Source organism: Telopea speciosissima, chromosome 11 (genome assembly GCF_018873765.1).
Source record: "Telopea speciosissima isolate NSW1024214 ecotype Mountain lineage chromosome 11, Tspe_v1, whole genome shotgun sequence".
NCBI lineage: Eukaryota > Viridiplantae > Streptophyta > Magnoliopsida > Proteales > Proteaceae > Telopea > Telopea speciosissima.
Genome location: NC_057926.1, coordinates 43,110,174 through 43,398,531, shown reverse-complemented (window position 1 = coordinate 43,398,531; position 288,358 = coordinate 43,110,174). Strand labels below are relative to the sequence as shown.

General features: G+C 38.8%; 21 protein-coding genes, 1 long non-coding RNA gene and 2 pseudogenes across 27 annotated transcripts; 14 read left to right on the top strand and 10 right to left on the bottom strand.

Annotated features, from left to right (window-relative positions):
• LOC122645171 overlaps positions 1–2,081 on the bottom strand; it is a 9,210-nt pseudogene extending 7,129 nt beyond the window's left edge.
• Positions 2,082–2,094: 13 nt separating this feature from the next.
• Positions 2,095–2,397, bottom strand: LOC122645170 (glycine-rich protein 2-like). Its single transcript, XM_043838504.1, has one exon. It carries the CDS (start codon positions 2,395–2,397, stop codon positions 2,095–2,097), a length of 303 nt encoding a protein of 100 aa, XP_043694439.1.
• A 13,020-nt stretch (positions 2,398–15,417) lies between these two features.
• LOC122646012 (succinate--CoA ligase [ADP-forming] subunit alpha, mitochondrial-like) lies at positions 15,418–31,836 on the top strand. 3 transcript variants are annotated; one of them, XM_043839464.1, is made up of 8 exons: positions 15,418–15,667; positions 18,084–18,293; positions 21,908–22,078; positions 22,472–22,595; positions 24,245–24,306; positions 30,470–30,551; positions 31,599–31,740; positions 31,783–31,836. In XM_043839464.1, the coding sequence occupies exons 1-7, from the start codon at positions 15,440–15,442 to the stop codon at positions 31,736–31,738; spliced, it is 1,017 nt and encodes a 338-aa protein (XP_043695399.1). In that variant the 5' UTR covers positions 15,418–15,439; the 3' UTR covers positions 31,739–31,740; positions 31,783–31,836. The 3 variants fall into 3 exon arrangements, with proteins under 3 accessions (XP_043695399.1, XP_043695400.1, XP_043695398.1); XM_043839465.1 differs by having other exon boundaries at positions 31,599–31,745; positions 31,786–31,836; XM_043839463.1 differs by having other exon boundaries at positions 31,599–31,836.
• A 13,329-nt stretch (positions 31,837–45,165) lies between these two features.
• LOC122646010 (protein REPRESSOR OF SILENCING 3) lies at positions 45,166–60,123 on the bottom strand. The gene is made up of 5 exons (XM_043839461.1): positions 60,078–60,123; positions 51,633–51,812; positions 47,111–47,335; positions 46,411–46,848; positions 45,166–46,220 (listed from the first exon to the last, which is right to left on the bottom strand). Exons 1-5 carry the CDS (start codon positions 60,111–60,113, stop codon positions 45,405–45,407), a joined length of 1,695 nt encoding a protein of 564 aa, XP_043695396.1. The 5' UTR covers positions 60,114–60,123; the 3' UTR covers positions 45,166–45,404.
• On the top strand, positions 54,404–57,617 carry LOC122646018. Its single transcript, XR_006330549.1, has 2 exons — positions 54,404–54,580; positions 57,539–57,617. It is a non-coding gene; the product is annotated as an uncharacterized LOC122646018 (long non-coding RNA).
• Positions 60,124–60,689: 566 nt separating the features above from the next.
• Positions 60,690–63,649, top strand: LOC122645169 (subtilisin-like protease SBT3.6). Its single transcript, XM_043838502.1, has 8 exons — positions 60,690–60,870; positions 60,959–61,120; positions 61,241–61,878; positions 61,970–62,014; positions 62,194–62,384; positions 62,503–62,611; positions 62,767–62,956; positions 63,062–63,649. The coding sequence occupies exons 1-8, from the start codon at positions 60,690–60,692 to the stop codon at positions 63,628–63,630; spliced, it is 2,085 nt and encodes a 694-aa protein (XP_043694437.1). The 3' UTR covers positions 63,631–63,649.
• A 2,704-nt stretch (positions 63,650–66,353) lies between these two features.
• Positions 66,354–66,686, top strand: LOC122645168 (calcium-binding protein KRP1-like). The gene has a single exon (XM_043838501.1). The coding sequence runs from the start codon at positions 66,354–66,356 to the stop codon at positions 66,684–66,686; it is 333 nt and encodes a 110-aa protein (XP_043694436.1).
• A 5,793-nt stretch (positions 66,687–72,479) lies between these two features.
• On the top strand, positions 72,480–72,854 carry LOC122645167. The gene has a single exon (XM_043838500.1). It carries the CDS (start codon positions 72,480–72,482, stop codon positions 72,852–72,854), a length of 375 nt encoding a protein of 124 aa, XP_043694435.1.
• A 4,818-nt stretch (positions 72,855–77,672) lies between these two features.
• On the top strand, positions 77,673–79,136 carry LOC122645165 (LRR receptor-like serine/threonine-protein kinase EFR). The gene has a single exon (XM_043838499.1). It carries the CDS (start codon positions 77,673–77,675, stop codon positions 79,134–79,136), a length of 1,464 nt encoding a protein of 487 aa, XP_043694434.1.
• Positions 79,137–79,347: 211 nt separating this feature from the next.
• Positions 79,348–81,318, top strand: LOC122645164 (probable LRR receptor-like serine/threonine-protein kinase At3g47570). Its single transcript, XM_043838498.1, has 2 exons — positions 79,348–80,395; positions 80,930–81,318. The coding sequence occupies exons 1-2, from the start codon at positions 79,348–79,350 to the stop codon at positions 81,316–81,318; spliced, it is 1,437 nt and encodes a 478-aa protein (XP_043694433.1).
• A 6,680-nt stretch (positions 81,319–87,998) lies between these two features.
• Positions 87,999–91,238, top strand: LOC122646011 (subtilisin-like protease SBT3.6). The gene is made up of 10 exons (XM_043839462.1): positions 87,999–88,085; positions 88,181–88,272; positions 88,366–88,463; positions 88,552–88,713; positions 88,836–89,473; positions 89,565–89,653; positions 89,744–89,980; positions 90,100–90,208; positions 90,360–90,549; positions 90,654–91,238. Exons 2-10 carry the CDS (start codon positions 88,196–88,198, stop codon positions 91,220–91,222), a joined length of 2,169 nt encoding a protein of 722 aa, XP_043695397.1. The 5' UTR covers positions 87,999–88,085; positions 88,181–88,195; the 3' UTR covers positions 91,223–91,238.
• A 9,488-nt stretch (positions 91,239–100,726) lies between these two features.
• Positions 100,727–110,054, bottom strand: LOC122646016 (subtilisin-like protease SBT3.9). The gene is made up of 10 exons (XM_043839469.1): positions 109,943–110,054; positions 103,744–103,835; positions 103,558–103,655; positions 103,311–103,469; positions 102,492–103,129; positions 102,317–102,405; positions 101,993–102,229; positions 101,765–101,885; positions 101,424–101,613; positions 100,727–101,314 (listed from the first exon to the last, which is right to left on the bottom strand). Exons 1-10 carry the CDS (start codon positions 110,045–110,047, stop codon positions 100,746–100,748), a joined length of 2,298 nt encoding a protein of 765 aa, XP_043695404.1. The 5' UTR covers positions 110,048–110,054; the 3' UTR covers positions 100,727–100,745.
• On the bottom strand, positions 108,398–109,655 carry LOC122646013 (subtilisin-like protease SBT3.9). Of its 2 annotated transcripts, XM_043839467.1 has the most exons (3): positions 109,522–109,655; positions 109,272–109,433; positions 108,398–109,151 (listed from the first exon to the last, which is right to left on the bottom strand). In XM_043839467.1, the coding sequence occupies exons 2-3, from the start codon at positions 109,429–109,431 to the stop codon at positions 108,493–108,495; spliced, it is 819 nt and encodes a 272-aa protein (XP_043695402.1). In that variant the 5' UTR covers positions 109,432–109,433; positions 109,522–109,655; the 3' UTR covers positions 108,398–108,492. The 2 variants fall into 2 exon arrangements, with proteins under 2 accessions (XP_043695402.1, XP_043695401.1); XM_043839466.1 differs by lacking the exon at positions 109,522–109,655 and having other exon boundaries at positions 109,272–109,443.
• Positions 110,055–114,263: 4,209 nt separating the features above from the next.
• On the bottom strand, positions 114,264–118,247 carry LOC122646014 (thioredoxin-like protein YLS8). Its single transcript, XM_043839468.1, has 2 exons — positions 118,100–118,247; positions 114,264–114,724 (listed from the first exon to the last, which is right to left on the bottom strand). The coding sequence occupies exons 1-2, from the start codon at positions 118,217–118,219 to the stop codon at positions 114,416–114,418; spliced, it is 429 nt and encodes a 142-aa protein (XP_043695403.1). The 5' UTR covers positions 118,220–118,247; the 3' UTR covers positions 114,264–114,415.
• A 5,152-nt stretch (positions 118,248–123,399) lies between these two features.
• On the bottom strand, positions 123,400–129,732 carry LOC122646017 (serine carboxypeptidase-like 34). The gene is made up of 10 exons (XM_043839470.1): positions 129,441–129,732; positions 127,969–128,076; positions 127,802–127,897; positions 127,600–127,692; positions 127,376–127,464; positions 126,288–126,581; positions 124,774–124,916; positions 124,422–124,514; positions 124,211–124,319; positions 123,400–123,562 (listed from the first exon to the last, which is right to left on the bottom strand). The coding sequence occupies exons 1-10, from the start codon at positions 129,718–129,720 to the stop codon at positions 123,413–123,415; spliced, it is 1,455 nt and encodes a 484-aa protein (XP_043695405.1). The 5' UTR covers positions 129,721–129,732; the 3' UTR covers positions 123,400–123,412.
• Positions 129,733–133,283: 3,551 nt separating this feature from the next.
• On the bottom strand, positions 133,284–134,051 carry LOC122645163 (annotated as a pseudogene).
• An 8,427-nt stretch (positions 134,052–142,478) lies between these two features.
• LOC122645162 (LRR receptor-like serine/threonine-protein kinase EFR) lies at positions 142,479–143,312 on the top strand. Its single transcript, XM_043838497.1, has one exon. It carries the CDS (start codon positions 142,479–142,481, stop codon positions 143,310–143,312), a length of 834 nt encoding a protein of 277 aa, XP_043694432.1.
• An 808-nt stretch (positions 143,313–144,120) lies between these two features.
• On the top strand, positions 144,121–146,154 carry LOC122645161 (probable LRR receptor-like serine/threonine-protein kinase At3g47570). Its single transcript, XM_043838496.1, has 2 exons — positions 144,121–145,162; positions 145,711–146,154. Exons 1-2 carry the CDS (start codon positions 144,121–144,123, stop codon positions 146,097–146,099), a joined length of 1,431 nt encoding a protein of 476 aa, XP_043694431.1. The 3' UTR covers positions 146,100–146,154.
• Positions 146,155–150,434: 4,280 nt separating this feature from the next.
• Positions 150,435–176,443, bottom strand: LOC122646790. Its single transcript, XM_043840394.1, has 4 exons — positions 176,311–176,443; positions 174,888–174,982; positions 171,617–171,891; positions 150,435–151,385 (listed from the first exon to the last, which is right to left on the bottom strand). Exons 1-4 carry the CDS (start codon positions 176,338–176,340, stop codon positions 150,571–150,573), a joined length of 1,215 nt encoding a protein of 404 aa, XP_043696329.1. The 5' UTR covers positions 176,341–176,443; the 3' UTR covers positions 150,435–150,570.
• Positions 176,444–181,826: 5,383 nt separating this feature from the next.
• On the top strand, positions 181,827–183,067 carry LOC122646564 (polygalacturonase non-catalytic subunit AroGP2-like). 2 transcript variants are annotated; one of them, XM_043840139.1, is made up of 2 exons: positions 181,827–181,894; positions 182,017–183,067. In XM_043840139.1, the coding sequence occupies exons 1-2, from the start codon at positions 181,859–181,861 to the stop codon at positions 182,959–182,961; spliced, it is 981 nt and encodes a 326-aa protein (XP_043696074.1). In that variant the 5' UTR covers positions 181,827–181,858; the 3' UTR covers positions 182,962–183,067. The 2 variants fall into 2 exon arrangements, with proteins under 2 accessions (XP_043696074.1, XP_043696073.1); XM_043840138.1 differs by having other exon boundaries at positions 181,827–181,909.
• Positions 183,068–187,563: 4,496 nt separating this feature from the next.
• LOC122646562 (ABC transporter C family member 3-like) lies at positions 187,564–207,135 on the top strand. Of its 2 annotated transcripts, XM_043840135.1 has the most exons (11): positions 187,934–189,565; positions 189,868–189,954; positions 190,043–190,681; positions 190,787–190,951; positions 196,135–196,429; positions 196,543–196,751; positions 196,894–197,199; positions 197,619–197,682; positions 197,910–198,149; positions 198,275–198,393; positions 207,124–207,135. In XM_043840135.1, the coding sequence occupies exons 1-10, from the start codon at positions 187,934–187,936 to the stop codon at positions 198,373–198,375; spliced, it is 3,738 nt and encodes a 1,245-aa protein (XP_043696070.1). In that variant the 3' UTR covers positions 198,376–198,393; positions 207,124–207,135. The 2 variants fall into 2 exon arrangements, with proteins under 2 accessions (XP_043696071.1, XP_043696070.1); XM_043840136.1 differs by lacking the exon at positions 207,124–207,135 and having other exon boundaries at positions 187,564–189,565; positions 198,275–198,529.
• Positions 204,052–206,620, bottom strand: LOC122645160 (putative disease resistance RPP13-like protein 3). Its single transcript, XM_043838495.1, has 9 exons — positions 206,456–206,620; positions 206,211–206,373; positions 206,059–206,139; positions 205,827–205,971; positions 205,459–205,643; positions 205,068–205,373; positions 204,800–204,948; positions 204,254–204,381; positions 204,052–204,169 (listed from the first exon to the last, which is right to left on the bottom strand). The coding sequence occupies exons 1-9, from the start codon at positions 206,618–206,620 to the stop codon at positions 204,052–204,054; spliced, it is 1,440 nt and encodes a 479-aa protein (XP_043694430.1).
• A 1,562-nt stretch (positions 207,136–208,697) lies between the features above and the next one.
• LOC122646563 (nucleolin 2-like) lies at positions 208,698–219,183 on the top strand. The gene is made up of 12 exons (XM_043840137.1): positions 208,698–208,842; positions 208,916–208,964; positions 209,064–209,221; positions 209,509–209,634; positions 214,790–214,885; positions 214,993–215,091; positions 216,315–216,406; positions 216,488–216,605; positions 217,724–217,812; positions 217,896–217,986; positions 218,065–218,156; positions 218,879–219,183. The coding sequence occupies exons 1-12, from the start codon at positions 208,819–208,821 to the stop codon at positions 219,165–219,167; spliced, it is 1,323 nt and encodes a 440-aa protein (XP_043696072.1). The 5' UTR covers positions 208,698–208,818; the 3' UTR covers positions 219,168–219,183.
• A 30,992-nt stretch (positions 219,184–250,175) lies between these two features.
• LOC122646609 (dolichyl-diphosphooligosaccharide--protein glycosyltransferase subunit STT3B-like) lies at positions 250,176–287,074 on the top strand. Its single transcript, XM_043840194.1, has 6 exons — positions 250,176–251,063; positions 275,284–275,814; positions 278,902–279,356; positions 280,971–281,093; positions 282,650–282,709; positions 286,858–287,074. Exons 1-6 carry the CDS (start codon positions 250,191–250,193, stop codon positions 286,985–286,987), a joined length of 2,172 nt encoding a protein of 723 aa, XP_043696129.1. The 5' UTR covers positions 250,176–250,190; the 3' UTR covers positions 286,988–287,074.
• Positions 287,075–288,358: the final 1,284 nt, after the last annotated feature.

Here is a 288,358-nt window from a genome sequence, read left to right as displayed (position 1 = left end):
TATCGATATTGAATTGCTAACCATCGATGATGATGATATCGTGCTAATATTGTAATGGGAAAAAGAACTATGTCTGAGAGTGTGGCCTTTGTCAATACTCCCATGTGTCTCTCTCACCCTCAAAACAAGGAGGCAGAGGTGTGGAATACTGGCGTAGGCCACACTCTCGATATTGAATTGCTAACCATCGATGATGATGATATCGTGCTAATATTGTAATGGGAAAAAGAACTATGTCTGAGAGTGTGGCCTTTGTCAATACTCCCATGTGTCTCTCTCACCCTCAAAACAAGGAGGCAGAGGTGTGGAATACTGGTGTAGGCCACACTCTCGGAAAGAGAATTACTCTGTACTGATAAAATGATACGAACCAAGGGTAAAATAGTCAAAAATCTATTTTTTTAAGAAAAATCAAGGGCAAAATTGTCTGATACAAGCCAATCAGTGCCGATCTATATCGATATATTAAGAGAGAGAGAGATGACTAACCAGTTACAACAACCAAGAGGAGAACAACAAAAACCACCTTCTTCATGGCTATAGTGTATTGGAGACCTGCAATAGAGTTTTTTCTAAAACTTAAGATTTGATCACTGCACCGAATGTAGTTCTTGTATGACAATTGGATTGTAGCCCAACCATATTTATAGGATGATTTGTGTTAAATGAGGATACAAATATCCTTGAGGGTAAGGTGCCTTTATTACAAAATAAGGGAATATCTTTTATTAATATTCCTTATTTATTAACATGATTTTATATACTTCAAAAAAAAAAACATGATTTTATATAAATTCCACATACATTGTAACCTATCTTTTTTTTTTTTTTTTTGGTAGACATTGTAACCTATCATATCTATATATTAATGTGCTTACAAAGGAAAAAATACATTTAATCACTAGACCAAATGTAGTTCTTTTGGAACATTTGGATTGTAGCCCAACCAAATTTATAGGAATGATTTGTGTCAAATGAGAAAACAAATATCCATTAACAAGAAAGATTTTATCCAAGGCAGAGCCTGAGGGGGCATTTATTACAAAATAGGAGAATATCTTTTCTTAATATTCCTTATTTATTAACATAATTTTGTATAAATTCCATATATATTGTAATCTATCTATATTTATATATATATTTTTTTAGTATCACAGGATTTGTTGAGATCTGTACCAGATAAGCAGGAACACTGTATCTAGCTTACGGCCTTACACTATAAAAGGAATTAAACATAAGATTACTTTGGGTGGAGCAGAATCAGTTTGAGAATCGGATCTAGGTTACTCGGTCTTGACCGGCTAGCTGTAGGGAAGTAAATGGATCGGATTTGGCTCGGATAGTGTTATATCCACATCCGCACCCGATTAGCTTTCGGACGATTCGAATAGTGCTAAACGGATACGGACACAGATACGGATCGGATATTTTATCCGTTTACATAAAAATATAGCTTTTTGAATAGCTATAGCCTATCCGTATTTGTATCCGTTTAGCTTTTGAATGGATTCGAATATTGCAAAACAAATACAGACATGGATACGGAAACAAATTTCGACTATTACATGCCTAGCTGGCTGGGGAGGGTTAGATATATTCCGGGTTAAATGAGTTTGGTTCCAATAAAATCTGATATGACAAACCAACCGATGATCTATTCCGATCCATTTTTTGAAAACAATACCTTTACAAATCACAAGCTCTAGAGTCTAAAGCACAGCGGCACTTCTGGATGGTGTTGATAGGTTTGATGATGATGAGTAAGTGGGCTGATACAAGGTGTAATTAATGGCCATGGGTGGTATGTATTTATAAAATAAGGAAATTTACGTCTACCATCCCTGGGGTTTGAAACAATTATGTCTATCACCCCTGGAGTTTTGAAAATTACTTTCATACCCCTAAGTACTAACTCTGTTAGTTTTAAAAGGAAATGACAATTTTGCCCTTTCTTGTTTCTTATAAGACATAGACCCACTCCACGTACCCAACCTCTGTTACTGTTCATCTTCAAGGTCTTGAAGCAGGTTCACCTTAACATCACTCTCCATAACTGTAGCAGCCACCAGCACCGCCGCCATATCTTCCGCCTCCCTATTGATAGTCCCTGGCCAAGTTCCTCGTCTCACTGCAATTGTAACATCCACCACCATCGTCGTAACCTCCACCACTATAACCACCCCCTCTCATTTGACCACCACCACCACGTCTACTCCCACTGTTATACCCACCGTATCCACCACCTCCACCACTGTAACCCCCACCACGGCTGCCCCTTCCCCCATTGCCATTGAAACCATCAGACCTATTGCTTTCTTGAACATCCGCCCCGTTGGGACCAATCACTTCCACGATCTTCGTCCTCTCATCATATCCCGTATCTACAACAAACTCCATGAATTCCCCCTAGGCAAGGTTTCAGTATCCTTCAGACATGATGGACGATTGATGAACAAAAAGCTCTATGTTTTCCATCGATCATTGGGAGTGATGAATCTGAAACCTTTTTGGGCATTGAACCACTTCACTACTCCGGTAGATCTGCTGCCTCCTTGCGCCATTCCTCCTCGATCCCAAAACCCTAATCCCAAATGGGGGAAAAGGAAAACAAACAAAAGCACACGAAACCCTAATCTCTCAAAATGATTTGAGGGGAGTACTCAGACCAAAATTGAAATAATGAAAAAGCAATCGATATGGAACCTTAAAATATGCAAACTCCTCAGCCTATCTTAGCTTGAAGCCGAGTTCCCTAAGTTAATCTTGGTCATGAGTTCAGAAAAGTTTGATTCAATGTCGAAATCAGAGGTTGAAGGAGCAAGATGGGGGTCAGAGTTTCAGGAAAGAGGTTGCAGGAGGAGGAGGAGGAAGAAGAAGAAGGGTAAAAGGATCATCTTACATGGACTCAGGTAGTTTGAAGATTAAAAAAAATAGGGAAATTACACTGCCACCCCCTGAGGTTTGTCCTAAATATAGATCAACCCCCTGTATTTCTAAATTATACAGTTGCACCCCCTAAGTTTAGTTTAGTTGTTACAGTCAGCCCCACTCCGTTAGTTAGCTGTTATACTATTGATTAAGTTTGCCTTCAAATGACTAATATACCCCTTCTATGGTGTGAGCTTACCATTTTGCCCATAGGGCATCTCTAACTTCCTACCCTCTTCCCACCTCCTCCTGGTATTCGAATCAGAAAGAAGGTTTAGGGTTCTGGTTGGGTTCATCTCAATCAATCTTCATTCTCTCACTTCATCTCTTCCGTTACTACTAAGTTTCCACCTCTTCTCACTCTATTCCAAAATCCTAGTATCCTGAAGTGGGTCGTACGTGCTTAGGGATTGAAATCTGCCGGAAAGATGAGGAGCAGCCCTAATAGTCGCATTTTGAGTAGACAAGGAGGATCATAAAAATAACGTATTATGTTCGATTGCTCTTCTGCATTTTCATGTTATGCCCAGGATTTGAAAGAACAGATCTCGAGCAAGCCTTGATTTGGCTCAAGAAGGCAAATGCCCTGATCGCATTCGCCATTGAACTTCTTGTTTGCTAAATTGATTACAGAAGCTGGTGAGTTCCCCAAATTGAGAGGTATTTGCCCTTCGAATTGGTTGTTGTTGAGGAAAATTAGGTTCTTGCTGAAGAGATCTTCAAGAACGGGTCCTGAGAACTGTTTTTTATTCTGAGGAAAGCCTTCCAAGATTTTAACTCAACTCACTCTCTCTCTCGGTTTGCTTAAAGATTTTGTTTTTTGTTTTTTTGGGTGTTAAAAGGATATTTCTATAATGGGTCCTGAGAACTGTTTTTTATTCTGAGGAAAGCCTTCCAAGATTTTAACTCAACTCACTCTCTCTCGGTTTGCTTAAAGATTTTGTTTTTTGTTTTTTTGGGTGTTAAAAGGATATTTCTATAATGGGTCCGTATGGTTTTTATCTGTTTTCGTTTCTTTGTGGTTAATCAAAATCATTGAGCATATAAACATATATAAGGGTAAATTACACTACAACCTCCTGAAATTTATCTTAAATACAGACCAACTTCCTATGCTTTTAAATTATATAATCGCACCCCCTGAGTGGACGGTGTTAAATAATTCAATGCAAATGTAAATTTTATCATTTTCTAATATCCTGTTAAATAATACAATGTAAAATATTAACTTTGCCCTTTTCTAAGATCATAAACCAAAAATCTATTCAACCCTCTTTACCATTTCTTATAAAAAAAAATCTTTACCGTTGCCTTCTTCCCCAAAACTGAAGTTGTCGAAGTCGCTGGACCTACAACTCCACCGCAACCGCACAGGTATGCCCTTCTCCACCTGCCATTATCTATGTATTCTTTCCCTCATCTAAATTACTCATCTCTTCTCCCTCTCTTCCCTCTCGTATTTTTTTTCCTGCTCTCAGGCCTATCCCTTATCGCTATTAATCCTAAAAGTTCAGCAAACCCAATGCCTGTAAGCCATTCCTCAAAAGTTCCCTGCAAAATGAGCTTAAGGGACAGAAGAATCAAACCAAACCTGTAAAGCAAGTGTTGTCTCCACAACCTGCACAAATTAATCAGCTTATCAAATTAGGTGAGGAAAAAGAAAGAACAAAGGAGGTTAACAGGTAGAATCAGCAAAAAGGAAAGACCTTGACGGCACTAGCAACATTTCTCCCTTGAGGCCTAAATCCCCCAAGAACACTGATTGCCTGAGGAGTGAGGAGTAAGCCCAACATGGCCCATAACGACAATTCCTGCTTCAACAATGGCCTTTGCAGCTGCTATCCTAGAAGGAACACCTTCTATTACCTGCTGAGAGCTAGCTCAGATTTTTTAGTCTAAGAAGATTGAAAGCAACCAAACCTGTATTGTCTCCAGGAGTTTAGCCACAACTAATAGAGATCACAGGAAAAATGTATGACAAAATACAACATCCCGGTTGAATAAAACATACAGTATATCTCACTTAGAGGTCACAGGACTTGTTTATTCTCTTCAACTTAGAGCTCTGTTGAGCAGAGATGATTCGAACCCACAAATAAGAACCCTAAAATGTATAATCGAACCATAAATTGACAAAAAATTACCTCCCTCGTCATCGTAGGTCATCGACGGTCGCCACAGGTCTCGGTGATGGTTTGAGCAGATCCCACATTGCTGTTCTCAATCATGGTATCAGCAGATGTCGCCGATCGTCGCAGTACTCGGTTCGTGTAGCAGGCGAGGGATGGAGATGAGAACCCTAAACTACAGATGTCGCCGGTCGCCGCAGTTCAGAGGAAGGAGTGCCAGAACCCGAACCCTCTTTTCGATTCAAGTAAAAGGGGAAGGGAGTGGAAAAGGGATGTGAAGTTAGGGATGTCCTATGGTTAAAATGGTAAGCTCACACCTCATTAAGGGTATATTAGTCATTTGAAAGCAAACTTAGTCAACACCGTAACACTTAACTAACGGAGTGGGACTAACTGTAACAACTAATCAAAACTCAGGGGTGCGATTGTATAATTTAGAAACGCAGGGGGTTACTCTGTATTTAAGACACACCTCAAGGGGTTGTAGTGTAATTTATCCAAAAAATACTATGGCAGAGTACGTTTGTAAGGGTATTATGGGTATTTAGTTAATATTTGGGCGATGACATCATCATTTAACTATTCTCAAGCTAACGGTAGGGGCACATTTGTAAGAATCTTTCAAAATACAGGAGAGGTTTATGAAATAGATGAAACTCCAGGGGTGGTAGACGTAACTGTTTGGAACCCCAGGGGTGGTCAACGTAAATTTACCTAAAAAATAAAAAAGATGGTAAGTGGTAGGGATGTGTCATGAGTTTTTTTTTTTTTTTCAAAGATCATTGATGTATTATGAGGTATGAAAAGGCACATGGAGAGGGTATTGGGCTTGGGTTTTGGGTTATTTGTAGGAATCCGACCCTATCAATGGTATAATATTATCCGCTTTGGTAGGTGGGTTTCATGACTATAAAATGCATCGTATCAAGTACAGAGGTCATAGCATAAATGCGCATTCCATGACACATCCCTAGAGTGATGTGAGGTGATTCCATAGGAAGAGATGGCGATAACAGGTCATGGAAGATGGTGAATGTGGTAAGAACTAAGTTTCGGTGGGTGGATGCAGGATGACAAGGGTGGGTACTTTGTGATGCGCAGGGTACTTGGCAGATGGTGATGTGCTTTGTCCAGAGAAGTAACATATTCGATCGCAGCGGCAGAATCGATCACAAGTACTGATCTTAGGTCATCTTTGGCATAGTTTTTATTTTTGATTTTTGCCTTTAAAAACGTTTTTGGTTACGTTTGGTATCGTTTATGGAGCATGTTTCTATTTAAAAAAAATTGAAAAAAACCAAAAATAAAAAATAGATCAACGGCCGTTAATGGTTTTTGGTCAAAAATCACTTTTGACCATTTAGGCGGGACTTTAATAAGCACGAGCTCATAGGTCTCAAAATAGAAGGGTATTAGTGTCATTTTATTGTTTAATTAGAAATTCCTTCTTCTTCTTCTTCTGCGACGCAGTTCTCCTTCTCTCTCTCTCGTCTCGCCCTCGTGGTTTTCCTAGAATAGAGTGGAAATCGAGCCACATCGAAATCGTGAACTACTGACTCTCCTTCTCTGCTTCCATTCAATTCAACTTATTCATCGAATCTACTGCTCCAAATTCCAAAGTAAGGCCAAAGAGGAAGACTTTGCGACTCCATCTCTCAAAGCCCTCAACAATGGCGCACAAGGTCAGCCTGTTCTCTCTCTGTTTTCTTTCTGTCTTTTTATTTCATCTTCTTCTTTCTTTGGAAGCTAGCGTTTTAGCCCTTTTCCCCTACACCTACTTGGGCTGTAGACCTGCAGTGCCTTCCAATTCACAATTTCTTTCAAATCAATTCCTTCGGATCTCTTTCTATCTCTGGGTTTGTTCATTTATTTTTTAAAAATCTTGTTATTGAACAGAATTTGGCTTCTTCTTGCTGTCTGTTTCCTTGAAGAAGAAAAAAAAAAATTGAAGTGTTTGGGTTTTTGATTGTGTTGCAGGTGTCAACGATAGTGCTGAAGGTTGATCTTGGGTGCTCACGCTGCTTCAATATGATCAAGAAAACCATCTGTAAATACCGGGGTGAGACATCTCATCTATTCCTTAATTAATTCCCAATGAACCTATACCATTCCTGTTCGCCTTCCCCTGAAATTTTTTTTTTCTTATTAGTTAAATTGCTTGTGTAATACATTCAGAATTGTGGAGTTATTGCGGTTTGTTTTCTCTCTCAATTTGATTTTTATTTTAGGGGTTCAAAAAGAATTTTGACGGTTTAGATAGACTTCTATGGAGAGTGTTGTTCTGTGCTGCTGATTTGCAGTTCCGTTTCACTTTCTGAATTTTAACCTCTTCGTCAGATAATACTTGTTCTGAAGTTTCTGGTTTTAGTTGATCTTTTTATGTCTTTCACTTTCGACTGAAGTCTTGGAGTCGTTGCCATTGGATTAATAGAAGTAAAGCGAAGCAATGTTTTGATACTTTCCCCTCCCGCCGACTATGTAGTTGCAGCTTTTATGCATTTTTACATACCTAATTCGCATGTACTGTTTCGTTTTTCGTCTCTCTTTCCTCTTTCATTTTGATAAGTGGTGGGATGCGGTGGGGTTGTGGTGACGGTGAGAGTTTATTTGTTTTATCCTTTTTCTGGACCATATTTGGTTCTGCCCGACTCAAGGCATGCTGGTTTCAACCGAGTCTCAGTTCTGAGTTTATGCCTTGGGAAGGAAGATGGGTAAAGCTGGCATCTCTCCACCCACCCACTTTAAAAAACTATTATGCATGTAGGTATGCCAAACATATTTCTTTGTTTACAATCTATTCTGTGTAGTGGTTACCAAACGATTTTTATGTTTTGACAAAAAAATGGTTTTCATTAATGATTTTTGTTAAATAGGTAAAAATAAAAAATAAAAACTATACGAAAGAGAGCCTTAGCAGCGAGGAGAGAGGGCAGCGGCTATTCAAAGCAAAATATAGAACTGAATTGTAGATGATTTTCAAAAGACGATTGCAGAAGCGATCTCAGGGCCTGGTCGACCCATAATTTTAATTGAATGTGACAATATTTGTCGAGATAACCGAATGTCCCTTCACATTCAGAAGGATTTTTTTAAGACAAATTAGTTGCAAGGTCCACCATAGCCTAAATGAAAAGAAAGAATGTACAATGCATAGCTCTGAACTACGCATTTTTAGTTGGAATTTTCTCCATAACCCCCATCGAGGTATCAAATAATTTGTAATTTTACTTTTTGTTTTCCTTTTTAATATCTCACACAAATTTTTTTTTCCAATGAAGGTAAATATAATCATTTCACATGTGTACTCAAAATACATGCATAACAATGATACCTATTTTTCTTTTGTAAATACAATGATACCTTTTGATAATGACATAATGATATTTCACTTTCAAATTATTTTTTAAAATCCTTTAGGACCTCTAACTTAAAATCTTTCGAGAATAAGGCAAGGGACAATTAATTAAAAGAAGTTCAAAATACACTAAGGTCCTTTTTAAGTTAGTAAACCATACAAATAGAGAAAGTTACTGAACGTAGATTGGCGCAATTTCCATGCTATCTTCATTATATCTGTTGGATTGTGTAGTTTTGATTGCCACCATTACATTTATTTAATAATTAAATAATAAAAGAAGATATAGCATAGGAAAACTCATTTAACAGGTAAGCATGGGACCCACATCATCTTCCTCGACTCGATCCCCTTCCTTGCAACGCTACCCACCCGGGCAAGGAAACATTCCCCCATACTTTCATGGAGAGAGAGAGAGAGAGGGGGTGCTAGCAAAGGTTATGCCCTGGGTAAGGAAACATTCTCCAATTTAAATCTATCAAAACATTCATCAATTAAAATATCCCACGGCCTCAAAATCATGCGGGGAAGATGAGCGCTAGTGTTTGGTGAGGTTTATTAGACCGGTTATATAATGATAAAAGATGTTTATGGGTAATGCACAGTACCATGATGATTCTGATTGACTCCGTGTCTTTATTTGTATTTCTTTTCTCCCCTAATGTATAAAGGGCCATGATCAATTGAGATTTGCAAGTAATTAGAAACAATACAAAAGAGATTACCTCACAAGAAGCCAAACCAAGTTCTCATCACAAAAACCACAAATCTCACAAAGTCTCTTTGCTTTGATGAGATTTCAAAGTTGTAGTAAAAACACCAATGCTCCAAAAACGATCCCAAGCCTCCTTGCTTTTCTTTCTCCTTCTACTTCTATTTCTTTTCCTTTTCTTTCTTTCTCACACAGCCACACTTGACGGCCAGAATCCAAACAAAACAAAGTAGAGGAAAAAATAACAACAACAACATTATCCCAACTTAATGGGGTCGGCTACATGGATCCAAACAAAACAAAGTAGAGAAAAAAAAAAAAAACACGAAAGATATTAAGAGGAAGTAGGCACAACCCAACACGTCAAAAGAAACTCAGCTAAATGGGGTCTGCAACATAAATCCTTGCTCTCCAATAGATTCTGTCTGAGATCATACTAGGTACAAGACCTAAGCCATGCATGTCCTTCTCAAACAAAACCAAAAAACAAAATAGGGAAACACCCCTTTTGACGTTTTGGCTCCCACAAGCTCCAAACAAAACAAAGCCCAAAAATGGGCTGGATTTTTGTGGACCTGGGCTCCACCAACACGGGGTCCAAGGAGGGTTGAGTTTGGAGTCGGTTCTAACCTTTAACATTTTTTCGTACAAAATGACCTCCCTCAAGACTCGAAGCCCAAACCTTTTACCATTGTACTAAGCAATGGCCCCTAATGCATAAGTCAGTTAAGACAACTTTCCTCATATTGAATAAGATTGTTCCTTTTGATGTTATTTCCATGAGAATGATCTCTCTAGTAGGTTCACTGATCTGGCTGTGTGCTGACAAAGCATATGTTAGGAGGTTGATGTGTCATGTCAAGATTGAGGGAGGATATACACTTTGGACAAAAGGAAATAAAGACTATGTTTCATTTTCTTCACCAAAAAAAAAAAAAAAACTGTGTTTCATTTTATTTAGGCAAAATCTTAGACCCACATGAATGGCTGTGCTTGTATGTCATGCATGCATTACTCTGCCAAGTCCATTTCACACTATAGATTCTGAATTCATGGGCATTATTGTGAGTGGAGATTAGTGAAAAGTTAGACAAAAAGAAATTGGTAGAGGCTGTGACAAACCTTTCAGATTTGAAATCAAAGTGAGTTATGTACTTGTGATCACAAAGATGCCCCGAAGAGTGTTTCAAGAACATATGGACTGGAGAGAAGGTATTGGGACTAGAGATTGTACTAATTTTTGTTTTAATAAAAGATAATATTTCAAACATGAGACTCTTTAAAGACAGTTTTCTCAAACATTAGGAACTTTGATCAGCTGTAATTTAACCTTTTTTTTCTTCATTTTTTGACAAAGGAAAGTCTTTTTTTTTTTTTTTTTGGGTAGTTTTAACATTTTCAAGATACTTTGTAATATTTTTCTTTGGAGAGGGTTTCTCACAAGACCGTGTTAGAAGGAATCTGCACACCACATTAATGACGGTTTGGAGAATGAAATCATCCACATGGGCCCACATGGTCATAATAGGAAGGAGTGTCAGTGTGACCTCATAGATCATTATGTGAGAAGGTGTATATTGAAATCTACACTTCACTGGCAGAATATGCTTCTTTTTCCTCCTTTTTCTTTTAATCACCAATCCCCCTCCTTTTTCCTTCCGTGGAAAATTGATCCTATGCATCCTTACCATAAAGAAGGATTGAGAGATCAAGGAAGGAAATAATAAGAGGTTGTTGAGGGAGCTTGGTCGAGAATAAAACTATAGTATTATTATTGTAAGTTCTTCACTGTAACTTCCCGACCATCTTGAAGAAAATGTGAGAGAAGGCAAGAGAAGTCATAAGAGTCAACATACTTAGTCTTTCAATTCATTAAAACAAGGAAATGTTCACTTATCTCCCCAGAGGTATGATTTATGTACACTTTCACCCGTGAGGTTTGGAAAATTTCACGTACCTCCCCTACTTTCCAAATTAAGTAACAATAACAGATGTTAAACATTAAAATTTTGATTTAATTGACCAAAATGCCCATATCTTTCCCAAATCTTTTAGGATTTGGAAAAAAAAATCAAATAAATCTAACCATTAAGTTGGAAAAAATTTTCAAATAGCACCCAAGCGCTTCAATCCCAATCACCACTGAAACACAAAACGCCTCATAGTCCATGCCTCTCCCGCCTGATTCCTCCAACAACTTTGCTGGCAGCGAAGGTTCAGTCTCAGGCTCCAGCCCAACTAGGCGTGCCCGACTGGCAAAGCTTCTGCGCTATCCTAGCCAGCAAAGTCGTCTCTCAGCAGCAAAACACCAAGACCACCAGCAACACCGAAATCACCGCATTAATGGCCACACAACCCTATCTGGTCCCTCTCGGCAATCTCCCCAAACCCTTGACCATCACTGATCTCTCCCCTGACCCTTTGTATGGCTCCATGCTCCGCGTGGCTTACCAAGGCGTCCCAAGCGCTTACAGCGAAGCTGTCGCCGGCAAAGCCTACCCCAACTGCAAATCCATACCTTGTGACCAATTTGAAGTGGCTTTCCAAGCGGTCGAGCTTTGGATCGCAGACAGAGTGGTCCTCCCCATAGAGAACTCTCTTGGAGGTAACATACACCGGAGCTACGACCTCCTCCTCCACCACCGCCTCCACATTGTTGGAGAGGTACATTTCCAGTTTACCACTACCTCTTGGCCTTCCCTGGGGTGAGGAAAGAGTACTTAACACGTGTCATCAACCGTCCCAGTGTGAGCTCACACTCACCAAAATGGGCTTGAATTTTGCGCGTGAAGCCATCAACGACATCGAGACCACCAGCAACACCGAAATCACAGTCATATGTTGTAGTGTCCTGAATCTTATTTTTTTCCAAATCCTAAACGATTTGGGGAAGATGAGGGCATTTTGGTAAAAAAAATTGACATCTAACATCTACAATTAACGGTTTTGTAATTTAGATTTGAAATTTTCCAAACCTCACCGGTGAAGGTACATAAGTCATACCTTAGGGTAAGGGTGTCAATTCGTTACTGAACCGTACCAAATTGTGGTATGGGAAAATGGTACTGTATTTAGTATAGTACGATATTGGTATGAAAGTTGATACCATATATATATATAATAATTAATATATATAAGAATATAACATACTAAATATAATATATTTCATACTATATATATATAATATAAGAAACCGTATAATAAATACCATATATTGTATCATATACATACCAAATAAAAGTGTATACCATACGAATATCGTACGATACAATATCGGTATGGGACAATGGTACCGTATGCAATACGATACGATATTGGTATGGGGTGTTTGGCTTTGGTACTGTATTGATACCATACCGAATACCGGATCCCACACTGATTGACACCCTTACCTCAGAGGAGGTATGTGAAATTTTTCCTTAAAAGAAAGGGCAAGGGGTTCATGCATGATCACACATGACGATTGAACCATTTGTCAGATAGGGGGTGGGGGTTTTGGTTGTGTCGATCCTTCATTTATTCTCATCCAATGTTTTGTGTGCGATCGTGAATACTGCATGGCTGTGCACAAAACTTTTGACCTTAAAAAAAAAAGGGAAGCAGTTTTCTATTCGGGAGTGTGGTCTACGCCAACACTCCCATGTGTCTATCTCTCTCCTCCTTAAAACAAGGGGGCAGAGGTGTTTTTTCACATGGGCAGGATAGAGATAGATTCATGGGAGTGTTGGCATAGGCCACACTCCCGGGAGAGATCTTTTTCCCAAAAAATAATATTCTTTTTAAGTTTTTTAAACCTTGGTACATGTGTGTTTAACTTTTCCTTCTCTCAAATAAGGGAATCAGTTTTCTATACGGGAGTGTGGCCTACGCCAGCACTCCCATGAGTCTATCTCTCTCCTCCTTAAAACAAGGGGGCAGAGGTGTCTTTTCACATAGGGAGGAGAGAGATAGACTCATGGGAGTGCTGGCGTAGGTCACACTCCTGGACAGAGAACTTTTTCCCCTCAAATAATTATCATGTTTAAACCTTGGCGTAGGCTACACTCCCGGGAAAGATCTTTTTCCCAGAAAATAATATTCTTTTTAAGTTTTTTAAACCTTGGTACATGTGTAGTTAACTTTTCCTTCTCTCAAATAAAGGAATCAGTTTTCTGTACGGGAGTGTGGCCTACGCCAGCACTCCCATGAGTCTATCTCTCTCCTCCTTAAAACAAAGGGGTAGAGGTGTCTTTTCACATAGGGAGGAGAGAGATAGACTCATGGGAGTGCTGGCATAGGCCACACTCCCGGACAGAGAACTTTTTCCCTTCAAATAATTATCATGTTTAAACCTTGGCGTAGGCTACACTCCCGGGAAAGATCTTTTTCCCAAAAAATAATATTATTTTTAAGTTTTTTAAACCTAGGTACATGTATGGTTTACTTTTCCTTCTCTCAAATAATTATCATGTTCATAGGTTGACTTTTCTTACTCTGAGAAGGCATGGGAGTTCATGAATCATGGCTATTTTCAGGTTCTAATGCTCAAGCCATAAGCTTATCTTAGAAGGCATCTTTTTTGTGAATGGTCAACACATATAGCCCCTGATTTTCTAACGGTTAGAAATGCACCCCATTTTTTTTGGGAAGAAAAACCAAAATAAGTTTAACAAATGTTTTTGGTGACCTAAAATAACCTTAAAAGAGGGAGTGAAGAAAGACATGCATAGCTTTGGTCTTTTAACAAGTATAATTTTAAATAGAACGATTAGAGGGTAAGGATCCATGTAGCGAATCCCATATAGTTGGGATAAGATTAAGTTGAATAAATATTTTTGGTATTTTTCTGACATATTTTGCTTAATGAGCGAGTCCAAGAATTTCAATACCAATCAGGGTTTCAAGAATCGGGATTGGATTGGCTAGATAGATTGATTTGGATCGGAATCCCGATTCTGGCCAATCTGACTAGTCTGATCCTTGTGTGCAAAATCCTTAAAGGGCATCAAAGCAACTATTCCAGTGCTAATTCAGGCTGATTTTGATCCAGAATCGGTTGGAAACCGATCTGGATCCGGATCCTAAGTCCATGTTTTAAAACCTTAATACCAGTAACAATTAACAAAGCTTATTACACCATCATCTTGAGATGGATTGGTTGATCTGACCCAATCCTAGCCAATATTACACATGATATTGATGGTATCAGTCAAGATCAAGTGGATTAACACTGTGTATATATAGGATTCAAAGGAAGCTTTGGTATGTGTATTGCATGTGAACTATAAATTACAGTGTAGGGATCTTTTTCAATGTCCTTTCCCAGTTTCACATACGGACTATATATGTCTCACACTGACATTCTCTCTTCACCTTGACAGTATGAGTCCCTATAGAATGAAATCAGTTCTTAGATCGTGATCAGTGTGGGATAGGAGATCTCCACACACTTTGGGCGTGCAAAACTCTTTCCCAAATAATTATCATTGGATTTTTTTCATTGAGATGGTAAAAATATTTAATTTTTGCTAAGGTCCAATATTATTGAAAATTTTTTCATGTACATGATATTTTACATAAAATTTTTCTCTCATTAATGTTTTTTCTCTTCATTTTTCAATGCTTTTTCATCATTTTAATTGGAAACAACTAGAGCCTAAAAAAGAAAGGGAATGAAAAGAATTGATAGTGGGAGAAATACAAAAATTTTAGGCTGACCCAGAGCCTCTAGGGATTGAGATATTGGTATTGGTATCGGTCTTTGCCAATATCGATCCAGATTGGCCGGTTTCAATCTGAATCGGTCAATTTTACCCCTGTTCTTTTTTTATTTATTTATTAAAAGTTGATTTTTTTTTGATGATTTTACCCTTATCCAATACCAATACCAATACCCGATTCAAGATCGGTCAGGTATTGATATCAACCTCGACTGATACCGATACTGATACCTCAATCCATGTTCTAGAGAGTCTAGAGAATAGAAGTGGGAAGCTCGCTCCCAAATGCATGGAACCTGGGTTTTAAGATGGAGGAGGACCAATTGAAAATCCATTTGCTCTTCTAATGCAAGACCTTCAACTATTGGATCTGAATTTTTCCAACACTGGCTTGGCCGTTGTATGGATCTTCTACAAAGCCCAAAATATGATTGGGCCCAACCCATCAAGCCTGAGCCCACAAAGATTCTCACATTCCTTTTCTGTTGTTGACCCTTTTGTTTCGTTTTCTCCCTCTCCTACATTTGTAAGTTTTTCTTGTTGGGCGAGCTCCAAATTTTCGGAGTAGTTCGGGGAAAAAGGAAAGACTGAGGGAGCAATAGCCGGTAAAGCAGAAATGGCAAGACAAGCCACCAAGCTCCTTGGTACCTTTGCGTCAAGGCTCAGCTCCGCCAAATCAATCTCACCTTCTATTTCTTCGTCTCAATCTCGCCATTTCGCTGCTGCTGCTTCACCTCCGCCGGCTGTTTTCGTGGACAAGAATACTCGGATCATCTGTCAAGGTATTACAGGGAAGAATGGTACCTTTCACACAGAACAGGCCATTGAATATGGCACCAAGATGGTAAGTCATTCTGATCAATCTATTTTTTGATTTTTACTATGTGTGAAAGTTTGATTTTTTTTTTTTTTTTTTTGGATCGTGTTCAGGGTCTAACTATTGATTGCTAGTTCGATCTTTAGTTTGGTCTGCCGGAAAATTTATGGCCTTTGATAGTTGTAATGTTTTGTGTTCGATAACTTTCTATTTCATTTTGTTTGTTTGTTTGTTTTGTTTTTTTTTTTTTTCCTTTTTCTTTTTTAACATCCTCTTTGTAGCTATGTACTATTGTCTTGATGAATTTTGGCATGTATCTGGTTTGATTGTGGATCTTTTCCTATGTAGATTGATCCGCAATACTCTCATTATGGGTTTTATTTTTCATGATTGAAAATCTGTGTAAAAAAAGAAAAAAAGGACATAACAATCTGTTTGGGGTCCACATAGAATTTTCTTTAGTATTCAATTTATTACTTTGAGTGTGTGCTCCATTTGTTGGTTTTGATAATTGAGGTTGGAATTCTTTGAAGTCTTGCTTTTTACCGTTTCAATTGATCAAACTCGGATTTTAAGAATTTTTTTTTTTGGGAGGGGGGGGGGGGAGGGGTTTGTTTTTGGGGGTTGTTGGGGTAATCAAACTTGGAGAATCCTTGCAAGGTATAGGCCGCTTTTCCTTTCTATTCTTTGCTGATATGTAATGGTTAGGGTTTTCAAACCCTGTCAACAAATTCTCATCTGATTTCATTGTCTATTAGGAATAACTTTTGCTTCATCACTAGTATATGAATATGTTCTTTTATCTGTTATTAAGCTAAGTTTACCATCAAACTGATATTTGTTTGCTCTGCTAGTTCTGCAGTTTCTGCTTATCTGCTGCAATGCTTCCATTCCTCCCTCCCTTTTTAGAGTTTACCTGCAAATAAAGAATAATCATGTCAATGTTAAAAGAGATTTAGGAGGGTGTTTTCAAAGTCATTGGCCCATAGAAAGTTTTGATTACATGATATTCAGGCCTTGAGTGGAACTTCTGACTGATGAACTCGTTTATCTACCGTTTATCTAGCCTTGATGACCACATTACTTGACAGCAGAAAATCCTAATTATTTGCTTCCAAAGATCATGTGCAACAAAAAAGCCACATTTTTTGCCTCCCAAGATCATGTTATAGGAAAGACCCATCTTTTATCTTGGCAGCATTGGATTGAATTAGGGAAGTGTATTGAGGCATTCTGAGAGGGAATGTTATTTTGTTGAGAACGAATCCTCGTGAACCAAAGACCATGAAAGGCTTTTAACATGGTTCTACAAGTATCCCGTGAAATTCCATGTTGCAGTACCTTTAACTGACCAATTTATTAGGGATCTATAAAGGAATTGTAATGTAAAAACAATTTTTTAAAGAAGTAATGTAAAATTATTATTTTGGTAGAATTTTTAGTATATTGGTGCTTACATCACTGGAAACAGTCTCTTTGCGAAAGCAAGGGTAAGGTTGCGTACAGTATGACCCTCCCCATACCCCGCAGTGGCGGGAGGCTTATGCACTGGGTACACCCTTTTTTTGCATCACTGAATTGGAGAGAAACAATAGGTCACTACTTAAGCGTGATGGTATCATTAAATAGGGGTAATGAATAACGTAATGCTGGTTATGACTTAATGTAGGTTGGGTTGAACAGTCCAAAAATTATACGAGCTGCAATGAGGAATTGAGAAAAGAAAGATATTCAACAGATCCACCTTCATACCATTAATCCAAACAGCGAAAGCAATAGATTGTAACTGCCTTTCTATTCAAATAACGGGAACGTATGTGACCAAAAACTTCCTGTCTATCAAAAAATTTAAAGGCTTAAACAACCCAATAACTCTGATTCAATAATTCATATTATCGGAACTATACTACTATTCTTTTCTGGGAGATTTTGAATATTTCCATTCCACAGCATAAAAGTATCAGTTCTCTTAGACTCTTCTTCCTACATAGTAACTCATTGTTAAAAAAAAATAATAATAATTAAAAGCACATAGACTGGACATTAGGACACCCCAGCACCTTGGCTTTCTCCAGTAAGGTGATTACTAATTACCACGTCAATAATACAGATTGATGAGCAGATGGACTGGTATTTAAAAGCCATAGAAGATTTCTTTTGCTTTCTTCCCTACTTTCAGCAGCCCTTGTGTATGAGATATTAATGGCTTGCTTTTGGGAGCCTGTTGTTTCATTTTGATTCTCATATGACTGGGATATTTTCATGATTCATGTCTCTCTTCTTTTTTGTTTTAATTTTTTGAGAGGTTATATTTTTTTCCCCTTGTTGGAAACGTATTTATTCTGTAACCAAGACCTTGCTATAGTTGTGTTTTTGCTTTTTAACAAGGATGTTTTGGCTAATTCAGCCTTTATGGTTTACCTTTTTTTTATTTTTAAAATAGGTTGGAGGGGTTACACCAAAGAAAGGTGGAACAGAACATTTAGGTCTTCCTGTTTTCAATACAGTTGCTGAAGCAAAGGAAGAAACTAAGGCCAATGCATCTGTCATCTATGTCCCTCCACCATTTGCTGCGGCCGCTATTATGGAAGCTATGGAAGCTGAGTTGGATTTAGTGGTGTGCATAACAGAGGGAATCCCTCAACATGACATGGTATTCTGTTTTGTTACTGCTTTTCTTTTTCTTAATCATATATGTGATTGCTATCATTTTCGAAGGGTTGGATTATTTTCCATATTGTCAATTCAGCAGATTATTTGATGACTAGGTCTTAGTATGATTCCATATGATAGTAACATTTAGCTAATTATTTGCTGCAAATAAGTGAACACTGCAAGAAATATGTGTTTGTCTTTTTTTGTTTTTTTTTTTAATGATTGTTGCAGCAAAAGCTTGCTATGTATTAATAATAGCTTGTGTGTACCAGAAGCGAAAAACCTGAAAAGTGTTCATCCAAAGTATCATAACTACTCGAGTGAGAAGCATTGTGGAAGCATGCAATGGGACTTCCAAAAAATATCAACTTAGACTGACATGTGTTAAGTGATAGTTTGCTGATCTCATAGCTTTCTTGCAGCTATGATCAACCTACATGCAGAAATGGTTCAGAACTCACAATAGATAGGTTTCAGCATGTATCTACTATCTAAACAATCTGCTCAGTCTCCAACAGGATGAATCTTAGTTGTCTTGAAAATACAGTTTACTAAAGTTGTCAGAAAACTCTGTTCCTGGGCCATTTGATGGGTAACCCCAGGAGTAAGGGAACGAATGAGTTGCAAGTGTTATGGACTCTTTGAAAGGTTCGAAATTTTGGATTTCGCTTCCATTTTGACCTCTGCTGGAACCAAAATATTTTTCGTAAATTTTGGTAAATTTCAATACTCATTTCGTTTTGATTTCTTGTGAAACCAAAATATTTCGGTAATTTCAGCAACATTTCAAAGCATGACTCTTTGATAGCTTGAACATGGTAGAAACATTGGTAGGGAATGAAAACTGTACTCTATGTCCAAATATTGGATATGTGATTGGGCCCAAGTGTTCCAATTGTGGTGATTCAAGCCCAATCCAAGGCCTTCAATATGTATCTGAACTCCATGGGATTGTTAAGTGATATAGAGAATCAAAAACAACATCACCTACAAAGTTTCAGCCCAAATCAGCGAGAATCAAGAATCTAATTGTCCTTGAGCTAACTTAGTTAGGATAAGGTAATCTAAGTTATCTTCATTCGTCAAGCAATGATGTGTGCATCTGCCAAGGATTTGCTGAACCGCCATCTTCTGGCTGATCCTGATCAGGTTTTGTCAGAACTGGTTCATCCCTGGTCGATAGCTTAGTCCTTGACAAAGATCTCCTAAAATGGCGTAGTTGACTACTATGTGAAGGGTCTCTCATGTGAAGAGTTACAGTGATATAGCCCCCTGTAATGTGGTAATTGGAAGTCCAATGGGCAATGGTAGGATATTGTTAAAAGTTTGAGATGGCTTGCATTGCTGAAGCAATTTCTGACTTCTCTGGGTTGGATGTTTTGAGCATTGTTCAAGAACTCGGTTTCGGTACTGGTTTCGCCCAGCCAAAAAAACGAGTTTGTGCACTTTTTGTTTTTTGAACTCATTTGATGTCTCGGTGGGTTTTTTGACCTAGTTTGGTCATGCAACTTGGTATACAACCTATTTTGGGCTGTTTAAACACAATGGCACTATCAAATTTTCCAAAATCAAAGTCCAAATAGGAGTTTGGCTTAGTGTGAAACCGGGACAAACAATTATTTATGTCAGAAATCAAGACAAACACTTATTTATGCCCAATATCATTTAAGTAAATGTTTTTATATTTGTTATTTCATTTACTTAGGATTATATTCATAAATAAGCAAATAACCCCCTATTTGAATCTAATAAAAATAGTTAAAAAAATCTAATTCCACAAGGATAAAAAGTCAACCTCCCAGTTCAAGAAAAATATCTGGATTTTCAGCGGTAGATGCAATTTTCAAATTTTAAATGCTGTGAGTTTTCTCAAATCTATAAATCCCATAAATTTTAGTATGATAAAACATTGCTAAAAACCAAAAGTGCGGTAAAATATTCATTTGTTTTGATGTCTAAAAAAATATTTTCATTCAGCGCGATTATGATAGCATTCGCGCACACCAAATAAGATTTGACTGAAACATAACTCCTCCAACATCAATCAGATTTAAGCAATCTTGGATTCACCTAACTTGTGATAAGAATTCACTCTGCCACTAAGGAATCCACCTTAGTTCTGCTGGAAATCCATCCAAGCATACCATGAATCCACAAAGTATAGAAAAACAAAGCTTCATTGCTTAAATAACACGAACTCATATGCATTAATGGCTGGTTACATACATACGAACATACATACATACATATATATATATATATATATATATATATATATATATATATATATATATATATATATATATATATATATTCTCAAAATCTTACTCTTAACATGACGAGAAATAGCCTAAACCAACTAGTAATCAAAGAAGACTTAAAACAACTCCTATTCTAATTAGGACTGCAACTTAAACTAATTAATAAAGTAAGTCCTGGATTTTTAGCTCCTACGGTCCTACCTCTCTTTTAGGCTATTAAAGTGGTCTGTTTCAATGAAAACCAATTGGAGCATAGGCTTAACACCTATAGTTCCAACCCAAGGCTCATTTTTACTAAAATAAGCCCATTTCTGTGATTTTCCTGCTCACTAGGTTCCTATAGTTTCAGCTTTCGGGTTGAAAGATTTGGCTGGGCAATTGATGATGCCCATGACCTCTGTGCTGATATTTTCCTCAAAAAAAGTAGCTTCAAAGTTTTACCTCTTTGGGTTAAGGGGGTGATGAGAGATTCCAATGAATGTTTTCTGTTTCTACAATTGATGATGCCCATGACCCCTGTGCTGATATCTATCCGGCATACTGTAGTCTCTAATATTCTCCATGATTCTGTGAACAACCTGTCTACCACCTGAATGGAGTTCAAAAATAAAGGTCTTTGCTTTGGTTTTATATATGCACTATGTTTTTAGGGTCTGTTCCATTTTTCGGGGGGGATAACACATTGACTGTGTATTCTTTAAACGATATAGAACATGGAACACTTTGGGTGTTAATTTATGGTTTTGGAATGGAAGGTTTTGGGGTTATGACACTTCAGAAGGTACTGGGATTAGGTGATGAACACCCACCCTCTTTAGCAATCAATGTGAGAGTGAGCATTTTGTGCAGCACTCTACTTCGTAATCCAGAAAGAAAGAGAAGTGGAATGCTATCTTGGGAGATCGAAGAGGAGTCGAACCTCCGTTGCCACAAATCAATCATCTAGCTAACTGAACCAAATAATTTACTGGGACACTAACTCCTTAACATTCTACTCAGCGAAAAATCAATATAATTTAGTTTGACCTATCTCTACTATACTTGGCTCTGGTTGGCAAATGAACTAATCCCTCTGTTTTTGTACAAAGCCCTTGTCTGGCATCCTGTATAACACCTTAATTGCCTACTCTGGACAATTTTGTTGTCACCTACCTTAATTGTTATCTCCCCTGCCAGTGCTTACCAGTTGCAAGACTATTTTGGTTATTCGCTTGCTTTGATTGTGGAGGGTCGATGCGTCTAAGTACCCATAAATTGTTTGAGTTTCTTTTTTCCCTGATAAAATTAAATTGTTTGAGTTGAATTGGATTTCATTTCTCCTTTGGTGACTTCAAATAATTATGGATTTCAGGTTAGAGTGAAGGCTGCCCTTAACAAGCAATCAAAGACCCGGTTGATTGGCCCGAACTGCCCTGGCATTATTAAACCAGGTGAATGTAAGATTGGAATTATGCCTGGATACATTCACAAACCTGGTCGTGTGGGGATTGTGTCCCGATCCGGTACCTTGACATATGAAGCGGTAAGATCACATGGAATGGAAAGGTGCCTGTTGGTTGACTCAGGGTATCCTGCCAATGACATAGTGGTTCTCATGGTGTACATTCATGCTTATAAGATCTTTGAGGCTGGAAATTTATCCGATTGATGATTCTAAACCATTCTGATTTGGTATGAGGATTTCTCTGCCTCTGCACTTGTCAACTTATTATTTTGGATAGCATAGAGTATGAATACACAAAACTGGATGGTTGGGGTCATTGAATTGCTGCTAAGTTTTTGGCCTCAAAGATGTCTTTCTTGGACCCTATGTAAGATTTACCATGATTTCCTTTATGCTGTTAATTGCTGAACCCTGGGGTCATTTTCTGTTAGTTAAGTTGTGTTCTCTGATTTTAGTCTTTGTGCATTGTAGGTTTTCCAAACAACTGCAGTTGGCCTAGGTCAATCTACCTGTGTAGGTATTGGTGGGGACCCTTTTAATGGGACAAATTTTGTTGATTGCATGGAGAAGTTCCTCACTGATCCTCAGACTGAAGGTGAACTGCTTGTAGATTAATTCATCTGAATGTTCTGGATGTTGGTCATTGAGTGGTAGAATTAATAGAAATTCAAAGCAATAGGATAGTTTGAGGGCTTCTCCCCCCCCCCCCCCTCTCCTGTATTACTTGTATTAGTTTGTGCCAATTGTTACTTGTTCTATACCTTGTTATTAGATTTGAAATTCAGCTTGAAACCAAGTCCTTTTTTACCTTCTTTCTACTTTCATTCTTGAAAACTAGTTGCTTCTCATGAAAATTTTTCAAAAGAAGAAAAGATTCTCATTTATCATTGTGGGAGTTCTTTTTCTCTTCTGTTACTTTGGACCAGATTTGATTTAATTGCATTTTTGTTCTATACTTTTGTTATTAGATCTGAAATTTGGCTTGAAACCAAGTCCTTTTTACCTTGGGTAAGGGAGGAGCTGGGAGCTTAACAAATGAGAAAGTAGGACGGGAACAATGCTATAAATCATTTCAAGGAGCTTAAGGACCTGAACAATCTCTTTGGAAGGGATTGGTTCTCTACCATGGGGAATTCATGTGGACGTAGTTTCTGGATTTTTCTTCCCTTCTTACTGTATTGTTATTAATAAAATTCTTCGTTACGGAAAGTAATATTTGGTTAAAATAACATAATGGAAGCATAATAAATGTGTTGAAACCATTTTCTAATGTTTCCATCATTTCACTGTTGCCGTATATTACTCTTTTTGGTGATAGACAAAATGTTGAGTGATGTAAGTTGTCTTTGATTGTTAGGGGCAAGTGTTCTTAATCAGTAAAGCATCCTTTAGCAAAATTTAGGGTTTGAGTTTGTTGCCATGTGGCAGTACTGTTAATGCTCAAACTACATGGACAGTCTACGTCATCTTATCTTTGGTAACTTCTCTGTCCAATAGAACTTGGTGGTGTATCAATGTAATGCTTTGCAAATTCTTTGAGAAGTTGATTCCTTTTTAAAGTTTGGCTTGTAAAGAAACAAGGTGAGGAGCCCCGTACATGGTGGACCCCTCAGTTGGAATGGGCCACCATATTTGACATTTGGCCTATCCAAAAGATTCTGCATCTATTCAAAGCATAGAGTCTTAATGTTCAGTTTAGGTGCTATGGTATAATGCAACTCCATTTAAGCTCCATTCAAATGGTCCACCATTTAATATTTGGATGAGAAGTCCTTGCTCTGGCAAAATTTTTGCTTGTTATGCTTTGAGACTAGCTGTTCAGGAGGAAGCTATCCATGGAAATTGTTGATCTGCCCATCCAAACTTTGTCCAATTCGTTGTTTCCAAACGGGCCAGGTTAATCTCCACTTCTCTTTGATTTGGTTAATTAGCTCAACCTGCTTGAGATTTAGGTCTGGCTGGGTTTGGAGAGTTACTTGATCCTATGTGACTGGACCAACAGTTTTCTGATTGAGCTTAAATTTATCTCCTTATGATAATGAGATGTTTAATTCTTTTTATTAGGGATGAACATTTTATGGATTAAATAAGTCGGCTGTAAACTCTTAGGCCTATGTAATTCCTTTTTTTCTTGCTGTCTTTCCTACTTGGAACTTTTTTTTTTTTAAATTCAAATATTTCTTTTGATTAGCAAAAAGACTGTTATTCTGTATATTCTTATTGTGCATGCATTTTCCATTTCAGGCATTGTTCTTATAGGAGAAATCGGAGGGACTGCAGAAGAGGATGCTGCTGCCTTAATCAAGGTAAATGTAATTTTATGGGATGATTCCAACTGCAGTCAGTAGCAGATGGCAGTACATCCATTGCATTTAGGGATGGAATCGTAAAAGAATAATCTTATTCGTAATGTTTCAAAATGTTTTCTCAACTCAACCAAATGTTTTCCCAATTAACAGGGGTTGCTACATGGATGCCGGATCCTGTTTGGTCATTCAGCTTTGTTTAAAGCCTTGGTTGTTGCCGACCCAAAACCATTCATCTCTTTTCTCACCACTTCCCATGTCGTTTTTGGTCTACCTTTGGGTCTTTGCACACCCCATAATCTCCATTAAAACTTCTTACCGGAACGCTCGTTTCATAATTCATATTTTCCTGATGGTGAAGAAAAAATTGATAATTAGATTGAAGTAAAAGGTTATAGACTACTTTAATCTGTGAATTTTGTAGCATTTCGGCCTGTAAAATCCAAAAACTGAACTATAGAGTTGGGCTGTTCAACTGAATGTAGGGTCTTGTACTATTATGTGAAGGGTAGAATCCCCTATGGTTGTTCAGATGATTAATTATTTATTTTTTGGTAGTTAAACTAGAATGAAGGAATGTGACTTAATAATGTAGTTCTAGATTTGTAGGAGACCAACTAGAAGCCAATAACCTTGATCTACTATGAACTTGGTAATTCGGTTAGGTCAAAATAGGTGAAAATTGTGAAATTAGGGCTAGGGTTTGATGGGACCTAGGTTTGATGGTAGAGTTATGTCAAGTTGATGTAGGGGAGTCTTCCAATGAAGGTTACATTAAGTTTTAATGGAGGGAAGTGTGTTGGAATGAATCGGCAGCAAGGTTAAGTTTAGGGTTTGGGATGATTCATACTTGTTGAAGAAGTACTTGGACAGCAGCTTGTTTGAATGAAGATCCTTGAAGAAAACCAGAACTTGAACAATGAGAGTTTGAATGAACCACCAGGGCTTCACACCGCAAGGTGTCGATTGGATCAAATACCAATCCCACCAAAGAATTACCCGGGCTTCCCACCGCAAGGTGTCAATCAGATCAAACACCGATCCTACCAGCCTTCATCACACACAAGACAAAAATCTTCAACGGAGAAGAAGAGCTGCAAAAGCTTTTCATTAATATCAAAATTCGTGTTCAATACTTGCCCTCTTTACAACCTTATATAAAAGACTCAAAAATAGACTCCTACATTAGAATGGAAAGGCCTAACTCAATTCTTAACCTATTAGGTAATTTAAATTGACTAGGAAACTGAAATATTAAAGGAAATAAACTCAAAACATGGCTGGACTTATAGAGTCGTAATCCAGCCCAACTTACATGACAATTAAATAGTCACATGACCACTAATTACATAAAATAAAACTAAGAAATTAAAACAGCTAATCCCGTATGCAACCCTATTACCCATACTTTAAGTCCATAAAAGTGACCTATTACATTGGAAACCCATGGGATCAAAGGCCCAACATGTATTCAACCCAACCCTAGACTTATTCCTAAGCAAAGAACCCCAGTTTGGTGATAAATCGGCACCACTTAAACTTATCTGTAGAGACAAGTGAGCTTTGCCTGTCTGTGTACCTTGTATACTTTCTTTGTATTCCTATTGGTTTCTAAGGCTCTGTTTTTCTAGGTATAAAGAGCCTGCAAGTACACATGAAAGAGGAAGTTGGGCTTGTTGATCTTAAATTACTTATGACTAGCTATTGTTTAGGGATGAAACTTGACAAACATAAGAGGTTAGGGAGGATGGGGATGGAGCATTCTGTTCCTATGCTGGTGCAATCTAGGGTTTCAAAAACCTAGTTAGGTCACTTAGGACCTACCCCAAAGTCCATAGTTATCAAGGCGTCGCCGTGGCAACGCCATGGCGTCCAGGCTCCTTGGTCTCCTTGGTCGCCTTGGGCGCCATGGCGGTGTCGCCTTGATTTTTTACCCTTTAAAACGCCTTGGTCGCCTTCCTGCCTTGATAACTGTGCCCCAAACCAATAAAATCCCAAAGAAACAAACCAGGGGAAATTTTGTAACTTTAGAGAGAGAGGGTAGGGAGGATGGGGATGGAGCATTCTGTTCCTATGCTGGAACCTAGGGTTTCAAAAACCCAGTTAGGTCACTTAGGGCCCACCCCAAACGAATAAAATCCCAAAGAAACAAACCAGGGGAAAATTGTAACTTTAGGTAGGTCCCCTTTTGGAAATGTAAACCATTCTGGACCAAAAGGTAATTAAATTTCGAAGGGAAGGATCTTTCTGGAATTTAAAACTAGGATGGGGGGCAAATTAGGGAGAAACATGGAGTTGGAGAGATTTTAAGGAATTAACCAAAGAAACTGTCCTTGTATGGTAACGACTGACCAGCACAGCACTCTCTTCAGATCGATGAATCTACTTAAATACTTAATTCAAATAACTTGGGATTTTGGGATAATAATGATAACCTTCCGGCCCCTTACATCCTCAAATATCAGTCCTAGATCCAATAAAAATCACTGAAAGTACTAGTATGGGCCGAAGGCACTGTAGCAGGTCTGTAAACAAGGTTGTAACTCACAACTGAGGCTATCTTTCAGGCTTATATTCAAAAGGTTAGGATCACTCAAAGTCTATAATCAATGTTTGAAATTTCAGTGGGCTTCGCCGAAATTTTGTAAATTATTTCGGTTTCAACAGATATCGAAACAGAACCCACCGTGCCACTAGAAAAGTGCAGTGTTTTGGTTGAAATTTCTCCATTTCAGCGAAATTTCAAAGATATTTATGGTTCGGTGTTTTTTGGACTGAAACAACACAAAGCCTTGATATAAAGGTTATATTTCGATCAAAAAAAGGGCGTACCCAGTGCACGAGGCTCCTGCCACTGCAGGCTCTGGGGAGGGTCATAATGTACGCAGCCTTACCCGTACTTCCGCGGAGAAGCTGTTTTTAGATTTGAACCCACGACCACTTGGTCAAAATGGAGCAACCTTATCGTTGTGCCAAGGTCCGCCTTCCAAGGTGCTAGAAAACTTGGTTTTTTGTGATTTTTGGACAAATCACTCCCATACAAGTGTGGAATAAGGTGATGGGCAGTACTAGAATGCATTGAAAGTGATGATTTACTGCATTTGTGGAAGTTGTGTGTAAGATTCAAAGTTGAAGAAGGTATATCATTTTGGGGGGTTGGCCTTCAATTTTTTATATGTTAGATACCATAGGCTAATCTATAACTTCACAGAGTCGGATTTAGTTTTTCTGGAAAAGAATTGATTTTTTTGCAACAAATTTTTTAAGAAATAGGGTTAATAGTTAGTGGTTGGAGCTCGATTTTATATATGTTAGACACCGTTGGCCAATCTATGACGTCACAAAGTCTCTTTTTTTCTGTCCGAAAATTAACTATTTCAATTTTTGGATTTTAAAAAATTACAAAAAATTCAGAAAAATGGTTAAAATTTTTCCATTTTGGTTTGAAAAAATATTTAAAATTTGTGAAAGTATTATTGTTGTATCAAAAACTTAATCTGATGATACATGTCTCGTCTCATAATTATTGTTGGTAAATTAAGGTAATATTACTTTTAAAAAATTATAAAAATTAGTTTTAATTGGGGAAAAAAATATAAGAGTTAGGGAAAATTAGGAAATAACTTATATTTTATTTTAGGAGTCTTAAATGATGTAGAATAGTTACTGTATGCATTTTTTTGATGCAATAGTGTAAAAGATTGTTCAATGCCTGATAGTGGAGACATAGATGGAAGCATGACACACCAATAGGAAATGACTAGAAAAAACCACAATGTAATTACTGTGGCAAGATGATCAATTTAAGAAGGGGGGGGCACTAGACTGAAGTGACATGGCTGGTGGCTACAGAGATGTAGTGATTATATGCCTGGTGATGTGGAGGCAAAGGCACTGAGGAGACAGATACCATAGGCTCAGCCAGTAAGCCGAGTGACACATCAGATGAAGCAGGTTAGGGCTGCAGAGATTAGGTCTGGTTCCTCTGACTCTAGAGCAGTTGCACCAGAGGCAGGCGGAGTTGCCTTACTGGAGATCACAGAGTGAGTGGGCAACCCTAGTAGATGATGATGATCATATTGAGGTCCTCCTTCAGTTGGATCCTGCCATATATATATATATAAGACTCAGGATGCTAGACAGAGAAAGCTAAAAGTATGTTTGGTCTGATTTGAAAGTACAGTGAGCAACACTGTCTCGAAGTCGTTCTTTTATCATAGCATCCCTGCAAATGCCACTGAGGGACCATACTACCCAAGCATGATAGACACTGTGGGGGAAGGATGGTCTAGTAGTGAAGGGGCCCTCTGAATATGAACCAATGAATGTTTATTTGTCCAAAAAAAAACTGATCTGGAAAAGTGCATTGATATACTTATGGGGACATGGGAAAACTATATAGTGACTGTGATGTGTAATGGTTGGATTGGACCCACTAGACAGTCCATCAACTTTATCGTCTATGTGTTCCTGAAGTCTTTGGAGGCATCCAAGGAGAAGGATGCAAAAGTATATATAAGTTGCTAAAGGAGGTGGGTGTATAGAACGTCGTCCAAGTGGTGACAGACAACGAAAGAAACTTAAAAAAGGTTGGGGAAAGATTGATGCATAACAATATTTTGGACACTAAGTGCAGCCCACTGCATTGACCTTATGCTAAAGGACATCAGGAAAAAGATCTTTGGTACAGGGTGTGGTTAAGAGGGCAAGACAAGTGACCACATACACATGTCGCCTCCAACAAGGTACTCTTTGGCTGGAATTTTATTTTGCCATGTAGCAAGGTACTCTTAGGTTGGAATTTACTTGGGTTGCCTGCCGTGTGGAAAACTCTTTGGTCACTTGAAAGCTGTGAGTAGGTTGACTTAGTAAACCCAATACTATGTCGCCTCCAACAAGTCGCCATGGCATACCAGAGCCTCTAGTATCATATAAGTACTTCGCATGTATTACCAGTAACAGAATTACGGTTTAAAATCATTCTGACTACAGAGTGAGGTGAAAAGCATTATGAAGCTAGTTTCTTGTCTCTTTCTGATGGCCAAGTATATACATGTGGATGAATTTGATGCTGTCAGAAGCTGCAAATTTGATCGATGAGGTTTGATCAGGTCTAAATCAAAGCCCCAATTGGTTATATGGGTCATGGGCCAAGTACTTTTGGATCTTCTATTGTGGGCCAATTTCGTAAGCCCAAGTATGGTAGGTTGAGTCGTACACAAGATTTGGTGTTAATTTTATTTTCTAGTTCTGGTTTTCTAGAAGATTTAGGCAAGATATGGGTCAATATTTAGTTTCTCTTTTCTACATTGAGTTTAGTCTATAAATATATTGCAACTGTACAATCGATGGAGAATGGAGAATGGTTCATGGAATGCCAATGGTATTTGTTATGGTGAAGAATGGGTCTTCTCTGATGGGACTCTGTAAAGGGAGTCCTGAGCCTCTCTCCCTTGAAGGAAGTTGGTTACATCTAGTTGGAAAAAGATTAAGGTTATATTAAATGATCAAAGAATGTTAAGCGGATTGATAAGAAAACCTTTGTAAGGTTGATGGGAAACCTGTAATTCTGTTTGTGGTGAACAGACTTGTTCCTTAATCTTCTTCTTCTTCATTTAGGGAGATTAATCAATCTGAAGAGGGATCTCTCTTGCTGCTTTCGAGAGGTTGAAGAGGATAACTTTTTCATATTTCCATGTAAGGCTAGAATATTGTTGAAAATTTTTAAACCTCTCCTTTTTCAAAGTTCTTTCCTATTTCACCCTACTTCTAAGTTTTAATTATATCAAGGTCCTTTGAAGATTTGTTTAGCTTTTCATCTCAGATTCTATTTTACTTGTCCTCCGGAACGGCATATTTTATGCATGCACTGATGGTTGAACCCACTATCTATTGGCATAACCCTTAACTAATCAATAACCAAAGATGAGATGTTAGGAAACTATTTATAGATATTATTGTTGGGTGAGATTGACTTCTGCTACTTCTGCTCCCATCATGCATTTTTGCATTTTTTCTAGAAGTTATCTGGCCTATATTCTTTTGTTGACGATATGAACTTTAATGACTCATAATATCTTGTTTTTTTTACCCATATTTATTGTATTTTCTGCATCCTCTTCGGGGGCCACTAATTGCCTACTGTCATTGATAAATTAAACAGGAAAGTGGGACTGGGAAGCCTATAGTAGCATTTATTGCTGGACTTACTGCTCCACCCGGCCGTCGTATGGGTCATGCTGGAGGTACAGTACACAATAAGCTCTGTTTGTTTCGGGATTCTTAGTGTATTTTCAGACATTTTGGCCTGTAAGTCAAATCCAGAGATTTTGTCAACTGTTGTTTTACGCAACTCTCCTCTTTGTGTGTGTGTGTTGGGGTTCACCTCATTCGATGTATGGCCTTTTAGCTTCCTGATAGAGACCGATTTAACATCCATAGCTGATAGCCCACCTAGCGCAAGATTCTCACGGAATTATATTATGGGTAAAATATTAACAATTAAGTTAGAAGGTGTTGCAGCACAACATTCTGGGTTGGATTAGCTGGAGTCTTGTTATAGGTTACTTCTGTTGAGTCACAAGTTCCAGATGGAGATTCTGAATTGGAGTACACAGAAATATGGTGGGTATGCACTCTTTGATTGGGCCAACCTAATGGACTTCTGGTTCACTTGATCTGTCTTTGTTTTTGGATGGGAGATTCTAAGATGGCCCAGATTCCAGAATGGAACTTGAAAGCAATATGGTGGGCGTGCACTTTTATTGGGCTTTTGGGCCTGTTGGGCTCTCTTTGCTTTTGTCATCCCTTGCTTGTGAACAACATGTCAATTTCGTGTTGCATTATCCTCACTAACTGGGTTCAAGTAACCCTTTTTACCTCTGTTGTAATCCAGCTCTAGCTCCATAATCCTGGTCTACGTTGAGATTGAACCTGACCCAGTCCTAGCTTGCTATGCATCAATTGGTAGGTGGATTCCAACCCCCCATCCCTTGGGGACAATTGATGGAAAATTTTCTTGCTTTTACCCCCCATTCATTAGTCTAGCATGCAATGTTGTGCTAGACTGCAAAACACCAAGGTTATCAATATATTTGTTAATTTCTGCAATGTATGGTACGAGTAAAGCCAGTTTCTCCTGGGAAACTGGGTCTAGCCATGCGTTGTATGTTCTTGAGAAAGAAAAGATGGAGGTTGTCTTGTTTTATATTGAATCATTGGAAATTCCAATCTTGAATGGCATAATTCTTTTGTCTTCATTTTATTTATTTTCTATTGTTTTTTGTATACAGCTATTGTCTCAGGTGGGAAGGGTACAGCTCAAGATAAAATCAAGACCCTTAGGGAAGCTGGGGTGACAGTTGTGGAATCGCCAGCAAAGATTGGTGTTGCCATGCTTGATGTCTTCAAACAACGGGGTCTTGTGAGTTAGTTTAGACAAGCTCGAGGTCTTCAAACAAATGAGTCTTGTTAGTGTAGACAAATTAATCTTGCTCCATTTTTGGGAGGTTTTCCTTTTATGAAATTCAAAAACAAAATCCTATGGCCCTTCTGATTGTTTCTTTTGTTTGTTCTTGGGGCTGTAGTATTGACATAAATCATCCATGCTACGAGTGTAAACAAGGTTTTGCCCATTTCTCTTTTTTCACGTGAATGGTGACACAAAATGTTGGTCATCGAAAATCTGTCTTTTTTCACTCGATTACCATGTTCTCTCTTTAAGTTGATCTTTATTTAGAATGCTTCAGAATCAGATATTGAGAACTGCTTTACTGAAGAATTTCTTCCCCATGGAATTTTGTTAGGATTGGTGACGAGAGAACCCAAAACAATCATTCGAACTGCCTCAAGTTCGTTCATAGTATGAGCAAGATGATTATATATTGTCAGGGATGCCTCGGGTGTAGGGCTGCGGGCCTTGCACACAGTTTTAGGGTGTCACATATTCAAAGGGTTAGGACCTACTTGTCGAAAAGAAGAATAAAAAAAAGCCAAGTAGGATGTAGTTGCACTAGGGGGAAGGGAAACGAGTTTTCTCACTAGTGTATGTTTTTGCGACAAGAAATTGGATTAGTGTACAATTATTTCAATGGAAAATCTTAAATGTATTAAAAACAATTTGAATTGTATGGTAAATTTGGTTTTTGTTTGTTTTGAACTTCTTTCTGTATGTTGTGTTTGTGGGATGATTTATCATCGCGATGCATACTGTAGATCAAAAGATGGCATTTTGATGAGCTTTGAAGATTGCTTAATTAGCCCCTTATTATCTGGGGGTAAACCTTTGCAGTCTGAGATTGCTTTGTCGGTGAATACAACAGATGATGCCCGCAATTCTGAGATGGCATTTTGAAGATTGCTTAACTCCTTTCAGGCTTTTAGGATTATGAATGCTCATCTGGTGTTGAATCTAATGCTACTAATTGTTCTTTGCTTTCAAGCTTAGGAAGGAGGTTTTCGCTGTCAACCTTTTGAATGCATCAAATTCTTCTTCTTTTTTTTTTTTTGGATAAGAAAGATGAAGAAACTTTATTTAAATGTAGAGGTTTATATCATCCGTTACAATTCCGTTATAACAGAACCTACGCGCTGCTTGAGCTAACTGATGAGCAATATGGATCTCATGCCGATCTTTTTCAATTATTACAACATTCTGAAAATTAAGTAGATCAGCCTTAATGTCAAAGAGTAGAGAAAAAAGTTTACATGGCCAAGGGTAGTCCTGTTGATTTTCTATCCACCGCACCAGTTCTAGACAGTCCGTCCAGACTTCTATGCTTCTGCTTCCCAGTGATAATGCACTTTTGATGCCCTGTTGGAGTCCCTTGGTTTCTGCTTCTGATGCTGTACCTGTGCAACCAAAGTCCATAATTGCAGTTATAAGAGTTCTGTTATGAAAGACTGCTACTCCCCATCCACCAATTTCAGTGATTGGGTCAAAACTACCGTCAGTGATGATAATGTATTTATCAGCGGTTGGTAGCTGCAAGTAGTAGTCAAGTGTGGGTGGTTGGGGTGGGGGATTGTACTGTTGTGATGGTGCCCTCCGGGTATGACTCATTGAAAATACTCAAATCCTTTTCCCATCTCCGGATGTTCTTTATGATGCCGATAGGATCCAATCTTGTATTTTGGAAAAGTAAGTGGTTCCTAGCCTGTCATATAAAATATCCAATGATGCAAGCGACCTGTAGAATTGTAGTTTTCTGCACTTTTGTTATCCCCGCAGTTGTGCAAATGGTATTGAATAGCGTTTTTAAGTCCTGGAATTGTAAGGACTCAGTGCGCAATCCAAGTGACCCTGCAGCCCAGATTCTCTTTGATACATCACAAGACAACAAGATATGCCAAGCTGTTTCCTCCTTCTGATTGCAAAGAGAACAGAGTGTATCTGTCTGGATAAAGCCTTGAAGTCTAACCTTGGTCGGCAAGGCATTATGTAGTGCTTTCCAGGCGAATAGTTTGAACTTGGGATGGGTCTTCAGATTCCAAATAGTTTTCCATTTCACCTGTGTATCTTGGCTTGTTGGAGTTAGATGAGATGCAGCCAGCTTGGTACTGAATTGCCCAGTTTTATGCATGGGTGAGATGAGGAAATCCGAGTGAGGGTGTATGGGTAGTTGGATCTGCAGAATTGCCTTTGATACTGTGTGGGGGAAAATGGATGAAATGAGGAGGATGTTCTAGGATTGATCTATCATCAGATCGCTGACATGTGTGTATGGAGGGTGTTGTGAGACTGGGTAGGGGGGGATGTAGTGTCGCAAGGTGGGGATCCATGGTGATTTCCAGATTGAAGCAAGTTTACCATCCCCAATTTTCCAACAAATTGTTTTCCTCATATCTGTAAGAATTGAGCGAATACCCCTCCAGACCCAAGAACATTGTATTTTGCGGCCTGACCAGTGCGGATCAAGGGGGGAGGAGTGAAGGAAATACCTTGATTTGAGAACCTTTGTCCATAGGGATTGAGGCCCCCTAAGCATATTCCATCCTAGTTTCATTAGGAGGGCCTTATTGTGAACACTAGCAGTACGGATTCCAAGTCCCCCGGAGGTTACAGGTGCGTAAACCTTGCCCCAAGAGTGCAGTGATATTCCTTTCTGATCTTGTTTTTTGCCCCTCCAGAAGCGGGCATTAATTGAGTCCAACTTGGTATAGATAGTCTGGGGGAATGGAAAGTAGGACATCAGGTAGATCGGAACAAAGTTAAGCACTGACTTAATCAGGGTCATTCTTCCAGCTTGTCAGAGGAGGTGGTTGTGCCAACCATTCAATTTGCCTTGAACCTTGGAAATAACATCAGAGAGGCTCCTAATCTTAGAGATAGGGGGAGAAGTGGGGTTCCCACATATTTGGTTGTATGGTCCATTTCAGGGATACCAAGGGACTTTTTGATGGAAGCCCGCTGATGTGAAGGGGTGTTGGTACTAAAGTAGATGCTGCTTTTGGCCATGTTAATCTGCTGGCCTAAAAGGTCTTCAAACAGGGAGATAATAGATTGTAAAGTGGAGGTGTTCTCATGAGTGGCTCTGCAGAACAATAATGTATCATCGGCAAAGAATAGATGAGTAATTTCTGAAGCACCCCATGCAATTTTGATTCTTCGAAACATGTTGAGGTCTCTGTAGGTTTGGATAAGTCTAGCAAAGCACTCCATGGCAGTAAGGAATAGATAAGGACTAAGTGGGCACCCCTGGCGTAACCCTTTGGTTGATTCAAACATGTTGAAACATCTGCCCCGTATTTTGATGGAGAAGGTGCACAGTACCAGTGTTGTAATCATGTCTCCCCATTCAGGCGGAAAGCCTAAGAACCCAAAGATTGCTTTCATAAAGTGCCATTCAATACGATCATATGCCTTAGACATATCTAGCTTCAGAGCCATAAAACCAGTCTTGCCTTTCTTTTTCCGCCTCAGGTAGTGAAAAATTTCATGGCCAATGATAATGGTGTCACTAATTTATCTACCTGGCACAAAGGCGGACTGAGCGGGGGAGATAAAACTGTCAAGAAAAGGTTTTAGGCGCAGGGCCAGGAATTTGGTGATGATCTTATACGACACATTGCAAAGGCTGATTGGTCTAAACTCCTCGACATAGCAAGCATTTGCCTTTTTTGGGATCAAAGTTAGAAGAGTGTGATTGACTCCAAGGGGGAGGTATTTGGTTGTGATGAAATCTTAAACCAATTTACACACATCCTTCTTGACCAGTTCGTAGTGATATTGGTAGAAGAAAGCAGGGAATCCATCAATACCAAGGGATTTAAAGGCTCCCAAGCTGAAACCGGTAGTTTAGATTTCATCCTCCAGTGGCAAGGATAAAAGTTGGTCCGCTTGGGAGGCGGAGATACATGGGGAGAAGAGGCTACTAACAAATTCAGGATCTAGAGGATGCATAGTAGAGTAGACCTGCTTGAACTATTCAGTGAATTCGGCAGCAATTAAGGGAGGGTCAGAGATTTTATCCCCATCAGGGCAACGAAGGAACAGGGTGTTTTGATAGCGGATATTCCCGCCTGCAACAGAGTGAAAAAACTTGGTATTCCGGTCACCTTCTTTGATGTAGGAAACTTTCGATTTCTACATCCAAAAAATTTCCTCCGCCTCCAAGAGGACGGAAAGTTTTGCCTCAGTCATAGTTAAGAGGGAGATAGTATCATCGGTCGGGGGCAAGGATTCAAGGGAGTGAATGGAAGCAATGAGAGAGGACTTTATGGTTGAGATATTTTGGAAGGTGGAAATATTCCAACGAGCTAACGAGACAAAGAGGGTTCCCAGCTTTGCAGATTGGTTGTGATAGAGACTAGAGTCCCAAACATTTTCAAAGAATGGGTCAAAGTCTGGGTGTTTTGTCCATGCCGCCTGATAATGAAAAAGTATACTGTAGGAGGTTGTGGTCGGGTTGGAATTTAGAATGAGGGACTTGTGGTCGGAGCCCAGGGAGTGTAGGGTCCTTAATTCAGCATTGGGCCATAAGGAAAGCCAATCTTTTGACCCAAGGCAACGATCCAGGTGGGCTAACATGGTGTTGGGGGGCTTCCTTTTATTGGACCATGTATTGGGGGGCTTCCTTTTATTGGACCATGTATACCATGATCCAGCAGGGTGGATTTCCTCAAGGTCCCTGTCACTAATGAGGTAGGAGAGGATATCCGCCGAGGGCTGAGGTGTAAAAAAGTCTTTACCTCCAAATTTATCTTTTGGATCCAGTGTTTCATTGAAATCACCAACAATAATAAAAGGGTGAGGCAAAGCCGAAAGGTATGTAAGCAGAATTTTTCAGAAACACCCCCTATTCGCAGGGTTGGGAGGGGTGTACAGGCATATAAGGCACCAGAGAGACGAACACGCCACATCATTAATGGTAATACAAATAAACCAATCAAAACAATCAATATTGTGTACAAGAAGTTTTGGTTTGCCTAGAAGCCATAATCCGCCCCCCCCCCCCCCGCGTCCTTTGTTACCAGTACCAGAAATAAAAGCAAGTGAGGAGTAGGATTTATAAGATCTTGGTAGGGATGAGAATGCAGGGGCAAGAAGCTTAGTTTCACATACAAAAAATAAAGTCGGGGCTGTACTTAAAAACATGTGTACCTAATGATCTGAGGGAAGGCTTACCTCTAAGACCACGAACATTCCAGCTCAGAACAATCATTATTACAGGGCTGGGGTGTTCACACGCAAAAGAGATTTTTGGGATAGACACACAGTAGAGATACAAATACATAAACAAACGATAAAATAAAATGCCAGGAAATCACTAAAATTAAAAGAGTTACAAGAGTGGAGTACCGAAGTCTCTGCAGTGTCTGGTTCCCTACGAGCGCTCGACGGTCCACTGGCTTCACCAATAGTAATAACTCTCTTTTTGAGTGAAGTACTGTGGTGCTCAACTTCAATTCTCAGTTCACTAACCGGGTGGTTCATGTGGGGGGGGGGGGGGAGAGTACCCGGGGTTTTGGATAACTCGATGAGGTTGGATGAGAGTTTATGTAGGATTTCCAATTCGGCAGGGTTGTCCGCCACCGGGTCGGCAATTGACGGAGTAGAAGCTACAACCCTTTTTCTTTTCTTTTTTCTTAGAGGGCGGCAGGGCTAGAAGGATTAAGGGGTATCGAATGGGAGGATCCAACATTCTCCAGATCGTGGTGTAGGAGGTTCCCAGCCATGGTCCACAGCTCAAGTAGAGAGAGAGAAGCCCACCACCCAGGGCACCTCTTGGAATGGCGTAGTTTACCGGCAAGGGAAAGGAGGAGTAACGAGCATCGAGGCCGATGGCCCTGCAGAGAAGGGAGGGGCTTGGGAGAGTGAGATCGGGTAGGCGCAGTGGGGGTGGTGGCAAAGGGGAGTGGGGGCAGAGGCGCGGGGCTAGGAGGGGAGTGTAGCAAGGGGTGTGGGTGAAAGAGGTGGGAGGGAGGGAAGTGCGTTGGATTTGGGAAGTAGGGTGTGTTCATGGGTGGTGGGTATTTATAGGATGGGGGACAGGTGGTAATTAGTTCTGGATTGGTCAGAGTAGGGTAGGTGGTGCAAAGTTGGGTGGTGGGGGTGGAGACAGTGATGGGTGTGATGTTGAGGGGATAAGATTAGGGACAGGGGTGTAGATGGGTTGGTTTGGATTTTCCAAAAAGTTGTGGGGCCAAGGGATTGGTATAGGAATTTGTTCCCAGGGTGGGCATGTGTAGGAGAGTGTTGGTGGGTCAAAGGTAGGGGGGAGATGTGGTAGGGGTTCAAGGATGGAATATATATCCTTGCAAAGAGAATCGTTCCAAAGGGAGTCCAGATTGAGGAGATCAGGTGAGTCTGGTATTTCTCCTTCTTCAAGTGGGGGAATTATGGGGATTGGTTCAGGGGGTGGGGGGTCAAGGGGTGGTGATGGGGTTGAGTGTGCATGAACCATAGGCGGGTGATCCTTGGCAATAGGCACAGTTGGGTTCACGACTAGGCGGGTGGAAGGTGGTGGGTTCAACATTGGAGGTGTTCCAAATGAAGGGGAGGGTTGCGTATCAGTAGGAGTGGGGTAGGACGAGGTGGAGGAACTAACGGGTACAGGGGGTGCAGAACTAGTGAGGCTGATAGAAGACACGAGGATCGATCTCAGGGGTGAGGAGGTGATTCCCAGAATTTTTGCATCAGGCCAATTTGGGTATAGTTCCATCATTTTAATGTCATCCTCCATTTTAGGAAAATGAAAAGCTGCTTCATTGCCGGGACAATCGGGCAAACTATGAGTGAGGCATCCGCATCGGAAACAATAGATGAAAGTGTCATAGCGGAGGGTGGTGGTACAGGGGCATCCGAAGGGGTTAGAGAAGGTGATGGAACGAGTAATCGGGCGTCTCTTGGGGTAATTCACTTTAACACGGGCAGTGTAAGGTGGAAGGAAAGATTGCTCCCAGTTTAAGTCAATAACCAGTGGTTCACCAATGATTGAAACAGCCAAGGAGATGAGCTCCTCAGAGAAACAGTCCAGTGGTAGGGAGAGAAGTCGAATCCACATAGGAAAGGAGTTTGGGGCTTTCCGTATTGTTGGAAAGGAAGAATTTCCGGGGTAGACATGGAGAAGGAAGGTCTTATACCACCAGGGGGATTCCAAAAGTATTTTTTCATAGTCCATTTGTTTATGAAAGGATACTGCGAAGGTGCCATCATCAAGCACAAGGACTCTGCAGATCTGACAATGATCCCAAAGAGAAAGTAGGTGATCACTAAGAGTTCTAGGTGGTTTCGAGCTACCCATAATATACCCATACAGGGTGCACGTAGAGACGTGTACACAAGCAGCTGGTTTAGAAGAAGGTGCCATGGCCGAGCCTCCAATCAATTTATTCTTCGACTTGGAGGTGGATGGTGTTCCCATGAAGGTTACTGAGGAAGCATGCAAGAGAAGTGAATGTGCCCATGCAAGGAGAGTATTACTCGTCCAAGTACAAAAGAAAGCCAAAATGAGAGGAGAAAGATGGATGGGGGGGGGGGGGGGGGAGAGAATGAAATTGGATGGAAAGAGACAACCCGAGAATAGAAAAGAGAAGTACCTAAATTATACAAGTTGAAAATGTAAAGATGAGGAGAGAGAGTAAATGGGTAGGTCCCATGGTAAAGCAAAGGTAATATTTCGTGCAGAGGATGCAGGAGATACAGGAGATAAGGTGGAAAAAAGGGGTACGTAAAGAGAACTGTGTACCCATGTTAACAAAGAGGGAAAGTAATAAATGAGAAATGAGTGGAAGGGAGAAGATGTGGTGGGGGTATGGGGATGTGCATATGCCCATACCACAAAACAAGCAGGGAAGTACATCAGGGTAGGCTTATGGTCCAAGAAAACCCAAGCAAACGTCATGTCATGTCAGGAATGAAGGAAATGCATCAAATTCTTCAGACTATCCCATAGACTTTGAACTTTTGATGGTGCCAACGAAGGTCGTGGGCGCGTCCATACCACCTATGGGAGAGGAGCTCTTGAGATTGGCCTTCTTGAACCATGGCCGATGGAGTTTGCAACCCTGCTAGAGAATTTTGATGTCCCGAAGGTTCCCCTCATTTTTTTGGAAGGTGACAATCGTTAGTGATCCATCTGTCTCTAAACCGGCGACTCACCTTTGTTTGGGAAAGGATAATCTGTGCTTACTATCTATAATTTCACCATATGTCGATGGGTGCAACATTTATGCTCCCATTGACATCCATTATCTTTTATTTTTTGGTAAAAAGCCAATCTATTCAAAAAAATGAGTTACACTCCTGGAATTTGGTTGAAGAAGCTCAAATAAGCTGGGATCAGAAAGTGGCCAAGATATCCTACCCGCAACGAACAAGGCTCTCCTTGCAAGAGTATCTGCTACAACATTAGTAGCTCTTGAGATAAACTGGAAATTACTTGACTCAAAGCAACTTACAAGATGCCTAGAATCTAATACAATAGGACAAATAATAAAAGGGGAATTACAAGATTCAAATCAATAATCAATATTTTTTTTGTGTATGACTGTGAGGGGTTTTCCATAGTTTTGTGAACTTTTGATAATACCATTTGACCCCTAAAATTCCCCATAAGGATTTGAGAGTTTTTGGGAACAGGATAACTCATCATGGACCGTATCTTAGATGGGTCTGCAGCTACTCCATCTTTTGATATGATGTGGCCAAGGTACTCAAACTCATGACAACCAAACATGTACTTTGAATTTTTGACAAACAACTGATGGGCCTCTAGAACTTCAAACATCACCCATAAGTGTTCTAAATGTTCATGTAGATTATTGTTCTAAATAAGGATATCTACAAAGAACATGATAATAAACGATAATAAACTTACGGAGGTACAACTAGAAAATATCGTTTATCAATAATTGAAAGATAGATGGTGCATTTCTAAGACTGAAATGCAGGAGTACGACGCAAATGGGTACAAGAAGATCATAGGGGCTCTTCAAAAGGAGCTGACAGAGTATGCCATAGATGAGAGCAAAGAGGGGGGGGGGGGGCTCATGGAGCTGCCAAGGAGACCGGCGAGGAGAGTGGAGAGGAGGCCAACAAGGATTGATTCTTTGTTTTTCTTTTTTTATCCCCTTCCCCAATTTTTGCACTCCCTTCCAATTTATGATGTAATTGACAATTGGGCCTTATTGGCAAAGATTTTTTATATTTGAAAGGCAAAAGTTTTCATGCACGGTCGTGCATGTGCACGACAATTGGATATTTGGATTGATTCTTTGTTTTTCTTTGTTTATCCCCTCCCTTCCCCAATTTTTGCACTCCCTTCCAATTTATAATGTAATTGACATTTGGGCCCTATTGGCAAAGATTTTATATATTTGAAAGGCAAAAGTTTTCATGCATGGTCGTGCATGTGCACGACATGCATTAAATGCAATCAGATTTACTAATGTTTGATACCATTTGGGGATTAAGCATAGTTTTTTTTTTTTCTCTCTCTCAAATGAATGTGTTCACTAGGGGTGTCAATGGGCCGGTTTCGGTTCGGGCTTTTCGGTTTCAGTGTGACTTTTATAGAAATCGAAACCAAACCATTAAGAAATGTTCGATTTCGGTGCGGTTTGGTTTCGTGTCGGTTTCGATTTATGATAACAGGTTGATATTGGTTTGGATTCGGTTTGGTACCGGTTTTATATAACTAGTAAGGTCCAGTTAGTGCTAATTTTTCTTCTCTTTCTCTTTTAAGTACATAAAATATTTCAAATACAATGCATCTTTGTATCCTATGTCCTATGGCCTATGGATACAATTGGTTGGGTAATCATTAACAAATGATATGAGATAAAGTGAGAAATTATCACAACACATTTAGGGGGCAATGGGGCATTAGGCATTTACTGATTTACTCATTTATCGGGTTAGGTCGGTTCGGTTTGGGTTCGGGCTTCACAGTTCGGGCTACCAGTGCACCGTCGGGCTAGCCCAAACCAAACCAAACCGTTTGCCTTTTTGGATCCACAAACTAAATCGAACCATTAAGAGTTCGGTCCGGTGTGATCCGGGCTGGTTCGGGCTGGTTTCATCGATTCGGGTTGGGTATTGACACCCCTAGTGTTCACCTTCACTAGGGCTTAGATGTATTAGGCATAACTTCATGGATATTTGGATGAAAAGGTTGTGAATAAGTGAGCAAACTAGGTCGAAATAGCTTCCTCATTTTCAAAATTTTCTTGACAGATTCGACGTCAGATGGGCTGTGTTTGACTTCTAATGCAGTATATTAACCATTGAGTGTGCCTTTGTCGACACATACTTGACATCGAATGATGATGATCATTCAATGTCAAAAAGAGAGGTTTAGACATCGAGTTCCTCAACGAAGTATAAGGTCTTCCATTCGATGCCTAAAGCCTTATGTTGAATGCATTTTGTCGATGCATGTTTGATGTCAAAGATTATATATTGGACATCAAACAGAGGCTATTTGAGGTTGAAATTTGGGTTTTCAACCTTGACAATAATTCTTCCGAAACTGACTTTTGATTGGGTTTTTCACTTCTTTTCCATTTTTGAGACATTTAGATGGCTTTAGAAAGTTTTTAGCTTGTGAAATAACTTTTGGGGGATCATTCTCTTAGATTTAGTGTTTTTTGTTCCTTTCTTACAAAGGTAAGCCTCCCCTATACCTTTTTTTTTTTTTGTTTTTAATACTTCATTTTAATTTAGTAGTGCTTGATTCTTTTGTTTGTTGTATTGTTTTTCCTTGTTCCAACACTATGCATTTCATTCCATTATTTTCTTCTTTTTTAATATCAATGGAGAAGGCTCTGAATACGTGGATTGCCTCCACGTTGGGGAAGATCATGAAGTCCTTCGTACCCATTCGCGGGCATGCATGGCATTATCTTTTCTTAGAATCTAATATGCGAGATGACACAAACCTTTGGGTTTTCGAATTGCATGTATTTCATTTGGGCACGGTGAAAATTTCTTTACGTACAGAGGAGTTTAGATATTGTTTTATTTCTCTTTAACAAAAGAGTCCATGTTCCGTCCTCCATTGAAGAGAGACTATATCTTTGAAATTTTGAAGTGTTTTTTGATGGAAGAAGCAGAATCTTTGGTATTTCATAATCGGCTCGTGTATCAATATGCTTGTAATTATCCAATTGTTCATGGGTCATCGTGAGTGAGACCACAAATTCTTTTCCTGTCAGAACAATGCTTTCCTATTCTTTGTGGTGGTCCGTTTGATAGACTTATTTCACACCTCATTCTATTTTTCTACTCAACTATGCTGACAATTCAAACTTTGTCAAGATTATTGACCAAAGGATCCATGCTTGCATGTTTTGGTGATGAAACCACTCGGATGTTGACAGTGGAATTACTAACATGTATGCTAATATGAAAGATTTATAAACCCATATATTATGAAGACATCAAGAAGAGTACATAGTGAAGAGCATTGAAATATTGTTAGAGCAAAGGAAGAAGAACGGTTGTCTAATGCAAGAACTAGAGAGTCTTCAAGTCAAGATGAGAAAAACTTGATCTTAGAACATCATGATGAGTAGACACCATTAGCATAGGTTTCTGTGTTTATTAAATATTATTGTAACATATGTATTATCTCTCATTTAGACAACAAAGCCCCCATTAAAAGTCATTAATGACCTTATCTAGAAAAATACCTTTAACTTAGAACAATTTACAAATTTGGGTTAAATTTGTTTCGTATAGTTTTGTTATCAAGAGATGTCTGCTAACTCATAGACATTGTCTTATTGTTTTTCGGTTTGTCAAATGCGAAGACATCCGTAGAACTGACTAGAAGGAGGAATTCTCAGATTTTTAAATAACAACTACATACACTACATTTTAAGTGGTCTAGAGTTTTAACTGATTTTCTTTTAACACCTTAGGCTTTATAGTTTGAATGAGATAAATTGTGTTTCAATTTCTTAAATCTACCTTTCCTAGAAGGTTAATCTTTTTTGACCTCACTCACTTGAGAAAGTGTTTATATGTTCCTTGTGTGGAGTTATCCCGCAAGAAGCATCACTTTGGTTACATTGTTAGGTTTTGGTGTGAGTTTAGGAAAACACAAGGGTTTGTAGTGAGAAAAGATAAAAAAAAACCACTATAGCGTTTGATTGTTACCTGGGAAAACAATTGAGATAATATACATCCAAGAGCTCGTACAACCTTGGTAGTGGGCGTAAGGAGTTTCTTGTTTTATTTATTTTTCCCCTTACATTCTTGAGTGTGGGTGAGTGTTCAAAAACCCTTACTTCTGCGTTATATTTTTGTAAGTTTTTGATCATCTGAGTTTTATTCTTGATATATTTTTTTTCAAATCCCAATTCATCCTACTTTTAGGAGATCTCTCAATCTTAACAAATGGTATCAGAGCCAAGTTCTTCTCTTCTCAAAGGATCTAAACAATCCAAAGAGTGAGATAGCCTCCCAAGCTTGTTTTGGTCAGATCTAACATCCATGATTCCTAGGGTTTGATAGATCTCTTCTGTCTTTTCCATCCATCTCCTGTTGTTCTAACATTAGTTTGTCACTGTTTAATAAAATTGATACTCTAGTTAATCCAGCCCTTGGATTGACCTATTCGTTTCATATTATTTTCTTCCTTATGAGTAATATAACTGATCATAATTTGAAGATCATCAGACCTACAGATTAGGAGTTATTTCAGTTTTCTTTAGTTGCTAAATTCTGTGTTCTTAAGTTTCTATTTTCTACTATACTTCATTGCACAGCTCCAACCACTGGATCAGCTTGTTTTGGAGGGGTTAACCATCCTAGTGTGACGAGTCTAACCGATCCAGATCTCAACCCCATTTGACCATTGGATCGTGAGTTACTTGACTTTCTCTATTCTGCCAGATTGTGTATTTGTATTGATGTGTTTCTGTCCTGTGGGTATTGTTTTCTTTTATCTTGTCTTCTCTATCCCAGAACACATCACATGCTGTCCCGAGATTTCCATCCTTGGTTGACCATAAACCCTAGGCCAATCTTTCTTTCGTTACCACCCAGGCTAGCAACATCCTTACAGAATCAGGTGTGCAAGTAGCATAAACCTCTTTTCCTGCATCAAGACTCGAACATCATAGAAAAATACCACAAAGATATCAATGCATACTGCAAGTGGTTCTTCATATTGAAATGTAAGTGATTAGTCAAATGAAATGAACTTCTAAGGACTCTTCCCTCTGGTCAAGTGTCAATAGCTCAAGCCTAGCAGCTTAAAACTTGATTTCCATTTGCATTTCAATTATCTTGTCATACCAACTTGCATTGAGAAATCAAATCTACAAACTGCAGATCTGAAATGTTAATCTGGTATTGGTTTGCTGTTCAAATTATACATGCAGATTGTATGGAGACTCAAAGTGCTTAAATTAGTACAACAAGAGTAATTACCATTGCAAAGTTAATTTTATCAGGTGTGTTGTTACATGTTAAGAGAGATAATAATAGCAACAATAACTTATGACACGCTTGAAAAGCAACAATCTTTCAGAGTCTAAATAAACCTCTTTTTGCCTGGTGGGAAGGGTTACAGCTTTGTTGGACAACTACAAGGACTATTTTCTTGTTTCCAAATTTTCTGGCTGTACCACTGAAACACATATGGCTGCTACTTCTCATTACTTTTCTTCTTAAGGGAACCACTTAGAGCTGTCTTTGTTTTCATCCACTCCCTCTCGGAAACAGCACTCCTCATGAAGGTGCAAACTTCACCAATGCCAGCCTCCCCGGTAGATATTACCTTTGGTACCAAATAGTTTTTCTTTACTGGTTCAGCAATAACATTATTATCATGTTCCATGATCTCTGAACCGTTCCCAGTAATCTTTTTCTCACCCTCAGAACTAGAAAGAATTTGTTCTGTCTTTCCTACATCCACTGCATCAGAGCCATTGGGAGCAGTACCCTTGTCTGTTGGAACATCCTTCCCGATTTCCAAAGCTTGAGAACTCTCGCCAGTAGATTGACCTCTTGTATGCTTCATACATATCTCCTCTTTGCTTCCAGTGGAGTTCATGGCATTTGAACCACTGGATTTTGGAAGCCCTTGGTTGTTAGGAATGACAGGAACTATTTCTGAGATACTAAATGAACTGTTCCCTGCCTCACCAACCAGTTCTCTCCATGAGGACTTCTGCACCCACAAAAGTCCTCTGCTCGGTTGGACATCAGGTTTGGACTTGGTAGGGTGTACTTCCATGACACCCTCCAACTTTTCACAGTGGGTCTCTGTGCTCTCTTTCTTTACATGTTTAGCAGATGCAACTTCTTCTCTTTGGCTCTCACCTGCCATATACAAATGGGACTCCTTTCTAGAAGTTGGTTTGGAAGCATTAGATGTTTCTGTTCTTATCATTTTTTGAGCTTTGAGCTTATTTTGTGCTGGCCTGTTGTCAGAAGCTTGTCGCTTTCTAGACCTTGATTCCTAGGTAGCCAAGGAGAGAAAATATAAATAAATAAACAAATAAGTTGTACAGTTGACCTGTAACTAACTCTGAGAGGTGATAAAAGCAACACAATTTCCATCTAGACTTTGTGATAAACTGTTTAAACTCTAAAAGTGCACAAGTGAAATTCATAAGTGTCTGCGATAATTTAATATAAACTGAGAATACCTGGTTTGCCGAAATTGTTCCATGATTCCGCATCAAACCTGATCTCACGTTTCCTCCAGTTACTATGTTCATTACAATGTTATCTTCATCCGTAGCATTATCTGTTTCACTTCCATTGACTAACACATCATCAATTGGGTGACTGGAATGGTCTCCTTCAATAACCAATCTGGCTCCACCATCAGCATCCTTTGCATTCGTATTAGCATTATCTTCCTTTTCCAAGAGCTTGTTCATCACTGAATCCATCAGATGTAGCTCTTCCTTGCTTATTTCACCACTTGGGGGTTCAAGAGTAGAAATTTGTCTCTGTTTTGCATTTTCACGAGGGTTCCAATGCTCCTCACAGTCACAGAAATAGACAGGGAGAGGAGGAACCTCAACACGTTGGAAACTGTACTTATGCTTGCCAGTTCCAATGTAAGGTAATGATTTCACCTGCATAACTACTATGAGTTTCAGCTAAAAGTATTGTCTATTCTTGAGCATGGTGAATTCAAACAATAATGCCAATTCCATGCAATGATGCAACACTAACACTCTGTGGATGCCCATACAGATGTTGAATTACAATGGAAGTTTAAATGCAATTTGTCAGCTTCTGGCTTTGTGTGTTTGCATGCACATGAGAGAGAGAGAGAGAGAGAGAGATGTTATCAGAACTCTCTCATATTACCAAACAGCCATTGCTGTAGCTTACCTTCTTTAATCTAGGGAAGAAAATTTGAAGCTGCATATTCTGTTTCCTCATGAGTTCCTTTGACATATTTGAAGGCTCAGTTTTTTCATCTGCACTAAGGTGATTATTACTTTTATGGCTGGTACGTTCAACCTCTTCTGCCCACTCTCGTTGCAGGCGAACAAAATAATGCTCTTTAGCTTTTTCAATCCTCAGCCGACCTCCTTTCCACATGCAGCCATTATACTGTCTTGTTAATGAAAAGATTTTGGAAAGAAAAAATGTTAGCAATATACAAAACAACATCAAACACAAGAATCAACCTCTAGCCCCCAACCCTTGAAGGAAAAGAACAGGAAATCAATGATAATGCCATGGAAGCTCATTGTGTTATCATATATAAATACATCATTTTAACATGGTTAGAAGAGATTCTGCCTGGACATGTCAGTTTTTATACTTGAAACAGAGTGCATATTAGCCTGGTTGGACCAGAACGATCCACTCTGGAGACCCAAGCCAAGATACAATTGGCCCAACCAGTTTTTTGGTCCAAAGGAGGCTGGTAGCTTACATAGGATGCAATCTTTTATTTCATTTTGATTTATTTGGTTGGGTAGATTACGTAGGTGTTATTTGGTAGTTTCTTTATTTGAGAATTAGCCTAGTTTGTTAGTTATTTCTTTTGAGTTGGTTTCCATTAGTATGTTTTGCCTTTTCTTTATTTATGTTTTTAATTTGATTCCTATTGTAAGTAGGTGTAGGTAATTTAGTTTCTGATTTATTCATATTGTAACTAGGATTCCTAACTAAGGAAACCCCCACTTATTTGAAGTTTCAAGTATATAAATAAAGGATGGGTGAGAGAGACTGTCAAGTTCGATCACTCTCTTGACAGTTCTCCTCTCTTCTCCACTTCTTATTCTTCTCTCTCCATTCTCAGTTCTGGTTTCTTCATTGTTTCTCTCATTACACATGCCATATCTGTTTTCACTAGGTATGGATCTTACATGAGGACAATTCCAGATTCTGGTGGAAGGATCCTCACTAAAAGATATTTCAGACATATAAGGCTGAGATATCTATCTGATTCACGACTCAGGTCAATTTGGATATTAAAGATTTTAATCCCATATTTGGATCAAGATATGAATCACTTCATGTATAGCCAGGCCTAAAAGAACAAATACACATTCATATCGTTGCCACATACAAGAGAAGTGCTTTCTAGAATCTAGCACTTCAAGGAAATGACAGTGCACACAGAGCACTATTAAAATCATGTCCCCAGCCTGATAACAGAAATGCCAGTTTTCTCCTTAAACACCCTGAGACTCCTTACTTTCACTAGCACCCATTTTTCCAACTCAGTATCCTATTTTGTTCAATTTTTTGCTTGTGTATGTGTGTGTCTGCACTTAATTCCCCTCCCCTCCCCCCTCTTAAGATGTGTTCTGGGTAAAGAATGAAAGAATAAGAAGGCCCAAGGAAAGGGAGAATATAAATGGCTGTATGGCTCTGAGAATAACCGACATATCATCCTACATCCCTTTCATACATAGATTCTCATTCTATAGATATTTTTGCTGATTCATAAACCGTCAAAATGATGACCTCATAACCTGTTGATCCAGCTTCCAATTTGTTACTTCTTCCACCACTGAACCATAGAAGTCTTCTGATCAGGGAAAAAATTTGCCTTGTTTCTTTCCTTTCATACACACAACTTCATGAAAAAAGATTGCAACCCCATATTAAAAGCGACTCTTCCACTGAAGACGGACTTTCCTTTACAAATGCCAACTCCTCCATTGCTGCAGATAATGTAGTCCTAGATAGGTAGGAGACCTACTAGGAGACAGATAACAGGATCAATAGCAAAAAGGGTTGCTGGTTCGAATGGACAGCACTAGGTTTTAGGTTAATTCTAGGGTTTAGGATAGGAATTTGGGAATGGGTCTTATATGGCTTTAATATGCAGGTCTAGGGTGCTTTTATGGCATATAAATAATAGGATTTGGGAAGGTTTTAAAATTCTGCAATTCTGGACAGAATTGAGTTGTAGGTTTTGGGTTTTAATGGAGTGGAGGAATGGAGGAGATAAGAGTGGGAGTTATGAGCTGGGTTTAGGATTGAGTGTAGGGAGAAGTGTAGGGGTTGTATGCTGGAAGTTTGGTTTGAAACTGATGGACAGATCTGAAGTTATGAGGGAATCCTAGTTAGGGTAGGAGTGAGAAGAAGAAGGTTTAAACAAAGTTCAGATTCAAATTTACTGGGTTTGAAGAGATCTTCAATGGCAGCAGCTTTGAAGATGAATAATGGGGTCTCCCGACCTTCACGATGCAAGGAGATAAGTAGCAGCCCTCCCGATCTTCACGATGCAAGGAGTCGATTGGAGATCCACCAATCCCTTCACCTTGACACAAGGCAACCTTGATATTACTCACAAGGCACACTCACGATGGAGCAAAGGCAGCAAGCATAAAGTTGAGTTTTTATTAATCAAATTCGTATCTAATGCTGGCCTCCCTTACATACTAATATAGAAGACTCTAAGACAGACTTAGACACTAAAAAGGAATGGCCTAACCCTAGCCCTAACCTATTAGGTAACTTAAACTAACTAGGAAACTAGAATACTAAAGGAAATAGACTCAAAACATGGCTAGACTTATAGAATCCTAATCCAGCCCAACTTACATCACATGACCACTTAACCAAGTCACATGATCACTTAAATTGAACCAATTGGATGCAACCAATTTGAACCGGTTCAATTAAAAAACATAAAAATAAACTAAGTATTGGGCTAATCCCATATGCAACCTATATACCCCTAGTTTAAGCTCATTAAAGTGGGCTAATACATAGAAAACCCTTGGGAACAAATGCCCAACATATATCCATCCCAACCCTAGACTTATTTCTAAAGAAATAAGCCCTATTTGGTGATGAATCTGCATCAACAGGCATTGAACATAACACCTTAATCAAGCAGAATAAAGATTTCACAGTTGATTTCAAAGAACCAACATATTAACAATTGGTTGACAGACTCTATCTCGCTAGTGCACGTATTTCACTCACTTGAGGCTTGATCTAGCTGATATAAAAAAGAGCACCCTGAACAGCGAGTCCAGTTCTGATAATAGAAATGTCTATTTCTCTTTTAACCCCTTGAGATGCTTGCATTGGCAACCATTTTCGAACTTTTAATCGTAGTTTATCAATAGTTCAATTAGCGTTTGCTAGTGTCTATGCCCCCCTTTGTGTTCCCTTTTTTTGGATACAGAATAAAAGAATAAGAAGGGGTAGTACACCCAAGGCTTTGTCATGGGAAGGATCTTCCTTTGTGATACTTCAGCTTCTCTTATATAGGGGCTGGCTTGTAGTGGAATTGGGTTTGTTTCAGCACTTTGAACTAATTTATCTGTAGGATGGTTTGCTATTGTTGTACTACTAGCATGAACTTTTTTTTTTGGATAGGTAGGCCCCAAGGAGAGTTGAACTTGTGGCCTCTTAATTGTGAGGTGTTGGTCCTTGCCAACTGAGCCGCCCCATTGGGACCTTTAGCCTGAACTATTGTTTCTATGTCCAATAAATTGTTACTTACAAAATAAAATGAGAAAGCCCACAGAAATAGGTAAGACACAATTGCTATATGGCTACAAGACGCACCAATGGATCATCCTATCCATCCCAATTGTATGCAGATTCCCACTCAACAGATACTCTGCTGCCTGGTACTACTTTAAACAATGATACCCCACAACACATTGATCCAGCTCCCATTTTCAACTTTCTTTCCACCCATTAACTGTAGAACCTTTCTAATAAATAATTGTCTTGCTTCTTTCTTCCTACAGCACTAATTCAATGAAAAAGCTGTGCAATCCTATATTAACCGGCTCTTCCACCCAAGGACGAACTTTGGTTGTTGCAAAGCTAACTCTTCCACTGCAGCAGGCATCGAGCATGAAAAATTAAACAGAGTAGATATAATAGCCCATAGTTGACTTGCACAAGAGCCATGCAATTACAAGGGGTTGACAGACTGCATCTTGTTCTCATAAATAATTCACTTGAGATTTGAAAGGCCCACTTACAAGGCTTCTACTGGAGTTTAATCTTCCCAATATCTTTTTTAACATAATTTTTTTGACAATAACCTAAAACTAATTCTTGCAACATCCAAGAAGCTGAAGACCTACTTTTAAAGGGTTTAGCATGGTCCAACCATCTACTTTGTTCTTGATAGAAGAAAATAATATTATGTTATGTTTCTACTGATAGTTCATACATCTTAGTTCCCACATATTTAATAATTTAACCCATGCCAATAAACAGGATTCAAGCTAACTAATTTCATAAATGAGACCATAGATAAACTAATAGCAGTAACAGGACAACTGAAAGGATTTTCCTACAGGCAATAGCATGATAATATATGATGAAATATCAAGCTGAGAAATTACTGTCCAGTTTTAGTTCTAGGGAGAGAGAGAGAGAGAGAGAGAGGGGGGGTGAAGACAAGCAGGCTGACCGTGCTAAAGAGCTTGGAGAGAGCTTTGTCGGAAGAAGGAAGAAAATCCATGTAAGCGAAGCTACGGCCATTGGTTCTGACGATCTCGATAGACTCGATAGTCCCCAGTGAGGAGAAGGTTTTTTGGAGATCAACCGCCGTCACGCTTTCCCCCAATCCTCCCACGAAGACCCTCGTCTTCATGCTACTCCCACCCTCAAATCTGCCCTCGTCATGCTTTTCTTCTTCTTCCTGCATCTCTCCTTCTCCTTCTCCTTCTCTGTCGTCTACACTTAATTTGTTCTAACCTCTCCGGCTCTCCCCAACGAGGTCTGTTTGAGTTTGCTCTGTGCTCCTTGCGTTAAGGATTTCGTTTACGGGTTGCGGCTAGGGATTCTAAATGGATAGTCGAAATTCCGTATCCGATCCATGTTCGAATCCGTTTAGGGGTTTCCAAAAAAAATCCAAATCCGTCGAAAGATAATGGGAAAATTACATGATTAACTACTTTTGGGTTTTCGTTTACAAAACTGTCCACCCTATGTTTGAGTTAACAAAAATAGACAAAAAAAAGTTAAGGTTTACAAAACTAGACAAAATAGTGTCTCTCCGGCTCTCCCTCCCACACTTATTTTTTTAGACATTTTTACCCCTGTCATTACCTTCTCGCCTAGGCATCCTCTGTTCCCTGAAACCCTACCCTTGTCCCAGCCACCGCCATTCTCTGCTACCCCAAGTAACAGAGGGAAAAAAAAGAGATTTTTTCAAAGGGGAACTGCCGAGGAAGGAAGGAAAGTCACTGTTTTGTCTAATTTTGTAAAACTAAACCTGTTTATTCAGATAGTTCCATTTCTAACATACGATTAATTTAATACTTTTATAAAAATATATGATATATTACCATATTAATCTTAGTAATTGGAGTCAAAACCCAGTAATCGATGGTGAGATTCATTTACTAATTGGATAGTTTATTGGATTGGATAATATCCAGATATCCGATTACTTTCGAATTCGGATATGATATTAGTTTTCAAAATTCCGTCAAATATCGAATCAGATACAGATATGTCATTCGATGATCGGATTCGGATCATAGTAAATCTGAGCCGAATTCAATGCTTTTACATCCCAGCATCATTTATTACCCATATCGGTGGATCGACGCATCATTTTTTACCCTCTCTTTTTTTATTTTTTTGGTCTATCCTACTCAAGGGCCCACAGGCCAACTACAAGCTAAGCTAAGGGGGAAGGCTAATAAGACAAGCCCACAATCTACAACTAAGGGGGGGGTGAGGGAGGGGAGAGAGGGATGCCTTTTTGGTACAATATGCAATCCAGAAGAATCGATCCCTTGACCTCCTGGGGGGGCATGCACACAACTTGCAATGCCACCAACCAGCCGAGCTAGCGGCTGTTTGCCTCTCTCCTGTTCAGTAGCTTAAAAATCCCCTGTTCTCAAATCTCCAAAAAACCCACAGCGGCACCCTCGAGGTGGGCTTTTTGAGTAGTTTGGGCTGAAAAAAATAAAACGGAAAATCAAGATGGGTTGGACTTGCTTTATTGCTTTTAGTAACCCATGGCCTTCGCGGGCCTGAGAGGAACCTTTTTAATTCCACCACCAGGTGAATGGTCAAGTCATCATCCTAGGGTTCACAAACCCCTCTTAGATTTTATTACAACATCAGTGCTTATTGTAGTGCTTGATGTATTCAATGATTTAAAAATTGGACAGGTCTATCTGATCCGGATTGAAAACAGCCGAGGCTAATCCGGCTCGGGTTGATTCTATGTGGGAATTAGAGTTAAGGTGTCTAAGTAATAAGTGCAGAGACTTGACTTAATGGGCTAAGTAATAAAGTGGAGTGACTTCTAAGCCACTCTCCTTTGAAGAGGACACTTTTCTCTGAAAGACAATAACAACACACAACAGAGTAATCGGTCAGGCACTTGTGTTGTGTGGAGAGACTTGACTTAGTGGGCTAAGTAATAAGTGGAGTGACTTCTAAGCCACTCACTCTCCTTTGAAGAGGACACTTTTCTCTGAAAGACAAAATAACAACACACAACAGAGTAATCGATCAGGCATTCCACTTGTGTTGTGTGGCTGCCATGATTTAAAGAGTCCAGATCGATAGCAATCGTTTCCTAACTTACCGAATCAAACTTTCTATCCCAAAGTCTATCTATCTCTTCCAATGTTCCCACCGGATCTAGATCCTCTCTTGCCGCGTGCTGCATAGACACGATAAGGTGTGCAATTACTGCCTTACCTCTGCCCGAATTACTACCTCACCCCTATTCCGGCAAGACGTTCGGGCAGAGGTAAGGCAGTAATTGCACACCTTACCTTGTCTGCGTAGGACTATGTAGGACACGGCAGGACTGGTAGGCAGCAGTAGAGGATTCCGATTGTGTTCCCACCACTCCTTTGGATAAAAAAAATTCAAGGAAGAAGTTATGGTGATGAAGGAAACACGCAATAAGGTGTTGACTCTTAAGGTCTAGATTTTTGGTGGAATATTACTATTGTTGCTTAGTACTATCTTATAAATAAGATACTTTTCTCTTAAAGACATTAACGGAGTAGCTACCGTACCGCAACTCAAATTAAACTGCATGTATGGTTTCTGCATTTGCTTCCCAAAATTTGATTCTCATGATGGCACTACTTCAGCTTTTTTTAGTTTTTAATGTTCTCCTCTTTGGGAGCTCATTGACGAGGCTAGTAGAATCAGTCACCGATGGTACAAGGATGATTGTAGTAGGGAACAACAACAACAACAACAACGAGACAGATCGATTTGCTTTGTTGGACTTGAAGAAACAAATTTATGATGATCCGTATGGAGCACTAAGTTCTTGGAATGATTCCATCCATTTCTGCAACTGGGTTGGGATCACATGTGGAAATCGTCATCGACAACGGGTTATCAGCTTGGATTTACAAGGGAAGGGCTTGGGAGGTAACATTTCTCCTTCCATAGGCAATCTCACTTTTCTTCATGTCCTCAACCTCATGAATAATAGCTTCCATGGTAAAATCCCACAAGAGATTGGAAATTTGATTCGACTAGAGTCCATCGCTTTTCAAAACAACACTCTCGAAGGAGAACTTCCTACCAGCTTGGCCAACTGCACTCGTCTAAGAGAAATTCGCTTCTCCCGTAACAATTTTGTCGGGAAGATTCCGGTTGAACTACTTATATCTTTGTCAAAACTGGAAGTAATTTCTATTCATGATAATGGTTTAACAGGAGAAATACCATCTTATTTTGGGAACATTTCCTCCATCCAATATATCTCTTTGGGTGGAAATCGACTGCAGGGGAGCATTTCAGAATCCTTTGGTCAGCTAACAAACTTATTCTATCTATCATTTAATGAAAACAACCTATCTGGTATGGTCCCTGTCTCACTATACAATCTGTCATCTCTTGAATTTATGTATCTCTATACAAACCAACTGCATGGGAGCCTTCCACAAGACATAGGCCTCACTCTTCCAAATCTCAATACACTATCAATTTCAATGAACATTTTCTCAGGGAGAATTCCGAGTTCCATCTCCAATATTTCAACAATCCAAACATTTGATCTCGGAATAAACAGTTTTGTTGGACCTGTCCCTAACAACTTAGGAAATCTTCAAAACCTTCAATGGTTCAGTATTAGTGAAAATCAATGTGGTACAGGGGAAGCTGATGATTTAGATTTTGTAAATTCTTTGGTCAATTGTACAAATCTAGAGTTCCTACAACTACAAAAGAATGGTTTTATGGGCCCCCTTCCCAACTTTAAAGCCAATCTCTCAACACAGCTCTCAATACTTTCTTTGGGAAGGAACCAAATATCTGGAATCATTCCTGCTGAGATTGAGAGTCTCGTCAACCTGACCGCTTTGGGCATGGAGGCTAACCTTTTAGAAGGTAATATTCCGTCTGTCATTGGGAAGCTTCCGAAGCTTCAAAGATTATTCTTGGGTGCAAATAGACTTTCAGGACAGATACCTTCCTCTATAGGCAATCTCACGCTTTTGTATGATCTCCATTTAGAATTAAACAGCTTGAATGGAAGCATTCCTTCCAACATTGGAAATTGTCAACAGTTACAATACCTAACCCTTTTTAGTAATAACCTTCAAGGCCCAATACCTAGACAACTCTTCCTAATTTCCTCCTTAGCAATATCTCTTGACTTGCATTCTAATTCTCTGGTCGGTTCCCTACCAATTGAAATCGGTAATTTGAAGAGTCTTTCTACAATAGATATCTCCAAAAACAGATTTTCTGGAGAAATCCCTTCCTCCATTGGTGATTGTAATAGTTTGGAACATCTCTATATGGGGGGTAATTTCTTTGAAGGAACCATTCCTCAATCTTTAACTCTTTTGAAGGGGCTTCAAGATTTAGATCTCTCATTCAACAATTTATCAGGGCAAATCCCAAAAGATTTAGAAGAACTTCAAGCATTGCAGAGTTTGAATTTATCCTTCAATAATCTTGAAGGGGAGATACCAACAAAAGGAATCTTTGGAAATGCAAGTGCAATTTCGGTGAATGGAAATGGTAAGCTTTGTGGTGGAATTGCGGAGTTACATCTGCCTACATGCACAAACCGTGGATCTACCAAACGAGAAAAGTCGTCCAATGCTCTTAGAATAGTTTTGGCGATAATCGGCCTGGTTCTTGGTTTTCTTTTGATATCTTTCTTTCTTACTCTCTATTGGAAAAGAAGATCAAAAATTGAACCTCCATCCACACCGCCATTAATTGGTGATCGGTTCTTGAACCTTTCTTACAATGATCTTTTCCAAGCTACTGGAGGATTTTCTTCAGCTAATTTCATAGGTTCTGGTAGTTTTGGTTCCGTATACAAAGGGATTATCGACCAAGATGAAACCATTGTTGCTGTCAAGGTATTCAACCTTCAAAATCAAAGAGTCGAAAAGAGCTTTATGGCTGAATGCAAAGCATTAAGAAGCATTCGACATCGAAATCTTGTCAAGATTTTAACTTCATGTTCAAGTCTTGATTCAAAAGGCAAAGATTTCAAAGCCCTTGTTTATGAGTTCATGCCCAATGGGAGTCTAGATGATTGGTTGCATCTGCCGGTGGAGGTACATAATCATTCAAGAAATTTAAGCCTTCTTCAAAGATTAAACATCGCAACTGATGTGGCTTCTGCTTTGGATTACCTTCATTACCACTGTGATGTGCCAATTGTTCATTGTGACTTAAAGCCAAGCAATGTTCTACTTGACGGTGATATGACTGCACATGTCAGTGATTTTGGTTTGGCGAGGCTACTTTTAGAACTTGACGACAATTCATCTCAGACTCAAACAAGTACCATCGGGATAAAAGGATCTATCGGCTATGCTGCTCCAGGTAAAAAATAAACTATAAAATTTTATTTTGAGTTATCAATATATTAGATTTATATTATGTAGTTCTAAATATTCTTACTAAGCTGTTGTTGTCTATTCTAATCAAAATCTATTGTAGGGTGTTAAACTTGACCCAAATAATGATTTAGAAAAAGAGTGTAGATCCAAAGATCTTGTTTATCAAGGTTAATATTTCAATCCAAGTATTATTGGATATTTTAGATCTTGTTCTAGATAGTTGATTGAGTATATCAATATACTTTTCTATTTTAATTATATTGGATATGGATTTATCTATATTCATTTTAATAAGGAATTGTTTATACTATGAGCACATTGAACCTTTAGATTGGATTCTTTTAACATAATCAAAAGAATCATGTTCCCAGATTAAAGAAATGACCATGTAACTTGCTACTTTTGAATAACTTTTTCACAAGTTTCATATTTCAAACCATAATTTCTAGCATTATATGAAAAAAATATGTAAATCTCTTATTGTTATAACTAACAGCAAGAGGTTTCTAAATTTCAGAATATGGCATGGGTGGAAAGGCAACTATACAAGGTGACGTGTTTAGTTATGGGATCCTTTTATTGGAGATGTTCATAGGGAAAAGGCCAACTGATCAAATGTTTGGTGATGACTTAAATATCCATAACTTTGCAAAGTCAGCTTTACCTATTCACATGAAGCAAATTTTAGATCCAACACTCCTACCCAAGAAAGAACAAAGTGAAGAAATTGACGAGGATGCTATCAACAAAAATGAAGGTCCTAATCATAGGATAGATAAATTGCAAGATTGCATAACGTCAATAATTGAAATTGCACTCCAGTGCTCCATGGAATCGCCAAGAGAACGTATGAACATGGACGATGTTGTGAGGGGACTACATTTAGTCAAAGGGAAATTTTCTTGAAGCAATAATCTATCAACATAGAGCAACTACGCCGGATTAGAAGGTGATTCTTTCTTTATTACCTTTGTAGTTATTGTGTTTTCTTTGCCGCTTAATTTTTATGAAAACCTAGGGAAAAGAAAGTTTTAGATCATGCAACCAAATTACGCTGATCTAAAGTTATTCACATCATGGTTTAAAAATTGGTATCGATACCAATACCGATACCTATACTAATACCTATACCTATACCAATACCAATACCAATACCAATACCAATACCAATATGGATTGACCATATGGGGATGAATTGGATGGTTTTACCCTCAATTTAGATTAAAAGTTATTTTTTGGACAGATTTACCCAGTTAGAACCATTCCACTGATACAGGATTGGACAGGTATCGGTATTGGACACAACCAATAGCGTTACGAATCAAGCGATATGCCCAGCCCGATACCTTTTTTTTTTAAACTATGATTCACATATGATAGACTGATAGTTAAGTTGGCAATTAAAAGAGTTTAAGACTCAATTTCAACCTTATTAGAGCCCAATCTATACCAAGGTTATATCAGTTGTGGACAAGTAACTATATCCCAAACATCTTTCTTTTTTTGGGAGAAATAGGGGGGGGGACTTAAGAATGCAAAAATTCAAAATGGAGGTCTGACCTTGAAATTAGGTTAGAAACCCCTCACAAAGGGGGGAACTCTCTTTTGATTCAAAGTATCTAAAAGAAAAACACGTAATTTCAATCCTCTAAGGCTAAATTCCCTTCTAATGCCTCTTGGTCACTGTAAAGGATATGCTTCAAGTGAAGGCATGGTTTTATCTCCTATTTGGAGCTCCATTTCCCCTATGATTCAGATATTTTAATAGGAATGTTTTAGAAATGCTCTTATCGTGTATGTTGGCAGTCTTTCAAGCATTTGATGATAATGGCTAACTATGGTCTTGGCATCTGCAATTCTTACAAGAAATACATATAACATGTTTGTTAAATATTTGAATGTGAATGGGTTAAAGTTGTGTGCTCTTACTTTTTCTTTGATTTCAAAATTGAGATGATTCTTTATTACTCATATATCATCAACACTCTAAAGTTGAAAAAACTATGATTTGAAGGATGAAAATTGATGAGCAACTGGTGCAGTCTGATACAAAGAAGACAATGACCAAATTGTTTGATGGAAGACAATTATAAAAACTAGTCATGCCTCTACTTTAACATATCTCAAGTTTCTTATGGTCTGGATTTGCTTGTCGAGCTTTATGATGTTTTAGTAATATGAATGCTTGCATATATGAGGTCCTAATTTATGTAGTCATAACAAAAATCATTATTTTCACAAGAATAGAAAAGAGGGGAGGGGGGGAATAGGGTATGAATTTTTTATGGGATTTTGCTTCCCGACAATGCCAATAGAATTTGTGGTTCAAGTAAGGGGTGTCAATTGGGATGGTTCTGCTTAAGGATAGGTGTTAATTGGTTCACCCTTTTTGGAGCTAGGACCAGAAACATTCTACTTAACTAATTAATTCCAAACCTTGGAACCAATAGAGATTAATAATGGGATGTTTTGGTTTTGGTTCCTAATCTGTCGACCAAAACAGCAATTAGTAGAGTCCAAAGAGAACAATTTTTAGCATATTGGGCCCATATAAAATTAAATTAGACAGAATCTATGAACTATAAATTCTGTGGACTCAATGGTCAATTTTAATATGAGTATGTGTGAGGACAACGTTCGATTTTTGGGGAACATGTGCCTCAATGTTTTAATTGACAAGAAGTCGCCACCTAGATTAAGGTCTAATACCTTTACTAAAAATAAAATAAAAATAACTCCATCCAAATAAATCCATGAAAACTTAAACAAAGTAATTGACTTGCATAAGAGCAATGGAGTTTTGTTTGGAGAGAGAGGAGGTAAAGATAAGCAGGCTGACTGTGCTAAAGAACTTAGAGAGAGCTTTGTCAGAAGAGGGATGGAAATCCATATAAGCTAAGTTGTGGCCATTGGTTCTGACGATCTCGACAGACTCGATGGTCCCAAGTGAGGACCGAGGAGAAGGTTTTTTGGAGATCATCCGCCGTCATGCTATCCTGCAATCCTCCCACGAAGATCCTCATCTTCATCCTACTCCCACCCTCAACTTTACCCTTATTACCCTTATCATGTTTTTCTTCTTCTCCCTTCATCACTCTCTCTTGTCTCCACTTAATTTGTTCTAACCTCTCCTCAATGAGGAAAATTTTTTGCAATGTTCCTGCTACAAGGCTAGCAGCCAAGAAAATGGAATAATTCACTTCCTCTTTGGGTTCATAAATACCCTCCTATGTTTTTGTATTTTCTAAAATACCCCTTAAGATTCCATTTCCTTGGCTGCTGACCTTGTAGTAGGAACATTCCTGCAACTAGTGTAGCATCGAAATTTCGTTCCCTCAATGAGGTCTCTTTGAATTTTCTCTGTGCTTCTTGCGTTACGGCATCGATTATGGATACCCATATCGATAGATCAGCCGTACGGGATTTGATTGGACCATTTTGCCCCTCAAAACATAGATACTTAAGTTTTTTTGACTGTTTTGCCTCTCTTGATACTAAAGGTTTGTTTTTTAACTATTTCACCCCCAACAATAAAATCCCCAAAAACCCATGGCAAAGCCTCGAGTTGGATTTGCTTTATTGTTTTTGGTATCCCATGACCTTCGTGGGCCTGAGAGGAGCCTTTAAGTATTGGATGACCAAACAACCTTCTTTTTCCATTTGTATGTATGTATGTATGTATAGCGAAGTTTCCTTCTACCCACCCGATTAATAGTCAAACCACCATTCTAAGGTTCACAAATCCCTCCTACATTTTAGTACCTTCTCAAAATACCTTCTGGATATCCTTTCCTGTCTTCTCTGGGTTTGCAGCTACTCTTAGTGATTCCCAAGCAAAAGCAGTTGCAGGTAACTATGAACTACTGACAGGAAGAAGCTTTAATGTTCATGAACATATCTTCTTTTAATGGATACTAATTATATAAATAAATTGTAGACATGCCGGGTGTTGTCCGAGTGTTCCCTAATCGCATTTATAAACTCCATACTACCCGAAGCTGGGATTATCTAGGACTCAATCCACATGATCAGCATCAAAGTAACCTTTCATCTGAATCTAATATGGGTGAAGGGACTATTATTGGCGTGATAGACTCAGGTTTAACATATGATCCTTAATGCATGACTAGCTTTTAAGGATGAATTCTACCCTGTAAAGTCCCCAACAATCTGAGTTACTGATAATGATGGATTTGTTGTGGGATTAATTTCCTTTTAGGAATCTGGCCAGAGTCAGAAAGCTTCAAGGATGATAATATGGGTCCAATTCCATCGCATTGGAAAGGAATTTGCCAAACTGGAGAGTCTGTCAATTCAACTAACTGCAATAAGAAGCTAATAGGCGCTCGCTGGTTTGCAAAAGGAGTTAACACCACTGGGCTTGAAGACTATTTGTCCCCAAGGGACAACACAGGGCATGGCACTCACTGTGCTTCTATAGCTGCAGGTCGTTTTGTAGCAAATGTAAGCTATGAAGGGCTTGGTACTGGTCTAGCTAGAGGAAGTGCACCTCTTGCTCACCTAGCAATCTACAAGGTGTGTTGGAATGGATTAGGATGTTCAGATGTAGATGGACTAAAAGCTTTTGACATGGCCATACATGATGGAGTAGACATTATATCTGCATCTATAGGGGAAACATTACAGCCACTGGGGGACTACGTCGATAATGGACTTGCAGTAGGTGCATTTCATGCAGTAGCAAAGGGGATAACTGTGGTCAATTCGGCAGGGAACAATGGCCCTAAAACTTATACAGTTGAGGACACAGCTCCTTGGATCCTCTCTGTTGCAGCCACTACTATTGACAGGGTTTTCCTAACAGAAATTACACTTGGAAACAACCAAACTTTCTTGGTAATGCCTAAAGGGTTTTAAGAATTTAAAAAACCAAACTGATGTTATAACTGCTACACTTACTTTCCATTATCATATATATTTGTTGCAGGGCCAATCCCAATCACCTGTAAAGCACAAAGATTTCATCGATATTGTATAGTCAAGAGACCTGGCTATAGATGATGAAGCTGATGCAATGTGAGATTTTTTTTTGATATTTCCTCTTCTTCAATCTTAATTTTAATGTTTAGACTTTTCCCCTAACTTTGTCTTTTGGTTTGATGCAGAGTTTGCAAAGAAGGAAGTCTCAATGAGACATTAGTGGTAGGAAAGGTTGTCCTCTTTTTTTTACAACCATCTGAACAGGATTTTGGAGAAGCATATGTCACAGTTGGGAAAGCAGGAGGAGTTGGCCTTATATATACACAACCTCACACTGACCTTATCATTCCATGCCCTATCCCTTGTATTAAAGTAGATTATGAAATAGGGACAAAAATAGTTTCCTACATCAGAAGAACAAAGTAAGGAGATAATGACACCCAATTGATGTTTGTGGTCTAATTGTTTGTGTACAGGACATTAATCAAAGATACTCACATTAATGCATGTAATCCCATTTGCCTGCAGGAACAAGTCAAGTGTTGTGAAGCTCAGTCAGCCTAAGTCTGTCTTTGGGATATCATTATCTCCGCGAGTTGCTTCATTCTCATCCAGAGGACCAAGTTCTTTGTCACCTGCAGTGTTGAAGGTGTGTTTAGGCTCAGACAAAATATAAGTCTATAAGTTTTTCTTTGGCAATAAGAAATTAATTATCTTAGTTGAGGAAAACTTCCTATCCATAGGATTCCTTCATTGCAGTAAATATACTGCTAGTATTTGAAGTTATATTAATTGTGGTGGTAGCCTGATATAGCTGCATCTGGAGTGGACATCTTAGCTGCATATCCACCACCACTTAACGGTGGTCACGGGTATAAATTCGCTACCGGAACTTCAATGGCTTGCCCTCATGTGTCTGGAGTGGCTGCCCTCATCAAATCTTTGCACAAAGATTGGCCACCTGCTGCCATAAGATCAGCAATTGTGACTACTGGTGAGTCTTTTATACATTTGAGATTAACTTTTACTGAATAGCTGCTTACATATGTCAAACAACTAAGCCACCCCCCCCCCCCCCCCAATCCATGAACATTGGCAGCCTCAGTAACTGGCACAGATGGACAGGTGATATGGGCACAGGGAGATACTCGCAAGCCAGCTGACCCTTTCGATATGGGTGGAGGGCATATCAATCCCAAGAAAGTGGCAAATCCAGGGCTCATTTATGATATTAACAAGGAGAACTACATTCAGTTCCTCTGTTCCATGGGCTACACCAGTAAAGAGATTACCAACATAAACAAAAGAGAAGTCTCTTGCTCAAAAAATAAGTATTCTGAGTTTGACCTGAATCTCCCCTCTATCTCCATCCCAAGCCTTAAAAATACCATAACAGTCACCAGGACTGTGACAAATGTAGGGTCTGTTAATTCATTCTACAGAGCTTTAGTGGAATCTCCTCATGGTGTTGGAATGAAAGTTGAACCACAGACACTATCCTTCAATTCATCCATCACTATGCTTTCATTCAAAGTGACCTTTACTTCTACTCAGAAGTTGCTTGGGGATTACTCATTTGGAAGCTTGTCTTGGACTGATGGTCATCATTTGGTCAGGATTCCGCTGGCGGTTCGTGTTGTTGAGTATGAATCTTTTGTGGATACTTAGGGTTCTTGTTCTTTCTTTCTTGTAGTTTTCGACATAATATTTAAATAAAACACATCGTCTCTTCTTCTTCTATTGTCACATATGGGAGCCCCTTGAAATGAGTGGAGCAAGATTCAGAGTTCCCTTGACCAGATACGGATACCTCTAAATGGATATAAGAGTGAAACGAATCCAGATTTTTAATTATCCGTTTACATCCCTAACTTATGTAATGAGACCTTCCTCCCCATGGATACAATTCGCTCTCGATCCCTGTCTCTCAGTTATCTTAATTCTTTTCCTCATTCTCTAGAACGTATTGAATCTTCAAAAAACCTCATGATCATTAGTTACTTAAATTTTCACTATTAATTGATATATATTAAAATCGTATAGATTATGTTCCAGTTTATCCAAATTTGAATCTAGATACTCTCTAACCCGTTACAAATACCCACTGAACAAATACAGATGTGAATCGAATCCGAATCTTTGACTATCCATTTACGTTTTCTTCTACCACCCGATTAATGGTCAAGCCACCATCCTAGGGTTCACAAACCCCTCCTAGAGTTTAGTATCTTCGCAAAGTACCTTCTTGATATCCTTTCCTGTCTTCTCCCACCCACGGTGAATGGAATCCTTGGCTGAAGGGAAAGCATATATACATGCTTAAGACATATATATTTTGATATATATATATAAAATCCAAATGGAAATGATATTAAAAAAATAAAAAAAGGGTAATTTACACATACCACCCCTGAAGTTTGACGAAAGTATAGTTTTACCACCCAGTTTTGAGTAATTTTGTGTACCCCCTGAGGTTTACAAATGTTAACACTTAAACCCATTCCGTCGTCTTATGACTAACACCGTTAAAAACATGGGGTGAAATGGCAAAATTGTCCTTGCAAAAAAAATAAAAAAACCCAGCAACTCATATTCCCCAAATGGATTGGGGAAGATGAGTTGCTCTCTCCTCCTAATTGAATCTCTAATACTAATTGCTAAGAGGAGTTATTGAGGGTACCTTTTGTTTTCTTTGCTGACGGAGATCTCAGAACCTTCTATTGATTCCTCCTTCTCCAAATGCTCGGGTTCCCCTACGAGCCATTGGGTTTCAAATCTGGTTCCATACATAGCATCGTGGTTACTATTTTGAACATCTCTGCGGTTGCAAAATTTGATTTTGATAATGTTTTCTTAGAGTCCTATGGCAAGCATGGTTTCAAAAACCCAGTTTCAGATTCCCTTTTCAAATCCTAATTTCAGGTTTCTCTTCTACTACTGAATTGAGTTACTCATAGAAACCATCTTTCCCCCTGCCACCATCTCCATTTTTTTTGGATTATTGTACATGTGAGATATTGAAATAGATCATCATCTACCTTCCAATGGAAACAGAGCACAGGAAGGTGATTTCTCTTTCGAAAGTTGCAGCCCCCTCATCCAAAATACCAAGGAATCTCTTGAATCCATGCCACCATAGCCCCAAAACCCATTATAATATTAAAAGTAATCTCCAGAAATCAAGGTGGGTGATAGCTACAAAACAGCTCTGGTTTCAAGGAAGTATATCACAGAAAGATTGCAGTTAGTGCATGAGAAGTATGGGATTCGAAAATGGGTTGCCATCTAGATACAACCAAGGAAAGGGAAGTTAACCTTCCAGCCCCACCTGCAACTTCCCATTTAATTCACTTAAAATGGTGAATTCGGTAGAAGGATACCCATCTAATTAAGGTCCCATTGTTCAGACCGAGATGAAGAAATCGAGTTAGCGTCTAGGGCTGCTTGATCCAACGAAGTCATTAGAAATCGAACCTTATGATCACTCTCTTTTCAGATCCTTCGAACCCTCTCTGCCGAACCCCCATCTCTCCAAAACCCTAACTTTGTCCGCCTGAAACCCTTCTCCTCTTCTTTCATTCCTCGATTCCAACCTCCGTCGAGGGCCCAAGCTTGCGAATTTAAAAACGGTGAGGGTTAGGGAGATGGAGTAAATAGGTTGCTAGAAAATTTAGGGAAGTTGGAGAGATCTTTAAGATGGGTGGTGAGGCACCATGGCCCATATCTCTCATATGGGGAAAGTTTCATCACCTCCTTTCCAGACCAGCATGAAGAAAAGATGCAGAAAAAATTGTGCCGACGATAACAGTTTTGATCCGACAGATGAAGGGACAAAGCTCCACTAGCACATTCAAGACTCAAGGATACCCGCAACTCATGAGTTGTAGAGTTTTTATTTTTTTTTTAAGGGCATTTTTGTAATTTTACCCTTTGATTTTAACACTGTTAGTCATGAACTGAGATTCAGATCTTCTACGGCCTTGAGAGTAGTAGCCATCGTCATGCGCTAGCTTCAGGGCTCAACACACATGTCCTTATGAAAATCAAACGGTCAGTTTTAAAATTTTCAAATATTGTTTGTGAAACTCGGTTGATCCCAGCAAACCAATCGAACCGGCCAGTCAAACCGAAACCACCCAACCTCGCGGACTTCGTCGGTTGAGACGTGGGTATGGAAGCTCGTCTTCTTCCTCTCACGCTTCTGAATCCAAAGAAACCACCCAACCTCGCAGACTCTTCATTGGCATCCATGGACTCTCTTTCCATGAACCCCTTTCGTTTTCTCCATTATTTAGTTCTCTTGCCTCCTCTCACTTCTCATTCCTAATTCAGTTTGAATTCTCTCTTATCTTCTCTTCTTCGATTTCCTTCAAGAACTTGAAGATTCAGGAATGGCAGGCCAAAAGTCAGTTGATTTTGAAGATTTCTTGCCGACTATGGTTGAGAAATTGGATGGGGAAAGATTGATTGGAGAGCTTTGTAATGGGTTTCATTTATTGATGGGCCCTAACAAGAAAGTCATCACCTTTGAAAGCTTGAAGAGGAACGCTGATTTACTAGGGTTGCAGGGTTTGAAAGATGAAGAATTGTTGTCTATGTTGAGAGAAAGTGATTTGGATGGTGATGGTGCTCTTAATCAGATGGAATTTTGTATTTTGATGTTTAGATTGAGCCATGAATTGATGGAGGAGTCAGAGAGTTTGTTTGGAGAAGCTCTGATATAGGAATTGAGAAATTCATAATTGCGTTCTTCTTTTTCCCCTTTGTTCTTTTCGTTTGTAATTTTTTTTTCTCTCAATACTTCTTTCCCATTTGTTTTCCACTTTTTAGTGGCAATGAAAATAATGGAATCAAGCTTTGAAAATAGTGTTTCTTGAATTAGAGAAGTTGATAAATGTTCTTGAACAATTACGATTTGCAGACAACGGCCGTTGGAGAGGAAGGCGTCAAAATCCCCTTTTTTCTGCTACTCAAATGGAACCAGATGCGTGAGAGGAATAAAACTTTCAATTTCTGCTACTCAAATCAGAACCAGATGCGTGAGAGGAAGAAGACTCGATTTCTGCTATGCACAAACCAGAACCAGATGCGTGATAGGAAGAAGAGAGGTTTCCATGAGCATGAGAGGAAGAAGACGAGCTGGTTTCTCGATCGATTTTCCCTTCTCTTCAAAACAAAACCCTAGTGGGTTTGATCGGTTTCAGTTTGCGACCGGTCCTGCTTGGTTTGCTGGGATCAACCAAATTTCACAAACAACATTTGAAAATTTTAAAATTGGCCGTTCGATTTTCGTAAGTACACGTGTCAAGTCTAGACGCCAGGGCAGGACGATGGCTGTTATTCTCAAGGCCGTAGAAGATCTGAATCCTATGAACTGACGGAATGGATTTATTTGTTAACGTTTGTAAACCTCAGGGGCTACGCAGAATTACCCAAAACTGGGGGGTAAAACTATACTTTCGTCAAACCTCAGGGGTGGTATGTGTAAATTACCCAAAAAAAAAAAGAATAGAATAGAGCCACTGTTGATATTGAAGAATTTTTTTAATGTATGTCTTTTTTTTCCATTCTCATAGTTCTTTTAAACAATCTTGTGACACATCGCTTGGTTTTCAATGTTACGCCCGTGCCCGGACCCTGACCCGAACTTCGAATGTAGGTCCGGAACCCGGTGGATCCTGGGTCTTACCCACTAGTAACCTGTGGTGCACCGATCCGATGCTCATTTTTAAGGGGGAATCTCCAGTGACATTATACCTACCGATCCCGAGGCAACCACCAGACCCGTGTTGCTGTTCCATACATCAATTGATGGACAACCTAAGGTACAACCCCTGCTTAACCAAAATAGGAATAAATTCATTTTTAAATAGTTAAATAGGGTTTAATGGCCACAAATTGCACGAGGGGCATGGCACAGGCCTCAGTGGGATCCAAATGCAAAAACAGCAGGGTTTTACCTAATGGTCCATCCCTACTGGTCTATTAGATCAACCAGTTGGATCGACCAGTACTGTTGTACTGCACAGAATGCATCTCTGATGAATGGGGCCCAGTGTTTCGCACCCCGGGTCACCTCTCCGTACTCAAAATGACCCGTGGAAATATTGCCCTAACAATGTGACCCTATGGGACCCACTTGGGAGCCATTTGCATTTAAGAATGAGATCTTAGAATGCATTCTCCCTAAAAATCAGATTCAGCCAAACAGCCCTTAGTGGCTAGGCTTATAAATAAACCAGCCTTAGACCAAAAACCTCCTTTGCTTATTTCGTTGAAGAGAAGGAAGAGAAGGAGAAGGAGAAAGAGAGGAGAAGAAGAGGAAAGGAAGGCTTTGGGCCCTTGTGCGTAGAATCCAACAAGGTATTTCCCCTAAACCCAGCTGTTGGTGCTGCTTCCTAGCCATTACCATGACTGTAATCCCTGAATCTTCTCTATTGTTGGCTGTCCAACCATGTTCCCATGAGTTTTATAATAAAAATCATGTTTTGCTAACCTTAGATGCTTAGATTCTTACATGCATGTATGAATCTGGTATGTTTGGCCTATCATCTACCTCTGCCATGATAAATACATGCTGTAACTGATATTAGCAGCTTGCATAACTGATTCTCATGGCCATTGCTAGCCTTGAATGGTCCATATAGATGTAGGAGCCTCAATACCTAAATGTATGATGAATTCATGGCCTTATTTCCTGAACCAGAGCTGTTACAGAACTGATAAATGTGTAAAAATCTATTAATCTAGTGTACAAGCCAAGCATGCTAGCATAGGTACCCAAACCCCCAAGAACCTCATGCATGTTGGATTTATCACCATATATATGTTGGATGTCATGCATGGAACCCCACTGTAACTCCTGATCATCCATGCATGCTCCTAATCTATAGATCTAAGCCAAAACAGATTTATCCTTTAAATTTTTTAACTGCTCATGCACTGGTCCATTACAATGGTCGATTGGATCAACCACTGTGAATCAACCACTGCAAGAAACTGAAACATGTGTAACCCCTAGCCTGTCTATGGGTCTATGATGCCCTGCATAGGATCCTACACGAAATCCCAGCTAAAAATGATGCCGTGTAACCCTGTTTTGAGCCAAACTGACACCCTGGGACAGGTTTTGGGCAACCAAACTTGTATTTGACATGGAACCATGACCCTAATCACTGATGGAAGTATTGTTGTGCCATCTAAAGCCATTGGTGGGAACCCTCTCCAAATCTGTGACTGTAACCCGTACTGGCCCATTGCTACTGGTCCATTGGATGGACCAGTACCAATCAACCACTGTAGGAAATCAAAGCCTGTGCTAACCCTGACTTACCCCCAAGGTCTGAAACACCCTTTCCTGGGCCTTTGGTGTAAACCCTAGCCTAAAACCGATTAACTCAACCCTGTGCCTACACATAGAGCTATGGGTTGATTGCCACTGGTCCATTTGATAGGCCAATCCAATCAACTAGTGTAAACCATTGATGAAGAACTTGACCCTAACCTCTGTAGTTACTTAGAACAGTACTTGGGCTCCCTTTTGGTTCTAAAACCATAAATCCCTTTTGATTTTAGGCCACAGCAGCTTACTGGTCCATTGGATAGACCAATGCCAATCGACCACTGCTGCTGTCATGGCAGTTCTGTGTCCTGCTTGGTCTAGAAGTTGGACCAAGGTCACCCCTAGTCTCCTAGGGTAATTTGGTGTGTATTAATATAATTCCTCTAATTTATTTACTTAGGCTGTGATTGTTTGATCGACGACGCACATCCGAGCACTTTTGCGGAGCAGCAATTTTCGGAACCAGCGGTGTACAATCAAGGTGAGTGGATATTGGATCATCCTTGTAGGTGTAACCTTGTGAACATGCCAAAGATAACAAAATTACTTTTCATTATTGATATCTGTGTTATATTATTATTTAATTGCTTTTGGACATTGAGATTTCATATGTAACTGTGGACTGTGATTATGAGCATGTTGATAAAATGATTGATGACTAAAATGCATACCTATGTGAACTGTTAGATTAGATATTGTAATAGACGGCTAGGAAAAGAAAGGCATGGTGAGCCATAGTATGGGCTGCGGGAGCACCGTGCATTTCATACTGGAAATGAGGTTTGTGGTAGCCCGTAGAATGAGATACAGTTGACACCACTCAACTCATACTTACCATGTAGATCATTGGACTAGGTAAACATACCCTTATGCTACAACCCTTATGAACAAGGGTGCAGGTGTTGGGTAATCATGGCCTCTTGAACAGCCAAGGGCAATAGAAGTCGGATCAGGTTGACGTGGTTAACTTGGGGTCTGCCAAGGGAGGGAGTCGGTGCTCCTGATCCCTGCGCGGGTTCCACCCGTAATGATTGAGGTGGCAACCAAAGATCGATAAGGGAGCGACTGAGGTTGTTGCCCGAGTCATTGCAAGTAGCATATACCTAGTGACTTAATTGTGATGTTAGGTGGACTAGAGTAATAAAATTGAACCCAGCATGTAGATTGATGATTGTGATGGTTGTACGCGCTTGTATGATTTATTATTCATTTGTTGGGCTCAGTGGAGCTCATTCCTCGTAGATTATTTCTTTTTAGATGATTTTGCAGGTATCGATTCACTTACCAATGTGTGACGAAACTATTGTTGAAGCTGTTGAACTTTCGTACTTTGTTGCCCCGTGAAGATCTTGTAGTTTTATTGCTTCCATCCTTTCGGAAGCGTAATCTTTTTATGTACTATACTTTGAACATAAATGGGTATGTATATGGTATAACATAGGTATTTGGGATTTCACTGTAATTAATATAACCTATCTTTTGGGTAGTTTTTCTTTTGTCTTCCGTTTCACTCTGATATTCATTTATTATCTTTTACCCTCATTGTGTGGTTTGTGACATGTAAATACTGCTTCTGGAACCTTGGGGATTGCCGGATGTGGTTCTACATCCGGGCCACCCGCCCAACCCACCTAGGGGGTGGTTTGGGGTGTGACACTCAATCTCCTCACCCCATTTATGAGCAAGCACTGTAGATATGGGGTGATCTTTCCTGTCCCGCAAGGGAGCCGTGAAATCTTATATTTTTAGATTTCAATTTATGTGAAAAAAAAAGTTGAGAGGCGAAAGTTCTCGCATTATAGCAATTGGGAAGAAACCTCTTGCTGCACCTATTACTACGTGGAAAAATAGATGAAGGAAGCTTACACAGAACTTCATTAAAGCAAGCGAAGCGGGCACTTGCGAATTGACTTCTAGAGCTCAATCACCCCATCGTTTATTGAATCAATTGCATAACATTTTTTTTGGTAATGTATCAATTGCATAACATAAAATGTCTTGTAGATGCACAAAAAGTCTTAATTAACTCAAGGAAGAGGGAAGACTAGGATGGTCCTTATGAAAGGTGGAAATCCCACCCCCATGATACTTCTATGTACACGCTCATTGGCCCCATGCATACATAGGGGCCACGGTCCCCCCTTAAAAAATAAAAGGGAAATAGTGTATAGTTTCAACCATAGTTCTTAATCTCGGATCAGATTGATATCGGTCGAGGCTGATCCCGAGATTAGACCGATACAGCAAGGTTTGACTGGATCGTTCCTTGAATTGGTCAACTCAGTTGGATCGGCCGATCTGATCCGATCCCAAGATCACAACACCCACCAACTCTGGCCGATACATGACTCGATTCATTAAAAAAAAACGATTTTGAGGGTTTTTTGACCGATCCTGACTGATTTGTACCGATCCAATCCTAATCCAAAAAGGTTTCCACCATGACCGATACCGAATCCGATACCTAGATTTTGAACCTTGGTTCCAATCTGCTCGACAGAATAGCACAAACACATCCTCATTTTGACTGAGATTGCACCCTCACCCAACAAACCAACAGCCATAGATATTAAGAAGGCCCAAGGCCATCTCTGAGTGAATAACCATTTTGTCGGTTGTAAGAGCATTGTAACCTATTCGTGTTACTTTACCATTCCACCACGTCAACACCCACAACATCAAAGCTCATGAGGTTGAATTTCTTCAACTTCTTTTCTGCAACTCCAACCTTAGTGAGAACTTTGATCATCAACCATTGCCTTCAAAGCACCAGTAAGTTAATCCTTATTGGACAAGGTAAGATGGATTCTATACTCTATTCAAATCAATGAGATTACATGTGTATAAATAGAGGACCAAAGGATCCTCAAAGGAATAAGATCCCACATGTGATAATAGGAAACATTCTATATCACATGTGGATTTACAAGGTAAGAAATATAATCAAATCAGTGTAATACATAGTAAGGGATGGAAATGGTATGGTCAACATATGGTAAGAAGTATAGAAGGAAGGGTACCAATATAGCACGTTCCAAGAGTAAGAACAGCTATATTAGTCAATAGTACGTCCTTTACTTCTCTAGTTAGTTATCTTCTTTCTTTTTTTTTTTTTTTTCTCTTCTCTTCACAAGAATGAATCCATGGCAGAACCATTGGAGATCACCAATCAGTCATGACTTGGAAGACCCCAAAGATGAAATCATTTGCAACGACAGCGAATCCAACCGAAGCCGGTCGGCCGAAACCAAAACTGAAAGCTCTAAAGAGTGAATATGTGCCGGTTTATGTGGTGTTAGGGTTGATAGGGATGTCAATGTCGCTGGGTGTATACACGGTAACGCATCAGTTGAAGCACTCCCCGAACGTGCTGGTGAGTAAAAAGAAGAGAGGGACTTTGCCAGAGCTAGAAGACCCGGATAATGTGGTGGAGGAATCTGATAAGTTTCATAAGAAGTCTTTCTTTAGGAAAGTGGATCACATCCAGGAGTCAGATCATCGGAAGCAATCAGTACCCGATCCGACCTGGGGTGAGAAATTTGTCCAGTAAGAACTATCCAGTTTCTCAAAATTTCGTTTGGCCTAGTCTGATGCTTCCTGTATTTCAAGTCTTTTAATTTATTTTATTTCATTTTGTTTTTCCAAATAACTTAAAGATCCATCAATGGACAATGATAATTATGAGTTATAACTTGGAAAAAAACAAAAAAAAAAAAACTAAGTTTTATATTTAAGAAGAAAGAGAGAGTCTAATTATCATTGATGAGAGGCGGGCCTTGACATAATGGTAAGGTTGCTCCATTGTGACCTAGTAGTAACGGGTTCGAGTTGTGAGACAACCTCTCCGTGATCCTCCCAAAACCCGTCAATTGTGAGAAGTTACTATTTTTTTCTTTTAATGTGCTGAAATTTTTTTGTAAGGATGTCAATCGATACGGTTCGAGATAACGGTACGATTTCGATATGGTACATTACACACACATATATCCCATATTAATACCATATTGAATATCGATTCAGTATAAGTATCTCATACTGATATTGTATTCAATCGATTTGGTATTATTTGGTATGGTATTGGTATGTTATAGTATGGTATGGTGTGTATTTTACTATTATGTTCATATCGATACCGTATCAAATACCAACTTGGTACAAGTATCTCATATTGATACTATACTGTAAGTACCATGGTCCTTGGGATGAGGGTTCCTCAGCCTTATGGCGACAAAGATTGGCTTCGATGAATAATGGCGTATCATTCCGATATATCATCATGGGGATTGGGATCCTGCTTTATAAAGAAATGGAGTCGCCACCTAGGATTAGGGCCTAGGACCCAATGGGTGTAGCCCCATCCGGGGTTAGTGGAAAGGGCTACTTGATTCCATATGGTCTGGTAAGAGATTCAAGGTAAGTAGTCAGGTTACGAGGGTGGGAAGGTGTTAGGCATCCACCTTGCCCGGATAAACCGGTCTTTCTACTAGATGCTGGTTTTTGAATATTCTCCCTTGATAATATATCTTATACTAGCATGTAAGGCTAAATTATGATACACTAATCTTGACAAAGGAAGAGAAAATCATTTATTATGTACACTAAACGAGTTGCTTTAATTGTCTACATTATGCCAAAAATAATGAAAGGGAAAGAGACAGATACCTGTCTAGAAATGCAAAAAATAAATGAAAGCGCACCGAGGGCGAAATATGTGATGTCCCACGTCTCAGGTGGAGACGGACGATCGGCTTCTCTCTCTCTTGTCGGACAGAATGAGGCTATGCGAGATGAGATTTGTCACTCAGACTTCGGGCAGAGTAACGACTATATAAGAGATTTTCATTATCTGTATACAGACAGAATTATGGCTATGAAGGGGGTTTTTCGTTATCCGTACACTGACGGGATAACAATACCCAAGAGCAGAATCGCTCTATGCTTGGATGGGTAACCAAAGGATCTACCCAAGTCGAAGAACTCCACTCACTCACATATTCAAGAGGGAAAGACGGAGGAAAAGAGGGTGAAAAGGGGGCAAAACAAGCCCTGGAGGGTCTCCTTACCCGAGAAAAGCTTGAGAAATGAGGGGGGGAGACCCTCCTATTTATAGGGAGGGGTACCCTCTCTCTCCTGGCTAGATAAGTCCTCCACGGCGCCGTGGGTGACGTCAGCAGGCTGATGTCACACCCCCTCATGGCGTCGTGGAAATCCGATACACATCCCCACGGTGTCGTGGGAAGGCGCCCACGGTGCTGTGGGAAGGCGTCAATGGCGCTGTGGGAGCGCAGTGCCATTTTTCCTTATTTTTTGGGTTTTTGGCTCCCTTCTGACCGCCGTGGTGGGGGAGGGTGAGCAGTACCTCCTTCAGCATTTGATAAAAGGGTTTTATAAATCATTTTAGGGATGTTAGAGTGATTTGGTTTATATGTAGGGACAAGAGTCCTTCTTGAGAGAGATACCGATGTCTGTCCGTGTCCTGTTGTCATCATCGCCGGGGGGTGACAAAATTCAGTGTCTATATATACCGAATTAATTTGGTACGTTTCGATAAAGATATTCGGTATGAAAATGTTTTCAGCATTCGGTACTCGGTACACATTTACACCCTTATTCTTTTGAATAATTTTTTTTCATGCCTAGAATTAGGTCAAAAAGTATTGAAATGTTTTTTGATTGATGATAAATGTTATGTATGTCTGGTACGGTTCGGCCCGACCTGATGAATCAACCCGGATCCGATGGATTTATGTTCTTTATCCACTTTATTGTAAAAGTGTGTGAGATTTGGGGTTTTTCGTTCAGGGTTTCTGGGAGAGACTTAGCAGCGCTGTTTTGGGTGTTCTTGAGAGATCTCCATTGTAATTTTTCTCTGATTTGCATAGTAAATCATCTTCTCCTTCGGCCTCGCCATGGATATAGCACACCATATTGGTGTGTGAACCACGTTATATCTCTATGTCATCTTGCTCTGTTCTTGTTTTTTTTTCGTACTTTGGTTGGTGTTTTGCTCTATCAATAAACCCTTGAAGAGTATCTAATGGTGGTGATCTTGTGATCTTTGAAGTCCTGGCAAAGTGGAGACTTTGGTGAAGAGTCTTGAGGACATGTATGATAGTATTATTGTAGTTTATTTTTCATGTTTTTTTCTTCTTTTAGAGATAAAATACAATTCAGTCAAGTAGACAACATATCTGTCATCGCATATGCCTGCTGGTATAACTGCAAATGGTAACTCATTATATTGACTTTAATTATCTTAATTTGTAATAAACTTTATAAGACAGAAATAAATAATCTGTACCATCTTAATTAGATGATAAAGCCAATTTAGGTTTTAGTTTTAAAGATATTAGGAGGGAGAGAGAGGGAGAATTTAGGGATGTAAACGGAGAGTCGAAGAATTGGATTGGATTCGATTCACATCTGTATTTGTTCATGGGGTATTTGTAACCGGTTGGAGAGTATCTAGATTCAAATTTGGATAAATCGAAACATAATCTATATAATTTTAATAGATATCAATGAATAATAAAAAAATTAAGTAACTAATGATCTTGAGGTTTTTTGAAGATTCAATAGGTTCGAGAGAATGAGGAAAAGAATTAACACAATTGAGAGACATGGATCGAGAGCGAATCCTATTCATCTGGGGAAGGTAGGTCCGTGTTACATAAGTTAGGGATGTAAACGGATAATTAAAAATCTGGATTACTATATGATATATTAGTATACTAATCTTGGTAATTGGAGTCAAAAATCGATAATGGATGGTCAAATTCATTTACTAATCGGATAGTTTATTGGATTGGATAATATCCGGATATCCGATTACTCTTGAATTTGGATATGATGTTAGTTTTCAAAATTCCATCGGATATCGGATCAGATACAGATATGTCATTCGGTAAATGGATTCGGATTCGGTTAGTAGTAAATCCGAGCCGAATCCGATCCTTTTACATCTCTAATTACGGCATTGTTTATTACCCGTATCGATGGATCGACGTATTGGATCAGATCGGGCCATTTTACCCCACCAAAGATAAATACTTTAAAAAAAAAAAGTTCATTTGACCGTTTTACCCTCTCCTGTTCAATAGCTTAAAAATCCATTGTTCTCAAATCCCCAAAAAACCCACGGCGACACCCTCGAGCTGGTCTTTTTGAGTAGTTAGGCTGAAAAAAATAAAACGGAAAATCAGGATGGGTTGGACTTGCTTTATTGCTTTTAGTAACCTATGGCCTTCGTAGGCCTGAAAGGAACCTTTTTAATTCCGCCACTCGGTGAATGGTCAAGCCACCATTCTAGGGTTCACAAACCCCTCTTAGGTTTTACCACAACATCAGTGCTTATTGTAGTGCTTGATGTATTCAATGATTTAAAACTGGTCTATCTGATCCGGATTGGAAACACCCGAGGCTAATCCAGCTCGCCTCCAGCTCGGGTTGACTCTATGTGGGAACTAGAGTTAAGGTGTATTTAAGCCGCATCTGGACCGATTCTGAATCCGAATAAGCCGGGATCGATCCAAGACCCGATTCTGGACTTTTAAACACTCATCTCATGGGATTCACCCTAACTAATGGTCTAAGTAATAAGTGGAGTGATTTCTAAGCCACTCGCCTTTAGATTAAAAACGTTTCTTTTAATCTAACTTTTGGTTTTTCTCATAAAAAAAAAAAAAAAAAAAAAAAAAAAAAACCACACACAACAGAGTAATCGATCAGGCACTTGTGTTGTATGGAGTGACTTGCTTTAGTGGGCCAAGTAATAAGTGGAGTGACTTCTAAGCCACTCTGAAAGACTAACAACACACAACAAAGTAATCGATCAGGCATTCCATTTGTGTTTTTTGGCCGCCGTGATTTAAAGAGTCCAGATCGATAGCAATCGTTTCGTAACCCACCGAATCAAATTTTCTATCCCGAATTCTATCTTTTCCTATGTCCCCATCGGATCTAGATCCTCTCTTGCGGCGTGCTGCACAGACACGGCAAGGCGTGCAATTACCCCCTTACAACTATTCGGGTAGAGGTAAGGCGGTAATTGCACACCTTACCTTTTCTGTGTAGGACAGACAAGATGGGAAGGCAGCAGTAGAGAATTCAGATTGTGTTCCCACAACAGCAGCACTTGTTTGGATAAAAAATTGAAGGAAGAAGTCACGGTGATGAAGGAAACACGCAATAAGGTGTTGACTCTTAAGGTCTAGTTTTTTGGTGGAATATTACTGTTGTTGCTTAGTACTATCTTATAAATAAGATACTTTTCTCTTAAAGACATTAACAGAGTAGCTACCCTACTGCAACTCAAATTAAATTGCATTGTATGGTTTCTGCATTTGCGTCCCAAAATTAGATTCTCATGATGGCACTACTTCAGCTTTTTTTAGTTTTCAATGTTCTCCTCTTTGGGAGCTCATTGATGAGGCTAGTAGAATCAGTCACCGATAGTACAAGGATGATCGTAGTAGGGAACAACAACAACAACAACGAGACAGATCGATTTGCTTTGTTGGAGTTGAAGAAACAAATTTATGATGATCCGTATGGAGCACTAAGTTCTTGGAATGATTCCATCCATTTCTGCAACTGGGTTGGGATCACATGTGGAAGTCGTCACCGACAACGGGTTACCAGCTTGGATTTACAAGGGAAGGGCTTGGGAGGTAACATTTCTGCTTCCATTGGGAATCTCACTTTTCTTCATGTCCTCAATCTCATGAACAATAGCTTCCATGGCAAAATCCCACAAGAGATTGGAAATCTTATTCGACTAGAATCCATTGCTTTTCAAAACAACACTCTCGAAGGAGAACTTCCTACCAGCTTGGCCAACTGCACTCGTCTAAGAGAAATTTGGTTCTCCCGTAACAATTTTGTCGGGAAGATTCCGGTTGAACTACTTACATCTTTGTCAAAACTGGAAGTAATTTCTATTCATGATAATGGTTTAACAGGAGAAATACCATCTTCTTTTGGGAACATTTCTTCCATCCAAGATATCTCTTTGGGTGGAAATAGATTGCAGGGGAGCATTCCAGAATCCTTTGGTCAGCTAACAAACTTATTCTATCTATCATTTGGTGAAAACAACCTATCTGGTATGGTGCCTGTCTCACTATACAATCTGTCATCTCTTGAATTTATTTATCTCTTTACGAACCAACTGCATGGGAGCCTTCCACGAGACATAGGCCTCACTCTTCCAAATCTCAATACACTATCAATTTCAATGAACATTTTCTCAGGGAGAATTCCGAGTTCCATCTCCAATATTTCAACAATCCAAACATTTGATCTCGGAATAAACAGTTTTGTTGGACCTGTCCCTAACAACTTAGGAAATCTTCAAAACCTTCAATGGTTCAGTATTAGTGAAAATCAATGTGGTATAGGGGAAGCTGATGATTTAGATTTTGTAAATTCTTTGGTCAATTGTACAAATCTAGAGTTCCTGCAACTACAAAAGAATGGTTTTATGGGCCCCCTTCCCAACTTTAAAGCCAATCTCTCAACACAGCTCTCAGTACTTTCTTTGGGAAGGAACCAAATATCTGGAATCATTCCTGCTGAGATTGAGAGTCTCGTCAACCTGACCGCTTTGGGCATGGAGGCTAACCTTTTAGAAGGTAATATTCCGTCTGTCATTGGGAAGCTTCCGAAGCTTCAAAGATTATTCTTGGGTGCAAATAGACTTTCAGGACAGATACCTTCCTCTATAGGCAATCTCACGCTTTTGTATGATCTCCATAGAATTAAACAGCTTGAATGGAAGCATTCCTTCCAACATTGGAAATTGTCAACAGTTACAATACCTAACCCTTTTTAGTAATAACCTTCAAGGCCCAATACCTAGACAAATCTTCCTAATTTCCTCCTTAGCAATATCTCTCGACTTGCATTCTAATTCTCTTGTCGGTTCCCTACCAATTGAAATCGGTAATTTGAAGAGTCTTTCTACAATAGATATCTCCAAAAACAGATTGTCTGGAGAAATCCCTTCCTCCATTGGTGATTGTAATAGTTTGGAACATCTCTATATGGGGGGTAATTTCTTTGAAGGAACCATTCCTCAATCTTTAACTCTTTTGAAGGGGCTTCAAGATTTAGATCTCTCATTCAACAACTTATCAGGGCAAATCCCAAAAGATCTAGAAGAACTTCTAGCATTGCAGAGTTTGAATTTATCCTTCAATAATCTTGAAGGGGAGATACCAACAAAAGGAATCTTTGGAAATGCAAGTGCAATTTCTGTGAATGGAAATGATAAGCTTTGTGGTGGAATTGCGGAGTTACATCTGCCTGCATGCACAAACCGTGGATCTATCAAACAAGAAAAGTCGTCCAATGCTCTTAGAATAGTTTTGGTGATAATCGGGGTGGTTTTTGGTTTTCTTTTGATATCTTTCTTTCTTACTCTCTATTGGAAAAGAAGATCAAAAAGTGAACCTCCATCCACACCGCCATTAATTGGTGAACGGTTCTTGAACCTTTCTTACAAAGATCTCTTCCAAGCTACTGGAGGATTTTCTTCAGCTAATTTCATAGGTTCCGGTAGTTCTGGCTCCGTATACAAAGGGATTATCGAACAAGATGAAACTATTGTTGCAGTCAAGGTATTCAACCTTCAAAATCAAAGAGTCGAAAAGAGCTTTATGGCTGAATGCAAAGCATTAAGAAGCATTCGACATCGAAATCTTGTCAAGATTTTAACTTCATGTTCAAGTCTTGATTCAAAAGGCAAAGATTTCAAAGCCCTTATTTATGAGTTCATGCCCAATGGGAGTCTAGATGATTGGTTGCATCTGTCGGTGGAGGTACATAATCATTCAAGGAATTTAAGCCTTCTTCAAAGATTAAACATCGCAATTGATGTGGCTTTTGCTTTGAATTACCTTCATTACCACTGTGATGTGCCAATTGTTCATTGTGACTTAAAGCCAAGCAATGTTCTACTTGACGATGATATGACTGCACATGTCAATGATTTTGGTTTGGCGAGGCTACTTTTAGAACTTGACAACAATTCATCTCAGACTCAAACCAGTACCATCGGGATAAAAGGATCTATCGGCTATGCTGCTCCAGGTAAAAAATAAACTATAAAATTTTATTTTGAGTTATCAATATACTAAATTTTTATTATGTAGTTCTAAATATTTTTACTAAGCTGTTGTTGTCTATTCTAATCAAAATCCATTGTAGGGTGTTAAACACGACCAAAATAATGATTTAGAAAAAGAGTCTGGATCTAAAGATCTTGTTTATCAGGGTTAATATTTCAATCCAACTATTATTGGATATTTTAGATCTTGTTCTAGATAGTTGATTGAGTATATCAATACACTTTTCTATTTTAATTATATTGGATATGGATTTATCTATATTCATTTTAATAAGGAATTGGTTATACTATGAGCACATTAAACCTTTAGATTGGATTCTTTTAACGTAATCAAAAGAATCATGTTCCCAGATTAAAGAAATGACCATGTAACTTGCTACTTTTGAATAACTTTTTCACAAGTTTCATATTTCAAATCATAATTTTTTGTATTATATGAAAAAAATATGTAAATCTCTTATTATTATAACTAACAGCAAGAGGTTTCTAAATTTCAGAATATGGCATGGGTGGAAGGGCAACTATACAAGGTGATGTTTTTAGTTATGGGATCCTTTTATTGGAGATGTTCACAGGAAAAAGGCCAACTGATCAGATGTTTGGTGATGACTTAAATATCCATAACTTTGCAAAGGCGGTTTTACCTATATGCATGATGCAAATTTTAGACCCAACACTCCTACCCAAGGAAGAACAAAGTGAAGAAATTGAAAGGGATGCTATCAACAGAAATGAAGGTCATAATCATATGACAGGTAAATTGCAAGATTGCATAACATCAATAATTGAAATTGCACTCCAGTGCTCCATGGAATCACCCAGAGATCGTATGAACATGGACGATGTTGTGAAGGGACTAAATTTAGTCAAAGAGAAATTTTCTTGAAGCAAGAATCTATCAACATAGAGCCAGTACGCCGGATTAGAAGGTGATTCTGTCTTTATTACCTTTGCAGTTATAGTGTTTTCTTTGCCGCTAATTTTCACGAAAACCTAGGGAAAAGAAAGTTTTAGATCATACAACAGAGGTACGTTGATCTAGAGTTATTCACATCATGGTTTAAAAATAGGTATCGATACTGATAGCGATACCTATACTGATACCTATACCAATAGCAATACCAATACCAATATGGATTGACCATATGGGGACGAATCGGATGGTTTTACCCTCAATTTAGATTAAAAGTTATTTTTTGGATAGATTTACCCCTAGTAAAAACCGTTCTACCGATACAGTATCAGGATGGTATCAGTATCAAGCACTAGCAACACCGGTATGGATCTGCCGTATCGGGCTAAATCAAATGGTTATGCCCTCAATTTTGATTAATTAACAGTTTTGGACAGATTTACCCAGTTAGAACTATTCCACCGATACATGATTGGACAGGTATCTGTATTGGGCACAACCAATAGCGTTACAAATCAAGCGATATGCCCAACCCGATACTTTTTAAAAAAAAAACTATGATTCACATATGATAGTTAAGTTGGCAATTAAAAGAGTTTAAGACTCAATTTCAACCTTATTAGAGCGCAATCTGTACTAAGGTTACTTTTTCTTTGATTTCAAAACTGATAAGATTCTTTATTACTCATACATCATCAACACTCTAAAGTTGAAAAAACTATGATTTGAAGCATGCTTAGTTGTGCTGCCATTGGATGTTATTAAATATGGAGAGATAGGACAAATGTTTGTTTTTGGAAAAGTAAGTTTTCATCGTAAGAGTATTAGAAGCAACTTGACCTACTTTGTGGTTGTGCAATATGTGTGTTTCAATGAGCAGGCTCAAGATCAACTATAAGAACGGAAATCAAGGCTCTTCATAAGGATTGTAGCAAGCCAAAAACATGAAAGTTGATGAGCAACTGGTGGAGTCTGATACAAAGGAGACAATGACCAAATTGTTTGATGGAAGACAATTATAAAAACTAGTCATGCCTCTACTTTAACCTTGTCACTTAGATGTTAAAGATCATTTTATCATCTTTTCAGTTTTTTTTTTTTTTTCCTTTTCGTATATGTATTTACATAGAACAACTAATATGGCTTTCTCATTTATTAGATATCATTTATCATAGGGATAACATATCTCAAGTTTCTTATGGTTTGGATTTGCTTGTCGAGCTTTATGTTGTTTTTGTAATATGAATGCTTGCATATATGAGCTCCTAATTTATGTAGTCATAACAAAAATCATTATTTTCACAAGAATAGAAAGGAAGGGCGGGGGGGGGGGGGGGGAATAGAGTATGAATTTTTTATGGGATTTTGCTTCCCGACAATGCCAATAGAATTTGTGGTTCAAGTAAGGGGTGTCAATTGGGATGGTTCTGCTTAAGGATGGGTGTTAATTGGTTCACCCTTTTTGGAGCTAGGACCAGAAACATCCTACTTAAATAATTAATTCCAAACCTTGGAACCAATAGAGATTAATAATGGGATGTTCTGGTTTTGGTTCCTAATCTGTCCCATGTTCTTAATCGGTTTAAAGACCAAAACAGGAATTAGTAGAGTCCTAAGAGAACAATTTTTAGCATATTGGGCCCATATAAAATTAAAGGGCTTGTGTTCTCTGTGCCACAGCGCAGGCTGTGCCTAGACACATGGGCTTGCCACTAGGGGGGCAGGGTGGTCATTGCGCCACCCCCATGTGTCTAGGTGCAGCCTGCGCCCCCGACACAGAGAACATTCTCCCAAAATTAAATTAGACAGAATCTATGAACTATAAATTCTGTGGACTCAAAGGCCAATTTTAATGAGTATGTGTGAGGACAACGTTCAGTTTCTGGGGAACATGTGTCTCAATGTCTTAATTGACAAGGAGTCGCCACCTAGAATAGGGTCTAATATCTTTACTAAAAATAAAATAAAAATAACTTCATCCAAATAAATCCATGAAAACTTAAACACAGTAATTGACTTGCGTAAGAGCAATGGAGTTTTATTTGGAGAGAGAGGAGGTAAAGATAAGCAGGCTGACTGTGCTAAAGAACTTGGAGAGAGCTTTGTCGGAAGAGGGTTGGAAATCCATATAAGCTAAGTTGTGGCCACTGGTTCTGACGATCTCGACAGACTCGATGGTCCCCAGTGAGGATCGAGGAGAAGGTTTTTTGGAGATCATCTGCCGTCACGCTATCCTGCAATCCTCCCACGAAGATCCTCGTCTTCATCCTACTCTCACCCTCAACTTTACCCTTAGGAAAAATTACATTGCCACCCCCTGAGGTTTGTATTAAATACAGAGCGACCCCCTGTGTTTCTAAATTATACAGCCACACCCCCTGAGATTCCACTCCGTTAGTTAGGTGTTACAGTGTTGGTTAAATTTTCCCTCAAATGATTAATATACCCCTTTCAAGGTGTGAACTTACCATTTTGCCCATAGGTCACTTAATGAAGGTGTTTTTCCATATTTACTCCCATTTGTTTGAAACACTAGATTTTTTTTCAATTTTACACTTAAAATAAACTTAATGGGACCCACCCACCACCGTTCCTTCTTCTTCTTCTTCTTCTTCTTCTTCTTCTTCTTCTGCTGCTGCTGCTGCTGCTGCAACCCCACTGGCCCCAACACCTGCTGCAACCCAATCCCACCACGTCCCATCCTCCCGTCTCTGCTATGAAACTAAAACTAAGAAGAAAACAGAGAGAGAGTCTCTCATATTGACTTTACTCTTCTGCCATTGGTCTCTAGGTGGGAAAACTAAAAGGAGGAGAGGAATGATTAAAAAGTGCAAAGAAAGGAGGGAAGGAAGAGAAGGGTGTGAGAGGGTGTTTGTGGTGTGAATGATTGCTGCCTTCCACTCCCCGCTAAACGGAATGATTACTGAAACAATCACCTTCATAAATTCCTCTTTTTCGCTTCGCGTGTCTCATCTTTTTAGCTCTCAACTTTTAATTTCTTCATATATCTCTCTCTCTGTCTGTGTCTCTCTTTTTCTTGCTCTGCAAGTGTTGCTTAGGGGTTGGGTTGCAGAAGGGGGTAGCGGCACTTGATCTATTCAACTTTTTTCCATCCCGCACCAAAGAAATCACACATAAGCACTTGGTTTGTTAACTAAGCACCAGGTACTCGTAACACGGTCAACAGAATTAAAAAATGGTGGAAGATAAAAAGAAAAGGAAGAATGGACGAGAGAGGAGAGCTATTAAGATCCAGGGTGCGAATTAGTAAATGAAATGCCTTTTTCTCTCTCCCTTTCTCTACAGATTTCCTCTCATCTAGTCTCTCTGGTTTTCTTGATTATTTCTCCAAATTTTTTTTTTTTTTATAATTTCGTTCCCCTTCTTCTCCTTATCTTATCAATTCAATTCTCTCTTCTGTTGTTACTGAATTGGCGGTAATTTTTCTCCGATAAAGACGTCATCTGCAGAGGGAGGGGGGAGATGGGAGGGTGAGACGTGGTGGGATTGGGTTGCAGAAGGGGGTAGCGGCGGGTGGGGTTGGGTTGCAGCAGGTGCTGGGGCTAGTGGGGTTGCAGAGGAAGAAGAAGAAGAAGGGCCGGTGATGGGGTGGGTCCCATTAAGTTTATTTTAAGTGTAAAATTGAAAGAAAAAAATTTAGTGTTTCAAACAAATGGGATAAATATAAAAAAACACCTTCATTAAGTAATAGGGATGTCCTATGGGTAAAATGATAAGTTCACCCCAAAAGGGTATATTAGTCATTTGAGGGTAAATTTAACTAACACCGTACCATCTAACTAACGGAGTGAGAATTTAGGGGGTGCGATTGTATAATTTAAAAACACAGGGGGTCGTTCTGTATTTAGTATAAACCTCAGGGGGTAGCAGTATAATTTTCCCTTACCCTTAATCCCTTATCCTGTTTTTCTTCTTCTCCCTTCATCACACTCTCTCGTCTCCACCTAATTTGTCCTAACCTCTCCTCAATGAGGAAAAATTTTTGCTGCTATACTTATAACAGGAATGTTCCTGCTACAAGGCTAGCAGCCAAGAAAATAGAATAATTCACTTCCTCTTTGGGTTCATAAATACCCTCCTGGATTTTTGTATTTTCTAAAATACCGCTTAAGATTCCATTTCTTTGGCTGCCAGCCTTGTAGCAGGAACATTCCTGCTACTAGTGTAGCATCGAAATTTCATTCCCTCAATGAGGTCTCTTTGAGTTTTCTCTGTGCTGCTTGAGGTTAGGTGTTTCATTTACGACATCGATTATGGATACCCATATCGATGGATCGGCCATATGGAATCTGATTGGACCATTTTGCCCCTCAAAACATAGATACTTAAGTTTTTTTGACTGTTTTGCCTCTCTTGATACTAAAGGTTTTTTTATTTTAACTATTTCACCCCCAACAATAAAATCCCCAAAAACCCATGGCAGAACCTCGAGTTGGATTTGCTTTATTGTTTTTGGTAATCCATGACCTTCGTAGGCTTGACAGGAGCCTTTAAGTATAGGATGACCAAACAACCTTCTTTCTCCATTTGTATGTATGTATGTATGTATGTATAGCGAAGTTTTCTTCTATCCGCCCGATTAATAGACAAACCACCATCCTAAGGTTCACAAATCCCGCCTACATTTTAGTACCTTCTCAAAATACCTTCTGGATATCCTTTCATGTCTTCTCCCACCCACAGTAAATAATATCCTTGGCTGAAGGGAAAGCATATATATATGCTCAAGACATATGTAATATGATATATAAATATATATATATATATATATATATATTTAAAAAAAACAAAAAAGAATAGAATAGAGTCGCTGCTCATATTGAAGAATTTTTTTAATGTAGGTCTTTTTTCCATTCTTACAGTTCTTTTAACCAATCTTGTGACACATTGCTCAGATCTCCATCTCTTCACCCCACTTATGATCAAGGCACTGAAGACGTGGGGTGATTATTTCTGTCCCGCAAGAAAATCGTAAAATCTTATATTCTGACATATTCCAATGACAAAACAATTCATTGAAGAATTACCATAACACTTTCTAGACTGAGTTCAGACTTCTCCAATAATAATAGTGTTGAATTCTCTTGAAACAAAATAAAAAATAAACATAACAAAACAAGAAGATAATCCAAAATTATAGATCTCAACTCCAAAGGTGAGATTTGTAGAAACCCTTTATAGATAAGGCACCACACCTTGTTTATCTGTCTCCACTATTATGTTATCAAATCAATCCTTTCAGAAATCGATTCTAAAAGTGCGACATGGATTGACATGACCTCGCCCAATTCCTGATTAGTAAAGGGTGCTAGTAGGTGATCACACACGAACCTCAAAGGGGAGGAGGGCTCCAACCATTAGTAGGTGATAAGACCTGTTACCATTCATTAGTAGATGATACGACCTTAGAATGAATCGATGTAATATCCAAAATTATTGGAGATGCTCAAATATTCATGGAAGGATATATAGGTAATTAACAGGTTTTTCCTTGGCCATGTCTCAATCGGGAAAAAATTTTGCTGCTACACTGCTGGCAGCCAACGACATGGAATAATAATTCACTTTCCCTTTGTGTTCATAAATACCTTCTTAGATTTTGTATCCAATCTTTTTTTCTATACAAATACGTGAAAGAATTTCTATGACTGTTAGAAGAAAAATGAACTCAACTTCTGGTTATAATGAATATTGCAAAGTAGATGTTATCAAATACTAGTTATCGTTGTTGCTTTTGAAGGTCTATAGCAGTCTTAAGGCTCCCACAACAAATCAAGAGGGCATGACTTCATCGCATTGTCTCACCCACGGTTTCTCCTTACAGCTTAATGTAGCAAACTCACACCGTCGGAATGTAACCAACTGCCCACCATGTTATCCCTGCCGAGAGCTCGAGACCATGATGGTTCCAGTCGTTGGTCAATAGGCTTAACATCTCTAGCAAAAATCAGGAAGATCAAGGAAACGAGTACCATTCCACAGCCCTAAAAGTCGGTTAACCTTTTGAGTGCTGGCATGTGGTTTGTGTGTTTATCAATATAAAAAAAAAAACTGCGCTTTATGCACGTGTGTGAGTTTAGTCCCCCACATCGGGTGTGTAAGTATGATATGTGTTATGTATATCTACCATTCTGCGGCCCTAAAAATCGATTAACCTTTTGGGTACTGGCGTTTGTTTTGTGAGTTAACCAATATCAGAAAAAATATATATATATATATCATGAGAAAGGAAGAGGACTCCAACATAGTAGCCCTACATTGTGACATGGTGAGGTGGCGGGGCCCATCATAAAGAGCCTGATTAGTGGGAAGATTCGTGCGGCTGGACCACTCTGTAAATAATGGATTAGTTGAACGTCATGGGCTTAACCAGAGGTTCATTTCAGACTTCACATTCCACATATTTGGACATTACCATGATATCCACCCAGCTGCTCAACATGGTGAGGCCTCCATTGTGAAATGGTGAGGTGGTAGGGCCCACCACAATTCTGTAGGATAATTCGTTTGGCCCGGACTCTCTCTCTCTCTCTCTCTCTCTCTCTCTCTCTATAAAAGGAGTAGTTGAACCTCAGGGGCTTGAGCTTCATTTCAGACTTCACATTCCACATCCAATGGCTACTTTCTCACTACACTTTCACTTCCAAGTGATCATTGCTCTCTTCTTTCTCAATCTTCATTGCTGGAACTCTCACATATTTGCTGAGACTACAACCAATGTAAGTTAACTTCACAATTTAATTAATTTATTAATAGGTTGACTAAGTTAAACAATATTTGTTAATTAATCATATTAGTACTTCCACTACCTCAGGTGTACATAGTTTATATGGGTGAGAAGCAGCATGAGAACCCAGCAATTACTGTGAAGTCTCACCATGACATGCTAGCCACATTGCTTGGAAGGTATATATAAATTCCTCCTTCCTTCATTCTGCTTAATATTACTGTATATATCATAATTAAGTATTAAAACTTTCTTAAAATTTCTTTCTGAAGTAAACAAGCTGCCAAGAATTCGATTCTCTACAGCTATAAGCATGGCTTCTCTGGGTTTGCAGCTACTCTTAGTGATTCCCAAGCAAAAGCAGTTGCAGGTAACTATGAACTACTGACAGGAAGAAGCTTTAATGTTCATGAACATATCTTCTTTTAATGGATACTAATTACATAAATAAATTGTAGACATGCCGGGTGTTGTCCGAGTGTTCCCTAATCGCATTTATAAACTCCATACTACCCGAAGCTGGGATTATCTAGGACTCAATCCACATGATCAGCATCAAAGTAACCTTTTATCTGAATCTAATATGGGTGAAGGGACTATTATTGGCGTGATAGACTCAGGTAATTAGCATACGATCCTTAATGCATGACTAGCTTTTAAGGATGAATTCTACCCTGTAAAGTCCCTAACAATCTGAGTGACTGATAATGATGGATTTGTTGTGGGATTAATTTCCTTTTAGGAATCTGGCCAGAGTCAGAAAGCTTCAAGGATGATAATATGGGTCCAATTCCATCGAGTTGGAAAGGAATTTGCCAAACTGGAGAGTCTTTCAATTCAACTAACTGTAATAAGAAGCTAATAGGCGCTCGCTGGTTTGCAAAAGGGGTTAACACCACTGGGGTTGAAGACTATTTGTCCCCAAGGGACAACACAGGGCATGGCACTCACTGTGCTTCTATAGCTGCAGGTCGTTTTGTAGCAAATGTAAGCTATGAAGGGCTTGGTACTGGTTTAGCTAGAGGAGGTGCACCTCTTGCTCACCTAGCAATCTACAAGGTGTGTTGGAATGGATTAGGATGTTCAGATGTAGATGGACTAAAAGCATTTGACATGGCCATACATGATGGAGTAGACATTATATCTGCATCTATAGGGGAAGCATTACAGCCTCTGGGGGACTACGTCGATAATGGACTTGCAGTTGGTGCATTTCATGCAGTAGCAAAGGGGATAACTGTGGTCAATTCGGCAGGGAATGATGGCCCTAAAACTTATACAGTTGAGGACACAGCTCCTTGGTTCATCTCTGTTGCAGCCACCACTATAGACAGGGTTTTCCTAACAGAAATTACTCTTGGAAACAACCAAACTTTCTTGGTAATGCCTAAAAGGGTTTTAAGAATCTAAAAAGCAAACTGATGTTATAACTTCTACACTTACTTTCCATTATCATATATATTTGTTGCAGGGCCAATCCCAATCACCTGTAAAGCACAAAGATTTCATCGATATTGTATACTCAAGAGACCTGGCTATAGATGATGAAGCTGATGCAATGTGAGATTTTTTTTTTGATATTTCCTCTTCTTCAATCTTGATTTTAATGTTTAGACTTTTCCCCTAACTTTGTCTTTTGGTTTGATGCAGAGTTTGCAAAGAAGGAAGTCTCAATGAGACATTAGTGGTAGGAAAGGTTGTCCTCTGTTTTTTACAACCATCTGAACAGGATTTTGGAGAAGCATATGTCACAGTTGGGAAAGCAGGAGGAGTTGGCCTTATATATACACAACCTCACACTGACCTTATCATTCCATGCCCTATCCCTTGTATTAAAGTAGATTATGAAATAGGGACAAAAATAGTTTCCTACATCAGAAGAACAAAGTAAGGAGATAATGACACCCAATTGATGTTTGTGGTCTAATTGTTTGTGTATATGACATTAATCAAAGATTAATCACATTAATGCATTTAATCCCATTTGCCTGCAGGAACAAGTCAAGTGTTGTGAAGCTCAGTCAACCCAAGTCTGTAGTTGGGATATCAATATCTCCGCGAGTTGCTTCATTCTCATCCAGAGGACCAAGTTCTTTGTCACCTGCAGTGTTGAAGGTGTGTTTAGGCTCAGAGAAAATATAAGTCTTTAAGTTTTTCTTTGGCTATAATAAATTATCTTAGTTGAGGAAAACTTCCTATCCATAGAATTCCTTCATTGCAGTATATATACTTCTAGTATTTGAAGTTATATTAATTGTGGTGGCAGCCTGATATAGCTGCACCTGGAGTGAACATCTTAGCTGCATATCCACCACCACTTAACGGTGGTCACGGGTATAAATTCGACACCGGAACTTCAATGGCTTGCCCTCATGTGTCTGGAGTGGCTGCCCTCATCAAATCTTTGCACAAAGATTGGTCACCTGCTGCCATAAGATCAGCAATTGTGACTACTGGTGAGTCTTGTATACATTTGAGATTAACTTTTACTGCATAACTGCTCACAAATGTCAAATAACCCCTCTCCCCCCCCCCCCCCCCAATCCATGAACACTGGCAGCCTCAGTAACTGGCACAGATGGACAGGTGATATGGGCACAGGGAGATACTCGCAAGCCAGCTGACCCATTTGATATGGGTGGAGGGCATATCAATCCCAAGAAAGTGGCAGATCCAGGGCTCATTTATGATATTAACAAAGAGAACTACATTCAGTTCCTCTGTTCCATGGGCTACACCAGTAAAGAGATTACCACCATAAACAAAAGAGAAGTCTCTTGTTCGAAAAATAAGTATTCTGAGTTTGACCTTAATCTCCCCTCTATCTCCATCCCAAGCCTTAAAAATACCATAACAGTCACCAGGACTGTGACAAATGTGGGGTCTGTTAATTCATTCTACAGAGCTTTGGTGGAATCTCCTCATGGTGTTGGAATGAAAGTTGAACCAGAGACACTATCCTTCAATTCATCCATCACTATGCTTTCATTCAAAGTGACCTTTACTCCTACTCAGAAGTTGCTGGGGGATTACTCATTTGGAAGCTTGTCTTGGACTGATGGTCATCATTTGGTCAGGATTCCGCTGGTGGTTCGTGTTGTTGAGTATGAATCTTTTGTGGACACTTAGGGTTCTTTTTCTTTCTTTCTTGTACTTTTCGACATAATATTTAAATAAAACACATCGTCTCTACTACTTCTATTGTCACTAGGGGTGTAAATGAATAGTCAAAATCCGTTTCCGTATTCGTGTCTGTATCCGTTTAGCACTATCCGAATCCATCCGAAAGCTAAACGGATGCAGATATGAATAGGCTATATCTATCCGCAAAGCTATATTTACATGTAAACGGACAAAATATCCGATCCGTATCCGTGTCCGTATCCGTTTAGCACTGTCTGAATCCGTCCGATAGTTAATCAGATGCGGATGCAGATATAGCACTATTCGAGCCGAATCCAATCCGTTTACAGCCCTAATTATCACATATGAGAGCCCCTTGAAATGAGTGTTGCACAAAACGTGGAGCAAGATTCAGAGATCCCTTGACCGGATACGGATACCTCTAAATGGATATGAGAGTGAAACAAATCCAGGTTTTTAATTATTCGTTTACATCCCAAACTTATGTAACCCGAACCTTCCTCCCCCATGGATACGATTCACTCTCGATCCCTGTCTCTCAATTGTCTTAATTCTTTTCCTCATTCTCTAAAATCTATTGAATCTGTAAAAAAAACCTCAAGATCATTAGTTACTTACTTTTTTATTATTAATTGATATCTATTAAAATTGTATAGATTATGTTCCAGTTTATCCATATTTAAATCTAGATACTCTCTAACCCGTTACAAATACCCACTGAACAAATACAGATGTGAATCAAATCCGAATCTTCGACTATCCATTTACAATATGTATGTATGTATAGCGAAGTTTCCTTCTACCACCCGATTAATGGTCAAGCCATCATCCTAGGGTTCACAAACCCCTCCTAGATTTTAGTATCTTCTCAAAGTACCTTCTAGATATCCTTTCCTGTCTTCTCCAACCCACGATGAATGGGATCCTTGGCTGAAGGGAAAGCATATTACATATATATATGCTCAAGACATATATATTTTGATATATATATATAAAATCCAGATGGAAATGATATTAAAAAAAGAATAGAATAGAGTCACTGGTGATGTTGAAGAATTTTTGTAATGTATGTCTTTTCTTTCCATTCTCTTGAAGAATTTTTTAATGTATGTCTTTTCTTTCCATTCTCATAGTTCTTTTAACCAATCTTGTGACAACGCTTGGTTCTCAATCTCCTCACCCCATTTATGACCAAGGCACTGAAGATATGGGGTGATCTTTCTTGTCCCGCAAGGGAGCCGTGAAATCTTATATTTTTAGATTTCAATTTATGTGGAAAAAAAAGTTGAGAGGTGAAAGTTCTCGCATTATAGCAATTGGGAAGAAACCTCTTGCTTCACCTATTACTACTTGGAAAGATAGATGAAGGAAGCTTACACAGAACTTCATCAAAGCAAGCGAAGTGGGCACTTACGAATCGACTTCTAGAGCTCAATCACCCCATCGTTTATCGAATCAATTGCATAACTTTTTTTTTTTTGGTAATGTATCAATTGCATAACATAAATTGTCTTGTAGATGCAAAAAAAGTCTTAATTAACTCAAGGAAGAGGAAAGACTAGGATGGTCCCTATGAAAGGTGGAAATCCCACCCCCATGATACTTCTATGTACACGCTCATTGGCCCCATGCATACAGAGGGGCCACGCTCCCCCCTTAAAAAATAAAAGGAAAATAGTGTATAGTTTCAACCATAGTTCGTAATCTCGGATCGGATCGATACCGGTCGAGGCCGATCCTGAGATTAGACCGATACGGCAAGGTTTGACTGGATCGTTTCTTGAATTGGTCAACTCGGTTGGATCGACCGATCCAATCAAATCTCAAGATCACAACTCCCACCAACTCTGGCCAATACATGACCCAATATCCATAAAAATAAAAATAAATGATTTTCAGGGTTTTTTGACCAATCTGACTGATTTATACCGATCCAATCCCGATCCGAAAAGGTTTCGACCATGACCGATACCGAGTCGAATACCTAGATTTTGAACCTTGGTTCCAACTTGCTCTACAGAAGAGCACAAACACATCATTATTTTGACTGAGATTGCACCCTCACCCGGCAAACCAACAGCCATAGATATTAAAGAGGCCCAAGGCCACCTCTGAGTGGATAACCATTTTGTCGGTTGTCCTATTCGTGTTACTTTACCATTCCACCACGTCAACACCCACAACATCAAAGCTCATGAGTCAATGACACGTTTCACCAAGGTCAATTTTAAATACACCCCCATGCATTATAGTTTACCAATACCAAGAGTTTGCTCTCCTCTGCTCTATTATCTCAGTAAAGCATCTCTTTAACTTTTTTTCTGCAACTCCAACCTCAGTGAGAATTCTGATCATCAATCATGGCAGTCAAAGCACCAGTAAGTTAGTCCTTTACTTCTCTAGCTAGTTATCTTCTTTTTTTCTTTCTCTTCTCTTCACAAGAATGAAATCCATGGCAGAACCATTGGAGATTTCTGTACCGATCAGCCATGACTTGGAAGACCCCAAAGATGAAATCATTTGCAATGACAGCGAATCCAACCAAAGCCGGCCGGCCAAAATCGAAACCGAAAGCTCTGAAGGGTGACTATGTGCCAGTTTATGTGGTGTTAGGGTTGATAAGAATGTCAGTGTCCCTGGGTGTTTACACGGTAACGCATCAGTTGAAGCATTCTCCGAAAGTGTTGGTGAGTAAGAAGAAGAGAGGGACTTTGTCGGAGCTGGAAAACCCGGATAATGTGTTGGAGGATTCTGATAAGTTTCATAAGAAGTCTTTCTTTAGGAAAGTGGCTCACATCCAGGAGTTGGATCATCGGAAGCAATCAGTACTCGATCCGACCCGGGGTGACAAATTTGTCCAGTAAGAATTGTTAAGGATATTGTTAAGGATATTACCTCTTGACCCTATGGTCCCACTTGTACACCTATCATGTCCACTTGTATTTGTAATTCTGGAATGTTCTGTAAAGTTGTAACCGGTCTGCTCCATGTTTAGGGCATGACTCATTTGTCCTATATAAACAAACATAATAGAACTTGCTTTCTAAGAAAGCTTTTCAGTATTCCAACTTGGTATCAAGAGCACCAGGTTGCTTTCTTCCTGAGATATTTTTTCTCTTTTTCCTTCTCTTTTGTCATGTCAACATCTCCTTTGTCTACTCAATCCACTATTTCCTCCATTGATAGCTCTTCAGGCTATTCTAACCTACATCACTTTCTCTCCATTAAGCTATCTCCTACCAACTACCTCATTTGGCGTTCCCAGTTTATTCCATTACTTAAAGGCCATGGTCTTATGGGTTATATCGACGGTACTACTCCCTGCCCACCTCAGGTTCTTCTACCTATGGACTCCTCTGCTTCATCCTCTCCTTCTGTCAACCCGAGTACCTCACTTGGCAGCGCCAGGACCAACTCCTCTTGAGTTGGATCCGCTCTTCTCTCATTGAAGGCGTCCTTGCACAAGTCGTCGGTCTAACCACCTCTACTGTAGTCTGGATTCACCTTGCTGCTGCCTTTGCCTCTCAGTCTCAAGCTCGGATTATGCAATTGAAGCTCAGTCTTCACAATCTAAAAAAGGGTGGTGACTCCATGGCCCAATATCTTCAACGCGTTAAGTCTATTGCTAATGAACTGGCAGTTACGTCTCGGCCTGTATCTGAGGAGGACCTGGTTCTCTATACACTTGGTGGCTTGAACTCTGAATACTTAGCTTTTGTGACTTCTGTTACCACTCGCGAGAATCTGATTCTGATGAAAGATCTCCATGGTCTCTTGTTAACTAAGGAGATTAGGTCGGTTGTTTCTCTTCTGGATCTCACCGGTTCCTCTGCTAATGTTGCAGCCAAGCAGCCTCCTCCTATTTCTCAGACCACTGGTTCCTCACCCGATCATTCTACCGACGCCCCTTCACGGCTTTCTGATTCTGGCCGTCATAGCTATTATCGTCGTGGGCGTGGTCGCGCAGGGTACTCTAGTGCTGGTCATCGCTCTACTTTTGGTACCCATCATGGAGATTCATCGTCTACTAGAGCTACTGGCCATTAGTCTGCACGAGGTGCTACTTGCCAAATCTGCAACTGTTTTGGTCATTTGGCTTCTACCTACTACCAACGTTTCTCTCCTTCCTCACCTCATGCCAACTTCACTGGTGCTGTGTCTGGTTCCCAGCTTTGGTACCCTGACACTGGGGCTACCCACCACATCACTCCCGATCTCCAGAACATCTCTTCTCCATCTGAGTACCATGGCAATGACTCTGTTCACGTTGGCAATGGCACAGGTTTGTAGATTCTTAACACCGGCAGTTCTACCTTATTTCATAATTTATCTCCACTCCATCTCACTAATATGCTTCATGTCCCTGCCATTAAGGCTAATCTCCTATCCGTTCGAAAGCTTGCTTCCGATAATCTTGTTATCTTTGAGTTTTCTGATACCTCCTTTTCTGTTAAGGATCACTCCTCGAGGAAGGTCTTTCTGACCGGTTGTGTTAAAGATGGTCTCTATCACCTCCCCTTATCTTTGGCAAGTTCGTCATTCCACGACTCTATCTCAGCTCGCTCCTCCCCGGCCGCCCTTCCTGCTACTCGATCCTCTCTGGCTCAGTGGCACGCTTGCCTCGGCCATCCTTCTCTTCAGACAGTCCACCGTATCATTTCTACCTTTGGTTTGCCTTATTCTTCTATTCAGTTTCCTGTTGTTTGTCCTTCTTGTCAAGTTGGTAAGTCTCACAAATTACCATTTCTTTCTTCTAGTACTGTTATTAAATTTCCTTTGGAGGTTGTTACTCAGATTTATGGGGCCCTACTCCTCTCTTATCTGTAACTGGACACAGTTATTATGTTATGTTTATGGATGGTTATTCCAAGTTTTCATGGATTTATCCCATCGCCCATAAGTCTGATGTTCTCCCTATCTTTCAATTATTTAAATCTTTGGTTGAAAATCTATTTAGCACAACCATTAAATATTTTCAATCAGACTAGGGGAGTGAATACCGGAGTCTATCTCGCTTCTTGGCTACCTGTGGCATTGCTCATCGCATCACCTGCCCCCATACCTCTGAACAAAATGGATCGGTTGAGAGAAAACACAGGCATGTGGTCGAAACCGGGCTTACCCTGCTTCACCATAGTGGTTTACCACTCTCTTTTTGGAACCATGCTTTTAAAATGGCAGTTTTCCTTATTAACAACCTTCCAACACCTGTTCTGTCTCATTCATCTCCTACTTACAGGCTTTTCCATCATCATCCATCTTATGCTTCATTTAAAACATTTGGTTGTGCTTGTTACCCTCTTCTTCGTCCTTTCAATTCTCATAAATTTCAGGAGAGATCTGCTCAATGCATTTTCATAGGTTATCCCTCTAAACAAAAGGGATTTAAGTGCTTCAATCCACTCATAGGCAAAACCATTGTGTCTCGGCATGTTGTTTTCAATGAGCACTGTTTCCCTTATCGTTCTCTCCATTCCTCTCCATCTCTCCCTTCCTCGAGTATTCCTTGGTTGAGCACTCCTCCTCCTACATCTCCTTTGGGTACTCCCTCTCCTTATGCCTCTTCAGCCCCGATTCTTGCACCATGTGTGCCTTCTGCTCCTCCCATTGCACCACCTGTTTCTTCAAGCCCAGTCCCACCTTCTCATGCTTCCTCAAGTCAGGTCGTGGTCCCCCCGGTCCCTATGCTTTCTTCTGTTACTAGCTCGGTTATTCCACCACTCTCCTTGGGCCCTTTACCTCTTCCTGCCCCTCCCTCTCATCCTATGGTGACACGTTCACGTGATGGGCCCACAAACCCAAGGTTCCTTTATCTTATTTTGCCACCAATCATCCTCTCCCACTAGCGTTGCTTACTTCTCTTCCCCAAGCAATTGAACCCACATGTTTTTCTCAAGCCTCCAAGAGTCCCCTTTGGCGGGCAGCAATGGTTTCAGAATTTAATGCTTTAATTAGCAATGGTACTTGGGTGCTCACTGTTCCTCCTTAGGGTCAGCGGATTGTTGGGTCCAAATGGATTTTTAAATTAAAAAGAGAATCGGATGGCACGATTGAGAGGCACAAGGCCAGGTTAGTGGCCCAAGGGTATACCCAGGCCCATGGGCTGGATTATTGGGAAACCTTCAGCCCAGTTATTAAAGCCACTACTGTGCGGACTATCTTGGCTATTGTTGTATCCTCCGGTTGGTCGGTTCGCCAATTGGATGTAAGCAATGCCTTTTTACATGGTCATTTCACCGAGGAAATTTACATGCATCAACCACCGGGTTTTCAGGACCCCCACTTTCCCAATCATGTTTGCAAGTTACAACGCTCCATCTATGGGCTGAAACAGGCCCCACGGGCCTGGTTCCAATGGTTGAGTAATTTTCTGGTCACTTTGGGCTTCTTTGGGTCCAAAATTGATAACTCCCTTTTCTTTCACCGGACTGCCACTATTACCCTCTTCATCTTGATCTATGTAGATGATATACTCATCACGAGCAACTCTAGTAGTGCGATTTCCGCCGTTCTTGGATCCTTGGCCAAGAAATTTGCCATTAAAGATATGGGCCATGCCCGTTTCTTTCTTGGGGTGGAACTCATTCCAAATAAGGATGGTATCCTCCTCTCTCAGTAAAAATACATATATGATCTCCTGGATCGCTCTCAGATGACCAGGGCTAAATCTGTATCCACGCCTATTTCCTCCACCGATCGCTTATCCAAAGTCTCGAGTACCCCTTTGGCTGACCCAACAGTCTATCGGAGCCTAGTTGGAGCATTACAATATGCTACCCTCACTTGTCCCTATATCACTTTTGCCGTCAATAAAGCCTGTCAGTTCTTGGCTCGTCCGACGGATTTACATTGGCAAAGTGTGAAGCGCATCCTACGGTATCTAAAGGGCACTATTCTCCATGATCTACAGCTCTATCACACCTCTTCGGGTGCATTATCCGCCTTCTTTGATGCTGATTGGGCCAGCTGTCCGGATGACCGTAAATCGACCAGTGGATATTTGGTCTACCTTGGGCGCAATTTAGTTTCTTGGCAGTCCCGCAAACAGCACACTGTGGCTCGATCTAGTATGGAGAGTGAATATCGGGCCTTAGCTTTGGCTACCACTGAGCTTACTTGGCTCCAATCGTTACTTCAGGAGATTGGGTTTTCTTCCTCCACCCCACCCGTCTTATGGTGCGATAACATTGGGGCCACCTACCTGACAGCCAATCCGGTCTTTCATGCTCGCACCAAACACATTGAAATCGATTTTCATTTCGTACGTGATAGGGTTTCGAATCAGGAACTTCTCGTCCAGTTCATTTCTTCCCAAGATCAATTGGCTGATATATTAACCAAAGGTCTTTCCTCAGCTCATTTTGGGACACTTTGATCCAAACTCAACGTTCTCAAAGGTATGTTGCATTTGCAGGGGGGATGTTAAGGATTTTACCTCTTGACTCTATGGTCCTATGGTCCCACTTGTACACCTGTCATGTCCACTTGTATTTGTAATTCTAGAATGTTCAGTAAAGTTGTAACGGTCTGCTCCATGTTTAGGGCATGACTCATTTGTCCTATATAAACACACATAATAGAACTTGCTTTCTAAGAAAGCTTTTCAGTATTCCAACTAGAACTATCCAGTTTCTAAAATTTCGTTTGGCCTAGTCTGATGCTTCCTGTATTTCAAGTCTTTTAATTTATTTTATTTCATTTTGTTTTTCCAAATAACTTAAAGATCCATCAATGGACAATGATAATTAAGAGTTATAACTTGGAAAAAAACCAAAAAAAAAAAAACTAAATTTTATATTTAAGAAGAAAGAGAGAGTATAATTATCATTGATGAGATGCGGACCTCGACATAATGGTAAGGCCTAGTGGTAATGGGTTTGAGTCGAGAGCAACTTCTCCGTGATCCTCTCAAAACCCGTCAGTTGTGAGAGGTTACTATTTTTTTTTTTTTTTTAATGTGCTGAAATTCTCTACCCAAAAAAAATGTGCTGAAATTCTTTTGTAAGGATGTCAATTGGTATGGTTTTGATATGGTACACTATACATATATTCCATATTAATACCAAAGTGAATACCGATTTGGTATAGAAATCTCATACGGTATTGGTATGGCATGGTATGGTGTGTATTATGGTATTATGTTCATACCGATACTGTATCAAATATCGATTTGGTACAAATATCCCATACTGATACCATATCGAATTAATTTGATATGTTTCGATATAGATATTCGATACGAAAATGTTTTCGGCATTCGGGAATCAGTACAAATTTACACCTTTATTCTTTTGAATTATTTTTTCTCATGCCTAGAATTAGGTCGAAAAGTATTGAAATGTTTTTTGATTGATGATAAACCCTTGAAGAGTCTCTAATGGTGGTGATCTTGTGATCCTTGAAGTCCTGGCAAAGTGGAGACTTTGGTGAAGAGTCTTGGGGACATGTGTGATAGTATTATTGTAGTTTATTTTTCAAGTTTTTTTTTCTTTTGGAGATAAAATACAATTCAGTCAAGCAGATATCTGGCATCGTATATGCCTGCTAGTATAAGTGCAAATGGTAACTCATTATATTGCCTTTAATTATCTTAATTTGTATTTCACTAAAAAAAAAATTTCTTAATTTGTAATAAACTTTAGGGAGAATGTTCTCTGTGCCAGGGGCGTAAGCTACGCCCAGACACATTGGGGGGGGGGGGTGCAATGACCACCCTGCCCTCCTGAGTGATAGGCCCATGTGTCTAGGTGCAGCCTGCGCTGCGGCACAGAGAACATCAACCCTAAACTTTATAAGACAGAAATAAATATTCTGTACCATCTTAATTAGATGATAAAGCCAATTTCGGTATTAGTTTTAAAGAAATTAGGAGGGAGAGAGGGAGAGATTAAGGATGTAAATGGATAGTCGAAGAATTGGGTTCGATTCGATTCACATCTGTATTTGTAACCGGTTGGAAAGTAGCTAGATTCAAGTTTGGATAAACTTGAACCTAATCTATACAATTTTAATAGATATCAATTAATAATAAAAAATTAAATAATTAATGATCTTGAGGTTTTTTGAAAATTCAATAGGTTCTAGAGAGTGAGGAAAAGAATTAAGACAACTGAGAGACATGGATCAACAGCGAATCCTATTCGTCTGGGGGAGGAAGGTCCGGGTTACATAAGTTAGAGATGTAAACGGATAATTAAAAATCTGGATTTCTTTCACTCTCATAGGTTCTAGAGAGTGAGGAAAAGAATTAAGACAACTAAGAGACATGGATCGACAGCGAATCCTATTCGTCTGGGAGAGGAAGGTCCGGGTTACATAAGTTAGACATGTAAACGGATAATTAAAAATCTGGATTTCTTTCACTCTCACATCCATTTAGAGGTATCCGTATCCAATCAAGGGATATATGAATCATTTCAAAGGGCTCCATGGGACAATAAGAAGTAGAAGACGAGGTGTTTTATTTCAATTTTATGTCGAAAACTACAAGAAAGAAAGAAAAAGAACCCTAAGTGTCCACAAAAGCTTCATACTCAACAACACGAACCGCCAACGGAATCCTTACCAAATGTTGACCATCAGTCCAAGACAAGCTTCCAAATGAGTAATCCCCGAGCAACTTCAGAGTAGAAGTAAAGGTCACTTTGAATGAAAGCATGGTGATGGATGAATTGAAGGATAGTGTCTGTGGTTCAACTTTCATTTTTACACCCTCAGGAGATTCCACCAAAGCTATGTAGAATGAATTAACAGACCCCACATTTGTCACAGTCCTGGTGACTGTTATGGTATTTTTAAGGATTGGGATGGAGATAGAGGGGAGATTCAGGTCAAACTCAGAATACTTATTTTTCCAACAAGAGACTTTTCTTTTGTTTATGTTGGTAATCTCTTTACTGGTGTAGCCCATGGAACAGAGGAACAGATTGTAGTTCTCCTTGTTAATATCATAAATGAGCCCTGGATCTGCCACTTTCTTGGGATTGATAAGCCCTCCACCCATATCGAAAGGGTCAGCTGGCTTGCGAGTATCTCCCAGTGCCCATATCACCTGTCCATCTGTGCCAGTTACTGAGGCTGCCAGTGTTCATGGATGGGGGGGGGGGGGGGGGGGCGGGGTTTAGTTGTTTGACATATGTGAGCAGTTATTCAGTAAAAGTTAATCTCAAATGTATATAAGACTCACCAGTAGTCACAATTGCTGATCTTATGGCAGCAGGTGACCAATCTTTGTGCAAAGATTTGACGAGGGCAGCCACTCCAGCTACATGAGGGCAAGCCATTGAAGTTCCAGTATCAAATGCATACCCGTGACCATCGTTAAGTGGTGGTGGGTATGCTGCTAAGATGTTCACTCCAGGTGCAGCTATATCAGGCTGCCACCACAATTAATATAACTTCAAATACTAGAAGTATATATACTGCAATGAAGGAATCCTATGCATAGGAAGTTTTCCTCAAATAAGATAATTTCTTATCGCCAAAGAAAAACTTATACACTTATATTTTCTCCGAGCCTAAACACACCTTCAACACTGCAGGTGACAAAGAACTTGGTCCTCTAGATGAGAATGAAGCCACTCGCGGAGATATTGATTTCCCAACTACAGACTTGGGCATACTGAGCTTCACAACACTTGACTTGTTCCTGCAGGCAAATGGGATTAAATGCATTAATGTGATTAATCTTTGATTAATGTGCCAGACCCAAACAATTAGACCACAAACATCAATTGGGTGTCATTATCTCCTTACCTTGTTCTTCTGATGTAGGAAACTATTTTTGTCCCTATTTCATAATCTACTTTAATACAAGGGATAGGGCATGGAATGATAAGGTCAGTGAGAGGTTGTGTATATATAAGGCCAACTCCTCCTGCTTTCCCAACTGTGACATATGCAACTCCAAAATCCTGTTCAGATGGTTGTAAAAAACAGAGGACAACCTTTCCTGCCACTAATGTCTCATTGAGACTTCCTTGTTCGCAAACTCTGCACCAAACCAAAAGACAAACTTTGGGGAAAAGTCTAAACGTTAAAAGCAAGGTTGAAGAAGAGGAAATATCAAAAAATTATCACATTGCATCAGCTTCATTATCTATAGCCAGGTCTCCTGAGTATACAATATCGATGAAACCTCTGTGCTTTACAGGTGATTGGGATTGGCCCTGCAACAATTATGATAATGGAAAGTAAGTGTAGCAGTTATAACATGAGTTTGTTTTTTAGATTCTTAAAACCCTTTAGACATTACCAAGAAAGTTTGTTTGTTTCCAAGTGTAATTTCTGTTAGGAAAACCCTGTCAATAGTGGTGGCTGCAACAGAGATGATCCAAGGAGCTGTGCCCTTAGCTGTATAAGAGTAAGGGCCATCGTTCCCTGCCCCAAGGACCGCAGTTATCCCCTTTGCTACTGCATGAAATGCACCAACTGCAAGTCCATTATCGACGTAGTCCCCCAGGGGCTGTAATATTTCCCCTATAGACGCAGATATAATGTCTACTCCATCATGTATGGCCATGTCAAATGCTTTTAGTATATCTGCATATGAACATCCTAATCCATTCCAACACGCCTTGTAGATTGCTAGGCGAGCAAGAGGTGCACCCCCTCTAGCTAAACCGGTACCAAGCCCTTCATAGCTTACATTTGCTACAAAACGACCTGCAGCTATGGAAGCACAGTGAGTGCCATGCCCTGTGTTGTCCCTTGGGGACAAATAGTCTTCAACCCCAGTGGTGTTAACTCCTTTGGCAAACCAGCGAGCGCCTATTAGTTTCTTATTGCAGTGAGTTGAATTGAAAGACTCTCCAGTTTGGCAAATTCCTTTCCAACGCGATGGAATTGGACCCATATTATCATCCTTGAAGCTTTCTGACTCTGGCCAGATTCCTAAGGAAATTTATCCCAAAACAAATCCATCTTTATCAGTAGCTCAGATTGTTGGGGACTCTATTATCAGTAGCTCAGATTGTTGGGGACTCTATTATCAGTAGCTCAGATTGTTGGGGACTCTACAGGTTAGAATTCATCCTTAAAGCTACTCATGCATTAAGGATCATAGGTTAATTACCTGAGTCTATCACGCCAATAATAGTCCCCTCACCCATATTAGCTTCAGATAAAAGGTTACTTTGATGCTCATGTGGATTGAGTCCAAGATAATCCCAGCTTCGGGTAGTATGGAGTTTATAAATGCGATTAGGGAACACTCGGACAATACCCGGCATGTCTACAATTTATTTATGTAATTAGTATCCATTAAAAGAAGATATGTTCATGAACATTAAAGTTTTTTCCAGCCAGTAGTTCATAGTTACCTGCAACTGCTTTTGCTTGGGAATCACTAAGAGTAGCTGCAAACCCCGAGAAGCCATGCTTATAGCTATAGAGAATTGAATTCTTGGCAGCTTCTTTGCTTCAGAAAGAAATTCAAGAAAATTTTAATACTTAATTATGATATATACAGTAATGTTAAGCAGAATGAAGGAGGAATTTATATATACCTTCCGAGCAATGTGGCTAGCATGTCATGGTGAGACTTCACAGCAATTGCTGGGTTCTCATGCTGCTTCTCACCCATATAAACTATGTACACCTGAGGCGGTTGAAGCATTAATATGATTAATGATATTAATATTTCACTTAGTCACCTTATTAATTAATTAAATTCTGAAGTTACTTACATTGGTTGTAGTCTCAGCAAATGTATGAGACTTCCAGCAATGGAGATTGAGAAAGAAGAGAGCAATGATCACTTGGAAGTGAAAGTGTAGTGAGAAAGTAGCCATTAGATGTGGAATGTGAAGTCTGAAATGAACCTCTGGTTAAGCCCCTGAAGTTCAACTGCTCCATTATATAGGGAGAGAGAGGCCAACTGCAACAAATAGTCATATGAAATCATAACGATACCGCTAAGCAGCTCATTATGGTGGGACCTGCCAACTCACCATTTCAAAATGTATGGCTTCAATTTCATCTTGTTCTTCTAACAAAGATCAATTTACCTTGCTCTATTGAATGAATGGACTATGTCGTAAGAATAAAGCTATAGTATGGAAAGAAACTCTGTTACTTCTTCTGATGCCTGTAAAATTTCTATGTACATTTGTTGGTATTTTGCTCACAGTTAAAAATGGATGTCTATTAAGTATTCTTGCTTTCATGTATGGTATTATTCATTTTCTTTCATATTAGTTTAAAATCCAATCCTGATAGAGAATGGAACTGTTATTATTGGGCATGGTTTGCTTTTGTTGTATATCGTATTTGCTATTAGTAGTAAAGGGTAGTTGTGTTGCTTAATTGGGTTCCCTAATCATTTGGTCCACCAATTCAAATAAAGTACTCTGTTTTTTAATGGTAAAATTGAAGTGTTGAATCCCTTTTTGATCTTTTGATAGTCATTCTGAAAGTATCATTCACAATCCAGAGCTCAAATTGATTATAAAAGCTATATCTTTAATCACTTTCCTAAAGTAAAAACAAAAAGAAAAGTTCAATTTTCAAGTCCATGGATTTGCCATCTCCACTTTGTAGGGGACTTTAATTTCCATAGGTGCTCATTATTGATTTATTGATTCCACTTGTAGCTTTCTTGTATCCATCCCAAGGCTCAATGTTCAGCTACTTCCACCTTTCCTCAACATGAGTTGGAACTTATTAAGAATAGATAATAGACTAGCATAATCAAACACCTAAAAGAAAGAAAATCATGTTTGTTTTTTTATAGTGAATAAGATATTCATTACCAAAGAAGAAAAGAACAAAACCAACCAGAATTGGTGTCTTAAAATAGCATGTTTTAAGACCTGAATTGGTTTTGCTTTATCAAAGCATGAAAGGAATTAGTCTCACTCACCATCCAGAATTGGTGTCAAGTGACTTCACTTGCTAGTCTTTAAAACAATTTCTTCATCCTAATATTAGTGTGTTTATTCTTTTGAATCATAAATATAAGGTGAACATTCATTTAAAACTAAGAAGGAAGTTGCAATGGCTTAAGATAGTGCAGTCATCAAACTCCGAAGAGGCGATTTACATCATAACTTGCCGTTGACTAAGCTCACTGTTCAGTAGCATAACTTCAAAGATCTTCACAGCACTGAAGCCATTCTGGGCATGATCAAGGATGGCTCCTACCAATCCAAGTTTATTGATTCTATAATGAGCCAATGTTTGAAATTTTCGAATCTCCCTTGCATTAGTTCTTTCTTGTTCACTCCTTTGGGGTGTTTGACTTTCCTTTGTACTTTGTGGGTTGTCTAATCAAAAGTATAAATTCATCCCTAGTGGTAATTTTCTTGATTGATTGAAATTATAACTAAAACAGAAAAAGCTTACAAATAATGTGTCATAGTTAGTGTGGATTAAGAAATCGGGTTGCATCCATACCAGAGCTCTCCAACTAATGAGCCACTCAAATTAGGCACACGGTGTATCTGACAAACCACTCTTTGCTCTTGAGATCATATGTGTTTTATAAGCCACGACAACAATTGATGATTATAGTCTTCAATAAAAGTATACATGCAAAGTAGAAATTGTAGTTTACTTGGTGAATGGCTATCAACGTAACCACTAAGAAATAAACCTAAAGATGGAAGATACTCATATTGCGTGCACCTATTGTTACCTTGGAGGGTTCTTATAACCCTAAAATATGAAATGTCTGATTCAATTTTGGAATAATGGCATATTATATAATTATTTTAAATAATTTTAAGATGTAAAATAAATGAAAAACAAACATTGGAAAATTTTACGGTAACATTTTACTTCATATTTTACCTCTCAGAAACAAACATTGGAAAATGTTTCAATATGAACCATGTAAAATTTTACCTATGAAAATTTTACATCGAAACAAACAGAGCCTCAATAATAAGTGTCTCTGTCAATCCCTTCAATAACAAGTATCATTGTCAATAACGAGTGTCCTTGTTTGTTACAAAGAGGAAAGAGGTAGGATCTCATTTTATTTTATTTTTTTTGGTAACAAAGGTAGGATTTCATTGGGTATCAAATGATGGGTTTTCATTAAGCTTTAACAAACTTTATTTTGAAAAGGAGGGGGGTCCATTATTTCGTTTGGTTCATGGTTAGTTTTGTTCTAGTTAATCTATTACATGCAGGAAATCATGAAGACCCCAAACCTGCTGACTTGTCCTCAAACTCAAGTCATTGCCTACTTATTCCTCAATTTCTGTTATTGACATCAGCTTTGAATTAGTGACCTACCTTCTGATAGGGATTGTGCTCTTTCTCTAAAGCCTCAAGTTCATGCTCTAGGGTGAAAATGCGTATAATTCTTAAATTCAAATGCTTGAGAACAAGGCATAAAGGAAGCAACCCTCTTAGTTAAGAGTCTGGTTTAGAAAAGGTGATACTTTTATTTGCTTGAACAGCTCTCTAAGCTTAAAATCCATATGTAGTTTCCATTTAAATATGCATTCATAAATATACATAGATAAGCTCTGGAGATGTTCTTGATTTCAAAATGCATTTCATCTTGATGTTGTTATGTTTTTGCTCCCCTACGTGTCCACAAAAGATTCATACTCAACAACACGAACCGCCAGCGGAATCCTGACCAAATGCTGACCATCAGTCCAAGACAAGCTTCCAAATGAGTAATCCCCAAGTAATTTCAGAGTAGAAGTAAAGGTCACTTTGAATGAAAGCATATTGATGGATGAATTGAAGGATAGTGTCTGTGGTTCAACTTTCATTCTAACACCCTGAGGAGATTCTTCCAAAGCTCTGTAGAATGAATTAACAGACCCCACATTTGTCACAGTCCTGGTGACTGTTATGGTATTTTTAAGGCTTGGGATGGAGATAGAGGGGAGATTCAGGTCAAACTCGGAATACTTATTTTTCGTACAAGAGACTTTTCTTTTGTTTATGTTGGTAATCTCTCTACTGGTGTAGCCCATGGAACAGAGGAACTGAATGTAGTTCTCCTTGTTAATATCATAAATGAGCCCTGGATCTGCCACTTTCTTGGGATTGATAAGCCCTCCACCCATATCGAAAGGGTCAGCTGGCTTGCGAGTATCTCCCTGTGCCCATATCACCTGTCCATCTGTGCCAGTTACTGAGGCTGCCAATGTTCATGGATTGGGGGGGGGGGGGGTGGCTTAGTTGTTTGACATATGTAAGCAGCTATTCAGTAAAAGTTAATCTCAAATGTATAAAAGACTCACCAGTAGTCACAATTGCTGATCTTATGGCAGAAGGTGACCAATCTTTGTGCAATGATTTGATGAGGGCAGCCACTCCAGCTACATGAGGGCAAGCCATTGAAGTTCCGGTATCAAATGCATACCCGTGACCATCGTTAAGCAGTGGTGGATATGCTGCTAAGATGTTCACTCCAGGTGCAGCTATATCAGGCTGCCACCACAATTAATATAACTTCAAATACTAGAAGTATATATACTGCAATGAAGGAATCCTATGCATAGGAAGTTTTCCTCAAATAAGATAATTTCTTATTGCCAAAGAAAAACTTATACACTTATATTTTCTCTGAGCCTAAACACACCTTCAACACTGCAGGTGACAAAGAACTTGGTCCTCTAGATGAGAATGAAGCCACTCGCGGAGATATTGATTTCCCAACTACAGACTTGGGCATACTGAGCTTCACAACACTTGACTTGTTCCTGCAGGCAAATGGGATTAAATGCATTAATGTGATTAATCTTTGATTAATGTGCCAGACCCAAATAATTAGACCACAAACATCAATTGGGTGTCATTATCTCCTTACCTTGTTCTTCTGATGTAGGAAACTATTTTTGTCCCTATTTCATAATCTACTTTAATACAAGGGATAGGGCATGGAATGATAAGGTCAGTGTGAGGTTGTGTATATATAAGGCCAACTCCTCCTGCTTTCCCAACTGTGACATATGCAACTCCAAAATCCTGTTCAGATGGTTGTAAAAAACAGAGGACAACCTTTCCTGCCACTAATGTCTCATTGAGACTTCCTTGTTCGCAAACTCTGCACCAAACCAAAAGACAAACTTTGGGGAAAAGTCTAAACGTTAAAAGCAAGGTTGAAGAAGAGGAAATATCAAAAAATTATCACATTGCATCAGCTTCATTATCTATAGCCAGGTCTCCTGAGTATACAATATCGATGAAACCTCTGTGCTTTACAGGTGATTGGGATTGGCCCTGCAACAAATATGATAATGGAAAGTAAGTGTAGCAGTTATAACATGAGTTTGTTTTTTAGATTCTTAAAACCCTTTAGACATTACCAAGAAAGTTTGTTTGTTTCCAAGTGTAATTTCTGTTAGGAAAACCCTGTCAATAGTGGTGGCTGCAACAGAGATGATCCAAGGAGCTGTGTCCTCAACTGTATAAGAGTAAGGGCCATCGTTCCCTGCCGGAAGGACCACAGTTATCCCCTTTGCTACTGCATGAAATGCACCAATTTCAAGTGTATTATCGACGTAGTCCCCCAGAGGCTGTAATGTTTCCCCTATAGAAGCAGATATAATGTCTACTCCATCATGTATGGCCATGTCAAATGCTTCTAGTGTATCTGCATCTGAACATCCTAATCCATTCCAACACGCCTTGTAGATTGCTAGGCGAGCAAGAGGTGCTCCCCCTCTAGCTAAACCGGTACCAAGCCCTTTATAGCTTACATTTCCTACAAAACGACCTGCAGCTATGGAAGCACAGTGAGTCCCATGCCCTGTGTTGTCCCTTGGGGACAAATAGTCTTCAAGCCCAGTGGTGTTAACTCCTTTTGCAAACCAGCGAGCACCTATTAGTTTCTTATTGCAGTGAGTTGAATTGAGAGACTCTCCAGTTTGGCAAATTCCTTTCCAACGCGATGGAATTGGACCCATGTTATCATCCTTGAAGCTTTTTGACTCTGGCCAGATTCCTAAGGAAATTAATCCCACAACAAATCCATCATTATCAGTAGCTCAGATTGTTGGGGCCTTCAAAGGGTAGAATTCATCCTTAAAAGCTAGCCATGCATTAAGGATCATATGTTAATTACCTGAGTCTATCACACCAATAATAGTCCCATCACCCATATTAGCTTCAGTTAAAAGGTTACTTTGATGCTGATCATGTGGATTGAGTCCAAGATAATCCCAGCTTCGGGTAGTATGGAGTTTATAAATGCGATTAGGGAACACTCGGACAACACCCGGCATGTCTACAATTTATTTATGTAATTAGTATCCATTAAAAGAAGATATGCTCATGAACATTAAAGCTTCTTCCAGCCAGTAGTTCATAGTTACCTGCAACTGCTTCTGCTTGGGAATCACTAAGAGTAGCTGCAAACCCAGAGAAGCCATGCTTATAGCTGTACAGAATTGAATTCTTGGCAGCTTCTTTACTTCAGAAAGAAATTCAAGAAAGTTTTAATACGTAATTATGATATATACACTAATGTCAAGCAGAATGAAGGAAGGAGGAATTTATCGCTCTCTCTCTCTATATATATGTATATATTTATATACCTTCCCAGCACTGTGGCTAGCATGTCATGGTGAGACTTCACAGTAATTGCTGGGTTCTCATGTTGCTTCTCACCCATATACACTATGTACACCTGAGGTAGTGAAAGTACTAATATGATTAATGATGGATCTCTTCAGTTATTAAATATTGTTTCACTTAGTCACCCTATTAATTAATTCAATTATGAAGTTAACTTACATTGGTTGTAGTCTCAGCAAATATGTGAGAGTTCCAGCAATGGAGATTGAGAAAGAAGAGAGCAATGATCACTTGGAAGTGAAGGTGTAGTGAGAAAGTAGCCATTAGATGTGGAATGTAAAGTCTGAAATGAAGCTCAAGTCCCTGAGGTTCAACTACTCCTTTTTTAGAGAAAGAGAGAGAGAGGCTGGGCCGAACGAATATTCCTACATGATTGTGGTGGGCCCTGCCACCTCACCATTTCACAATGTAGGGCTTACTAATTACTATGTTGATCATGGTAATGTCCAAATATGTGGAGTGTAAATACTCTCCATCTCCAACTATCAAAAGCAACTTTGAATTTTACTACACATGTTTTCTCTTTAAACAAGGACCCCTCGATCATTTTTTTGGGTGAATAAAAAATTCATTACCAAAGAGAAAGAACAACAAAGACCACATAAAGAGGGGGGAGGGAGAAAAAACTCAAACTAACTAGGAAATTAGCCCTTCAAGCCTCATCAGAAAGGTGTAATTTTGAAAATACTTGGTCTGATGTAACTCTTTCGGGTTCTATCTAATATATTTCTTGTGTTTCCATCAAAAAAAAAAAAACTCTCCATCTCCATATAAGATGGTGGGTTGACATGGACAAAATTTTGCCGCTACACTGCTGGCAGCCAAGGAAATGTAATCTTAAAGGGTATTTTAGAATAATAAAACCTAGGAGGGTATTTATGAACGCAAAGGGGGAAATGTAGCAGATATCCTCTCTAGCGCGCAAAATTTGGATGACCTTGTACATGCCAAATTGCACCTTTTCAGGATCAATATACACATGCTTTCTCTTTCAATAAGGGAGAGAGGGGTTTTCTTTTTCTTTTTTTTTTTTCTTTTTTTTTTGTTTGTTTCCTTCTCAGAAACTCACTAAAATATGTGTTTGAGACCAATGATTTCTACATCAGTTTGGTTGTGTTGGCCTTTGCTGGGCAAAGAATCCAAGGTTCAAATCTAGACTTGTGTCAACTCCTCAACCCCACATAAAGAGAAAAGAGACAAGTTATTTGTATGGATATTAGCTTGAAAGACTATTTTATGTGGAAGTTTAGCTTTAGAAATTGAGATGATACGATAAGGTTGATAATGAAAAACAGTGAATATCAACTCAACTAAAAGTTCCCTTTAAGAATTGCAAAGCTAAAGGATTAAGTGAGAAAGAAAAAAAAAAAAAAAAAAGGACGGGAAGAAAATAAGTTACAGATCTTTCAGTAATTAAAGGGATTTGGAAACAAAGTATAAGTATAATACAATTAATAGAAACTCTTTTGTTTTCATCTACATCTATGTATTTGTCTTTGGTTGTTTCTAAGTTTTAATAAAAGAAATATACAGATAAGAGAAGCCTGAAAAAAGGGTGAAAAGAAGAGAAAAGTAAAGCAAGTAGTGAAGGAAAGAAAGGGGAAGGTGTTGTTGACATGTCTCTTGAAGGAAGAATCAAAGTTTCCTTTAACCACTCCCATAATCCATCTAGAGTGGTTTTGATGATGAGAATCTTAGTAAAAGTTAAGCATAAATACTTCATATTACTGCACTGAGAATCAAAATAATCTCTAATAAATAAAAGTCACCTTTTCTTTCTTTCTTTCCTTCTTTTTCCCCCTCCTCCTTAGATGCTATGGCCCTATCTATGGTGGTGTGGGGTGATTCATGACTTGGTACAAGTGATGATCAAGTTCTTTACAGGTAACAGAGGTGCAATGAAGATAACATTGTCGTCAATTTGCAGGTCTTTTTCAATTAAATCCTTTCCACATGAACCAATTGTAGATCCTTTGGCTTCAAAAGGATCAATCTTTTGATATGAGATCTTTGATTTTGTGGGCTTTTTTGTGTTCAAAGAGAAGCAGATGATAGACCCACCATGTCAAATGTCATTGTTATGCTAGAAAGTGATTCTAGAGATCTTCCTCAGCCTACAGAACCTGCATTTGCTTTGGGAAGATTTGTGGTCCAAACTAATCAATCTTCCACTATCATTTGTTCTGTAAATGCAGTTACTGTTTCTAATGTCACACCTCGGTGAGAGTCAAGGTGGAGTCTCTGGCTCTACTTCCCAATATAGGAGGTTTGCAATATTGATGCCAAGATCCTAAGCATGTGGGACCCCAAAAAAAATTATTTATTTTCGAAGAGATGCTATGTTGAAATGGTAAAAAATGCAATATTTTCGAAATTCTGATTTAGAAAATACACAGTTTTAATGAAATTTCGGTCATTTTGTTTCGGTATTTTGATATTTTACACCCCGAAAATGACTAAGAAAAACTCATAGAATAAATACAATTTTTCGGCGAAATTTCGATGTGGCCGAAATGACTTTCCAAGACGAGTTTTAATACTATGCCCACATCATTATCTGTCCTCACCCCCCCCCCCCTTCGTTGCAACTCTTCCCTGCTCATTGTCTCCCCGCCCCGTTCATGCTCCCTCCCCACCTCACCCCTGTTCAATTCACTCCCTGCAAACCTTCCTATCGCCCTCTCCCACCTCGACCCCTGCAATCAACAGTCCTAGTGCAATATATAAGTAGGATTGCGAGATGCAGTGTTACCTTCCTTGAAGTAACCACAAGTGAGGAGAACATGTAGGAATGAGAGAGAGATTAAAAAAGGAAAAGAAAAATTAAGGCCAAGAGAACACTATCAGTCAGTTGTTACTACCATGTTACAAACAGATTATCCCATTATTCAGTTTTCATATTTGAATAACATACGAGTGAGTAATAATGTTATGGGGCGGCATTCTTTGTGAGGAAACCAATGAGAGCGTGTGTGATGGTATCATGGAGGTGGGATTTCTGTCTTTCATAGGGGTAGTGTAGTTATTTCGCCTCTATGTTTAGGCATGGGTTGTACACTTGCCCACATAGAACTCTACTCCTAATGTTATGGGTTCGGGATCACTGTCAAGCTGCGTAGCCCCTGCATCCACGTGAGGCCAATGAAAGCATGTATGGGACATCAATGGTAAGATTTTCACATTTCATGGGGCCAGGGCAATCATTTCGCCTCTCCCCACCCCCCACCTTCTGACCGCAGACACCACACAGCCTGACTGATCTTTTTCCGTAATGTTATATGCACATCTAGTCATTTCCATTAGCATCTTTGGATTGTGGATGATGATTATAACCACTGACCCATAGAACCTATGTTATACTTTAATTGGCATGAGATTCAAACTTATAAACACATAGGTTATATTGAGACACAGACTCAGTTTCAGGCTGCACTACTCCTTGCTCCACTTTCATATTTGCAGCCACCATATCCTTCATGCAGAAAATCAAGTTTCTAGGCCAGAATCCAACCCCCCCCCCCCCCCCCACCAAATCGACTAGACCAGGCTCCATTAAGATATAAGAAAGTTCCAGTGTGAAACAGTATGAATTTTGTATCAAGGTTGTTTGGCCCATACAAATATAGAGAGAAAGAAGAGAAATAAAATTTAAAAAAGAAAAAAGGTTATTTGTCTTGTGTAACTAACTCATCAAGTCCCATTCCCTTCAATTTAAAAAGGACATACCCAATGCTCAAGGTTCCTATCACTACGGGGTCTAGGGAAGATCAAAATATATGCAACTTTATCGCTTCTTTCGCAGAGAAGCTGTTTCCTGACTCCAACCCACAACCAAATAGTCATAATGGAACAACAAATCCCTTCAATTTGAAAAGAAAAATAAATATTACATTAAAAAAAATATATAATTACCACATATGATAAGAATTTTAGGTAGATTATACAACCACGCTTACAACACATTCTTTCTTTTAAATACTGGCTTCCCTTCCCTTCCCTTCCCTTCCCATTACTTGCAAACAAACAGAGCTTAGGGAAGGAGCCACATGCAACAACAATAAAGGTGGTCGGTGAAAAGATTCTCTTTCCACCATGGTTGAAGAGAAACTCAACATTAAATCATAACCAGTAGACTCGAAGAGGACTAGGCTTTAACATAGTCCACCCTCAACAACTCCTCAGCTGTGCTTAGTGAAATCCAGGCCAACCAGACTTAAAAACAGGTTTCAGGGCTAGTCCTTGGAAGGATTTCAAAGGGGATCTCTTGCCCTATAACCAAAACAACCCAATAAGGGACAAGTCAGTATAGCATTGGTGGAACGTTGTTCAGTGATCTCAATATGTTCCATCCCAATACCTTAAAATCGTAAGCACCTTGTAGTGACTCTCTGGTTTGCAACTATTGCCTATTGGGCCACTTCTTGATCTGGGACAATTGGGAACTCAACCCAGGACCACATTTACACTCCTGAATTCAATGCTCATAAACAACAAAAACTTATCATACAGAATATACTTGTGTTTCATTGTTCTCCAATTCTTACATAATGAGTTCAAGCATCAAGAGTTGAAATTTTTCTATAAGAGTAGGATGTTGTGCAGTTCAATGAACAACATAAAAGTATCAGAGGCTCAGTATCGGTACTTGGTGGAGTAGTCTTTGGGGGCAATCACCAGACCACGACCTTTTCGGGCACCACGATAGACGGTCTCAACAATGTCGATAAACTCCTGCTTGTCCTTTAGAGCCCAGTTGATCTTATTGTTGTTTCCGGTACCCAAGTCAATCATGATATGCTTGTTGCGGAAGAAAAACATGATTGTCGAGGGATCATAAAGTTCGTACATGGTATTGAAATCAGGCACCTCCGTAATGTCCACCAAGTATATTACAGCAAAATTCTTTATCGTTTCTGCAACATTAGCCAGCACCTCATCCATCTGAAAACAAACACAAATCATTCAACTTCTGTTAGCAGGAAAAAGAGAACAGGGGAAGGGCCTGAATTTGGATGAAAGAGCCAAGGGCAGGCCTAAAATAACCATAAGGGAAGTGGTGAGGAAAGCCATGCTTAGCTAGGGACTTGTATCATGTATGACTTCGAATAGAGCCGATTCGAGGTCAAGGATCCTTGTAGCCGACCCCATTTAGTCGCCGTTGTCGTTGTCGTCATGGTTGTTGTTTAACAGTCAAATAATGGCGCTAATATAATCCATGATGGTGTGTTTTTACAGTTCGAATAGCCAAAGATTACTCGTCTCTAACCAGAGTAAAGGGAAACTCTGAGCACCAAATGCCCTCCAGCTTGGGAGATAAGAGAAGTAGGGCACTAATTGCCCTTGTAGCCAAGACAATGAGAAATAAGGAAAGAAATAGAATGCACAATGGAAATCAACCAACCCCACCCCCACAGATAAAAAAAGAATTGCAGTGTAGGTTAAATTACAATGAGGTGAGGAAGAGAACACAACAGTTCCATTCCAAACATCATAACAACCAATGCATCTTAGAAAATATAAACATGTGAATTGATATTAACTGTCAAACCCAATGATGATTTACTAGAAATATGAACTTCAAACAAATTGGCAATCAAAGTAACATATAGTATGTCTAGTATGAATGATTAAGCCACAGAAAACCAGAATCACCCACAGGGCAGTCCAATGGTCATACTCAGTTCGCACTTGATAACTGCATCCCAATTCCATTCTCATTCACACTAGATACTTGCAGAACAACAATGCAAACTTCAAGCTCCGTCCAGGGAATCATACCACAACAAATCTCTCTAATACCAGATTCACTTAAACAAATGACCATCCAAATGTTTTAAGAGAAAAAGAGCAGATTTTTTTTTTTTTTGGGGGGGGGGAAGTTCATCTGTACCAATAGATAGAGAAAATATTGCCCAAAGATCAGTTAAGGAGATTGACATCCAAACCAATGTTTCTGAGAATCATCAAAAATTTGGGAGGAGAGAGTTAAGGATTTACATCAATCATCAGACACATGCTCAACCTGTTTTCAATTGGTTTTCTGCTTAATTTGTCTGATATGTCTAATCCTCACATTTCAGATATCAGTAAAGAGGAGGCTGTTTGTGCACCTACAAAGGTAACGTCAATGCTTGTTGGAATCACAGCCAAACAGGGGATTTTGAAGGGTTAAAATGGATTCAGGAGCATGACACTTGCAAATCCTCAATACAGAAATAAATTAAATTTTTCCATGCGAGCTGACAATTAGAAAAACCAGATCCACTGAGAGGAAGTTTATGTAAAAGACTACCTTATTAGGAAAACACTCAGATCTTCCAGTGATGAATTGGAAAGACAGGAGAACAAATTCCTTCTCTAGAATTTTTGAAAAAAGAGATCATCTGGTGGTGCAAAAATATTGTCAAGATATTACTGAAACCACAGAAAGACATGGAAAATCAATTGATGAAAGTAAGTTATTCTAATACCATTGTTGCTGTCTCCGATGTTGGAATCTTAGTATATCATAAACTTTGAGTCTCCTCCAAACATTTTTTGGCTGCTCTCTATTCATGGATCAGTACCACACACAAGGAGTTTGTAATGATTGATTGATTTTAGAGACATCAAGGGAGCTCAAATTTACAGAATGTCTGCAGAAATATACAACACCAATGTATTTTATGCCTTTTTATCTTGTATTAGATGCTCTGGTTTGGCTGTACTAGTAATGCAACCCAGATTCCCAAAACCCTTCTTTTGGGTCACTATGAATCCACCAAAGTGAAAGAAACTAAAAATAATGTGGTAAATGGCAATGCTGTAGTTATCTTGAAGTTCAGAGTTAACAAGTGAAGAGAAAACAGAGTTATGGACTCAACTGGAAGCAAATACTTAAGTGGGGGGTGTTACTGGAAACTAATAATAAGGACAGAGAACGAATTAAATAAACTCAGAACTATACGGTTTTTTGAGTAAATATGATAGTAGGGATTTAAGTATTAACGTGAGGAGGTTGTCTTCAACCTCTCAACCAAGATCAAGAGTCAGAGGAACAAAAGAGGTTCTGATTAGGAGGACTCTCTCAACTGACCTACAATTGAATCGAAATTTTAGGGATATGTTGCTGATTCACAGATCTATCAAACCCAACAAACAATCGAATGGTTCAGCAGTTTCACGATCCAAAGAAATTGGCTGAAACAAAGTGCGGCAGAAAGTTCAGAATCAGACCTGAGTTCGGGATTCAATCTCACGCTGGGGATAGTATTAGGGGCCAAAGTTCTAGGTTCACCGAAGGTGACTTTCAGACCCCAGAATTGTACATGTGCATCAATTCTCCCCCTCTGTTGTATATATGTCTATACCACCTCAATTAACATTTTCTCAAGTTATCATTTATTGAAGCTACTCCTAAATTAGCTTTTATTTGTTTTATGCGAATCAAGATCAAGGAAAGGAAGTCTTTGAATCACTGACTCAAATCCATTGTTGAATTCTACTCAGCGGAATAACATTCCTTACTTTATCTTTTTAAGTTTAACCACTCATCCATCTCAACATCCTCATTTCAACTACACCGTTTTTGTTTATATGTTGTTACTTTGGTGCCCAATATTCAACTCCATATATCATTGCTAGTCGTAATATTATCTAATAAAATTGTACTTTGAGTTTTAAAGGAATATGTCAATCACACAACACTCGAGACATGCCGCTCCACTACATCCACCATATTTTATTCTTTTTGCAACACCATCCTCTATTTCTCCAACCTAGGCACCTAAAATGATCAATTTACAGTATCTCCCTATCATCAATTTTCACCATCACACTTTCAGTTGTATTGTTATTAAAGTTACATAATATATACTATGTTTTTGTTCTACTTATCTTAGAACTTTTTTATTTCAAGGTGAATCTCCATAATTCCAACTTGTCATTTATCCTTGCTCTTTTGTTTCATCCAGCAAGATTAAATCATCAGCCCAAAAAAAAAAACCAAAAATCAATGGATCTACACCCTTGTTTAGTGCAAATAAGTATGTTCAATTTTACTCAAAGATTCTTCTCTAACAACGGCCAAATTAACACTGTAAGTCAATAAAAACCATATCACCATATGGAGTTCTTTCTCATTGATAAAAACTACATATTAAACCCTCTTAATTACGGACAACAACACAACTGAATCCCTCAACACAGAGGTCGTCGGTAGGGTTTCCACAAACTCCCAGACAAACAGAAGAAATAAAACTAGAAGAAAATTCAGAAAAGAACAAGGTAAAACAAAACTATTATAATAATCAAATGTTCAATAGAGAAAAAGAGTACCTGCATGCAGGTTTCGTCCCAGTCATGGCCGAATCGAATTATGACGAGTCGTTCCTCCTCGGCGAGGATGGCTTGATCTACGGCCCAGCCCGAGTGCAAGTGAGGCAGAAGATAAGACATCTCTCTCTCTCTCTCTCTCTCTCTCTCTCTTAGAGAAACCTCAAGATCAGAAAACTTAAATGCAGAAGAAAAGAGATGCCGTTGAGAATCACTTCACTCCGGTCCAGTGGTTCTGGAGAAGTGGATCGAAGGAACGACTCAGATGCTCTCATTTTTCTTCTCTGGTTTTTTAATTTTCATTAGAAAAAGGGGAAAGTCAGAAGAACCATCTGGAGAATTCAAGCGCATACTTCCTTCTAAAATTATTTAGGGTAAATTACAGATCACTTCCTGTTTTTCAATCGAAACTCAGATCACCCCCTGATTTACACCCAATATAACAAATGAGTCTCTACCGTTACTTTTAGAGCAAATTACTTAGACCTCCCCTGACCTTTCTGACAATTCAGGAAACCTTCCCTATCCTTTTGACAACTACTCAGACCTCCCCTACTTTTTTGAATTGGACTTCTCTTACTCCCAGTCTGTTAGTTTTTTAATGCTAGGTAACAGATAAATTTGAAAAACTTAAAAAAATTACCAATTATAATTTTTTTACCTATAAAAAGTTACCCTATTGCCCTTACACTATTTCCCTTCTTCTTCCTCTTGCTCCCACCCCTCTGCAACCCCATCCACGCAGGTCACAATCCCCACTCTTCTCCACCTGAGAAACATATTAAACCTCTCTCTCTCTCTCTCTCTCTCTCTCTCTCTCTCTCTAACACTTTTTTTCTTGAAGAGAAGGAGAAGTAAATGCTTCTTAAAGTATGATGATTATTGGACCAGTTTTTACTGCACAAAACTTCAAATGAACCCATGATCTAAGGCGAATTAGATTCACTTACAGAACAAATCTAGGGCAACAAACCCACGATCTCATCAAATTGCACTCCCAGATCACCAGAGAAAACCCTAACTGAACCCAAATCCTAGATCACTAATAGACGAAAGCAAAATGAACAAACAAAATCATGTTTCCAGATGGAGACACTTAAATCCTCACATATCACGGAAATCCACTGAGAAAGACACGAATCAAACCAGCTCAAACAAGAATTAAGAACAATACACCGAACATTTGGTGGGGAAAAAAGTTGATTTTTTTTTTCATCAGACAAAAATAGATTGGATTTGAAAAGGAAATGGCAGGAGAAGTCTAAGACAATAAGGGAACCTCTTGCTCGGACAAAGGCTTCCACTGCATAAGCTGAGAAATCTTCTTATCAATGTGGTCATGGGAGTTCATATTTCATGTCTAGAAATTGTGCAAAGTTCTATGTTGATGGGTTTGATGTGAAGCAAAGTGCGGAACTGAAATTGACCAGACCTACCCCAAATGTTCTGAAGATCCTGCAAATCTGGAATGAACCCTCTTGGATGATGGGCTTCAATTTGGGAAGAATGGAAATTACTAATAATTTATGGTCTGATTTCTGAAACTCTGTTTTGTAGAATTTCGAATGGTTAGAATGAATATATTATTCTTCAATGATGTACTGAGCAAAACTTCTTGGCAAGACATCAAATTGAAGGCAAAAATTTTGAAAACGTAAGTGCCTTATGATCTAGGTTTTCCATGTGGGACTGATGTGATAAAGATGCTGCGGAGGTGGGTTTTGGAGAGAAGAGTGATGTTGCATTTCATCTGGGTTCAAGGTTTGCAGGAGGAAAAAGAGTGTTGTGAAAGTGAAAACGAGAAGGATGAGGAGATAGGTTTTGGAGAGACAGAGTGTTGTTGCATCTCATCTGGATTCAAGGTTTGCAGGAGAAAAAAGAAGAAGAAGAAAAATGGGAAAAGGTGCGTTGTTGTTGTCTTTTGTAAGTAAGGGCATTTTGGTCACATCAGGTTAATTATTAACACCGTTAACGGCCTGGGACTAAGTGAAGCCCAGTTTGTAAAGTAGGGGAGGTATGAGTAGTTGTCAGAAGGACAGGGGAGGTTCCCTGAATTATCAGATAGTTCAGGGGAGGTCTGAGTAATTTATTCTTAGTTTTATGTTGTTAAGCGATGATGTCAGCCAGTTAAATAAATGTAAATCCCTAAACTACCCTTGACCAATGTTGATTTACAATTTTACCCTTGAAACTAAAAACCCCAAAATCAGTCATCTTCCTCGTATGACCGACCTGCAACCCACCGGCCACCGCTACCGGTCCTTGCATCTCTCTCTCTCAAAGATAGTAAGACGTTGACGATGGTTTTGATCCGTCATAACTCTCGCTGGTGCCTCTTCAATCTTAGGGCCAGAGTCTGGACGTACCGGCGCACCTCCTTACCAGTTGTGGTTCCAAACAGCCATAGCCAAGATCAAAACCATTCCTGCAATCTACTCTCCCCTCCGAATTGCAGAAGACCAAACCCTTTAGTTGGTGTTCTAGAGTGTTATCCCCACCTCGATCTGTGGAAGGTCCTTCGACCTTGATTTGAAGGTCATATGCCTTTTGGGTTGGATGCAATTTTAAATCACCCAAATTCTGGGTTTTCAGTTTCAGAATTGCATCTTTTTATTGCTGGTTGTTGTAACTTCATCAAATAAGTATGATATTGTGGTGTTTATATGCCCTATTGTGCTGCTATATATCCTCAGATTTGGAGACTAATCAAACAATGTTTACCTGAGGTTTTTTGTCAATGATTCATTGCTGGCCAGAGGTGACTTTTCCTAGTCTTATCGGTTTTTATATTGGTGGATTTATTTGGGTGCTGTCTTTGTGATTTTTCTGGTGATATACTACTGCTTGTTATCGTCTCATACACATCATGGGAGAAGTTTCTTGCTGCTCCAATATTTCTTTTCACTGAACTGGGATCAAAACTGCAGGTACCACTAACGCAGGACATTCGACTCTGAACAAACCCCATTCCGCAACAACCCTAGCCCTTCCTAGGCCGTCGGCCCTCTCATTCGACCACCGCAAGAGGCGGCAGTGTGATGTTAAAGAGTGCTCCGACATTTGGCTCGGACATCTCCATCTCCGGTGGCTTCTCTGATTTCTCCTTGCGCCCACAGCACAGCGGCAGCATCTCCATCTCCGGCGGCTTCTTTGAGATTAGGAGAGACGGTAGAGATTATCGTGAGAGTGGAGAGAGATGAAAAGTGAAAATGAAAAGTCAAATTTGAAAAGTTAAAATTTGAGGTTAAATTTGTCATTTTATTTTTTGGTTTGATTTAAGTTAACACCGTTACTGTAGAGGGGGATATTTGAGTTTTTTAAAAAATCAGGGGGTGATTTGAGTTTCGATTGAAAACCAGGGGATGATCGATAATTTATCCAATTATTTATACACCCGACTGTCTAGTAATTAACTTTCCAAAAACACCCTGAACAATAAAAATAAATCCCAGAGTCCCATATTTGAAGAATCGTTGTCATACACATCTTTTAGAGTTTAGAATTCCGTTGCTTTCGATGAAGTAACAGTCGATCTGTTTTTATTTCTACATCGAAGGATCCGAGTTATATAATTGATAATAGGGGTGCTGTTTTCTACGCCAGGCACATGGGGGTGGGCGCAATAACCACCCTACCCCCTTCACAGGCTGCTCATATGCTTGGGCGTAACCTACGCTGTGGTACAGAGAACATTCTCCCTTGATAATAATAGGAATTGAACAATTATAACAAGAAAAAGTTTGATTTATAGGTAAAAGAAGAGGCTAAAATATTGTTTGATTCATCGACTCTTTAAAAAAATAAAAAAGTTATGTTGTTGAGTGACAAATGAGAAATTCATGGAAAATTACAATCCCTAAGGTCTAATAGTGCACCTAAATGCCTTCATCGATATTTTCGATCGAAAGACCAAAAGCTAATTATCAAGATTTTGGGTTATCATGACATATAATTCATGAAATGGTCCATCCATATTTATTGTAACAATATCAAATTCGTAACTATCCCTCCATTTTCCTATTGATCTCTTACGGGCTCTTTTACCATTCTATATAAATAAGCTATTCTACTTTTATAGATGTGGGCCCATTCAATTTTCGTTTGTCCATTCTTTCCTAGTTCTTTTCTGCAGCACGAGGCAGAGCAACTTAGTAGTTTGGATTGTTACTGTCACTCTTCTTAAAACCTAATCTATTATTTATCACTTATGTCTTCTATTTAGCTAGAATGTAGTTATCTTTTGTCACTAAGATATTGAAAGAAACCTCATAAACGAAAATGGGCAAAGATGTAGAAATAGAAAGAACTTTCAAAATGAAAGGGGACTAAACATGTAAAAGAAATTTCCACCCAAGATTTAATAGTTGGTCTATTCTCACCGTAGACAAAGTTCATAATATTGTAATATGAATGAATAGGAACAAAGAAGCATTAGCTAATGAAATATACCAATTGTCGTTACCCTAATGCTATATAAGGCATGATTTTTTTCTAATGTGATTATTTTTTTTTAATTCTATATTCTGCAAAATTTTAGATATATGGCTTCAAAACCTCCTAGGATGGCAAACATCCTTGATATATAGGTAAACATAACGCAATGACCCAACAACAGTTGAAGTCGAACAAAGAAATGATTCAAATACAATAATCCCCCATCTAAGTTCCTTCTTTGGGTGTCCATTAGGGAAAAGGCAATAAGATACCAAATTATAATATGAAATAGATAGAATTGCAATGCTATAATGAATGAATCCACTAAAAATATAGAGATCGCTGTCTAGGCCTCTAAAGTTTGCATGCACGTACTAGCCATTGGGAGTGTGCTCAAGCTTCGTCTTGGGCAGGATCTACATCTTTCCATGGGGTAGCATGAAAAGTTTGCGTACTTCAGTGTCTAAGCGCAAGAACCACACGGGTCATGCAACTATACAACATTCTTTGTATCTATTAATAATAAATTTAAGAGAAGCAGTTTTCTGTACGGGAGTATGGCCTACACCAGCACTTCCATGTGTCTATCTCTCTCCTCCTTAAAACAAGGGGGCAAAGATGTCTTTTCACATGGGAAAGAGAGAGATAGACTCATGGGACTGCTGGCGTAGGCCACACTCCCGAACAGAGAACTTTTTCCCTAAATTTAAAATGTTGCATTTTCCTTCAATTAAAGCCCTTTCTCTGTCCTACACGCTTGCAATTACATTAATATCAATGGAGAGACAATGAAAATCTATGAAGAATGGAAACTTAATTCTATGAAATGGTTTTATCACAAATGAAAAAGAGTAGTGATAGAGAATTGATATTAAGTATATACTAGAACGGCTTGGATGGAAGCTTCTCATTGGCCAGATAGTGCCTAACCAGCTGAAGTGCTTTCTTGGGTACAAAGGTAGGAACCTGATGACCAGCGGCTCTTACGGTGACAAATGTCAGCCCATCATAGGTAATAGTCCAGCCACCAACCTATATTAGAAAATAAAATTAAATTAAATTAAAAGAAAGACAATAAAATTTTATTAAAACCCACAAACAAGCCGAGAATTTGCTCTGTTTCAAAGTTGGACCGAGTTTTCATTTAGCCACGGTGAATGGGAATCCATTCGTCGCAGATATTCCCATTTGCAGTGGGCTGAAGGATGCGTGTGAGAGGGTATCACGAGGGTATTTTGGGAGTTATACTAAAACCCTATAAGATTTTGTGAACCCAAGGATGAGGTGGTGAACCTTCACCATACAGTGAAGGAAAACTTTATCCTTCAAAATTTATAAAGGGAGAATGTTCTCTGTACCACAGTGCAGCCTGCGCCCAGCCACATGGGCAACCTGTGCAGGGGGCAGGGTGGTCATTGCGCCCACCCCCATGTGCCTGAGCGCAGGCTGTGCTGTGGCACAGAGAACAGCGCCCCATTTATAAAATTATATTATAAAAATGGGGGAATATATTTTTTTTGGTAAGCAAAGGGTAATAAAATTAGAAGCAAGATTACTACTAGCAGATAAATTTATCTAATGGGTTCAAAAATCTACTCTTGGACTAATTCATGTACTACGAAGTGGTAAATAGTGAAGTTTAATACTTCACTAGTCATAGTGACGCCTAGAAATTATTACCTGTTGATGGTATGTATACCATGGAGTCCAATCCTGTTTGATCTTCAAGCCAAGCTTTCTCAGTGTGTATCTCGTTGCCGTTACAGGAATTCTACCATCAGTATCTCCACTGCCAAAATAAATAAATTTAAATTTATAATCAGAAAATTAATTATAATTATAATATAATAATTAATCGATAAAAATCCACCAAAAAATGATGCAAGTATACCTGAAAATCCATATACGAAGGCCTCCATCTATAAGTTTTCTGATGATAGGGAGCATGGAAGAAGGTGCATCCTTCCAAAAGCCAATAGTGTCACTGTTTCTCAAACATTGAGAGTTAAAACCTTGCAATTACACTATAGTATCGTAATAGAAGAAACGGATGCACCCAGACATAGCCGTGCACGAAATGATGGATGCACCCCCTGGAAAGGTGGAAAAGACTAAGGGTGCGCTGATTGTATCGCGCACGACTATGTCTAGGTGCAGGTGCACGCCGCATTACACTGCCGGTTAGTAATTCTTTTCCTATATATCAGTCACCCAAAGAAAAAAGATTATAGTTGTAATAGAACCTGCAATGAGTCCATGGATATGGAATATTTTTGGTAACATTAGCATGGAGAGCTTCTTGGACATCTTGTCGATTGAAGTAAACCTCAGAGTAGTCAGACACGCATGGATCATAGCCAGCTGGTCTCCTATGCCACCACCAATCCTGTTTAACAGATTTAGAATTATATATAAAACAGATTAATACAAAATCTAATAATATCTAGGGTTTTTAATTTTTGGAGTCACAAACATATGTGAGCTGTTCATTTTTCATGGTTTTTCCTATCTAAAACATTTGTCACTGTTGAAGCTTGGAGCATAGTTGGAAAACCAGGTTTTGATTTCGACAAGTAACCCGAGTTCAGAGTAAAAAAAATAACATGAAACCTAGTCAAGAGTCATGAAGACTCACACCAATATGTTTTTGTTCTACAATTATACAAAACCCTAGAGTTTTTTCTTATTGTCTTCAATATTAGACCTTTTTTTCTTCTCAGGTGTGAAGTAACCATAGCTTTAATCCTTCTTTACTTAGAGAAGAAAAGAAGGAAGGCATTAAAAAGGAAAAAAAAAAAAACTCATTGACCAGACTTGCCCGACTCGTCTGGTTTTAAATGGGTGATCGAGCAAGCAAAAAAACATGGTCTTCCAACTATGTTTGGAGAGTGCATGGTAATGGACCTATACGGGATGCATGCCAATCACCAATGTTTGAATTAAATCTGAAATTTGATACGTGACTAATGTAGATTAGAGCTGCAACAGGGTCGGGTTAGGCCGTGCTTTATAGAACCTTAGCCCAACCCTAAGTCTCCTTAGATGGGCCCAGGCCCAACCCGACGCTGACTCGGAGAATTAATCCAACCCTGACCCGCCCTCAGGGTCGGGCCAGGCTGACCCTGATTGGCCCTGATCATGGGGAGGAGGAAGGAAACGCATGGGCTGGAATGGGCCAGGGAGAAAATTATCAATTTTACGTAAAATAACAGTGTAATAAAATGTATTATATCACTTATTGTTTTCATATATAAATAACAAAATGTGGGTGATGTTTAAAGTTTATAATATATATATTATATAAATATATATTTTATAATATAACTTAAAACAGGGTCGGGCCAGGCTTAGCCCGAGGCCTCAACCCTAGCCTGACCCGACCGCCCAACCCTGACTCAGGGCCAGAAATTTCCAGCCCTGACTCATCCTCAGGGCCAAATATCTCAGCCCATACCCTATTCGAGCTTAGGGCGGGTCAGGGCGGGTTCGGGCCAACAAGGCCAAACTTGCACCCCTAGAGAGGTTATCTCTATCCAACCAATGGTCAGAATGATCACGCCATCTGTATACGTAGCAAAATAGACATGGCAGCGTGGCCCCTCTCCCAATTTGGCGAAATGATCAACAGAGAAGGGATTTTCGTCTTTCATGGGTGACAGGACGGTCATTTCACACCTCTCTGTGTCTAGGCATAGGGACCACGCTGCTGATGCCTTTCAAGGTTCTTTTTCTCATAATTTTTTTTTATAAAACTTACAAATTTGGAGAATAATTTCGGAGCAACGCCTTGGATGATGGTCCGTTGTGTTCTGGTGGTTTTGTTTGTGTCCTCCACACATGTAGAAGTGTATAAGCTATACATGTCAATAATATAATAAACAGAGAAGTATTCATCAAGGGCCTTATCGCATTCCTTTGTTGATCCTTCAACACTGAAGTTGCAGTGTTGCTTAACATCGTTATAAACACCATCAGAAATCACAGCATGATCCCAAGCATATTCAATCATTCCAGTCTGATCTGTATCATCATCCAACAATGCATTTCCAATCTGTATATATAAGAAGAAGAAAAAATATGATACAGAAAATCTAGAGAGAATTATATATGAGAAAACTCTGAAGTAATTTTGGACTAATTTCATAACATTTTTTTAAGACAAAGTTTTCCTCCACTCATAGAGGATGGTTCACCTATCATTCTAAGGTTCACAAACCCCTTCTAGGGTTTTTATATGTTTCAAAATACCCCGGATATCCATTCCCGCCTTCTCCCACCCCTTGGTGAATCGAAGGCCAGAATGAGTAATAAGAGGGTATTTTCGAACAATCCCATTCAACGTGGATGGAGGGAAACTCGGTCCTTTTTTTTATGAGAAAACCTATTTTCATTGTGGCTAGGTTCTCTCATGTTGGCACAGGGGTCTGGCTGTTTTGGGCTGGCTTTGTCCATGTATTCTTTTTGGATTTCCCTTCCAGCTTGATACAGCCGAGATAGGTTGTCATTTTCTATATCTTTTCATGTAATTTTTTTTGAGAAAAATTCTGTAGGGGGAGTGTATTCGTCCATGCCCAAACACAGATGAGAGGTGAAATGATCGTCCCATCTCCCATTAAAGGCATAAATCCCGCCCCCCATGATGCCAACACGTGTGCTCTCATTGGCCTTTGTGCACATACAGGAGCCACACTCACCCATAGAGAACACCGACCCTTTTTTTTCCTATTCTTTCCTTCATTTTGGGGGGAAAGAATTATGGACTTTTTAAATATATTTTAATCACCCAAAAAACAAAACCAAGATCTTTTCCCTCTTTGTTGCTAAATTTAGTTGAAGAAAACTCACAATGAAACCCTTGAGATTTATGTGATCCTCCTTTGAGACAATTTTATTGGCATCAAAGATCACTTCAGCAAGCTGGGGAACATAGTGCCCTAAAAATTGAACAAAAATTAATAATAAATAAATCAAAACCATGGTTCCAATTAAGCTTACACAAACACATTCAAAAATAAAGAGAAAGAGATTCATAAATAAGGAAATTTCTTGTTTCTATAGGATAGGTATACCTGCATAGCTTTCACCAGAAATATAAAAATCATGAGATTTGTATTGAGGGAACCTCCGCAACCAGTTGACAAGAAAAGTATAGGAATCCTTTGCTGATTATAAATTAAAATCACAGTATAAATATCACTGGAAATAGAAAAAACTAAAGGAAAGAAAATATATAGAAATTTTTAACAGATTTGTAAAATTTTAATTAATTACCAGTGATTGTATCTCCAAGTTCATCTATATCCTTGCTTGTATTTGTATAAGAAAATCCAACCCCAACAGGAGATTCCAAGAATAATAAGTTGGCAGCTGAGAAAATGATTAAACATATTAGCAATAGTTTCTAAATAAGATAAGAAATGGAGTGTTTGTATTATTACCTTTGTTCCATGTGTTGTTGTTGAATCTAAGCTCTGGGGTTCCTTTTTGCATCAAGAATGGCCCAAGTTCTTCTGCTGCTCCATAGCCAATAGAAGAACATCCTGGACCTGTATTTTATGATTAGAAAAATTAAAAATCAATTATTTACTCAAGTTTGATCAGGGTTTGTTGATTTCTTTAGGGCTGTTTTGGTATGATTTTTATTTCAAATTCACGGGATCATAAATTGAAATTAAGGTGTTTGGTATGATTTTTTAACCTTAGTTATGAGAAATTGAAATCAATTTCATCTAAAATAGTGAAATAGCTGACTAGCTGTTTCAATATTTAAATTTGTTCAAATAAATTAAAGGTTTTGTTGTACGACCAGGATTTGTTAATATCAGGACAAAAAGTTTCATGTATGGTCGTGCATGGTGCATGGACATATACTTGAAACCCTTGGATGGAGACTAGAGGTGTAAGTTTGGTCCTGTTGGCCTGAGCCCGCCCTGAGTCTGAACAGTGCTTGGGTTGTATATTTCAACCCTAAGGATGGGTTAGGGTTGAAATTTTTAAGTCTAGGGTCAGGCCGGGTCGGGCCAGGCCAGGGTTGAGAACTCAGGCGGCTGAGCCAGGCCCAACCTAGCCCCTGTGTTATAATATGGCAATTCAATGTTAAAATTCTAATTGTCTTTTTATGATGTCATTCTATTGGTTTATTAAAAAAAGGTCCAACATAATTAAATGAAAATATTTAATATTTTAAGTTTCTAGTCCAAAAAGAAGTAAGACACGAAACCTTGGTAGCACTAATGATGTGTGTCATTTTATTAGATGCAAAAGACAAAAAAAGTGGGGCCAATCAAGGCCAACCTAGTGCAGCCCAGCCCGATCAAGGTCAATCAAGGTCAATCAAGGCCGGGTTGGGTTGGGTTGGGCTGAGCTCAATAGGGTTGAGCATAACTCAGCCCGACCTCAGGGTTGGGTTGTGCTTGGGCTGAGCTAAGAGGACTCAGGGTTTGGCTGGGTTTTAAAAACCCAGTCCAACCCGACCCTGTTTCACCCCTAACGGGGACAAAGCAAACCCCCCCCCCCCCCAAAATGAGATATCAAAACAACCTTCCCTTATAATACAAAGTCATCGATGTTACGTACTCGATCATGCATGAATCTCTTTCCCTAGTATTAATATTATAGCAAAACAAAGAGAAATTTTGACCTAAAATCACATGAAAAAATATTTGAAGAACTAAATTTCAATGTATAAAGAGTTTTATGAAGATTCTAGGTCACCATTGTCTCGGCAAAAATTAGTGGATACAAAAAGAAAAAAAAATAATGCAAAATTTCTATTTATATAGAATTCTCCATAAGAAGAAAAAAAATAAAAGACCTAAAGAAAATTATAAATCAGAAAAGCTAAAACCCACTAATAGTTATTAATCCACTCCAACTAAGAAGATTATAAATCAGTAAAAAGATCTAATACCTCCATTAAGCCACAAAAGGAGAGGTTTCTTCTCAGGCTTATGAGTTGCTTCAAAGAACCAATAGAACAATGCTCTTCCATGGCTCTCATTTACTGTAACATACCCAGCATATTGTTTGAAATTCACTAATGGCTGCCCAGGAAGTCTGATAACTCGATCTGCTTCTTGCTGAGCCAAAATTTCTTGTGGAACTGGTGCAGATCTAGCCACAGCCACGGAAGCAAGTGTGAAGAAGCTGATTAGAGGAAGAAAAACAGAAGAGATTAATGGTGACGCCATTGTTAAGTCTCCCTCACTCTCTATTCCTCCTGTGTGTGAGGTTCTATAGAATTATATGTAGAGATGGAAGAAGTTACACCAGAGTCTGTTGGCTTATATGGTTCTGAATCTCGGATCGGATCGATTGATATTGGCCGGATCGGATAGGTATCGGTCGAGGCCGATCCCGAGATTAGACCGATACAACAAGATTTGACTGGATAGTTCCTTGGATCGGCTGATCTGATCCGATTGAATATTTTTTTATTTTTTTAAAGTTTTTAGGGTTTTTTTTATTTTTATATTATCTTGACCGATACTGATCAATACCAATCGATATTGACCGATCCGATCCGGATAATATCGATCGATCCGATCCCGAGATCAAAACATCCATCAACTTTGACCGATACATGACCCGATCCATAAAAAAACGATTTTAGGGATGTTTTGACCGATCTTGACCGATTTGTACCGATCTGATCCCAATCCAAAAAAGTTTTGGTAATGACCGATACGAATCCAATACCTGGAGTTTGAACCTTGGCTGACTATCCCATAAATAGAGAGGGAAGTTACACCAGAATCTGCTGGCTATGGCCCTTTCTCTTTCCGTAAAAAGAAAGAAAATCTTATTATCTTTGGAATTATTTTAACAGTTTGGAAAGAAATATTCAAAAAGAGAAAATTTCCCTCTCCTTTTTTATTGAATTTGTTGGATTGAATCGTTTTCACTGGTGGCAAAATTTTCTCGTTATGGGAATTTATGAAATTGCCTTTTTGTAAACCAATCCAAATCCAATCTAAATTAGGATTGACTAACCCAAATCTGACCTTATGATTTGTTTTGGTACACAAAATTTGTGCCATGGGTTACATAAAAAATGGTGTTAGACATAAGGTGGTCAAAACCCTAGCCCAAACTAAGTAACCTATGGGTTGAATCAAGATCGGGACTAGCCAACATTTGATAATTAGTATGATTAAGGTGTCAAATTAGAATTGGAATCGAAAACCAAATCCGGATCCAGACAGTCTAAATAACTGGAATCGAATGGAATTTGAAGATGTACAAAAAGACAATGGAGATATAGATGGTGTTGATGGCGATAATGATGCTCCTATAGTTATTATAGGTGATGTGAACAGGGGGAGCAACCCCTCTCAAGAGCCACCAGTTGAATTTTTAGTTCATGGGAAGATCTACCAAGGAGTGACAACAGTCTATCAGAGTTCCACTACATTAGTATGTATGTTATGTGTCTAATGGGACCCACTCTAGTGTATGAGCGTTAGATTAGACCAACCTAGTATGAGATAAGTTAAAGGGTTTGATTTAACATGTTCCATCAGCTCTGGAGTTTTTGACGTATCGTTTAAAAACTTAACAATATACCAGTAAACTGAAATGCTTTGAATAAGCAAAGGCCGATAAGTGTTAAAACCATGCAAGTAGAGCTACATGACAACATGTAGATACCAATCTGATTCTTTTCTTCAATATAGAGGCTATGGGTTAGCAAGCAAATGTAGGTTCAGTTTCAATCATGTTGAGGACTTGGGGCACTTGGATATTTCAAAGGAGTTCTTGTAGCCTATAGGCTCTGTTTGGTTGCAAGGGGAATTAAAAAAAAAGAAAGTGAAATTTTTAAACTTAAATAAAAAATTTTTGTAATCATTATCCCATGTGATTATATCACTTGCTTTAAATCATTCCATATTTGGTTATTATATTTCACTTTTTACTTTATATCCAATTTCTTTTCGTTTTAAAAGTAAAGTAAAAATTACATGTAAAATGTATCATTACTAAATATGGCATGGGATTTAAGTAATTTTTACAATCACATGAAGTAATTATTACAAAAAATTTCTTTTAAGGTTTGAATTTTTCGCTTCCCTTCACTTTAATTCCCCTTGGAACCAAACATAGCCTTAAGATTAAGATTGAGATTAATCCCACTATCTTATTGGGTAGCTCTTTGGATGAAGTGCAAAGCCCAAGTTTTAAAGCAATATTCAGAGGTTTGTTTGATATTTTATCTCGAGTAGGAGAGATACTCACTTATTGGTGTCAGCTCAATGATCCATTTGTGGGTTGTTCTACCAAGCACTTAAGAGATAATTTCCATTCACTGATTCGGAGTTAGCTTCTCTTTCATTATCGGTTTATGCTTATCTTTAGGTGCATGGGCTTAAGCCCTTGTTGTTGTAGCCTTTGTAGCTTTGGGCTTGTACCTTTTGTTTTTTCCCTCTCAATAAATCTCTTCTCAAAGAATGGAATTAGAGGGTGAAAGTCATAAATTTCTTTAGATATTTGTTTCTTAAAGTTTCTTTTATTATTATTTAAAACATGGGAGAAGGTTGGACATGCCGCCGACTTCCATAAGCTAGCAGCATACACCAATAACAGGGTTGGACACAGGAGGGCAAGGGGTCTTTTCTAAAGAGGGAGGAGAGAAGATGACACATGTTGGGCTCCTGGCGGCATACTCAACCTTTCTCTTAAAACATTATCAATTTCCCCTTATGTGTCATTTGTTTTATCAATCCTATCTAAGTGCCCAATGGGACTTTAACTATAGCTATAAGTAGGGGTGTCAACGGGCTGGGCTTGCCCTAAACCCTAGCCCAACCCTAGGAGCCTTAACCTAAACCCAAGCCCAACCTGGCCTTGCCAGGGCCAAGCATACCCTCAACTTAGCCCGACCTTGCCAGGGAAATGCTAAACCCAACTCAACCCTATGTTAAACTGAGGCCCGGCTCTGTCCGGGTTCAAGGTGGATTAGGGTGGGCTCGGGCTGCTTGGGTTTTTTTAACACCCCTAGCTATAAGAGGTTTTTAACCAACTATATGAGGGGGGGGGAAGAGGTGCATTATGGCACAAATGTGAAATAGAAGAGTCGATCCTATGACCTTCTTGGGGCATGCACGCTATTAAAAATTAGTATTGTCGAACTTTCAAAGTACTTTTGTTTAAGTACCTTCCAATCGTATTTTACTTTCATAGAAGTGAAGCAGAAATAAGAATGGAAAAAAAAAAAACAGTTTCAGTTCATACTTTTTTGGGTAAAGTACACGTACCCCCTGTAATGCACCCAATATTCCTCGTATCCCCTTAAGTTTCTGATAAGTCCACGTACCATCTTTCAATATTCCACATACCGCCTCTGCTTTACCCCCTAATGCCATTTAAGTCTACACCAGGTATTAAATGCTAAAAGATGACCAAATTACCATTTCTTCTATCTTTTCTAAAATTTGAAAAGACCTAATTGCCCTGACCTATTTGCTAAAATTTAAAAAGACCAAAATGCCCTCATCTTTCCCAAATCATCATCTTCTTTTCCATACCCACCACCACCACCACCACCACCACACCATCACCATCCCACCGTGAAGCCCCACTTCGCAGATCGTTCGCATCAGCGATTTTATTCGAAAGCTGAAAATGGGCGGAAAGGTTTATCTTCGTCGTCTGGTTACGATCGATCATTAGAAGATGATCGTAAGGTTTCCAGATCGTTGAGGAAGCGTTTTGATCATGATTCTGATGGTTTTGAGAGGAGGAAGAGCTTCGACCGTTATCGGTGTTTCACTTTTGCGGTGATCGGACTTCCTATAGTGGTGAGAGGATTCATCGGTCGGAGAGCTTTTGTCGCTCTAGGCGGGAGTTCCCCAAGGGTTTTGCAAGCCACAACCTTGTTGTCATGAGATTTCATCTCAACCCAGCTGGGCACATTGCGTTAAGGTCAATAATACAACCCGCACGGCTACATTTCGGATCGAGCCTTTTCCCCTAAATGGGGTGATGGAGACGGCAAGGTTGTAGCCATCTCAACAAGGCTTACATCATAGAAATCCTCTTCTCCAAGTGTTATCTCTGCAAGGGTTGCAGGGGGTACTCCTCCTAGGCCATTGCAGTAGAGAGAACCACCAGAGTCACCGGTGGCACAGCTGCCTTTGCCGGAGGCGTCGAAGGAACATTCATGGCGACCCCAAATGCGGCCTGACCAACCTGCAGGGACTCGGAGGGAGTAGGCTTGCTTGGGATTTAGCTTAAATCCACCTCTTGCAAGAATGGGTTTCCCTGCACCGGGTTGGATTCCTGGCCATACTGGGTGTGTACATTTGTTGTAGAGAGCTATTGTGGTTGCTGAGACCTCCACTGCATATTAAAACAGAGCAAACAAACACTTCCATTAGCAACATTTGCAGATAAAATGTATGTGTTTGTGTTAATGTGTTTAGAGAGGCTAGAGAAGAGTACCTGAAATGTAGGCAAAGAAGGCAGTAACACAGACCAGAGCAAGGAGAGGGCTCAGGTTCTCCCCCATTGTAATTATGTGCTGAGACTTGCAGAGTTAGAGATAGGGAGAATTTTGTCCTGCTTTGATATCTGACTCTTCTCAAGTGTACCAAATGGGTGTGGAGGAGTTTGTTTATAAAGAGGAAAGTGGGAAGGTGGGCCTATAATGGAGTTCTTGGGAGTGAGAAAATATTAAAAACTCGAGTAAAAGAAGATAAACCTTTCCATCCATTTTCAGCTTTCGAGTAAAATCCCCGGATGGTGACGGTGTTAACGGTGGATAGTGGTGGTGGTGGGTATGTAAAAGAAGATAATGATTTGGGGAAGATGAGGGCATTTTGATATTTTCAAATTTTAATAAATAGATCAGGACAATTAGGTCTTTTCAAATTTTAGAAAGGATAGAAGAAAGGGTAGTTTGGTCATTTTTTAACATTTAATACCTGGTGTGGACTTAAATGACATTAGGGGGATAAAGCAAAGGTGGTACGTGGAATATTGAGGGGTGGTACGCAGACTTATCAGAAGTTTAGGGGAGTACGAGAAATATTGGGTGCATTATAGGGGGGTACGTGTACTTTACCCTATTTTTTTTTGCTAAAGGCCAGCAAGTACACAATTGAAATAAAAAAAAAGTTACTGAGTTAACTTCCAGGCATATGTAAGCGAATACAAGAAACAATTTAGATTAAGAAGCCCCACCTTCCGCAATGCCATCAACAAGGAACAACTCAGACTAACAAAGATATATAAACTAACAAGAGAACCTACATTGTGGTCTGTATTGAACAGCCCGCTCAAGTTCCGATTGAATGTGAGAAGAAAAATCAATCGAAGTAGAGGAAGAACCCTTTTTAGCCGCATCCTTTGCTAGAAAATCTGGTACCGAATTCGCTTCTCTATAACAATGTGTTATTTTTCCATTGAATGGAATCCAAGAAATCTTTGACATACATCCAAGATTCACTAACAAACCTTAGAATTGATTTCCTGTAAATAACACGTACCACAGCTGTAGAATCACTTTCTATCCACAGGTATCACACTTCCATTTGTTTAGCAAAGCCAATACCTTGGACAAGACTCTCCATTTCAGCAACATATATAGTTCGTACCACTCCAAGATATATGTTCTTCAACTACTGTAACATATCCAATATTGATGTTGGTAAGAAATCATAAACCCTGAAACAATTCAAAATTTGCTTCGAAAAAACACAATCCAAGAAAATGTGCCTAACAGATTCTATTTTTTCAAACATAACTCACATCTAGTTACCAGGAATTTTTTTCATCTACAGTTCCCTGATTGGTGCGGTTCTCTAGTGCCTCTCATAAGAGGAGGGTGGAGCCCACCTGGGCAGAGTGTTCGGTCAGGTGCCCCGGATGGGCGGTCAGGTGCCCCGGATGGGCCCCACCTCCATCTTGTGAGAGGCACTAGGGAACCGTATCGGTCAGAGAACCGCAGACGATAACGATTCAGTTACCAGAGGCACCCCCCTCTTCTACAAATTTGATCATCAACAGGCAATTTCTAATGAGCAACCCTCGAACCAAATAAGGAATGTCTTGACAACAAATGACTTTCCCATACTAATGAATACCATGAAATTTTTAGATTTCTTACCTGTAATTCCTCCCAAGCTGGCTTAACTGTGAATGTACCTCCAATAGCAAGAATCTTCAAAAGAGGAAGAAGGTAATGGTACTTTTCTAACTTCAGAAAAAAAATATGATTCAAGAAAGTTGATGGTACCTATGGAAGCTGCCATTGAGAAGAGCCAATAAAATCAACCACTTTAGCATTCATATCATCAAACGTACATGGATCAAGACCTGATGAAGCAACAATAGATTGACTATCAAACCAACAATCCTTTCAAAAACTAATGTTGGATCCATTTCCTACAATCCACCTTTTCTTAGTTCCAATAAAATTCACTTCTATACTATACAAATGCCTGACCAAATCGATGAAGATTTATAACCCCTTTTCATGTTTCCGTTCACGTCCACGAACCTCGCTTTAAAGAAGCGATTAAAAGCTGAATCTTCATGTTTAATCTGTCAAGCAACCTTGTAAAGAATGAGTTTTTTACATCCTGAAGTCTATGGATACCAAGACCTCGTTCCAATTTTGGTTTGCAAACCAAATCCCAGTTAACCACAATAGATTTTTCACTCAACATTACTTGTCCACATGAAGTTCCTCATCCATTTTTCCATATTTATCAAAGATGATGGCCACCAGGAAACAAATATCATGAATAGGAATACTTGAGATCAGTAATCTACGTACACGATCAACAAGAGATAAGAGTTTTATTTCATAAACACTTTTATAGAACCATTTGGGGTTGGTTGGATTTTTTGGGAACATGAAATTAGACCGGTGTTACCAAATAGAATTCCACTCTCAATCTATTCCTGTGGGACATGAATCTAGTGTAGGGGTGTCAATTCCGGGCTCGGACTGACCGATTATGAGCCCTACCTAACCCGCCTTATTAAGGCCTGGTTAAGGCCCGATCGATAATGAACCTTTAAGAATGTTTGATTTTCCCAATGCATCATTAGTTTGATTTCTAGAGTCAGATTGCTCAATGTTACATATGAACTTAATCACAAAGACGACTGAGTTGGTTAAAAATGAGGGTGCAATTGGTTCTTTAGGTACATGTTAAGGGTATAAGCGGCCAGCTTTGGGTTGGAGAAATGATAACTTATGGACCAAATTGAGCCTAACTAACCTGCTTGGATTGATGTGCATATTTTAGGGATGAACTGCTTAGAGCCCATTTAAAGACCGAGTAGAGTTAAACAAGCCCACAAACGGTTAAGGCCCGCTTTAAGTACTCGATTATAGCTCGAGCCCCTCCAGGACGGCCCAAATACTTAAATTGTTGGACACAGTGTAGCCTACAAATTTGGTGAGGCCCGACTAGGCCTACTTATTTTATCTCCTCACAATGGCCTCATCCCTTACCAACACTCTTCCATCCTCCCATTTTATACATCTCACCTGGTCAAAATGCCTGCTCTTTCTTTCTCTCAATTTAGTTATTTTATAAATAGTTTTTTCCCCTTCCTTTGTGTTTAGATTAATATAGAGCTCCTCATATTTTCTCTTCCTAGCCATCCCCACCATCTTCCTAACCTCGTTTCTGGCCACATTATACCTCTTTTTATCCTTTGTTTCTTTAGTCCGTTGTCATGTCTTAAACCTCTCTTTCTTGATCTTGATGGTTGCTTGGACCTCTTCATCCCACCACCAAGTATCCCTAAGGGCATGACGCCTACCCTTTGCTTCCCCCTAGCACTTCTTTAATAACCCTCTTAATACAAGTCATCTTGTTCCACATCTTATTGGTGTTCCTGGTTTGACCACATTTTCAGTAAATGTGCCTAGGGACTCCCTTTTTAGTCTCTACCATGTTATCTTACGGTAAATAAGTTCCCTCCTCCTATGCTTCTATGCACTGAGGCACATATACAAGACCACTAATTTATGGCATCTTAGTGAAATCAGTATGATTGATGTTTTGACTCTTGTCTTATTGATGACTGGAAATTCTGTGTCTATCTTGAGTCTCTAGACTCCTGAATCCCCACCTACTACATTAGAATGTCTTGCCAAGTAAACATAATTTTTTTAGATTAATACATCTAAATTACATAATGGAGCAATTATAATTAGAGTAAAGCACTTGTACACCCCCTGAGGTTTATCCATTGACTTGTACACCCCTTACTTTCTATAACCTTAATTTCAGACCCCTAGGACTTATAGTGTTACTTAGGTGTTGGTTTTACAATGTAAAAGACCAAAATAACATTTGTACATCTTCTTCAAAAATAGCAAAAACTAAAATGACTATTGTATTCTTCTTTATTCATCCAAGAAAAAGACCATTGTACCCTTATTCCATCTCCAACCTTGAAATAACAATTTCGGGCTCAAAATTAGAAAGGAACATTGGAAAGAAAAAGCTGCAACTTTAGTGGCGATTTCTCTCCCAAAGTGGTCTCATTAGGTCTCGAAACGTCTAACTGTGGATTCAACGACGATCCTCTTGAGAATCCACAAAACGAAACGATGTCTATGAATTTTTTTCAAGCACATTTGAGCTTTGGAAAGGCCATGGATTTTACCAGAGGTTGAAGAAAAACTAACCTGATTCGAAGGCTTGAAGAATGGAGCCGACGCCATTGTTTCTGCCAAATTAAAGCTTTTTCAATCCGACTTCTCTCAAGATCCATTGACCATTCGAACTATGTAACATAGGATTTTTGTGGATCGCGAGGGATCGATAAGTATAGAATGAACAGAGAACAATAGAAAATGCTGAAACAGTTAGAGGATTTTTTTTCCCCTAAGAAACCACAAGAAAACACCACCATTGTTATTGGAAACTCGGGTTATTAGTTAAATCAAATCAAAACCAGATCTTTCGAATTGCGAGATGAGTCTCAAAGGTTTCGTAGAAGGAGGAATTGCTTCAATCGATTATTGTATGGGTTTCGACCCACCCACTCAACTTCATCAAGGTCTGCATGCAGCTCTAGGGAGAGTCCCATGTCCGCAAACCTGCAACCATTCAGACTCTTCGTCCAGCTTTCGCCTTTAATGCCTCATTTGCAACCGCCGCTCCAGGGATCATAAACATTCCACCGCCACCTTCACTACCAAGAATGGGCTCCATTGCCGTTGGCGTCAAGATCATCCAGAGTCTAGACTGAAGGCGTCGCCGCCCTCTTTTCCGATGTCTCTGCAACCGTCCTCCGGCAAATACTGTACCCCACCACTCATATGGGCCTCTATGTTTGGGTGCAAGTACCATGCTCTATGTCTGGGCCCAAGTACCACGCTCTCCCCATATAATCCAAAAGCGTTTTATGGTGTATTCTTATTGCCATAAGGGTATTTTGGTCTTTTATAAATTTATGATTTGCTGACATTATCACTTAATAGGTTCACCCTAATGGAATGGGTATTCCGTCAATCCCAGGGGGTCTAAAAGTAAGGTTTTAAAAAATAGGACGTGTACAAATCAACAGGACAAACCTCAGGGGGTGTAATAGTTTACTCTTATAATTTTGTTTTTAGTTGAAACATGTAAACTTAAGGTGTTCATGATCATAATTAAACAATGTAATCTGTTTTAGATGACTATAGCCTACAAACTAATGGATTCTCTATTTTTTTTTTTTTTTCTCTCTAATGAAACATTTTATATTTATGGATGTTCATTATCTTTTGGGTTAAGATAAGGAAACCCAAAAACAAAAAAAAATTAATGGTTTTAAAAGAGAAGAGAAGAGAAGAGAAGAGAAGACAACAACCTTGGATATATATTAATAGGGAAGGACGAAAGACTACAAGCAAAATGAGTCCTTATAGACAATATTAATATCTTTTACGCAAATTGCATGGTTAAACATTTCCTTCCACCTCTGTTTTTTTTTTTTTTTTTTTGATGAAACAACAAAGTGAAGTGTAATCACACAAACCACAACGTTCCACCTCTTTTTGATAATAGTCTAATTAAAGATGATTTAACTTAAAAGAGAGGGAATTTCCACCATCATTCATCAACAATCAAATTTTTTTTATTATATTTAAGAGAAAGTAAAGTAATGTTTGGTAGATTAATTTTCAAATCCACCATAATCCATACTTTTGTTTTCTTAATAATTAAGAACAAATATTAATAGTCCTATGAACTTAGATTTGGTTTACTAATGAACTTCTCGAAGGCCAGAGTGAAAAGAGATGGAGAGAAATCACGATCACAATTCGCAATTTTCTCTCTTTCTTCTTCTGGAAACCCAAGAAAAGAACCCTTTTTCTTCTAAACACCCCCCCCCCAAAAAAAAAAAAAACCCAAAACCCAAAAACCGAAAAAAAGACAAACCCAAAGTTTGATGGCAAAATGGAGAAAAAGAGATAGAGAGAAACCACGATTTAGGGAAAAGGATCTTAAGAGCCGCACCTGTGCAACACCGCTAAACAACAGTAAAAATAGGGGTAAGGTGGTCATTTCATATGTGGGTCTCACCTGGGCCCCACATGTGAAATGACCACCTCCTCCTTGTATTTGGGGTGGTTTTTCGAGCTGCACAGTGCAGCTCCCACCACAGCTGCACAAGATCCAAATCCACGATTTAGGCCTAAATTTGAAACCATGATTGTTCCTCACCAGAACAGAACAGAACAAAACATAACATAACATAACAAAATGCCTAAAAGTAATTTGCCTTCCTGCCTTAAAACCCTAATTATTTCCAAGAAACCAAATGCAAATTATGAAACAGATTCACCTTCAAAATGCAAATCCAGAAACATAGCTACTGTGACAATAATCCAAACAAGGAAAACAAATAAAAACCAGAGAGAGAGAGAGAGAGATACAACCCTTAAAAACATATAATAGCATTTTCCAATGGTAGTGAAACTTGACAAAATCATAATCTGCAAAGCTTAAATTTTACAGAAGATTGACCAAATTGACAAAAAAAAAAAAAAAAATCTTTTTTATTTCTTTTCTTCACTTCCAAATTTAGGCATAGTAACTATCTACTTTATTTTTTTGGATGTCACTGAAGATTGGATATTCTGTCTGTATTGATTCTTGACTGTCTAGACTCCTTAATCCTCACCTACTACGGTTGAATTCATTGACTGACTATATACTTTTTGTCTAAACTTTTGAATTTGGTGAAACACCTAATCTTGAAGAAATTCATTGACAAACTAACAAGAAGAAGAATCATAATCTTATCCCAACTAAATGGTTCGGCTACATGGATTCGATAGAGGCTATGGCTATAACAGTAATAGAAATAAGAGAAGTAAAAAGACATTTTTTTCTAAATTCTTGAAGGAACAATGTTCTCCACCTAGGAGCGCACAGGGGCACAGGCTATGCCCAAACACATGGGGTGAAACAAAAGAACCATTTCAGTCATTAGGGGGTTGGACGGACATTTTGCCCTAGGGGTGCAATTTTGGCCCTATTGGCCCGAACCCACCCTGACCCTCCCTGAGCCCGAACAAGGCTTGGGCTGAGATGCTTGGTCCTAAGGACGGGTCAGGGTTGAAAATTTCTAGCCTTGAGACAGGGTCGGGTTGGGCTAGGCTGGACTGAGCCCGACCCAGACCGGCCCAGCCCGACCTTGTTTTAAATTATACTATTAAATATATATTGATATATATTATAAATTTTAAATATCACACATATATTGTTAGATAATATATTATATATGAAGATAATAAGAGATAATATATTTTATTAGTATGTTATTTTATGTAAAATTAATAACTTTCTACCCAACCCAGCCCAAGTCAGTCCAGTCCATGGATCTCTCCTTTACCCCACTCCATGATTAGGGCCAATCAAGATCAGTCCGGTCCGATCCTGAGGGCGCGTCAGGGTTGGATCAGACCTTAACCCCACTAAAGACACTCAGGATTGAGATAAGATTTAAAAAAACCCGACCCTATTGCAGCCCTATTTTGTCCACCCCATGTGTTTGGACTTTGGACGCATGATGCGCCTCAACATTTTCTCATTCTTAAATTTGGTGAAACACGTTGTCCCGGTACGTAGAATCTAAGGAATTCATTGACTAACTAAACACAATCATTTGACTTGAGTAAATACCTTTTTGTCTAAATTCTTGAATTTGGTGAAACACGTTGTCCCATTGGAATCAGACTTTAGTTTTAAGGTCAAGCTTCTTTTGGTGGAATAGTAACATAGTAGCTATTTATCTATCTTACTTGCATGGTTTCTTCACTTGCGTCTCAAAATTTGATTCTAATGATGATGGTTGCAGTACTTCAGCTGTTTCTAGTTTTCAAGTTTCTCCTCTTCTTTGGGAGCAACAGTTCTTTGAAAACTCAACAAATAATTCGGACGAATTTGACGTGAGAAAACAGTATCAATTTGTGAAATCAACTTGATGTAAATAATCGTGTGAATCCTATTCCGTTAAAAAAAAAAAGAAAATCACGTAAGAAACCATTCTACCAAGAAAAAATATAAGATATGAGAAATAGAATCACACAAATAGACTTGAGGTAAGGAACTATAAGGTTTAGATCTAAGGCTTAGATCTGATCAAGTGGTGAAACAAGTTTTCTTGTCTCACGTGGAATTAATTGAGTGACTTCTGACTAAACAACACTTTATTGGTGGAATCCAACGATTCAGCTCGATTAGGCCGATTCCATTTGAAAATTAGGGATAAGATCAGGTTTATTCCGATTCTGACTCACCGTGACTAGTGGCCTAATAAATAATAAGAGATGAAAGACTTAGACTTACTTTTAAGGTCAAGCTTCTTTAATTTGTTTCTTTCTTAGCAGTAATCTTTTAAATAATTGGATACTTCAATTCTCTCAAAGACAATAACATAGTAGCTATCTATCTTATTTACATCTCAAATTTTGATTTTGATTTTGATGATGGCTGCACTTCTTCAGCTTTTTCTAGTTTTCAATATTCTCCTCCTCCTCTTTGGGAGCTCATCTTTGATGATCGTAGTAGGGAACAACGAGACAGATCGATTTGCTTTGCTGGAGTTGAAGAAACAAATTTATGATGATCCGTATGGAGCACTAAGTTCTTGGAACGATTCCATCCATTTCTGCAATTGGGTTGGGATCACATGTGGAAATCGTCATCGACAACGGATTATCAGCTTGGATTTACAAGGGAAGGGCTTGGGAGGTAACATATCTCCTTCCATAGGGAATCTCACTTTTCTTCGTTCCCTCGACATTGGAAACAATAGCTTCCATGGAAAAATCCCCCAAGAGATCGGTAATCTAATTCGATTACAATCCATTGCTTTTCAAAACAACACTCTCAAAGGAGAAATTCCTACCAGCTTGGCCAACTGCACTCGTCTAAGAGAAATTTGGTTCTCACGTAACAATCTATTTGGGAAGATTCCAATCGAACTATTTACATCTTTGTCAAAGCTGGAGGTAATTTCCATTAATTATAATGGTTTAACAGGAGAAATACCATCTTCTCTTGGAAACATTTCCTCCATCCAAGCTTTCTCTTTGACTGGGAATGAACTGCAGGGGAGCATTCCAGAATCCTTTGGTAAGCTAACAAACTTATTATATCTATCACTTGGTCTAAACTACCTATCTGGTATGTTCCCTCTCTCACTATACAATCTCTCGTCTCTCGAAATTATTTCCATTACACAAAACCAACTGCATGGGGGCCTTCCACATGACATAGGCCTCACTCTTCCAAATCTTAAAGTATATTCATTGGTTTGAACCTTTTCTCAGGGAGAATTCCAAATTCCATCTCCAATATTTCAAAAACACTCGAAAAGATTGATCTCAATACAAACAGTTTTATTGGACCCGTCCCTAACAACTTTGGAAATCTTCAAAACCTTCGATGGTTCATTATTAGGGGAAATCAATGTGGAACAGGGGAAGCTGATGATTTAGATTTTGTAAATTCTTTGGTCAATTGTACAAATCTAGAGCTTTTGGACCTACAAAATAATGGTTTTAATGGTCCCCTTCCCAACTTTAAAGCCAATCTCTCAACACAACTCTTAATATTTGTTTTGGGAGAGAATCAAATATATGAACCATTCCTGATGGGATTGAGAATCTCTTCAACTTGACCTTGTTGGGCTTGGAGGGGAACTTTCTTGAAGGTAATATTCCATCTGTCATAGGGAAACTTCCAAAGCTTCAAAGATTACTCTTGGGTAGAAATAGACTTTCAGGACAAATACCTTCCTCTATAGGTAATCTCACTCTTTTGTATGAATTCCATTTAGAAGCAAACAACTTGAATGGAAGCATTCCTTCCAGCATTGGAAATTGTCAGCAGTTACAGATCCTAACTCTTTCTAATAATAGCCTTCAAGGCCCAGTACCTAAACAATTGTTCCTTATTTCCTCTTTATCAATATCTCTCGACCTGTCTTCTAATTCTTTGGTCGGTTCCCTACCAATTGAAATCGGTAAGTTGAAGAGTCTTTCTACAATAGCTATCTCCGACAATAGATTTTCTGGAGAAATTCCCTCATCCATCGGTGATTGTAATAGTTTGGAACATCTTTATATGAGGGGTAATTTTTTTGAAGGAACCATTCCTCAATCTTTGACTCTTTTGAAGGGCCTTCAAGATTTAGATTTATCATTCAACAACTTATCAGGGCAAATTCCAACTGATCTTGAAAAACTTTTAGCATTGCAGAGTTTGAATTTATCCTTCAATAATCTTGAAGGAGAGGTACCAAAAAAAGGAATCTTTGGAAATGCAAGTGCAATTTTTGTGAATGGAAAAGATCAGCTTTGTGGTGGAATTGCGGAGTTACATATGCCTGCATGCACAAACCATGGATCTGTGAAACGAGAAAAGCCCAATGCTTTTAGAATAGTTTCAGCGATAATCGGTGTGGTTCTTGGTTTTCTTCTAATGTCTTCCTTTCTTACTCTCTATTGGATAAGAAGATTAAAAAGTAAACCTCCATCTACACCATTAATCGGTGAATGGTTCTTAAAGCTTTCTTACAAAGATCTCTTCCAAGCTACTGGAGGATTTTCTTCAGCTAATTTCATAGGTTCAGGTAGTTTTGGCTCTATATACAAAGGGGTTATCAACCAAGGTGAAAACATTGTTGCAATCAAGGTACTCAACCTTCAAAATCCAATAGTCAACAAGAGCTTTATAGCTGAATGCAAAGCATTAAGAAACATCCGACATCGAAATCTTGTCAAGATTTTAACTTTATGTTCAAGTGTTGATTTAGACGGCAAAGATTTCAAAGCCCTTGTTTATGAGTTCATGCCCAATGGGAGTCTAGATGATTGGTTGCATCTGTCGGTGGAGCCACATAATCATTCAAGAAGTTTAAACTTTCTTCAAAGATTAAACATCGCAATAGATGTGGCTTCTGCTTTGGATTACCTTCATTATAACTGTTATGCGCCAATTGTTCATTGTGACTTGAAGCCGAGCAATGTTCTACTTGACAGAGATATGACTGCACACGTCAGTGATTTTGGTTTGGCGAGGCTACTTTTAGAACCTGATGACAATTCATCCCAAACTCAATCTAGTACCATTGGGATAAAAGGATCTATTGGCTATGCTGCTCCAGGTAACAAATAAACGATACAATTTTATTTTTAGTTATCAATCAATACATTAAATTTGCATTTCACTGTTTCTGTCTATTCTAATCAGAATATTTTTGTAGGCTATTAAGCATGACCCTAATATGATTTAGATCTAAAGATCATGTTTATTAGGTTAATACATCAATCCAACTAGTATTGGATATTCATATCTTATTCTTAATGGTTGATTGAGTATATATTAGAGCACTTTTTTTTATCTTAATTAGGGTGGATCATGGTTTTATTCATGTTTTTTTATTATAGTTTTATTCTTGTTCATTTCAATTGGGAATTCATTATACTACGAACACATTGGACCCTTGTTTATAATTGGATCCAATTAGATTGGATTCTTTTTAATATTATCAAAAGAATCATGGTTTCCAAATTGAAGAAATAAGCATGTAATTTGCTACTTTTGAATAACATGTTCACATTTTCCATATCTCATACCATAATTTCTATTGTATAAAGAAAATATGCATATCTCTTATTGTTATACTAATAGCGTGAAGTTTCTAAATTTTAGAATATGGAATGGGTGGAAGGGCAACTATCCAAGGGGACGTGTTTAGCTATGGGATCCTTTTATTGGAGATGTTCACAGGAATAAGGCCAACAGATCAGATGTTTAATAATGACTTAAATCTCCATAACTTTGCAAAAGCAGCTTTACCTGTACACGTGATGCAAATTTTAGATCCAACAATCCTACCCAAGGAAGAACAAAGTGAAGAAATTGAAGATATTGTTATCAATAGGATTGAAGGTCCTAGTCATAGGACAGATCAATTGCAATATTGCATAATGTCAATAATCGACATTGCCGTCCAGTGCTCCATGGAATCGCCAAGAGAACGTATGAACATGAATGATGTTGTGAGAGTACTACATTTAATCAAAAGGAAAATTTCTTGAAGCAAGAATCAATCAATTCAGAGCAACTATGCTTGATTAGAAGGTGATTCTAAATTTATTATTCTTGTATTTACTGTGTTATTTTGGCCACTTAATGCTCATGAAAAACTAGGGAAAAGAAAGTTCTAGATCATGCAGCGAAGGTAGGCTGATCTATGGTTAATCACACCATGGTTTTAAGAAATGGTATTGATTTTGATATGGATACTGATCCCATACGGATCGGCCGATAGGCTTGATTTGATACCATTTTAAAACCATGATTCATATATGTTAGTTAATTAGGTAATTGGAAGAGCTTAAGACTCAATTTCAACCTTACTGGAGCACAATCTGTATCAATGTTGTATCAGTTTTGGACAAGTATTTATATTCCAAAACTTTTTTTCAGGGGCTTATTAAGGCAAATTCAAAATGAAGGAATGACCCCGAAATTAGGTCGGAGACTCTTCACAATGGCATTCTCTCTGGATTTCAAGGATCAAAAAGAAAAACACTTTCCAATTTCAATGCTCTGAGGCTAGATTTCCTTCTAGTGCCTTTTAGCCACTATTCAAGTGAAGGTGAGGTCATCTCTTATTTGGAGTTCCACATTCCATCTAAGATTCAGATATTTTGATAGGAATCTATTAGAAATGTTGTTATCATGTATTTTAGCAGTCTTTCAAGCATTTGATGGCAATGGCTAACTATGGTCTTGGAATCTGCAACTCCTGCAAGAAATTCCTATAGCATGTTGATTAAATTTAAAAATTATGTGCCCATACTCTTTCTTTGATTTCAAAACTATTCCTTGTTACTCATACATAATCAACTCTTTAAATTTGAAAAAACTATGATTTGAAACATACTTAGTAATGTTGCAATTGGATATTATTAAATATGGAGAGTTAGGATTAGTGTTTGTTACTAAAAAGACAAATTTTTGTCTTAAGAGCATTATAAGCAACATGCCTGATATTATCAGCCCTTGGGAGCCTCCAAACAGACTGATTTAAGCTAAACTTCGATGTGACTTTGAAGTATTTTGACAAACTATGGTTGTGTTTTCTTATGCATTCTTAGAATGGATTTTGGATCTATAACACATTCTGAAGCGAGCAAAATACTGTTTTCTCACTTTAGAATGCGTTTTAGACCCAGAATCTATTCCGCAAATGCATACCACACACAGCCCAAAGATTCATTAGTTGGATCATAAGAATTCATTTGAGCTGTTTTGTAGTTGTGCAACATGTAGATTTTAATGTGCAGGTTCAAGATCAATTATAAGAATGGAAATAAGGGCTCTTCAATAAGAATTGCAGAAGCATGAAAATTGATAAGCAACTGGGGGAGTCTGATACAAAAGAGACAGTGACCAATTTTGTTTGATGGAAACGGTCATACAGACTGGCCATGCCTATATGTTAACCTCATCACTTAGATGTTAAAGAACATTTTATCATCTTTTTAAGTTTCTTTTTGTATATAATATGAGTAGATAGTCAGCTACCTTTTTTTTTTTTTTTTTTTTGGGGTAAACACTTATTAACTACCTTATATCATAGGGATAGCATATCTCATGTTTCTTATGGCCTGAATTATTTTGCCAAGTTTTTCGGTGTGTTATTTCATAATATGAGTGCTTACATATATGAGCTCCTAATTTTTGTAGTCGTAATAAAAATCAATAACTTCACAGGAATAGAAAGGAGGGAAATAGGAATAATTATCACCTTCAATTCGCGGGCACCTCCAATTCCTCTAATAGGGGGGAGTGTACCCTACCTTGGATAGTGTTTTTGGGTAGGGGGTAGGGTAGTCATTTACGCCCCTATGTGAGGAATTGGAGGAATTGGAAGGAGCAGCAAATTGGAGGGGATAATGATTCGGGGAAATAGAGTTTAAATTTTTATTATGGAATTTTGCTTCCCTCCAATGGCAATAGAATAACTAGTTGAGGTTAGGGGTTTCAATTGGGACTATTATGATTTATCCGAACGGGTGTTAATTCCTTCTTTTTAATTGGATTCTGGACTAGAAATGTCCAACTTAATTAATGCTAAACATTGGAATCAGTATCAACTAATAATTGGATGGTTTGGTTCCAATTCCTAGTCGATCCTAGATCTTAATTGGTCCATAGACCAAAACTCTTGTCATTGGAGCCCAAAGAAAATAGTTTTTAACATATTGGGCTCATACACAATTTATAATAAAATTTATGAAGGAAAACCATTCTCTGCATGGGAGTGCAAGGGGTCAAGCGCACGCAGCAATCAATGAGTGCAAACGTGCTAGCACATTTGGGGGCGGGGCGGTCATTTTATGTGGCCCGTATGTCTCACGCAGGAAACTTTATAATACGAGTATGGTTGGCTCAAGAGAGTGAATAGTTACAAAAAAACCTAATCACCCATATATAAACTTCCATAATCGGTTCTACCCAGTTAATCAATTCGGTCTGGTTCCAATTCTAAAATATAAATCACATTACTGGTTAGGACCATAACCGACCTATTAATAATCTGTTCCGATCAATTTTGGTTTTTAATTGATCGGTTCTTCTCCGGTTCCAATTTCCACCCCAGATTGCCACATCTAGGTTAGGTAGACCTTGTGAACTTTATGTAGGTATGGCCAAATAAGATTAAATGTTTACTATACAAGATTTAAATTAAAGACTTCTTTGTTAATCAAAAACAAGTTGTTCTGCAAGAGCAATAACTAGAATTCCCAACAATTCTGATGAGGATGTCCAAGTGATGCTTTCATTAGAATCTAATTTCACTCCATAAAAACATCCTAATCAGCTGAAATGCATATCATATTCAATCTACTGAAGTATGTAATAGATCCACGAGTTAAATTTAGGTCTTCTTTGCTTATTCAAAAAAAAAAAAAAAAAAAAGGATAAATTACACATCACCCTTGGTTTTTAAACGAAACTCAAATCACCTCCTGGTTTTTGAAAATACTCATTCGTCCCCCTCTACAATAATGGTGTTAGTCTACTATTAGTTATTGGTGTGAAAAGACTATTTTACCCTTATACTAAAACATTAGAATTAAATTTACAATACTACCCTTCATCTTCAAAGGTAGTTTAGAGATTTAAATTTATTTAACTGCCTGACTTCATCACTTAACAACATAAAACTAACGATTTAGGGACTAATTTGTCATATGGGGTCTAATACAAGGGGTGATTTGAAGTTCGTTGAAAAATCAGGGGGAGACATGTAATTTATCCAAAAAACAACTATTCTTAATCCTTGCAACAAAAATTCATTAGAATGCCCAACAATTCTGATGTGAGGAAGTCTAAATGATGTGGGCATCAAAATCTAATTCCAACCCCACATGAACTGTAAATCATTTGACACTAAAAAACTTGATCAGTGAATTTTCTACCCAATGAGATTTCTAGAATATGTTTCCTCTACTTTGATGTATGAAAGTCCCAACATCTCTATGGCCATGATCATCTCCTACGACACTCCCAAAGAATACAGTCCTCTGGGTCCCTCGTAGTATGTATTCCAACTTCAAAGAACTCTTGCTCAAATTATGACATCTCATTGGTGCATCAATTTTATTTGCTAAACATCCATGGATACTATGTTTAGGCTGCTGTCCACCAAAACACCTATTTATTATTATTATTTAAGGGACAAAGAACGCCACCCAGTCGTGCATTGTGGTGTGTACATGCACCCAGACATAGTCGGACACGAAATGACCGACACATTCCTGCCTTTCCATGGGGGCGGGCCAATCATTACGTGCCCGGCTGTGTCTGGGCATTGGTACACACCATAGCACACGACCGGATGGCATTCCTTTTCCCATTATTTAAAAAAAAGGAAAAATATCTATACTTGGTGGTGTTTCCTATGCCCTCTCACAGCGTACTATGAAATGATGCCTCAGCCCCCTAAGTAGATACCGAGGGGTGCTCCCCAATTGATCTAGACGCTTGTGTAGAGACCATGCGATTAAGTAGCCCTATGTTTAATTATTCAATAAATTTTTTCAATTATTATACTATGACCTCACCTTGGTAGCTTACTTATCATTCAACATGAAAAGACAAAAAAATGAAAAATAAACATTATTCAAAATCCCTTGAAGAAATCTGGATCTCTCCCACTTCAAACCTCAGAACACGCCGATTTCTCTATAAGAACGGCACGTTCACATCTTCTTAACCTTACCCAAGAGTGGAATGTTGCATTAAAAGACAGTCTCCCTTCACGACATTGCCGTTTGAACCGCGACACAGAGGATTCTTAGCTTGTCAAAATTCCTTCAACACAGAACTTGTATCCTAAAGGATGGGGGGGGGGGACATAATAAGATGTAAGAGTCAAGTGAATAAATTGGAGTAGAAGCCCACAGCACCACTTGGATATGAGCAAAAGAGCATGCAACTGACCATAATAGCAATCTTGAATATCTTGTGCTGACAAATGAGAGCCTGCAACATCTAGCTCCATCTCCTCCGGTCTTCCTCCTCATCCACGGGGGTATACCATGCAGGCCGCCGCTTGGTGTTGCTCAACCGATAATTCAAGAGTATCTCTTCATCACACAGTGTCCTAGTCGCCACCAGAACAAGAGTCTTCACAATAGGAACGTTTGAATCACTGTTAACTGAGGACCCATATTTAAACCAAAAGCTACCGAACCTCTTCATCTTCACTTGCTCCTCGTTACCAAATGAAGTATTCGGGATATAGGCTCTCATGGCTGTGTCAGTAACTGGGAAATCATATGGGCAGACCATTACGTTAGGGGACATTCCCTTTGCTGGATGGTTAGCAAAATGGCCCAATGCTAAGGGGTTACGCCGCTCTAATACTTCACTGCCATTTTCTCCCTGTCCACCTTTCAAAGGCTTGCTAAGTAGTTTCCAAAAGCGGTCCGAACCTTTAACTGTATCCTCCCCCATATCAGACCTGGTTTTGTAGACACCTAACCCATTCCATACTTCACGGCATTCACCACCTGTACCCCATGGTTGGGCATTTATCACAACCCCATCATACCTTGTGATCAAGTATGAGTTGCGTGCATCAACCTTTGGGTATCCAGGAATACAACGGTAATAAGCTGGGGAGTATAGTACACCAGGGTAAAAAGCCACGACAGCACCAACAGTGGCTTCCCCACTTAAGAATAATCCTTGGCCAGCTTCTTTGTGGGAGATTTGAGATTTCTTGAGATCCAGAGTGTAGCCTAAGTGATCTTTCAAACTCTGCGAGACCTCAGCAAAAGACAGCGGCTTTGTCTCAGGCACACCTGTGCTGAAAAATGACATAATTCAGATTCCAAGAACAAATTGTCCAATACTAAATTGCTATTGTATGTTAGCCAACCTTAATGCACACATTGGATAAAATGCAGCATCCAGACAAAAGTGTTGCATTAGTGTTTAGTCTCTGTTTGTAATTAATTTTTGCCCGTTCATTGATTTATATGGGACCATTGCCTCATCTGATTGGGGTTTTTGAACCTATCTCACATCAGTTTGATCATGTTTCAAATGGTCCACTTCTGGAGGTGCAGGAATTCTATAAAAAACAAAGGAATCTATGATTGTACCTAATTCATAAGAGAATATGAAAAAAGGTCCTTAACCTCAATTCGACCATGCAGCTCAAGGTTTAAGTGAGATGCTATATTTGGTTGCAAGGAAACACTCTGAACAGCAAGCCATTGGTTATGTAGGTTTTATCAGGTATGGACATTTGGTTATGGGAAGGGTTTTAGGGTATAAGGAGGCATAAACAAAGAGAAGGATGTAGATCCAGCCATCCAGGAAAAAGGATTTCTAGTGAGATTGTGGTTCCACTTATGAGCCCTGAAATAGTGATTCAGACCAGAAAAGTCAATCAATTGAAAGAGGAAGAGAAGAACGGAAGCAATAACAAATAGTAAATCACCAGCCAACCTACGAATTGCAGCAGCTTACAAACACTCAAGGCACAAAAAAACTCAATATGCCCTAGAAGCAACTAAATTCTTCATACAATAACTCAACCATTTGTTACAAAGCTAAACTGAACTGATATCTATAGACTAGACTGGCTCCCAAAACTTCTATTCCAACTCTAAGTTAGAAACTTTTTACTAAAATCTCAAAGCTAAGGAATCTGAAAAATAGAAACCTTCTTAACAGCTTCTAGAATCAGATTCAAAATCAGTCTCAATACAACTTAAACCCAGCAACGAATAAGGCTTAATAGCAACATTACATAATAAAACTTCTAAGGGAGAGGGTTCTCTGAGCAAGCAGCATAGGGAGCATACAAACAAGGAGCAAGAAAACAGTTTCATAAGTTGGGGAGGGGGGGCAGAGAGGTCATTTCATTTGAAGAGGAGAGCGAGAAGACCTGATGTAGTCATGATGATGGACATTTAATGCCCACTCCACTTTCTCCCGTGCACTCTTTCCAAGATGTTTCCAGTGGCTATATTCCAACGGCGATATTCTAATCAACGGCTCTTTTCCAATGGCTACTTCCCCCTTCTATATATATTGTATCGTGAAGTGTAGAATAGGAGAGGGAAGAAGCATTGATTCCAATGTAATCTCTTGTGGTAAGGGAGTCCCCATTTGACTATTTGAGTTTGAGGACTGAGGTCCTCTTGTGGTTGAGTGAGTCCCCAAGCTACTCCACAGTTAAGTGGTCCTCTTTGACCCTTGAGTTAAGCGGTCCTCTTTGACTCCTGTTAACTTGTACTTGATTTCTTATTTTGGCAATAAAACTTATCTAAATTTTCAAGTTTATTTTTGAGCTGCATCAGTACCTCCATTGTTGGATTAGAGGATCTTTTCCCAAACTTTAAATAGGGCCTATCCAAACCTAGGCCTTTTAAATTGAGGCCCAAACCTGCAGCCTTTGAACCCCAAATTTAAAAAGTTCTCTCTTCTCTCAAGGCAATGGAATCCCATATTGGATTTGCCTACTAACATTTAACCAATGGAGAGAGAGAGGGAGAGGGAACTTACACATACTGCAACTTTACCTCTTTTGACCAAAATCACCAAATGGTGGGATTTTTGGCGCTTCACACTGATGAATGATTAAACATGGTGAAAATTTAGAATGCTGGGCTCTTTGGTTACATAGAATTTCAACAGGTTTCAACTAAATGAACTTATTCTATGAGCTTTTCTGGTGTGGATAGCTCTCACGACAAAGGACATTATGGCCCAAATAAGAAGGGAAAGGCAGGGCATACAACTCAAAAACATTTAATTGGGTGGAAAGATCAGAGTTCAGCAAATAAGTGATGGCCTATCTTGTGCATAGAGCTATGCGTTTTTGGTTTCCTACTATGTAAAATTATAATTAGTTACATCATAGAAATAGTTTTGTTGCCAATTGAAAATTTTAAACAAGAGAGAACATAATCTAGATCAGTGATATGAGCAGAAATTAGATTAATGAATTAAATAAGAAGAAAGTCGTAAGAGAAGAGGAAGAAAAAGGAAAAAAATACCTATAAGAGCTCTATGGCATGATAATACAGAAGCTACCTCTCCCAAATAAAAAATTTACCTATATAACTGATTGCATGTTTCAGAGTGATTACATACATATAGACTAACTTTTAAGTTAAAGAACAGACATACCCTCACCTTACTAGCAGTTATGCCTAAAGAAAGAATAAGGGCACTACAAGATATCACCAGAGCAAGACCCTTGATTAGTAGAGAATAAAAAATGCAATGCCCCACAGATATTACCAAAACAAATAAATCAGAACTTAAAACCAATTCTAACCCCAAAAGGGCCCACTGATGGACCAGAAGCAGGACAGATTGGATAAATAAACCCTGCCCATCCCAGGGAAAAAACATAGATGCTAGTGTATTCCACCAACATGAGGTAGAAATAATTGACATGGATGAGGTCATCCGAAACAGGTTTACAAGGTGAAACATAAACAAACATCCTGCCAAATTCCCAATCCCAGTAACCATTCAAAACAAGGTTTATAGACTCTACTGGACCATGCAGCTATTGTGGAAGGAGTTTTTTAAAACTCTGATAGTGGCCAGTTAGTATCGGTTTTAGTGCAATGAGAGAAATCAATCAAGAGCGTGAAATGCTCTTCAGTATGAGTGAAATTCAAGAAAGAAGCAAGAGAGAGATATAGATAGGGTCAAACATCAAGAAAGTAATATTTTCTGATCAGTAACAAATTTATGAATAATAAGGAGATAAATTTTAGAGAAAGCTAGAACAAAACCTGGTATTTAGTAATCTGATTGATTGAAAGAAGAATTTCCATAACCAGCTGAGTACAATTAACTGTAGCCAAATGGAAAGCATAAGCAACAGCTAGAAACAAGGTTTATAGTATCCGTATTGGAAGGATAATTTCAAGAGATGTATCGTATTGCGAACCTTGGTGCAATGGTTAAGTTGCGCTATTGCAACCATCAGGTTTCAGGTTTGAAACATGGAAACAGCCTCTCCGCAAAGCAGGGGTAAGGCTGCATACATTTACCCCTCCCAGACCCTTCAGTAGTGGGAGCCTCATGCACTGAGCTACTATTTTTTTGTAGTATTGTATCGGAGAGATGCAAGATACACATAGAAGCACGGATGTGCTTAGGATACATGCAAAATACAGTTTTGAAGCATAAAACACTAATGCAATATGTGACTATATATCAGTTTGATGCAAGGATTTGAGACGTTTTTACCTAATCTAGAGATACATAACCAAGAAAAAATAAAAGAGATCTGCAACTTTACCTCTTTCGCCAAAATCTGTTTCGATACGTGATTTTAGCACTGTAAATCCCAAAAACTTATTGTGATGGTAAAGATTAGGGTCATTTTTTTATGCCAGATGATTTCCCCCAATTCAAATCGAAGAGAAAAACAAGTTTCCAAGGCCTTCGGTTGCTCTCAGTGGGTGCAGTCGAACGATTGTATTGTGCATTATATTGAGGCCAGATTTGAGTTAAACGGTCATTTGCACATGGATGTAGACACATTGCCGAACCACGTATTGCCTTGTGTTGTGGTTTGTGATTTGCTTTCAGGTCCTGACTGATGAGTGTGCATGTGAGGCAAGTTGTGAGTAATGATTTAGATATCACTAATTCACCCTCCCCCCCTCTCAGTGATCCATTGGGTATAACAAAACCTTCGTTGCAACTTAGCTATGCAGAAAATCTCAGAACAGTAATGCAAGAACAGGGAATCAATAAGGAAGAAAAGGGGGATAGGGTGGATCGAGCCTCTCACTCTCTCTCCTAAGCATCTCACCTACAAGGCCTCTCACCTCACACTGTCTCGCACAACAACATGGTTGCAAAAACCAATTGTTTTTCATACATAAAGTCGTGTGGGAGGACTCAAAAGGTCTGTTACATATAAAGTGGTTGTAGCCAGCAGTACAAAAAAGGAAAGACAACATAATAGAAACTCTTGAACAAGAAGTAATTAAGATCCTATCTATTAAATAAATCAAGAAAATTTCTAATAGCAATAGACAATTGGGGCCCACAAGATCTTCTAGAAATTATCCCCATGCAAGAGAATAAATATTTCTGAAATACCTCCCGTGCAAGCTGTCCATATGGGCCCACACCACTATTCACATGAACAGTAACTAACTTGAATTGCATCATGCTTAGATCTATATCAACTCTCCTGATCTTAAAAGAAACTCACCCTCAAGTATTATAGAATTGAGGGATCAGCATGGTGTGGTGCGCGTCTAGTTTCAGCCAAAAACAGTACTCCAGCAGCTCACAGATGTTTGGAATGAAATCTTTGAAGCAGGGAGCTTTCTCTTCGAAGAACTTAGGTGGAATGATGAACTCTATGTAATCAACCTCTGAATCAATATTAACTATGGACGTCATATCCATGGGGTCCTCAACTTTGGGAACTTTCTCTTCAAAGACTTCAAATACATACTTCATCTCTTCAAGGACAGCATCATCCTTGTTGATTTCTTGGGGGGTGTTCTCGACCGCTACCTCATCTATCATCGCTTAGTCGTGTCTACTTTGATGTCTTCGACATAGACCTCTTCAGTAGGAACATCTACTTGTTGCTCTTCTATTTTCACAACTTTAACGGCTGCCATGGTAGCATCCCTTGGAGGTGGAGAGTAGAGGGGACCAAATTTGGCTTTAACTTTTTGCTCAAAAGCAGTCATGCAGTTTAATAAATGTTTCAAGTTCTCTTCAAGTGTAAATGTATTTTGGTGGTAACCTTGTCGAAGGGAGAGCTTTCTTTGGAAATGTTCAGGTAGGTATTTATTCTCCAACTCATGCTTCATCTCTTCCCAAGTCCTAGTGATGCAGATCCAAGCATCCACGAGCTGAAGAAGCCACCCTAATCATATGGTCTTAGCTAGGAGCCTTAGTTTATTTTTGTTGGAATATGCAATCCAGAATACCGTGGGGGTATTCTGGTCCTTTTGGGGGTAGTTTAATTCTTATGTCATTAGTTTAAGTTGTTGTTCTTATAGAGTCAACTAGTTAGGGGTAATTGTGTCTATTTCAGTCCCTTTGTAACTTTCCCCTCGGGGCTTACCTATCAATGAATCTAAGTCATTATTTTCTCTCATTCTCTCTTTCTGACCCACGGTTCTGCCAACATGGTATCAGAGCAGGCAGGGGTCATGGTATCGAATCCCCCGGGGAGCGGGCAGGTGTTGAAATTATTTATCCACCCGTGTCCCCCTTTGGATAGTCCGCCGTGTTAGAGCTCCTGTTTGATATACATATTGTTTCCTCCCTTTCCTACAAGGTCAGCCTTTTAGAGGAAGCGGTTCCAACATGGTATCAGAGCAGGTCTGATCTAGGTTGGAGAACAAGGAAAAACCCTCCTCCTTCTCTTCAATCGACTTCGCCCTCCTTTCTCTCTTTCTCGGCTTCTCCTTCTTCTGTTTTTCTTTTCTTCTTCTCATCCTTGTAAGGTGGCAGCACTAATGAGATAATCAAAGCATCCAATGATTTAGTTGTTGCCCTCCTCCCATACTACCTTTTTTATTAAAAAATTCTGTTCGAAATCTGCTGGAACCATACCTTCGATATTAGAGCTTTCCAGAATTTTTTGGAGATCTGATCTATCACTAATGAGGGCAGATCCTCCATTGTTGGAGACTCCTATGCACCCTTTTCCAGCACCTTTCTACCCTATTCCATTGTCCTCCTTCCTTTTTTTCTTTTTTCTTTTTTCTTTTTTCTCCATCTTTAATTAACCTTTCCAGCCTTGATACCCTAATCGATCTCAACTTGTCAGGGTTTTTCAAAACCCTGACTCCAATCAATTTTAGGGTTTCTCTTTTCAGATGCTCGACCTGAATTTGGATCCTTTCTGACGGCTGGATTAGTTTCTACAACAAAGCCTCCTTAACCTTCTAATTTGGTTACTTGCTAAAACCTAACAATACCCCGACTCCAATCGAATTTAGGGTTACGGGTTTCAGCTTTTGCTGATTTTTGGAGGGCTGATTACTTCCATTACAAGGACCAATCGACCTCAATATTGCACCTATCCAAGCTTTTTTGAAGACCCCTACCCCAATCGATCTCTTCTTTTCAGGCTTTTCCAAAACCCTGATAAAAATCGATTTGGGATAGGGATGTTTGCTGTTGTTGTAGTGCTTTGGAGGTGGTTCTAACATTACAAGAGAACTCTACTTCAACAGTTCATGGCTTGAAGAAGGTCTTTTTTTCTGCTGTAGTGCTGTAATATTGCCCTACTTTTCTGCAATTTTTGGAGTCTCTCTCTCTTGAAGAACAAGTCTCATACTAACTGGAGATTGGTTGTTCGCATTGGAGGTCCCATTCAAGCAGTACTAATCAGCATCTATTGCAAGTCTACATCAGCAATTACAGCCCCCTTTCCCTATATCGATCTCAATTTCAAGGTTTTCCAAAACCCTGACTACAATCGATTCCAGGGATTGGGCTGTCCTATCAAGCTGATTTTTTTAGGAGAGTCTTATACATATCAGAGGAGTATTCAACCCAAGTTTCAGCATCATTCATGGAGTTTTTTGAAAAATTCAGGTTTCACTCTTATGGCTCGATTTCTTCAATTATCAACCTATTCTTTTACTGGTTCCTATGTGGCTAGCTGCTTCAACTACTATTGGATCTGTTGAGTTATTTATCTTATACTTGTTGGTTCTATTGAGCTTTACTACATACCTTGCTAGTTCTATTGAGTGGCTTCTGTAACCATGACTGGTTGACATGTTACTACTGCCTTTATGAGGACTACTGCTGCCCTGTCTTTGAGACTGAGTATCCTACTCTTGGAGATCGAATTTGTTTCATTGTTGAAGACTCGAATCTACTACCTTGGAGATCAGTTCATTTGGGATTACAACAGTGTGTTCCATAGTTATTGATTGCAACTACGAACCTATTCAGTTGTGTGAAGTTTTCCCTACTGAATCAAATCCAGCTTACTTTGGAAGCTTGATCCTAGCATTGTTCACTAATTCAGATCTGATCCAAGTTTTTTGTTGAAGCTTATTACATCAATTCTGCCCGGATATCTTCATCAGTTCTAATCAGCATATGGGAGTTTATAAATTGGAGTTTGCACACTTGTTCTTCCTTGTTTGAAGATTGATCAAGCCTTGAAGATTGGAGTCTTTCCTTACTTCAAATCAGATCTGTTTACTTATCAGATTTGACTATTGGAGTTTGGTGTCTCTCCCCTGCAGGAGTTTCCATCTAAGGAGTTTGTTTGATCGTTTGAAGCTGGTTGACAATTTATATGTTGCAATGTTTTTCTCCATATCCCACTGCTTTTTTCACTTCACCACCTCCCATACCATACCTTTGGCATATACCCATAACCACTTTGGAAGTTTATGGTATTCTCTAAATTGCCATTTCTTCCTTTTCCATTACCCTTAGCACCTTTTGGAATATTCTGGAATATTATATTTTTACACTATTTCTTATATCATCTCCGTTATCTATCCACGTGTAATACTACACATGAGGGGGGGATTATGTATAATACACCTACAACCATTGCAGAAAGCAGAACATGCAGGAACATTGGTGCAAATAGAAGATCAGTCTTCTCCACCATTGCTATTGGGTATATTTCATTATTAGGTTGAATTTGCCGTAAGGGGGAGATGAAGAGTATTGAAGATGTTTTGATATTGCCTGCCTATTTGAGGATTTACAGTGCCTTTACAGTGCCTATATGAGGATCTACAGTTCGGTTGATCATTACTGCTGCCTGATTCATTTGTTGCCGTTGCTTACTGCCCTAGTTACTTATCTTCAAGATTATCAGTCAGAGATTCATCATTGGACAGCTGTAGAAAATTGGTGAAAGCTGCCTCTTTTGCTGATCAAGTCTGCCCAGGTTTTGAAGATCTGTTTTTGCAAGTTCTTGAAGGTTTATTTGGGAGCTGCATTCATCTGTCAAGCTGGATTCTGTTGCAACTTAGTATCTTCCCATTTTGTTCAAGTTGGGCATTAGTACCTTCTATGCGCCAACTTGAGGGGGAGGGTTAGCATTATTATGAAGTTCCTTTTTTTTATTAGTTCAAGCTGGATTTTCTTTCTTCTCTTATTTGTATAATCCAGCTTGAGGGGGAGTGTTGGAATATGTAATCCAGAATACCATGGGGGTATTCTGGTCCTTTTGGGGGTAGTTTAATTCTTATGTTATTAGTTTAAGTTGCTGCTCTTATAGAGTCAGCTAGTTAGGGGTAATTGTGTCTATTTCAGTTTCTTTGTAACTTTCCCCTCTATTTATTATAAATAGAGGGGCTTACCTATCAATGAATCTAAGTCATTATTTTCTCTCATTCTCTCTTTCTAACCCACGGTTCTGCCAACAATTTTCTGTTTTCTGTACTTAATTTTTTCTTCAATTCAATTGTAAACTTAAATTGAACCGGTTCATATTTGGTTCAATTTAAGAGAAATTATCCTATTGGCTGTTAGGATCTTATATCCTATTGGTTACTTAGGAATCTTCTTAGTTTAAGTCTTTTAATTGTTTTAAGTTGTTTATTCTTACCTCTCCACGATTTTTGAAAGGAGAGAGAACCAAATTTGTATTAGGAATTAGGCCTTAAGCCTATTATTTATAATAAAACGTGGGAGGCTCCCCCCCCCCCCAACAGAATTTTCAGACTTAAAAAACGTTTTTTTTTTGCTGCTGCTTGCTCTTTGAGAGTGTTCCTTGTGGGTAATATCAAGGAGGCATTGTGAGTCATATCAATGTGGAAGGGATTGCTGGACTCCAACCGACTCCTTGCATCTATTAAGATCGGGAGGTCTTGCTCAAGCTCATCTTCAAGCTGCCATTGAAGAACCTACAATCCAGTAAGTTATTTTACTGTTTTAGCATTCCCCTTCTTCTTCTAACCTTCCAACCTAAGCTTCCATTAAAACCCATCAATCCCCATCAAACCCTAGATCATCTAAAGTCTGTCCAGCACAATTCCTTCATTAGAATCCACCCAAAACTGGATCACAGCTCCCTTACACCACACCCTACACTCGACCTATCTCCCAGCCCCATCTACCCATAAAAACCCTAATTTCCCCTCACCATCATTGAAACCCAAAACCCTAAAACCTGCCCAGACCTAACCAGCCTACAGAATTCAATCATATTACACTCAAACCTTCCCCATACTGCCCTTACCATTCGGCCAGAAGCCATGTCCAGAATTCCCCCTCCAAACCCTAAATTCATTTATTTTCCTAATTCCCAAAACCCGAAACCCTAACCCTAATTTTTTTGGAATTTCAATTTTCACTTGAACCTAATAAAACCTATATCATTAGCTTCCCCTAGACCTGTCTAGCTTTATCATCTATCACACCTACCCATTACCATAACCCTAACCCTAAATCTGACCTAATTCCCCTAGTCTGCCCATTCGGCCAGTTGTTTAGGGAGATCCTGGTTCACTTGGCTCCTAGTAGACCTTTGTCTATCTAGAACTACATTAAGTGGTATCAGAGCCATGGATGAACATGGCAATCTAGTGCTCAATACAAATTTGCCATCTCCACCCGATCCCATGGCTACCATCTTGGAGATGCTCCAGAAGCTTTCGGCAGATTAGAAATCTATCAATGATCGATTACAAATTATGGAACAAAGGCAGATTACACCTCTTAGGGACAACAACATTCCCTAAGAAGAGGACAGATTCCAAATTAATTTTGAAGTACATGGAACCCTGGGAAGGAATAGAAATCACAAAAATAGATCCAGGGATTACAGAGATCACTACAGGAATCACAGGGAATATAGAGATCATAGAGATAGGCGCAGACATGACAGAGATGGGTACAGAGAAGACAGGGACAGAATTAGAGAAGACCCTCAAAGGCCTAATTTTGAGGAGTACTTGAGATCCTACTTCACTTTAGATGAAGCTTCCAACCGAAGGTATGACACACAGAAGGTGAAGCTTGAGCAGAAGGAGTTTAATGGGAACCATGATCCTCAGGTATTCTATGACTGGCTTGCTGCTCTTGATGATTATTTTAATTGGTATGATTTGCCTGAAGATAGAAAGATGAGATTGGCACGTACCAAGCTGGATGGCCCTGCCCGAGAATGGTGGCGCACTGCATAGAGGGACATGGAACTTGATGGTCATGCACCTACTACCTGGGAAGACATGAGGTATGATTTGAGGGAGAAATATTTGCCCAGACATTACAGAGCACAGTTGCAGGACCAATTCAACTCCCTCCGTACTGGCACTAGAGAGTAGCACTCAGATGCCATCTCGGTTTCGACTGCGTTTGAGGGCTGATATTATCAGAGCTATCGGTGTAGCTGATGCCCGGGACTGTTTTGAGAAGGCATTAAAGGCTGAAGAGTTCTTGGCTGCCAATAGAAAGTTTGATTCTTCAGCTGTCGACACCAATAAAACTTTTCCAGCCTCCAAGTCTACTACTAATGGTTACACTCGAGCTGGACATTCTGCTGCTGGTTCTACTCAATTAGGCCCTTTTGATAGTAGGTCTTCCCGTCCTACAGCCCCTCCACGTGATAATCATAAAGGTAAAGTTCCAATGGACAGCAATGATTCCTACAAGTGTTTCCACTGCAATGAGATTGGGCATTTTGCCAAGGAATGCCCACAAAAGCATAAACCTGTTAATGTGGCTAAGAAGGAAGATGAAACCCCTCACAATGACAATGAACCGGGTTTCCATGCTTATCCCCCACCCAATGATGATGACTTAGCTGGTTACTATGAAGATTTGGGAGGTGATACTCGAGGCGTTCGCATTATTACTCAAGTACTGATGGATGAAGTAGCAGTAGATGAAGAGGTGGTTGTGAGCATTCCACAAGTAGGCAATGACATTCAAGAGGCTGTTCTTGAAGAGGTGGAGCTCAATGAGAAGGCTACTAACATTGAAGACTCTATGGAGGTTGAACACATAGAGTTTGTGATGCCACCTTGGTTCTTTGAAGAGAAGGCTCCACGACTTGAAGACTTTATTCCTATTGTTCCAGCCTCACCAGAATTTTGTTCGGGAAGTGTTAAAGTTGCCACTCACATGCTAATTCCTCCCCATCACCACAAAATTCGAGGACGAGTTTCTTCAAGCCAAAACAGTACTTGGAGTCATACTAATGATGTCAACAAGTTTAGCCCCGAGTTGCAGGAGTGTTTAATGGACTTCACTCATTCATCGGAGATGAATGTTTTTAAGTCAGGGAGAGTTGATGCAGATCCAAGCATCCATGAGCTGAAGAAGCCACCCTAATCATAGGGTCTTAGCTAGGAGCCTTAGTTATTTTAGCCTTAGTTTATTTTCTATTTTCTATACTTAGTTTTTTTTTCAATTCAATTGTAAGCTTAAATTTAACCACTTCATATTTGGTTCAATTTAAGTGAAATGATCCTATTGGTTGTTAGGATCTTATATCCTATTGGTTACTTAGGAATCTTCTTAGTTTACGTGTTTTAATTGTTTTTAAGTTGTTTATTCCTACCTCTCCATGATTTTTGAAAGGAGAGGGAATCAGATTTGTATTAGGAATTAGGCCTTAAGCCTATTATTTATAATAAAACGTGGGAGGCTCCCCCACAGAATTTTCAGACTTAAAAATCGTTTTTTTTATGCTGCTGCCATGAATGTTGTTGCTTGCTCTTTGAGAGTGTTCCTTGTAGGTAATATCAAGGAGGCCTTGTGAGTCATATCAAGGTGGAAGGGATTGGTGGACTCCGATCGACTCCTTGCATCTGTTAAGATCGGGAGGCCCTGCTCAAGCTCATCTTCAAGCTGCCATTGAAGAACCTACAATCCAGTAAGTTATTTTACTGTTTTAGCATTCCCCTTCTTCTTCTAACCTTCCAACCTAAGCTTCCATTAAAACCCATCGATCCCCATTAAACACTAGATCATCTAAAGTCTGTCCAGCACAATTCCTTCATTAGAATCCACCCAAAACTGGATCACAGCTCCCTTACACCACACCCTCCACTCGACCTAGCTCCCAGCCATCATTGAAACCCAAAACCCTAAAACCTGCCCAGACCTAACCAGCCTACAGAATTCAATCATATTACACTCGAACCTTCCCCATACTGCCCTTACCACTCGGCCAGAAGCCCTGTCCAGAATTCCCCCTCCAAACCCTAAACTCATCTCTTTTCTGAATTCCCAAAACCCGAAACCCTAACCTTAATTTTTCTGGAATTTCAATTTTCACTTAAACCTAATAAAACCTATATCATTAGCTTCCCCTAGACCTGCCTAGCTTTATCATCTATCACACCTACCCATTACCATAACCCTAACCCTAAATCTGACCTAATTCCCCAAGTCTGCCCATTCGGCCAGTTGTTTAGGGAGATCCTGGGTCAATTGGCTCCTACTAGACCTTTGTCTATCTAGGACTACAGTACCTAGGTTTACGTCTTCGAACTTTGAGCCTCTCTTCATGGAATCTCCACCATTCTCTAACATGACCAGTCAATCGCAAGTAAATAAATCTAATCTTTTGCTCCTCTGTCAAGTTGTAACAATCAAAATATTGTTCCAGAGAAATCTAATCAATCAAGGAATAGGTATGGATCCATCTGTCTTGCAAAGTAAGGAACTTCTGGCTTCATCTTCCTTGTAGTAATATCAACCCTAGGAGGTGATAGGCTCTGATACCAAATAATGTAAGGCCAAGTCACAAGTGACTCAACGCCAGAATAGGATCTCAATTACAACCAGAAAATAACCAACTTCAGAAGCAATAGCTACAAGTATTGGATGGGCCTTATCTTTCAATCGAAGAGAGATCTATTAGAGGGGATGAATCCCTAAAAATCTTAGCCCAAACTAATGGTAAGATGCTGAGATATCAGCAGGTCATGAAATTAGAAAGTATATATCATATTTAGTACGTAATGTGATATAGACAAACCCAACCATTGGATCATCACCAATGAAGAAAAGGGTTGAATGATAATTCAACCCTCCAAATATCAACAGCAACTGATGGTTGGATCTGGAGATCAGTCCGCTTGAAGTTGCTGAAGTGATAACTCAGATCTGCAGAACCGCAGGCAGTCTTTTTGAAGCTTCAGCCAGAATCAGTAGATGGATCTAATAGGGCAATATTGTAGTGATCAGCAGCCACTGAGAAGACTTCGATTGACACTCAGCTATGCAAAACATCTCAGAACAGTAATGCAAGAACAGGGAATCAATAAGGAAGAAAAGAAGATAGAAAAGAGCGATGGGGTAGATTGAGACTGTCACTCTCTCCTAGGCATCTCACCTCACACTGCCTCACACAGCAACATGGTTGCAAAAACCAATTCTTTTTCATTCATAAAGTCGTGTGGGAGGACTCAAAAGGTCCATTACATATTGTAAACAGCATTGGAATGAATGCTTGAGTGATTGGAATCGATCACCCAAGCCCCTTTATTTATAATAACTTGAAGTAAACTGATCAAAGTACAAATAGGAATAATAACACCTCAGTCCTAGTCCTACTAGGAATTCCTAATACAACTAGGAATGCCAGAATAGGACTCAGCTGAGGATAAAACAATAAAAATAAAATAAAATAAAAGAATCCAATCTGACTAGTACTACTCCTAACATGACTAGGACTAATCCTAATCAGCTAGGACTAGTAGGACTAATCCCAATCCAACTAGGACTGCTTACCCGATTGCCTATTTCAACACTCCCCCTCAAGTTGGAGCAAAGATGTCGATCATGCCCAACTTGACTAGATTAGGATGAAACAATTTTCTAGACAATCCCTTGGTGAAGATATCAGCAAGTTGATCCGCAGATGTCACAAAGGGAATACAAATCAGCCCAGCTTCTAACTTCTCTTTGATGAAATGCCTATCCACCTCAACATGCTTGGTACGATCATGCTGTACTGGGTTGTGTGCTATGCTGATGGCAGCCTTGTCACAGTACAGCATCATAGGAAGACGAATAGGAACACCAAGATCTTGTAGCAAACCTTTAAGCCATAGTAACTCACAAATACCTTGTGCCATAGCTCGAAACTCAGCTTCGGCACTAGAACGAGCAACCACATTTTGCTTCTTGCTACGCTTCCACCTACAAAGGAGCAATACCCAGAAATAGACTTCCGATCAGCAGAACCAGCCCAATCAGCATCAGTGTATGCTTATATCCGTAGATGACCATGCGTAGACAAAAGAATTCCTTTTCCAGGAGCTAACTTCAAATAGTGCAAGATACGAAGAACAGCCTCCATATGAGAAGAGTAGGGATCATGCATAAACTGGCTCACAGTACTCACGGCGACAGCAATGTCAGGACGCGTGTGTGAAAGATAAATCAGCTTCCCTACAAGTCTTTGGTACCGGCCTTTATCAACAGGCTCACCCTCTTTCTCTTTGAGTCGAACAGTAGGGTCCATAGGAGTATCTGAAGGATGACAGCCTAGCAACCCGGTCTCAGCCAATAAGTCTAGGACATACTTCCTTTGGGAGAGAAAAATGCCTTTAGAAGATCTGGCTACTTCAATCCCAAGAAAGTATCATAGTTTTCCTAGACCTTTAATCTCAAATTCTTGTCCAAGGAAGGTCTTCAACCGTCTGATCTCATCGCTATCATTGCCAGTAACCACTATATCATCAACGTAGACTATAAGAACAATGAGTTTTTCACCAACCCTCTTTATAAAGAGTGTGTGATCAGCATTACTCTGCTTATAGCCCACAGAAATCATGGCCTTGTGGAACCGGCCAAACCATGCTCGAGGTGACTGCTTCAACCCATAAAGTGCGCGCTTCAGTCTGCATATTTTTCCTTGGTTTCTGTCACAAGAGAACCCTGGTGGAATGTCCATATACACCTCCTCATCCAGTGTTCCATTTAGGAAGGCATTTTTTACATCTAGTTGCTGCAAATCCCATCCAAGGTTGGATCGCACAAGATAATAACACACGAACAGATTTAACTTTGCAACAGTGCAAAAGTTTCCTGGTAATCAATGCCGTATGTCTGAGTGAACCCCTTGGCCACGAGTCGTGCTTTATACCTATCCACAGTGCCATCCACCTTCTGTTTCACTACAAACACCCATTTAGATCCAACGGTTTTCTTCCCAGGTGGAAGAACCACAAGCTCCCATGTGTTATTTTTCTTCAAGGCGTCCATTTCTTCCATCATAGCTGCCTTCCACTTTCCGTCTGATAAAGCTTCCTGCCAATTGTTAGGAATACGAACAAAAGAAAGAGAGGAAATAAAGGCACGAAAGGATGGGGAAAGGGAATCATAAGAAATAACATGAGATATGGGATGCTGAGTGCAAGTTCTGACACCTTTGCGAAGAGCAACAGGTAAGTCAGGATCATTACCAGGTGGAGAGGCAGGTTCTGGATCCGGGTTCGGCAATTGGATGGGTACTGGAGCAACAGTTGATTGAACCTGCTTATGTTTCCTTGCATAGGTCTTCACATTACTGGCATCAATCCTCCTCTGAAATTCACTAATAGTCCTTTGGATAGGAGTCTGAACCGGGGTAGATTGCTCCCCCTGAATAGAAATGGTCTCCCCCTGTGTAGGAACCTCTTCCCCTGCCTCAGGGGGAGTACTAGGGGCAGGCCGAACTGGTTCAGACTCATGGTAAACAGACTGAAGTGGAGGTGGAGAGTCAATAGTCAGCACATCTTCACTAACACTCTCCCCCTGAAGAGGTGGGGACACATAATATGGAACATGTTCATGAAAGACAACATCCATGCTGACAAAAGTCCTGCGGGATGGAGGGTAGTAACATTTGTACCCCTTTTGGGTAGCAGAATAACCCAAGAAAATGCAGCGGAGGCTACGTGGGTCAAGTTTACCAGGGGACCTTGTATCCCTAGCATAACAAACGCATCCAAACACCTTAGGTGGGACTATAAAGGAAAAAGAGCCAAGTAATAGCTCAATAGGGGCTTTTGAAAGAAGAACCCGATGGGCAGCCTATTAATTAAATAGGCTGCGATAAGACAACATCCCCCAATAAAGGGAAGGGACAGTGCGAGCAAACATAGGGCCTAGCCACCTCCAGGAGGTGGCGGTTTTTCTCTCACCACCATTTTGGGGTGGAGTATCGACACACTGGTCCGATGGAGGATTCCATGTGCGTGAAGGTATTTTTGGAACCGACCTTCCATATACTCTTTCCCATTGTCACTCCTCAAAATTTGAAGAGTGGCATTAAACTGGGTCTTAATCATTTGATGAAAGTGTTGAAAACATAAAAAAACTTCACTCTTTGTGTGCAGAAGGTAAACCCAAGTGAACCTAGAATAGCAGTCAATGAAAGTGACATACCACCGATGGCCAGTCAAGGAAGCTTTCCTACTAGGCCCCCACACATCAGTATGAACAATATGAAATAAGGAAGAGGATCGTTTATTAGAAATAGGATAAGTTGAACGCGTCTGTTTAGCCAAGACACAAGGCTCACAAAAAAAATCTTCCTTATTACAATCTTTAACTAATGCTGGAAATAAATTGGATAAAGTACCTAAGGGGGGATGGCCTAGTCTAGAGTGCCATTTATGTAAATCAGAAGAGAAAGATGCCGAAGGCAAAGCCGGAGTAGGATCGCCATCAAGCAGGTACAATCCGCCATGCACTTTACCCGATCCAATCATCTTCCCCGAGTCCAGTTCCTGAAAAACACAGTGAGTGGGAAAAAGGTCACTTTACAATTTAGGGATTTAGTAATCTTGCTAATGGAAAGAAGGTTAGTTGTAAATTTGGGAATATGCAACACGATGACAGTGTAAGGGAAGGAGAACAACCAATGGATCCTTTCCCTGAGATGGAGGAGAGGGACCCATCAGCAATTTTGACTTTATCCTTACCAGAGGCAGGAGAATATGTATTAAAAAGGCTAGAAGAACCTGTCATGTGATCAGTAGCACCGGAGTCAATGATCCATGGAGTGGATACTAGTGATGCACAATGACCAGCAAAAGAAATACCTGTACGGGCAAAGAAGGAACCTGAATTGGCAGCAGACATAGTAGAGGCAGTTGATGTGTTCAACATACGACGCAAAGCCTGGAGTTCTTCCTGGGAGAAACCAATGTCAGCAGTGGGAGTTGGAGCTACACTTTCAGTATGATTGGCTTTGTTTTTAGACTTAGCACGACCACGTTTGACCTCAAAATCAGCTGGCTTTCCATATAATTTCCAACACTAAGCCTTAGTGTGATATGGTTTGTGACAATGCTCACACTTAACAGGCTCTTTGGTAGTAGAAGCAGCAACACTGTCAGAAGAAGCAACAAGAGTGGGGCCAATCTGTAAGGCTGATCTCTCAACTTTGGGAGTAATCATCATGGCAGCCCGTCGTGTCTCTTCACTGTGAACATAAGAAAAAGTCTCCTCTAAAGTGGGGAAAGGAACCCGTCCAAGGACTTGCACCCTAATAGGATCATAGTCATCATTGAGGCCAGCCAGGAAATCATAGACACGGAATTGGTCTACATAGGGGTGGTAGGCAGTAATATCAGCAGTAGTAGTAGGCTGAAACCGAGCATAGTGATCCAATTGCTGCCATAAACATTTGAGGGCAGCATAGTATTTGGTGACAGACATCTCCCTCTGAGTAGTGGTTTGGAGTGTCTTCCTGATTTCATAAACCTGAGCACCACTTCCTGAACGACCATAAGTGCCCTTGACAGCTGTCCATATCTGTGTAGCAGTGTCAAGGAGAAGATACTGACTACAGAGGTCAGTTCAGAACAAAGGACATTACCATTGCATCATTGGCAGCCCATTTAGTACAAGCAACACCTTCTTCAATAGGTTGTTTGGTGGTGCCAGTGAGGTGGCCAGTGAGTCCCCTACCAGCCACTGTTAGGGATAATGATCTGGCCCAAATCAAGTAGTTTGTACCATCAAGCTTAATGGCAGCAGCATAGGGAAGAAAATCAGACCTAGTTTGATCTCCTCCAGAAGTAGCAGTAGTCATCTCTGAGTCACCCATGATTCAGCCAGACAGAAAAATCAGATCTGTAAAAAAAACTGATTCGAATGGGTTTTTAATTTGCAGAGTTTTTCAACCGTCAGAATGGGCTGAAACCTTGGTCGAGTTCCCTACTAATACCAGGGAAGATAACCTCCAAAAATTAGCTCTTTCTGATGAGCCAATAAAAAACCCTAAATTTTGACAAATTTAGGAAGAAGCTTGATTGCAGAAAAACTGATTGCAGGAAATTGCAGAAAAGTGCAGCACTGTATCTCAAACACTTCTGCAGTCTTCAACTAAGGGCTGGTGTAGACCAATAGAAGCAGGGAACAATCTCCATAAAAAAAGAAATCAAACTTCAGGTGTAAGAAGAGCTCGATCTCCAGGGATGGAATAATCCTGCCGGCAGATTTAGGTCACACCAGCTGTTCTTCGATCTTCAATGAGGTGACATTGAGGGCAGCAACTAAAATTGCATTAGATCACCTCACAGTTGCTGCCCTGATGTGGAGAAGGAGGCCGAGAGTGGTGGAGAGAAGAAAAAAAAGGAAAAAAAAAGAGAAAGAAGAGAGAGGAGAGAACCTGAAATCGAGAGAAGCTGTTTCCTAGATCAGATTAGGCTCTGATACCATGTAAACAGCATTGGAATGAATGCTTGAGTGATTGGAATCGATCACCCAAGCCCCTTTATTTATAATAACTTGAAGTAAACTGATCAAAGTACAAATAGGAATAATAACACCTCAGTCCTAGTCCTACTAGGAATTCCTAATACAACTAGGAATGCCAGAATAGGACTCAGCTGAGGATAAAACAATAAAAATAAAATAAAATAAAAAAATCCAATCTGACTAGTACTACTCCTAACATGACTAGGACTAATCCTAATCAGCTAGGACTAGTAGGACTAATCCCAATCCAACTAGGACTGCTTACCCCAATCGGGTAAGCAGCCTATTTCAACACATATAAAGTGGCTGAAGCCAGCAATAAAAAAGGAAAGACAACACAATAGAAGACCTTGAACAAGCAGTAATTAAGATCCTAGCTATTAAATAAATCAGGGAAGTATCTAATAGCAATATTGCAACATTAAAAGATCCTAACCAACTAGTGTCTAGTGTCATTACTGTTGAGTTTTAGGGGTATTTTAGTCTTTCATGTTATGTTTAGTTCTCCTTTCTGAGTTTATTGTAGTATCGTGGGTACAGGAGTAGTTTAGTCCTTGTATCTTCTTTCCTTTCTTATTGCGATATTATAAATATATGGGTCAGTGTCTGCGGCTAGGTATTATGTTCTAGCTGCAGGCTGTCCCCTCCTCTCGGGAAGCTTGTGTTTCTTCTTCTCTTCTTCTTCTTCTTCTCCTCTTTTTCTTCATTCTCTAATCTGGTTACATGGTCTTGGTATTCTAACAATTACAATAACAGAAAAATCTACTTTCTAAAACTGGAAATAGAAACTAGACAATGACAGCAATAAAATCTGATCCTCCTCCTCCACTTGATATCTCCAATTGGGGTCAATAAGATCTACTAGAAATTATCCCCACGCAAGGGAATAACTATTTCTGACACCCACACAAGCTGTCCATATGGGCCCATACCACTGTTCACGTGAACAGTAACTCGTGGTACTGTTCATGTGAGCAGTAACTAACTTGAATTGCATCATCCTTCAATCTACATCACTTACACTCCCTTGTTATTACTGGTTTTTTATCTTTAATACTAGTACAGCCATCATTTACATGATTCTAGGTTGATTTCTTCTTAAAAAAGAAAAAGGAAACAAACACTAACATGCATCAACTATTTTTAACAGCAAGAAGAACTATGTAACAATATTCAGAGACAAGTTCATAATCAGACGGTTATGTTCATCTAATAGGCTAAGCTTTCGCCTAAGCGATATCCTTAGTGAGAAATACTGAATAAGGATTCATAGAATCCATTTTTCCAAATCCTATAAGCTCTCCATCATGAGTAATAAGTATAATTGACCTATTACCAACTCTGATAAATTTCCAATAACATATGTGCAAGAAACACTCACCAATGTGGTTTTTAGGTGCTTCACTTCGGCCAATGGCAAGACTAAGGCCACTACGGGAAGGAGCAGTAGTTGTTTCCAGGGGCAAATTATGAGCCTCCTTTTTCTTGTCGAAATTGGGAAGAAGAATCCCATCCATTGATGTACAGAAGCCTTTGACTTGAGTATGAATGTTTTCTTGTATTTGCTTCTGCTGATCAGCAAAGGGAGCTTTTGTTGCCATGTCAATTATCACTTCTGCGTCTGCTTCTTCAGCATCCTTCCCTAGGCGATTATAGCTGAGAATTAACATCAAGCATGAGAATCAATGAAGTCTACATAACTATGCAATAAAAACTCCTCAGATTTTTCATGAAGCCAAAAAGGCAGACAGCTGAGAACTTTGATCAGCAAGGGAATTAAAAAAAAAAAAAAAAATTACTGTCTATGAATTGAGTATCTGAACATGTGGAAAATCTAAAAAATTTATGTGCAGTTAGGAATGTTGTTTGAGCCTTTGAGGTGGTTTGGCCATGTGCAACGGAGGCCTGGGGACGCCCCAGTAAGGAGAAGTGATCTGATGCCGATTGAAGGAGCTAAAAGAGCTAGGGGCAGACCTAAAATGACCTTAGGTAAGATTGTGAAGAATGACATGCTTAGTTTGGGTCTTGTGCCAAGTATGACCTCAGATAGAGCCTTTTGGAGGGCAAGGATCCACGTTAGTGACAACATGTAGCTGAGTTTTTCCTGTTTTCATGGGCTTTCCTCTTTCCTCTTACTTTCATTTTTCATTCTCATTTTCCATAACTGACTTTTTATTCCATTTCTTCTTATTTTAATCTTCATTCCTCTTACTTTGTTTTTGAAAGGATCCATGTAGCCGACCCCATTTAGTTGGGATAAGGCTGAGATGTTGTTGTTGTTGTTGTTGTTGACTTCTTGTTGTTGTTAGAAGGCCTAAGAGGGGAAAAGAGAGAGAGAGAGAGAGAGAGAGAGAGAAAGAAATCAACTTTTTTCAGACAATTGCCACAAGCCTTGTAGATTGCCTTCAGGGTAGTTCACCATCTTTTTCTCTAAACACCTAAAAGAAATGATAGGTCTGATAGAATAAAAGTCATAAAAACGGTGGACTTCCAACCTAGGAAGCCTCCCATGTAGAAACCATTAAAGGGATCCTACAAGGAACGAAGACAACAAATTTTAAGAACCACCAGGCCGGTCCATAAACAATGAATATGCTACTAAAGTCTTGATCTTTAGCTTACAAATGCTACTTTAAATGTTTATAATTGTAAAAATCTATACATTCAGCCTCTATAGTATTCGAATGGACTATGCTATTGGGGATTAATATCAGACTATCGACAAAAATCATGTCAACTGGAGAGAGTGAGAGAAGCCCAGTTCCATGGCCCACCACAAAGGCACAGACCGTGCACCACATCCCCAACTTCAGGCTCTCACAGCCCCAAACCCATTTTACCACCACCAATCAAGTCATGCATGTAGTGTGCTTGTGAACCTGCATGTTGGCAGATATCCACAGTGACCATCACTTGCCCCACTAGTTTTGCAGCACCATGATCCCTATCTTCACTTCGAGATGATACCAAATCATGGTTGTGCACAGACAGATTAGTTGGTGGTAGCAACGAGGGTCAGACAAAAACAAATTTTATCACTTGAATTAGGATGACTTCAACATAGAGACAGACAAATAGAAAATGAAGAAGCAAAACGCTTCACTCTTCATCATGTGGCACAGAAGGACCAAGATTAAAAATAGAATAAAGTCTTTCAATAAGAGAATCTTGACTGAAAAACATAGAAACACCTTGTGAAAATCCAGGAAAGCTATAGCAGACTAGATCATGTATGAAAGCGCAGATCAGCATAAGAGATAACCATGCCCAACAAAAATGACAATTTAGGAACAAAGTTAGTCATCTTTCACTATAGGGTAAACGGAATTTAAAGTAAGATCAGTAAGTATTTATAAAAGAAAGAAGTACAGTGCAAAGTTATTGCATTCAAAAACTCCGTATAGTCCTACATGAAATTTAGTCACTCAAAAAATCAAGACTAAGGGTGCAATTCTAATATGAATTATACATAAAAGTCACAGTTAATTATTTTCATTAAAGAATAATTTCTATTTTTAAGTTTTTAAGTTTTTATATTATTAGTCAGCAATATTTCTTGGCCATTTTTCATCTTTGTTTATGGCAGCTTTTAATATTATGGTTGTGGCACAAAATGCCCTATCTCAATTACTTTTATATTAGGATCACCTTCACTTGAACATAGTAGTTTCTTTCTAACTAGCAGTTTGAAGCTTGTTTGTGCTTTTCCCATCTAGAAAACATAGTCAGATCACCTGGAATGACCAATTTCTATCATGAAAATTCATCTACTTAGTGGCAGGTCCATTTTGTTTTCAAATCCTCCAGGGCATCAAACTAGTAAGGGATGTTTTCATCGACTTAGTAGCATGTCCATTTGCTATTGAATACTGGAGCAAACTCAAGCCATCAGATTAGTAAAAGACATACTCTCTAAACTCTTCTCAACATGAGAGAGAGAGATTTCAAGATTTTCATGCTTTACTAATCGAAGTATCAAACTGAGGCGTCAAATACCCGGCCCCATCGATGGCACAATATTGTGCGCTTTAGCAGGTGGGCCTCACGGTTTTAAAACGCGTCATGCCAAGTAAGGGAGGCCATAGCATATATATATATATATATACATATATATGCTTTTCATAGCACATCCTCAGGTGATGTGGGATTTTCCGTGGTTGTAGATCCACGCTTCCACCATGGATATATTCCCAACAGCCAAACCATACCTAACTCTAATACTCATGAAGTGCCACGTATCCGGCCCTACCGATGACACGATATTGTCCGCTTTGGCAGGTAGGCCGTACGGCTTTAAAATGCATCATGCCAAGTAAATGAGGCAATAGCATATATACGCATTCCATAGCACATCCCTAGGTGATGTGGGATTTTCCATGGTTCTACACAAACATCTTTTGGGAACCAGATTCATCTGAGTGGTCACCTCATCCTCTCCACCTAAGGTGGAAAGTTCTCCATGAGGATGGGGTGGGTAGATGATATTCATGCTTTAATAATCAATAAAACTGAGATTAAACAAGAAAGCAAACTCAAATTTCTATATAAAAAAGTTTTAAAAAAATGAATGAAAATAGTAGATTTTAAATGAAGAATCAGAAATGAGTATAAAATGGGTCAAAAATTAATTCAGCCAAGAAAATGGAACCAACCTGGTATAAAGGAAGAGACGGTTCATGTCTGCTTCAAATTGGAGGTGCCTTGGATCTCTAGCAAACGTGGAACTCTTAGCAAGAGTTTTCACACCCTGGACATATGAAGGACAAATAATTAGATGAATAACCATGCAGTGATCTCAATTTACAGGTTCCATGGAAGGGACTTGGATAACCACTAATTTATTGATTCCATCTAGGAGAAATTGTTAGCAAGAATAGACACAGGGAGATGATTCTAGGCATTCATAAAAATGTCATTTGTCAAATGACTAGGATCATTCCTAAGATTACTTATTGGGTAAAGCATCCTCTAGATAACCATTCAGTGCAGCATAAGCCACATGTAGCACAAATAGCACAAATAGGTCAGGGAGCTTGATCATGAGAACAGTTAAAACCATAAATTACTCCCACCAAAAAAAATCAGGACAGTTTTCCTGACTACTCATAAAGAATTTTGAGACTTAGCAACATCTATGGTCAAAAATAACAAATACAAAAAGCAATATAGACCGAGTGTATCCAAATCCATAATAGACTGAGCAAAGTCTCTAATGGACTGACCACTGGGAACAGAGGGGTTTCGGCAGTAAAAGCAGAATGGAAGGTTAGAAAATTCCATCCCCCATCATTGTAGATCCTTCCACAAGGAGGATCAAACTCCTCTATACTTCCATCTTTGTTATCTGGATTAACCAATGAGGCCCTCCAGTAGCTTCTTTCTCCAATTCACCATTAACATCAGTCCTAGGGCATCCTCATTAATCACTCTAATAAACAGAATTATTTTAGATTATCTACAAAACAGATCCCACTAGGACCACCAAAGAAACAAGAAGAGAGACTCAACTTTTCACTCTGGAAAAAAGACAAACGGATGGTAGTCTACAAGTCTCAACCTCTAAGCCAAGTCAATACCATAGTGATACAACTATAAACAGTACTATAGGCTAAGTCATGAATAGAGCAAGTGACATACATGTGCAACTCACCACTAAACCCTAAAAAAAGGTATTGATTTAAACAGTTGTTGTCTCAATAGAGATACATTACCTGTTATCTCCAATTACTAATTTCCTTGGCATTATGGATCGATTTGAATATCTGAAATACAGTAGATATGTAGTGCCGATTTCGGTGGGAAAACCCAAAACAACAACAAAAAAACCAAGAACTGAAGTAATAGAAATGACAATATCGTATCAATTTGAATAGAATTAAGAGTTAATGATAATATCTCCAATCCAAACCCAAAACCCAGCTCAACGACAAACAGAACCTACCCACTACGCTTCACTAATCATGCTGACATTAAGATGCTAGTAATAGAGAAATGATCAACATAGGCTCTGCAAGATCGAAATGCTAATAACGGAAGGTAGTAATCAAATAATGCTGTAAAGTGAGGGAGAGTTACCTCTTGGAACTTCTGAAACAGAAACGCCATTGAAACGCTGCTCGGAAACACCACTCTCTCCGGTTTCAACGGCTATCTAAGAAGGCTAGCTGTTATGTCCTCTACGCGCAGGGCTTATTACCTTTTCCTTTTTGTGTTTCCAGATCAGAATATCTTTCTGGGGCAACGTTCTCTGTTTGGAGCGCAGCCTGCGCGCCCAGACAGTTAGGGTGGGATGGGCCATAGGGGTGCGTGGGATAGAATTTGGATCCTCTACTGCCGAGCTGCTCGGCAGGACTGTGCTGCCCCGACACGGTGTTGCACGCAATGTCCGTCTTATCCCTGTCCAAATGTCTTGCCCGAGTGGGGGTAAGGTGGTCATTACCCACAGCACAGTCCTGCCGGGCAGCTCGACAGTAGAGGATCTGGATGCGGGTGGGATAGGGGTGGAGTTTGTGTCATTCAGGGAGGGTGGGCTGGTCATTTCGCTCACCCGCATGTGTGTCTATCTTTTTTTCTTTCCCGTATATCAAACAATGGGGAGGGTTTGCTAAGAGGCCAGGTTGCAGTTTTACACCAATAATATGGAGGGTTATGAATCGTCTAATAGGAATGGCTATTTAACAAGGAGAGAGGATTACAATTTACAAATCATCTACGGAGAAGTATACGCAATAATCTCTACACTAGCATCGTGCGGCTCTTTTCACTTCAAACTAAATTTTGTTGGATTTTCTCTACCCCTCGGTGTGTCATTGTCATAAGATGGGTGTAAAAAAACTGGGGGCATTTTCAGACATTCAACTAGTAGTGGGAGTAATAGTAACCCTAAACTCTACACTCAGGGTGTATAAGAACTTTTTCCAATTTTGTTGAAATGGAATTAAAATTTAGGGATTGTTTGGCACAACGCTCAAGTTGATAGTGTAACCACGTTCCAACCAAAGCATGACCCATGAACAAAAATTTTGCACCCTTGGACAGTTGATCATGCAATACATGATTAATCAACTACATTTAAAATGGGGTTTAGGGTTACCTCAAAACCCTCAAGTGCAGGATCTTTGAAGGATTATATTACTTGAACTGACTATTCATCGGAAAATTATCGCCCCCAATATTGGGGGCGATCAAGTGCGCATCATGCAGCTGGGGCACCACCCATGTGTGCACGGTGGGGCCGCCCGCATGATGGCACTTGACTGCCCCCAGTACTGGGGGCGATAAAGTTGTCTATTCATCATGTGTAGGAGAGATCCATACAATCGAATGTTCTTCCTCAAATAGGACTTCAAAAACCCTAGCTCACAATTACAAAAGAGGGAGATGAGAGAGAAGAACAAAGGGAGGAGAGAAAATGCCTGCAAAATTCACGAAAGACTAGAAACCCTAAAATCGATAATGTATAGACCTTCTCCTCTCCCATTAGTCGCATATAAATATAACTTGATCCCTAGAGTCTCATGCAGAGTATGTCAGGTAAGAGATGTGACCCTATAGGAAAGGTTGCACTAAGTGAATCTAATTCATCTTCCAAATTTAGTATTATTTACCCAGTAAATAATAGACAACTCTTGCTCAGATCTAATGAAGACACTCTTCAGTAATTGAGATCACAAGAGAGAAATTTTGTAGGTGTGCAGGTGGGAGTGTGACGAACTCTCTTGTGTGAGGAGAGAAAAAAATAGAGAAAATGCTAAAAAATCCTTCACTTCTCTCCTCCCCGCTTGCTTTTATAATAGTTTTATCCTGATATTCCTTATGTTTCAAAGTGTGCCAAGAGTTGGGATCCTATTGGATGATCTTGCTTAGGTTTCCATAAATGAGAATAAATTTACTTTTAAAATAAAGATACTCACTTTAGAATACCTAAGTAGAACAATTAAGTTTATAATTAAGTTCCTCCACTTTTCAATATCGCATAATGAATGATAATGTTGAGGATAGCTGAAAGAGTGAAACAAATGTCTTGTCGGTTTGTGTGCATAAGTAACCCGAGCCTACCCTTCATGGTTTGAGGTATCGGATCGGATTGGTCGATTTTGGCTAGATCATCGACCAATCCAATCGGTATCAACCGAGACCAATACTGATCCGATCTAGCTGTATGAGTAGGGGTCAAAATATTTATAAAAAAAATCAGATTTTTTATAAAAAAAAACAGGGGCAAGATTGTCATATTCATCCAAGTTTGGGCGATCCTGATCCGTATCAGCCGATTCAATCCCGATCCAATCTGATCCAGCCGATACCCAGATTACGAACCATGCTACCCTTATTAGGCTTATTTTGGTTCAAGGTTGGCCCAACTTGCACCTAGTTGGATTGGTTGGACCAATGAAAGAACCAGGTTGAGAAGTTAGTTGATTGAAGCATACCTCATATTGAACTAGGACATTTTTCATTCTATCTTGAATTTTCCCCACCTCACGGCTTGGTTTCTTGAGTCCTGACTTGTCACTAGACATGGGGCCAACCATCACAAAAGACAATGGACATTTTTTATTGATGGAAAGCAAAAATAACATTAAGAAAAGGGGAAAAGGGGAAGGTATTCGTGCACGGTAGATGTCATGCATCAATCCATTCAGTAGCGGGGTGGCGGTGTATGATCATTTTGGATGGGCATTTATCCCCATCTAACGGTAGTTCATGTGGATTGTGCATGAAAACTTCTGCCTTAAGAAAATAAAGAAAGAATGTTTATAAGCAAGCCTGAAGCCGAAAAATTCGACTTCTCCTTAATGGCCTTGGTGGTCAAACACCTCGTAAGGAAAATAAGATCATTAGGGGGATGATTACAAAAAGTATTACTAGAAAATGACAAGAAATATGCAAAAAGATGGAGAAAGAGTTCCATGGCCATCAATATTGATTTATTTTAAATAGAAATAAGGACTATAAACTAAACCAAATATCTATTTATATGTCAAATAAACATAAATATAAATCATACCAAAAAAAGCCTAAATAGTTCGATTTTGATATTACCTAAAAAATCTTGCACTGAACCAAATCAAAACCATTTACACCGAATTAATCGAACCATTTAACATCCTGAACGATCACAAAAGACAAAGGACATTTGTTTTAAAACTGTTCTCAACGAAAAATATCCTTGGCGCCTGCCCATTATGTTGATACCCTCTAGAGCCTGCCAGTTAGAAAACTTTTACTATAATATTTGTAAAATAGACAATTTTCCTATAGCTACATTAGACATATCTTAATTTATCTACTACCAAAATTTCTATGGTTAAATTTTTCTTACCAATTCTTGCTGTGATTAAATTTCCAAGTTTCCCGTACTCTCAGAGTTTTCCTTCCATGGTCATACATTCTGATATGAAAGTCTCAAAATTGATTCCTAAAGAGAAATTTTAAATTGTTCCCAAAGCTAACCATGTGGGAGGTTATATCAACCTAAAAAAAAAAAAAACGTATGGCTGAGGTTCTTCACAAAAAAGGTGTCTTTTTAATTAAATAAAACTTCAGGACAAAATTTTGAATCGATGTTTTTTGTTTCAACAAATTTCTAGTATCATTATTTTTGGTAAGTTAGGAATGTTAGAGGAATTAAGTGATCTATAACTATTTAGAAGGGGAATGTATGGTTCCCTCTGTTGAATGCGCTTTTCTTGAGTTGCCTTTTCTTATTTTCATTTGCAATTACATTTTTAGGCTCCGAATACTTCTTGGGATCTGTATGTCATACATTACTGATTTAGTGGGTGTAATTGTAAAAGTGAATTTCATAAATTGGTTGTTATCTATATTTAACTTAGCAACTTTTTTGGACACTATATGCCCTATCTTCGGTGCATAGAGACTAGTAATTTGAGTAAAATGTGAATTTTGTTTTAGGTGGGGTTATCTAGAATTTTTATCCTCTCAAGTGTGTTGCACTGTCCAGTGCACCTTTAAATTGCATTGAACAATGCACGGCGTGGCCACCATCCGATGCACTTAAAGGTGCACTAAACAGTGCATCATACTTGAGAGGATGAAAATCCGGTTATCTGACCTCATCTTACCTGTACAGTGAGACTTACCTAACCCAAAAATTTAGGTCTCATGTGATTGCAAAAGGTCAAACAAAAACAAGTGCAAGTCCAAAGGGTTTACAACCAAATGCCCTTATGAAAAAGAAATTGTTATGATTCGCTTGTTCAAATCCACTTAATATCCTTGTTGGAAGGACAATTTTTATTACCAGCTGCTGGTTTTTTGGGTACTAACGACTCTTTGGAAACAGAAATTTTTGGCCTTTTAAAGGGTCTTCAATATGCAGCCTGGCTAGGTTACAACATCAAGGAAATCTAGTGCTCCAACATGAAAATCCCTCTTTTGCTTCAAGACCCAACTTCAGTGGTTCGACCATGGAGATTATTTCCTCTTTTGTCTCAAGCAGCTGAAACCAGAGGCATTCCAATCAATCCATAGAATATATATGTTTCTAACTTTGCAAATTTTATGACGAAATATGTAGTAGTCTACAAAGAACAAGTTGTTCTCCATCACAATATTGTACAGACTCTCTTATCTTTCCAGTAACATATTTTTCATCCTCATCAAAAAAAAAAAACAATATTCCAATTAATATCCACCATGTGGAGGACACCTCTATTGAAATCGATACCATGTTAGGGTTTCTACCCTTGCATTTTCAATAGTGATTTTTTATGAAAGTGTAATCACCAAACCACACACCAATCCCAAAAGGTTAACAGATTTTTAGGACCGTAAAATGGCACATATACACAACACACACCACACTCACACATCCGATGTAGAATTTTCAATGGTGATGTCAACCAATTTTTGGTCAAAGGAGATTTAGCTAAAACCCATCATGTGGAAATCAAAACAAATCAGAACAATAGTTGCCTCCATTGCCCATATACGGAAAATCTGGTGAAGCCCAAATTTGTGGGAAGATAGAGGTCAAGGTTCCATAATTAAATGTTAAATTTTGGGCCTATGGGATTATACCATGTGGCAAAATAAAGATTTAAATGTCCATGAGTAAGAAAATTTTTATGGACTAAAGCAAATGGATGGCTAATAGAAGCAAAGGGGGTGTAGGTTGAATTTGAAATTGAAATTTGATAGCGGCCAATCCAAACTGTACTCCAATGTCCATGTGTTCTATTAGTAATTTGAAAATTGTTTGAGAAAAAAAAAATTTCACTTTTTTGTAGGGAAAATTAAGAAATTAAAGAATACATTTAGCCATTTGGAGGACTAACAAAAACACGTGATCCTCTGCTGCCGCCTGCCCATGTGGCCAGCGTGCAGCCTCACACAGGTAGGAGCGAAATGACCGTCCTACCCACTGCCCGAACACCCTGCCCGGGCCAGATAGGGCAGTCGGTTCACCCCTGCCTGTGTGAGTCTGCACGCCGATCACACGGGCAGGCGGCAGCACAGGATCCAAATTGAACAAAAACTCCCCCCCCCCCCTCCTCTTTTATTTGTTGGTACTACAAAACTTTCCCTATATATATATTCAAAGCCCTCTCTTCATCCACCATATCCAACTCATTCCATTCATTGTTTCAGTTCCACCATGAAGCATCACATTCTGTTGCTTGGACTTCTAATAGTAGCATACTTTACTGTAAGAAAAGTGATGCTTTTCCATTATCCATTTATTTTAACATGGTTATTGCTTATTCCTATTTTATATTTCATATTTGATTGTTATTTTCCCCCATGAAATTTCAGGGTTCTCAAGCTGAAAATTCCTTCTCACAGTACTGGGAAGAACATATTGGTCTTCCACACCCTCCACATTGGTTAACTGCAAAGGTTTCTCCATTAAGCCTCCATCAAGCAAAAATGTTTATGAAACTTATGGAGGAAAATGATTTGGCTTCTCACCTTCAATCATTTTGTAAGCTGGCTAATATTGCTTGTTCTACAAATGCACTCATAAAGAAGACAATAGATGACACAACTTTACCACCAATTGCTCAGTGGAATGAAGCCAAACTGAAATATGAATATCCAAATGAAACACCCTTATCAGTTGCAAGGCAAGGGGGATTACCATATTTCCAGGAGTCAATGGTGAAAGAGGGAGGTTTCATCTCTGTCCCTGATTTAAGAGACCCATTGTCAAATAAATCATTTTTGCCACGCTCTCTGGTATCAAAAATCTCATTTTCTTTTACACGGATTGAGGAATTGAAGAAGCTTTTCGGTGTGGTGGATGAATCAAACATGGATGAGTATATTCAAGACACCCTCAAGATATGTGAGCAAAGCACTTGTGCGACTTCCGGCGAGGATCTCATCGATTTTGTTGTTGAGAAATTAGGGCATCATGTACGCGCATGGAGTACTGAGAGCATCGAAGGATCTTATATGAATGTCAAAATTGGTGTTGTGAAACTTATCCATGGAAACCTCTCTGAGCCACCAGCCTTGTGTCATAGTCTACCATTTCCATTTCAAGTCTACTATTGCCATGTTTTACAGAAAGTAAAAGTATATGCAGTTGATATACATACTCAGAAGAAAGTGAATCATGCAATCATGGCATGTCACTATGATACATCAACTTGGAATCCAAACCATCTTGCTTTTAAGCTGTTGGGTTTTGGCCCAGGCCTAATTGAAGTCTGCCATTGGATAAACCAAAATGGAGTGATCTGGACTCGAGGTTGAATAGTATATGAAGATTTGATTATCTTCCAGTTCTCTTGTTTGTGTTACATGTTACTGTTTATGCTATTTGAAGGATAAATAATGACCTATTTTTTATTACTTATTATATCTTTCAATCAATACTAAAGAGTTTGAGAAACCCCATCTTCAGCAATGCAATCAATAGGGAAGAAAAAAAGCTCCCAACAAATTAAAAATTAATTTTTGAAACCAAATCTTGGCCTACAGTGAGTTGATGTATCCGATAAATGTGGGAGATCGACTCTAATGGTTAAATGTCATTGGAAAGGATCCGGACTCCATTGAGTCATTGACACCATGTAAATCCCTCAATGTAAGCAAATTAAAGGAGAGATCCCTAAACATGCGGGTTCTCGTGTCTGAGGTTTTTTGTTGTTTCATGTTTTTTAGTTTAATTAGACATCCAGCGCAATCCGTGGAACGCGCCTATAGAAGAACTGCCACTTTCCTATTTTTCAGGGATTCAGGTGTTATAAGAAAATAAAAAGAGATGCCTCCTCTGCTCACCACAACTATTTTATGCATTTTCTATGTTGAAGGGGAAACTTTTTGGTTCGTTGAAGAGATGCAGAGCTAAATCTTTGGATCGTTGGAAGAAATGCACCAAGAAGTGAAACGTTGCCATCAAGAAACGCATAATAGTTTGAAGCTTCTTCATCAAGGTGCACTTCTCTGAGTTCTTACTCTCTCAACCCATGTGAGATTCCTGTTTTCTCTCCGTATTGTCAAGTATACAAAAATTGAAACTATTTAGGTATGAGAGTGGAATGGATTAAAATCCTTTTCACATCTTTCACGTGTTGAGCTCTCAGACCCAAACTGCAAGGCACCGCAATCGCAAGATGCCTGCACTACAGAGGATTTTTTTCAGAGTCGAATCATGAATCAACAGTGAGTAGACAATTCGAGCACTTATGCTCCGATAGTTTTGACATAAAATATTTTCTAGAAACTTACCATTTTATTCATAAATTTTAGTTTATAGTTGAGGGTCATTTATCATAATTCATGGAATTTAAGGACCTCAAACCGAAGCAGTGTTTTACTTTTCCTTTTACTCTATTCTCATGTTCAGAATTTATGTGAGATATTTACAGGTGTTATGCCTTACCATCATCAATTCACTCTATAACATAATCTTTTTAACAGAGGGCTGGTCTTGGTGCAACAGTAAGGTTATTTTATTGCGATTAAGTAGTCATGGGTTTGAGTCTGGAAATAGCCTCTGCCTAAAAGCAGGGGTGTACATGGTTTGTAATCTCGGATCGGATCGGTCAATATCGGCCGAATCGGATCGATATCGATTGAGACCGATCCAACAAGGTTTAACTGAATCGTTTTCTAGATCGTCCAACTCGGTTGGATCGGCCTATCCAATTCGATACATGCCAGTTTTTTGGGTTTTCAAATCCATGGGAAAAAGGGGGATCTTACTGTTTTTGACTAGGGAATTGATTAAGGAAAGATTTTATTCCATTTAAACATTGATTTGCTTAAAGTGTTTAAGGATTTAGCCTCAAATCCGGGAGTGGAAAGGAGGGATCTTACCGTTTTGGACTACGAATCTATTATGGGAAGATTTCATTCCCTAAAGTGGCATTTAAATTTGCTTAAGGTTGTTAAGGATATAGCCTCAAATTCTCTAACATTGATTCCATCCCACAAAACCTAGAATTTTTTAGCTATTGGCTAGTGGGTGAGATTGAGGAGGGGGAAAAGGTAAGATCAACCTAAAAAATAGGATTAGAGAAGTGATTACTGTTTTTTCCACCTTCTTTTTTTATTTTTTTCAATTTATTAATTTTTTAATATTTGTTTTACCAATACAATAACCGATCCCATAAAACTTTCATTTTTGTCATTTTTTACCGATTTAGAACGATTATGACCGATCCGTATCGGTATCGAATCGTTATTGGCCTTGACCGATCCCAAGTCTGATACCTGGATTACGAACCTTGGGGGTGTAAGTCTGCGTATAATATGTCCACCCAAATCCCACACTAGTGGGAAAATCCCTTCATCAGCTGGATTTTGATGTAACATCCATTTGTTACATGCTTTGGTTGATTGTTTTAGACTTTTTATTTGGGGAGTCTCCTTAAGTTTGTCTTTTTGGCTCTGATGTTGTACTTTGCTCTTTTACCTTAATTTATTTCCATTTTTCAGCGTTGTCTTTTTGTTTTTTTAACTTGAAAGTGACAATGAAGCATATATAATACAATTGAGACATGAGTGAAAGGAAAGAACCCAGTGATACAAGAGGCTGGATCAGGTTCAGGTTCTTGTATGAGAACCATTCTCTTACATCAATTTGGATCCTCTGCTGCCGCCTACCCGTGCGGCCGGCATGCAGCCTAACACAGACAGGGACCAAATGACCGCCCTCACCCTAGATGTTGTAAATTTAGCTAGCTTTATTGTATCACATACCTACTTGTTTAGCCTTAATTGACTTTTTCTGCATTAGTGTTGTTTTAGTGTCTAAAATTTACATGTCATATCTAGATGTCGTAAATTTAGCTGGCTTTGTTGTATCACATACCTACTTGTTTAGCCTTAATTAACTTTTTCTGCATTAGTGATTGTTTTAGTGTCTAAGAATTTACATATACTAAATTAGTGGTCATGTTTACCAAAAAATTAGTGGTCATAAATTTAGCTAGCTTTATTGTATCACATACCTACTTGATTAGCCTTAATTGACTTTTTCTGCATTATTGATTGTTTTAGTGTCTAAGAATTTACATATGCTATATTTCGTGGTCGTAAATTTAGCTAGCTTTATTGTGTTACATATTTCAACCAAAAAAAAATTTGTGTTACAAACATACTTTTTTAGCCTTAATTGACTTTTTCTGCAGTAGTGATTGTTGTGGTATTTTTTTTTAATTAATATCTAATTTGTGGTGGCTAGAAATAATTTGGACATTTTTGGACCTACAACCTACACAAACTTTAGGTAGCTTATCCTAACTTCCCTATAGCATGATTCCGCATGATGTGATATGATGGACTTTAGGCTAGTCTTGTTACAAGGGTTAACTAACAATCCACATGCAGTCGAGTTCTCATAGTAGTCTTACATAATTTGTATTATAATTTAGGAGTGGTAAAGTATAACTATTACCTTAAGAATGTGGTTATTGTACATAATAAATGAATTTCTATCTACCTTATTAAATGGATTGAAACAAGTGAACTTGGTAAATAACTCAATAAAATCAGATAGTGTGTGGTAAGTTGCAGTGTTGTATAACTAGTTGTGTTTTTAGCGCCTATAAAATGTGGTTATCATATATAAAAAATGAAATCTTATTGCTCGTATGAGATGGATTGGAATGAGTCACTTATTTGACTCAATCCAAGTATTAATTAATAGATAAAATCAGGTTGAGTGTGGTTAGTTACAGTATTATGCAACTAGGATTCCCCCCAACCCTCACATTCGATGTCTTCAAATTGTCATCAATGGTTTGGCAAGGTTTCTTACAAAAAGATTACTGTGTCTCAACATTTCATAGTTCTATCCCTAGAAATTTGTGTTGTTGATGTTGTTTCTATGGTTACATTATTTGGAACTTTGTACATGGATATTCTATTATTTTGAAAATTTAGTATTTATTTTCTTTTTCTTTTTCTCTAGAAATCAACTGCAATGTGTCACTTGGTTCTCCTTTGATATGAGTTATTTGCCTTTCCTTGAAATTTTTTTTTCAATATGTTAATTCTATAGTATTTATTAATTTATTTAATCTCATATTATTATAGTTTTGTTGTCTCAATTGATGTTCTTAATTGAAATAGAATAAATCATATATAACTGCAGCTTCTTCCATTCTTGATTTTCTATGAAAGCTTTACTAATTCTTCATTTATCTTTATATATTTTTAAACATTTATGTTCTCTCTGTTCATTAACAGGTTAAACTACTTTTAAGGGTGATATTCAGACTCCATTATTGGTCTAAGTCTTTCAAGAACATATGAGATGGAAATGATTGGTATTTATATGATACACGATTTTTTTTTTGTAATCGGGCCTTTATCAAATCAAAATGTGGGAAAGCTGATAAGATTTGGATTGAACCTGCCTAAACTGAGTCACCAAATCAAAATGTGGGAAAGTTGATAGGATTTGGATTGGACCTACCTAAGTTAAGTCACCAAATTACAAACAGAAGAGAAGAAAATAAAGTTTGCAAACATGGATGCTTTTGAAGAATCAAAGAACAATATGACAATATGGAGATTCTTTTCACAGCCTTCTACAACCATTTTACTACATTGGTTTTCTGCTTCTTCACACCTAATTTTGTTACTAGTTTTATCCATTTTCTGGGCTCGCAAGAGACATACGACGCCTAAACTTGAAAATTCAAAACCAATGTTGAAGAATACATACTTTTTCTACTATTGGTCGGTAATTTTATCTTGCATGGGTCTGTCTTTTATTGATCTTCTCCTATGCATGTCAAACTACCTTTCTGGGTGTAGACATGGTTGGTCTGATCTAAAGATTGTTGCCCAATTGGATTTTGCATTCAGATTGTTCACTTGGTTTGTGATCTCTGTTTACTTGCACGTCTTGTTTTCTCATTCAAGTGAACATAGATTTCCCATTCTGCTAAGGATTTGGTGGGTCTTCTACTTCCTAATGTCATGTTCCTGTCTTGTTATACATCTTGACTTGTATTGGAAACATTCATCCTTGCCATGCCTACTATGGGTCTCTGATGTTGTATCCATTATTTTTGGTTTGTTCTTTTCCTTTGCTGGGTTGTTTGGCAAGAGCCAAGAAGATGGAGATTCTCAACTTTTGGAGCCTCTTTTGAAAGTTAGTGACAATCAAAACAGTGGTGAAGACGGACAAACATCAAGTGTTAATGGGGAGAAGACTATAATTCCTTATGCAAATGCCAATCTTTTTAGTATTTTTACTTTCTCTTGGATGGGCCCTTTGCTTGGACTCGGGAATAAAAGAACACTAGACCTTGATGATCTTCCTCAGCTTGCCGATTGTGATAGTGCCAATGTCGTCTTTGCTCGTTTTAGAAATAAACTTGAATATGATGGAAATGGTGATCAAGTAAGCACACTCAAGTTGGTGAAGGCATTAATTCTCTTAATGTGGAAAGAAATTCTATGGACGGCTTTATTATCCATTGTATGCACATTGGCTTCTTATGTTGGACCATACCTTATTGATGCTTTTGTTCAGTATCTCAATAGCCCTCATCAGCTAAAACATAAAGGCTACGGACTAGTGTTTATTTTCTTTCTTTCAAAGCTCATAAGGTGCCTCTCAGAGAGGCATTTGTTCTTTAAATTGCGAAATATGGCAATTAGGGTCCGTGCTGCCTTATTCTCAATAATTTATAAGAAGGGTCTCAAGCTTTCAAGTCAATCAAAGCAGGACCACACTAGTGGGGAGAACATTAATTTGATGAGCGTTGATGTTGAAAGGATTAGCTTTTTCAGTTGGTACTTACACGATATATGGAGGGTACCTGTTCAGATTGTTTTAGCATTGTTAGTCTTGTATAAGAGCCTTGGAATTGCTTCACTTGTAGCTTTTATTGTCACCATGATTTTGATGTTAGCAAATGTTCCATTGGAAAAATTACAAGAAAATTTTCAAGGGGAATTGATGGGTTCAAAAGATCAAAGGATGAAGGTAACATCTGAGGCATTGAGGAATATGAGGATTTTGAAGCTCCAAGGCTGGGAGATGAAGTTCTTGGCAAAGATAATTAAGCTCAGGAACTTTGAAACAAGATGGTTAAAAAAATTAATTTATTCATCAGCTTTGACTGCTTTTGTCTACTCATCTGCTCCCATGTTTATTTCTATGATAACCTTTGGTTTTTGTATTATTATGGGAATTCCGCTACAGTCAGGGAAGATTCTATCTGCACTTGCAACATTTGAGATATTACAAGTGCCCATTTATAGTCTCCCAGACACAATCTCAATGACAGTCCAGACTAAAGTTTCCCTCGATAGGATAGCCTTATTCCTCTGTCTCGATGATCTTCATCCAAATATAGTACAACAATTTCCAAGAGATGGTGGCGATATTGCAGTTGAGATAGTTAAAGGGAATTTCTCTTGGAACCTTCATTCCCTTAATTTCACATTAAATGATCTTAATTTTCCAGTATCCCATGGTATGAGAGTGGCTGTTTGTGGTTTTGTTGGGTCAGGAAAATCGAGCCTACTTTCATGCATAATGGGGGAAGTACCGAAGGTATCTGGAATCATTCAATTGAATGGGACAAAGGCCTATGTTGCACAATCACCATGGATACAGAGTGGTAAGATAGTAGATAATATATTGTTTGGTAAGAAAATGGACAAGGATAGGTATGAAATGGTCCTTGAAGCATGTTCATTGAAGAAAGACCTAGAATTATGTGCCTTTGGGGACCAGACTATCATAGGAGAGAGAGGAGTCAACCTGAGTGGTGGACAAAAGCAACGAATCCAGATTGCACGTGCTCTTTATCATGATGCTGATATTTATTTGTTTGATGATCCTTTTAGTGCAGTGGATGCTCAAACAGGAATTCATCTATTTAAGGTAACTGCTTTCTGACCTCTACTTCCAAAGCTTTCCTTGATAAAATTGGCTTGAAGCTATACATCTCATTGCTTACTTCACAATTTTGTTTACCAGAAACTGAGTTTGATCTAAAAATTGATTGAAGAAGAATGAATCTTGGTTGTCTAAACAAACATAGAAACATATGATATTAAGCGATGCATGTTCTTGCAATGTTATTTGTCATTATGAAATGTAAATTACATTAATATATATAACTATAAGTAACTGGAGATTATGCTTTTAATGCCTGATTGTTAATATCTAAACTTCTATAACAGGAGTGTTTGCTGGGAATTTTGGGTTCAAAAACAGTAATTTATGTTACTCATCAAATAGAGTTTTTACCTTCTGCTGATCTTATCCTGGTAAAAATATATCATTTTTTTTTTCCCAACTTCACGTCCCTCAACTTAGTTAATTTAAACTGATTAATTAACTTCTCTTGTTTGACAGATTATGAGAGATGAAAAAATTACTCAAGCAGGAAAGTATGAAGAAATTCTTAGTTCAGGAACTGACTTTATGGAATTAGTAGGTGCACATAAGAAAGCTTTGGCAGACCTTAATTTTGTCGAAAGTGGGGCTACTTTAGATAATTTAAATAATGGTGAGGAAGATCGTAATATGTTATCTAGCAAAAAGTCTATACAAGATGATGAGGAAACAGAACCTAAAAAAAAACTTCTTGAGTCAGAAGGGCAGCTTGTCCAAGAAGAAAAGAGAGAAATGGGTGAAGTTGGTCTTTCAATATATTGGAAGTATATTACCGCTGTATATAAAGGGGCTTTTGTACCATTAATATTGTTGGCACAAATTCTTTTTCAGCTTCTCTTAATATTCAGTAGTTTCTGGATTGTGTTGTCTACTCCCATTTTAAAGGATATGAGACCTCATATTACAAGATCCACTCTTATCTTTGTTTATGTTGCTTTGATCCTTGGAAGCTCTCTTTGTGCACTTATAAGGTCTATGCTCATTGTTACTGTTGGATACAAGACAGCCACTCTACTCTTCAACAAAATGCATTTACGAATTTTTCATGCTCCCATTTCATTTTTTGATTCTACTCCAAGTGGAAGGATTCTAAATCGGGTTAGTAAATATGCTTAGTTACTCTTAAGGTCCAAATGATCTTGTTTGATCATCATGAAGTTTATATAATTTTAAATTCTAAATAAATTTTATTTTTGTATGCAGGCATCTATAGATCAAAGTGCAGTTGATAACTCTATTCCACGTCAAATTGAAGAACTTCTTATCTCAGTCATAGGATTCATAGGAACTATTGCAGTAATGTCACATGTTGCATGGCAAATGTTAATAGTTTTTATTCCGATGACTGTGACATGCATCTGGTACCAGGTAATTCAGTAGCCACTTCCACTTCTAATGAGTACAATTGCAAATCAAACTCAATCATATTTTTCTTATAGTATTTTTTTTTTTTGTAAATATTTTTCTCATAGTTAACAGGCCATAATACAAGTTGGTTCAACTTTTGTTTAATCAATGAAATTGGAATTTGCTTTCTTCATACAAAAATTGATTTAATATTGGATGCAAATATGCTTTGATATTAAAGTGGTTATTAAACCTTAGAATTCTTCTTGAATTTATAAAGAATAGGCACAAGAAATCCATTTTTCTAATCACACATTTTCATGCAAATTAGTAACAACTTACAGTCTTTAACTTATAAAAAAATTGTGAGTTGAAAGAATAAAACTATAGTTTTGAATGCCTAAGTGTTTGGTCTCCATATTTTTTATTCAAGGTGCCATGACAGAAAATAGGAGGAAAAGGGGAAATTTTAGGAGATTCAAGGGAATAGGAAGAAAAATGGGGGAGGTCGGAAGAAAAACCAGAAAGAGAATGGAAAAAAGAAAAGAAAAAAAAGGGGAATAGTTGTAGCTGCCACTACCACTAGAAGATCGCAGTGGCAACCACTACCATCACCATCTACTGCCATAAAGAAGATGAAGAATGCCCTCTCATATTTCTATGTAAAAAGGTTAGAATTCATTATTTTACACATATGCCCCTATAAAATAAAAATGAATATAACATGACTTGACCACCTAGGTGCCTAGCCACCATCTAAGCTCACACTGATATGGCAATATGGACCAAATAAAGCCAATATTGTTAAAGTGCAAAGTATACCTAAAGTGACGTGGGTGTGCTTTTGATACGTGTAAAATATTTTAGATACATATGGATAAAATAAAATATGGCATATTAGTTCTGTTAGTAGCCCCGATCCATTAAAACCCATACTACAAATTAGTTAATATTTAACAAAAGATAACAATTAATAAAGGGAGAAGGTTTTCTGATATAGCAATCGACATAACAAACCAATGGTTGGGTGCCTACTTCTGTCACGTGGTAGATTAGATTGAGATGAAATTTTATTGACAAGTAGACCTCAAAGTCCCCTACTCATATGTCAAGTTTCAACCCAAACGAAGTTGTCCATGTGGCAAACAGATTGTTGATTTTGAAATGGGTGTAGGGGACTATCAATTGGGTGCATAAACATAAATGGAAGGGTATGACATTATATAGAGGTAAATAATTGAATTTATTAAAAGAAAATGATTGAATTTTGGTCTAAAATTTAACATGTGGTCTATTTAGATCATCTCCAAGGTATCCAACTGTCAGATTTATCACTTGATCCTTTCATGTGGTTGAATTAGCTGTCATGACCAAGGAGGTCCTTACCTGGCCTATCGACTAGGGAAATTTTTGCAAATAATGAATCGATAAATATTTTTCATTTTAAACTACTGTGTATAAATTAGTAGATAACTTAAAATATATATATATATATATATATGTAAAATTTTAAATCAAGAAATAATTCTCAATAACTAAATATTAAAGATTAAAGGAAAATGTCCATTACAAGCTTGACTAAGATCCTTGTAAGATCCTGACTACAAGCTTATGCGTATGTTTGGTTGTACATGCTATCAATTTTAACGGTCGTATCAGTCCCACAAGTTGGATTATTGCAGTGCTCAATGCATTTTTCTTGGATTATTGCAGTGATCAATGCATTTTTCTTGGCTATAGTCTCAAACACCATGGGTAGCGCTGCTACAACCCAAGTACAGGGATGGTTTATACCTCTCGACATGTTGTCTTTGATTAGACATTAATTGTTCCCATTTAATGTGCAACCACCACTGACCACCGAGCCTCACATCAGTCGAGGGAAACCTGTGCAACTTGGGTAAATACCCCTATCTCCCCCTACACTCTCCCCCACTCAGCTAGTAGGCTCTACCTGCGGTCCACTCCCCCACCCTCTACCTGACCAACCGGATGTCTTACCCAGTCCAACACCACCGTCCCAACTAGCTCCCACATCCTCCTCTCCTTTGGTACCTCAATTGGTTACCAATTCTCATCGCATGATCACCCGTTCCAAAGATAGAACTCGTAAACCGTGGATTCTCTATGCAACCAAATGCCCTCTCATCACCGCTCTCCACACCACTATCGTCCCTGAGCTTACATGCTTTCTAATGCAAATAATTCTACTCTTCAGAGGAATGGAACTTGATCTCTTGATCCTCCCCCATCCCGCTGCAATCTTGTTGGATGCAAATGGGTGTATTGGGTCAAACAGAAACTAGACGGTTCTTTTTACAACTATAAAGCATGTCTGGTAGTGAAGGGGTTTCACCAACAGAATGGTATTGGTTATGAGGACATCTTCAGCCCTGTTATCAAACTGACAATTGCTCGCATTGTTCTCACCATAGCAGTAAGCCGTAATCAGCCCATTCAGCAACTTGATGTACAAAATAACTTCCTTCATAGGGTTCTTGACGAAGTAGTTTACATGACACAACCTCTAGGTTTTGTGGATCCTTAATACCCGAATCATGTCTGCCATTTACACAAAGCCTTGTATGGCCTCAAATAGGCGCCTCGAGCTTGGTTCCAACAGTTCACAAACTCTCTATTAGAGCTTGGCTTCATCAGCTCCACGGCTGATAGCTCCCTCTTTGTGTATAGTCATAATGACATCCTCGTTCATCTACTTCTATATGTTGATGACATTGTTCTTACAAGAAATTTGCCCTTTATACTCCAAGCTTTCATTAAACATTTGAGTGGATAGTTCAGTATGAAAGACCTTGGACATCTCCATTATTTTCTTGGTGTTCATGCAACCCATGATACTACGGGGCTACATCTCTTACAAACAAAGTATGTCACTGACCTCCGGATGTAAACGGATTGAATACGATTGGATAGTGGCATTATCATATTCGTAACTAATTATATTCGGACGGATTCAGATAATATCATATCCCTTGACATCTTTACCGTTTTGTTGATGAGGGTTAGGGTTGAGACTTGATAGTTTAGCTACTACCCTATTAGTTTGATTTTATCTTGTATTTATTTTAATAAATATGTGATTCTATGTATCACAATGCATAAAACAATACACATAAACCAATAGAAAAACTAGAGAAAGAATCACATTATCTTAATTTATAAAATTATAAAAATAAAAATAAAAACTTAATCAGATAGACAGACACAAAGACACATTTCAGACATTTTATTACTATCGAATTGCTAAACGAATTTGATAATAATCGGTCGGATAGGCAGATTATCATATTCGTATCCGATTAGTTTTCGAACGGATTTGGATTCTCCTAAACAGATACGAACGCAGATCGAATACAGATTTTTGAATATTCGTTGACATCCTTAATTCACAAGACAGACATGGTTGGTACGAAACCGGCCTCTTCCCCTATCTCATCTAGCTCCAAGCTCTATACCCATGATGGTGATCCTCTTGATAATGATGCTCTCCATAGAAGTACTATTGGTGCATAACAGTATCTAGCTCTCATGTACCCTGACATCATCTACTCAGTGAATCAAGTTTGCCAGCACATGCACTACCCGCGCACTACCCTTTGGCTTGCGGTCAAGCACATTCTACACTACTTAAAGGGCAACATCAATCATGGCTTACACATTTATAAGGGTCCTCTCTCACCGATCTCGGCGTACTCCGATGTCAACTGGGCCAGTGATGTTGATGAAGACTGCTCACTCACTAATTTCTGCATCTACATGTGTCCCAATTTAATTTTGTGGTCTGCTAAAAAGCAACTTGTCGTGTCCAAGTCCAGCACGGAATCTGAGTATCGTGTCCAAGTCCAGCACAGAATCTTAATATCTTCATTTCCAATGTTCCCACACTTTGGAGTGATAACATTGGTACCACAAGTCTAGTTGCGAACCCTATCTTTCATGCTAGAACAAAGCATATCGAGGTCAATTATCATTTTATCTGCGATGATGTCACTCACAAGGACATGAAGGTTCAATATATCTCACTCAAGATCAAATTGCTGATCTCTTCACCAAGGGGTTGACGACACCACGATTAAAAAAACTACGTGACAAATTCACTATGACCGACTGTCCCATGAATTTGAGGGGGATATTAGATGAGTCACACACTCACGCCCAGTTAACGCCTGAGTTGACCATATCAATCTTGAGTTTATTTTTATCCTTATCCCCATTGTACATTCCTATTCTGTTTAAAATTTTTTATATGGTTTCCTTGCGAAGGAAATGGATTAGCTCAAATCAAAGAGTAATCCACTACTTTATACTTGAATTTAAACCAATATTTTTCTACATAAAATACACAAGTTCTCAACATCTTGTAGCTGCTTTAGTCAAACCAACTATTAGATAGCTATTCCCCATTTGGATTACACATGTGTCAAGTATTGGAGTTAATCCCTATTGTATGGCCACAATGTTTGGACTTCTATCCCTATATTTTCATTTATTGAACTGAAGTTGCCCAAAGTTGCGAAAAGCTTAATTCTCAACCCATCGATGTGCAAATTTGATAGGTGGTGATTTGGACAAGCCATAGTGACAAAATTGAGCCCTATTGGAACTGCCATGTGGCAGATTTTTGGGCACTCAAGAGAATCCTATTTAAGTGGACTACCTAGGAACCACTACTGCATTGTTAATTAGATGATATTTTTCAATGGGAACTCTTCTTCTTTCCTCCCCTTCTATATTTCCTTTCCACTTCCCTTTTTTCTTTCCACCTTTCCTTTACACCCCTCTTTCTTTCCTAAGTGAAGCATTTGGGCTATGCCTTACACTAAGCATGCAAAAGCATTACATTTACCCTAAGTAAAGTAACTAGGATGCACTATGCTGCATTTTTCTGCTAAACTACACAATCATGTGCTTTTGGCAATAATGAATAAGGCCATACTGTTTAGTACATCATTAGGAACTAAACATGCAATTGTAATCATTCAAAAGAGAACAATGGAAGGAAATAAAAAAGAATAAGATATTTTCCTACAATTTCATCCATAATAATGGTGTCACTATCAACTATCCAAATGTAAGCAACTTACATTAAGAAATCTCTGATAAAAAAATCCTACATCATTTTCTTACAATGTACCTAATTTCTTTCTTCTTCTTTTTTTATTTTTATAAAACTTGTCTTGTAGCAATACTACAAATCTACAGCACGAGAACTATCGCGGTTGGCTGGAGTATGCCAGGCTCCAATTATACAACATTTTGCTGAATCTAGTTTAGGTTCAGCTACAATCAGGTGTTTCGATCAAGAAGAAAGGTTTATGAAGACAAACCTTAAGTTGGTGGATGGGTTTTCGCGGCCCAAATTTTATTTCTCTGGTGCAATGGAGTGGTTATGCTTCCGTATGGATATGTTGGCATCTGTCACATATGCCGTTTCTTTGGTTTTTTTCATCTTAATGCCGAAGGGGGTACTCAGTCCTGGTAAAAAGTTAAACTTTAGATCTTATAAAATCATCCTTTAGGGAAACCATGATTGATTTCTCATATGAAAGCTTGTTTTTTAATTTATTTTGTTTCCTTTTTCTCTCTTAAAGGTGTTGTGGGTTTAGCAGTGACATATGGACTTGATTTTAGTTTGCATGGGGTTGTATGGGATCTTAACAGAGTTGAGAATATAATTATATCTGTTGAAAGAATACTACAGTACACATGCATCCCTAGTGAACCCCTTCTGTTGGTAGACGAAAATAAGCCAGGTTGTGAATGGCCATCACAAGGGAAAATCGATATTGTTGATCTGCAGGTAATCCCCTCAAGTCTTATCTCCTTATTAATTTTCTCGTTTTATGGAATATACCCTATGAAGCTTAATGTTGTTGGACTATTTTTCCTACTCTTATGGAATTCTACTAAGCTTCATGATTGATTATTTAATATTCATGTAGGTCCGGTATGCTCCACACCTTCCGCTTGTCTTGCGAGGTATCAAATGTACTTTCCCCGGAGGGATGAAGATTGGAATCGTTGGGCGAACAGGAAGTGGTAAATCAACTCTTGTACAGACTCTCTTTCGTATGCTTGAACCTACAACCGGTCAAATTTCACTAGATGATATCAACATCTCCAAGATCGGTCTTCATGACTTGCGATCAAGATTGAGCATTATCCCGCAAGACCCAACAATGTTTGAAGGGACTCTAAGAAGCAATCTTGACCCACTTGAAGAGTACACTGATGAACAGATCTGGGAGGTAGGCCTATTTTATTTGATGAATAATATTTATCAATGACATAGGGATGTACATATTTCCTCTTGTTGGTGACTTTCACACAAAACAAACATATCGCAATTGACAGTTGGGTCATATATTTCTATGCCTCCTTTCTCGTGACTGTCTTTTTGTTTTTCAATTTTTTAAATCATTTATACTAAGATATTGAAATAATTTCATTGGATGAATTGGATCATCTTTGAATCAATTTTTGGCCTAAGAGATGGTCTTGCTTGGAACCCCAAAAGTGCATTATTTTACTACTTTGTTTTCATTTTCACTTGGCATCTCCTTGTTCAGTTCATCTTTTGCTTAGCCCATTTTTAATTAATGAACAGTTCTATGTCATATTGAATAATGCAAGGTGATAAGCTGACTTGGACTTTTTATCGTCATAGGCTTTAGATAGATGTCAACTTGGTGATGAAGTTAAAAAGAAGGAAGGGAAGCTTGATTTTGCAGGTTGGTTTCTTCTTATATTCACTCTGTACCAAAATTTCTCAACATCAATTTATCCTTGCATTAGTGCACAATCTTATCAAAATTCTTATGCTATGATATATCTAACTTCTATTGCACAATCCAATCCCCAGCCCCCAACCCCTTTTCTAACAAAAATAAGGGGAAAGAAAGTTAATTAAAACAAGATCTTGAATAACTAACTCATTTTCATATCATTATTTCCATAGTGACCGAGAATGGAGAGAATTGGAGCATGGGTCAAAGGCAACTAGTCTGTTTAGGGCGGGTATTACTTAAGAAAAGCAAAGTGTTAGTACTAGACGAAGCTACTGCATCAGTGGATACTGCAACTGACTATCTAATTCAGCAAACGCTTAAGCAACACTTCTCAAGGTCTACTGTTATCACAATTGCACATAGGATAACATCAATTCTTAATATTGATATGGTCCTACTTCTCGATTATGGTTAGTACCTCTTAATTAGTACCCACACCATAATCAAATGGTTTCACTTGAGTTTGGTAATACGTCTTCTCATCCTTTAATGGTTCTTTCCCAATCAAATTGACATGTTTTCTTGTCTTAAACAGGCCTTGTACTAGAATATGATTCCCCAGCCAAATTGCTAGAGAACAAGTCATCATCATTTGCAAAGCTTGTTAGGGAGTATACTCAAAGATGTAGTTCCTAGTTTTTGAAAGACTAAGTAGTTGAGGTTTAAATGTTCAAATGTAAGCATGTTGTATTAGACTGAGGTGCATTGCTATCTTGAGTATAACAAAATTTGTTTGGAAAGATAGTGGAATAGATATCAAGGCTGCTTGTAATCATTTGAGTTGGTATTGACATTCAACTGATGTCATAAATTACAGTTTTAATGGCTGTAATTGGTTGACCAAAAAAAAGAAGAAGGTGTAATTGTAAAAGTGAATTTCAAATTTTGTTTGTTACCTATATCTTCGTTCGCAACTTTTTTGGATAGTAAATGCCATTTCTTGGGTGTATAGGCACTCTGGTAGTTGGATCAAAATGTCCTTTTTACTATGGGCGTAGTTGGACATAAAGTTGAGATGCCTTGAGAAAGGGTAAAACCATTATCGACCTTACCCTAGCTATCTGTATACTGTAGCGCGGCGGTGTTTTTTATTCGATGTATGCAAGGTCCATTGTGGGTGTTGTAAGTGCCGGGGATAAAGTGAAATGAAACTTTTCTACCACTGGGATTTTCAGGCTATACCTTTTGTAGAGATATCTTTTGGTTCAATTAAGGAAAACTTAAAGGGCCACCTTTAGGATGGATCTTTAGGATCATACCACTTGGTCAAAACTTGTCCATTAGATTGGAATCTTCTAATTAAGCTTTTCTATAAAAGAATAACTTAGGCTCAAATCTTAATTTGCATGTCACAATTAAGAATGAGATTTGAGTAGAGAAAAAGAGAGTTGCTTTCTCTTCCTCAAGTTAGGGTTTAGAGCATTGAAGGTGGTATCATCATAATGGAGTTCATGACCTAGTGCTACATTCCTTTGGAGGAACATGTCACTTATGAGTTCTAGGTAACCTCGTGCTACAGGATTTTGTTATGCATGTATTCATTGAGTTCCTTGGTCTACGATTTTTGTATGAGATACTTGAATTGAAACGTTTCCGTGGAGCTCTTCAGTGCAGTTGTGGTAATTCTTTGCCAAATAAATTGATGTCAACCTGAAAGGCAGATGATGAAGAATTTTTTAAGTGGTAACTTGTCAGGTTGTGTTTTGTTTCTTTTGTACTTCTGGACACCTATCTATTACAGTTTACTAAATATTCTGTACCATATGGTCTTTATAGTCTGTTAATGTTGGAATATATAATCCAGAATACCGAGGGGGTATTCTGATCCTTTCGGGCTTGCTTAGTTGTTAAGTTATTAGGATTAGATTGCTGCTCTTATTGAGTCAACTAGTTAGGGGTATTTTTGTCTATTTATGTCCCTTTGTAATATTTCCCTCTTATTATAAACAGAGGGGCTCACCTATCAATGAAATCAAGTCATTCTATTCTCTCATTCTCTCTTTCTAACTCACGGTTCTGCTAACATGGTATCAGAGCCAACTCTGATCTAGGTTAGAAAGAAGAAAAAAAAAATTTCTTTCTTTCATCACCTTCTGCGTCCTTTCTCTCTCTCTCTCTCGGTTTCTCCTTCTTCTGGTTTTAAGCTTTTCTTCTTTATAAGAGGGTAGCACTAATGAGAAAAACCTAAACCAATGATTTAGTTGCTGCCCTCCCATAACCTACCTATCTCTTTTTTATAATTTTCCAATCAAAAACTGCTGGAACCATCTCTGCGATTTGGAGTTTCCCATAATTCTTTGGAGATCAGATTCCTACCACCATGGAAAGCTGATCTTCCATTATTGGAGCTCCCTCTACCTTAGTCCATAGTTCTCTTTCCCTTTATTTCTTCTTCATCTTTCATTAACCATTCCAACCTTTATACACCCAATCGATCTCACCTTTTCAGGGTTTTTCAAAACCCTGACTCCAATCGAAACTGGGGTTACTATTCTCTGTTCATGCTGATTTTTTGTGGGTTTCTTTCCTCCATTACAAGGACCACTCGACCTAAATATTGCACATTTCCAAGTTTATTTTTAAGACCCTACCCCAATCGATCTCTACTTTTTAGGGTTCAGGGTTTTCCAAAACCCTGACACAAGTTGATTATTAGGTTAGGGAGGTTTGCTGCTGATGTGGTTTTTTGAAGGTGTTTCGATCATTAAGAGAGGAAATCTACTTCAACTATTCATGGCTTGAAGAAGTACTTTTACCTACGATAGCTGCTGCCCTATTTTTTTTCCTGTACTTTTTGGTGTTTCTCCCTCTTGAAGATCAAGTCTCAAACACTACAAGAGATTGGTTGTTCGTATTGGAGATCCATTCAAGCAGCTGATGATAGTAACTATTACCAGAAATCATCACACTTTGACAAGTCATTGTCAGTTTTTTTTTAAGCCCCCTACCCTCCAATCGATCTCAATTTTTAGGGGTTTTACAAAACCCTGACTATAATTGATCTAAGGGTTAGGGCAGTCCTCTCTTGCTGATTTTTTTAGGAGAGTTTTATCACCATTAGAGGAGTACTCAACTCAAGTTTCAGCATCATTCATAGAGGTTTTTAACAAAATTAAGGTTTCTTCCTTATGGTTAACTTCTAAAACTATCAACCTATTTTTTCCTAGTTCATATGTGGCTGGCTGCATCATTTACTATTGGATCTGCTGAGTTATTGTCTTCTATTTGCTGGTTCTATTGAGCTTTCATTCATCCCTTGCTGGTTCTGTTGATTGGCCTCTGTAAGCATGACTGGTTAATTTGTGAAGCTTTTCTACAAGTTTATATTTAGCATACTTTGGGAGAATGCTCCAAGCATTATTGTTCTCTAATTCAGATTTGATCCAAGTTTTCTAGCAGTTTATTACATCAATTCTGCCCAGATATCTTCATTAGTTCTATTCAGCATATGGGAGTTTATAGATTGGAGTTTTGCACACTGGTCCTTCCTTGTTTGAAGATTGATCAAGCCTTGAAGATTGGAGCCTTTCCTTATTCCAAATCAGATATGCTTTTTTTACTTTAAATCAGATCCGAATATTGGAGTTTAGTGTTCGATTCTCTTCTGCAGGAGTTTCCATTTAAGAAGTTTATTTGGTCGATTGAAGAAGGTTGAAAATTGATATGTTGCATTACTCCATGATTCTTTATCCCACTGCGTCTTCAATTACCCATATCCCATACCATACCTTTGGCATTTACCCATAACAACTTTGAAAGTTTATGGAATACTCTAACTTGCCATTCCTTCCTTTTTCCACACCTATAGCACCTTTGCAGAATTTTGGAAGTTTATACTTTTACACTCTCTTACATCATATCCGTTATTTGTCCATGTGTATTACTATATGTGGGGGGGGGATTATGTACAATACACTTGCAGACATTGCAGAATGCAGAACTTACAGGAACATTGGTGAAAAACATAGAAGATCAATTTTCTCCACTATTGTCATTGGGTATCCTTCGTTATTAGGTTGAGTTTACCGTAAGGGGGAGATTGAAGTTTTGAAGTGTATTGAAGATATTTGGTTGTTGCCTGCCTATTTAAGGGTTTACAATTGGGTTGATTCAGTTGTTTCCGCTACCTAATTCAATTTATTCCGTTGCTTGCTGCCTTAGTTTTTCACTTTCAAGATTTTATGTCACTATGACAATCTGAGATTTATCACTGGACCGCTATTGAAGATTGGCGAAAGCTTTGCTAATCAAGTCTGCCCAGTTTTTTGAAGATCAATTATTTCAAGTTCTTGAAGGTTTATTTGGGAGCTTCATTCATCTGTCAAGCTGGACTCTATTGCAACTCTATTTCTTCCCATTTTATTCAAGTTGGGCATCAGTGCCTTATGTACGCCAACTTGAGGGGGAGTGTTAGAATGTTGGAGTTTTTTTTTTATTAGTTCAAGCTGGAGCTTCTTTTTACTTATATGTATAATCCAGCTTGAGGGGGAGTGTTGGAATATGTAATCCAGAATATCGTGGGGGTATTCTAGTCCTTTTGCTCTTGCTTAGTTGTTAAGTTATTAGGATTAGATTGCTGCTCTTATTGAGTCAGCTAGTTAGGGGTATTTTTATCTATTTATGTCCCTTTGTAACATTTCCCTCTATTACAAATAGAGGGGCTTACCTATCAATGAAATCAAGCCATTCTATTCTCTCATTCTCTCTTTCTAACTCACGGTTCTGCTAACAGTTAATGGAAACCCTAGTTCAACATGCACAAAGTTGGAAAGGCTACACATTCATGCCATTTTACATACCCGACCCTAAATAGCACAATATCTTGTACTAAATGTTCATATCCAAACCCCTGTAACATATGCATATGGCATATAGCTTATGGTTTAAATAAAATCTTCCATTCTGATTTGATTCTAGAAACTCTATAGCTTCACAAACTAATTTGTTAACAAGCTCTCAAAACCATTCTGTATGCTGGCTCAGTTTGATTGTTGAAGATCCTTTTTCTTCTTTCCATAAGCATCAGGTGCCAATGGTAAGATAATTGCAGTGAAGGTTCAAGCACTTGATTTATGCCTCATTAAACTATATGTTCATGCAAGTTTTTGGCCCGAGTATAGCCTCTTCTTCCTGGTCTTATGATTTGAGACCGACAAAATAGTAGATCGATCTAGAAATGTTGACGACCATGAAGATATATATCCATTACTTAGATGGTTTCCATTTGGTAATTTCTTAGTTACCTGATCAGAGATGCCATAATGCGGCCATACCAATTTGCTCAAATGCAAGGATCTTTTCCCAACTTTGATCCATGAGAAGAGGGGGAGGTGGAAGAGCCATTAAAAGATTATAGCTTCCTTGCCAACAAAACTGTAGGAAAAATAAGAAGGGCACATTGCCTATGATCTGACCATCATAGATGATATTGGAGGGTAGAGTAATGGAATAAGGGAGAAAGGATTAAATGATCATAACAGAATACTTTACTATATGAGTATATTAGAGCAATCTTCCATGTGAGAGGGTAGAAGGATAGAATAGTCACATTAGAGAACTCTGCCATTTGAGAGGGTTTTAGGCAAAATGGTCATATTATAAAAATTTGCCATGTGAGCATGAAAGGAAGTCGATGCATGGCCTCAACATATATCACTTCATATTTAAGAAAAATCCATAGCCAACCAAAACACTAAGAACACCAAAAATATTATACAACTGAACAACATCAATGGCTGAATATGGCCAGAAAAAAAGAATAAAGGCTACAGGCTAATCCCTCAATCAATATAAACTTTCCTCAGAGGTACAAAGTAAAGAAGAGGAAAAAGTAATGGAAGAAAATATTAACTAACTTCTCAATCTGGGACTTGAGAAATTTTAACTGTTCTGGAGTAGCATGTTATGATTCAAGAATCTGGGAAGGGATTCAAGAACCATAGCAGGGGATTTTCTCACTATTTCGAGTAAGTGAGGGACTCCTAAGAAAGGGGGAACAGAGAGAGACTAAACTATTTTCTTCCATCTTTTCATGCTCAATGAATACAAGGAAATCCCTTTTGTAGGGGTAATACAACCAACCCTTTGTAACAACAATCTAACTAATCAACAAACAATCTAATTAATCTAATCAACTAATCTAATCATATCTCCTAATTCCACATTCATAACATAGCAGCTGATTTTGAGAACTGGCTCCTATGAGTTACTTCCCTAACATTAAGAGAAGATATGTGTTTAATCTTTTCCCAATATTCTCCACCTTTTTTCACCCTCTCATTGAAATTCTTTGACATCACTATAGTGAGTTCCTCAAGGGTTCTTATATGTCTCAACCCATCTGGAAGCATTTTTAACTAATAGATCATTTTGATATTTAAAAACCTCAGCATAGGCAATGCTCCTTTTTCCACCATCCATACCTCTAAACCTAAGTAAACAAACAAGAGATAATGACTCAAGTTTTGAAAACCCTCCTGCAGAACAAATCATTTTGTCTCCATTAAAAGAGTACCAATCCAAGGTGAGGTCCCTCAGGTTGGGTAGCTTCTCAAGTGTTACCATCGGATCATCGGTTAGATGTAATGAATCCAACTGTAGGCTGGTGAGATTTGGTGGGAAATCAATATGTTCAGGTAGCTTCTTCATAGCCCCAATTAACACCATATCATAGAGATGTAAATGGTTTGAAAATGAAGGGAGAAGCAGGGGTGACCAGTCATGTTGTTTCAACCATAGAACTCAAAATTGAACCAATCTCGTTAGTGCCCAATATAATGATCCAACTCCATATGACCCCTTGAGTGCTGCATTTCTCCTAATCCGCAGGTCTCTAAGATTGATCAACATGTCAAGACCACCCATTATCCAACTACTTGCATGTAGCCATAGTGTTTGGAGATTTTTAAGAAGTTTGATGGGTGGTGGAGAATGAGTAGTTTTAACAATGATAATGCAGATAAGATGTCTTAATTGATCTAGTTTGAGTATTGCAATGGGTAAGCACTCAACTTTGGTTTGATATAGATCTAGTGTTTGTAGGTTTTGGGAGGTGACCTACCCAAGATGGAAGAATCTGAATGTTTGTTCTTCGTAAGCTCAAATACTTCAGAAGGATGAGCTTTTCAATTTCCTTGGGTAGGGTTGAAATCCCTGGTACACCCTCTAGATCCAACACCCTCAGTAGTTCAAAATGTCTATTAATTGAACCTGGGTATTCAGTGAAACAAAGAAATGAATGGAGAAGATCTCGAGCATCGCGCGTGGAGGAGGAGATTGTTGGGGTTCCATACGGAAGGCGGAAGTAATAATGTCATCATCATACATACAATTGCAAGGGTGGAAGGCTAGCCAACGATAGCCTTTCGAAGATTCCAAACAGTAATTCCAAGAAATGTTGAGAAACTTGTCTTTCTTAGCTTCTGAAATAGCCAAATCTCGAAGTAGACCATGAATACGACATAATTCAGGTGCTTCATTAGATCTCCATTTCACAACTTGAATCATGTTCCTTTGGATTAGCTCTGCAAGACAATCAGAAGCCACATCTTCCATGGTTTCATCCACTCGTGATTGTAAAAATCCCTCAGCAACCCATAATCGAATCAATTTATCATAATGAATCTCATAACCATCTGGAAATAGACAAAAAAAGGAAACAAGATTTCAAGTAATAAGGTAATTCAATGTCACTCAAAGCTAATACCTTTTGGCAATTACTTGATTCTTGATTCCCATTCCAATTCACACTCTCAAGTAATTTTGTCATCACAGCAACTGTCTTCCCTTTTGTAGATAAGAGACCCCCCAATACGACAATAGAAAGCGGTAATCTATCACACTTGGTAACAATTTTCTTTGCTAGATCCTTAGTATCTTTGGGTAGATTTACTTCTTCACTTCCTCTGATCGAAGGTCGGAAAACTGTAAGCTTGGGATAGATTAAAGAGAGCCCTTCCCGCACCACAAAAAGGCGATAGAAGTCGAGTGTTGGTCACCACTCGCAATGAACAAGTATCCAAGCATGCGAACCCATTAATCAATCCCCTTAAGCTACCTATTTTGGATGAAGTGAAAAGTCTACATACACAATCAAGTAGCTCTTATTTTTCAATTTTTCATAGAGACTTCTCTCCAATTCTCCCTCCTTCAACTGCAAGTCCCTTTTCTCCACATCTGTCAGCTCTACAACTTGTTTTAACATGCCCTGCAGAAGATCTCCTACTCTATATTCTTATGAAATATAAACCCAAACAAGACAATCAAAATGTCTTTCAATATCCCTTCTATTGTAAATTTTTCTAGCAAGAGTAGTCTTACCTGATCCACATATTCCTACAATTGAAACAACACCAAGCTTTCCTTGAGGCTCATCTCTCATCAGAATTTTTGCTACCTCATCTGCTTCATTTTGTAAATCCATTATATTAAATTATAAACAATAGGATATCTCCTTCCATTAAAGGCCAAACCTTCTTGTGCAGTTTCCTCATCATCTATAGATTGAATCTCATACCTCAATCTATCAAATGCAAGCTTATTGAACCTTCTTTTGATCTCTTCAATTTGCTTTCCTAATTTGTGTTGAGTAATGACTTTGTTGGGTAATCCCTTTATCTTCCACACAACATTTCGCTGCCGTTTTTTTCGTTACTTTATCCAAGAAGACATCAATGAGATCCTCAACTTCTAAAGCCAAGTATCTAATTTGGCTCACCCATTCTTTTACTCCTTCATTTTCTTGGGATCTCATATCGGCATTCCTTAAAGGAGGACTGATCAATATCAGTTCTCTATGGAGAGAATCAACTTCTTCCTCCACTCCTTCAAGCAAACAAGCCTCATCTGCAAGCAGCATTCCCAGTTTCTGTATAGGAGCCATGACAACAATCTCTGCCAATTTTTTTTTCAACTTTCTGATGGATCTCAGACCTTCTATTACAACTCTCTGTTCTGGGTTCTCTCTTTTCCTGATCTTTAGTTGAGTCTTTTTGGTTTTGATTGACCTGAGATGTGGTAGTGCACCTCTTATTGTAATGGAACCTCTAATTTTCCAACTAAAAACTAAGAAATGGTGGGAAGTGCTCTTAACATGTTTCCCAGTAAGGTATAATCCAAATGAAGTTTTGACTCTTTTATTTATTTTTTTAAGTTTTCATTCGAACATCAGAAGAATAGTGGTTACTTCGCTTGGTCCTGTGTCTGGGCATAGGATCCGTGCATCGCACGCGATCGGATAGCGTTTTTCTTTTCCTCAATTTATTTAATTGCCTGCAAGGCTTCTAGAGCCTGCACGTGTGCACAGGCCAATGGGAGTGCGTGCACAATCATTGATTTGGGCAGGATTTCCGCCTTTTCATGGAACTAGGGCGGTGTTTTCCACAGGGACAGGAGCAGTTTTGTGTCTAGGTGCAAGAGTCATGTAGGCCACGCGACTAGGTAGCGTTCTTTTTTCCCTTTATATAATTATTAACGTAATTTATTAATGGACTTAGGGAGTAACTGTTCACGACTTGGGATGAGATTGGACATCTCATTTGTATGGTTGTTACACCATGTGTACCTAAAAATGGAGATTTTAAGGCATAAATATGAATGTACATTTAACCAGATCATACGAGAATCTGATTTTAAAATTTAATAATTGTTTCTTTTTTAACCAATAACTGTTTGTTGCTATGCCGAAACAAACGGAGCCTAATTGACAAATTGTTAAACCGAAAAACTAATCAAATATTAAAAAAGCTTAAAATAAGGAGAGAGAGAGAAAGAGAGAGTGAGAGAGTTTTGACCCTTACTATTTCAATCTGTTGTTCTCCTCTCTTTTTTCCTTGCTCTCTCATTTCTCATGTCGTTTTGTTTCCATTGAATTTAATTGACTTTTTTCCCAAAAAAAATTTAATTGACCTCACACTCTTTTTGGATATGGAGAATTTAATTAATAAATACGATGAAATAATTTACATCCTATAATATTTTCTTCCATTCCAGCCACCCTGGAGAAGAGTGGTGATATCAATTGAAAGGCCAACATCTCTAGGCTTTATCGCATCCATTCTTCTATGATTCCAGCTCATGTTCGCGTATGTGAGCGCACGAGAAGAGCTCTCAACTATTCAGATGGTATCCACTTTTATGGGACCCACATGGATGGATTCCATCTGAACAACTGGGAGTTGTTCTTGTACGCTCACATACGTGAACGTGAGCCCAACTCTTCTTTTGTGTGTGTATATGTGGGGGGGGGGGGGATGTAATGGAGTTGTTCTGCAACTCTCGTGGTGTTAGTGCAAGGTATCGAAACGGGTATCGGTCAACTCAGAAACTGATATGGTATCGGATCGGTATCAGTAAGGATTGATCATAGCGGACAAATTTGCCTTTAATTCTTTTTAAGAAATAGGCTTATAACTAATTTACCCCTAGTTTGTACTGTGTCACCAATATGCTATTGGCCACGATATTGGTCACCTTCAAAACCATGTAATATTAGCCGTATCGGGCAATCCGATACCGATACCTCAAACCATGACAACTCTGGTGGAAAGAAGTTGTAAAAGGAAAGCGATTATATCAAACCTATTACTTATTTATTTTGGAGGCGATGTTCTCCCGGGAGTGCATTTGGGAGGGACAATGGCAGGATTTCTGTCATTCAAGGGAGTGGGCTGGTCATTTTGCCCACCCCATGTGTCTGGGCGCATCCTGTGCCCCAAGAACATTATCCCTCAGTTGAAAATAATCAGTTTAATTTCGATTTGCAGCCATTACATTTGAACCGAACTGAAACCAAACCAAATAAACAGAAACCAAACCAGATAAATAAGGTCGAACCGCTTTACACTCCCACTCACTCAAAGCCGTTACTCACCCCGGGCTTCAATTCCTCAACTTTCCCATCCTTCCCTCCCCGCTCCGCTAACCTAACGTACCATCAGCACCCACGATGAATCTCTTCGTGTATAAAAGTGTAGGCAGTGTTTGTGTCTTCTCTCTTTTCTAAAACCCTAAAAAGCCTACTAGGGTTTTTGCAGCTTCCACCTACCTCGAATCGCTTAGGCTTTACTGCAATTTCTCGAAATGGGAAAGAAATCAGCTCAACAGGTTTGAGTCTCTTTCCTCTTCGTTTAGATTGGGTTTGTATATTAGTGATTGCTAAAGTAACTATTACTTGCAGGTAGCTAAAGCTGTCTCTGTTACTCCACCTACGAAATCAGCAAAGAAAGGTATTTGGTGTTTGACCTAATAAGCAGTTTTGTTGTTCCTGCGGCGTTTAATGGTGATGAACTGATGTTTGGGTGCTTTTCTTTTGTTTTCGTTTTTAGGTAAGAGGAATGCCGGGGAGACCATTGAGAAACTGGTGAGTGCCAAGAAGCAGAAGATAGCTGAGGAAGTGCTTCTAAAGAAACAGAACAGAAACGTTATAACGAAAAAGAAGAAAGAAGCCAGCAGCTCGGAGGGTATTTCATCTGAATCCGAAGAGGAGGTCTGTTACGGTGTTTTTCTAATCTGGGTTTTGTTTTATCTCCGTCTATTTTTTGCCTTTCTTTGTTTTGTTCATCGTAGTTTCATATTTGTAGTCTTTTTATTCACTTTCAAGTTACCATCAGTCAAAATGGTCCTGACAAAGTTTAATATTTTCTGGGTTCTTTTTCTTCTCATTTACTCTTTTTTTTTTGTTTTCTTATTTCTTATTTTTTTAGTTTCAATCTAGTTTGTAACGTGCTAAGTAATTCCATTGTAACTGTTGACATTTAAATATGTTCTTAGGAAATTGAAGCAAAGGTCAATAAGTTGCCAGCTGCTAAGGCTAAGAATGGCCATGCACTAGTTTCAAAGAAGAAAGATGAATCCAGTGATGGTTCTGATTCAGATATCAGTTCAGACGAGGATGATGTGAGTTTTTTTTTTCCCGGGCTAAATTTATCTATTATGATTTCTTTGCTTACATTTGGTCAGCATGCAAAGAAAAACTTTGCCAATGTTGTGTCCGAAGCAAAGAAATTATCAACTGCTGTGGCTGGCTAAGAATGGGCCATGCAGCAGCCTCCAGAAAGAAAGATGATTCTAGTGACTGTATTGATACAGGTAGCTGCTCAGATGAGGATGATTTGAGTGTTTCTGGTTTATTTTTTGGTCTGTATTTTTCTATTTTGATTTGTTAAACTTACACCTGGTCAGTGTGCACAGAAAAACTTGTCTAAAGTTGTGCCTCAAGCAAAAAAATTGCCGGCACAGCTGCTGTTAAGAGTGGCTCTGTTGTGGTTTTCAAAAAGAAAGATGAATCAAGTGATAGTTCAGATTCATATGAGGAAAATGCGACTATTGTGTCACATTTTCAATTATAAAAAGATTTCTCCTTCTTTAATCTATGCGTAATAGAAATAGAAATGACTTTGTGCTAGATTTTTATTTTCACTTCTGAGAAAAAGGAAGAATAAATGTTTTGTGTATATAAAGGGACAATTTGTGTCTTTTTTTTTTTGGGGGGGGGGGGGGGCGAGAGTGGGGGATGGGGTCAGGGACTCAGGGATGTATATAGTGGTTGCATTATTATAATGTGGCTTTAACCATTGTCAATACTTCGCATTGCATTGGAATGTCAGAGTATTGGTTATGTCCACATGCGAGATACATCACCAAAAGGGGCTTGTTTGCTTAGGAATAAGTCTAGGGTTTGTTGTATATACGTTGGGCCTTTGGTCCATGGAGTTTTCAATGTAATAGGCCATTTTAATGGGTATTAAGGTTGCACACATGATTGCTTTTATTAGGACTTAGTTTCTTATATTAGTGTATTTTAAGTTGTTTTGCATTAGTTCAATAGATTTGGTTCTATTTGGTTCAATTTAAGTTGCATGTAATTGTTATTAAGTGTTTTAGTTGGGCTGGGTTAGAATTCTACAAGTCCAATCCTGTTCTGGGTTTTTTTTTATTTTTTAAAATTACTTCACTTAGCCTTTCCTCTTTAGTGTAGGAGTCTAATTTTGAGTCTTCTATATAAGATTGCAAGGGAGGCCAACATTGTACACGAATTTGATAAACAAAGTTGTTGTTGTCTTCTCCATTGAAGCTTGTGTTTGATAAGGAACCCTTGTGTGTGTTCAAGGTTTAAGTTGGTGTTTGATCCAATCGAACCACCTTGCAGTGTGAAGCCCGGGTGTTTAATTTCTGTTTATTCTTTCTATTCCATCTTTTTTCCTGACATTGATTCAAGTACTGATCTAATTAATTTCCTGAAATTCATCTACTTGTAACTACTGTTCTAGTTCTGAAATTCTGGTTCTAGTTGAGATTCATATGCAAGGCTTTTTTTGCATGAATTTCAATTGAGAGAATCTGATCATCAGATCACTCTCAATTTTTGAGCAGTTGTTCCTCTACCCTAAAGAAGAACTCGATCAGAATTCTGTCCAGATCAGACCTGCTGGTCTGGACATATATTGACTTTTCCAATTCTACCCTTGACTGGTATTCTGTCCATTATTAAGCTAACTCGAATTCTGATTTCATGATCAGTTTTGATAAATGTTTTCTAACCCATATGCAGAATCGATTGATAAGTTCAACCCTAAATTCTGATCTCTGAATTCCATAGTTAATTATTATTTAACCCTATCCTATTGTTTTTTTTATAGGTACCTATTCTATGGGGGAGGGAGGGAAGATGAGAACCAGTAAGCTTGACCCAAGACCTCCGGGTAGGGTGGGCTTTTATGCACCACTCTTCTACCAACTGCTCTAGGCAGTTTTTCTCTCCTATCCTATTGTTACTAGGATTACCACCTATTTTCTGATTTAACCATTGGATTAAGGTCTAATTTTCAGCAAACATTACCCTATTGGTTGTTAAACTTGATGGGAGTTTGGGATCATTATAGCCAACTGACTTTGTGTTATTGATAATCTCCCTAAATCTGGAATTATTTCTACCCTTAACTGGTATTCTGTCCATTATTAAGCTAACTCGAATTCTGATTTCATGATCAGTTTTGATAAATGTTTTCTAACCCATATGCAGAATCGATTGATAAGTTCAACCCTAAATTCTGATCTCTGAATTCCATAGTTAATTATTATTTAACCCTATCCTATTGTTTTTTTTATAGGTACCTATTCTATGGGGGAGGGAGGGAAGATGAGAACCAGTAAGCTTGACCCAAGACCTCCGGGTAGGGTGGGCTTTTATGCACCACTCTTCTACCAACTGCTCTAGGCAGTTTTTCTCTCCTATCCTATTGTTACTAGGATTACCACCTATTTTCTGATTTAACCATTGGATTAAGTTCTAATTTTCAGCAAACATTACCCTATTGGTTGTTAAACTTGATGGGAGTTTGGGATCATTATAGCCAACTGATTTTGTGTTATTGATAATCTCCCTAAATCTGGAATTATTTCTGTGAAATGATCTTGTTTGGCTACTGTTTTTGATCATTCAAATTCAGTACTACATTAGCACATCTCCATCTAAACTGCGGTTAGAGATGCTTTTCAGACTTTGTTTTGGTTTTGTTTTTTCAATTCTGTCCAGGATTGCTAGCTTTTCCTATGTCTAGTCTGAATCAGTCTTACACAAGTTTATAAATAAGTGTAAGAGTCTACAACCTGCCCACGATTTTGATGACCGAGTGAAGGCTGTATGCTGCTGGTTCTGTGGATTTAAGTCCCTATGTTGATGTAAGGTTCAGTGGTGAAGGTCTGGTGGATTCTAGGTTAGGCTCTGGTGTGATTCCAAGCCTGAATAAGGTAGATTACTGATTTTTATCATTTCTTCTATCCCCACTCTTCTCCGTCAAATTAAGGTCAGGTTTGCTGCGCTTTTCTACCCGGCAGCTAGTAGTTTCTTTACTTTCTTAACTTTAACATTATGAATGTAATGCAAGCCCATCTAGTGTTTCTAGGGTTCGCTAATGGGCCCACATAAGTATTTAAATGACTCACATAAGAGGATTGATGGCAATTTTGTAATTAATGGAAGTTTTAAATAGGAATGGCAGAATTGTAAAATTCAAGAGAGGTTTAATAAGGTAGATGATCAAGAGAGGACAAAATGGGTATTATATTTTAAAGAACAGGGGTTGACTTACAACAAACTAAAGTAAAAGGGCAAGGCTGAATTGTATAAAGAAAGATGCTAAAGAGGAAATTAACCATTAAGAGATAATAACATATGAGTGGGGGAAGTAATCTTTTACCTTAAGGCTAACCCAGGAGGTGGAAGGACAGCGATGAAGGAGAGAAATCCTTCTAGGTCGATATCTTCCAACTCTATGAGCCCCAAGCTACCAGCCTTCGAATAGGGAAGCTGAAGCTTGAAATTCAATCTCTGAAACACCACTTCCCAGTAAGGAGAGTAGCGGACCAGATATCAGGTAAGTAGGCCACCACAACAGCTAATATTGGGACAATAGCCAAGGTGGGGGGGGGGTTGCCTAGGGCAGAGAACCCCACACCCCAAGTTTCAGACAAAATCCAATGAATACAAGGGAGATCGATCACTCCCTTCTCAGTCAGGTAAGGTCAACAGTAGCAGGCACAGAGACTATAAAGCAGAAAGGCAGAACAAGAGAGAGCACACACACAATCGGTAGCCCGCAGTGAAGTCCATACTTCAAATTCAATTCAATCCAAATCTATTGTCTGACGTTGTTTACAAGCCACTATTTAAAGAGGAAAATATAATACCCCTAATTGTAATCTAAAACTGAAATTAAAATTGACTCAAACTTGGACTCAAACTGAAATAAAACTCTAAGCTAAAAACATGGAAAGGACTTCACCACTACATAGCCCATTCAAAGTAAAGTTACAAAATAAAATCCTAATAATAAATCTAGATAAATGAATAACTATCCGACTGAACCCAATTCGACTTGGTTCATCTCGGTCTAGATTGCCTGAAGGGTCAAGCCGGTTTGACCACGAATGTGCATCAGAATGTCCATATGTGGAACAGGAGTGGCCAATACCCAGATATTGGTATGGTCAGTCTTCTTCCAATGCTCCCTTGGACCCTATTGTCAACCTGCTAGTATTTTGAATGACAGTAACATTTTAAGTTTGTGCGAGTCTCTGCTCATAGCATATATATGGTAGATGAAGACCGAAATGTAAGCCATTATCAGATTGTTTAAGGCAACCGGGGAGGAGGGGGAGACATCCTTTTCATCCCTTGTATATTTTTGGTTTATTGTTTTCTGTTTATAAGCTTTCTCATTTAGCTTGGTCAATTTTGATGCAGGAGGCACCTCCTGCGAAGGTTTCTAGTGCTGATGCAAAAGCACCAAAGAAGGTAAAAGCCATGCCTTGTTTCTTGAACTTGGCAAATGTAGCTTGATCTTTGCAAAAATGTTGAAAGTTTCTATTAATTGGTCCGTGGAGTTATTATATTCTAATATCTAACTTGGATGAAGCTCTACATCCTTAAATCTATACAATTAATGCTGTTGTCACATAGCGGGAATCTGCTAGCTTCATACTGTGATTCAGAGTAGAATGCGGAAGGTGCATCATAAAAAAACCAGTATTATTTTCTGTTTTGCATGCCTTCATGGTTATATTAGTTTAGTGATTATCATTTTGGTGCTACTGAGGCTGAAGAATTGTCCTACTTTAATTGTTTAAAACCATAAATTGGAAAAAATAAAGACTGCATCTAAGAAAGAGGAGATTGAGGATGAGAGTTCTGAAGACACTGATGAAGAACCTCAGCAAAAAAAAATGAAAGTTCCATTAAGCTTTCAGATTTGTGAAGTCTCAATTAATTTTCTCGTGTCACTTTCTTCCTTTCATCTTTGCAAAGTGATTATTTATTTACTCTTTATTTTTGCAGCCTGATGTAAAGGCTTTAAAGAAGGCAAGCAGCAGTGAAGAGGATAACTCTGAGGAAAGTTCTGATGATGAGCTATCAAAGGCGGAGCAAGTAGAGAAGGTTAGAGGAATTTAGAAGTATAAGTATAAGAAATAGTTTTTTTAACTAGAAAATCTGTCATTACTCACATGCTTGACAAATCTTGTATGTTGATATTGCCATGTATCTTTCCACCAGCCTACCAATGCACCAAAGGAAGGCAGTATTTCTGAGGATGGTTCATCTGAGGAGGAAAGTGAGGACGAAGAACCTGCCAAGACTCCAAACAATAATGTGAGCTTGTGAAAATTAATGTTTGACCAAATTGATATTTCAAATCTGCAAATATTTGTGATTCTCAATGGGTTTTTTTTTTTTTTTGATATCGCAACCTCTTGTAGTTGTCAACAAAAGCATCGAAGGAAAGCAACAGTTCTGAGGACTCTTCTGATGAGGAGGAAAGTGAGGAGGAGCAACCAGCTAAGACCCCAAAGAACAATGTAAGCGGTGCTTTTCGACATAATTCTGCGCTTAATTTCATATAACTAGCTTTTCTTCCTAAAGTATTAAGTAGAAGGAATAGTGAATCCATTGTTACTGGTAAATGCCAAAAATTGAATACTGCTTATGGTCTGTCTAATCATACTTTTTCACCTTCATCCAAACACCATCCTTTGCCATTCCTTCATCCAAACGGAGCCGTTTTTGTTTTACCAATAGCAGAATAATGCTACTGCCAATGTACCATCATTCAGACTTGAATGGTGGATCCTTTATTGTGTATGGAAACACTTCCCATGTAATACTGGTTTATATAGTCTTATCGAGATATCACAGATCAGTATTTATTTTCTAGTACCAACACTGAGGAGAGTTGTGAAACTCAGATATAAGACATGGGTTTCACAACATGTGGTCCAGTTTGTTTGGTGATCGTCAAAGGAGTTGCCTGGGTCCATTTGGAGCTCACTTTGATTGGAGATTGGAAGACTTCAAGCAATACGCCGGAGATTGGTTAAGTCAAAGGGGATTTGATGAAAGTTATTTGCTTTCTTAGTGATTATTTTTCTTCCAAGAGGAATGCCTAGTAATTGAACGCTGGAAATTGTTTATGTGGGCGGTGTGAAACTTCGGCAAGGAAGAAAAAAGACAAAATTTGAAGTCACTGACATCATTGATGTGCTTAAGGTTCCGATGCCATGCACATGGAATTTCCATAGAATTGACACATAAAAGGTTTTTACTCCAAAAGCTGTCTCTTCTTTTGATTGTAATCTTCTGTGTGGTTTCCTGTTAATAAATTTGTAAAAAGAGAAAAAGAATGAAAAGCTTTATCAGTGCTATACCTTGGAAACCTTAGGTCTTTACTAGATTCATCTAAAACCATAAAGATTGAATTTAGCTAACAGAAATTTGGAACAAAAACTGTTTTTTGTTTGGAGTCCTAGGGAGCCTCATAGGATTGAGGACTTACTCTTTAATGCTTTAAGTGTTTAGCCTGTTGGCTAATGGATGATCTTGCAAAATTTGTGCGTCAAGCAAAACAGTGATGAAGCAATTATAGATGGTGCAACACCGAATAAAAAATAAAAAAAAAGCAAGCTGATAAAAATTTGGGAAGGAAGTGGTACTCTTAATTAGTTTACTTATTTGCTTTATGCAAGCTATCTTGGTGGTATTCTGTATAATTTAGAGTACTGAACTCTTTTCGAAATTTGTGCAGCACATAACTCCAGCTGCACCAAATGTTCAAACCACTGGGTCAAAAACATTGTTTGTGGGGAACCTATCATTCAGTATCGAAAGGACTGACGTGTATGTATCCATTAGTTCTGAATTGGATGCATTCTTTCTGTTTCGTATTTGTTTTCATATATTCATCTTCTTTTTTTAAAGGGAGGAGTTCTTCAAAGATGCTGGTGAAGTTGTTGATGTCCGTTTCTCATCAAATAATGAAGGAAAATTTAGGGGATATGGGCATGTTGAATTTGCCACTGAAGGAGAAGCAAAGAAGGTAAGTGTTTACCCTCAACCCCCCCTCCCCCCCCCCCCCCCGAAAAAAAAAAAAAACAAAACCAACAAAATAAAAAAAAGGGGTGTAACTTGATTATGGCCATAAATTGCAGGTTCATATTATTTAATTCTCAGAAGGAATATCTGCATGATGTAGTGTCGTCTGTATGTGAAAAGGGGGCGGGGGGTTGCCAAATTTTATTCTATTACTTTATTAGCTCTTCACAATTTTCTCCTGTGTCATGGGGAGTTCAAGACTTCCTATGGTATCTCGCTATATTTTTATTTTGTTATTTGTGTGATCACTTTGGTTTGTGCTTTGGCTATCGTATTTCTGTGGCATAGTTTTGTGGTTGTACTGTTTTACATTATGACCCTTCCCAGACGCTGCAGTGGCGGGAGCCTGGTGCACTGGCTACGCTTTTTTTTTTTTTTTAGTTTTGTGCTTGTACAATAGTGTTGTCTCTAATTGCTTGGTTAGGGTAGGCTTGTGGCCAAACATTTAACTAGATGGTCTGGTTGGCTGTTTTGAGCAGAATTGATTAGTATGCTGATATAGAAAACTGAAGATTTAGTGATCTCATACCTCAAGTTTCCTGCAAAAGAATAAGGACTGGTGTTTTAGTCAGCATTATTTGGAAGGCTAGTTGAAGTCATTGTAGTCTAGAGACTTTAATAGTTATACATTAATTCAAAATTACTTCTTTCCCAGAAGTATGGTCTATTGGCTGATCACAGCCCCACTCTATTTATAATGATATGGAGAACATTCTAGAATAGGTACAAGGACAAAAATACCCTTGCAACCCATATTACAACACATCTATTTGAAGATTAATCCTCCATCCAGCAAAGTTAGTCCTGTTTTTTAGATGTCTCAAAATGTTCACCCACCTTACATGTTGATAATAACTTATTAAATTTACCATTTTACCCTATGCATTGATAGCAATGATTCTTTTTACAATAAATCTAAGAGATGGAAGGTAGTGGGGTGTAAAATTGAAAAGACAGGCTACTTTTAATGCTTTTGCTATCTCACGTCAAACTTTGTGCTATTTCGATGGAGTAATTAATATTTACCTTTTAACTTTCTTAACAGTTTCTTTGCCTTTGTAGGCTCTTGAATTAAATGGTCAAGATTTATTGGGTCGGCCTGTCAAACTTGACATTGCTCGTGAGAGAGGCTCGAATACCCCACAAAGCAGGTATTTTTGGTTCTTCATACCATCATTGTCTCTTTACTACGTAGAGAATCATATCAGTTGCACTTGACCTTGTCATTTTACAGCAAAGAGAGCAACTCATACCAAAAAGGAGGTAAAGGCCAGGCCCGGACTATATTTGTACGTGGTTTTGATACATCTACTGGAGAGGATGAGGTAAAGTCATGCAACATATTACCTCCAGCTATGTTTATTATACGAGTTTTCGTTCCCACATTTTATTGGTGAGTGCAGATTCGGAGCACATTGGAAGAGCATTTTGAGTCTTGTGGAGAAATTTCAAGGGTGTCTATTCCAAAGGATTATGAAACTGGTGGTCCTAAGGGGTAAGCACATTTTCCTTTTTTCTATTGATTTTTTTTCTCTTTCCTTCTTCTATTTTCCTTCCTTTCCCATTTTTCTTCTTAGGCCTATATGAATGCTTATTAAGCTATCTCTCTTTCTCTCTCTCTCTCTCTCTCCTTCTCTCCCCAGTTCGTAGGTACCCTTTTCTTCTTTTGCACGGGGTTTTTTTGGGTTCTTTGCGTGATCTGCACTTGGCAGCATGATATTACTTACATATTAATCTCAGTGTAGTAGTGCATGCTATGAAATCGACATTGCTACTGCACGTATCTTAATACATGTAAACATGTATTTCTAGGTTTCTGTTGGATACCAAAACACAACTGTGCCCTTTCAAGTAGCTTATGTGGCCTCAATGGCAAACTTGGGGTTCGTTTCAAGAGATCAATATTACATAATTGCATTCAGAAATGCAGTTGTTGCGGGAGATGGAAAATTAAAGAATGTAGACCTTCTTTCTTGGTTGGTGAGGGGAGTGAGAACAAGTGAACCAAATGTTCATACTCTGACCATTTTAGGCTTACCTAATTGATCGCTTGACATAGTTCCTTCTGCTCCATTATAGTTGTGCCAAAATCAAACAGAATAGGACTGCTTGCTTAGTTGGGTACAACACTAGATAGCCAATGGGTGTGGGTCTCTGGATGCAGATAAATACTATTTCCTGTATTTTGTACTGATTAGTTTGATCTTTCGTCTACAGGATTGCTTATATTGACTTCCCGAATGAGGATAGTTTTTCAAAAGCTCTAGAACTCAACGGATGTGATCTTGGAGGTTGTTCGTTAGTGGTGGAAGAAGCAAAGCCAAGGGCTGATAATCGTGATGGTGGTGGTAGTGGTAGGGGTGGTCGTGGTAGTGGAAGGGGTGGTCGTGGCAGGAGTGGTGGTAGAGATAGCGGTGGCCGATTTGGTGGCCGGCGTGGAGGTGGTGGCAGAGGAGGCCGCTTTGGTGGTGGTGGCAGGGGACGTGGAACAAATGGGTCAGGTTAGACATTCTTAGTTTTATCTTGGATTCTAAACATGGATTTGATTATGGAATACATTTACTGTGAATTGTCTAAATTACCCATAAGCATGTGTTGCAAGAATTAATGTTTTGAGAAAAAGAATATGTAATTGTAATATCCTTGGGTCATCATGTCAGTTTGTGTAAACAGAGTTTTAAGTGCAGTTAACCTACCAATATGATATTCCATAATCAAACATATCTTGCGGCTGGGCACGTGCACATTATTATTACCCATATTCAATATTTTAGAAATCTGATTTCTCGAAGTGTTTTGTTAGAATGCTTCTAGAATTGTTTAAAAAGGTGACTTTGAATAACGAAGATTGTTCAACAAACAAAGGGTAAAGCTCCATTCATGATGGGCAATATGGTTGAGATCCCACCAAATTTAGTCATATGGCTATCCAGGGTATTCATTCATTGTCTTCCTCAGTCAGAGTGCCAAATCATCTTTGTCCACATTGTAAAAAAAATAGAGAAATTGAGGGATACCTCCTACAATGGGCTTATAGGAACAGTTTCCAACCTTTTTATGAGGTGATGACGCTGTAGTTTCCTCCCCCCCCCCCCTTCTTGTTGTTAGATATTGTTGCAACTCTGTATATATTTTGTGAAAAGGTTATCTGAGCCACTGGGGTAGGCTACGCTAGCACCTGTCTATCTCTTTCCTAGTATGAAATGACCGCGCTGCCCTTCGATGTACGATACCATTTTGCTGCACCTCATTGGTTTTGCTACTCTATGCTGCTTGCTTAGAGAACTCTCCCATATTTTTTATATGGAAGTTTCTCTCTCCTATTTAGGGTATTCAATGATGCAATGTGTACACAATCATCTGATTAGTTGGTGAATTCAGTTCTAATTTGTGAGGCCTAAACCCCCTATTTGAACCTCATGAATACTTTTATAAGTGTTAGATGCTCCTATGTTTGGCAATTTTATAGGATTTGAACTTCATAAATATATATAATCCACATGCAACTCATGTGCGCCTAACCTACCTAGTTAAGGGGAAAAGGTCAAAAGGGGGGAGGGGACAAGAAGAAAAGGAGATTCCTGAGGGGAGCACAAGGACGGAGAAAAAGAGGAGATTCCTGATACCTTAATCTATATGCATCCTTGAGTTAAAATCCATATGCTCTGTTCAGTTTAAAGAGTAGCAATAGGTTTTTGGTCACTTAGAGCTTTCCCTTTGGTTGACCCATAATTGGATAGTTAGATTTCTGCGAGTTTTTTAGAGGGGCCATGTCAAGAGACATCTCTTTTACAGCTGCCTTTGGGTGTTTTTATCTGCCATATGGTTCTCAAAATCATGGACAACTTTTTTTTGTGGGATGTGCCAAAAATGTGTGAACAAATTGTCCACTTCACTGTAGATTTGTTTGGTCATTCACTACCCAATAGTACTACACCATGTGTCACAATGAACAGGTTAGTTTTTTTTTCATATTTTTTATCCCTATAGAAAACTTGTTTTTATACTTTGTGGGTCATATGATTGTGTTTGGCTTTGATACTTGTTTGGATTTGAGATTTGACTTTTGAGTTTGTTTTGGAATTTGAAATCTGGCTTATTCATGTTATCCTATCTATTTAGTGTTTGAAATTGGGCATTCAGCCTCCTTTGGTTTGTTAATTGAGATTCAGTGGAGAAAAATCCACAAGGTAATCGGCCATGTATTTGAGGCTGCCCTTGAGATTTAAATTGTAGATAATCAATCCATTTGTTGAATTGGTCAGTCAATTATTGACATGCCCATTTTTTGATGAATTTGGATTAGTATTATAGTGAATGAATATAACAAAAAGCAAAATATGTAACGTCTATACGTTTCTCTTTGCGACTATTTGTTGCATGGCAGAGTTGGATGAAAGCAGGTGTTCCTTGTGATAAAGGACTCTGCCCACATATTACTAGTATGACTTGTGCTCAAAACTAGTATGGTAGGTGGTTAAACTGTGAGATCAAAGGTTAATAGAAATTACAATAACACTAATAATTCAATTGGAATGAAATGGAACTCTCGTAATTTTATGAAAATCTATACTCACTGTTAAGGCACTTCCCATATTAGCGTTGAGCTGAAATCTGATCCGTGAAATGGATGTAGAGTCGCATGAATTTCTTTCATCCATCCAAATTTGCCATGTGGCAACTAGTCACTTATCCAATGTAAAGTCATCATTGCACTTCCAGCTGACAAATGTAGGGGTTAAGTTGATAGGTGGATCGACAAGTTCCTTTGTTCAATTTTTTGAATTCATAGTACAATTGTATGTGCTAGAAAGATAAATGACTGCTCAAGTACTTAAATGGTATTTTTGGTTCATAGACAGTTTCCCACATAATTACCAAAATGCCTATGTTATTTAACATAAATAGGTAGTGCTTCTTTCACACCATCAGTTTTTTATTTTTGTGGGGTGGGTTGTATGGTTTGTGGTATGTGGTTCTTGTATAGGTTATATGCTCTGTTTTCTTTTGTGGGTGGGGTTACGTTTCGAAGTACTTCTTGTTGTATCCTTCTTGGGGAATGAATAGAATTAAAAAAATGAAGGGAATAGGTTTTCTGAGCCGCCAGACAAGGTAAGCTAGCACCTCTGTGTCTATCTCTGTGTCTATCTCTCTCCTTGAATGAATGAACTTGCTGCCCTCTTATGTATGATGCCGTTTTGCCACACCTCATTGGTGCCCTCACCCTATGCCCACTTGCTCAGAGAACCCTCTCCCATGAAATACCAAAAGCTGTTCTTATGATTTTTATTTTGAACCCATTTTGTGGTTCCTTTCAACTGTCCATTTTTTTTTTTTTTTTTTGGGTTGAATTCAACTGTCCATTTTATGGTGTATAAAAACAGAGTTGACTAATTTTCAAAGTGATGATGATGATGATGTTTATCAGATTATGGTGCCCATTTTGCTCTTTGAATCATATATGTACTTGTAAAAGCTTAGTTATCAAATTTTTTCCTCCAGTGTCAAGTCTTGTACATTTTTCTTCACTGCTGCTTATTTGTATGTTTTATGCTTCATGTCTATTGTCCTAATCAGTTCTCATTCTACTATGCAAATGCAGGGAGGAGGATGAAATTTGATGATTAGTAGAGAACAGGGGGGATTTTGAACTTTTACCTCTTCGCATAGTCGTGTAGCTTACCTTCTGGCATTTTCTCTTTTGATCGATTTAGTTGTGAATTGTGTTTTTAAATATCTGGTACAGGTGATCAGTGATTTGCTTTGTTAAACATGATTAGTTGAATGAGCTATACTTTATGATTGAGCAAATCATTTATTTAGGCATTTAGAGCAATGTCTTCTATCATTAAATACTTGGAAGGAATTTTCAAAATGCTTTCTAATGTATGATACCATTCTACCGTACCTCATATGTGGGATACTCTATTTGCTTAGGGAACCCTCTCCCTTTATAAATACACCTCTCTATTTAATCATTGAGATTTCAAGAGGAGATCCAAAAATTATGATGGAAATGCCTTTTCTAACCCCAATAGTCATTACAAAGTTGGCAAAAAATGAGGGTAATGGAACTTGGATTGCACTTCAATTTGTCACGGGTTAGGTGACATTCAGTTGGATCCATCGATTGTGGAAATTTATTTACTTCATCAATTAGATAGGGGACAAAGTATTCCCCTGCTCAGTTTGGTTGCAAGGGGAATTAAAGAGAAGGGAAGTGAAATTTTTATACTTAAAAAAGAAATTTTTTTAATCATTATCCCATGTGACATCATGTGATAATATATTTAACTCCAAATTATTCTATATTTGGTTATTAAAGTTTACTTTACTTTGCATCCATTTCTCTTTGGTTAAAAAATGTAAAATAAATAATACATGTAAAATGTATCTTTATTAGATATGATAAGAAATTTAAGTAGTTTATACAATCACATGGGATAATGATTACAAATGTTTCTTTTTTAAGTTTGAAAAATTTCTCTTCCCTTTCCTTTAATTTCCTTTGCAAATGGAGCCACATGTTTCATAATTCCATAAAAGAGGAACAGATAAAAAAAATCTTCAAAACCCACATCCCTAAAAACCAATTGCGAAAGAAAGCTATACTTATTTCTGGAAAATGAAATAAAAAATTAAGCAAAAAACCCAACATTTACGAGTACTTTTAATCAAGATAATGAACAATAATTTCTTAAAATTACCACCAAAAGAGATGGATTAATAGTTTAAATGTAATTTCCCATATTTTCTTTATTTTCTTCAGGTTTCTAATCTCTCCATTTGAAGAAAGGAGAACAAGAAGAAGAAGAAGCAATTGGAGAATTTAGTAGTAGATTAAATTCACCAGTTTTGGACCATAGATTGACGTTTTGATTTACATATCGATTCAGATTCAATGAGAATGGGGGAGGGGGGTTTCAATTGCAGGTTGGGATGAAAGGGTAGGTTCCCCTCATCTGATCGATTTTACCAGGTCTCAGGGTATCACAAGCTTCTCAATTTTGGTTTCTCCTAAATCATACCACTGATTTGCATCAATTTATGGAGAAAGTCTCCTCACCTCCTTTCCAAACCAGGATGAAGAAGGAGAGGACACTAATGTCATTCTACCCTATCAATTTTAAAACAGGGGTGGTAAGCATAAATATCCAAAACTCACGGATGTAAATTTCCCTATTTTATAATAGGGAGGGGTATCACTGGGATTCACTGCCAAACTGTGTGGCTTCTGCTTCAGCGCGGTGGCAAATGAAAAAGTGCATAAGAGCATCCAACAAGGGTGGAATTTTTTATTTCATGGGGTTGGGGCGATCATTTCGCACTCCTGTCTGGACGCAAGCACCATGCAGCCTGACGGCCTTCATTTTTCCTTTCCCTACTATCCCCCAGTGTGATGGCATTTGTTACTGGTTGTCATATTAACAATATTATTGACGGACTCTCTCATTTGAGTTCATGGTTGGGCCAATCCAACCTCTAGATTTAAAGGCCTAGCTAGGTTGGGTTGAGCAGAGCAAAGGGGGAATTGTGCTGTGGTTTTAGAAAACCTTGCCCAGCCCAGCCCAATTGTTCCCCTTATAACTTTGGTAGGGCTGTAGGATGAGAACTAGGGTTGTAAATAGATCGAATTCGGCTCGGATAGTGCTATATCCGCATCTGCATCCGATTAGCTTTTGGATGGATTCGAATAGTGCTAAACGGATACAGACATGGAAACGGAACGGATATTTTATCCATCTACATGTAAATATAGCTTTTCGGATAGCTATAGCCTACGCATCCGTTTAGCTTTCGGACGGATTCGGATAGTGCTAAACAGATACTAATACGGATATGGAAACGGATTTCGGCTATTCATTTACATCCCTAATGAGAACCCCATCCTTGCCCACCTCTTGTGTCTCCCTCCCCTCATCCCCCTTTGTAACATTTAAAACAAAAAAACAGACTTTCCCAACATTGCCAGAAACCCTTTTATCTTTTTTTCTTTTTGGGTTAAATGAACAACCATTTATCAAGTGATCATATACAGCTCAGGAAAAGAGGTACAAAACATACTCGCACATTAGGGATATTTGGGCCTTAAAGGATCTCTTGAAAGTTGAAACTTTCCTGCCAATGCAGAATCACAATTTATGTTTTTTCTATGACGTGGACAACCAAAAACTGAGAATTCATTATAGGATTGAGTTTCCCTCCACCCACAGTGAATGGCATCTCATTCATCGCAGGGTAGGAGAGGATGAGAAAGATTATCGAGAGGGTATTTGGAACATACAGAAAGATTATCGAGAGGGTATTTGGAACATACAAAAACCCTAGGAGGGTTTTGTGAACTATAGGATGGTGGGTGAGCCATCCTCTATTGATCGAGAATTAGAGAGTTATTCAAAGACTAGAAACTAGAAATTAGAAATTTATTCATGGTTATAGCTCAATTCTCGTGTGTATAAGGAAGGTGTCTCGGTAGAAGGGGGTGTTCTCGTTGCTTCTGATCATTCAATCACCAAATAAATGACAATTTGATAAAAAAGGTTAAGAATTTTGAAAGATCGGGTGATGGAAGGTCACAAATTCCTAAGGCTTGAGAACAAGCTGTAACGTGGAAAAATTTTACTTGAAAATTTACTTCAAATTTAGATCTTAAAATTTAAATGTTGAAAAATGTTCCAATATTTTTTTGTAAGGGTTAAATATGCATACCCCCTACAATGGACTCAATATTCCTCATGCACCCTTAAGGTTCTAACACCTGTAATTTAAAAGGACATTTCTTCCCAAACCTCATCTTCCCCAAATCATCTTCTTCTTTTACAATTGTAGATACCCAATACCACCACCACCACCACTACCACTACCACTACCATCCACCGTTCCCCTGGGTCTTCATCTGCCCCATCTCTCTTGAGCACCGGTAACTTATGAGAGATCCAGCATTCTCAAATGGTTTACCTTGGGAAGATTGGTGCGGTACAAACCTAATGTTAACTGAGCCTGTGGACCTTAATAAGTGGGGGAATTTAACTTGGTGGTTTTTGGAATCGCTCTCACAGAGTAGAATTTAGATCTGATGGAGATTGAGAGTTCGGATTTTGGAAGACCAAATAAAAGGTACCAATCAATGACACAAGTAAGAGATTGGAGATATCTATTACAGGCAGTGGAGGTTTAGATTATAGGGAACAGCAGATATGCTTTACATAATGTTTAGGTAACTGGGAAGAACTTTTCAGCTTTGAATCCGATTGAATGCAATTCAAAAACTGGCTTCTTGAATCAAGAAATAAATCAGAGAACGAAAGGAAAGGAACCGGCCGTTGGGTCAGAAGCCATTGGGATTCTGGTGAACTTGAATCTGGATTCTGAATCGAAGACGAATCTGATGCAACCGGCGAAGATCTCCTTGGATTCTACGTGCTTTCAGGTTCTTGATAAGCTTCATGGATCGATTCTTCGCCCGTTGAAAACCCTAGCACCTGCCCTCTTGTTCTTCTCTGTTCTTATTCGATTGCAGCGACAGAGGGTCGATGTTTCAGAAATGGAAGATGGATTTTGGGGAAATAATTTGGGGAAGATGAGAGGGCACTTTGATAACTATACCCTAGAAAGAATATAATTGTACATAACCTTTTTCATGTTAGCATTTAATGGCTGAACGATGTGGACTTAAATGGCTTTAGGTTGAAAAGTATGGGCATACATGAAATTTTGAAGGAGTGCGTGTAGAATTGCAAGAACCTTAGGGTGCATGAGAAATATTGGATCCATTTTAAGAGGTATGCGTATTTAACCCTTTTTTTAGTGGAAACAAACAATAGAAATTTTTTCAACTGTAATATTAGGGGTGTAAGTTTGGCCCTGTCGGCCTAAGCCTACCCTGAGCCCGAACAGGGTTTGGGCTGGATTTTTCAATCCTGAAGTTATAATTTTTAGGCCCTGAGTTAGGATCGGGCTGGGCCAGGGTTGAGGCGTCAGGCTATGCCCAATCCAATCCGACCCGACCCGACCCTATGCCAAGTTATGCTTTACAATTAATTGTTTACATTTTGCAATTGTTTTTAGTATCTAATTAGCTATTGGTTTACCCAAACAAAAAAGAGGCTAATTTATTGATTGAACGGAAATATTTATAATTTTAAGATTGGGTTAAATTCTTTTTTATCAAAAAAAAAAAAAAATCTAATAGCCAATTGAGTATGAAATAAATCAATATCTAATTACACGTGTCTCATTTTTTAAATGATTGGACGACATAAATGACCTTTACCAAAAAAAAAAAGATGACATAAATGACAAAAAAGCAGAGCAAGTCGAAACCAAATTAGTCAACTCTCAATCCTCAAAACCTCTTGCACTCTATTTTAAGCAAACAAATTCACAAAATCAATTAATGTGTAGACTATATTCCAAAATTAAAGTGTGCAAATCTTGGTACGTCTCCCTATAAATAGAGCCCACATCCCTTGCATAACCCCACCATCAAACATAAGCACGAATTAAATCTATTGCATCTTCGCTCACAAGTTAAACTGAAAGCAATGGACAAGGGTTCAATCAAGCTCGCCATTTTACTTGTTTTCTTGGTCACTGCTTCAGGTCTCAAATCCCCCTCTCTCTCTCTCTCTCTCTCTCTCTCTCTCTCAAGTGTTCATAATTTTGTTAATGAATACTTGTTTTCTTGGTCACTGTTTGTATACAGATCTGTTCTCAAGGGTGCATGGAGTAGTGACAAAAGAGGGAACAAAAGAAGGGATCTATGGGGGGATGAAGTGTTCCTTTAATCCTGACTGTGCATTTCAGAAGTGTGAGAAACCTGAGTGCCGACCGAATTGTGTGGCCAGGGTTTGCAAATGTAGGTGCAAACAACCCCACTCAACCGAAGCCACCACCACCACCACCACCTTCGTTGGTTTGGATTAGGGACCGAGCGCATATGGATTCCTAAGTTGCCCTAAATAAAAAGGGACAGTTAATTCATGAGAGTCCCTCTCCTTTTCCTTTAAAGTTGTAGTTGCCATCTAATGCATTATCGTTTAATTTTCAATTTGAATGGCTATTTGTTTTTTTTTCTTTCCTGAGGGGGGAGGTGTATGGTGTGGTGGTAGGCAAAATTATCTCCTCCAATTCCCTGCCCGGTTCCCAGTGCCTCTAATAATAGGGGGGGTGCACCCCACCAAGGCAAAATGTTTGGGCAGGGGTAGGGTGGTCATTACGCCCCCCCTTCTTAGGGGCACTAAGGAACTGGGCTGGGTAGGAAGCTGGAGGGGATAAAGATCCATGGGGGTAGAGGCTGTTAGCAAGAGGAGCAAAGGAGTAAGGAGATGTGGGAATGTTATTTACCCTTTATCATGGATTTAGTGCACGATATTGGACCCGGTTATCAGTCATTCCAAAAATGGATACGGTATTAGATTGGATTGGATCGCCCATATTGGGCAAAATTGCCACCCTGGGTTTTCTAAGAAACAGGTTATTTGACATTTTTACCTCAGGTCAGCATCGTTACACCAATATAGTATCAGCCAAGGATCGTGATTAGTGACTAGTGATATCAATACAGATCACACTTATATACCTCCTGGACCCAGGTCCTCTCCTATGACCTACCCCACCTCCCTTCCTCCTAACAGACACAAACAAGGGTGGACCCAACTCAAGCAGGGGGTAGGGCGGTCATTGCGCCCTTGTTTGTGTCTGGTAGGAGGGTCATAGGAAGGAGGGAAAATTATCGTCTCCATTTATCTGCCCCTCCATTTCCTCCATTTCATCTAATAGGGGGGGGGGAGTGGTCCCACCCGGGCAATATGTTCGGGCAGGGGGGAGGGTGGTCATTTCCGCCCCTCCCCCCCCCCCCCATGAGATGAAATGAAGGAAATGGAGGGGCAGATAAATGGAGATGATAAAAATCCGTCGTAGTAGGAGAGGAGCCGAATGCATACCTCAAACCAAGCTCCTGATCCCCCTCCTTTTTAAAAAATAAAAAGAGTATTATTATAATCAATTCAAACGGTTATAATATTTTTGGCAAGAGAAATTATTGTAAGTTGTAACATGTTGAACTCCATTATGGAGTTTAATGTATAACGTTTAAACTTTAAAGACCATATTTAAAGCATAGTTGGAAAATTGGGTTTTGACTGGGGCGAGCTGTTCAAGTCGAGTCAAAATTTTGAAAACTTGGTCAAGAGTCGTGTAGACTAGGCCAGGATAAAAAATGACGAGATTGGATCATAAATTGTCTGAGTCAAATAAGACTCAGTATTTTTTACCCGAGTCATGACAAATCGGCGAGTTTAGTCGTTTTTTAAAGAATTATAAAACTAGTTCACCTAGAAATGGAGTTAACTAAATAGTAAATCCATAATCTAAAACAATAAGAAAGCCTCAACTTCTCGACTCCCTTCTCTTGTTCAATGGTATAAACTCAAAATGCATTGATATGTGATTACTTGATTATTTTTTCCCATATTTATCTGTATTTTTATGATTTTTTTACTACTTTATACATATTTATTGCATTATAAAATAAAAAACTGTGACTTGTCTTGATTGGGTTTGACAAGGCCGAGTCACCAAGTTTTTCTAGAAAATGAGTCAAGTCAGAAAACCTAGTTTTCCAACAATGATTTAAAGGTTGAGTTAGTGGTGTCTTTTTTTTTTTTTTTTGGTAAAGAGTTAGTGGTGTCAATCCATCGGTTTGGATTAGTTTTGGTTCGGTTTTTTCAGTATCAGAGTGAGTCTAAAACCAATCCAATAAGGGTGCACCGGTTTTAGTTTGGGTTCAGTTTGATTTCGGTTTCATATCAATTTCTCTTACAAGTTTATATATAATTATTTTTTTTAATGAATTTTAGTCTGTTATTGATTTCTTATCAGATTATATTGGTTTCAATTCGATGTTCTTAGGCAAGTTTGGTTTCTTATCCGTTTCGATGTGGTCCCATTGGGTTTGGTATCGTAAAACCCCAATCCAAAATCGATTCAATAGACTTCATTTCAATTTTGGTTCAGATCGATTTGGTCTGACTTTATTGGTTCGGGCTAGGGTTTGACACCTCGAGGTTGAATGGGTGTTTTTTATACGGTGTTACTAATGTGTACACATAAGTGTGTAGGGGATTTTATCTAAACACTTTGATGGGTTAATTTATGGGTTTATGTCAAGTAGTTATGAGCCTTTAACGACGTATAATGTGTCTCTTTTATTAAATTGTTTTGGACTGGTCTTGGGCTGAACCCGTTCTTGTGGGGTTTGGGCCGTTTATTCATATTGTTGACTTATTTGCTCTTATAAAAAGTGTCAAGTTAAAACCCTTTTTTTTGTGGGGGGTGGGGGGGGGGGGGGGAGGAGGTAAATCAGAAATCTATTGATGATACGAGTGCGTAGTAGACTAGTAGCAAAGGTTTCATTTACACATAAGTAATGAAGCCAATGAGTGAAATTAGACCAAATCATCATACACACTAATGACAGGGCCTTCCTAACAAGAAAATGAGCTATACCATATGCTCACATTGGAAGAAAAAAAAATGACATTCAATAAAATAGAAGAAAAAAAAGATCTACTTGATGTGTATTAAGGATTGAGATCAATTGATGAGTTGTAACCGTTTTATAATCAAGAACCATTTGATGAGTTTTAAATTTTGTAATCAATTGATAAATTGTAACCACTTGATAATCAAGACCCACTTGATGTGCATTAAGGGTTGAAATCGATTGATGAGTTATAATCGCTTGATAATCAAGCCTCACTTAATGAGCTTTGAATTTTATAGTCAATTGATGAAATGTGCTTAATGATTGAAGACCCACTTAATGTGCATTAAGAGTTGAAATCGATTGACGAGTTGTGTCCGCTTAATAATGAAGACTCACTTGATGAGTTTTGAATTTTATAATCAATTGATGAGTTGTAACTTCTTGATAATCAAGATCCCACTTGATTATCATTAAGGTTTGAAATCATTTGATGGGCATTAAGGTTTCATGCGGTATGGTTTTCTCTAGCAAAGGCTATCGCCAGAGAACAATTCAACTTCGCTGTAGATGTCGATGAAGGATCTTCATGGTTCCTATAGCACTCAATTTCATCAAAATAACAAAACATATGCAGCCTTCCACATCCGATAATGAGCTCAACACTTTTCAGATCGACGACAAACAAGAAAATAGCTTGGAAAACAAATTTTGGGAAGCACTGAAACAGATATTGACCGGCCTCCATTAGAAAAACCTTCACCTTGTACTGAGCATTCCATGCAGAGACTAACACTTCGGTCACGGCCTGTTTGCAATGAGACTTAACCGGAAAGACACATCCCACTAAAGAATTATTCCAAGCTATTACGACAATATCCTCAAATTTGTCCCTTACCACAAACTCATCGCCATCATCTTCATCTACGTCTGCCACCATCTTAAAAACCTCCACCTCTTCTTGAACATTCCATATCGAATTATTCTAGGTTACTGCAACAATGTCCTCAAATTTGCCCCCTACCATGAAATTGTCTATGCCTTCATCTTCATCTTCACCTCCGCTTTCACCTTCGCCTGGACAACTTCCAATAGTTATGGTGATTCACTCACAAGGAGGAGAGAAAACTCTCTCTCTCTCTCTCTCTCACACACACACACACACTACTGGGTTGTGTGGCTAGGTTTTGCAGATGTAGGTGCAAACCATCCTCCTCAACCGAAGCCACGAACTTTGTTGGTTTGGATTAGAGACCGAGCTCTTATGGATTCCTAAGTTGTTGTAAATACAAAGAGACAGTTCATAAGAGTCCTTCTCCTTTCCTTTTAGGTTGCGTTTGGTAACATTGTTGTTCCAAAAATGTCTTTCTTTGCCTTTATCATCTTTTTCCGTTTCTATTCTGAAAATTGTTCCTTGCCTCTAAAATGGTGTTTGGTAAATATGTTCTAGAATTGTTTTCAGAACATATAAACATCAATTGATCCATTCGGTAAAACCTGTTCTGGAACAAATTTTTTTTTTTAATCAAATTAATCAATTATTACAAAAATGTCATTAATTTAGTAACTTACATACATAACATGGGATTGCCATCATTATCATGTATGACGCATCAAGATTAATGACAAATAACATAGGTTTATCATCTCCAACTTAAAAAACCAAATGCAAAAACACCAATGTTACAATAAGTTCAAACTCTAACAAGTAGTTATACAAATGGTTTGATTAATAGTAAGGGTGTCAATGAATAGCCAAAATTCGTTTCCGAATCTGTGTCCATATCCGTTTAGTACTATCCAAATCCGTTCGAAAGCCAAACGGATGCGGATACGGATAGGCTATAGCTATCCGAAAAGCTATATTTACACGTAAACGGATAAAATATCCGATCCTTATCCGTGTCCGTATTTGTTTAGCACTATCTGAATCCGTCCGAAAGCTAATCGAATGCAGATGCGGATATAACACTATCCAAGCCAAATCCAATCCGTTTACATCCCTAATTAATAGCACTATTGGTGCATCAAACAATGCTATTTCTTTTGGTAGTACTGATATAGTAGATCTTGGAATTGGTGGAGTGCCAAATCGTTTTCTTGGAGTGACACCAAGTTACTTATGGCAAATTCAGCTCCAACAAACACCATATCATGTGGTACCTAACAATCTGTGATCTAGGACAAATGGCATTGCAATCCATAATGGGAGAACAGGTTTTGAAATATATATATATATATATATATATATATATATATATATATATTTTTTTTTTAAGAAAATGCTCTTTTGAATATGTAATCAGAATGTGAGGAAAAAATTGTCTTCCCATGATAATATAAACAATTGTGATGGAATTTGCTTCTTGTCATGTAAACAATATTTTTGATGGACTTTCTCTCTCTCACTCTCTCTCTTTTGTTTGAGTTCATGGTTGGCCCCATCTAACCTCGAGATTTGAAGGCCTAGCTTGGTTGGATTGATTTGAGCAAAGGGGGGATCTGGGTTGTGCTGTGGTTTTTGAAAGCCTTGTCCAGCCGGCTCAATTGTTCACCTTTTTATCTTTTTATCTTTTTTGGTTAAACCAACAACCATTTATCAAGTGATCATGTATAATGTATATAGCTCAGGAAAAGAGGTAAAAATCAGAATTGAATATTCATTATTAAAGAGTGCCAATGTTTATTAGGGATATTTGGGCCTTAAAGGACCTCTTGAAAGTTGAAATTTTCCTGCAATTGTAGAATCACAATTTATTTTCTTCTATGATATGGACAACGGAGAACTTAGAATTCATTATAGGACCGAGTTTCCTTCCACCCACGATGAATTCATATCGGGAGAGTATTTGAAACATACTAAAACCTTATGAGGGATTTGTGAATCATAGGATGGAGGGTGAACCGTCCTCTATGGGTGGAGGGAAACTTAGTCATTCATTATATATATATATATATATATATATGTCTTTTCTGGTACTCGAGAATTATAGATTGAGAATTATCCAAAAACTAGAAACTAGAAACTTAATTATTCATGGTTATAGCACAATTCTCGTGTGTATAAGGAAGGTGTCAAAGAGAAGGGGGTGCTCTCATTGATTCCGATCATTCAATCACCAGATAAATGACAACTTGATGAATAATGTTAATAGCTTTGAAAGATAGATGATTGAATGTCACAAATTCGTAAGGCTTGAGAACAAGCCCAAACGACAAACACTCCGTTTGTTTCGACGTAAAATTTTACAATGTAAACTTTTAAATGTTGAAAAGTGTCCCAATGTTTGTTTTTTTATGGAAACAAACATTAGAAAATTTTTCAACATGTAAAATTTTACATTAACGAAGTAAAATTTTATTCTAACCTAATTGGAATAAAATCTAAAGCCAAAGGGTTGGCTTTGGTGGCAAAGAAGATCAAATCAAATCTAAAATGGAAATTTTATCATTATTATTTAACATGATTGTGTAACTAATTTTAAAATTGTTTTAAATTTGATTGTTAAAATAGACTGTCTATTTTGTAATTAAATTTCTTGATTTTAAGGAAAAAAAATAAGATTCCATTTGAAAAGCATGATCAACATATTTAATGAGAATAGGGAAAAGGATTCTTTGTGGAAGTGTAGCTCCTGCGCCTAGACACATGATGATGCGAAATGATCGTCCCACCCACTGCTCGAGCACCCTGTCTAGGTGGGGTCCATGCCCTACCTGTGTGAAGCCGCACGCCAGCCACTCGGTTGCTCGAAAGTAGAGGATCCAAATTGGTTTTCAAAAGATCTTGCACTCTATTTTAAGCAACAAACAAAATAATCACAAAAATTCAATTAATGTAGATTATATTCCAAAATTAAAGTGTGCAAAAATCTAGATAAGTCTCCCTATACATAGAGCCCACATCCCTTGCACAACCCCACCATCAAACATAAGCACGAATTAAATCTATTGCATCTTCGCTCACAAGTTAACTGAAAAGTGAAAACCATGGACAAGGGTTCAATCAAGCTCGTCATTTTACTCATTTTCTTGGTCACTGCTTTAGGTCTCAAATCCCCTTCCCCCCCCCCCCCACCTCTCAGTCTCTCTCTCTCTCTCTCTCTCTAGTATTCATAATTTTATTAATAATACACATTGTTTGCATGTAGATCTGTTCTTAAGGGTGCATGGAGTAGTGACTAAAGAGGGAACAAAAGAAGGGATCAATGATGAGATGAAGTGTTCCTATAATCCTGAATGCGCATTTCGCAAGTGTCCTTCTGGATGCCTAGCGAGGTCTGTGGAAAGGTTTTGCACATGTAAGTGCAAACAACCCTCCTCAATCGAAGCGACCACCACCACCACCACCTTCGTTGGTTTGGAGTAGGGACCGAGAGCATATGGATTCCTAAGTTGCCCTAAATAAAAAGGGAAAGTTAGTTCATTAGAGTCCCTCTCCTTTCCTTTTAACGTTATAGAAGGAACCATCTAATACATTACCTTTTAATTTTCAACTCGAATGGCTGTTTGTTTTTTTTTTTTTTTGGTTCTTCCTCTTTATCATGGATTTAGTGCACAGTATCGGTCCGGTTATCGGTCATTCCAAAAACAGATATGGTATCGGATCAGACCGGTTATTGATCATTCCAAAACAGATACGGTATCAAATTGGATCGGATCGGATCTCCCATATCAGACAGAATTGCCCCTGGATTTCCTAAAAAATAGGCTTTTTGATACTTTTACTTCAGGTCCATATCGTTACGTTACACCAATACAGTATCAGCCAAGGATTGTGATATGTGGCTAGTGATATCGATACAGATCTCCTGTATACCTAACGGACCCAGCTCCTCTCCTACAACCTGCCCTCCCTCCCTCCTATCAGACACAAACAAGGGTGGACCCCACCTAGGTAGGCTGTTCAGACAAAGGGTAGGGCAGTCATTTCCCCCCTATTTGTGTCTGGTAAGAGGGTCGTAACTCGTAGGAGAGGAGCCGAATGCATATCTCAAACCATGCTCCTGAGTCTTAATCCCCCCCCTTGATTTTAAAGAATAAAAAGAGTATTACTATAATCAATTCAAACGGTTATGATACTTTTGTCAAGAGAAATTATTCTAAGTTATAACGTGTTTAAAGGTTGAGTTAGTGGTGTCAATCCATCGGTTTGGATCAGTTTTGGTTCGGTTTTATCAGTTTCAGCGTGAGATTGAGTGAGTCTAAAACCAATCCAATAAGGGTGCACCGGTTTTGATTTGGGTTCAATTTGATTTCGGTTTCATAGCTATATCTCTTATAAGTTTGCTATTGGTTTGATATACCAAGTATATATATAAGTATGAAAAAAAATTGTGTTTTTTTTATAAATTTTTATGAATTCTGTTTCGATGCGGTTCCATTGGGTATGGTGTCGTAACACACCAATCCAAAATCGATTCAATAGACTTCATTTCAATTTTGCTTCAGATCGATTTGGTCTGGTTTTATTGGTTCGGGCTAGGGTTTGACACCTCTAGGTTGAATGGGTGTTTTTTATATGAAGTTACTAATGTGTACACATAGGTGTGTAGGGGATTTTATCTGACCACTTTCGTCGGTTAATTTATGGGCTTTCATTAAGTACTTTTGATCCTTTAACTACGTATAATGTGTCTCTTTTATTAAATGGTTTTGGGGTTTGGGATGTTTATTCTTAACGTGGACTCATTTACTCTTATTAAAAGACAATCAGGAGGAGGATGTCACACTATATGTATTCGCAAATTCACCAATAGAGTAGGTGAGTAAACACTTATATATTTGTAACCTTGAGATTAGTATTGTTCACCCATGCAACTTTGTAAGGAGTTGGGTGTGGCTCTGTTTGTGTAGACACTGAATTTTGTCACCCCCCGGCGATGATGACAACAGGACACGGATAGACATTGGTATCTCTCTCAAGAAGGACTCTTGTCCCTACATCTAAACCAAATCACCCTAACATCCCTAAAATGACTTACAAGACCCTTTTACTAAACGCTAAAGGAGGTACTGCTCACCTTCCCCAACCACGACGGTCCCGCTTTAGCCCCATTTTAAGCCCAAAAATAAGGGAAAAGTGGTACTACGCTCTCACGGTGCCGTGGGCTCCTTCCTACGGCACCGTGGGGACGTGTACTTGATTTCTACGGTGCCATGAAGGGGTGTGACATCAGCCTGCTGACGTCACACACGACGCTGTGAAAAAGTCCCCCACGACGCCGTGGAGGACTTATCTGGCCAAGGGTGAGGGCCCTCCCTCCCCTATAAATAGGAGGGTCCCCTTCCCTCCAAAACACGATTTTTCGGGCAGAGAGACCCTCCCAGCTCATTCTTTGGCCCCTTTTTCCCAATTCTCTCCCTCTTGAGTGTTTGTTGGACCAAGACTCCGAAGGTATGGGTAGATCCTTCGATTACCCATTCGAGTAAAGAGCGGTTCTTATCCCGCAACTTCGTTATCCCGTCAGTGTACGGATAACAAAATATCCCCTTCACAGTCGTTATTCTGTCTGCATACAGATAACAAGAATCCCTTATATAACCGTTACTTTTCCCGAAGTTTGAGTAATGAAACCCTTCTCATATAGTCCTTACTCTGTCCGACAAGAGAGAGACAAGCCGATCGTCCGTCTCCACCTGAGTCATGGGACATCACATATTTCGCACTTGGTGCGCTTTCATTTATTTTGTGTATTTCTTGACAGGTATCTGTCTCTTTCCTTCTTATTATTTTTTGGCATAAGGTAGACAATTAAAGTAACTCATTTTAGTGTACATCGTAAATGATTTTTTCTTCTTTGTCATGATTAGTGTATCATAACTTAACCTTACATGTTAGTATAGAATATATTATTAAGGGAGAATATTCAAAAATCAGCATCTAGTAGAAAGATCGATTTATCCAGGCGAGGTGGGTGCCTAACACCTTCCCACCCTCGTAACCTGACTACTTACCCTGAATCTCTAACCAGACCATATGAAATCACGTAGCCCTTTCCGTTAACCCCGGATGGGGCTACACCCATTGGGTCTTAGGCCCTAATCCTAGATGGCGACTTCATTTCTTTATAAAGCATGATCCCAATCCCCATGATGATATATCGGAACGATATGCCGTTATTCATCGAAGCCAATTCTTGTTGCCAAGAGGTTGAGGAACCCTCATCCCGAGGACCACGGTACTTACAGTTTGCAATCTTAGTATACGAATAGTTTCTTCAGAGACGACATTTGTGCAATTACCTCTATCAATCACCAGACTACATAATTGATCGTTGCATTTCACACGGGTTAGAAAGATACTGTTGTGGCGCCAATCTTCATCCTCAGTTACTTTATGAGTGATCAAAATAGGATGAAGAACATAACAAGGTTATTGATCATCATCATTGTCATTGGTGTTGACTTCACCTGGGCCAAGTTCTGGTGGTAATTCAACTGTCTCAACACCAAGGTGCTCTTCTGGAACATAAGGGATAAAATTATCCTTATCAATATAAGCCACCAAACGGTTGGGACACTGAGCAGTGACGTGTTCATATCCTTTGCATGTAAAACACTGAGTGACAGCCTTTGGCATTATGGAAGAGTTTCCTAGAATAGAAACAGAGGTTGGTTTATGCTCCAGTGTTGACTATTCCTTCTGGATCTAGTGATTTTGTAATATACAATCATACACCAAGGGGTAGGATTGGGATGAGTACTAATGCAAAATGGGGAGGTTATAGTTTATGCTTCTCGTCAGTTGAAGCCACATGAACAGAAGTACCAAACTCATGATTTGGAGTTGGCAGCAATTATTTTTGTTTTAAAAATCTGGAGACATTACCTTTATGGTGAGAAATGTGAAATTTTCACTAATCACCAAAATTTGAAGTACATATTTACTAAAAAAGAGTTGAATTTAAGACAAAGAAGATGGCTAGATTTGATGAAAGACTATGACTGCACAATAAGTTATCATCTAGGTAAAACCAATATTGTGGTTGATGCATTGAGTAGGAAATTTGAAAGTTACTTAGTTGCAATTTTAACAAACTAATCTCAAATTCTGAAAGATGCAAAAGATTTGAACTTAGAAATTATTTTTGATGAATTTACAGCTTATTTAGATAGTTTGGTTGTGTAACCATCCTTGATTGAGAGAATCAAGGAAGAACAAAATAATGATTTGTTTTTGGGAAAAGCTAGAAAAAATCGCACCAAGGGGATCAATCAATCCCTAACCTGTCTGAAACTTTCAGTTGATGTGCTTTCCCCAGCGATTCCACTAGCCCCATTATTTCACTAGTGCAGGAAGTTGGTCCCGATGCAAGAACGGGCCAATCCCACTCAAGAAACTTCGTTCGAAAAGGCGACCAAGGATGGCTTCCACAAGTGATTTAACATACAAGTTGGGTCTTCTTATAATGGCAATTCAAGGTGCCTTATGTTTGTCGAGGGATTTTTCGACTGATTCTTAAGGTTTTTTCTTTCTACAAATTTGTTTTCGAACTTGAAAGAATTTTATGGATTTACTTAAGATTTCTCGTATATGGTCGTATGGGAGTTTAATATGCTACAAATTTTTTTGTATGAATTAAATCTTAAAACCCGATTGTTGAAGAACTGACTCCAGTTGTTAAATTTGGAATCTTATAAGTGGGCTGGCTGCACTAAGTGGGATTCATTTTTATGAGGTCGTCGTTGGAAGATGGGTTCTTCTTATAATGTGTTTTTTTTATCGAAACAAACGTTATATAATTTTTCAAGATGAAAAATTTTACATTTAGGAAGTAAAATTTGCCGTGTAAATTTTTATGCCAAAACAAAGGGAGCCGGTGGGGCTGGTGTGTGGTTTGTGTGAGTACACTTCACTTTGTTGTTGTTTCATAAAAAAAAAAAAACAAACGGAGCCGGGGTGAATTCCGTTAGATTGAAGCTTGAGAGCTTAAATATTCTCATTCATAGTCACTCTCAATTCTCAAAGGATTCAGATCCTCTACATCCCGGCTGCCAAGCGGCCAACACGTGGCCTTACACAAGCAGGGGGTGCCCACTGCCCAAGCACCCTGCCCAGGTGGGGTCCATACCCTACCTGTGTGAGGCCGCACGTGGGCTGCTCGGCTGCTCGGATGTAAGAGGATCCAAATAGATTTTCAAAAGATCTTGCACTCTATTTTAAGCAAACAAAATTAATCACAAAATCAATTAACAAAATTAATCACAAAATCAATTAATGTAGATTATATTCCAAAATTAAAGTGTACAAATCTAGGTAAGTCTCCCCTTAAAACCCGATTGTTGAAGAACTGACTCCAGTTGTTAAATTTGGAATCTTATAAGTGGGCTGGCTGCACTAAGTGGGATTCGTTTTTATGAGGTCATCGTTGGAAGATGGGGTCTTCTTATCATGTTTTTTTTTATCGAAACAAACATTATATAATTTTTCAAGATGAAAAATTTTACATTTAGGAAGTAAAATTTGCAGTGTAAATTTTTACGCCAAAACAAACGGAGCCGGGGTGAATTCTGTTAGATTGTAGCTTGAGAGCTTAAATATTCTCATTCATAGTCACTCTCAATTCTCAAAGGATTCAGATCCTCTACATCCCGGTAGCCAAGTGGCCAACACATGGCCTTACACAAGCAGGGGTGAAATGACCGTCCCACCCAGTCCCCGAGCACCCTGCCCAGGTGGGGTCCATACCCTACCTGTGTGAGGCCGCACGTGGGCTGCTCGGCTGCCCTGACATAAGAGGATCCAAATAGATTTTCAAAAGATCTTGCACTCTATTTTAAGCAAACAAAATTAATCACAAAATCAATTAATGTAGATTATATTCCAAAATTAAAGTGTGCAAATCAAGGTAAGTCTCCCTATAAATAGAGCCCCCCCACCTCCCTTGTACAACCCCACCCATCAATCATAAGCACGAATCAAATCTATTGCATCTTCGCTCACAAGTTAACTCAAAGCCATGGACAAAGGTTCAATCAAGCTCGCCATTTTACTCGTTTTCTTGGTCATTGCTTCAGGTCTCAAACCACCTCTCACTCTCTCTCTCTCTCTCTCTCTCTCACACACACACACACACATACACCTCTGTAATTCGTAGTAATTAATCGTATTCATAATTTTGTTAATGATATGCACAGTTTGCAGGCAGATCTGTTCTCAAGGGTGCATGGAGTAGTGACGAAAGAGGGAACAAAAGAAGGGATCAATGAGGGGATGAAGTGTACGTTTAATCCTGATTGCGCATTTCATAAGTGTAGTCCTGGGTGCCTAGTGAGTTGTGTGAGCAGGTTTTGCACATGTAAGCGCAAACCACCATCCTCAACTGAAGCCACCACCATGAACTTCGTTGGTTTGGATTAGGGACCTAGCGCCATATGGATTCCTATAAGTTGTCTTAAATAAAAAGGGATAGTTAGTTCATGAGAGTCCCTCTCCTTTGAGTCCTTTTTCCTTTTAAAATTGTAGTTCTCATTGGATGGAACCATCTAATGCATTAACTTTTATGCTTTAGGGTGATTGAAGTTGGAGCAAAAGACCAAGGAAGAGGATGAGGAAATATTCACTCCTTAGAATGGATTTTGTGTACGGTATTAGATTAGGTATCGGTCATTGGTCATCCTAAGAAACGATATGATATTGATACGGTATTGAATTGGTCATTTGCATCAGACACTAAAATTTCATTTAAAAAAATAATTTTTTTGGCATATCTAACTTTTTTGTTTTAAGACGAAAGAGAAGAATTAAATTAAGTAAAGGGAGAGTTTACATCTTGACTACAATATAAAAAAAAAAATGAATTCCCAACCATAGCATTATATGCTAGGTGATGCATAAATTAATGAGGTGAGCTAGGGCGAGCCATAAACTCGGATGTCCTAAGTTCAAATCCCATTGCCCTTACCTTGGGCCATCCATCACTTAGTCTCAAATCAGTTGGCCACTGTGATTGAGGTTTTGTGCGACAGTAGGCGCGGTGGCTGCCCTGTTGCCGGTGGATTAGTCGGGCTAATGTGTACAAATACCCCTCGTTATCAAAAAAAAAGATGCTTAAGTTACTAAGATCCATAGTAAAAGCTAAATGCTAGGTGACATATTTACCTTTGGTCCGTACCGTTCCATCGATATAGTATCACCAAGGATTGAAAAAAAATCTTCTCCAATGGTGTAGTGCAGTGCAATTCAGGATGGAGAGATCGACACCAGGCAGGCACGTCTAAGATCAGTGACTAGCGGGCAATCCAATACCAATCCCACAAACCATGCTCTTGATTCTCCTCCTTGATTAAAAAGAAGATTATTACAATAGTCAATTCAAATGGTTACGATACTTTTGACTGTCATGAGAGTTATTGTAAGTTGTTACGTGTTGAACTCCATTTTGAAGTTACACTTTAGTGTATAGCTTTTGAACTAACCGTGTTTAAAGGTTGAGTTGGGGATTCGGCTCTTATCCCGCAGTGGCGGGAGCTGGAGCGTCTAGCACCACCTACGATAATGACAAGTATCATTTTGTTTATCCAACGGTCAACCTAGGAATGGGCAAAATGCAGATCCACTTTCCATCTCTCTCTCTCTCTCGTTTTACCATAACCCGATCCAAAGAAAATTTAAAACCCAAAAAATCGATTAAAACCTCCCCCATTTTTTCCTCGTCTCTTCCCCCTTTCTTTATGAAAAACATCTGTTATGATGTGTCTTAAATATGGAAGCCAAAATCAAAATAAATGACTATTACATTAATGCATGGAGACAAAGGTGTCTCTACCACATTAATGCAATAGTGGTCGGTTCTCACCATTGTTGAAAAATCACTCACTTCACACCTATATCCATTGTGACATTAAATGCATAGGAAATAAAGATTTGTAAAAGTTTTTGGACGGTGCAACTCTCACCTATACCGCAAATGAAATGAGAAAAACTTGTTTCATGCATTCGGCACACATGGGATGGAGAAAGCTTATTCATAAATGGGAAGGGAGAGGTCTTTGGAAATATCTCATTGGGTATAGAAAACCCAAACATTACATAGAGTTCTTGTAATATTTCTTTTTGAGAGATAGGAAGAATTTCGGGGGTGTAATTGGGCTTTGGGTTAGTGTGAGAGAATCATATTGTATTCTCCAGTTGTTTAATAGTGAAATCATCTCGCTGTCTTCACCCATGGAAGTAGGGCTTAAATTCGAACCACATAAATCCCTGTGTTTCTTGTGTATGCTTGTTTTTGCATCATTTTCTCGTGCCATTAAAACCCACAGTTAGTAAGCGATTTCCATGAAATCCTGGTGTTATTTACAACAAACTAGTATCAGAGCCGCTATCTACTGGTGTCTTGTTACGATGGCTGTATACGTCTCAGCTGCTAAATATGAGATCGAGAAATTTGATGGGTGAAATAGCTTCAGCCTGTGGCATATCAAAATGAAAGTTTCGCAGGTTATACAAGGGTTGTATAATGCTTTAGAAGGTAAAGGAAAGTTACCTGCAAGTATGGCAGAAGCATATAAGGAAGACTTGCTGGCAAGGGTGCATAGTGCTTTACAATTGAGCTTGATGGACGAGGTGTTGCGAGAAGTTGCAGACGAAGAGATGGCTTCCGATCTATAGAAGAAATTGGAGAAGTTGTATCTACAAAAATCTCTCACGAACCGGCTGTACTTGAAGCAACGGTTATAAACTTTGTAGATGAAAGAAGGTACACAAATAAATGAGCACATTGATGAGTTTAATAAAATCATTATGGACTTGAAAATTATTGATATTAAAATTAGTGATGAGGACCAAGCCTTGATTGTGCTATGTTCTCTACCTCCCAAATACGACCATTTCATTGATACTCTACTTTATGGAAAGGATACTGTTTCTATGGAGGATGTTAAAGCCTCCTTGAACACTTAGGAGTTGAGAAAGAGAGTATCTAAAATTGAAGTATACATCAAGCAGAGGGTCTGGTTGTGAGAGGTAGAGTCAAAGCAAGAGGTTCAAGAAATAGAGATCGCTCAAAATCCAAGTCCAAAAAAATTAAGTGTTACCATTGTCACAAGGAAGGGCACTTCAGAATGTCCAAAGAGGAGAGATAAAGGAGATAAATGTAATGCCTCTACAAGTGTTGAAGCAACTGTTGTAGAGGAGAATTCTGATGTTGCAGAAAATGTGTTGTCCGTGACCACTGGCCGCTAAAAAAATGAATGGATTCTTGATTCAGCTTGTTCCTTTCACTTATGTCCCAAGAAAAATTGGTTTACCCCCTATCAATTAACCGATGGTGGCACTGTCTTGATGGAAAATAATATGGCTTACAAAATTATTGGTCTAGGAACAATTCAAATAAAGATGCATGATGGCATTGTGAGGACTTTAACAGATGTGCAGCATGCTCCAGAATTGAAGAAGAATCTCATATCTTTGGGAACTGTCCACCCCAAAGTCTACAAATATTCATCTGTAGGTGGAGTTCTCAAAGTTTGCAAGAGTGTTCTGGATTGATGAAGGGGCAACTAATCAATGGCCTCTACCACCTTCAAGGTAACACTGTATCAGGCACTGCATCAGTTTCTGAGTTAAGAAACTCAGAAAGTGATACTACTCAGGTGTGGCATATGCGGCTTGGGCATATGAGTGAATGGGGCATGACGATTCTAAGCAAACGCAGTTAGTTGTGCAATCAGAACATTGAAAAGCTAGACTTCTGTGAGCATTGTGTCTTTGGTAAGTAGTGCAGAGTCAAGTTCAGCATGGCGGTCCACAGGACCAAATGTACAGCGGATTACATCCACTCAGACCTTTGGGGTCCCACTCCTGTACTATCAAAGGGTGGCTATCGATATCTCTTAACCTTTATAGATGATTTTTTAAGAAAGGTCTGGTTGTATTTATTGAAGCACAAAAATGATATCTTTGTCAACTTCAAACAAATGGAAGGCGTTGATCGAGAAGTAGACTGGGAAGAAAATCAAGCGCCTGAGACCCGACAACGGCATGGAATTTTGTGAAAATGAGTTCAATAAGTTCTGTAAGAATGAAGGCATAGTGAGACACCAAACTGTTGTAAAACGTCTACAACAAAATGGAGTTGTAGAATGGATGAACAGAACACTCTTAGAGAGGGCACGTTGCATGCTATCAAATGCTGGTCTGTCTAAGGACTTTTGGGCTGAAGCAGTTAACACTGTTTGTTATTTGGTGAATAGGTCTCCATCAACGTCTATCGAGTACAACACCCCTGAAGAAATAAGCTTTGGTACCCCTGTTGATTACTCTACTTTAAGAGTGTTCGGTTGCGCTGCATATGCTCATGTAAATGATGGTAAACTTGAGCCGAGGGCATGAAAATACATATTCCTAGGCTATGCATTAGGTGTGAAAGGATACAGGTTGTGGTGCACTTATCCTAAGTCACCTGGGTTTCTTATCAGTAGAGATGTAAGATTTGATGAGTCTGTGATGCTACAGTAGCAAAAAGAGGAATTTATTGATGTAGGGAAAGACCACAGTATCAGTAAAATGGTGGAGTTAGAAGTTGAAACTCTAGACGATTCACAACCCATTCAGGAGGAAGTAGAAGAAGAGGAAGAATAGTACATTATTGCTACTGGCAGACAAAAAAGATAAATCAGACAATCTCAGAGGTATGCAGATTTTGTTGCTTATGCATTATCTGTAGTTGAGAACGTAGAAGAGCCTTCCACATATCAGTAGGCTATCATGGGTTCTGAGTCTGCCCACTGGACTATTACCATAACTGAGGAGATTGAATCTCTTTACAGGAATCATACTTGGGAGTTGATGAAACAACCCAAAGGCCAAAGGTTGTTGGGTGCAAATGGGTTTTCAAGAAGAAAGAAGGAACTCCAAGGGTTGAAGATGCAAGGTTTAAAGCACGCTTAGTGGTGAAGGGCTATACTAAGAAGGAAGGTGTCGACTTCAACGAAGTATTCTCACTTGTCGTGGATCATAGTTCTATTCGCATGTTGCTAGTGTTGGTTGCACTGTTTGATTTAGAGCTTGAACAACTCGATGTCAAGACAGCCTTTCTACATGGACAGTTAGAGGAGCAGATTTATATGCATCAACCAGAGGGGTTTATTCAAGGAAAAGAAGATCATGTTTGCTGGTTGAAGAAATCATTGTACGGCCTGAAGTAGTCTCCTAGACAATGGTACAAGCGGTTCAACACTTTCATGATCGAACACGATTACTTAAGGAGTGAGTATGATAACTGTGTTTATCACAGGAAGCTCTCAGATGGATCTTTTGTGTACTTATTACTGTATGTTGATGACATGTTAATTGCTTCCAAGAACATGTTAGAAATTAAAAGGTTGAAGACTCAGTTGAGTAGCGAGTTCGAGATGCAAGATTGGGAGCAGCCAAGAAAATTCTGGGTATGGAGATTCTAGAGATTGACAAGCAGGCAGGCTATACTTATCTCAGAAGAAGTATAACGAGAAAGTGCTCGAGCGATTTGGTATGCAGAGTTCGAAGACTGTAAGTACCCCACTTGCTGCTCATTTTAAGCTTTCAAGTGAATTATCATCTCAGACTGAAGAGGAGGAGGAGCACATGTCTCGTGTTCCTTATGCTAGTGTAGTTGGCAATATAATGTATGCCATAGTGTGCACTAGACCAAACATTTCACAAGCTGTCAGCGTTGTCAGTAGATATATGAGACATCCTGGTAAGATGCATGAGCAGACAGTGAAATGGATATTCCGCTACTTGAAGGGTACTACGGATATTGGCTTGGTGTATGACAGGAACAGTGATTCCAGTGGACATGTCATCGATTTTGTTGATTCTAATTATGCTGGAGATCTGGATAGAAGATTAGCTGGAAGGCAACATTATAATTTGTTGTTGCCTTGTCTACAACAGAAGCTGAGTACATAGCTACAACAGAGGCAGTGAAGGAAGCTTTGTAGCTGAGAGGTTTGGTTGGTGATCTCGGATTGCAACTGGATCAAACTGTTGTGTATTGTGACAGTCAGACTGCCATACATTTGACAAAAAATCAAATGTATCATGAAAGAACCAAGCATATTGATGTTAGAGTTCATTTCATTCAAGATATAATTTCTCAAGGAGGAATCACGATGAAGAAGATTCCAACAGCAGAAAATCCAGCAGATATGATGACCAAGCACATTCCAGTAGTCAAGTTCAAGCACTGTTTGGACTTGATCAGCGTCAGTAGCATGTGAAAGCCCCATTGAGGGCTGAGGTGGAGATAGCTGGAGAAGATTGTTTTTGAACATGTGGGAATTCAAGTCAAGGTGGAGAATTTTTATGATGTGTTTTGAATATGAAAGTCAAAGTCAAAGTAAATGGCTATTGCATTATGCATGGAGACAAAGGTGTCTCTACCACATTGATGCAATAGTGGTTGGTTCTCACCATTGTTGAAAAATCACTCACTTCACACCTTTATCCATTGTGACATTAAATGTATAGGAAACAAAGGCCTGTAAAAGTTTTCGGACGGTGCAACTCTCACCTATACCACACGAGCTGCTCGGTTGCCTGGACGTAAGAGGATCCAAATAGATTTTCAAAGATCTTGCACTCTATTTTAAGCAAACAAAATTAATCACAAAATCAATTAATGTAGATTATATTCCAAAATTAAAGTGTGCAGATCTAGGTAAGTCTCCCTATAAATAGAGCCCCCCACCTCCCTTGTACAACCCCACCCATCAATCATATGCACGAATTAAATCTATTGCATCTTCGCTCACAAGTTAACTCAAAGCCATGGACAAGGGTTCAATCAAGCTAGCCATTTTACTCGTTTTCTTGGTCATTGCTTCAGGTCGCAAACCACCTCTCTCTCTCTCTCTCTCTCTTTCTTACACACACACACATATACCTCTATAATTCGTAGTAATTAATCGTATTCATAATTTTGTTAATGATATGCACTGTTCGCATACAGATCTGTTCTCAAGAGTGCATGGAGTAGTGATGAAAGAGGGAACAAAAGAAGGGATCAATGAGGGGATGAAGTGTACGTTTAATCCTGATTGCGCTTTTCACAAGTGTAGTCCTGGGTGCCTAGCGAGTTGAGTGAGTAGGTTTTGCACATGTAAGTGCAAACCACCCTCCTCAACCGAAGCCACCACCATGTATTTTGTTGGTTTGGATTAGGGACCTAGCGCCATATGGATTCCTATAAGTTGTCGTAAATAAAAAGAGACAGTTAGTTCATGACAGTCCCTCTCCTTTGAGTCCTTTTCCTTTTAAAATTGGTTAGTTCTCATCGGATGGAACCATCTAATGCATTACCTTTTACGCTTCAAGGCGATTGAAGTTGGAGCAAAAGAGCAAGTTAGGGGATGAGGTAATATTCACTTCTTAGTATGGTTTTGGTGTATGGTATTAGATTGGATATCGGTCATTGGTCATCCTAAGAACCGATATGATATCGATACGGAATTGAATTGGTCATTTGTATCAGATACTGAAATTTCGTTAAAAAAAAAAGGTTTTTTTGACATATTTAACTTCTTTGTTTTTATGACGAAAGAGAAGAATTAAATTAAGTAAAGGGAGAGTTTTATATCATGACTATAATACAAAAATAAAAAATGACTTCCCAATCATAGCATTATATGCTCGGTGATGCATAAATTAATGAGGTGCGTTGGGGCGAGCTATAAACTCGGACATCCTAAGTTCGAATCCCGTTGCCCTTACCTTGGGCCAGCCATCGCTCAATCTCAAGTCAGTTGGTCGCTGTGACAGAAGTTTTGTGTGACAGTAGGAGCGGTGGCCGTCCTATTACTGGTGGATTATTCCGGCCAATGTGTGCAAATACTCCTCGTTCTAAAAAAAAAAAAAGACGCTTAAGTTACTAAGATCCATAGTAAAAGCTAAATGCTAGGTGACATATTTACCTCTGATCCGTACCGTTCCATCGATACGATATCACCAAGGATCGAAAAAATATCTTCTCCAATTATCCAATGGTGTAGTGCAGTGCAATTCGAGATGGAGAGATCGACACCCGGTAGGCACATCCAAAATCGATGACTAGTGGGCAATCTAATACCAATCCCACAAATCATGCTCTTGATTCTCCTCCTTCATTAAAAAGAAGATTATTACCAATAGTCAATTCAAATGGTTACGATACTTTGGACTGTCAGGAGAGTTATTGCAAGTTGTTACGTGTTGAACTCTGTTGTGAAGTTACACTTTAGTGTATAGCTTTTAAAGTAACTATGTTTAAAGGTTGATTGAGTTGGGAGTGTAGGATTAAGCGCTTGCTAATCCCCCAAAAGTCGCCTTGTGAGGGAAGGTGCAACTTTAATTCTTTATTGCACACCAGTCAGGGCGTATCGCTCCCTCGCCTGAGTCGGCATCTGGGCAGGGCATTTTGGATCACTCCCAACAATCTCCCCCTAAATGCACGTCCAATAATAGAGCACCCATGGCACCGGTGAGACTTGAACTCGCGACCACCTGCTCTGATACCAATTATAGGATTAAGCGTTTGCCAATCCCCAAAAGACGCCTTGTGAGGGAAGGTGTAACTTTAATTCCTTATTGCACACCAGCCAGCGCACATCGCTCCCTCGTCAGAGCCGGAATCTGGGCAGGGCATTTTGGGTCACTCCCAATAGGGAGTGTCAATCAGAGATTAAAAGTGCAGTGCAATTCAAGACTGAGAGCTCGACACGTGGAATACCTTGAATCCAATGGTGCCAAGCTGGATTGACCCACTTTTTTTCCATTTATAAAATAACATCAATTTTCTCTAAAACTACTATAGACCATGCCGAATGGGACTTTAGCTACCACCTACATGAGAATCTACCACACTGCGGAGAGGGGAGGGGATGCGTTGCCCTTACGCCCAGACACAGTGGTGTGCAAAATGACCACTGTGCCCATGGAAAGGCAAGAATTAAACATGAAGGGGGTGTGCCACTGTGTCTGGGCATAGGGGCAGCGCACCGCACACGCCTAGGTAGTGTTCTTTTCCTCTTGATTTTTTTGGCCAATAATAAATATATTAGACAGGAGTAAGAGATCGCTACCTGGTCATGTAGCTCTTACACCAATGCGGAGGCCAACAAAAGCACTTGCAAAAGCATATAAATAAGTGAGATTTTTTATTTCACAAAAGATAGGGTAATTTTGCAAGCTCATGTGTCTGAGCGCAGAGGCTACACGACCAGGTAGTATTTTTTAGACAATTAAAACACATATTACAACACTTATGTTTTTGTAACGTGGTCAAAGCACAAACAACTTTTCCTATCGAAACTCCTCGTTATATTTCAATTGTTAGGAAATTGTTCTTTGCATGGGAGTGCAAACACGCACGACAACCACTGATAACACGCACGTTGGTAGATTGGCGAGCAAAAATTCTGCCATTCATGGGCAGGGCAGTCATTGCTGCTCCCCAATGTGTCTGGGCGTGGCCCTATGTCCCATGGAGGGAACTTTTCCCCATTCCAACTTTTTGTCCTCAAAATTATAAGAGAAGTGGATAAAATTCCTTAGGTAAAGAATTTTTTTTTATATATAAATAATGCAGAAAGATCCATAGTTAAAGATTATACTCCTCTTAAATATGTCCTTGTTTTTTTTTTTAGTAAAACGTAAATATGGCTTTAAAGCAAGCCTAAAACCCTTACATAGGAAACTTAAATTCTTACAAACCCCCAAGCTTATGGGCTTCACATTCTGTGATCCTTTCGAAAATTCGATTTTCGTTGCCGATCCAAGGCAGTCAAGATCTCATTTTTTTTCTCTGATTCCAATGAACTCTTCGATGCATTCCATGGAAAATCCCATTTATCCATTCCCAGATTCACCCACTGTTCTTCAGATTCAGTCACATTCTGTTTTGGCAAAAGTTTTCTGTCGCCTGTAGGGGAGGAAAAATCCCTTACGACCGCTTTTTTAGGATCCTTCGTGTCAGAAAAATGGTTCTTGGAGCACTTCTCCGTCTATAAATCTAAGCATTCTCGCCACGGTCGGAAAGCTGAATCTTTAATGGTGTGAAATCGGGAGCAAATTAGAACTCAATGGGGGCGGATCAAGTTGGTGTGAAACCCAATCTCTTCAACTTCTCTCTGAAATCACTAAAGCTGAAGACCAAGCAACAGGAGCTCCTGATACGTGTCATTGTCCTCTGTCTCATTTATGTCTTGGCGTTCATCACTAGGTTGTTTAGTGTTCTTCGTTATGAGAGCATGATCCATGAATTCGATCCTTACTTCAACTACCGAACTACGGTTTTTCTTACTGAGAAGGGATTCTATGAGTTCTGGAACTGGTTTGATTCTGAGAGTTGGTATCCGTTGGGTCGGATTATAGGAGGGACGCTTTATCCTGGTCTCATGGTCACTGCTGCTTTCATCTACTGGGTTTTGAGGTTTCTGAGGTTCGCAGTCCATATTCGGGAGGTTTGTGTATTGACTGCTCCGTTCTTTGCTTCGAACACAACTTTAGTAGCGTATTTCTTCGGGAAGGAGATATGGGATTCTGGGGTTGGGCTTGTTGCGGCTGCATTGATTGCCATTTGCCCAGGTTACATCTCGAGATCTGTGGCTGGTTCATTTGATAATGAGGGAGTTGCAATCTTTGCATTGCTGCTCACTTTTTATCTGTTTGTTAAGGCGGTGAATACTGGATCCCTTGCTTGGGCTCTAGCTTCAGCTTTTGGGTACTTTTACATGGTCTCTGCATGGGGTGGCTATGTGTTCATCATCAATTTGATCCCTCTTTATGTCTTGGTTCTTCTGATAACTGGGAGGTACTCGATGAGGTTGTATGTTGCATATAATTGCATGTATGTGCTGGGGATGCTGCTTGCAATGCAGATTCGGTTTGTTGGGTTTCAACATGTACAATCAGGGGAGCATATGGCGGCTATGGGCGTGTTTTTCTTAATGCAGGTTTGCTCTTCATTGTCTTTATATTGGGTTTCTTTGACTGTAAGACCATGTTGCTCTTTGCATATGGAGCTTCCCCTTCATTGTTGTTTTTGGAATTTGTTGTCTTCTGCGATTTTCTTGATGTGGAATGTAATTACAGTTATACTGGCACTGCTATATTTGCTGTTATGATGCAGATAATGCATATTCAATTTAAGTGATTGGCAGCTCCATGTTGAATTTTTGGTGGGGAAGTAGACATTTTCCCCATTGAGCCTTTGTGTTTTGGAGTCTAGTGTGATTAGTTATTATGTGTTTTTCTGATTCTCCTTTATTTGCTTGTACATATGACTTATTAGACATTACATGGTCATTCTGTATAAAATTTTCTTATAATGATGTTTTTAGTTCTTGGATTATGTGGAATGTAGCTTTATCTTTTCGTTATTTTTTTTTCTTTCAATTTATTTACTCTGTAATGTTTGGTATTCCATTTGTTATGGTTGTTGTGCAATGATATGTCTTACTGTTCGATATGTCATGAAAGTTGAAAAGAGCAATCGTAGTCCGTAGAGACCTTGTTCTAAATTCAAGCTCACTCACTCGAAGTGATTCCTCAAACTTTCGTGGAAATTTGCATGTGGTTAATCATATGACTTGGCTATTGGTTGTAGTGAGTTTAATATGAAGTGCAATTAGTATTTTCATATTTTTCTTTCTAGACATGTCTGTACAGACATTTTTCTTCATGGACCTACCTAGATAACTATTTGGAAAACTCAACACTTTTCGTTTTTCCTAGTGTATAAAAATTACTAATATATTGTACTACAGGTTAAAAATATGTATACAAATTTGTATGCTAATAATACTTTGAGGTGCATTTACATTATATAATTTGGAAAATTTATATTTCCACATTTTGTTTTTGGTTTTTGTTTGCTTTTTAAGGAAGGTAAGGGCAATTTTGTCCAACGGAAATACAAATGTAAATGGGGCGTGGGAAACTTAGGACAAGATGTATAAATAGCATCACTCTTTTCTACGAACAATTCAGTGATAGCATTTTTTGTTGGGGGGGGGGTAGAATGGTAGTTGGATAGATCTCACACTAGATCATCAAAAGGATCTTTGGTAGATTAGAATCCTCCATTGCATATATTTAAGTTTTAATCATTTTTATTAAGGCGCATACCTTAGGCCAGAAGCTTGCTCCATGGGTGAGAGGCACACCCACTTGCACCTGGTGCTATGTGATTGATTCCCGTGAGCCCTTGCACATCATAATTGTCAAGGCGGCCTAGGCGACAAGGTGGTTCTTGAATGCCTAGGAGACCGGTTCCATATTGTTCAAGACGGCTAGACAGGAAATAGGGGAAAAAGAAAGTAAAAAAAGGAGGAAATTGGGAGGGGGGTGAGGCAGGAATGAAAGAGGGAAAATGGGGAGAAAAACTAGAGAGAGAGAGAGAGAGAGAATGGAAAAACAATAAGAAAAATGGGTAAAAGAAGCAGTAGAAACTTCCATTAACACCAGAAAGGTTGCAGCGGCGACCCACTTCCACCACTGTTAAGTACGTAACAAGAACTCACGCTACAACCACCACCACTTCTGCTGTCAACACCAAGGAGGAAGAAGACCAAATGGGTTTTATTTGTTAAATTTTAACTTTAAATGAGATAGTTTAATTTTATGTATTGGCCCTCATATTATGTAGTGAAAGAAAGAAAAATTTTCATTTTACATATAACACCCCTAAGAGTCAAGATTACATCTTAAAAGAAATAAATATCATATTTTACATCTAAAAGCCCCTGGTACATGCACACCTTAGGCTCTGTATGGTACTATGGTAACGTTCTTTTTTAGTGTTTCTGGTATTTTTTTTGCTTTTTTGGAACAGAAACACGCTAAAATCTGAATGGTATGCCTGGTTCGATTTTTTGTTTTTTTGAAATGAATCGAACACTTAGCACACTTTTAGCACACATTTGCAAAACACCAAATTGGTGTTTCTCACATGAGAGAAGCACTTCTTCAAATTTTCGGAGAAACATGAGCTTCACTTAAGTTAACAAGGGCAAAATGGTAAAGTGTCAACTAAACGTAACAAATAGGGGTTTTTTGCCCTAACACTTCACAATTCGAGAAGAAGAGTAGTGTTCTTTCACTCGCAAGACTACCTTCTTGCTTCTTCTCTGCAAATCCGAGAAGAAATCAGTTGCTCTCTTTGCTCACGACCTCTGCAACTCTCCACTGGTGCTCTCTTCGTGCTCCACCTCTGCAAATCTCCGTCGCACTAAACCTCTGGTGCGAAGAGGATTCACGAGAGAGGCAGAAAAAACGTGAGGGTTTGTGCGAGCAGACCTTGATGTGGGTGGCATCAACGTGCCTCATTTCCACCCTAGAGCCACAGAGGTTGCATTGGTGATTGAGAGGATTTTATTTATGTGGATAGAAAAGGCTTAAAACTATTTCTTCTGGAAACTTTAATGGCGTACATTCCCTGTACTATTCAACTTATCCTTCCTGCAATGGTTAATGCGTCTTCTTCTTCTGGGTCTTCTTTCTCCAAGTTTACTTTTCACTTTCTGGGTATTCGAAAGAAGCTAGAATGGTTCAGAGCTTCCAGAATTGCACCCAAAATCGGACCCAGTAGTGGTTCAGAGCTTCCAGAGCTCCCTGTGCTCTTAAATGAATCTCCTCTTTTTTCCTTTTCTTCTTACCCTCCCCCTCCCCAAAAGAAAAGGGAAAAAAAAATCTGGGTTATCGGAAATTTTGGTTTTTAAATAGTAGGTTCTTTTGGAATTGAATTGGTGGATTATTATGGATGATTGGATACTTCTTGTAAGAATTCCTTCGAACAGATATGGATCCTCATGTTTTAGCACTGATATTAATCGTAGAGATTGTGCTAGTAAAGAAGCTTATGCTGCTTGTGGTAGCTTAAAACTTTCTTTGTTCGTCATGGAAAATTTATTTGATCTCCATTCTACAGTGAAACTAATGTATTACATCAATGACTTTTCACAAACTGTCATCAGAGTTCAGTGTCTCTCTTTAAATTTGTGAAGTCCTGCAATCTGTAATTTCTTTCTGATTCTGCATTTTCTATTAGAATTCTATTTGTGAAAAAACTAGTATGCCTTCTCCCATACCCTTATCTATGCATCCACAAGCATTTTCTTTTCCCTCCTTGGAACAGATTGATTCTCAGCCATTATTGTTGTAATTTTTACTGCACCTATCCCTTTGGGAAGCCTTGTTGCCATTGGATTTATACTTTTTCTACTATTTGATTTGATTGGCTAAGCAAATCACTCCTTTGAAAGGTGTGAAATGAGAAAGCTAGGGTAAAATACCTTCTGTTTTGCTAAAAAAACCATTAGTATAAAAGCCATGATGTAGGTGGCAATTACGTAATTTTTGGTAAACAATAGAAACGATTCTGTTAAGTGCAACCTATACAGATTTCTGTTTCTTCTAAACTTCATAAATGTTTTTTTTCTGAGTTACCATACAACATTTCAGGACCCAGAAACACTTAAAAAACACAGAAACACATAAAAGTGTGCCGGACCCAAAAACACTAAAAAAAAACAGAAGTATTACCATACAGAGCCTTAGTCTCCTGGCCACCGTCTAGGTTTGCCTTGGCGCCACGACAACTATGCTGTGGTGCTGTACATCTTTCATGCATTGTGTGCACCTGCACCTCTATGTTTGAGTTGCTTTATTCAAGCAATCAAAATATAGCCTATCCCCTTTTTGCTCAATAGTTGCAGCCTTGAGAGTTTGCTCTAGTTGAGTTAATGAAGCATGCTAATGCTTTATAATTTATCTGCTAGTGGGCTTACTGGCCATGGTTCTTTTGCAAGTCTAAGCACTTTAGATTGTAGTATATCAGATGTAGTCATAATGTTGATGACAAGGCGACGCTTAGGTGTCTTTTTTATCTAGGCGGGACTGATGCAAAGGCATCTAGGGTACCTTGATGCCTAAAGGGCTGGAAAATGTGTTACTTCTCTCCGATGAGAGACAACTTCATAGAGTGGGCAATGAAGATAGGTTATGAGCTTTATACTCCTCCACTGGAGTATGGGAAAGCCAGAAACATGTTTAAAGTTCATGGCAATCTACTTGGGGAGGGCAATCAGAAAATTTAAGAACTCAAGGGTTGCACACGTACTACAGTAGGTCAACATAGGGGTTATTTGAATCATAGTTGTCAAGACATCGCCTAGGCGTCTAGGCACTTTGGTTGTCTTGCATCCAAGCCCCCTCCAACGCCTTGGGTTGTCTAGATGCCAGGACAATTATGATTTGAATTATGTATTTGGTTCAGGTTTGTTTTTAGGGAAATTTATGAAACACCCCCTGAAAATGGGTCGAAACTCAGATCACCCCCTGAAATTTGAAAATACTCAGATCACCCCCTCTACACTAACGGAGTTAGTCTACTGTTAGTTATTGATGTAAAAAGACTATTTTACCCTTGTACTAAATCATTAGAATTAAATTTACAATACTACCCTTTCCTTCATCTTCAACCTACTTTCATCCTCTTCCTCACACCTGTAAGTTCGCCGGAGAGTCACCGGAGAGAAGGAAAAAAAACAAAAAAACCAAGAGACAACGGTCTCCATTGGAAAATTTTGGGGTTTTCAGAATTTTAACCCCTGTTCTAACCCCGATTCAAAGCAAGAGGAAGGCGTTGGAGACAGTGGCTGCTTCAACACACTTGATGACGTGTCATCAGTTTCATTGACATTTCTGCAAATAGATGGAGCACGGCACTGTAGGTGGTCCCCGATTTCCCACTCCTATTTGGAAACGAAAGAACAACTAACGGAGTTGGAATTGGGATTCGAGAGAAAAAAATAAGCGAAAATGGATTTAATTAAGAAAGAAAGAAAAACGGATTTAGTTAAGCAGAAAAGTAAAGACCAAATGCTAAATGGGGTGAGGCAATACAGAAAACTGCTTGGGATCAGACCAGGCCATTTGGTAAATTTCTTGACGGCGATCTGTCGGCGATTCTGTAGACAGCCCTTGTAGACGAGATTGGGGACTTTGGTGCCGCTCTCAGAGATGATGAAGTCGGAGCTGAAGTTATCGGTGGTGACTATGAGGTCAGAAAGTGAGAACTCAGAGAAAGGAGGGACTCCAGCAACGGCAGATGTGTCGGCATCACCGGAGGGAGGTGGGTGATTAAATGGCAGGTTTTGGTTATGATGCTGTACTTTGCATATCTCTGGTTCAGTCTCTCGTAATGGAGACGATTCACAGGAGCCCGTGACTATTGTCTCTATCCCTTTGCACCCTCACCACACTCTTGAGCAGTTTAACTGCGGTGGCAGTGGCTACAGGAAGAAGGAGAAGAAGAGCAGCAGAAGCAGAGGAAAGGGTGGAGAGAGAGGGGGAGGGCGTAGTGATGATGGTGTAGGATGAGGCTGCACTGACCATCTCATCTGCCTCGCCGTTGAGTCACCATCGGAGCAGCTGCCACCCGCTGTCTCTTGAGGCAGAACCCTAAGGTTTCATTTGTCTTTCTGTTGATTTGGGGAAGAAGAGGGAATATTCCCCTCTGATTCCCCTCATCCTTATAAACTTAAAAAAAATTGGGGTTTTTAGATTCAACGGTAAAAAGTAACTTCACATTTACCAAAGGGTAGTTTAGGGTTTTCAAAAAATTTAACTGGCTGACTTCATCACTTAACTAACGATAGGGTCTAATCTGAGTATTGGGCTCTAATACAGGGGGTGATCTGAGTATTTTCAAATTTCAGGGGGTGATCTGAGTTTCTGTCACGCCCCCATCCCAGACAAGGGATAAAATACATTATAAGGGGTGACTAGGACAACGCTTGTCATCCTATTAAGCTGCCAGGATCACTGACACAGTGTCCCAACGCACAGTCATAACTAATATTACAATAATATAATATCAGAGTGCGGAAAGGAAAATATTACATTCCAAATGATCAGTAGTTTTGCGGAAGCGTATAAAATCAATAATTACAAGATGATCAAAGCCTAGATGATAAATACTGTAGTTAATCCATTTTTCATTACCATCTAATAATGATTAACAAGGGTATAACAGTAAATGTTTTTACATGGGCCTACGCCCTAAAATAAACAAAAGGGGAACAAGTCCCTAGAGTTCTCATGGCCCGTAGGCGCAATCGTCACAAGGACACCCGTTGCCATGTTCCTCTAACACAGCTTCCGGCTCCTCCGTACCTGCATCATAATCTAAAAATTGTGTACACGAGGGGGTTAGCTCTCCACTGAGCCAGTGAGGGGATGGGGATGCACAAACACACAATTCACATAGTCCAATGATGCATGCATATGTTAAGTAAATTTTCCACCTAACATCACAACTAAGTCAATGGCATATGCTACTGTGACAACTCGGGAGACACTGTGGGTCACTTAACTTATCGCCACAATGAAACCTCAATTGTCACCTGGGACCTACGCCGATCGAAGCCTCCAAGACCACTCAGCGCACCCCGATAACCAATACTACCATGATCGGCCTCTCCCACCTCCACGAATCCGGTGTACTCGATTACCCAACACCTAAACCCCTGTTGGTAAGGGTCGTAGCATAAGGGTGTAAAATCCTAGCCAGCCTACATGCAAGTCCTATCGTCCCGAGAGGTAATCCGGGCGCATCAACTTTTCATCCGGTTTAGTGCCCGGTTACAAGACGGCACGGCGCATACAGCTTCAACATGACATTCAACATAATTTCTTCATAAATATATATATTATCCGGGGTTTCGGCACCGGCACCCACCGGCACCGAGACCCATCAAAGTAAAGCATCTCTAATTAACATCATAACATTCATATATAAAAGTATGCAATATGCGCAAGCATGCTTAATAATTTATAATGATGACATAATATACAATGCAATAATAATATCAAGCCCAAACAACCAAACCCACTCACAATATGTGTTATGCCCCGATGTTATGAGTTGTCGCCGAAATCAAGTAACACGTCACAAGATGAAAATTTTAAACCTAAATAAAGAGTGAAAATAGGGTTAATTAAGTAAAGGGACGGATCCCCAAAAGGTCTCCCATAAATCATTTAAGTATAAGGTTTCAGAGACGAAGTGGTTGCAGGAGTGGTTTCATGCCCAAATTCTGCAACCACATGTAAATCCTAGGAAACCGGGGGTTCGGGACAGTTTTAGTCAAGGTCGGATGCAGATGTGGTTTCAGAAAACTGAATCCGAGTGTAAATCCGAGCTTCACAGGGGCTCAGGACAATTTTTGTCAAGGTCGGATGCAGATGTGGTTTCAGAAAAACTGAATCCGAGTGTAAATCCGACCTTCACAGAATCCTTCTCGGGAAGGTAATTTCAGGGTGGTTTCTTGCAGGTCTGAAACCACATGTAAATCCTAGCTAACCAGGGGCTTAGGATAGTTTTAGTCAAGGTCGGTTGCGGTGTGGTTTCGTAAAATCAATCCGAGTGTAAAACCACATACCGCAGAACCGAAAATTGAAGGGTTTCTCACTAGGGATTCATTTTCCAAGGGGTTTAAAGGTAGGGAGGCTTCAAGAAAGCTTCCTCCTAGGTCCATTAGGGTTCTAAGACCTCATTAGGTCCATGTAATCCCATGGATTTAAGAGAAAACCAAGAGAACCTAAATTAGGACATAATATGTTAGAAACCTTAAATTTCTTAAATGGAAAGAGATTACTTAGGCTTAGGGCTTGTAATGGAGTGAAATAACTCCACCATAGTCTAGGTTTAGAGGTTCCATCGATTCCTTGGGTTCCAAGAGAACCCTAGGTCGAATTTCTCCCATTTCCCAAACCCCAAAAATCGAAATAGATGAAGAGATGTGGGTTTGAATGACTTACCTACCCCCAATATAGAAGGCTCCATGTTGAGGCTCCAAGAAGTGCTCTTCCAACCTCCAACCAAGTTTCTCCACCCTTCTTCCTCCTTCTCTCCTTCCTTCTTCCTTCTTTCTTCTTTCTTCTTTCTCCTTTCTCTCCTCTTTCTCTCCTCCACGATTTAGGTTAGATGGGAGAAGAAATGAAATGAATGCTTCTCCCCCCCCCCTTTGTCTTATTTAAAGAAAATGGACCTTGGATCCTCTAAGTTAAATGGGTCAAATAGCTAAATGGATAGTTTAAGTTAAATGGGTCAAGAGTTAAATGGGTGGATCCAAGATAAATGGGTCATTAGGCTAAATGGGTAGTTTAAGTTAAATGGGTCACCCAAGTTAAATGGGTACTCTAAGTTAGATGGGTCAAATAGAGTCAAATGGGCCTCTTAACTAAATGGGCCTGCCCACAGGTTTCAAATATAAAAGAACCCACTTGGGGATGGGTCCATCCACCATGGGATTATAAGCCCATCACACGCTCCCTTAAATAAGTGGGACCCACAAATGGAATATTCCCAACTCAACTAAAATAGCCCGGCGGTCCCAATCTTGACCCGCACTTCAAGGGCATCGAGAGAAAGGGTAAATAAATAAACTTAAGTGCTAGGACTTACTATTTCCTTATCATGGTTTGTCCCCCGTGACCCCGAATAGTTTCCTCCACAGGTAAACCCGCACTGTGGTCAATAATTTTGTAGCTGGGTTTGACCACCAGTGAGAACAGCTCACCAGCATACGTGGCAGTGATAACCACACGTCACGGGGAAGAAATAATAATTAATTATGATCCGGGGTGCGGGTGTAACATCCTCCCCACCTTACAAGAAATTTCGTCCCCGAAATTTGAGGCAACTAGGGTCTTAAGTGAGAAGGGCTGTTGGATAACAACATCCCAAGTCACCCACATCTTGAACTAAGTCAAAGGTCGGGTCAAGATGAGGCAAGGCCTACGTGGCCAAAAGTCAGTTCCACAATTCTCTTTTCCTTACAGGTCACATTACCACAGGGGTGTGGTTCACAATAACCCTAGAAAACAGGGTTCCAACTACTAAGTTAAGTCTCAAGGAACAGAGTTCCCTAAATCTTCCAGATCAGGTGGTACCATTCTAGCCTTCACTACTCTGGTCAGTCTTGGGTTACAGGATTTAACCTTGTCCATGTCCCAACATAGGGTTCACATTCCAAGGCTTTCACATCCGGTTGTCTCATTACCTAACCCAACTTTAGAATGATTTGGAATATTGATGGAATCTCCTATTGTTCACTCCCAAGACGGAGGGAACGCATTTGGTGATCCATTACCCCATTCATATCTGTCGTTGGAGAAGATTTTGTTACATCCTTCAGTTTTAGCTTTCACAACCTTTAAACCTATAACACAATTATCCCACAGGAAAGAGTCCACATCAGTCCTCTTTCGAGAACCAACAACCTTTACTAGCTTTTGTCCAAGTCAACTCTTTAAGCAGTCTCCATAATTTAACCTATCCGGTCATTAAATTCATTCTTCATTACCCTAAGGTTTGGTCAACCAAGGTTAGGGCACCAACTAGTTACACAGCAAGGTCGATGTAAGGTCATACTTGTAGTACCAGAGAATCACTCTAGTCACACAAGTCCAAGGTTCTAAGGGATATCTATATATATTTATCACACCAATATGTAGGCATAGATTCAATAATTATATTCAAATCCCTATGGACATATCTCATCTAGGTCAATCCACCGAACAAGAAGTTCTCGTGCACGGTTCACTAAGTCTTTTTTTTTTTTTTTTTTGGAAAGTCAAATCACGGTGTAGGACTTTCTCTATGAGTCTAAACAAGGTTTGGATAAACCAAGTAAAGTTCAAATAGAGTCGTCACTAGCTTGAGGTGTTATGAATGACTTCCAAATACACGTGACCTTCATGGCTCAATCACATAGACCAGCCCAAACCAGCCTATTACTTTCCTTTCTTAGTACCTACCCATAAGGTTTGGGTCCTTAAATTCATAGGATCGAAGGTCTTCATCCTCAAAGGTAACTCTTCTTCCTTTATGTAAGAGAGGAGTCACAGCGGTTACCAATGCCTGCTACTTTTTATTAGCTGGCCCAATCGGGTACAAGTCCTAACCTCTTTCAATTCAAGGTATTGACTAGATTTAGGTGGTTCCCACAAATGGGTCACACAACGGGGTGTCCGATCTAGGGTATAGGCACATAATCATCACATATAAGTGTAGTCAAAGGTCTCCAAAACAAGCTAAAAATCCTAAAAGAAATCGGGTGGACTCACGAGCGACGTCAGCACTCCGGGTGCATTCATGGCCCCTCCGAGAAAATAGGGAGAGTGGACTAATGGGCGGATGTGGAATGCGAATCCGTTCGTTTGTCCAATCTCAAAAGTCTCAATGGCCGAGAGGGTGTAAGTTAAACGGATTTACAGACGGATGCATGAGTGTGGATCCGTTCGTTGATCCGCACAGATTTACAATGATAATTTCAAGTTTTATGCGAAGTGGATTCACGATAAGTGGATTCGCTCGTTCGTTCATTTGCAGAAATTTAACATAATAAAGCCGCGAGTTTTAAAACTCACTTTTGGCTCCAAAGAAAGGAACATAACCGCAGGGAGAAAAAGCTCTACAGGGACTTCCGTTCAAGCTTCCCTCGGGTGGTTTTCTTGTAATCTTAAGCCTCAAGGTTTAACTCTCACTTGTTCAAGATATGGCTTTCTTCCCATTCCTACTTTCTCTTTTCTTGGATTTGGGATGAATCATTTCAAGTTGTGATCATGTCTTGACTTTGCTTGTAATACCATGACCATGTACACCAAATCCATGCCAAACCGATTGGAACTAGGGTTTTTGGGTGTAAATCGAGTCCTATTTGATCGATGGCACTAAGTTGTTGGATCCTTGTTTGATTATTGCATCTTTTATAAACTTTCAAGTCTTTGCAAGCATTTTAGAGATTATCACTATGCTGTCATGTCTAGTTGAATTTTACTTTGATTATGCCCAGGTTTTGGTTGTGGTAAAGTCCTCAATTCACAGTATTTTGGGAAAACTCTCCAAGTTCAAATCTAATTCTTTTACATGCCATAAAATTCTCATAGAAAATTATCACATTGTCTTATCTTCAAGCATATTCTCTTGTATACATGATTGTTGATAAAAATCCTTAGAATCTTTCCTCTTTTCCTCAAATAAATAATTCTTGTCTCTTGTTGGGGTATTTTCATCCAATAACTTGCTTGTTTGATATTGGTTGGGATGTAAAGTCGCCAAAAGTATATGTTGTTCACATTGATCTCATTATTCACATCCACACATTAGGAATGTCACATGGATTTTACATGTGCATTGATCTTATCCATTTCTCTTCACTCCAAACATCTTCCTATGGTTATCATGTCTCATTTCCCTTACATGCTCTTGTCACAATACAATTTTCACATCTTGTAGGCATTTCACTTCTATACTTTTATTTGTCAAGCATAAAGCTTCAATTACCAGGGTAAGATATGCCACAAGAGGGGCGAGGGAAACATCAAATAGAGGTAATAAAAGCCTAACATAGGTTGGTTCATCAAGACAGGCAAGAAAATCCTTTATGGCTTGGGGGTTTTAGGTGTGGTTTCGTGAAGTTGCAACCACGTAAATCCGAGCTTTTCAGAATCAAATTTTGTTCTCGAAATTCATGGATTCTCATCAATTTCACAAAATTGAATCCACGGGTGAAACCGCATGGCCCAAAATTAAAATTTTAAAACCCACGACTTAGAGGTTTATTTCCCTCCTTCAAAACACAACTCTAATACATTTGAAGAACCAAAAGCCGCGATCGTTCTTGCTCTCACTTCCCTCCTCGGTGGATTTTAGTGCTCCAAATTACTCCTCAACAACATCCAATCGCATTCAGGTAAGATCTTTCTCTCTCCCATCGAGTTCTCTCAAGGAGAAACCCCAAAACACAATTTAGGTTTTGGAAACTTGGGGTTTTTGTTTCCTTTTGCTTGGTAGGTTACTCACAACCTAATCTTAACCATTTTCTCATCATAAGCAACCTATACAAGGGCTTGCATACGATCTTGGCATCTAACTCAAGGATTTAGGTTGGATTTTGGAAAAACCAAAACCTACTCAAATTTTCCTCTTCTCTTTTGCCATGTATGAATCGGTCTTACTAGATAGGGCTTAGTTTACATCCTTTGAGTTGTCACAAGCCAACTTTACTTGTTTCTCAAGATTCAAACTTCCAATCACAAAATCTAAAAATTTTCTTTAAAGTTTATAGCATGTTTCAAGATCAAATAAATCCATATTTTGCTTGAACTCACTGTTTTGCATAAAGCATTACTTTCTAGGCATATTATGACCATGAATCTTCATTATTTATCATGTCATTCACATAATGGTCATGCCTTTTCTTTTTTTCCCTAACTTCTTAGATCACAATTGGATAAAATCAAAATTTTCTAGCCTAAGAATCCTGCTAAAATTTAATTTGCTTTGGAAGGAAAATCAAGGACTAGGTTTTGAACTTCACAACCTTACATTGATCATCTACTTAGGCCTTAGCATTCAAGGTACAAATTTGCTATCAATCTTGGCTTTTAGCCGCAGTTAAAATAATCAATGGCTCCAAGAACACAATGCATGCGTTGAACAAGTTGCACCAACCGTCCTAGATCCACTATGGTTTCAAAAGATAGAGGACCAAGGGCTTTACCAAGACTACTTCCGCTTCAAAAATATAGTGGAAGGGCGGGATGTAGTGTTGGATGATCTCAAAGCTTACATGGTGGGGCAGAGATTCGAAGCATTGGGGTGGACCAACATTCTCAACCTTCCTGAACCATACTACCTACAACTCATTTACCATTCTATACAAATCGACACCGAGAACCCAGGCATACGAATTATCGGTTGTTTCATGTGTCAAGGGGGTTCCTATAGCCTTCATTGCGGACACGCTTGGCGGCGTTATCAACGTGTCCATTGGAGGAGCAAGGACCTATTGTTCACTTAGAAGGAATCCCTATACCTTAATCAAGTGGGAGGTATTGACATTCTGACGACCATAAGGCAGCTGAACCTACGAGTGGTGGATGGCTTCGATGAGGTCATGAAGCAACTCTCCAATCAGACTTGGCGCCTAGAGGTATCGAGAGAGGGGTAGATGACATCGACAGCTTTCTTGGTCGCGATGGTGGCGGTGGTGCAATGTCTAGCTCAGCTTTCTCTCAACAATTAAAGTTATCCCGGATCAGTTCTTATAGTTCTTGTCTTAGGATGAACAACTGGGAACTTTTAGAAATGGTAGACTTGTATATTTAATCTGAGATGAACAGAATCAAATGTTTTGAGTTGGAACAGATGAGATCTTGCATTTTGAGTTGAGAAAGACACGTTATGCCAAGCGGAGAATCTGGAACAATCATGGTGTTTAGATAAGTATCTTTTGATTGAGCAGGATAGAATCATATGTCTTTGTTGGAATAGATGAAATCATGAATGTTGAAATGGGAAGGATAGGATTGCCTCCCAAGAAGATTTGGAATAATTGAATATTTGTAATTAATCTTATATGTATCTCTATGTATTTGTTTAATTCTCTCTTACTTAAATCATTGTTGATAATTGTGCTTGGTTATGATTGATTCATTATTGTTTATGAATTATAACATATAGTTACCCATTTATGACCTACTTAAGGCTCAACCAAGCAATTATATAGTTGTAGCTTTACAGCCTATGGTTCAAGTCCTAAGTTCCATGTTACCTATTATCTTCTAAGTTCTTGTTTCACCACAATCAGTTCTTCTCCTATGTCTCGCACACAATCATTTATGTTCTTGAAGATTTTTAGTTTAGAACCTAATTGTGGAGAGTAAATCAAGAGTCCGCGAGATCGTGCAGCGAGCATCAGTCTCTCGATACCACTCTCACGCCCCATCCCGCATAAGGGATAAAATACATTATAGGGGTGACTAGACAACGCTTGTCATCCTATTAAGCCGCCAGATCATCGACACGGTGTCCCAACGCATACATAACTAATATTACAATAATATAATATCGAGTGCGGAAAGGAAAATATTACATTCCAAATGATCGTAGTTTTGCGGAAGCGTATAAAATCAATAATTACAAGATGATCAAAGCCTAGATGATAAATACTGTAGTTAATCCATTTTTCATTACCATCTAATAATGATTAACAAGGGTATAACAAGAATGTTTTTACATGGGCCTACGCCTAAAATAAACAAAAGGGGAACAAGTCCCTGAGTTCTCATGGCCCGTAGGCGCAATCGTCACAAGGACACCCGCCATGTTCCTCTAACACGCCTTCCGCTCCTCCGTACCGCATCATAATCTAAAAATTGTGTACACGAGGGGTTAGCTCTCCACCGAGCCAGTGAGGGGATGGGGATGCACAAACACACAATTCACATAGTCCAATGATGCATGCATATGTTAAGTAAATTTTCCACCTAACATCACAACTAAGTCAATGGCATATGCTCATCGCGACAACTCGGAGACACTGTGGGTCACTTAACTTATCGCCACAATGAAACCTCAATTGTCACCTGGGACCTACGCCGATCGAAGCCTCCAAGACCACTCAGCGGCACTCGATAACCAATACTACCATGACCGGCCTCTCCCACCTCCACGAATCCGGCATCGATTACCCAACACCTAAACCCCTGTTGGTAAGGGTCGTAGCATAAGGGTGTAAAATCCTAGCCACGCCTACATGCAAGTCCTATCGTCCCGAGAGGTAATCCGGGCGCATCAACTTTTCATCCTGGTTTAGTGCCCTTACACAAGACGGCAGCGCGATACAGTTCAACATGACATTCAACATAATTTCTTCATAAATATATATATTATCCGGAGTTCGCACCGCACCCACCGCACCGAGACCCATCAAAGTAAAGCATCTCTAATTAACATCATAACATTCATATATAAAAGTATGCAATATGCGCAAGCATGCTTAATAATTTATAATGATGACATAATATACAATGCAATAATAATATCAAGCCCAAACAACCAAACCCACTCACAATATTGTTATGCCCCGATGTTATGAGTTGTCGCCGAAATCAAGTAACACGTCACAAGATGAAAATTTTAAACCTAAATAAAGAGTGAAAATAGGGTTAATTAAGTAAAGGGACGGATCCCCAAAAGGTCTCCCATAAATCATTTAAGTATAAGGTTTCAGAGACGAAGTGGTTGCAGGAGTGGTTTCATGCCCAAATTCTGCAACCACATGTAAATCCTAGGAAACCGGGGGTTCGGGACAGTTTTAGTCAAGGTCGGATGCAGATGTGGTTTCAGAAAACTGAATCCGAGTGTAAATCCGAGCTTCACAGGGGCTCAGGACAATTTTTGTCAAGGTCGGATGCAGATGTGGTTTCAGAAAAACTGAATCCGAGTGTAAATCCGACCTTCACAGAATCCTTCTCGGGAAGATAATTTCAGGGTGGTTTCTTGCAGGTCTGAAACCACATGTAAATCCTAGCTAACCAGGGGCTTAGGATAGTTTTAGTCAAGGTCGGTTGCGGTGTGGTTTCGAAAATCGAATCCGAGTGTAAAACCACATACCGCAGAACCGAAAATTGAAGGGTTTCTCACTAGGGATTCATTTTCCAAGGGGTTTAAAGGTAGGGAGGCTTCAAGAAAGCTTCCTCCTAGGTCCATTAGGGTTCTAAGACCTCATTAGGTCCATGTAATCCCATGGATTTAAGAGAAAACCAAGAGAACCTAAATTAGGACATAATATGTTAGAAACCTTAAATTTCTTAAATGGAAAGAGATTACTTAGGCTTAGGGCTTGTAATGGAGTGAAATAACTCCACCATAGTCTAGGTTTAGAGGTTCCATCGATTCCTTGGGTTCCAAGAGAACCCTAGGTCGAATTTCTCCCATTTCCCAAACCCCAAAAATCGAAATAGATGAAGAGATGTGGGTTTGAATGACTTACCTACCCCCAATATAGAAGGCTCCATGTTGAGGCTCCAAGAAGTGCTCTTCCAACCTCCAACCAAGTTTCTCCACCCTTCTTCCTCCTTCTCTCCTTCCTTCTTCCTTCTTTCTTCTTTCTTCTTTCTCCTTTCTCTCCTCTTTCTCTCCTCCACGATTTAGGTTAGATGGGAGAAGAAATGAAATGAATGCTTCTCCCCCCCCTTTGTCTTATTTAAAGAAAATGGACCTTGGATCCTCTAAGTTAAATGGGTCAAATAGCTAAATGGATAGTTTAAGTTAAATGGGTCAAGAGTTAAATGGGTGGATCCAAGATAAATGGGTCATTAGGCTAAATGGGTAGTTTAAGTTAAATGGGTCACCCAAGTTAAATGGGTACTCTAAGTTAGATGGGTCAAATAGAGTCAAATGGGCCTCTTAACTAAATGGGCCTGCCCACAGGTTTCAAATATAAAAGAACCCACTTGGGGATGGGTCCATCCACCATGGGATTATAAGCCCATCACACGCTCCCTTAAATAAGTGGGACCCACAAATGGAATATTCCCAACTCAACTAAAATAGCCCGGGCGGTCCCAATCTTGACCCGCACTTCAAGGGCATCGAGAGAAAGGGTAAATAAATAAACTTAAGTGCTAGGACTTACTATTTCCTTATCATGGTTTGTCCCCCGTGACCCCGAATAGTTTCCTCCACAGGTAAACCCGCACTGTGGTCAATAATTTTGTAGCTGGGTTTGACCACCAGTGAGAACAGCTCACCAGCATACGTGGCAGTGATAACCACACGTCACGGGGAAGAAATAATAATTAATTATGATCCGGGGTGCGGGTGTAACAGTTTCGACCTATTTTCAGGGGGTGTTTCGTAAATTTCCCTTGTTTTTATTACCTGGTAAATCCTGTTCATATGGATCAATAGTTGTTTAGTTTAGTCGACTTTTGAGTCAAATAGTCAATTCCTTGATGGAGTAGGAATACTAGATATTTTAGGTAGTCGTCCATTTTATTATTCTATTATTTTCTTTATTTAATCACTTTAGATGTAGGGAGTCAAAGTGCTTATAAATACAGCCATACAGGTTTAAGGTCTTGCACAAGTCAAATTCTTCAGGCTTTGAAATAAGAGATGGTTCCTTGCCAGAACTGCTTTGATACAGGCTATGACATTTCTGTTTAAGCTATTGTGTGCTGTCGTCTTTTGTTAGTTCTTCATGCTGCTTTAGTTTCTGGCTGCTGCTCATGTCATCCTGGAATTTCTGGGCTGCTTATGTTATTTGGTTTAAATTACAGGATAGTTCTTGAAATTCTGGGTTGCAGGTTGTTGGGTTATTACAGTCCTCATTCTTTTCCTTTAAGTTTCCCCCCCTTGACTTCTCCCAGTTTTGAAACTCGGATAAAAATTTCTCTGATTCTAAGTCCTGGTTTCCATCAGATGTATTTTTCTGGTTTGTTTCTCAAGTTTATAACAGAAACTACAAAGGGCTGGGCTAGTAAAACAATTTCCTTCTCAATTGCACTATCAAATTTGATATAAAAGCTGGCCAATTGCATAACATATTCAAGTATTCAACTAATATGACCTTGTTAGATAAACTTGAATGGTGAAACAGAATGTGTAGTCGACCCCATTTAGTTGTGATAAGGCTTTGTTGAATTATTCAATAATTGGTTCTCTATGATAAACCAACTATATCTAAGTTACTAATTGTACCCTAATTTTGCTGGGAGAAAACAAGTTTCTCTTAAGTGTTCCCTTGGTTTAGCCTTATAACACTTCTTGGATTTCTCTCGCAGCAGCCCTACATCACATTCTTTTTTCTCTTTTTTTCCCTCCCTATATCTTTTTTATGTTTTCTTTTTGCCCCTGCCTACTTGCTTTTTCGTGATCCGACCTTTCACAAGTGTTTGTAGCCGGGCCCAATAACCTGCATGAATTGAGTTTCTTACTTTCTTAGACCTAAGTTCATTAAACTTTCCTGCATTAAGCATGATGTGGCCAGCACCAGTTTCTAGGTAGATGGTGACTAAGCAGCATTTGCCCGAGTGCTTTTAACATGAATAAGAGTAAATGTTAAAAAAAAAACATTTTTAATTTAGCAATAAGTACATTATTGTGTTGTCAAGTTGTATACAGCTAATGGAGTGTTTGAATGAAAAACAATGTGTAGTTGGGGCATACAGCTCTATTATTAAAGTTGTTTACTGCATGCATTATTTTATGGTTGCTTGTCTGTGTTAGTTTACTTCCTTCTAAATTCTAATGTATGAAATATGAATTGGGTAATATTCATTTAACTCTACAGATTGGTAATAACTCTATGCTCTCATAAATTGAGTATGCATTTGTTTTCCACTAGTCAATTAATCTTCCTTGATTTCACGGTCTCCTAATAATTTCTGGAGTATTTCTTTGTTGCTTATTTATTGGGCATTTGGTGTTTGAGAATTATGGTCATCTATTTTGGCCAACGTTGATACTGATGCACAAATATGTCATCGTGTCTTGCTTTCCTTAAAGTCGGAAATGCTTTGTTCTTCTATGTTCTCTGGTTTTTACTCTATTTTCTTTATTCATTTGTTACAGATCTAATGACCAAGGATTTAAGTATCGGTATCGGGTATCGTATCGGTCAGGCGATTTTAAGAGACGTATCGTATCGGAGATACGTATCGATCGGTGCAGAAACGCATGAAAATGATCAAAATACACATGAAAATACACTTTTGGACACAAAAAACAATATAAACAAGCAATTTGTGTCATATATCATGCATATATACTAAGAATTGTGAATAATCAATAACCAAACAAGTGCGGCATGTTGAAATTGTTATAAAAGATTAAAAGATGAAATTCCTTACATGTAGAGTCACTCTATTGCCATGAAGAATGTCGGGGTGGATCAAAGTCATGTCTGTAAGGGTCTTTAACAATAGGAGCGACTAGGATGATGTTGTGTACTTGTCCGAACATAAGCACAATATCGAGCCCGGTCAAAATATCGATGGTAGTGACTCTCCCACTGATAGTAGAATCGTGTGTACTGCTCTGGAGTGGCTAATGTCACGACAACACTAGGTTGTACTTGTGCTTGATTCTCTCCGTATCCATAACTTCCATACCCTACAGAAGCCCCATGTCCATAGCCTGAAGAAGAACCTGATGCATAATGCCCATGGCCTGATGAAGCACCAAGATAATCGTAACTAATGCTAAGTGACTCCATGCCACTCATAAGCACATCACTATCATATGGATTGTGGGAGCGCTTGGCAGACTTGCCCTTATGCGGCTTCCACGAGTAAGTCTTATGGCCAGCAGGCTCAGGACCATGATCCATATCTTGGGTAGTATGTGTGTATCCTGCCTCACATGTGAACTGAACCCCAGCACGATGTTGTGAAGCCTCATGGCCACCACCACTACCTCGAGCACCACCACTACCTCCAGCACCATGGCCACCACCACCACCACCACTACCATCATCATCATTGTCATCATCATCATCATCATCATCATCATCATCATCAGCAGCAGCAGCAGCAACAGAACCACCACCACCACCACCATCACCATCACCATCACCATCACCATCACCATCATCATCACCATCGTCGTCTTCATCCTCATCATCAACATGTTGTTGAGTTCCTCCATACGGATGACCTGACCTCGTTCTCCTGACTAAACCTTCTTCAGAGCTACTTTCATTTTCTTCAACATTAGGACAAGGATCTTGTGATGGTGGCTGTGTTGCATCCTCATCCATCTGTTGAATGATGCTCTCTATCACTGGATCAGGTTTGGTTGTCTGGCGATCCTCACTTAATTGATCCATCACCAATACCTTATCGGTATCTTCTATCCATGCTCTAACTGGATCTTCATCGTCAAGTAGGTGGTTGATGTCGATTGGGTTGACATCTACATCATCTCCTTCTCTTTCCAGCTCTAAATATTTAAGCTTCAGCTTCATGTTATAATGGACATACACTAGCTTCTCCAACTTTGAATAACTGAGACGATTCCGGGGTTTGGTGTGTATCAACCCGAATGTACTCTAGTTACATTCGCAGCCACTAGAGGATGCCGTCAGGGATAATACTCGAATTGCAATTCGGGTTAAGTGTGGAGCACTAGTACCCCCATAATTGAGCCACCAATCAGCTGCACAATAATAAATGAAATATTAAAAGACAAAACCTTAAAACAAATTTTAAATGATATAATAAATTAGGTAAACCTAACTTACCTGGGCGTTGTGTGCTCCTAGCATGGATAGCCATTCTATCAGCAAAGCCACGAGTGGCCTCCCGAAAATACTTAGCCTAGAGAGGTATTAAAAAAATATATATATATTAGTTCCACTTCCACCAATCACTCTATTCTTGGTTTCAATCATTTATACAACTAATTTAGTTCTAACCTCATCCATGGCAAGTGTGGCCTTCGCTACATCCGGCTCCATTCTGCTTCACAACATTCCTTAGGGCACGCAATAGATCCGGTCTACACCCTATATCATCGGAGTATTGGATATCTGGATTCAAATAATATGCTGCATATAGTTTGTAATGGATGGTTAGAAACCTAGAAATTCTAATAATAAATAAATAAATAGTAACTTACTAACTACTAAGTGTTTAAAATGAAACCAAAGTCATATACTTATAAGATTACCTGCCCAATGAACATCTTGAACCAACATATTTTCCCATCGATCGGATATAATCTTCAAATACTTCTTGTTTGATGTTGGGTTATTCTCATGTATTTTTCTCTTCACACATCCCATGGCCTCTACCATCTTACCCATGGTCGCTTCTTTATCCCCATCAACCTCTCGAAGGCACAAAAGAGTGGCATCATAACATTATAAAGTCGGCCCATTGCAGCCCAAAACTTTGAGGAGGTGACAAGATCTTGAACAAATCTCCCAATTTCAGACCTTGCATAATTGCTAGTCAACCACTCAGTAGAGGTGAACATCTGTAGCAGCCCATGCATTCGGGAAATGAGGCTATCAATTGCAATGTAATTTGTTGCAAATCTTGTTGTTGCAGGCCTCACTAAATCCCCTTGTGTATAACTCCTCATCAATGCCAAAACCTAACTATGGTTGTAAATAAAGTTGGTGATTTTCCTTGCATTACCAACCAACTTTTGGACCTTGGGCAATTCTCCTATGTCCTTAAACATCTAATCTATGCAATGAGCTGCACATGGTGTCCAAAATAAATGTTGTCTCTTTAACATAAGCAACTGACCAGCTTTCTTGAAATTTGCTGCATTGTCAGTTACTACTTGGACAACATTTTCTTCTCCTATGTCCTCCACAACTTCATCCATTAACTTGTACAAGTAGTTAGCATCTTTGATTTCACTAGATGCATTGACCGACTTGTGGAAGATCGTCCTTCCATTACAGTAGATAAGAAAATTGATGATGGATAATCTTGTTGGTCCACTCCATCCATCACACATGATGGTCACTCCATATAGTGGCCACTTCTCCTTGAACCTCTCTACATACTCATGCACCTCTTGACAATATCATCCAAGTAAGGCCCGAATCGATGAGGTGTGGGTGGCTTAACATTTTTCCCACACCGTTGAATCTCCTTTACCATGGCCTTGAAGTGGGATCTTTGGCCTTATGTGGTGGAATCATAGAACCGTGGAACCATCCGAGATTGCTCGCCTATCATTTTATTAAGTGTTTTGGGTTGAAAGCTTTCTTCAATCCTCTGTTGGCTAGCATCCTCGCTCTATAGACATTAGGATCCATGTCTCTGATATCTGGGCTCTTCTTTGTCTTACCCTTACCACTCTTTGTAAACCGGTCAAACATCCCCTTCACACTGGTTGCTCTACTAAGGCCAACAGGCTGCTTACCCTTACTTAGAGATGGACGACAAGAGGAGCCAACACCAATATCTACAGGGCCCTGGCTGGGTCGAGCTGATTGACTTCTAATCAATTGCTCAGCTCTCCATTGTTGCTCTTTTGCTTCATGTCTTGATTGTTTCATCACCAATGCCAACTCTGGGTCCTCCTCTGCTTCCATATCCGATCCTTCATAATCTTCAAAATCTTCCATCAAATTTTTCACCAATGCATCAACATCATCATGTGCTTGCTTGGATTTTTTTTTGGAATCTCTAAGGTGTTTTTGCATTGCCCTGCTTAACTCTACAGGGCACTGTGTACACTTGGAAACATTTCCATATCCTCCTGCCATGTGCTCTTTTTGCCGAGTTACCCCACCTCCAAGATGTTGGGTGTCACAGAAGTTGCACTGTGTATGCAATCTATTATTGTTTATTTTGGTACAATAAGACCACCCAATGTCTTGTTGTCGCGGCATCGTCCTAAATACCAAACAAAAGTAGATAACTATATAAGATATATATTAAACAATATTCAAATCCACACATCAATAATTTATTATTTATACAAGTATAGACAGACATTATGATGCATGTCATGCATTGCATCATTTCATGTATTAACTACCTAGCAAAATTGCCTTAAACAATATTTAAACATTTTTATATTTTCTACAACTAGTTACACATTATTTAATTTTTTAAATAATGAAAAAAATGACATAATGTACTACATATATGAATCTAAGTATTTGATTCTATTTCAACCAATTATACATTTTATCAAACTATAATGAAAGAGTATAGATGGAAAAATCAGATTTTTTACATTTTTTTAAGTATTTTATAAATTCAGAAAATACCCAAAAAAAAAAATAAAAAAATACAGATTTTAGGGTAAATGTATAATCTTCTTGGGATGTCATACATCTATACATAATGTACTCCATATCTTATAAACATTACCATTTGTTTTAAAGTTGAGAAGAAAAAAAAAAAAAAAAATCATTTTAAAGAAGGAATTTTCGGTTTTGGGTAAAAATGGTCAAAGAAACATGGATTTGAAACCAAATCTTTGTAAATGCATACAAAGAATGCAATTTCTATGTTTGTTTAACATATTCTCTTTGATTTATACCAAAAAACATACCAATAATCAAAGATTAAAGCAAAAGATTCAAGTTTTTTTCAAAAAACTTACCTAACCCTTCAAGAACAGCTTTTGAATTCGAATGTGGGCTGTTAGATCCACCAAATGATGTGATTTCAGCTCCTCTAAGTTCGTTTTTGGCAAAGAATTGAAAGCCCTCAAGAAATCTTACCCAAAAAGCAAGTTTAAATGTGTTTTTGGAAGGGTTTCTCAAAGCTGGGAAGACCTTTTTTCCGCCAGGACTGCTAGAAATCGAGTTTTAGGTGAAAAGAATGAAATGGCCATGTGTTTTTTAAGTTAACGATACGTATCGAGACGTCTCGATATGTATCGATATGTATCGGTCGATACATATCGATACATATCAAGACGTCTCGATACGTCTCGATACATATCGTTTTTTAAATATAATAAAATAATATTTTTTAAAAACTCTCGACTGTATCGATACGTATCGATCGTATCGTATCGTATCCATGCGTCTCGGTCGATACGTCTCGATCTGATCGAGACATTTGCATTTAAAAAAAAAAAAGATACGTCTCGGCCTGTATTGTATCGACCAGGACCGATACCGAGACGTATCGGCCGAGACGATACGATACGGACCGAGACTTAAATCCTTGCTAATGACTGTATGGTGGGTAGTACATAGAGATTGCTTTGTTGAAGGTCATACATACTTAATAATAGGCCTCTCAATTTGGTGTTAATTTGATTACATGCTGTTTTGGACATGAGCATTAGAAAAGTAGGAATGATCAATTGATTTCACCAATCATCTATACCCATGGTTCTGTGGTAAAAAAAAGCTAGTATATTTGTGCAGACATCAGCTTAGGGGTTTCCGGACATGTATGACAGTGGGATCTAGCATCCAATTAACTCTTCTCTGTTGTTCTTCAAAATGCTTCAACCAATTTTGATAATTCTATCCTCATAATTGATTACATTCTTTGGACATTAAAAATGCTGGAAAGTTCAGAAATAGACAGTTGATATATAGGATGTTAATGTTTCAATTATATTCTAATTAACTTTCAATACCTTGTTAGCCAGCCTTGCTTATAGGTTCAAGTATCATGGTCGTTACTCCCTATGCAAAGTCTTGATAAGTTATATTCATCCAGCCCAGGTTGTACTGTTATTATTTTATGGTGTCTCCCTGTGGAGATGAATGGATGTTTTTTTGTTGTTGAAAATTATACTTGGCATCTTGATTGTCCTTTATAGCTGAGTCAAGCATTTAAATGGGCATGGAGTCTAATCAATAATGATTTTTCCAGGTGTTTTACTTCTTAGATTGGGTTAAGCACCTGCTAAGCGATAAGCAATTATTCCAAGCCTTCTTGAGAATCACTGTGACCTGTGCAGTTGGAGTAGGTGCTCTTGCTTTTGGTGTTGGCATGGCATCTGGGTATATCTCACCATGGACTGGCCGTTTTTACTCTTTACTTGATCCAACATATGCAAAGGATCACATTCCAATTATTGCATCTGTCTCTGAGCATCAGCCGACAGCATGGTCATCTTTCATGTTTGACTTCCAAATCCTGCTCTTCCTTTTCCCTGCGGGCTTATACTTCTGTTTTAAGCGCTTGTCAGATGCCACAATATTTATAGTAATGTATGGCCTTACAAGCATGTATTTTGCTGGTGTAATGGTTCGTTTAATTCTTGTTGCCACACCTGCAGTATGTCTTATAAGTGCTATTGCAGTGTCTGCCACTATAAAGAATTTGACTTCGTTGATACGGAAAGAGAGTAAGGCTCATGGTGCTTCTGCCAAAGGGACCACTAGTGCAAAGGCTTCTAAGGTGAGGAGTTTCATATCTACTACTAGGAGTTACTTCTTGTCACATGTCTGTCTTTATTTATTCAGTCCATTTTTTTTTACTGTGTCCTAATGAAAGCTATCTACTTTCAGAACTTCAGAACTATTGTTTAAGGCCCTTATTATGTCTGTTCCTTTTAATTTTAATGTTTGAGCATAATATCCTCATGGTTTAGAAGCTTTCCTTTTAGAGTGTATTTTTTTCCCTCTTTCTTTTTTGGCAGTTCACCTCTTGTGTGGGCAATAAGTTGATTTTTTGGTTGCATTAGGTACTTTCTGTAAGCATGTTTCTGTTAATATCTATATTTTCATTTAAGCACTCCCATATCTCTGCCTTGTGCTTCTTCTTGCGTGGATTTTGTGTGTTGAAGGTTGGTCTTTTTTTTTTGGGGGGGGGGGGGGGCGGTGGTGGGGGTGTTTGAGAATTATTACCACAGCTTCTGTGTTTTTCCGAAAGCAAAGTTGCTTTTTCTTTTATTTTCTACTCTTTATGTGATTGAGATATTTTTTAGCCAATAAAGTGTATTGTTGCTCGATAGTCTGGAATTTCCATATATTTAATGGTGTTGATCAGGTTGTTTATTCCATGGGCAAGTAAATTAGAATGATAAATTACAATCCTTTACTGCTCAAAATTCAATTCCACAGTTCCTTCCCCTTCTATTAATTCCTTTAATTGATAATTGATATAAAGTAGACATCTGTAAGTTGTCCTTTTAGGCTCGTAGCTTTCTTCAATTCCTTCTGCTGACCACAATCCTCACTAACCAATTAACCCTAGCTAATTGGCTTCCTTTAAAGCAACCTGAGTTTTCTCCAAGGGAATAACTATGTCTTATCTTCATCCTTTAAACATAGAGGGAAAAAAAAAACATTCTTTCCTTGATGTTTGCGTTTGGATTGTGAATTTGGATTTGACCACAAAATTCTTAAATACTGGATTTTAAATTACCAGATTTTGAAATCTTGGATTTCATAGATTTTCTGTTTGTGTAAAAGTAGGAATTCGGTCAAAGAAAACAATTAATAAGGATTTGGATCTTGAAATTGGATGCAGTTTATAATTCGGATCGGGCTTGTATTTGTTAAATTTGGATACTTTTTGAATTCAAGCCCAAATCCAATCATGCATCTGCAAGGGACAAGAAATTTATTAGTCAAAACAATGGCTAACTAACTGTACCCAACCGGGTTCCAATCCATGTATAGGAACCAATAAAGAAAATTTCAACCAAATATGGATCCATCAACTTGGTCTGACCCAGGTCCAAACCCAATTTTGGACCTAATTGTCAAATCGGGTTTGGACCAAGACCTACATTGGACTGCCTCGAATCCAAGTAATTTTATGCCCTACATGGTGGAATGAATTCAACAATGGGAAAATTGACAAATTTGTCAATTTTCCATCAACTCTCCAATTCTTGTGAGAATGGATTTGAAAAATAAAAACCGTCATTATTTTGAAACTGTATTCTATGGGATTTGAAATTTCCCAAATCTACATTCCCATTTGTTAAATTGAAGACCCAAATGTTGAATTTGGATTTGGGGGCCTCAAATACAAATTGAACCCCTCAAATCCACAATGCAAACACACCCTAATCAACTTCCGATGCTTGTTTTAGTTTTGATACCCTCAGGCTTATTTTCATGAATTTCTCCCCTTGATCCTGTTTTGGAACTTCATTTTTTCTCTAACACCCATGCCCAGGCAGACATTTGGCCCGTGGAGAGGGAGGGCCTTGGTGATGCTAACTAGTTGAGTGAGTAGGCACCACAAGGTTGTCATTTTGGCACACCACCACCTAGCACAATAAAATTTCTATGTATGCTCTTCTGTTCTATTTTATTATTCTGATGTATATGTGTCATATGTATGTCGTACATTATTATAAAATTATTTTCTTTTATCATGTAAAATATAAATTAAGTTAGATGCTCTTTCACAAGTTTTTCTTTCTCTTTTATTTATTTATTTTTGGTCTCATCAAACATATGATCTGTATACTTGTGTTACGCCGTATCAATATCAAATAATAAAAACTTAAGATGAATCATTAGAAAGAGTTAGTGTTCATCAGATAAAATTGCCAAGTATCAACATGTCAGGAAAGGGGCTGGGATCACTGTCCCAAAATTTGGCATGTCAAGCACCTTGGCAATATTTAGGCTTCACCTTGGTGACCACCTATGCAAACTAGGCTTCCCAGGCTTTGACGACGTTGCCAAACATCACTATTTCCTTTTATCTTGTCTACTAGGTTTTTTTTTTTGGGGGTGAATAAATAATTCATTACCAAAACCCCAAAAGGGGAGGGGGGAGAGAGGGCAGGGGGGAGGAGGGAGGGACAGACCAAAAGTCTTGGGAGATAATGGAGGCTACAGTTGAGTGCTTGCCTGCATGGGGATACCAGTAGAGTAAACCACTCTCGCACCGACAATTGAAAGGAGAATGCCCATAGGGTGCCAATGGTTAAGTCAGAGAGAGGTCGAGGAACCATCAGTGATTCTAGAGAGAATGGCTCTAAGGGCAATGGGCCTAGTTGATTTCACCCCTTGATTTGTATTCATGATGCTCTATTATTTCATTGTCTAATTCAAAGTTAAAATTGTGTTTGGTTAACTCCTTGACTTGGAGTTGCTGACCATTGATGAGAGGATGTAAGATGAAAACTTATGATGATAAAAATGGCTTAGTTGCATAGTTTATAGGAAAGTTATTGTTACTTCAGCTAGGTTTCTTTATGTAGCCTTCAAACTTGGAAATATGCCTGTTTGCTGAGAAATGTTAGTTCTTGTTGACTTTAGCTTGGCTATGTTACTTTTCCTGTAGATTGCAAGCTGCATTCAAACCCAGAACTTCATGGTTGCATGCATAGCATCTACTGCTTGAACTCTGTTCTGGCATTGGAATTGAAATTGCAGATGTAATTCTCATTTCCTTGTTTGTTCGGTATCTTGTCTAAAGTACAGAAAGAAATTATTAAGTACATCCTCTTAATCTGTGATTTCTTTATTTATACTGAATATTCTGGAATTAACTGTCTCACATTTCTTGAATGGACAGGCTGCACTCGATCAATCGTTGCCTTTCCAAATAAATGGTGCTATTGCTCTGCTTATAGGAGCGTTTTATTTGCTTGGTAGATATGCAATCCATTGCACCTGGGTCACATCAGAGGCATACTCTTCTCCCTCGATTGTCTTGGCAGCAAGAGGTCCCCATGGTGGAAGGTTTATTTTTGATGATTACCGTGAGGCCTACTTTTGGCTCTGTCAGAATACTCCTTCAGATGCCAAAGTGATGTCCTGGTGGGATTATGGGTATCAAATCACTGCCATGGGAAACAGAACAGTTATTGTTGACAACAACACATGGAATAATACACACATTGCTACTGTAGGACGAGCGATGTCATCTTATGAGGATGAGGCGTATGAGATAATGAGATCCTTAGATGTGGATTATGTATTGGTAGTATTTGGAGGTGTTACTGGCTATTCTTCAGATGATATTAACAAGTAAGCTTTGAAAATTTTTTTGACAATTGAAACTCGGCTACAGATTTACAGTCAAATTGAATGACATTCTTTGGGTGCAAACTTTTTTCCTCCTGCGTTTTAATTTCATTATGTGAACCTGTTATTCATGATTATTTGAATCCTATTACTTTTCAGTTTATATTTGTTGATGCACAGAACTTCGTTAGTTCATTTAGAAGTTTGTTGCATTATTCATATAAACTTCAAACATTTTATTAGCCCGCTGTCCCTATATTCGGAAGGTGGGTGAAGGAATTCTTGGGAAGTAAGCTCTTTTGTCGATTGATGAATGCCTATGGAAATAATCATTACCGCCCTAGGTCAGTTTGTTGAACTTTTTACCTCTTCCCCAAAAAAAGAAAAGGGAGAAGCCAAAGCTGGAGCTCATGCTAACATATTCCAAAGTGACCAAGATTGTTTCCTGAGTTTTACATGGAAATATTATAAACAATGGTTGTACTACTGAATTTTAATGCGGCTTCGGCCTACCCTTGGGATGGCCCATAAGTTGGTGGCTAGTATGGTTTAAGTATACCTGTTCAATGGCTGGTGCACAAAGAATACCCTTTACGAAATAGTATGATATTCCTATCGGCTACTTCCAATTTGCTTTTACCCCATTAGCAATTCAATTGCATCATTATTATTATTTGTTGACAGTGATTTACTCTATGGTAAGTATGACATTCATATTAATGGTAAATAAGATTTTTACTATTTCCTTATTAGTTGTGTTTCATATTGTTAATTAGCTATTTTAGACTTAAAATATGTATTTCATAAATGCACTCTACAGTTTGCTAGTAAGAACAACCACGTTGCTCACATCATTGCTCAACACTCTTGAGGAGTTGTATGAGCACTTTTAAGTTTTAAAGAGAATGTGGTTAGCTGAACAAGTTCCTCTATAGTTACTGCAAGCAACTATGTATTACTTAAACAATGGATGACTGTATTCTTTATTTTATTTATGAATGGATTGCACATTCCAGGAAAAAATAAAGAATTCTTTAACCATTGATCACTGCTTGAAATCTTCCTTTTGTTCTTGATATTGTTTCACTGAATTTCGTGAATTCATATTATTCTTTTGCTGGCCAATTATACTGTTGATGACTTGGTTTCTCTCTTGAAAATTATTCCCAACCCAACTACTATACTAGGATTTGAGAGAGTCTCTCTTGCCCTAGGGACATGGGGTGGAATACCTTGTTATTTCGATGCTTCAAATTTTGTTGTGCTTGTGTTTGACTTGGATAGTTTCCCTTGATTTCTCTTTTCTCGACACTACACCGTCCTTTCAAAAAGTCACTCCTTTTTAATTTCTCTCTCTTAATCTTAAATCTTCATCAGGCACTTAAATATTTTTTTTCATTATTCTTAGGTATTCTATTTTTTTAGTATTGCCACCATAATTTTGAAAAAATGTCTAATCATGTTTTTAATTGTGATAATTGCCACCATAATTTCTTAAGAATATCTAGTAGTTTTCAATGGTGATAATCCATGGAAAATGAAGTGGCCTCTACTTTGTTTTGCTTGGAATGAATCAGTTGTCCTTTGTCACTGATGCCTTTTTTTTTGTTGCACCAGATTCTTATGGATGGTGCGGATTGGAGGTGGGGTTTTTCCTGTCATTAAGGAACCTGATTACCTTGTTAATGGCGAGCATCGTGTTGACAAAGGTGCAGCACCCAAGATGCTCAACTGTCTAATGTAAGTCCCTTAGCATTGAAGGCTTTCTTTTTGTGATGAAAGGTGGCCACCTCTCTCCTGTTGTGGTGGCGAACCTCTGTACTTTTACTTCTTCTAAATTGATATATCAAATTATTATTCAACCAAAACTGTAAAACAAAAAGAAGGAAAATGTTACTTGGGATATATGATAAATAGACATTCAGTAGCAGTTTGACAGAGTTAATGTTTCTCTTTTCAAACTGATCTTTCCATATTTTCAAATACTAGATTAGGTATGTGCCTTGCAAATTGATACAAAAAATTCTTTGGCGACTGAGAGATCTATAATATCCATTATACTGAAGAAATGTATGAAATCCTATTTCTATTAAAGGCACTGCAAACTCAGTATGGGCTTGACCTTATTATTAAACAACTACAAAATTAGAACCCTACAATTTTTTTTTTTTAATACTTAATCGAATACAATGAAAGGAAAAAAAATGAACTAAGACTGAAAGAAGAGGAAAACAGGGGAGGGATAGGGAGGAAGCCAGCTAGGTGGGGAACGCCAAGAACCCTCAAGCAGATTCCACCATGTCCGATGGCAACTGGAGACAATTTCAATGGTCAGATTTTTTAACCAATCGGATATCTTATGTGTTGTTATAGTGGTCTAATAGAAGTGTGGAAAGTCTTGGAAGTGAGTTCAACATGAACCCAACTGGAACAATTAAGAAAAATGTAATGGGAAAATCCTGTATATGGTGGGCCAGATCGTTGAGATAGGTGACTAAAGTTGGTGGGCCAGATCGTTGAGATAGGTGACTAAATTTGACCAGTGGCCTATCAAGCCCCCCCCCCCCCCCCAAATCTATCCAACGGTTAGGAGGCCAAATCATCAGTCCAAGTGCCGGAAAGTGTTTGTCATGATGGAAAGGGTTCCTAGTACGGGCATGGTGGATTATTATAAGTTTTTTTTTCCCCATTACCAGTAAGTGACCAGATGCATCTTAAAACCCAATATGTGATAGACAAAAATTCGTAAAAGCCTAATTATAATTCTAAATTTAAAAAATTGGGAAATAACGAATGAAAGTGGGATTCAGTCGCTTGATAATTAATATCAAATTTTATTTTTAAACCTCGATGATATGGCAGAAAAATTAAACCAGAGGATTCCACTATTCTATATTTTTCTCAAAGAAACAAAATGTTTGCCAGTGTAAGAAAAAGTTAAGGTCAAGAAAAGAAAGAATGGGTAATAAAGTAATCTCAAGAAAGAATGGGTAATAAAGTAATCTCATAGAGTTAAAGCAAAGTTAAAATGACCAATTTGGTTGTACAAGTAATAGAATTCTCATGGTTTACGATTATTTCTTTTATAAAATGTCAATTCCAGCTCCTTAAAATCTATGATTCTTTTTTATTTTATTTAAATTTTTTTTTTGCGGGGGGGGGGGGGGGGCGGGGAAGGGAACTATGATTCATGGAGCTACAATATTCTTTTTTGATTTATTTATTTATTCTGCCCGTTTCTTGTTGCATCCCAAACTGGATTCCTTCTAATTTAGTCAATCTTTGGTGGTGACCAGGTACAAGCTTTGCTACTATCGATTTGGAGAGCTTGTAACAGAGTACGGAAAACCTCCTGGGTAAGTTCCATCCATCTTTCTGTTTTCTATGATTTTAATTTTTTTTCCCTCTTAAATCTCTAATGTAGTAGATAATCTGACAAAGTTAATCATTGAGACGAATATAAATAACATAAAGTAGTTTCCCTTCAAGATGGGATATAGACAATAAATCACAAAGCAGAGGGGGATAAAGTGCATTAAGATATGGAACATTTCGGGTTATAGAAGTAGGGAAAATTGAAGAGGAAATTTTTTTTTTTTTAAATACGGTGCGGACTGAGCCAGTGAGTCAGTGACTATAGTGCCTTTTGGGCTGGCAGCCTAGCGGCAGCCTAGCATCGACTAGTTTGGTCTACAACCTTTGATAATCTGTGTTATTGCCTCATCTGCAGGGATTGTATTGTCCAATTACAACAAATAAAATGAAAGAAACTACGTTCCAATTCTAACTCCTAAAAAAATACTGGGATAGTAGGATTACCAAAAAAAAAAAAAAAAAAGGGAATAATGAAAAGAGCCCATTGGCTCCCAGTCCTTTTAGGCATGAGCTGGCCTTATTGAGCCAGGCTAATCACTATTGAACAGGCTTTTAAATTATGCCTTCTCCACCTTTTTTCCTCCACATGAGGTACCAGCTTCTGCTTCATTTCAAATGTTAAAGGTATGACATGAGGCACCCATTTTGCCTAAATAACAAGGTGTACCTATTGACGTGTGGAGTCAGGAGTGTAAGGCCAGATTTAGTATGATTTTTATTTCTATTTCGGATTGATTTCATGAAATAGTCAGCAAATAGATTTTTGGTCAAGAAATTGAAATTGTTTTGGTTCCATCAGTCTGAAAACTTCAAGAATAAGAAATCAATTTGGTAGTTCAATTTCTGAGAATAAATGCTCTATATTTCATTGGAAGAAGGTAGTGGTGGCGGGGGCAGGGCTGGAAGGGGGTGGTGGCGGTGGTGGCATGGTTGTGGGGGCATGGTGGTGGTGAGACCATCAGGAGAAGAAGGGTGGTATTTTATTTTTTCAAGAAATTACTGCAAACCAAAGGCCTGTGGTAAGGCTTTTCCGCCCACCAAACCTATTGTTCACCACAATAGGGCTGGCTACTACTTCACCATAGGATCACACACTCACAAGAACTTAATTTTCTCCAGATAAAAATCGTGGGGTAGGTTCCCTTTCTACTTTTATTTATAATAAGCAACAATATTATAGAATAGAAACTCTCATGTGCAAGCTATAGGCTGCCAATAACAAAGATCTTTTCCCAACATGAAGTAAAAAGTAATAAAATAAGAAAATAAAGAAAATAAAAACTTCTAGCTAACTAGAGTCATTACAAAGAAATAGAAAGTAACAGAAATGGTAAGTAAATAAGGATGTTGAAAGATCTCATCAGCAGCTCATACGTTCCGCCATGCAATCTGGTTATGGGGCCCACAAGATCTTCTAATAGTCTTCTTCAGCAAGGAAACAATCTCTCTGGCAGAACCTCCATGCAACAGCCAGACTGGACCCCATGAATTCTGATAAATCTCATCCTTAAAACCTGCTAATTGATGGATACTTGCGTCAGAAACATGGGCTAGACCTGGAGCTAATTATGACCAGCATATGGGCCTGATCATCACTTAAACTGTGGCCATAAAAGGCCTTGGTTTGGGCTGATTGCAGGTGGTGGGGAATAAACCTTCAAAAAATCAGAAACTTCTGATGATGGAATAAGAAACCCTAATAGGGCTGGTTACAGAATCGAGTAGAACCCTAGGTTTTGTAACTGTATGAGTTTCAGCCGTCAGAACAGGCTGAAACAAGATCGAGTTATCTCCCTTGTAGTGGAGAAAGTACCCTCCAAAAATTGGCCCCTTCGAATGAGCCAATAAAAAGCCCTAAATTTAAGATAATTTAGGAATATCTGAATGCAGAGTAATTGCAGGTTTGAATCTGATGTGGATTGGATTCAAATCTGCAATCTGAAATAAGTAAGGTGTAGATCAGTAAGTGCAGGGATCAATCTCCAAATAGAAAACAGAAATCCAGCTTGAATAAGGCAGCAGCTCGATCTCCAAGGTTTGGAGGAAACCTGCGGCAGATTCAGATCACACCAGTGTTTGTATAATCTTCAGTGAGGTGTCATTGAGGGCAGCAGCTAATTCTTCGTTGGATCACCTCAAAGATGCTGCCTGAATAAGATAGAGAGTCCGAGAGTGGTGGAGAAGAAGAAAACCAGAAGCCGAGAGAGTTTTAAAAAAAACCAAGAAAAATCGTGAAAGCTGTTCCTTAGATCAGAGGTGGCTCTGATACCATGTAAACAGCCTTGAATTTGAATGCTTGAGTGAGTTCAATCGATCACTCAGGCCCTTTATTTATAATATCAGAATTACAATAGTCAAAATAGAAGTAGGAATACCACCCAAGCCTAATCCCATTAGGAATTCCTATTCCTACTAGGAATGCCAAATAGGGATCGGCTGAAGGGGGAAAAATACAGAAAAACAAATAAAACTGAAAGAGAAAAAGACAATAAAACTATGACTAAGTTACCCCTATCGAGTAAAGTACCCTATTTTAACAATATCTAAACCCGGCTGAACTTTCTGCGGGCCTGCTTGGACTGGACTGAGTTTTAGTGAGTCGAGGGATGATCTTGGTGTGGTGCACGTCCAACTTTAGCTCATTCACATACTCGGGCTGCTCACGATCGCTAGGAATCTAGTCCTCCAGATGTGCCCTCTCTCCTCAAAGAATTTGGGTGGAATTACAAACTTGATATGCTCCACCTCGGGTTCAGCCTCAACTGTGAAGGGTTTTTCTGTACAATCTTCCGGTACTGTAGTATCATCTTCCAACTCAATCTCTGTAAAGTTACCAAGCTGCTTGTCTTTCAATGTCGCTCCCTTCCATGATGTCTATGGTAGTATCGAAACATATAAGATTGACACCTTAAGTGTCCTCGCTACCATCATAGTCTGCATCATCAAGAGGGTAGGGCTGGTTCACCTCCACTTCATCGTCCTCCTGATGCAGTTGCTCTAGCCTGGCTGGACAGCCATGACCCACTTTGGAGGCCTAAATCAAGAACCAGTCCTAAACCAATTTTCTGGTCTGGCAGGGGCAGGTAGACTTTGGTAGTTGACATAAGATCTTTATTTTATTTTGTTTTATTTTATATGGGTGGGTAGATTGCGTAGGGATTACTTTGGTAGTTTCCTTTTCTTATATATGGCTTAGTTTGTTAGTCTCTTCTTTGAGTTGTTTCCATTTTAGTTGGGTTCCTATTTTAACGTAAGGGAGTATTCTTTAAATTCATGTAAATAAAGTAGAGAGAATTAGATTTGAAGAATGAATTGAAAAGTTATTGGAGTTTTACCGTGGTGTGCAAGGGCTTGTTGGCCAACTGTGTTTTCTCTGTTCCTTATCTCTTTATCTGTTCTCAGGTACGATTACTCTTCCCATCTTCTTTCATAGTTCTCTTTTCTCCATTACATATTATAAACAATGGTTGAGCTTATCATTTCCTAAGCAATGTGGTCCGTTGCTATTTGCCAGCTGATACTCGGAGTCTTGGACCATCTCAGGATAATCTATAATACTGGTGTCTAACTTGTCAATGTATCTGTGAGGTGTGAAGCAGCAGCAAATGCTTAGAATCTCTTTTTTTTTGAATGTTCAGTGTCTAGTGGGTTATGGTTTTACTATTTGGATGTTTTTGATTGAGTTAAGGTAATGCCTCGAGAAGCCAAAAAAATCTTGGTCTACATTTGGAAAGATGATATGGTCCACTGTGCCATTTCAGTTGTTTGAGAACTAAAAGCCTATCAACATGAATGCATGAAGAGAATCTGCAAAGAGATTATTGTCGTAATATTGGATGGTTATTGATTATAAGAGATTTTGGATTTTGGAGTTGAGTGCCTTTGAGGAGAACCTTTGGAGCTTTTATGTATTTTTGCATATTTTAGCTGACTTTTATACTAATATTGCTTTTGAATCTTCATATTAATCAAGTTGGTGGGAGCTTTAGAAAATATCATGACATCTTTAATGCGGAAAAGTGAGCATTTTGCCTGTAAAATTTGAGTCTTTGCTCGATATCCGTGACAAGCATCATGGATTAGTGTAAATACATTTTAATGTATTCACCTTTGCTGATGGCTTTTGCAGGTACGATCGTGCAAGAGGGTTTGAAATCGGAAACAAGGATGTTAAGCTTCAGTACTTAGAAGAGGCATTCACCACATCCAACTGGATTGTTCGGATTTACAAAGTCAAACAACCCAGTAATAGGTGGTGAGAGATATATTTCCCTCTCTGTTATTTATCTGATTCTTTCTTGGTGGAATGAAAGCAACACTGTAGATGAATTGAGCTTTTAATTTTGGGATGCGCAACTAAATTTATAGAAAGAGTAGAGAAGATAATATTTATCATATTTTTAAGGCTCATCAAAAATTTGTAGTGAACAAGATCTGGTAATATTTGTAGCATCAAATCCCACTGGCCATCAGCAGATTCGGCATCAACTGTTCTCAAAAATGATCTAATGAATGTAATTTCTTTTTTGACATTAGACATAGGTATCTGTTACTTCAACATTAGCTGTGGAGATGAAACAGATGAAAAGAACTCCCTCGAGATTCTTGCATGTAGTTAATATGTGACTGCTATCAGTATTTTTTTTGCCATGGAACAGATCTTGATCCATTCTTCAATAAGAATGATAGAAAATTTGTACCAGTTTTTTGGGTTCATTTGAACCAAGTTATTGCGAGTATTGCCTAGTTTAAGGAGGCGGGATTAGGCTCACTGCAAAACCCACTTGACCGAGGAGCCCTTTGAAAGATGTGATTTCTCCTTGTTCTACATGTGCTTGGTCAAGTAGCTGGAGATCAACAATTTGAACAGGAGCTATGTTGTCTCAAACATGAGCCGTATGTGAGCCTTATCCAACTTCTGATAGGACGACATAGACAGCTCCTTAGCTCTCATCACACGGATTGGCTCCATTTTAGATATGAAGTACTCTATGACCTGACTGAATTTGTTACATTTCACGAGGGGTATAATCTGTGCTGAGTCTGCAGTGTTTCTAAAACTTGTTTGTTTGACAAGAACAGCTTTTCATCATAATCATTCAATTATATTCTATTTATCATTTTGTAATATGGAAGTACTATTAGAAGAGGGAACTCGGTTCCATCATGCCTTTAATAAGTGCTGTGGCAGTTTGGTTGAGGCCCAACTTGATAGACATATTGCCCTCTTCCCCCTCCCTCCCCCCCTCTCTCTCTCTCTCTCCAAAAACCAACCCTCCCTAACGTATTTTTTTGTGTGTGTTGGGGGGGGGGGGGGAGTGGTTTATTTATAGGCCACAACCGGCCCTGCTGTTTTGTCCAACGTTGTTTATTTGGCCTAAAGTTGTGGCATAGTTATGGCTTGAGAGCTAGCCATGGCAGGGGGGGGGGGGGGGTTAATGGCATTTTTGTAATTAAATTGTAACGAGTGTGATTTTTTAAGGGGGTGGTCATGTCTCCTTCTATCCTAAAGAGCATAAAAGCTACCTCGTAGGGGAGTGACAAGTTGTGAAGGAGAGTAGCCTTTGGTTGTCTGCCCCTATACTGGTGGCTTGAGGCTCATTGTCTTGGTACACACTTTGCCTGATGAT

Bases quoted from the DNA above. Each gene is read 5' to 3' on its own strand.
- LOC122645165 (XM_043838499.1), top strand. From the start codon at position 77,673: ATGGCACTACTTCAGCTTTTTTTAGTTTTCAATGTTCTCCTCTTTGGG.
- LOC122646011 (XM_043839462.1), top strand. From the start codon at position 88,196: ATGGGTGAGAAGCAGCATGAGAACCCAGCAATTACTGTGAAGTCTCAC. The intron at 89,654-89,743 runs GTGAGATTTTTT...GGTTTGATGCAG, and splicing joins GATGATGAAGCTGATGCAAT to AGTTTGCAAAGAAGGAAGTC. The intron at 90,550-90,653 runs GTGAGTCTTGTA...GAACACTGGCAG, and splicing joins ATCAGCAATTGTGACTACTG to CCTCAGTAACTGGCACAGAT.
- LOC122646564 (XM_043840138.1), top strand. From the start codon at position 181,859: ATGAAGCATCACATTCTGTTGCTTGGACTTCTAATAGTAGCATACTTT. The intron at 181,910-182,016 runs GTAAGAAAAGTG...ATGAAATTTCAG, and splicing joins TAATAGTAGCATACTTTACT to GGTTCTCAAGCTGAAAATTC.
- LOC122646563 (XM_043840137.1), top strand. From the start codon at position 208,819: ATGGGAAAGAAATCAGCTCAACAG. The intron at 214,886-214,992 runs GTGAGCTTGTGA...AACCTCTTGTAG, and splicing joins CCAAGACTCCAAACAATAAT to TTGTCAACAAAAGCATCGAA. The intron at 217,987-218,064 runs GTAAAGTCATGC...TGGTGAGTGCAG, and splicing joins CATCTACTGGAGAGGATGAG to ATTCGGAGCACATTGGAAGA.
- LOC122646562 (XM_043840136.1), top strand. From the start codon at position 187,640: ATGTCATGTTCCTGTCTTGTTATACATCTTGACTTGTATTGGAAACAT. The intron at 190,682-190,786 runs GTTAGTAAATAT...TTTTGTATGCAG, and splicing joins GTGGAAGGATTCTAAATCGG to GCATCTATAGATCAAAGTGC. The intron at 197,200-197,618 runs GTAGGCCTATTT...TTATCGTCATAG, and splicing joins CTGATGAACAGATCTGGGAG to GCTTTAGATAGATGTCAACT.
- LOC122645167 (XM_043838500.1), top strand. From the start codon at position 72,480: ATGACTTGGAAGACCCCAAAGATGAAATCATTTGCAACGACAGCGAAT.
- LOC122646012 (XM_043839464.1), top strand. From the start codon at position 15,440: ATGGCAAGACAAGCCACCAAGCTCCTTGGTACCTTTGCGTCAAGGCTC. The intron at 15,668-18,083 runs GTAAGTCATTCT...TTTTTAAAATAG, and splicing joins TTGAATATGGCACCAAGATG to GTTGGAGGGGTTACACCAAA. The intron at 30,552-31,598 runs GTACAGTACACA...TTTTGTATACAG, and splicing joins TCGTATGGGTCATGCTGGAG to CTATTGTCTCAGGTGGGAAG.
- LOC122646017 (XM_043839470.1), bottom strand. From the start codon at position 129,720: ATGGCGTCACCATTAATCTCTTCTGTTTTTCTTCCTCTAATCAGCTTC. The intron at 124,515-124,773 runs GTTCTATTACAA...TTTGAGAAACAG, and splicing joins TATCCATGGACTCATTGCAG to TGACACTATTGGCTTTTGGA. The intron at 124,320-124,421 runs GTATACTTGCAT...TTATTTTGGCAG, and splicing joins CTTCGTATATGGATTTTCAG to TGGAGATACTGATGGTAGAA.
- LOC122645168 (XM_043838501.1), top strand. From the start codon at position 66,354: ATGGCAGGCCAAAAGTCAGTTGATTTTGAAGATTTCTTGCCGACTATG.
- LOC122646609 (XM_043840194.1), top strand. From the start codon at position 250,191: ATGGGGGCGGATCAAGTTGGTGTGAAACCCAATCTCTTCAACTTCTCT. The intron at 251,064-275,283 runs GTTTGCTCTTCA...TGATTTTTCCAG, and splicing joins GCGTGTTTTTCTTAATGCAG to GTGTTTTACTTCTTAGATTG. The intron at 279,357-280,970 runs GTAAGCTTTGAA...TTGTTGCACCAG, and splicing joins TCTTCAGATGATATTAACAA to ATTCTTATGGATGGTGCGGA.
- LOC122645169 (XM_043838502.1), top strand. From the start codon at position 60,690: ATGTATGTATGTATAGCGAAGTTTCCTTCTACCCACCCGATTAATAGT. The intron at 62,015-62,193 runs GTATAGTCAAGA...GTGGTAGGAAAG, and splicing joins ACAAAGATTTCATCGATATT to GTTGTCCTCTTTTTTTTACA. The intron at 62,957-63,061 runs GTGAGTCTTTTA...GAACATTGGCAG, and splicing joins ATCAGCAATTGTGACTACTG to CCTCAGTAACTGGCACAGAT.
- LOC122645170 (XM_043838504.1), bottom strand. From the start codon at position 2,397: ATGGAGTTTGTTGTAGATACGGGATATGATGAGAGGACGAAGATCGTG.
- LOC122646790 (XM_043840394.1), bottom strand. From the start codon at position 176,340: ATGGCGTTTCTGTTTCAGAAGTTCCAAGAG. The intron at 174,983-176,310 runs GTAACTCTCCCT...TCATATGTCCAG, and splicing joins TGTTTCAGAAGTTCCAAGAG to GGTGTGAAAACTCTTGCTAA. The intron at 151,386-171,616 runs GTGAGTGTTTCT...TTTTCAGCACAG, and splicing joins AGCACCTAAAAACCACATTG to GTGTGCCTGAGACAAAGCCG.
- LOC122645160 (XM_043838495.1), bottom strand. From the start codon at position 206,620: ATGGCTCCTATACAGAAACTGGGAATGCTGCTTGCAGATGAGGCTTGT. The intron at 206,140-206,210 runs GTTTGGCCTTTA...AAAATGAAGCAG, and splicing joins TGAGGAAACTGCACAAGAAG to ATGAGGTAGCAAAAATTCTG. The intron at 205,374-205,458 runs GTAATTGCCAAA...GTCTATTTCCAG, and splicing joins GAATGGGAATCAAGAATCAA to ATGGTTATGAGATTCATTAT.
- LOC122645164 (XM_043838498.1), top strand. From the start codon at position 79,348: ATGGGGGGTAATTTCTTTGAAGGAACCATTCCTCAATCTTTAACTCTT. The intron at 80,396-80,929 runs GTAAAAAATAAA...TCTAAATTTCAG, and splicing joins TATCGGCTATGCTGCTCCAG to AATATGGCATGGGTGGAAGG.
- LOC122646016 (XM_043839469.1), bottom strand. From the start codon at position 110,047: ATGGCTACTTTCTCACTACACCTTCACTTCCAAGTGATCATTGCTCTC. The intron at 103,656-103,743 runs GTATATATAAAT...TTCTTTCTGAAG, and splicing joins CTAGCCACATTGCTCGGAAG to CAAAGAAGCTGCCAAGAATT. The intron at 101,614-101,764 runs GTGTGTTTAGGC...TTGTGGTGGCAG, and splicing joins TGTCACCTGCAGTGTTGAAG to CCTGATATAGCTGCACCTGG.
- LOC122645161 (XM_043838496.1), top strand. From the start codon at position 144,121: ATGAGGGGTAATTTTTTTGAAGGAACCATTCCTCAATCTTTGACTCTT. The intron at 145,163-145,710 runs GTAACAAATAAA...TCTAAATTTTAG, and splicing joins TATTGGCTATGCTGCTCCAG to AATATGGAATGGGTGGAAGG.
- LOC122646013 (XM_043839467.1), bottom strand. From the start codon at position 109,431: ATGCCGGGTGTTGTCCGAGTGTTCCCTAATCGCATTTATAAACTCCAT. The intron at 109,152-109,271 runs GTAATTAACATA...TAATTTCCTTAG, and splicing joins TATTGGTGTGATAGACTCAG to GAATCTGGCCAGAGTCAAAA.
- LOC122646010 (XM_043839461.1), bottom strand. From the start codon at position 60,113: ATGAAGGGAGAAGAAGAAAAACATGATAAGGGTAAT. The intron at 47,336-51,632 runs GTCAGCCTGCTT...TTAACAAGACAG, and splicing joins TCTCCAAGCTCTTTAGCACG to TATAATGGCTGCATGTGGAA. The intron at 46,221-46,410 runs GTATTCTCAGTT...TTGGCTACCTAG, and splicing joins GAACAATTTCGGCAAACCAG to GAATCAAGGTCTAGAAAGCG.
- LOC122646014 (XM_043839468.1), bottom strand. From the start codon at position 118,219: ATGTCTTATCTTCTGCCTCACTTGCACTCGGGCTGGGCCGTAGATCAA. The intron at 114,725-118,099 runs GTACTCTTTTTC...GTTTGTTTTCAG, and splicing joins GGGACGAAACCTGCATGCAG to ATGGATGAGGTGCTGGCTAA.
- LOC122645162 (XM_043838497.1), top strand. From the start codon at position 142,479: ATGGCTGCACTTCTTCAGCTTTTTCTAGTTTTCAATATTCTCCTCCTC.